This window comes from Sebastes umbrosus, chromosome 1 (assembly GCF_015220745.1).
Source record: "Sebastes umbrosus isolate fSebUmb1 chromosome 1, fSebUmb1.pri, whole genome shotgun sequence".
Taxonomy (NCBI): Eukaryota; Metazoa; Chordata; class Actinopteri; order Perciformes; family Sebastidae; genus Sebastes; species Sebastes umbrosus.
In genome coordinates, this window is record NC_051269.1 from 41,709,186 (window position 1) to 41,997,543 (window position 288,358).

A 288,358-nucleotide genomic window follows, 5' to 3' on the forward strand; every position below is an offset into this window, starting at 1 on the left:
CTGCATTAGAAAAGTACGCAGCGTCAGGGAGAAGAAAACATTAAATTCGTCAAAAAAGAAGCCTATTAAATATGTATGACTGTTAAAAATAAAAAGAAACACACTATACAGAGAATTGTATTAAAACTCATCTCTGATGCAACATTCACAGGAAATAATCTGCTCAAAATTCATCCAAATGGCTCGTTTTACACAAACTTCCTGCAGTTATTGTGTTCACTATTTTGGTTAATTGTACAGTGTATCAGTTATTCTGTACTGTTATTGTTATGCATTGAATCTAATATGAAATATGTCACTTAGTCAGGGATCGTCAGTTTACTCAGTAATAGGAAAGGGGTCCCTTCAGGAGAAAGGTTGGGAAACTTGGTGTTCGTTAGCCGTGTGTTATAGTATTCTCTTGTCTGCTGTTTTGCGTCCATGGTAAGGTGCTATAATGATTATATATATATAATGAATTAACCTCCACATTCACTTCCAATCAGTGGATCTTAGTTTTCCAGCACAGCAATTTTCTGAAGAAGTTCATGGAAGTCATCCATGGAGAAGCTAATCCTGCAGGTTCCAGTCACTGAAGAAGTAGGAAGTAATAAACAAATATGGTGGTGGCCTTTTGTGTCCCAGTGATTTATAAGTAGTATTATAAGTTTAGCTGAAAAAAACAACAATACAAATTAAAATACAGACGTAGGCAAAGTTGTTGGTAACGTTCCGTTAAAGAGAGAAAAACCCACAATGGTCACTGAAATAACGTGAAACTGACAAAAGTAATAATAAATAAAAATTCACTGAAAATTAACTAATGAAAATCAGATATTGTTTTTGAATTATGGTTCAGCAGAATCATTTTAAAAAACAAACTAATGAAACTGGCCTATACAAAAATGATGGTACTCTTAACTTAATATTTTGTTGCACAACCTTTTGAGGCAATCACTGCAATCAAGTGATTTCTGTAACTCTCAATGAGACTTCTGCACCTGTCGACAGGTATGTTGGCCCACTCCTCGTGAGCAAACTGCTCCAGCTGTCTCAGGTTTGAAGGGTGCCTTCTCCAGACTGCATGTTTCAGCTCCTTCCACAGATGTTCAATAGGATTTAGATCCGGGCTCATAGAAGGCCACTTCAGAATAGTCCAATGTTTTGTTCTTAGCCATTCTTGGGTGTTTTTAGCTGTGTTTTGGGTCGTTATCCTGTTTGAGGACCCATGACCTGCAACTGAGACCAAGCTTTCTGACACTGGGCAGCACATTTCGCTCCAGAATGCCTTGATAGTCTTGAGATTTCATTGCACCCTGCACAGATTCAAGACACCCTGTGCCAGATGCAACAAAGCAGCCCCATAACATAACCGAGCCTCCTCCATGTTTCACATTAGGTACAGTGTTCTTTTCTTTGGATGCTTCATTTTTGCGTCTGTGAACATAGAGCTGATGTGACTTGCCAAAAAGCTCCAGTTTTGTCTCATCTGTCCAAAGGACATTCTCCCAGAAGCTTTGTGGCTTGTCAATATGCATTTTGGAAAATTCCAGTCTCGCTTTTTTATGATTTGGTGTCCTCCTCGGTTGTCTTCCATTAAGTCCACTTTGGCTCAAACAGTGACAGATGGTGCGATCTGACACTGATGTACCTTGACCTTGGAGTTCACCTCTAATCTCTTTGGAAGTTGTTCTGGGCTCTTTGGTTACCATTCGTATTATCCGTCTCTTCAATATGTCATCAATTTTCCCCTTGCGGCCACATCCAGGGAGGTAGGCTACAGTCCCATGGACCTTAAACTTCTGAATAATATGTGCAACTGTAGTCACAGGAACATCAAGCTGCTTGGAGATGGTCTTATAGCCTTTACCTTTAACATGAAGGTCTATAATGTTCTTTCTGATCTCCTGAGACAACTCTCTCCTTAGCTTTCTGTGGTCCATGTTCAGTGTGATACACACCATGATGCCAAACAGCACAGTGACTACTTTTCACCCTTTAAATAGGCAGACTGACTGATTACAAGTTTGAAGATACCTGTGATGCTAATTACAGGACACACCTTAGTTTAATATGTCCCTATGGTCACATTATTTTACATCTTTTCTAGGGGTACCATCATTTTTGTCCTGGCCAGTTTCATTAGTTTGTTTTTTAAAATGATTCTGTTGAACCACAATTCAAAAACAATATCTGATTTTCATTAGTTAATTTTCAGTAAATTTTTATTTATTATTACTTTTGTCAGTTTCAAGTTATTTCAGTGACCATTGTGGGTTTTTCTCTCTTTAACGGAACGTTACCAACAACTTTGCCTACGTCTGTAAACATCAAAAGAATGAGCAAGCAGCAAAGCATCTGCACTGTTAGAAAGCAAGAAGTACAGGATTCAGTATTTTTGGAGCTTTTGGCCCCATAGTAGGAACTAAAAGTCCCCCAACTACGGAAGCCCTGAGAGGCAAGGGAGAATATTTTTTTTCTCTGGACCAGATAAGTCTGTTCTAAATTGGTTTAATTAATAGTTTTAATTTACATAACTCGCTAACACAATAATATATGTACCTTGTGTTTAGAGTGCATGGAGAAATTAAAAGTAATCTGGAAGAAAACATGAATATTTTTAGACCTATTTAGAACATGAGGTAGTGGTGCACTTCAGAATCTTGTGGCCGAAATGAGTATTACACCAACAAACACAAAAATGATCCTGACAACAAACAAGAAAATATCACCTGCCAAAACTTTTTTTTCACCTGTTTTCACAGGTGAAAAAAAAGTAACTTGATTGAACCTTTCTTCAGCTGTTTTTAAGTCATAAACATTGGAGGTTTCACAATTTAGATCAGACCTGAGCCCAGGACACACGGGGAACGTCAGCAGCGCGTGGCGGCTGCGTTACCTGTTGTTTTTTATTTCGGCATCCGTGTTAACAGGTTAGAGCAGCCACACTGCCCGCGTGAGACGCACGTGTCTCTTCTAGAGATCCGAGGTCTCGCCTATTTTTGAGGCATGCCCCGCGGTTCAAAGCAACAACAGACAGTGAAGGTGATCTATTGACTGTATATTAACATCATATCAGCAACATTACTGCAGTTTCAATGTCTATCTGTAAAATATGTTACGGACATGAAAAAAAGTAAAGACTTATTTTTAAATCAACACTTCCAACGCAATCAACACTTTCATTTCAAAATAAAAGCCCTCAAGCATTTTTTTAATGCACAGAATTCCTTCATTTGTTAACATGAGGCTTTTATTCAGAATATTAGCAGTCAGTGCTGTGGAACATGCAGTGACTTAGAGAGCTCCATGAATTGATAAAGTATGAGATTTAAATCAACACTTCCTGCTTTCATATCGAAATAAAAGCCCTCAAGCCTTTTTTTCTGTGGACAGAAATTCTTCATTTATTAACACGAGGCTTTAATTCTGAAATATGTGCCGGACAGTGTTGTAGAACATGCAGTGAATCGGATAGCTCCATGAATGAATATAGTACGGCGTTTTAATTGTGGATTAATGAAATGAAATGGCCATTAAAAGGCAAACTCTATGTAGAAAGAAAAGGCTGACAGCAGCAGCTGCAGCAGCAGAAACGCAGCTGGTGTGAACACCCGACGCGTGAATCACGCAGCCACCACGCCACGCACTCCTGATGTTCCCTGTGTGTCCCGGCGTTAGAAGATGGATCACCAGAATTTTTGCTTCCGTACCCAACTGTATGGACAACCCGTTTGCACGAAAAGGCGTATAAATGCCACGATAATGCGCAAGACGTTATAGCGTGCAATAAGCGCGCATTTCTTGATTTCCGAGTGTCTTTTTGTACTCCATGTATCCTGCACTGACTGCAATGTAAACACATCCGCATCTAAATGCAACGGTAAGAGTTAATGACGTAGAATAAAAAGTGATAAAGACCAGTTATAATGGGCAGGTCCAACAAACACTGGACTTTTAACCAGGAGACCCGTGTTCGAGGACCGGTGTTGATCAGTGATTTGTTTTGTAAATTACGTTAGTGACGACTGTCACATGTTTTTTATTGATGTTTGTGACGTGTTTTCCGTAGTTGTCTCCGTACATGGTTTACTAAGTTTACTCATTTATTTTAAGCCCAACCATGATGTTTTCCCTTAACCTAATTAAGTGGTTTACTGCAGACGTTTACGTGGCGTACAAATGACACGCAAAAACGCTAAAATGTGCACTCATGACGCGTGTAATGTCCGTGTAATGTCGTGGTATTTATACGACTTCCTGTGAGACCTCTGGTTGACATGGAGGTGCAATACTACATTTCTCAGGACACTGATGGATGAAGAACAAGGAACAAGCGAGGCAAGCCGTTGATTGTTGATTAAAGACATAAATATTATGAGAAGAAGTCACATGAAACAATTAGTATTATGTGAAGCAAAGAGAAATCTAATTTAGATGAGCGTAACAGGGATTTGAATTTGCTAAATGTAATCTAAGTTAAATAACATGGAGTCAGTCCTGGTATGAGATGCATGTTAATTAGATATAAAGAGAAGCATTTGAGTTCTCTTATGGGAACCTCCATGTTCAGAAGTTGTTTCTGATTAATATCAGGATTATAACTGGATATTATTAAGGATATATATGTGTGATTTGCAATTAGGCAGCAATGCTGTATTCAAGTCACACGGACAGTATTTTGGTTCGGGGCGATGTCGGTGCTGTTATCAGATAATTCCCTCCCCTAAATAAATGCACGGGATGAATTTATGATTCTGCGTTTCCATAGTCCATCAGACACTGGTCCTATATCTTTTATCTGTTATCAGGGTTCCAGCATGTTGCTTCAACCTTTATTACATTTAATTAATCTTTGTGTTAAACATTATGGACTTCATGGAAAATGTACTTTTAACCAAATGAGAAAAGGGAACAGGGAACACTATGGCCCTGTCTGTAAAGGGGAGACTCATGGGTACCCATAGAACCCATTTTCATTCACATATCTTGAGGTCAGAGGTCAAGGGACCCCTTTGAAAATGGACATGGCAGTTTTTCCTCGCCAAAATTTAGCGTAAGTTTGGAGCGTTATTTAACCTCCTTCATGACAAGCTAGAATGACATGGTTGGTACCGATAGATTCATCAGGTGGGGAGTGTCTGGTTCGGGGACCTCAGAATTGCGCCTCTGCTCTTTGCAGATGATGTGGTTCTGTTGGCTTCATCAGACCGCGACCTTCAGCACTAACTGGGGCGGTTTGCCTCCAAGTCTGAGGCCATGGTGCTCTGCCGGAAACCAGTGTACTGCACCCGCCGGTTTGGGAGTTTAAGTATCTTGGGGTCTTGTTCACGAGTGGGTGTAAAAAGGAGCGGGAGATGGACAGGCGGTTCGGTGCAGCGTCATCAGTTATGCGGGTGCTGTACCGGACCGTTGTGGTGTAGAGGGAGCTGAGCCGGAAGGCGAAGCTCTCGATTTACCGGTCCATCTATGTTCCAACCCTCACCTGCGGTCATGAGCTTTAGGTAGTGACCGAGAGGATACAAGCGGCCGAAATGAGTTTCCTCCGTAGGGTGGCCGGGCTCAGCCTTAGAGATAAGGTAAGGAGCTCAGACATCTGGAGGGAGCTCGAAGTACAGACGCTGCTCCTTCGCGTTGAAAGGGGCCAGCTGAGGTGGTTCGGGCATCTGATCAGGATGCCTCCTGGATGTGGTTTTCTGGGCACGTTCAACTAGTAAGAGGCCCCGGGGTAGACCCAGAACATGCTGGAGAGATTATATATCTGGTCTGGCCTGGGAATGCCTCGGGGAAACGTTGCTGGGGAGAGGGACGTCTGGAATTCCCCGCTGACCCCGAGACCCAGCCCGGATAAGCAGAAAGAAAATGGATGGATGGATGGATGGATGGATAGATGGATGGATGGATGGATGGATGGATAGTTAGCGATGAGAGATAAATTATTTTTTTGAATTGTGGCATGAATCACACAGATGATGTTTGTCAAGAAAGTCTCAGTTTGTTGTGGAAACTGTTGAAGTGTCAGACTGTCAAGACTACCGACAACCTCTGAGCATCTACTTCTCTATGACTGACTATTACTGGATGTGTTACAAGACAGCATCTGTGTCAACCGGGGCAGACGCAGACCGTCGACAATCCAGATTGAGGGTAAACCGAGGCGGTTAACCCAGTGTGTGTGTGTGTGTGTGTGTGTGTGAGAAGAGAGCAGCGAGCGCCTGCATACTCTCGATGCTGCATATGTCTCCTCCCCCCCTCCCATGGCGAGGAGCTCATCATCAGAATAGCACTCTCCTCTTTTTCTCTCTCTCTCTCTCTCCACACTTGTTGAGGAGCTGTCATCTCTTTCTCTCCCTCCCTCTCCACTCTCTCTTCCCTCGCTCTGTCATCTTTCCAGCGTGGCTGCAGGGGCGGATCAAAGCCGGGTGAAGGCGGAGGGAGATGGAGAGAGGGGGGGTATAGAGAGAGAGGAAGAGCAGGATGAAGCGGGAATATTTTTTTTTTTAGGGGTGAACGAGAGGACAGGGTGGCTCAGTGACACACATACAAACCCCCCCCGCTGAAATATGCTGCTATATGGAGCGCTGAGGTTTGAGCTGCTGCTACAGACATGAATAACTAAACAATTATAAATATGAGGCTGAATATCAATATCACAGCCTATTTAACCAGCACCAAGGACTTAAAAAAACAGCTTTTGTCACCCATCTGATCCTGTGAGAAAGGTTAAATCAACATGGCTGGCACGCTGCCAGAAGGCGTTATCATTATCTGCTCACACACACACACACACACACACGCACACACGCACACACGCACACACACACACACACACACACACACACACACACACCGACACCGACACACACACACACACACCGGAGGTCTGTAATAATGACTTTTTTTTTTTATGTTCCCACACACACATTTAGTGCAGTTTGTTCTTCCTGCCACAAGGTGACAGCGTTGGATGATCTGACCACACGCTGTTAAATTACAGGATGTCACTTATTTGACCCAGTAAATCACCTCATACTGCACCGGGAAAGGTTCATCGTGTATTTTAGTCACGTATAAAAGTCATGATAGAATATAGTAAGAGGCAGTAGTATATTCACGTGGCTCTGTTGCAAAATGCATGGATGTAAGTATATTCACCCAATCATAACTTAAAGCAGCAGTGGGTAGAAATGGAGCAATATCCTGATAGTAGTGCATCAGTAGAGACTGGTAGTCTGAAAAAAATCATGTTCCTCCGGATTCCGGCATCTGCAAGATTTCACAGACCGGAGGAAAACAAGCAGTCAGAGCTGATCTGAGGTCTGCTGTCCAGCTGCCGTCTATGAGAGCCGGCTGTCAATCACTCGTGAACTCCGACCAAACGGTCAAACTAGGCAGCGCTGATCAAATATGAATCAATATTCTGTTACGTTAATGTCTATTTCTCTCCTCAGATGTTCTCAGAACACCAAGCACCGCCCATCAGCCGGAGCACAGCCAATAGGAACGCTCACTCTCTCTGAAATGACCTGTGATTGGTCAAAAGGTTGTAAAGCCTGAAAACAGAGCCATGAGGAGGAGGAGAAGTCTCTCTCAGAATACTTGAATTACAATATGCTGAAAGGTTATTTTATTAAGTAAAATGTTCAGGTACTTGTTCTTTGCTTGAGTATTTCCATTTTATGTTACCTTCTACTCCACTACATTTAATATTTATTTTTGTCATTTCTGCTTTATTAGATGTAGCAACAGAGACAGAGACAGGACAGACGGGAAAGAGAGAGACACTTTCACACTCCCAAATCTATAAACTTTATTAGAATAAAGTTTTTTTTGCCTTCAGTTAGTTCTGCTGTCGTTCGTTCGTTTGATTGACAGATGGTTCATCCAATCACCTGCCAAGTATTTTTTTGAAAGTGCCTGTTCCCTTTTCCCAAACAGCTTCCAATGACAGCTTCTCAGATGGTTTCTGTGAAAACAAACCATCTGGTGGGTCAGGTTCGGAAATGTGACTCGCAGCATGACAAAAACAGAAACACCAGACCAGACTCATCCATCAAGAAAACGGATATCACAGAGAAGAAATATGATTTAGAAAAGAGTAACAGGCAAACATAATAATACAAAGAATAAGAAACAGTAAGTAAAGAGCAGGTCAAACTGGTAAACAAGTTGAAAATAATAAGTTAATAAGACAGGGACACACTTTTCTGGTAACTTCTGGAGTGTAAATTAAGCAAATTTATTGCACGTACTAAAAATGAATGTTTGAATATTTTGCACCGTGCCCTGGGGGGTTTGTATCTCTGACCTGGGGAGTCTGCATCTCTGCCCCGAGGGAAGCAGCTCTAACTCTTGGTTGCAGGTATCAGTGGCAATAATGTGTGAGAGTGAGGTCAGCTGCTCACTGACTGGCTACCTTTATCAACATTACTACTATGAGATCAGAGGTTAAAACAGACTCAAAGGAAGATTAAAGTCCTTGTCAATGATCGTTCTACTTGTAACTTTGCACAACGTCCTATTTTTGTCCTCTGATGATGGTGTCCGTGGACGGATGTGATGTTCTCCTGGAATCAATGACCGTATCATTTGTTTTAGTGGCATCCATCTTCAGGTAGAGCTCATAGCAGCAGTAGAGACAGACAGTCATCTACTTCAGGGCCGTGTCCACACTCCCCCTCAACTCACAGCGACGGAGTCATCACTGATTTAATGATGCGCCCGTCTCCGTGGTGACTCCTGCAGCACAACTACTCAAACTTAACTTCAATGCAAATCAAAGTGTTTCTTAAAGGACCAGTGTATAACTATTAGGGGGATCTAATGGTGGAAATGGAATATAATATTAAGAAGTATGTTTTCTTTAGTGTATAATCAAGTGGACCGCTATTTAACGTGAGTAACGTTAGCAGTTAGCGAGTCGTTTTTTAGGCTTTTTTCAACGCCACCGGTCTCATCCAAAATCTGTATACATAGAACTGTTACATATCTGTGTCTGTATCTGAGCGCAGCATGCGCCGATCTCATCCTCTGAGCTGCACGGCCGTGGATGATACTGCAGGAAGGCCGGCGAGAGGCTCCTTAAAATATAGACAATAGTAGGCGATGGGTATTGAGTGATGTTTGTTATTTTATTTAGCTAGTTTAATGGTCTGTCTGCGAAGAACGAGAGCCGCCCAGCTGCTCAGCTGCTCAGAGAGTAGATAGAGAGACGGGGTGAGGGGGGGGCAAGTTTTCACATCAAACTCGGTGAAATAAGAGTCGGTGATTGTTGGAAGACTAACAACGACAGTATTGGTGAGTTTTATTTAGTTTCTGTCCAGTTTGAATGAAGTGTTTTACGATGCTCTGCCACTAGAACAGCTGATCTCAACATAAACAAATACACGTGGATGATGACGCAAGTGTACTCGGGTACGGAACAACTTTACTAATGTGAAAGCTGAGTGGAGGGTGGGGGGGAGGGGAGGAAGGGTACTCGAACCTAATGTGAAAACGTCCTTATTCTATTCCTTATTTTGTTTGTGACGCTCCGGAAACTCATACAGGAGCAGCAGAAAGTAAACCCGCTGCATGAGGAACTACTGACTGCGGTGGAGGAGAGTTTATCAAACTTTATCAACCCACATTTACCCAGAGACCAGCGAGTTCTTCGATGGATGTTCTCAGTCCCCAGGAGGCCTGACACACTTGTTCTGGTCATGCCCTAGATTAGATATATTTTAGAAATCATCTCTTGATAGTGTCTGAGGTTTCAATTGCCAAATCTGGCACTCCAGACGTACTTGACCTCAAAACAGCTAAATGTAGGAGGATGTCGTCGAAGTGCAGACCCCCCCATAAACCCAAGGACCTGAACTGAGGCCGCCCCACACCCCAATCCACCAAACTGCTGCAAGTCTCAATTAAACTGATCGTAATCAATTAAAAAATGACTGAATCAGACGTTGTTTTCCTGTTGTGGTTGTACAGGTGGTCTGCACTGTGTCTCCTCAGAATCTGAACTACTTTACTTTACTTCTTTTCCACTCACACTATGACAGAAAATACAGCCAGTGCTTCTCTTAGGTGACACACCGACTGGGCAAAGTTGATCAATCAGAACAGAAGGAATTAAGTACTTAAGAGGATCTTCATGAAGTGAGTTCAAGAAGAGTTGTTTTTTTTAATATACCAGTTATAAACAAAATGGTTTTAATGTGAAGTTCAGAGCTGGATGAGTTGCAAAAACATTTTGTGGGCTTAAAATTGATTGGAGACAATGCAACAGTTCAAATGGGGATTACAGGGCACATGCAACACATTCTTACTCCTAACTCGTCAAATCAGTGGTCAGTGGCCCAACGCTTCAAACTCTTCCCCAACCTCCTCTACATGGACTTTATCGCTTTTTATACTACGGCACCTGACTTCCTCCGCTGACCAAGCTGCCGTATTTGACGACTTGGGAGTGAGAACAGGCTGGCACACGTTACGACAGCCTCTCCTCGAAGCCATTCATTTTGTCTGGCGCTGCATGAAGTGAGTGTGAATGTTAGATTGTTAAAACATTGCTGGACACGGCCGTCCCATTCCCGACGTCAGAAAGGTGAGAGAGGAGGGGGTTAGACGAACCAACAAGCACTTTCTCTGAAGCATACTGATTTATTGTGACCACCTTTTTGTGGTCTTTCCTTAAGATCCTTACAGGTTATATGATGCTTAAATGAAAATTGAGTCCAGAGGTGGAGCCGGTGTGAGCTCTCTTTCTGAGAGAAACACCTGAGCTCGGACTCATCCACGGAAGCGGGAAACCAAAGTTTTCCGACACTTGGTTGGAGGAACAAAGAGGTCCACAGTTCAGTGTCGACTGCTGCTGTAGAGCATTAGCCTGCAGCTCTCTCCAGGCTTCCTGTGGCAACCTGTCTCACCGTTGGCATCGAGGTATAGAGCTGTCATGCCGCCTGACAGCCACGCACTGCTGAAAGCTCACACACTGCTGCTGCTGCTGGGTGGAGAAATACGGTGGTAAAAGTGCAAAACAATAGTACAATGTGAGCGTAACGGGTTGTCTGCTTTTTGCTTATTATCTAACATTCAGCCTACACGGCTGTACACTGTCCCCCAGAGGGAGATGCATTATTAAAAATGTGATTACCTGATTGCCTCAGATGCTGATTGCTATTGTGCATGCAGTGGATGCTGTCTTTGATTGTGCGTGGTGGAGCAGGACTTCTGTCGTGCTGTGTAACTAATTATAAATGACCTCCTCTGCAGAACTCATCATTCCTGTGTGTGTGTGTGTGTGTGTGTGTGTGTGTGTGTGTGGCGGTGGTTACCTCAGGAGCACGATAGGTAGGTCAAGGTTAAAAATGAAGAGGAGGACATTAACGTGTCTTTGCCGTCTCTCTCTCTCCATATAAAATCCATTAACATCTAGAACGATAACCATGACGATAAGTTCAGTCTATAACCCGTAATGGGGTCTGTTCCTGCTCCGGAGGAAAAAGGCTGTTGGGTGAAAACTTCTTACAATCCATCACCTTTTTACACTGGGCCCGTTCTTATCCCTCAACCTAATGTTACAGCAGGTGTACTCAAAAGCTCTTCATGAAGCTCAGTCAGTCACAGTGCGACTACAAGGACACATTAATGTGAAGCATTAAGGATGGGCAATATCGGCAAAGTCAAACATAATGAATGTATTCCACCAAATAACTCAATATGGCTAATGTGACAATATTTTGAAGATGAAGATGCTGTAAGTGCAGGTTATGTTCTTTACTGGGCTCAAAGTGTTGCTGGACTTTTAACCTCCAACATTTGTTTTCCACATGCCTCGCTTGGACATTTACATGACCATACATTTAGTACTATACTTTAATACTTCACGCACAAAATGCTATTTGTATTTGTATATTACTTCCTCACCCTGTGGTGCCTGAAGTCTTGAAGAAAACTTCTCACATGCCTCCACGGTAAACAGAGAATCAAAAAACAGAGAAAAGTCTTGATGAATTGAAGTAAATGGGGGAATGTCTTTATTCGCCAAATGTACAACGTTCACAGGAATTTGACGAGCCGATACCGCCCTGTAAAACCAAGAAAGGTAAAAGTTAAAAGGTTAAGTAAAAAACTCATATATAATGATAAGGGGAGGCGTGGGACGGAGGCGGGACACTAGGACGGGTTGTTGAGGAGAGTGATGGCCTGAAGGTACGTGTCCATCGGGACCACCAGACACAACACACTCTGCACCTGATTGGACGAACGCTTTCCCTCCGTGGGCTGCTGCTCAAAACCGGACACAACATGGAGGCTCGTTTGGAAACTTCCTTCTCTTATTTCACGAACATAGGTCATCGAAATGTGTTTCTAAAAACATTTTATGCGAGAAATAGGCCATGCAGTTACTGAATCTGTCTTTATTTTGGATCGACAACGTTTAGTTAAAAAGTTTCTCGGGAGTTTAGAGAGGCGGCGAGTCGCGTCGGACGCTAGTAGAAACTCTAGTATTCCATGAGTACTGTATGGCATATGATTTCAGCCCACAGCATGTTAGTGTGATTTGCTGTCCAGAGTTTGATCCCAGGTGTGCCTTCCTGAAAGTTGAAATGAAACCTGCTCTCTTGCTGGGAAACAATTTTTCAAGCCTACATTTTTATCTGGACTCCAGGCCGTGTTCGTTTGGAACGATGACCCTGTGCAAGCAGCCAGCTGCTCCATTCCCACTGTCCATTCAGTCAGTGGGAGAAACCTGAATCCTGCTGTCAAACGATTCATAAAGGAAGTTAAATCAAAGCTCATTACCTCACCATGATATATTTTGATCATCCTCTTTGCTGCGAGAGTTTGACAAAACAGCCTGGCGCGGCAGATTTAGTCTCTAAATGCCGTCATCCTTTCAGGTATGCCGACCGGGTGCAACCCGCTGACCCGTGACAACCTCTTTAGCCTCCAGGAGTCTCCGGTGCAACCAAGCAGAAGGCTGGAAACAAATAGCCTTTAATAGAATTTAAATATCTGGAATTCAATTATGTAAAGCGAGCAGGACCCCTTAACCCAAACCCATCAACTCCTGACAATAACGGTACAGTATATTATAGCTGCAGCGTTCACAGCAACATCCAAGATCTTCAGCACACAAAGCTCATATTTAGCTTCAATTTTAATTTGACTATGAAAATGTTTTATTGTAACTGCATCAAACCTAATAGCTCTGGGACCAAACTCTACCTTTTATCATCAAATACTGGGAACTATTTACCTAAATGGATTTAAATCTTTATATATAGTTACAGCTGGATTATTCTTCGAGGTGTGAATGAGTTTTCTAGTCTTACTCGCTTTAAATGTCTTCGTTGCTGCAATTCCGTGATGTTAACACAGAGAGGAATCAAAAGAACAACCTGTTTTTATATCCTATGACGCCAGAGATTTTAAATGTTCACGTGTGCCCAAAAATCAAATCTCTAAATCCAATCCAAAATGTTTTTCTTCCCCACTAATCCGTTAACTGTGGTCCTGCGTAACTCTGAGTGTGTTTGAACAAGAAGCATGCATATGTGTGTGTGTGTATAGAGCGGTCATCTGAGGTCGAGTGATGTCAGTGTCAGTGCTCTCCCTCCTCGTTGACCCTGTCACGGTGACGGCCATCTAAGTGTCTCCATCCCAGCGATGCTGCTCGCGCACACACGTCTACACACAAGGATCTGACATCTTGGAGAGCGAGGGCAGCGCCACTGTCAGCGCCAAGGGCGAGGCCAACAGGATGGGCGACTTCAAGTGTCTTCAATGAGTCACCACTCCACCCCCCCCACTCCACCCCCAAAACACAAACCCCACCCACACTCAGCACTTTCTCCTCCCAGCAGGCAGTACCTCTCGCCTTCTATAACTTACTGGATTTAGTTAGATGACTTAATCCCTGCTGCTTTTTTTTTAGGAAAAGGACAAAAACAAGGGATGTTCAATTGATGTTCCAAAGGGGTCCCTTGACCTCTGACCTCCAGATATGTGAATGTAAATGGGTTCTATGGGTACCCACGAGTCTCCCCTTTACAGACATGCCCACTTTATGATAATCACATGCAGTTTGGGGCAAGTCATAGTCAAGTCAGAACATTGACACACTGACAGCTGTTGTTGCCTGTTGGGCTGCAGTTTGACATGTTATGATTGGAGCATATTGTTTTATGCTAAATGCAGTACCTGTGAGGGTTTTCATTGTTTTGTGTTGTTAATACTTGAAAAATCTCCATTTAAGGTACATTTTGAACAGAAAAAAAATTTGATTTATTTGCGATTAACTGTGGACAATAATATGATTAATCACAATTACATATTTTAAACAATTAACAGCCCTATTAAGAATACATAGCTGGGCCATCTTATCGATCAAGGCCATGTGAGGGGATGAAGGGGGGAATGCCATCCGCTTTGTTGAACAGTACTTTTTTAGGTCAAGTTGAACTGTGGCCAAAGTAAATGTTTTGTTGAGTTTAGTTTAGTAATAATAATATAAATGACTAAATCCGGCACTGAATAAATGTAGACAAACAGCAACATACACTGCACAACACAGAGCTGGAAATAAAGAATGAGATGCTTATTCGCTCCAGTTTCATCAGAATCTGATCAACTAGATTGAAAATATTGCACATGCTCAATGATCAAAAATGATGTTGCACCCCCCGTGGAGTCTATAAAAGTAGGACACAAACACTGGGGGGAAACTAATGAACGAAAATGTAAACAAATAAACAGTTATTAATATTTTTTACTTCTATTATACCAACTCTACCCGTATAAGCACTTGCACTGACGGCATCTTTATTTCTGAATGTCTGATATTCATGTATTATTCCACAGCAGTGAGGCAGCACACCATCCTGATATCAGACCTCTGTTCTTCGAGAGGCTCATCAGAGGCATCAAGCATCAGCGAGCACCAACAGACACATCAATCAGAGCGGTCTCCGTCTCCGTAATCCCACTTAGTTACCACCTGCTTATTCTCAACCTTAATGCTCCTGTGCTTCCAGCTTTAGAACAGCTCCATTCAACAGAAAACAAAGAGTCGTGTGTGTGTGTGTGGAGCTAATACATTCCAATAAAGCATCGCTGCATCCCATATTTGCGAAGTTCTTATTTTATCTCGCATCTATTAGCCTACAGGCAGACGGGACTCGACCACGTGCTTCACTGCGCCGCAGAGCGAGTGTGTGCGTGCGTGTTTTGAGGGTGATGTATTGAGCCAATCACCGGGTGACGTCTCATACATCACTTTTATTGCAGCGGTTTGGCCCTAACCCCTCATCCTTTTCCTGCGTTGCTCAATCTTTCTCTTCTCCCACCATTTTAGGCACGAGCGGCGGAGGAGAAGATAAATAATAAAGTTTTCATGAGACTTTTGCATTCTCTGAGACAAAGAGGGCTTGTCAGTGCGCTGAGAGATGGTGTTTATCCTCTTTGACAAGATTTACTGTGTCAAACTATACAAGCTCTGGCTGACACTCGCTGCCTGACCTCTGGTATCCGTCTACAGGTGGCCGCATTACTAGTGTTTGGGGACCATTTTTAGCAAACGGCGTGCAAATCGTGCCATTTATATCCGAGGTGAAAGCAGACGACAACCTCCAGTTCTGATGGTACGTGTCCACCGGGGCGTTTTTTTTATCTCGAGAGGACGCTGTTGGGCTGTCACTAGACACAAGGCACTATAGGCTACTGATTGGACGAACGCTTTACCTCCGTGGGCTGCTGCTACCAGCTATTAAACTGGAACCAACATGGCGGCTTGTTTGGAAACTTTCTTCTCTGATATCACGGAAATAGTTCACTGAAATGTGTTTCTGAAAACTTTTGAGGTGAGAAATAATCCGTGCAGTTACTGAATCTGTCTTTATTTTGGATCGACAACGTTAATTTTAAAAGATTCTCGGGAGTTTCGAGAGGCGGCGAGTCGCGTCGGACGCCTGGGATTTGCATAAAGTAGACGAGCCCTCAACTTAAAGCAAATGAGGAACGGCCGGCGTGACGCTCCGTCTCTCGAATCGCGCCGCCACGCTACCAGAATGCATTGCACGGCTCCATACATAGACAATGAATGGGAAGTGTGGAAAGGATGGAGCCTGTGGACACGTACCATGAGAAGTGAAGCTGATGCTGAAGTGCCTTAAACCTGCATTCTTTCTACCAGCCAGCAGGGGGCACTTCTTATGTATAGTCTGTGGCTGAAAGCCATGAATGATAACGTCTGGGATCAGCTGCGAGGACTCTCTATGTGGGTCTTTTACATTCTCACCATATTGTTGAAAGTAAGCATTTGAATTTTTACAACAATAAACACATCTTTTCCTTTCAGAGCTCCATTCTTTCTCTTTTCAACATCATAACCAAGCATTATAAATCCTCTAATGTGTGTCATTCCTAGCTCTAATGAGTTCTAATGGGCTTGCTTTTGTCTGGCCAGCCCACACTATCTGGCTCACACACTACACAGCCTTTATTATGCTAAATAAACAGCCACAAGACTTCTTTGTTATTGTTAATGTCATTGAATAAAAGTGTCATTTCACCGCTAATTGTCCTCTCTAATCTTCTCAAAGATAATTATTCTTTATCCCAAACAAAATCTGTCTTGGCTCGCGGTTCATCTGCTATTTGGCCTCACAGTTCACTTTTAATTTGAATTCCTCTGAATCCCCATCGGCCCCTCTGAGGAGGCCTGTATGAGACCACTTGGCTCGGGATGTGAATCTCTCAATAGTTAGTCCTCATTGCGGGTTCATTCTAATTAACACAAGGGTTCAGTGATCTTTTAGATGTTAGACAGCAGGCAATAAATCCCTCTCAGTAATAACTACTACAGGACAGTTTATGTTTGTGTTTCTGTAGGGTAACTGGGGGTTTTCTACTACTGAAGGGTCTGAGCTGTGAGGAGCACCAGACATGTTATACTGGTACTGATTGCTGATGTCACAGCCGTGCTTCAGCTTATTAGTGTCTCTTTAGTGTCTCCCCTCCCCAGTGTTTCCAGCTCTCCTCTCTCGGTCTGTCTCTTGCCGTGGGCGCGGCTTCTCCACTCACTCTCCCGGTTCTTCCTGCACACCTGCTTGCAATCAGCTGATCATTCCCTCAGCTCACACACCTGCCACCCATCAGTTCATCAGCTGTTCAGTACATCAACCCCGTCTCCTACAAAAAGAGCGTTCCCATAAACTGCAGAAAAGAGAGAAACGTGTTTTCACCTGGATTACGGTCGCACTCTGAAACGGTTTTAAACACGTGGTTAAAGTTGTAAATTGAAACAAAACAAAAATGCAACAAAAGTACTGGGTTAGGTTTAGTAAAAAAAACATCATGGTTTGGCTTAAAATGACTACAGATGATAGGTTATAAAGCTACAGATGTAAATTAAAATAAGAGAATGTTGACTTTTAGGGTGCTTTCACATCAGGGACCCGGGTCCGGATCCGAGTATACTTGTCCCCGAAGTCCAGCTCATTTGATTAGTGTGAACGCTCCATACCGTACTGAGGGACGGTTTGTCGATCCGTGCTTGAGTCCACTTGAAAAGGTGGTCTGGAGTACGGATCATGTGGACTCAACTCCGCCACCGTTAGATACTACAATAAATCGTCTTACCTTCACCTGTCAGCATCCTGCGTTTGGGTCCACCAAACTACATCGTAACAGCTGATACTTTATGCCGAATATCCATTATAAATATTGGCTCAAACATTGGTAACACTTTATAATACAGCCTCTGATCTTACAGTGTGATGCTGTTCTATGAATCAGGTACCAATACAATATTTACTAGTTCCTACTGGTCATTAAATGTAGTTTCAGTGGAAGAAAACAAGACTATGGGGAACAAGGGAGTAAACATTGTAGAGGAAAGGAGATTCTAGTTTTTATTATTCTAGTATTTTTGTAAATACTGGGTAACAAAATAAAATCTCTTTATGAAATAAAATAAAATGATGCTCTACTTTGTGTGGTGCTTAAAATGATTATATGACTTGTATTTGGTGCTGCAATACTCATAATATCAAACTGCAATCATGAGTGATTGTTGATGCTATAGTTGAGCTGTGATGGTTTTTGGGTGGTGGGGGGGCTTGAAAAAGCCTTTAGCCCCGGGGCCCGTGGTAATTTAATACGGCCGTGTGCACAAGAGCATGAAGCTTTGATGTTCCTACTCTGATACATGCCCCAAATTAAGAGCTGATCGACACAGTACAGTATTATACATAATAAAAAATATGGTTGGATGGCAAATTGTCCTACAAACATCACACTCAAAACCTTGCTAAATTTTTTTATTTGATTCTTCTACCGGAACAGAAAAAAACATCCAATCCATTATAGTATTTACATTGGGTTATAGAGATACCCTGTCTGCTCATGCTGTTGCCACTAACCATTAAACCAGGGGTCGGCAACCTTTACTATCAAAAGAGACATTTTAGGCACAAAAAAAAAAAAAAAATCTGTCTGTAGCCGCAAAACATGTGATCATTGTGATGAAGGTAACACAGTTTATAGTCTAAGTATATAGTATATAAATCTAATGCAGTGAGGGCTAAAGAGACAATGTACTACGGAGTATTAGGGCCACATTGAGTGAAGTAACATCTGAGATTTACACAATAAAGTCATAATATTACGAGAATAAAGTCATAACTTTACAAGAAAAGAGAAAATAACACGTAAAATTACTACTTTATAATAAAAGTTATTATGACTTTATTCTCATAATATTACGTGAACATTTTCCTTGTGAACTTCTGACTTTATTTTGAAATCTCAGATTTATTTTTAAACAAAAACAGTTATTCATTTCCAGTTTTAAAGATCCACAGGGAGCCACTGGAGAGGGGCGGAAGAGCGACATGTGGCTCTGGAGCCGCAGGTTGCTGACCCCTGCCTTAAACCATTGGCATCATTTAGCACAGAGACCTACGGTTAATCTCTCAAGATACAGCAGCCGTCACACTCACCATTTAAACAGCATCGTATGACTGGCTCATCTTGTGATCTTGTATATATGTCATTTATTCTCAGGTCTCACTTGAAAAACAGACCTTGATTTCAGAGAGACTTCCTAAATAACTAAAGCTCAGCTGATGAAGTTCAGACTAAAGCAGTTCTTATTATCAGTGTCAGTTCTTTAAAGGATCACACTTTGGTTTCCTTTTGCATGTTTTTGATCGTTCAGTAGAAATGGCTTTTTAAGCATACCTTACCGTTTTACATATTTTCTGAATATGTTTTTAGCTACCGTTTTGGTTAATTTGAGTTCAAAATCAAATAGCTGAGACTTAAAGGGGACATATTCATGCATAAACAAAAATCAAACTCAAACCATATACTATGTGCCAGTAATACCTGGATCTCTCTGTCAGTTACAATACTGACTGTCTGGGTGGATTCCAGTAACTCTTTAGCCCTTAAGAAGTAAAAACATGTACTGTGAGGTCAGCTAGTATTTGTAGGTTTCAGTGTTGACCTCCAGCTTTAATTCACATCAGAGAAAACCACATGCATAAAGTGGAGCCCTCTATCGTAAAAGTTTCTATACCCAGTTACTTAATGTCTTTCAAGCTGAAATAAAGCACTTTAAAACCTCCATGAAATCCAGCAGGCTACAGTATAAAGCAACTGAAAAACATTTAATTTCATTAAAGCATCTTCTGTAACATGTTTTATTGTAATGTGTTTTTATTTTAATGCATTTATTAATGCTGGGGAACACAACTTTGGAGATAATGGCCAGAGTCAGCTTTCAATGGAAGTTGGAAGTTGGAAGCGAAAAATTAAAATAAATAATAAATGAATAAATAAAAACCATAGCTACAATGTTCTTGAAAAGTATCTCTGGTTGGGCCCTGAGGGCCGAGGCGCCGGGCTGGATCTGGGAGTAGCCGGGACAACTGGGCCAGGGCAGACTTTTATATACTTAATTATTGTTTCTTTTTGTTCTTTGCCCTTTTAGCTCCTTCACCTCTTTTTTTGCTCTTTGAGGACGGTCTTTTCTGACTCTCTAAGTGTGGTCTCTAAATACACTATAGGGACACATTTATGTTGAGAAACCATGAAAAAAGTTCATTCTGCTTAATAATTCCCCTTTAAAACTTTCTTGAGATCATAACAATTCATCACGGTCAACAGTCATGTAATGACATCAGTGATTGCTATTTTTTGTGTTTTGGTAACTAACAGTAAATCTGTAATCTCTGGACCTACATGGAGAGTTAATAAAAACCATGAACAATAAAACAAAGAAATATAACAATACATGGTTTGTATTTGTGTAGCTTTGGTCAGTGAGGAACCTCCGTCCCATTTGCACTAAGTGTTATCTGAAATTTGGTTTTACCTTTTCAAAACCTGCTTGTATCTGATCTGCGACAACAAACGAGGCTTCCATACACAGAAAACGTTGCTCAGCAGCACTTTAGGTTAACATGCATCTTGTCCAACCACCATCCAGCCACACACACACACACACACACACACACACACACACACACACTCACCTGGCATGCCTAGTCATCTCTTCACAGTTGGTTTCACTTCGTTTTTAGTGCCACGCCAGCATGAACCCATACACATGCACACGAAACACACCCTTGAATGAGCCAAACTGGCAAGCCTCATTGGAGATAGACAGCAGTTGGGATGTTAAACAGACACTGGAAACACTCGTGCATGACTGAGTTCTCATTGCAGCAAATCTAAAGCATCGTTTCTTACCAACATTACAGGATGTGATTTGGTCAGGAGTCGATTAGAGGAAATAATCTACCAGCTAATCCAGAGAATGGATCCAGGCGGTGAACAGTTCCTTGGCCCTGTTCAGACCTGGTATTAACATGCGTCCTCAGTGATCCGATCACAAGTGGACAGCTCTAAGTACAGGTGTGAACGCACTCACGCATTGAGGACGCATTGAGATCGGATCTTTCAGACCACATTCAGAGGTGGTCTGGGCCCGTATGACCACAATCTTTTAGCAGTGTGTACGTGAATGTGTCCTGGGCCACATTAAGGACCGCCTATGTCCTCAGTGTAAACAGCGTTTTTTTAAACGACAACGGCAAACAACAACAGAACAGAACAACACAAGAACTCATAATGGATTCCCGTGGCTGGACTACAGAGGAAACTCGCTGCCTCATTTCTATTTGGGACGAAGAGTCCGCTCAAAGGAAACTGGATGATTCATATCGCAACCGGGTGATTTATGAAGATGTTTCCTTGAAGATGGAGGCGAATGGCTATAGTCGAGGTTGGCAGCGATGCCAACGACGAATAAGACACATGAAGAATGCTTACCGGAAAGCAAAGGACTTTAGCAGGAAGTCTGGTAGGGACAGGGTAAGCTGCCCTTTTTACGAAGAGTTGGACAGAGTGTTGGGAGACCGACCGTCCTTCTGTCCCGGCGAAGGAGACGTTTTAGACTCCGAGCTCGACAACACTCAAGAGCCTCTTTTTAACCCAACAATGGACGCCTTAACAGATGGAGCAGCCACGTTGAGGAACACAACGTCTGCAGAAAGCAATGACGGCCATGGTGACGGTATGTAACATTTCCTGGTTTGAGAAACAAACTTGAATTGTATTAAAATGCATCCAACAATCTGACCCCAGTCCTATCTGAATGTGGTTGCTCTTAAGCTAATGTTACCCTTTACAACACTCCTGCACTCCTACACTCAGGTCAGGAGTTCATGTGGAGAAGCTGTCAGATGGACTGCAGGCATGTTTAGATTGTTTTTGTGGACATTGTGTTTTTTTTTTTTGCAGTATTTTGCATCTCGTTTCTAATGTTTTGCATTTCTTTGTGGTTGCATTGCTTGTTTTTTGTGGAGGTTTTGAGTTTCTCTCTTGTAGTTTTGTCTCTGTGGACATTTTGTACACTGTAAAAAGTAACCTATAGAATCTACTCAATAAATATGAGATAACAATTTGAAAAAACAAAATAAATCAGTAGTCACATTAATCAGACTGCTGTGTTAAATACGTTGAGGCAAAGCAGCAGTCTATAGCTTCAGTCTTACTCCTCAGGGCCGTAGCCGTCAGAGGCAGAAGGCTGAATCTTTCCCTCTTCAGTACGGGCTTACAGAGCATCAATTTGGACGGCTCAGCACACAGCTGCACTACAAATCTATAAACAGAAGAAGTGGTTGAACTCACTATAAAACAATAGAACTACTTTTTCCTCCCAAATTCTCTCCCTTACTTGCACAAACAGCGTTGCCCTGCCACACATCTCTACCAGGAGTCAGACAAAGAGGCTCTAATCACCCTGAACCTGGCCGTATGAAGGCAGGAAGCTCTACTCAACCCGACCGACAGGGGGCGCTGCTCCCTGCCGGTGCTGGGCCTCACATTTGCTCATATTAAAAATCAGTTTTTATTCCATCGAATTCCTCAATTTGACACCATAAAGACCGACAGGGGAAATAGCAGAGAGAAATAGCATGAACAAAGGATGTAATTCAAAACTATTTATTGCAAGTATTTCTTTTCAATCATATACAAATGACTTTCATGGTTCAGTCTTAAAAGTGACAAACGTTTGCCAGGGGCTCTGAAAAAAGAAACCCTGGTTTCCATGGAGTTTCCCTTCGAGAGAACAGAGAGAAATGGGTTGAGAGAGACGAGGAGAGGAGGGTTAGGAGAGGCCAAGAGGGTGGGGAAATAAGAGGAACAACAATAAGAGCAAACAACTGTAAGGAAAATAAAATACAGAGGAGGGAAAAAAGACAAAGGAGACGTGAGATGTTGCTTAGCCCGCTAAGCCTCTGGGATGTCCCATGGGTTTAGTTGTATTTTATTTTGATTTTGATCCTTGGCAGCAGGACAGATCAGTACAAAAGCAGCCATTGCACTGTTGGGTGCTTTACTGTGGAAGTGAGCGCTCACCTTCACAAAGGCCTGAAAAAAAATAAATCAATCGCCACACAAACATTGCATCGCTCTCACTTGTGTGAAAGTCTTTGAGCTCAGAGAAACATCCAAACGTCTGCTGTTGTATTTAGAGAGGATTTCAAACAAAGCTTTTATTTCAGAGGAAGGCTGCGGCTGCACAAACGTCTGTGGTGTTGGACATGTGAATACGAATGCTACTATTAGGACCGAAGAAAGGAGGTTTAACACGCTTCTACTGAAGCACCGTGGAGCACACGGCTTTAAGGCAATCTACTTTATTAAAAGACTAATGTTTTGACACCAGCTGCATCTTCATCGGAGTCAAATTGATCTGTATGGCAAGCCGTTTTAAAGGTACTATATGTAACTTTCAGAAAATCCTTGTTATTAATGACACCTTTGGCCGCTAAATGAACTGCAGTCAGTATCCCGTTGCTCGTGCTCGCGTGCATACTCCGAGCGAGCATCCTGGGCATCGCTAAAACAGCGACGTGACCTTACATCACAATCATATATCTTTGATAATGTTATGTAATGTTGCTATATTTCGCAACCAACGGCAGATCCATGCCACGCAGCTACTGTAAGTTAGCTGGCTAACCTTAGCTTAAACACTCAAGACAGTATTTTGCTACGCTAACTACACACTGTTGGCGCTTTAGGGGAGCTGAAGAGAGTTAAGGCCCCTATGGATCGGGGCATAAACGTCACATGCTTTGGATTTTCCCAGCAAAACGTCCCAGAGTCCTTTCGATAGACCACAGGCTGTTATAGGCAACTGAGAAAGGGGGGAAAGTCAAGTTACGTTACAATCCGTTCACACATTGGCAATACAACGTGATTAATACATGTAAACTGTTATATATAGTACCTTTAACATTTATTAGCTAAGCTTGAATATCAGGAATTAACATTAGAGATATCCCCAATTGCATTTTGACTAGTCGTAATTACGTTGTGACGAGTCAGAATTCTTATTCCAGATATCTATAACGTCGTTGTGACGAGTCAAAACGACAGTTAGAGATATCTGTAATTCAGTTCTGACTCTCCTAAACAAGGCAAAAGTGAGCATGGCTCACATAACCCCCCCGTTCACTGCTTGACCCCTGCTAAAGTAGGTCCAAAGGTTTTGCGCTTTTGGAAAAAGTGAGCTGGCTGGCTAACGTAGTCGTTCAGAATGACTACGTTAGCCAGGCAGCTAAAGCTCGGGTTGGCTGGCTGGGACCCGTTGGTGGTGGTGGTGGTGGTGGTGGTGAGTGGCTTGGCTAGTTGAAGCCAAGCGATGCTAGACAACCAAAATCCGCCATCGATAGTGAACCGGTCGGCTGGCATTGCTTGGCTTTGGCTGGCTGGGTCGTTCGCTATCACCAACCAAAAGTCCCAAGTTTATTTATTTACTTCTACTTTGATTTGTGACCATATCGCCCAGCCCTACTGCTAATACTATTACTACTTCTACCACTAGAGAATAGAGTCGTTTTTCTATATTGGACAGCTGGAGGAGTTCAGGCTTGGATAAACTCTCCTGCCTGAAACAAACAATGAGCGACTGTGTTTTAAAAAATTGATGGAGACTCTAAAATACAAGACAGGAAGAGAGAGGTCAACTACGAGTCTTCAGAGACATCCAGTCGCTGAGCTTGAAATTCTGTTGACTGCGCTGCTAATGGTGGGAGGAAGTTAGAGATCTGTAGAGCTCTCAACTTCAGATTCGGTCGTATTTTTGGATCACTTAAACAACTGAAGCGTTGCTGATTGTACCCCTCTTTGTCTAAGACAAGGGTCAGCAACCTTTACTATCAAAAGAGCCATTTTAGACAAAGAAAAAAAAATCTGTCTAGAGCCGCAAAACATGTGATCATTGTGATGAAGGTAACACAGTTTATAGTCTGAGTATATAGTATATAAGTCTAATGCAGTGAGGGCCAAAGAGACAATGCACTACGGAGTATTAGGGCCACATTGAGGGAAAAAAACATCTGAGACTCAGAATAAAGTCGTAATATTACAAGAATAAAGTCAGAACTTTATGAGGAAAAAGAAATTAACACATAAAATTACTACTTTATAATATTATGACTTTATTCTTGAAATCTCAGATTTTTTTTTTTTCCATACCATCGTACCATAGACCTACAACAATGATAAATAAAAATGAAAAAACAGTGATTAATTTCCATTTTTTAAAATCCACAGGGAGCCACTGGAGAGGAACTAAAGAGCCGCATGTGGCTCCGGAGCCGCAGGTTGCTGACCTCTGGTCTAAGAAAAGACCAATATGAGTTTTAGTCCACTAAAAATGGACTTAAAATACAAAAGACAAGGTAAACTAAGACTAAACATGACTAACATGGACTTTTGATCTCAGGACTAAGACTAAAACTCATAATAGCTGACACCAACTGTATTAAATGCAGTAAAAATGCAGACAGACGGGTTACTGAAGAGTTTTAGAATAAGAGATACAAGCAGCGTGTTCAGGACTGCAGCAGAGTTGGAGTTGTGCTTGTTAGCCCGAAGACAGTGGATACCTGCCAAGTAGAGCTGGAATATAGGACAAGTCCCTGGCCCGCATGCTGTTGGGAGGTATGTGTGAAGATGAATTGAATGTGTTGAGTTCTCACCAGGCTTAACCAGGAAGGAGGTTTGTGGGGAAACTTTATGTCACGGAGTCGTCCAGATGCCTGAATTTATATTTTAGGAATATCCAGAAGAAAAACAAGGGTTCCAGAGTCCGAAGTGTTTCACTGATGATACAAATCCACCAACAGATTCATAAAAAAGACAAAGTTGTGCAGTCTTACATCAGAATCTGAACATTTACTGTTGGGTATGGGTTTACGTCATACTTAAAGCTGAAGTAGGCGAGATCGGAGCAAATGTGATCCAATCCAATCCAAAAAAAAATCATGTTCCTCTCTGTCCTCCAGTGTCCTCAGGTGCTCCTAACGGCATCTGCAAGATTTCACAGACTGGAGTAAAACAAGCAGTCAGAGCTGATCTGAGGTCTGCTGTCAAGCTGCCGTCTATGAGAGCCGGCTGTCAATCACTCTGAACTCCGACCAAACGGTCAAACTAGGCAGCGCTGATCAAATATGAATCAATATTCTGTTACGTTAATGCCTATTTCTCTCCTCACATGTTCTCAGAATCATCTTGTAGTGCACAGTTTAGCTGTAACATTAGAAAGTTTGTGACGCCGCCACCATTGTAAAATTTGGTAAATGAACGCCAAGTTCTGGTCACATGACCGGAGCACAGCCAATAGGAACGCTCTCTCAATGAAATGACCTGTGATTGGTCAAAGTCTCCCGTCACGGACTAGATGTTCTAAAGCCTGAAAACAGAGCCATGAGGAGGAGCAGAAGTCTAGTTTTCTCTCACAACACTTGAATTACAATATGCTGAAAGGTGAAGCCCAATGATTGCCTCTGTATTTGACACCCTGGGAATGGGAACGAGCTAATTATTTATACGCCACGTCGTTACCGTGAAATGGTCGCGGTTATGTTTAGGCAACAAAACTACGGTAACTGGCGAAGTTAACTTTAGGAAAAACATCATGGTTGGGCTTAAAATAACTACGTAAATTAAGTAAAATGCGTATGTAAACAACGTTTTGACGGAAAGCACGTCATAAACATAACAGTCCAGTCTTTGTTGGACCCGCCCAGTATTCTACGTCACTAGCTCTGCGCCGATTGCAGTCAGTACAGACTACATGGCGTACAAATGACACCCCAAAAGCAAACAAAGGCGTTGTTATTGTATACAAAATGACTTACAAATTGCCATGTTGTTCATACGCCATTTGGTGAGGCCCACATAACCACAGTAAAAAAAAAACATCAGTCCAAATGTAAAACAAGTGGATGAGACAAAAGCCCCGTGGCAGCTCTATAACCACGCTGTCCTGGAATAAAAAAGTGCATGAGCTGGTTTTTAAGCACTTAAAGCAATTAGCGCAGAGGACGGAGCCAGCTGAGCCATTGATTACTGTTATTTATAAAGCTGACAGCACCCTGATGGGGAGACAAAATCTACCCTCTCCATCTTTCTCTCCGCTCTGCATCCTTCCCGCTCTGCATCCCCGACTGCACTCTCCACCTCTGGTCACCTCTTCTCACATCTTCCCTCTCCACTCCCTCTCTCCATCATATTTACCACCACTTCTCTCTCCCTCTTTCTGCTCTCCTTTCCTGCCGTATCACTCTTACACATTACTTTACCGGTTTGAAAGAAGAAAGGGGGGAATGGAGAGAGGTAAGCTGAGCCGGAGAATTCCCTCACAAACAAAGACAAAAAATGTATTTCTGCTTTTCCGCACGACAAGCCAATACTCCCTCAGGTCTGGTCTTGGGGCCTCGCAGCAGTCTGGGAATGGCGTGGAGACAAAGCAGCGAACAACAACAGCCCCTCAGACGAGCGTGGACATTCTTAGGAGATTGTCTTGCATGCAGGTATGCCTGGATGAGTGTCACAGAGTGGGAACGGAGGCATCGAAATCGACTCCCAGGCTTTGGAGCCAGCAGGCCGGGCAACAACGGGGGCATTATAGCCAGACCCGGCTGGGCTCGCTTTGTGCGCCCCAGAGGGGTCTACGGTACATTTGGAGGTAGTCAAGAAAGTGCAGGTGTGTTGGGGAGTGCAGGTGGAGATGTGAATGTCGGTGGAGTTGAAGGGGTCTGAGAGAAAGAGACAGAGAAGCATGCACAGAATTTCAACAGGATAAAAGTATCCTGCACGGGGAAAAGTTCTGCTTCACTGCTCAGAAATATGTATGAATGATTAAAGGGAAGCCATAGTTTAAGTTGTGTATTTGACCTGCTGATCAAGTAACTAGATATTTCTCAGTGTCCCAGTGCAGCTTCTAGATGTTAAGAAGGTAAAACCCGGCTGAAATACAACATTGTTCCTTTTGAAAGAGAACTGATCGGAGCTAAAAAAAATAAAATTTGAATAAAACCCAGGAAAAAAAATAAACCACAAAATGAAACAGTGAGGTGAGTTGAATATGGTTAAAGGATAACACCGGCATTATTCTGAATTTTTATCATTATCATCCAAAACCAACAATGACTATGTTAACATGCAAACAAATATCCCACTATTATTCAGAATATGTCAATAATGTTGATTTGATACGGTTTATGTAAACATCATATTCCGTTTGGATATTCATATTTAGGTCTTCTTCTCAATGGAGCATTTTCTGATGAAGACATGTGGGATATGCTGATATTATTCAGGTTTTAGGAGCATTCTTTAGACATGTATATATATACAGCACATTCAGGACATGCGTCTCAATCTGGGGTTTTACGGCAGTTTGTGACACACGGCCTGTTTGCCTGTTTACATCCAGCTCTGTGCGTTGAACACAAACCAACTAGCCGGCAGTCTGCAGAGATGCATGACCAAAAGAAAAGAAGGAGAAACACTCCTACTGTTAAACATTATGAAAGAGTTGGATATCAACAGGTGGTTGAAGGTGAGAAAGAGAGAGGCTGTGTTAGTACGGTCGAACAAGATCTCCACCGGTTATGTTAATCGGAAATGGGAATATTAGTGGAATATACATTTTTATTAGCCATGTAAACATCTTAGGAGTAAATATTTTCTTTTTGGGAATAACAGGCAAAAGACTGAATATTTTGTGCATGTAAACGTAGTCTCTCTCTGTGTATGTCCGTCTCTCAATACTTTCAGGCAGACAATTCGTCTCAAATTCAGCCAGCGCAAACTCATTTGTGGTCTGATAAACAGCAAATTCATCAAATTCAGGGCCCCATATTGCTTTTTTCCCAAGTTACTGTAGCTGTTTTGTAGGTAACACAAAGGTTTCCTGGGAGAATGCAAAAGTATTTAGATTTTTTTTTTCACCCATTTTTTTTTTTCTGCCAGATGTCCCTGTGGTTTCCAAGATAGAGCATGAACTTTAATGCTCTAACTTTAGGAGAACAGCATTGCCATGGAAACGTGATCTCATCCCTACTCGTCGGATTTTGCGTGGTATCTTGACGTTGACATTTTGCGCGTGGTTAACGCTGTGAAACGGTGGCGGTTAGGTTCAGGCAACAAAACTACTCGGGTGCGTTTTTAACATAACTTCATATGTCTTTATCGTAAGCTTCGTAGTTTTAATTTACTTTTAATGAGAATGTTTTATTCATGTTTCATGGAATCTGTTCTTACCTTTTCTTTTATCTGCTGGCACGGCTGTCATCGTGAAGGTTTGTAACAGTAAAATTGCTGGTACATCCTTGAACGACTTCCATGACCTGTATGAGGTCAAAGGTCCTTGAAGAAAGCCCGATCGATCTTGTGCATCTCATAGAGATGCTAAAGGATGCCTTGTGCATCGGTATCAAGATGCTGAGGAGCCACTGGCTGAGCATCGGTATCTGACGCCCCGGGAGGGAGACGAGGCTGGCCACGGTTGACAGAAGTGAGTCTTGATCGTTGGTACGAAGCAGGCTGTGAACCATACTCTGCTAATCCAACCACTGATCACAACCTCCTCCTGAATAACGTCACATCGCAGACAGCGGTTACTTTCAAGACATCGAGACGTCTGTTTTCAGGAAAACAACGGTTGTTTTAGGTGTTTGAACAAACAACCAATGCTGCTGCTGCTTCTCTTTTGGTGAGGACAATCTGTCACATCATAGCTCACTGTCATCGTAAAAAACAACGATGTTCTTCCCCGATATATAGGAAGACAAAACATCACTGAGAATTCAGAGAGAAGCAGGATATATAGAACTGGAATTAGATAAAACACTAATTGGTGACGAGGTGCAGCAGCATCAATCACTGAACATCAACGTCAGCGTGCCGATAAGAAGTAAGGCTTTTATTCTGAAATCCTTAAAATAGCATGAGACATCAGAGCAGATGAGACGGGGAAAGACGCTCATTAACTGCTTTGTGATGGAACTATTTTGAGCTCTCCATCTGCTGACACACACACACACACACACACACGCACACACACACACACACACACACACAGGGAAAAGCCCTCTCAAAACCATAATGGAGGGAAATCTGACAACATGCTGTTATCTAGAATTCATGTTTGTTATAATAAGTGTAATAAGTGCAGATGTTTCAATCATCTCCTCAACAATATTGTGTTGTAGTGATATTAAAGTCAGTAGGTATTTTACTGGGGCTGGAATGTAAACAGAACTCATGGTTTGGTGGTTTGGTGGTTTGGTGGTAGGTCTATGTATTGGTGATCCCTTAACCTTTCATCTACCACATTTTTAAGGTTAAGTTTGTATTTGTCCAGTACTTTGGTTTATGACCAAATACCTGCAAATAACATTATCCACAATCTTTATCTGTGCTTCGTGTTTAGTGTTAATTAGCAAATGTCAACATGCTAACACACTAAAATTAGATATTGACCATGGTAAGCATGATAGCATTGTGGCTAAAGCCAGAGATATACTTGCTTTTTAACCAAACGTTTGCGTAGAGAGCTGACTGCATCGTGAACGATAAACAATAATCGTGTCTAGAAGGTAACCCGCAAACTGCAAAATCTAACAATATCTTGCAAAAACTGTCGCGAGACTCGCTGCCTGATGACCTATCCTAACCTTAAGTATTAGAGGTCAAACTTTCGATGCCTAACCATCTCGCAAGTTTACCAACTTGTGCGTTGACCTTCTACACACGGCCCAAATAAACACGGCGACACTAGAGGATGTTATTTGTTAATTCTGAGATCACGGCATAAAAAGCTAAAAAGCGCCTTCGTAGATGGGATGTAAGGCCCCTAAATCAAGCACAGCGTGTCACGTGCGTTTGCATCTTGCAGACACAAGGCATAAATTTTGTGAAACGTGCACAACCAATGCTCCAAACAGACGCAGCCATCATGCCCACGCGACCACATAAACGTTAAAAGCAAGTGTATCTCCAGCTTTAGTACAGCTTATCAAGATATGAAATTACCGATATCATGATAGCAGATTTTGGCCGTATCGCCCAGCCCCTAGTGGACCCTCCCCTCTGATATCTGAAACTAATATAACCACATCATCATCATCAGTAGGACACTTATTCTGACCAAAACTAAATTTTACTTTCTTCTTCTTATTATTATTTTAATGCCATTTTCATGGACACATGTTACGCAGAGCTGCAACGATTAATCGATTAGTTGTCAACTATTTGATTAACCGCCAAATATTTTTGTATTTTGCTTGATTTGACTACATTTACCATCAACACTGATCCACATCCACATCAAAATGTGGTGGACTTTCCCTTTAATGTTTTTCAGGTTTGTGGAGAGTAACTTGGAGATCCTCCCACAAGAAAATTTTAAGGTTTTTGACTGTGGACCATCAGTCTATTATTACTATTATAGACAAAACTTGCTTTAGTTAAATGATTAACCCCCCGCGACGACGTATTCGAGGGTATATAGCGCTCCGCGTGTCCGTCCTTCCGTCTGTTTACGTGTCACACTTTCTTTTCCGGAGCAGAACTCGGAAACTATTTCACTTAGGAACTTCAAATTAGGTCTGATGGTTGACAGTGTGGTCTAGTTGTAAATTTTGGGGGTTGGAAGCCCAAACATTTTGAAATTTTGGGCACCCTGGACTTGAGAAAGGTGAGCTAATAACAAGCTAGATTGTGCTCAATAGACTAATTCTATTAGTTCCAAAAGGGCAAAACCTTTGGCCGGAGCCATGCTCAATTTTGCCTTGTTTTGTTTATACGATGCATTGAACCAAAAAAAGTGTAACAATCCACAAAATTTATGAATATAATATTTTTAGGACGAATAAACAATATTTAATATCCAGAGTTGGCGTCTTTTTTTCATGCGTAATTCTTTCTTTTACAACACAAAAATAACTAGTAAATGTAAAATCATGTAATCATCTACTTTGTGTATCTGCTGAAGCTTTACACGACCAGCTGTGATAGTCTTCCCACATCTTGAAACAAACGTTCGCTCTTCATCCAAATATTTCAGAGGAAGAGAGGCAGAGATGGGGATGCGGGGGGGAAGACAGCAGTTGTGTGGCAGCGCTCTCTCACACTTTGTCACCATCAAAGGTCACAGTGACAGATCTTACGTTTCAGCTCTTTCTTCCCTGTATAGCGTCTCCTCTTCCCTCTCACTGCCTCCTCTCAGAGCTCAGCTCCCCTGTGTGTGTGTGTGTGTGTGTGTGTGTGTGTGTGTGTGATAGAGAAAGAGTGAGAGAAGAAGAGAGAAGTTGCAAACTTTCCTGTGCATGTGAGTGTCGAGATGAGAGGAAAACTGAGATGTGTGTGTGTGTGTGTTTGTGTGTGTGTGTGTGTGCGTGTGTGTGTGTGTGTGTGTGTGTGTGTGTCAGCGCTGCAGCAGAGCAGGGAGATGAGAGGAAGTGTAAGCTGTCATATTTGAGGTGAGATGTGGGTTCATGCTGAGGTTAGACTTTTCTCAGGGGTCTGCTGAACCTGCTGAATGAGAGATGTAAAAAACATAAAGAGAGGAGAAGATGGAGAGATTAACACTGTCCTACCTACTAACCCTCCCTGCAGGCTCGCTGTGTGTGTGTGTGTGTGTGTGTGTGTTTTCTTAGACAAAGTTTCATTCATGCAAAGGCTATGCAATACCTGGCAGGATTAGGCTGACCAGGTGTCCCTCCCCCTCCTTTATGAGGGACTGCACAGCTTTTATCTCATGCGTCCCACATGATTGAGACGATGTCCCTCGTTTTGACTGGAAGTTATTCAACAGTCAAACCACTGCAGGACAGATAGATGTGTTTTCTAAAATCTGTCTTTTTATCCAATTGGCTGTGAAGAAAACAGGAAGGTCGCCATCGGCATCACGAGGGCTGCTTTTGATGTCAATCAAACCGCGCACACGTGGTTCAAGTGCAGGTTAACATTTCACCGTCTTTGCTACGGACAACGGGGGAAAATTGCGATTCGCCACAAAGTCACAGATTATTTGCAGATTTAGAGCTCCATGTCTGATGGAAACTACCACAAAGGAAAGAAATGCAGCTACAACAAAGACTGTGAAACTACTGATATAGCTGGGTGAAGTCGGTGGAAGGAGATTATTCAATTTCACACGTGAAGCGACGCAGTACATGTGAGTCTCATGTTGGTTCGTTGGGTTCTGGTCACCTTAAAGCATCAGTAGGAGAGATCAGAGCATGTGATTAAAAAAAGTTAGTTTTATAAAACGGTCGCTACATCGTGACAGTAGAACATGAAACAGGTAACCTGAAAAAAATCATGTTCCTCTGTGTCCTCCGGTGCTCCTAACGGCAGCTGCAAGATTTCACAGACCGGAGGAAAACAAGCAGTCAGAGCTGATCTGAGGTCTGCTGTGCAGCTGCCGTCTATGAGAGCCGGCTGTCAATCACTCTGAACTCCGATCAAATGGTCAAACTAGGCAGCGCTGATCAAATATTAATCAATATTCTGTTACGTTAATGTCTATTTCTCTCCTCACATGTTCTCAGAATCATCTTGTAGTGCACGGTTTAGCTGTAACATTAGAAAGTTTGTGACGCCGCCGCCATTGTGAAATCTGGTGAAGGAACGCCAAGTTCTGGTCACATGACCGGAGCACAGCCAATAGGAACGCTCTCTCAATGAAATGACCTGTGATTGGTCAAAGTCTCCCGTCACGGGCTAGATGTTCTAAAGCCTGAAAACAGAGCCATGAGGAGGAGCAGAAGTCTAGTTTTCTCTCACAACACTTGAATTACAATATGCTGAAAGGTTATTATGAGATTTTTGCCCAATGATGCCAAAAATATATACTGACTACTGATGCTTTAAGCAGAATCAATTAAGTAAAAGTCTTGTAAATAAATGTTTGGCTTTTGGTTTCAGTTGTTCTGAATTGATGAGAATAAAGTCACAATATTATATCTCTCATAATTCACTGCAATGTTGTTTTTTAATCACACAATGCCAACGCACAGTGGACAGGCAGTGGTTTGTGTTACTTTGTTAAACTGACCAGTTGGTTGGCATCACATTACAGAGAGTCCTAGTTTTAAAAAAAAGATCCTCTGATTCCGAAAGGATTCCCTCAGAGTCTTGTAAAAGATGATGAAGGCTTTGTAAGGGAACATGTGAGGAGGAGTAGTTACTTTACTAGCTATTTGTCTGCCTCTCTCTCCCTAAACACCATTATTTGTTTATCAAAAAAGAAGTGTCTACTGCTCTCCCTCTTTGTGATTTCAAAGTGTGCCGACTTCTCCGTTCCCCCCCCCCGAGTGATGAAACATATCAAAGTGGCATGCTGGGAGATCAGCGAGACACACAGGTTTGAGTAAATATGATGAAACAATCCGTGATTAAAGTCAGTTCAGCGGAGGATCCCGTCGCCACTTGTGAGTGATTTTGTGAGTGAATTCTCGTCAGGACGAGCAGATAGGAAAGGCTCTCCCTCCGCACAGCACAGCGCCGTAATGAAGAGCTCTCCCCGTCTCACAAAAGGCCTCAACACACACATTTGCATATTTGTACAGGAGCAGACACACACACACACACACGCACACGCACACACACCGGCCTACGAAACTAAATCCTCAGCTTGTTATTCCCCGACGACGTGGTGACGGAGGGATGTCACTCCAAACGGTGAAGAAAAAAAAAACTAATTTGCTCCATTCTCTCTGAAAGGTTTTTTCCATTTTGCATTTGTCCGTGTTGCTCTATCTGCTTCTCATGAAATGAGGAAATAATGCACTTTGCATTTTTGAAAATAGACAATGGATTTGGAATTGATTTGTTTGCCCTCAGTTTCTTTGTTTAGTTTGGTTCCATCTGTCTTTTCTGATATTAAATGAAGATTTGACTGATGTACTATCTTTAATGTTGATCATTTCATGTCACATATCAATCTAAAGACTATTAGTAGTAGAGTAGGAAACAGCATTTAAAGCTGCACTAATAAATATTTCTATCTCAATGATGACGAATGTGAAAGGTGTTACTCGTGGCGGCGAACCCACAGACAAGTACATCCCTTCAGCTCCAGAAACCTTTACCTTGTTAGCGAATTAATTTGGTTTTATTGTGACTTTAGTGTTTTAGTTCAGTCTCTCATTCTCTGAGTTTTCAGGCCGCTGTTTTTTTTCTCAGGAGCTAAAAGAAAGTGAATATTAGCCTTACGTTGGTCAGGTGGTCAGAAACACAACTCTAAATAAATGGAAATGTTGCTGCAGTGGACCAATAATAATAATAATAATAATACTACTACTACTACTAATAATAACAATAATGATAATAATAATAATAATAACAATAATAATAATACTAATAATACTAATAATAACAATAATGATAATAATAATAATAATAACAATAATAATAATGATAATAATAATAACAATAATAATAATGATAATAATAATAATAATAATAATAATAATAATAATAATAATAATAATAACAATGCAGCTTTAAAGGAAAAGTGACATTTTTGGAATTACGTTTATTCGCTTCATTGCCGAGAGCTAGTTGAGAAGATCAATACAGAGTTCATGTCTCTGTCATTAATTACGTAGCTAGAGCCGAAGTCGTTAGCTTAGCTTTGCTGAGACCAGAAGCAGGAGGAAACGGCTCGCCTGGCTCCGTCTAGTTTTATTTATTTTTTTTAAATCCACTTACAAACACCTATAAAGCTCAATAATTTACACAATGTGTTTTTGTTTGTTAAGTCATCAGTGTTGTTAGACTTATTGTTAAACTTTGGACACGGCTTCCAGCCTTAATGCTAAATGTCTCCCAGTTGTAGCTCTGTTCTTAACGCACAGACTGAGTGGTATCAATGTTCTCATCTAACTTTCCAAAAGAAAGCAAATAAGTACATTTCATAAGATGTTGAAGTTTTCCTTTAAAGCTGCATTACTCATTTTTTGGGCCACTTGGGGGCAGAACTCATAGAAGCTAAAAATCACGTACAATTGACAAGTTATCATCTTATGAAGTCATAAAGTTAATATTCAGCAGTTGTTTGAATATGTGTATCTGGACACATGACCAATATAAGTCCACTATTCAGGGCTGAGCGATAAGCTCTTTGGCCAACATCTTCTATCCTGATATACTGTAGTAGTAGCAGTAGTAGTAGTACTGCTATGTCATTTCATAGCTTGATAACGATATGTATCATGATAAAGCATGTTTTCTGGTAGGTCAATAAATAAATAGTCTATATGAAATAACAGCATGGTAAAGCCTATTTTTATTTACTCCTGTGTGAATTAAATACTTGACAAAGGAAAAGTACAAACTATTTTCTCATTTTATTAGGAAACTTTAGAGAAAACAATAATTCCAGCTACACACTGACTATGTTTACATGTCCGCACACAAATACAGAGTAATGAGATTTAGACGATAGTTTGATGTAACTACACTGGGGTATATCCACAAGCACAATGCTTATAAATTCAGATTTTATGAGATATTTGAGTTTTTTGGTAAAGGAGATTGCGCCTCAACAACGGGATTCACGGTGGAGCGCTCGACCCAAAGTTCAAATAAGCATACAAATGTGATAGGGTTGCACATCCACGATTGAATCAAATCAAGGAGGACAGAATAGGAACATTTCACTTGTTTAATTGGCTCACATCTGCACGGAGCCTTCTTCAGAGCGCTCCGAATGCAACCCTGTCACATTATTAAATGTAGTTATTATTGACGACATAATTGTGATCTCTTGATATACGATTTCATCACGATGAATCCACTGAAAGACGATAAATTATCCTATTGAATTGTCACCCAGCCCCATGTTGGAAATACAATAAAATATAATAATATAGCTTAATTAAATCTGATCAGAGCCGTCTTGTGTGGTGTGGTGATAAATTCAACAATAAACATGTAATTGTAGACACACTGCATGAATCCACATCCGTCTCATTGGAGCCGGACTACAGCCGATCATATCAGAGTTTTAATTAAAGTCCCACATTGTCTGCCGTCAAATCCAATTTACAGGTCGAACCCCTCCGATGAACTTTCACCCGAACAAATCAAATCATGTCTTCGTCACCTGCCGTCATCGTGGAGGTCAGGCGAGGGAGGAGTCCCATCCCAACATCTCATTTAGCGCCCGTCAATAATCACGTCTGTGTGGTATTATGGTATTTGTGCGGAAAAAGAACTCTGTGAGCATCCAATTAGCAACCAACAAAACCAACACAACCTGTCACAGTGGATTATCCCAAACCCCCCCCCCCCCCCCCTCCCCCCTCCTCCACATCACATGCTGGTTTGCTCCACCACCCTATTTACATTTTTATTGGCCAATTATCTCCCTCTCTCCCCAGTCTGTCTCGGAGCAGGGCGCTCAGTTAATAGGAGGAATCTCAGCCTTTCTCTAATTGAAAGACTTTCTGGGGATTATGGAGAGGTCAGAAATAAAGTTGTTTTGAGAAATCATAAACATAAGCCGTTTCTCTCACTCGGTTGAGGAATATTATTATTTTTTTTTCTGCAGCAGCTGTTTATCATTGCGGGAGTTTAAAAAAAAAAAAAAAAAAAACTGATTCCCAGAGCAGAGGGGCTTATCTCTCCTCCGTGAATACTTTAAGTTGGGAGTCTGGAGCTCTTATTACCGACAGTGAAACGGGGGAAGGACAGAGGGGTTTTTAGATGGGTTGAATTAGCCTCGCGTTGCTTTTCTCTTCAATCATTCACGCGTCTGATGTGTCATGATGTCATAATGTAAAGGTTTGACACCTCTGAAACATGCAGTTGTGTTTTTTCCGCCGCACGCTTTGACGGATGATCCTGACACGTGATTGTTAAAATGTGATATTTTGGATTTTTAATTGGTTAGTGTTCTTTACCAGATGCTTCTCACACCGGGGGGAAGAAGAATGCTGAAGCTCGTTTGCAGGTTGTTGGGTCCCCTGGTTTTTGGAACAAATGCTAACAGCGCTAACCAGATGTTATTTAAGGGCACCTAGGGGACAAACTTTAAAGTGTTTGCCTCCACATTGTGTCTGCTAAAGAAAAGTAAAGTTCAAGCTTTCAAGCTAACTCCGTAACAGAGTGCACTCGGGTGAGCCACAGATTTGGAAACAGATATCTGCTGCTGTATAAATAAATGACTTTGTAGTGTTTTTATGTGTTGTGGGTGTGTGTTTGGCGTGACTGTAGGGAGGTAGGCTCAAAGTTTCTGTTTTTGATTAGAGCAGAGGAGCACTAAATTATCTTTAAACACCTCTCCGAGCAGCGCTTTTATTCCATGACTGCTTCATTAGACAGAGATAGAGAGAGACAGGAAGGGGGGTGACATGTGGAAAAGGTCATGGACCAGATTCAAGTTCCATAATGCCTCAGGACAGCCAGGTTTACGGTAGAGCCAGACGGAATGTAGCCAGGCCACCGGGCGCCACCTACGCCTCCCGTTAATCAGCCGCTTGTGGGCAGAGAAGTCATCTCGTCAGGTTGTCAGGTGACATTGGTGGAGTTGCATCGGATGGAAGTTATATTTAAGGATCTAGCTCAATCCGTTCGGTGTGGCTGTGCCTTTCCACGTTTAGCAAGGAGACGTTACTAAATCTAGTTGTAACAGCCGTCGGCGTGGAGAAGCAAGACGCAGAGTCTCAATGATGCTCAACGTGACAAAAACACCTCTAGCACCGTGAAAACTACAGAAAAAAAACTACAAACTATTAGATCTTGGTGGCGATCCGGATCATGATCCGGCTTCGGTAATTTTTTTAAATAACTCCGCTCAGCCTGTGCATTAACACCACAGGCTTTAAGACATGCACAGTGCAACTGATGACGTGTTCATGACACATCACCCTACCTCTTTCCTTCTGCCTGCAGAGAGAGGGACAGAGAGAGAGAGAGAGAGAGAGTAGATGGAGGGGTGGACACCCGTAGATTCTGTGTTTTTTCACATTAAACTTGGTGAAATTAGAGTTGAGTTGGACCAAAGCACACTTGGTGATTGTTGGAAAGAGTAACGACAACGGTTTAGGTGAGTTTCATTTTGTTTCTGTCCAGTTTGAATGAAGTGTTTTACGATGCTCCGCTACGTACAGCTGATCTCAACATAAACAAAAATACACATGGATGATGGCACAAGCTGCACGGAGAGGGGGGGGGGGGTGCAATCGTACTCGGGCAGCTTGGCGGAGGTCTGCGCTCTCCGAGTGCCATTCTAGTTATGATAAGGATGGCCTCTGAGCGAGGCGAACGGCGTTACCACGGTTTTGCACTAAGCGGCTCACGTTACCTCAGTCTTGGAGAGGGAGGAGTGAGCGGAGGAGTCCTCAGTTGCAATCTGCATCCACACCACTAATTGTCACTAAATCCTACTCACTGTACCTTTAAAAGCTCTTGTGATTTAAAAATGTCTCACTGTAGTGACCCCTACAAGACGTATAAGAGGTTTCCACTGTACTTTTATTATCAGCTGTGTTAAACTTTGTGGGGGAATGTGAAATAACAACTGGTTTTGCATCTTTCCAAAACAATTGTTGGACATCTCCACCATTTTAGTATACAATAATCAGCATCTCTTTGTTTTCCTGTGCTCCGTTGCTCTCCCTGGTGAATGTACAGTACGTATGTGAGAAAGAGACATGCAGGAGGGAGTGAGGAGGAGGTATAGGAGTAAGAATGGAGAGAACAGTAGAGCAGGAGAAAACATGCAAGTCGGTGATAAAGAGTGTGTGTGTGTTTAAGGTTGTAGTGATTGCTGGCTGAGGAGATAAGTGGACGGAGTTTGCAGCCCAACAAACAGCAGCCATGAGAGGAGCGTGGGGGGTGGGGGGAGGCTCTCGGGTAAAGACGCGTGCTGCACTTAAGAGCCAATTACCCGCCATGTACACATCTCCTCCTCCCTCCTCCTACCGCTATCTCTCCCTCTCTTGCTATCCAACATGGCACTCATCTTAGTTTAATGGCCCACAGGGACTCCAGCACACACACATCTCTGCACACATGCATGCATGCTTGCATGTGTGACTGCGCACACAGAGATCGCCTCATGATGTGTGTGTTTGCAATCCTTTAATCTTTCTCCTTTATTTCTCTGTTCTGTTACTATCTCCTTCCCCTCTCTACTTCACACACACTCCCACTGCTGCACACACACACACACACACACACACACACACACACACTCATCTTATTTTAATGCGTCTGAAGGGGAGGCACTCAGCAGCACAGCAGGGGGGCTTCCTGGCAAGTCACGGAAGCACTGAAAACATACACTGCTGCTCACGCTACCACCATACACACATAGAAACACACACATACACAGATCTAGTATATGCATACATGCAAACAGACAGCACATAGCATAGAAATGACGCACAGTGCGGTATGGCACACATGCTGAGTGTGGTGTAATGCAGGGGACATGCACCATCGCAGGATCGCAGCAGAAAGTAAAAGTCATCCAAATTCCGTGACTGGGAGGCTGAGAACACTCTTACCAGACTACCAGCGCTAGACAGGAAACTCTGCCAGAGGCTGTCCTGATCTGACAAGGTCTTTTGGTCTTTTCATCAAACCAACTGAATCACGAAACACTCGCTCGCAGTCTGAATTTTTTAACAATAAAAATTTGAAAAAAGTATGGTTCCTTAAGCTTCTCCCAAAGTGGGATTGTGGCAACATTAAAACGATTATCAAAGCAAATCACAAGGGCATCAATTAATTTACCAGATTTCCCGTCTTTTTGTTGAAATCCTCGCATGACATTTTTTTCCCCCTCCGTCCGCCTGGTGCGACTTCATTAACGGCCGACCTTTGATAAATCTGCCTGCTGAAGTGTGTGTTCCCTGCTGGCATTTCGGCTTTTTTGATTCGATCGATAATTGCCGAGTCCCGGAGAGCACGGGGGGTAAAAAAAAAACAGCTCGGTCAGTGTTGGAATTGTAATTTTTTAGGCTACAGAAGGAGGAAGAATGGTGAATGTTCAAGTGCCAAAAAAATAAATAGAAAGACTACCAGGAGAGCCAGTGTTGGCGGTTGACTCCCCCAAGATGTTTCATAAAAAGTAAATGCTTGAAATGTGTCTTTTATGAGGGAAAAATTCACTTTAAAGGCTGAGATGAAAAACTTCAGGATTTGGTTAAAAATACTTTGTTCAAGTGGCTTTCATTTTAACATCCCAACAGCTGTTTAGTCAAAAAGAAATACTGATTTTTACTGATAATTGGTTGTTTTTTGGCTTCCAAATTGAGTTGGCCATTAAACATTTGCCAAACGCTCACTCCAGCCCTCAATGCTCTTTAACAGATCATTCATCTTGGCTTCTATAATATACAGTGAATGCTTTTTAAATTGTTGTATTAGATATATTTATGACATCTGCTGGATGCTTAAAGAAGATATTACGATATGATACGATACGACTTTATTGTCAGTTTGCACTGAAATTCATTTTGCATCCATCGGCAGCTCAGTTAGAGAAAAAAAACACATACAAAAGACATACTGTTACCATAAACAAACAGACAAGTAAGACCCATCAGACAAAAACCAAAACACGTCACAATTAACCATACATAACCCATTAAAAAATGACAATCTGTCCTCTGGATTTACATCTTCTCAGCAGCACATTAATTATTATTTAGCAACAAGATGGACTGATGAACGAAAGCGTTCTTCAGCCTGATGCGATTAAATGGAGAGACTCTAAATCGCCTCTTGGAGGGCAGAAGTTGAAATTCCCCATTTAAAACATGCAAAATAAGATGTGAGATAAGATAAGATAGAACTTTATTAATCCCGAAGGAAATTCTTGCACCAGAGATTGCTCAAAATTACAACTAAGTTCAAGTGTATAAAATAAAAAGTACTATTTCTAGCACCAGTGCCTAATAGAATAACAATAAAGTAAGATACATTTAGTAAAATGAGTAAATAAGATAGGTAAAAAAGGTAAAGTAAGATAAAAAACAGAAAAGGAAGTAATATTGCACATGATGGACGTTAATATTGCACTTGAGAATGGAAAAAGTAGTATTGCTCATGATATTGATATTATTTTTTGTTCTCAGTGTCCGGTGTTTTCAGCTGTCCTCCCTACAGAAGGAGCAGGAGTTCTATAGTCTGATGGCCACTGGTAGGAAAGACCTCCTGTGGCGTTCTGTGGTGAACCTCGGTGGTCTCAGTCTACAGCTGAAGGTGCTCTGGTATGATTCCAGTGTGGCGTGCAGGGGGACGAGAGGCGTTGTCCCTAATACTGAGTAGTTTCCTCAGCATCCTCCTCTCCGACACCTCCACCAAAGACTCCAGTTCGGATCTGAGTCTCCTGAGAATAAACAGGCAGCTCTGACCCTTCTTGTCTGTGTGTTCTTAGCAGCATCTGCCGAACTGTGAAAAACTGCTGGGTGAGAAAACTAACTTGCATCTTCCAGATTGTCAAATCTGAACACACAAACATACTTTTTTTTTCCAGTATTAGTGGTATGTTTTCAACTGAATTTATAGAAAAGAAGAAGCTCCTAACAGCTTCAGAGTCTACGATCTGGTGGAGTCTGAGCCAGGTCTTCATGGCAGAGCTAATCATGATGAATGGCAGCTGGTTGCCGGACTCCCACACCTGTCTCCACTCCGGCATTAACCCACACTCACACAGGAGGGAGAGAGTGGAAGCGGAGGGCGTTCCACACTCAACGTTTTGACCGTTTGAGTACAACATCCGGGGACTTAGAGTACACTGCATTTTGCCATACTTTTAGTGTGAACGTAGAGAAGTACACAAAGTGAGACACAGCAGAAGTCTCGGCCCGGATATCTTTTATTCGCCAGCTGTCAGACCGATAGCTGACGGGTTCAGAAATTGAACATGGCCGAGTATGTGTGGCAAAAAAGTTTCAGAACTTTCCATAAACAGCCCTTTATCTGCTCTATATTTGGAGTAAAAGCTCAGTGCAGTTGTTGTGATGTTTCTCACAGTGACCAAAGGAGGGGGCAAGCCCGACAGCACCGTTCCAAATTGCCTTTTCTGGGACAAAGCCTGTTTTTGTTCAGGCCTGTATGCGGACAGAGTCACGGCGAGGCCAGTGGGCCGAAAGTCTCACGCTCCATAATCCTGATTTTACACTGTAAACAAACTGGCTGCGTTCTGCTGAGATGTAGAAGCGATACTGAAATATCAAGCTTATCAGCTGCGGACAAACGTTATGTGTTTGGAAACGGCAGACGGTCGGATTGTTGAATCCCTTCTTCGACGGATTCAAACCATCAGGCAGACAGTAAAGACGAGTATGGCCCCCGTCATGCTATGTATTATGCAAAATCCTGCAGTTTCCTTGAAAACCGCCGAGTGAGGTTTTTTAGAGCAGAACCGAAGTGAGCGGAGCGGGACGCTGAGTTGTGGTGCTGGTGGCGGTGTGTGGCTTTGAGCTACAGTAACAGATGTTTCACCAAGAACACCCAGGGTGCCTGATGGGATGTTTTTAAAGGTCACTGTTATTCTGTAATAAAAGGCAGTTCCCCAGAGCTGCACCATACTGTACCTGTCAGCAAATACCAGACCTGCAACGACTTCTCACTGAACAAAAGCAAGGTACTATTTGTACATTTAAACAGCTTAAAAAGGTGGTGGACATTTAAATATGTGATGACTTGAGTCATTCAGGGACAGCTTCTTTAGTAGGACGATGCAGCTCTACTACAGCTGTGATATTAGATATAGATCTATACTACTATAGTACCGCTATGGCAGCCCGTTTGCACAAAAGGCGTATGAATGCCATGATAATACACAAGACATTTAGCGTGCAATACGAACACCTTTCTTGTTTGGCGTGTCATTTCTACGCCATGTAGTCTGTACTGACTGCAATGGGAACGCCATCCGCGTATATATGCTACAATCAGAGTTAATGAAGTGGAATCAAAAGCGAAAAAGACTGCTTATGGCGAGCTGTAGGGGAGGTGAATAGGTCGAAACAAACACACTTTTAACCAGGAAACCGGTGTTTTCTTTCTGAAGTGACGTTTGTGATGTGTGTACATATTTTACTTAGTGTACATACTCATTTTAAGCCCAACCATGATGTATTTCATAAACCTAACTGTGGTTTTGTTGCCTAAACCTAACCGCGGCCGTTACAGTAATTTTGTTGCGTGTCGTACAAATGATCCCGGACGAGCCCCCAACTGTTATGACCCCACTTAAGGATAGAAAAACATTTCCTCTTTTCCACCGGGTTTTGCTTTTCATTGTTAATCCCTCCCATCCCCTAGCCTTAAGTTGGGTTGTAACACACGTGAAAAGAATAAATTGCGTCCTCATCACACTTTGAATGTCTGTGTAATGTTGTGCTACTTATAAGCCTTCCCGTGAGACCGGGTTAACTATGGGTACTTTTTATATTATTTAAATTACTTATATTAGATTGTATTAAATTGATGTATCATCATTTATCATATAAAATGTTTACCTCCCAATATTATCACAATAGCTATAGAAAATTTGAAAAAAATTGAAAAAACAATGCTATGAGTCAAATTCCTCTTTAACTTTGTTTATTGTGTGTTTTGTCTCTTTTTGGCGAAAAGAATTACACTCAAAAATACGAGTGTAGGGAGGTGGAGAGAGAGTCTTGTCACCATAACTGTACAAAAGGAAATTATTTAAGAGGCCCTGGATTATTAACAATATTATCATATGTTCATTATCAATATTTCTTTAAGTTAAATATCAGTTATTGTCAATAAATCCACTGAATTTAATTAGATCATGGCATCGTAACATCATGGAGCGGCTTTTTAGAGAGTCAGAGGATCTGTGATCACTAAATCCTGCAGTCCGATCGAAATTAATTTTCATCTCTCTTTGCTAAATGCTGCAGTGTTTTTGCATTCTGTGTGTTTTGTCTCCAAACAGCTAACGGACGTGTTATTTTCATCATGATGTTTGGATATGTCTGTGATAGCTCAGACAAATTGATCTAAAAAAAAAGAAAAAAGAACTACTCCAATAATCGACCTTTTTGACAACATAAACATTCTAAATGAGCCCCTTTGTATTTCCTGTTTCAATGTTTGTTAATGCATTAGCTGACACAAAGTAATCTTGGACCAAAGCTGTTGCCCTAGCAACAGAATGACAATGAAAAAGGTCTATAACTTAAGTTTTATTTCCCTGGATGCTCTCTTCTTCCTGCTCCTGTCATACGTTTAAACATTGTTTTCTAAATCACCAGAATGAATCACGTACGTTTCGGGTCTTTCCACCACGTACGCATTCATTCATTCATTCTGGCTCTAAATTTCACTTCACATCACATAATGCATCTGACAGGCAGCTCTTAGCACATTAGCTGTGGAGGAAACAGGAGGGGGTTTGAGACTGAAGAGTGAGTGGAGAGCAGCAACTAGAAAATGTGGAGAGTTTTAAATTTTACAAAAAGCTTTGAGAGGGCAGCAGAGAGGGCTGCTCTGCTCACCCACAAAGACTCTGAGGTTAGACTCTGATGGTAGACTCTGATGTTAGTCACTATTAGGGTATTTCCCTGGGCCTGGGTCAGTCTGCTTCAGGCTGCATTCACACCAAATCAGGCGTTGCGACGATTAGTGTAAGGTTGTGGGAGTGTCACTTATTAATGGCTCATTTAACGCCAAGCGACTGCACTACTCATGTCTTTGTTCCCTCATGGCAGGGTTGTACAGCTCTGGATCGCCGGATACCTGAATGTCCACCGCAGCGTTGCGTTGGGTTGCATTTCTCCAAAAGTTGATTCTGTTTCAATTTTTAGCATAAAGTTTAGCCTAAAGCCTGGAAGCAGCTAGCCTGGCTAAAGACCAAGATCATATTCTCAGTTGGTGGAGACCAAAACGGAGTTAAACAGAGTCAATATTGGACCTTTAATTCGTTCCGTGGCAGGAAACAAAATGTAGGCCAATACTGCTCCAGGCCAGCTGGAGAATTAGGTTTGCTAACGCACAAGTGCGTAATCACCGTAGGGGACACGGGGTCACTCTCTATATGCAGATAAACATGTACTAAACACATGGCTAATACAGGAAGAATGTTTGTAGGCCTAGTAATATCCTACATATTCGTGAATTTGGGTACATTTTATGATCCTAAAAATATAAGGTTAGTCTACCGGCGGACCTCCGTGCTGCCGGCATGCTAAATGCAGTACCTGTGAGGGTTTCTGGACAATATCTGTCATTGTTTTGTGTTGTTAATTGATTTCCAATAATAAATATATACATATATTTGCATAAAGCAGCATATTTGCCCACTCCCATGTTGATAAGAGTATTAAATACTTGACAAATCTCCCTTTAAGGTACATTTGGAACAGATAAACAATGTGCAATTAATCATGTGATTAATTGCGAGTAACTATTTTAATTGATTGACAGCCCTAATTTGAATATGTTGTTACAGCCTATAAAGAAAATACAGTTGTACCAACGGCGATACAGTAGTGCACAGAAGCTCTGCGTTACTACACATAGAGCGCCTGTAACTCTGCCCGCCTCCTTCCACGCCGTTACCGGCTGAGAGAGCGAGGAGTCCAGTGTGGCGTTCGTCTGCATGCACGCCATGGATGCGTGCTCTCGCTGCAGAGGGCGGAGCTGGCAAGCTGGTGCATGTCTGGAGAGGGAAGCGAAGTAACGTTTAACATTTCTTTACTAATAAAAGTGCTAATAAACACTTTTATATAACGTTTGTCGTCCTTAAATACAAGGTGCAAATCCTTAGTATCGTTATACGTCCCCCCGTGAAGGACAACGTGCCGAGTACCTATCGATGTAGTTGGATCGTAGGAATATAAATCGATACACCTCTGAATGTGGTCTGAAAGATCCGATCTCAATGAGTCTTGAGTGCATTCACACCTGTACTTAAAGCTGTCCACTTGTGATCCGATCAGTCAGGACGCATGTTAGTACCAGGTCTGAACAGGGTCAATCTCTTTGGTTGTGGAGCAGATGGGGAACAGTATTTAAATGATGTTCCAGTCTTCACGTTCTCCAGCGAGAAGGTTGTGATGGCCTACTCTGTTTCTTCTAAATGACCTCCCAGCCTGTAGCTCAGAGCTCGACTAGAGATGTATTGAGAGCTTTATTGCAAACAAACGTGCCGCGGCTTCATCGTAGCAGGTAATTACTTTCTCAGCTGCAGGGTTTGTTTCTGATGAAACTCAGCTCGCTGTAAATGCTGCAGTTAAAGTCATTTACTGTGATTTATACTGTATTATCCAGGTGCTGGATAATATCTGGTGATTATCACCGTCACAGCACAAAAAGGTAGCCGCTCTATAGCTGGTTTGCTAATTCAGCTCTCCCCCGGTTTGAGGCGTGGGATCCGAGCGGACAGCTTTTAAGGCCCGCATGCAAAGAAAGCGGAGAGCTCTGTCTCACAGCGTACTCTCCTTTGTGCTCATTGATGCACTGGAATGAGAACAAACGTCTGACAAAATGTTTTCAGGAGAGAGATCTGCGGGGTGCAAAAAAAACACATGAAATACCCTGAAACGCACAAACACACGTTACGTCCCAAGGCGCTTATATCAGACACAAAAAGAAATAATTCAGCTGTGCACTCAGAATCACCTCTGATAGTCGCCAGCCATGAAATTTCAGCTTTGGCAAAGAAGCGGGCACAAAAAGGGGAGACAAAAACAAATCACACAAACACACGCGGACCCTCACACACACCCTCCCATGGCTGGCCTGCCAAATTCTGGATTTGGCCGGGTAGCTGTCTCTCTCTCTCTCTATCAGCCCGCTGCTGCTGGTGATTGGTGCCTGATTGGCTCAACGCCACGAAGGGGGCAGATGTTAAACTGGTCCTCTCCTCTCTCTCTTACATAACTCCGGTTTTATCTGGCCAATTCCCCGCGGTGTAATGAGCCCAATAAAATCAGAGCCTCGTTAGCATACTTATGTAAGCTGAACTAATGAACTGGGCTCCATCGCTGATCCACGACGAGAACCAAGGGTGTATTTAGAGTCCGCGTATTTATATGTGTGTATATGTATTTCATCAATATCCGCTGAATTAGCTATGAGGTCATGTTTTTTTTTTTGTTATTTTGTCAGCCTCTGTAGTCAGGAGTCAGCTCCACTTTGTGATCAAGAGCCATGGAAACGGTTTGTGGCGCAGTCAACACATTCTCCTTTTAATCCGCTGAACACTTGCATTACTGCGAAGACAGCGAGGCAGCATAGCATAAGCCATCCTGAATGCTTTCCAGGGTGACAGTATGAGGGGGGGGGGGGGGGGGGGGGGGGTGAGGGACGGGTCGAGGAGTGGATGAAGGAGGAGGACTGAGAGCGAGGAGGAGGAGGAGGAGGAGGAGGAGGAGGCTGCAGAAGAAGACAGGGTTAAGCTGGGTGAGGCTAGGACAGAGACACAGCATGTCAAAGAGAGGAGGAGGAAGAGGAGGAGGAGGGCGAAAGGCAGAGAACGGAGGGGAGGGGAGTCAATAGGGGAGAGCAGGGAGTCGGGGCTCCTCCGTGGGGGTTTGACTTCACCCCCGCTGTTCCTTTTGCTGCTTTTTTTTTCTCACAGCCTTATGTCTGGAATCTCACTTCATTTCTTTCATGACATCTTCGCCTGGCGTTGTCCATGCATCAGTGCCCTGCCCTCCTTCCACTGTCTGCTGCTTCTTCTTCTTCTGCTGCTGTCTTTGCTGAGTCGTGGTTGGAACTCTAGGTGTGTGTGTGTGTGTGTGTGTGTGTGTGTCTGCGTTATATCTAAGCTGGAGTTCCTGATAAGCCTCTCCTAAACAGTGTGAGGTCGACAGAGCTGCAGGCCGCCAGCTAAGATCAGGAACACCCCCCCTCTGAGGAAACCAACACAAACACACACACGTACATTTACTGAAGTGTGGTACTAAAGTCAGGCGCCAACATCCGGGTCTGAGAAGTGAAGCCAACGCTGAAGTGTCTGAAACTTTCTAACAGCCAGCAGGGGGCGACTCCTCTGGTTGTATAGAAGTCTGATTGTATAGAAGTCTGTGAGAAAATGATCCTACTTCTCTCTTGATTTATTACCTCAGTAAACATTGTAAACATGAGTTTATGGTCTCAATCTCTAGTTTCAAGTCTTCTTCAATACAGCATGATGTTCATTTAGTAAATGATGGTCCCATTTAGAGTCAGATAGACCATAAAGCAGGGGACGCTTTAGGGCGGGGCTACCTTGTGATTGACAGGTCACTACCACGGTGTTGTCCGGTCTGGGAGTTGTCCGTGTTTTCATCTTGTGTGTTTTCAGTTAATAAAAATGAATTGTATAACCTTTCGGTCGCCTAAAAATGTTTTATTCAGCGTTCGGGTGTACTTAGCTCCACCCTCTCCTGTCACTTCTGGTTCCAAAAAACAAGATGACGACGACCAAAATGTCAAACTCGAGGCTTCAAAGCAGCAGTCCACAAACCAATGGGAGACGTCACGCCGACTACGTCCACTTCTTATATACTGTCTATGACTAAATTACAGTTTTGAGGCACTTGTACTTTTCCACTGTCTGCCACTGTATACTTCTACTCATTTTAAATGTTATACCTTTTACTTACTTTAAAGATTAAGATTTTACACACAAAAAACATGACCTAGGCCTACTTTTGAGAAAAATCACTCTGATTGGCGGTTCAGCTTAAGCTAATCAGTGCACGAGAAGAGAAACAGAAGTGAGGAAAGCAAGCCAACGAGTAAATGCAGACAAAGAACGTATGTGATATGTATGAGTCTTAAGTATCACCACACTATCATCAAACTTGCTCTGAGGGAGCCCTCCTCTCGCCCGTCTTATTTTACTTTTGCCATCAAAACGATAGCATGTGGGGTGTGTAGCTAACTCCATCAAGCCTACAGATATAGTTTGGTTTCTGTAATGTGATTGGCATTCAGTTTATTTTTTAAATTATGTTATTATTATTAACCTTATCGAGAGTATATCAAAGTTTCTTACTTTCTTATTTGTTGAGCAAAGTTTTTCTGTCACCGAGTAGAAGTAAAGAAGAAGTACTTTTTAGTCATCCCCTCGGAGAAGTTCCATGTTTTTTTTCACTCTGTTGTTGTTTTTCTTTTACACAAACACACATATAGGCCGGAAATACACACAGACATACACAGACAGGACCTATAGATATGCATTAGTGGGGAGATGTCAGAGTGACGGGGCTGCTGCTGACCTGCAGGTCCTATAGTGAAGGATTTCTGGTATTTCTAATTTTATTCAGACTTCTTCCACCCCTGCATATGAGCCCCCCCCCCCTCCACACACACACACACACACACACACACACTAATTCATACGATGTTAACATACCCACACTTACATTTACTACACAAAAAACACACACAAGCTATTTTGGTTTGCTCCAAGTTTGACGTCTAACGTTTTCAGTCCCTCCCTCCCTTTCTTCCGTCTGCAGTGTTTCCATTTGGGAAAGTAGCGAGGCCCAAGATTACAGTCATCGGAGGCTCGGCTTTATCTCTGTTTTAAAAGAGAAAGGATGGGAGGGGGGAGAGAAACGGCGAAGAGAAGGAGGAGGAGGAAGAGCCGGCTAATAATTGCAGCTGGCTTGTTTTAATTGTGCCCGGAGTCCCCCAGTGTTCGGAGGGGCCGACGGAGGGACCGAACCAGCGTCGTGTTGATCAGCATGCTCCTTTCTGCTCCACACAATAACACACATAAACATTAAGCCTCCATGATTCACACGCACACGGCGGTTTTCGACAGCAGCCAAGCTGTCAACAATCACAACAAGAGCGACCATTATGTGCAGCCGCACCGCTGCCCCCCCCCTGCGTGGCTCATACCCATACAGTGTGTGTGTGTGTGTGTGTGTGTGTGTGTGTGTGCAGGATGTTTAGGAGTGTTCTTTGAATCTTCAGGACACGCCGTCCAAAGGCGACTCTGCCAAGTGAAAGTCAGCGGCCAGCGGTGATTCGTTGGCCAAACACTGACTGAGCAGTTGCAGCAAAGCATTCAATAAAAATCTGAAAAAAAAATCCACTTTGGTTTAGCTCATTTGCATAAATAAGGAGAAAATGTCCCTCGCTGAATTTTAAATCTGGTGCCGTGTTTAACCGATCGCCCTGGTGTTGCGTCTGTGAAGTTGACCAAGGTTGTGGCGTTCAAAGGGAGCAAACTGTACTCAACCTGCTGGAGAAGACCCCCCCCCATGTTTAATCAGGAGGAGAGAAACGTGTCAAGGAAAAAACTTTCCTCTCGTCTGTCTCGCTGTGCTTCTTTTTTCTCACCCCGTCCTTTGTTTGATGTGCTCACGAGAGGGACGACGGAGAGAGCGAGTGTGTGTGTGTGTGTGTGTGAGAGAGAGAAAGAGAGAGGGAGTGCAAGGGAGAGATTCATTATTCGGATAATGAGTCCATCTGGGACAATATGAGACAGTTCACTTCCCCTGTGGTTGTCTCCGCCATTCATGGGAGAGGACACTTCTCCAGCTCGGAGCCAGAGGACGTCGAGCAGCGGCGCGGCCTCGTTAGCATGCCTGCCGACGGCCGCCGCCGCCGCCATGCAGAGTTCCATTCAAGAGCGCCGTGGAGTATGTCTCTTCAGGAGCTTCTTCTCTTTATCTTCGGGGCTGTGTAGTTTTTGTCCTCTGGTTGAGGCGTGATCGGTACATTCAGAGGGTTTTATTGTCAGCGTGGCCGGAGCGAAAACAGGAAGTGACAAATCCTGCTATTCAGTGAAAGACGTATATCTCCAAAAATGGCAGCTTGACAAAAAGTTGTTTACTGAGGAGCAAACAGGTCACGTGATCCTGTTATCTCATTCAGTACTGGAAATCTTCTGCGGTTAAAGTATAGTTCAGTTTTATTAAAACTTGGATACAAGTGGCTCCCAGTTGAGCTACTTTATATTTAATTCTTTTGGGCGGCTTGTGATCATTTGGGTGGTAAATGGATCACTCGTCTCCTCTCAGCCCAGTCGCCAGGAAAACAATGTTGACGCTGTATGTTTTTGCATTCGGTCAGAGCAAGTCAAGTATATCAAGAGACCATTGTTGAACGTTACGTGGTATAATAAATATGACAGGACAGGACTTTCACCGTTGCGCATGTCCCGTGTGAAACCAAAAGTAAACGTTGACTTTATGCTTGTTAACGTAACTTTACGTAACATTAGATCTTGTTCAAGCCGGGCCTGCACAGAATTGATTTTGTTGTGATGGTTGACCGTGTGGTCTAGTTGTGCCTTTTGGGGGTTCAAATTTTTGACAATTTTCCAAAAGGGTAAAACCGTTGGTCCTATTTTAGTAGGGGTCAAGCGGTGAACTTTGTGAGCCATTGCCTTGTTTGGGCGACTACTTTTCCTACTAACCGTCATAACATTTGAGTTATTTATAAGATACTTGCTGGTGGGAATATTCCTGAGGAGTTCAAGACCTATTTAAAAGAAAATTCTTAGGTCCGTTATTACTCAACCCGTCAACCTCTAGATCTTCATCCTCCTAAATTCCTCACTAGTAGAGGTCAACTTTCATTAAGATTTAGTGGTACCAAATTATGGAGCAGCTTTTCACATTTATCAAAAAACTATTCATCTTTTATAACTTTCAAAAGATGCTTAAAGGGTCATTACATTGTTGTTTTATAACTGCTTTTCCCCACGTTGTCATGTATTTGTTTTTTTCACTCATAGTGTAATGTTTGATTTGTATTGCTCGGAAGTCAATATAGATGTTTAAACCAAAATCCCTCAAACACAAACCATACACTTACACACACATTTGCCTATTCACATGATGCACGCTTCTTGCCTTTTTTTAAATATTCTATTGTTATTATTGTTGTTATTATATATATATATATATCTTGTTCTAATTGTCATTACTATTATGTAGACATATTATTTCTGTATATTAATCTTGTCTCTATAAGCCCAGTGTTTTTTTTGCCTCTTCATGCATTTATTTATTTTGTTATGTTTGTTTGTCTTAATTTGTGCAAAATAAATAAACATAAACATTTTACTTTTGATACTTTAAATACATTTTTGTGATAATACTTACCTACTTTTATTTTTCTTTTAATGTAACAGTATTTGACTGTGTGGTATTACTACTTTTACTTCAGTAAAGCATCTTAATATTTCTCCCCCCGCTGTCTATAAGTATGTTAGCATTCCTCATTAAGTAAAAATGAAAACCTGGCATTTGCACAGATTAGAACATCGGGTTAAGTTCAACACAAAGAGATTCAGTGTGGAGGAATGAGGAGTTCAGACAGCTGCAGCGTTACTCTTTTATTCTTTTCTTTGGTATTCTTCTTAGCTTCACGTTGAGCGCTGCTGCATCCCAATCGCTGGAATAAACCTTAAAGTATGGATTTTTCCATAGAGTTGAGCCGCCAATTTAGCACCCATGGCTGATGTGATTTTAGCCCAGCTGGGTGTGGAGCTCGCTTCCCGATGGGAGAATCAGAAACGTTAATCAATAGACTCTCTCTCTCTCTCTCTCCCTCTCTCTCTAACTCCTTCCGTCTCTCTCACCTCCAAAAACAAGCAAACAAAAGAGCAGCCTGCCCTCGCCGACACGGAGCTAGGCACCAGAACAACTTCACGGCGAGAAGTCAGAGCCCTTTTGAAGCAGTCTTTGAAGCACCTTGGTGAATATGTCATGTTGTGACAGTGTGTTCATTGTCTTTTTTCCAGTCACGACACCATGTCTTCCTCTTTTTACTCCTCCACTTCTTTCCTCTCCTGAGCCAAAAAAAAAAAAAAAACCTCCCATCAGGCTCGGTGGGCATGCCCTGCAGGAGAGAAGAAAAGCCGGTAAGAGTGTGCAAGGTCGGAGATAAGTGGAGGTATTAACTTGTGGAATGAGACAGAAAGAGACCATGCACGTGCACGTCTATCTGCAAAGTGCACGTGGCTCCTTTCAGAGCTGCTGCTACAGTACTGCACACAGGAAGCACACAGGGACACTTCCCTTGTCATTAATCACAGTGACAGGCCTTTTGTTGTCACTTAGCAGCGGTGTGCTGGGTACCATTCTACTGCTTCTGATCACACACACACACACACACACACCACATATGCATGTACATGTAGGACCATGTAGTGGATGCTGACCTAATGGAACCCACAAAGATGGTTATCTTGCTGCAATAGTTCTCTGTCTGCTTAACAGGCTGTTTTTTGACTGCTGCTTCGACTGTTGTCAGCTCATTAAATGTGCGTCATCAGTCGTTATGAGCCTCATAGATGTGGGTCAGTAGGGGCCTGCTACCCCTACTGGGCTACGTTGTAAAAGTGAAAGCAAAATTTAAAAGCAACATGTTTTTAACATGTTGTAAAACTGAATTAAACGTTACGTTTTGAACACAAACAGACTAAAACTAACTATAAAGCAAGAATCTGTCTGTCTGTCTGTCTGTATGTACGTATGTGTTTGTCCTTCACCTATCTCGAGAACCGTTCGTCCTATCAACTTCACACTTGGCGGGTGTGTTGCTGGGGACCCAATGAAGTGCAGTGTGGAAGTTGGTGAAATTTGGACACTGACTGATCAAGTATCAGGGCTTTGTGCAGCAGCAGAGGTGGGGCTTCAGGGACTATAGAAGGAGGCTGGGTCACGCGTCATCAACAGGTCATAGCTATGGGGTACAACACATGCGCAGTAAAATCTGTCCTGCACCCGCCGAAATTGAGCCAATCGCAACGCACGACCGCAGCTTCAGTTGCACTGCCCATGTGCCCATTCCCCAAGACCCGTGTCCGCCCGTGTCCCAGCCTCCTTCTATAGGCCTCGTGTGGATTGAGTCGAGCATGTCGTCGGCAGCGGGCCTTCACAGGCCGCGGCTGATTGACCGCAGTTCACTTTTGCTGCTGGATGCTGGATAACGTTACAACCAAACTCTTCTTCACTTCCCTAGAGTATACGAGCGATGAGCAGTTCTCGAGAACTTGTCCCGCTCCAAACGGCCACGCCCCCCCGACAACGCTGCAAGCAGCGATAACAGGAGCCAAACAATTGGCCCATTCCAAATGGGAACTGCTGCAGTTTCCTAACAAGAAGCACAGCCCAGACAGGAGCTGGAGGACTAGCGCAGTGGTTCTCAAACTTTATTCAATAATGTACCCCCTTTGAAATATTTTTTCAGCCAAGTACCCCCCTGACCTCCACAACGGAACTGAACTAACATAATCATGAACATGGTTGCATTTGTTGCAGTTGACAGCAGTTAACAATATCATTGTAAATAGGAATACTGAATATAAAATGTTATTTAATGAACTTACATTTACATTTTTTATTGAACTTATTACAGTGTCGTTATTTTTGGAATTACGCACGACATATTTTTTTAAATTAACTTTTTTTTAATCTCATGTTCCCCTGCAGTACTCCAATGCACCCCGAGGAGTACTTGTACCCCAAACACTGGACTAGAGGGCTGTAATGTTAAAGAGTATCTTAAGAAATTATTATTAGTATAAGTTTTATGAAAGTGCATTGATATACACCACCGTCTTTTGCAATAAAAATTGTTAGTAACTTTCCAAAAGTTAAATTGTTGTTCAATCACTGTCGTTTTTTGATAACAATCCAAAAACAATCATCCGACAAGCATGTCCACCTCACACAGCGACTGGCCAGCTGTGCAGAGGTTAAGACAGTAGGCACCTTTGCACAAATAAGGAGTGTTTAACTTTAACCTTAAGGAGTGTTAAGATTCTCCTTAAAGTTGTGAGTTTGAGAAACAAAAGTGAAGACAAACTGAAAGAAAATGATTTCGTCTTTACTAAGTGTCTCTTTTTTGTCCCACTGAGTAAAATGCTGCTCCATCTGATCTGTGTTTCATTATGAGATTCTGAAGTAAACAGCAGTCTGTAACAATAATTTGAATTACATGTGGATGTTTCCAGCCTCATTACCATTTGAGACAGTCTCTCGCAGTGAGAAACTGTGGAGAATGACCGTGTAACACGGCCATTACTTATGAGTACGCATTATCGTGGTTACGCATAACTTGACCTTTTGAAGTGTCAGACAATATGCAATTTGAAATGTCTCACCTGATACGCCAAACTATCTTCCAACGCCACACACACTTTGAGGAGCGATTGTGGATGCAGCCGCACGCTCCGTAGCCGCGGTTGTTGTTGCTTTGTCTGTTAAAGCTTAATGAAAGTAAAGCCCATTTTAACAAGACAATTCTCCATGCAGAGAGTTTAATTCAAGTACGGCTGCCGGCTGCCACGCCGTTGAAATAACTGCCGTCCTTCAGTCTGTGCAGCCCTGCAGCCCAACAGAAACAACACAACACGAGTGGCTGCAGATAACTGCAGAATGAAAGGCATTAAAAAGGCATTGTTGGGTTCATTATGGTACAGTTCATTAGCTAAAATAATCATGTTGTCTTTACATATTTAGTAAATGTCCTTAGTACTCTACTTGTTGTTACTGTACTAATGGCAGCACGTTAACATGCATACAGTTAGCAGAATAGCATGTAACGTTAGGATGTGTACAGATAACGGATGTATAAAGAGAACTGGATACAGCGTTGGAGGCGAGGCCCCGTTCAGAAAGATGCTCATTGGCGCATGAAGCCAAAAGAGCTTGATTCCTGAGTATAAAATACCCGGATCCTCCGCATTCATGAGGCCCATAGAGCAGGCACACTAGTGTTTCCTTTAACCCCCGGCAGTTCATTATGCCAAGAGAAATAGCTCTGGATTCGTCTATCAGTGCATTTTACAACTTTTAGGACCTAATGATTCTCTTTCCCAATGGAAGTCTAAATGTTTTTGGGCTCAATAGCATCGTGTGACGGAGCCAGTGCAGCATCGCCCCGTCGGGGATTCTTTCACAACAATGACCGGCTTGCTGGACATTATCCCTTACTTATAATAATTAGAATAATGAAGGTCATTTATATAGCACTTATCAAAACAAGTGCTCATTATAAAGTGGACGATAGAATCTAAAGCCAGATACATATATACATTTCCACATATATTTACAAACAAATATAAATAAATCCCAAAGCAGTCTGCAAACTACAAGTAGCCTACAAATGGGATCTAACAGGAAGTAACTTTTTCTGTGTCTTCCTGTATTTTCAGTGAAGGCTGCTGGAAACGGCTGGAAACTGTCCGTCTCCACCTCCTGCTGCTGCCGCCTGATCTCTCTCGCTTTCCAGGCGAGACGCAGTTCATCTCCAACGAGCCTAATGCGAAACGAGTTGCCTCAAATATCGTTCGGGACAACTCTGTCCTCCCAAAATATGCAAACCTACGCCCTGGTCCTGAAATGTAAATTAACAAACGGTGAAAGACAAGAAGTCAGTTGTGAAATTAGAAATGTTTTTGCGGTCGTGCTCGGCTTTTATTACACATATAAGAACATCAGAGTCTTGATCCAGTTTGCCTCACACATCTGCATTAATCAAGAGAAGCTGCTCAATGACTCCAGATCGGCACTGAGAGGCGGCCTGAATACAAACAGAGAGCAGCTTCGTATGTGTCATTTAGCTAACGGGCTGACATTGAACAGTCAGGAGCGCTTGATAACTCGCCGATGGGCCAGCAGCACACACACACACACACACACACACACACACACACACACACACACACACAGACTTTCTCTCACACATAAATGGATTTACAGTGTCTGGTGTTTTTTTGTCCCGCTGCTTTATCTCCCCTCTTGGCAAACACACGGATAGCCTACATTCAGACGCGATAAGCTCATCAACTGTTTGTGCGTAGCAGCGGTTTGTGTACGTGTGTTTAAAGGCTTTAGACGGCGCCGCGAGCATTATGCCCCCAAGATGCTACAATTTGGGCTCAGCTATTGTCCTGTGTGTGTGTGTGTGTGTGTGTGTTTGTGAGCGATCCTGACAATGCTTCTGGGTCAACTCGCTCAATGTTGAACTCTATATGACCCTACCTCCCATGATGCAACGCTCCCCACCGGCTTCCCACAATTCCTACCATCCTTTTCAGTCACGGGCACAAAGATACATTCAGTGTCGCTGACACACACACACACGCACGCACACACACAGTTACTGCAGAGATGCTGACACAAACACACACCTCCGTCGTCTCTCTGCCGGAGCTGTTTGCTCTCGTTCTCAAAGTGACAAAGAGCTCTGGAGCTGTTTGGTGACAGTCCTTGTTTACCTCCCTTCACTCCTCCTCTTCCTCCTCCTCCTCTTCCTCTCCCTATTCCTGGCTCATTTTTTTTATAAAGCACCCCTCGCTCTGAGAGAGTGTGTCATGGATAAACAGATCCTGAGACACAGACTAGGATTGCGAGAGGGCGACCCTGTTGTCTCTGCAGTCAGTCGCACAACACCTGAAGATCTATTTCTGTCCTCCTTTACTCAAGCATAAGAGTGTGTGTGTGTGTGTGTGTGCGTGCATGCACACATACACAGCGGGGCCGTCACAGTTTATCAGCTGCAAAATTTGTCCCATATCGATTCTACGCCTCAAATGAAAATGGGTGCTGTGAGAATCATAAAACGCTGCGAAATGAATTGACATGAACTGTTTCCAGCTTGTAAAATGAACCTCAAGGGTGCAAAGACACATCTTCCTCTAATTGTCCTCACTTTGGCACGCCTATACTCACATCTATATATATATATACACCAATCAGCCATAACATTCAGACCACTGACAGGTGAAGCGAATAACATTGAATATCTCGTTACAATGGCACCTGGCCTTGACTTTGACAAGGACCAAATAGTGACGGCAAGTCGACTGGGTCAGAGCATCTCCAGAACTGCAGCTCTTGTGGGATGTTCCCGGTCTGCAGGGGTAGGACCTACTAAAAGTGGTCCAAGGAAGGAAAACCGGTAAACCGGCGACGGGGTCAGACCAAGCCCCCCAGGAAGAGTACTGGTCGTCGATCCGGACTATCGTAGTGGCCAAACGGTGGTACTACAACTTATGTGTCCGTCATGTGATGCCATTGGACCCAAAATAACTTTTTCCCATAGATTTCCATTGGGAAAGAGACGTCTGTAACTCAGCGGATAATTTTTTTTGAGGTGAATCAACTCCCCAGTACGAACACTCTAATAGTCCTTATTTAAAAAAATAAGTTTTTAAAGTTGTAAAACACACTAACAGCTGAATCCAGAGTTATTTCCCTTCCTCCGTTCATGTGAGTGAGACCCAGACCGAGGCTGGAGCGCCAAGCCGTGACGTTGCGACCCCGTGACCGAGCGGACGCTGCTGCGCATGTGCCCAAGATCTGGGTACTTTTCCAGACGGCTTCTCAATATTAGGCAGGTGGTCATAATGTTATGGCTGATCGGTGTACACACACACACACACACACACACACACACACACACACACACACACACACACACAGGAAGTGCCTCCTTAAGGCAGGTGGGCTTTCCTTAGAAGTGTAAATGAGCGAGGAGATGTGTTGGGAGATGACAGGAGGAGGTGCATGCAGTCAGATCAGATACTCTCAGCGTCGGTATAAAGGCTCCACTCGCCATTACGTTCCTCCTCGGTGACAAGTATTCCCTCAGTAAGACTACACATAATACACACATGGCTCTTTAATTACAGTGAGATATGTTCATATGAGCAGAGGTTGTTTTGCTCCTCTGTACTGCCAGCTGCAAAGACATATCATATCTTTCCCAACCTGGTGTTACGAGGAGGCGTATAAATACTAAGAAATTACACGGGCATTCCGTGTGTCATGAGGACACATTTTAGCCTTTTCACGTGTCATTTGAACGCCATGCAAACATCCGAAGTTATGTTTAGGTTCAGGCAAGAAAACCACTTAGTTAGGGTAAGGGAAAACGTCATGCTTGGGCTTCAAATAAGTAAGTAAACTAAGTGAAACACGTACGCGAAGGCCACAGCATGTGATTCTCCTCATTTTCATACCAGCTTCATTCATTACGTTTCCCCCACACATTTATTCAGGTTTTCCTTTCATTCCTCACCTGTTTCTATATTGAACTTCATCTCATGGGAAGGAGAATTTATAGCACGACATTTTAAGGACATTCCGCGCGTCATGACGCATTTGAGGCTTTTCACGTGTCATTTAACGTCACGTTGTTACTGTGAAGCGGTCAACAAAACTACGGTAACATTCCAGCCCAGTCGCCAGGAAAACATTATTGGTATTGGACGTTTCTGCAAATCACGTACGTTGAATGTCGACGTTTCTGCATTCTGTCAGAGCATGTGACTCTGAGTTTAAATAGCAAATAGAGACACACCAGGTTTAAAATAAGTACATAAACTAAGTAAAACGCATTTGGAATCAACTAAGGAAACAAGTGACAAACGCCACGACAAACATCAACTGTCACTACTGTTACTTACAAAACACTGGTCATCAACGGTCTCGAACACGGGTCTCCTGGTTTGTTGGGCACATCCACCTCCCCTCTCACCATAAGTGATATTTCTTGCTTTATTTCGGCGTCCGTGTTAACAGGTTCGAGCAGCCACACGGCCGTCTCACACACGTCTCAGCTGCGTCTCTTTTAGAGATTCAACGTCTCGTCTCTACTTTTAACGCAAGCTGCGCGGTTCACAGCAACAACAGACAGTGACGGTGATCTATTGACTGTATATTGACATCATATCAGCAACATTACTACAGTTTACATGTCTGTATCTGTAGAATATGTCGTGGACATGAAAAAGGTAAAGATTTATTTTTAAATCAACACTTCATTTAAAAATAAAAGCCCTCAAACGTTTTTTTTAAAACTACTACGTGAAAATGTGACGGGACACGAACGATCAGCTGATTGTAACGTGAAAGGGAAACTTAACACACGGGACATGAACGTTGATTGTGGAATAGTATTGAGTATAGTACTAGTAATGCTGCATTCACATGGAATCACGTTAGTGGACGAGAGCAGGACGGTAAAATCAGGTGAGGTTTATAAAGAGTACCGGTAACGGTCGTCCGTCCGAAGTTAAAATATTTTTACTTTTTGCCGACAGAATTGAAAACCAAGATGTGACGTAGCTCCCTCACACAACGAGAACGTTGTTCAAGCTTGCAACTGCATATTAAGAGAAAGCTGCATTTTATAGCTACATACATTACTGGAATAATTACATAAAAATAATTTTATTTTATTCCATTCTTTGTAAACAATACGACGTCACCATGGCAACGTGTCGTCATGCCTGTTTCGTTTTGTCGTCCAGAAGTTGTTGTCCATCTGTCGTCTGTCTGATTCCATGTGAATGCAGAATAATACTTATGTATATACAAAATAAAAGTGATGCAGTCTGGTTGTGTTTATTTTAAAAATGAAACCACAGAGGGGGAAAAAAATACAAAGAAAAAGGAGCACATCTGGTGTCCCCTACACACACACACACACACACACACACACACACACACACACACTGCTGCAGTTATCTTAAAGAGGAAAAAAACATCTTCCTCATTATAATCTGTGTTCTGTAACAAAATGTACACTTTAGTCCTCAGAGTGTTTCTCTGATTCTCACCAACTCCGTTAGTATAGAGGTTATCTGGCCACATACTGGCCTTTGCTATAATTGTACCTGTGATTTCTACAAGTCTCGCTGTTTCTCTGAATGAAAGGGCGTCAGGCTGCCGGCTTCTTTCCAACATCACTACTGCTGCCACCGTTACTCACAACTTTATCATTTCAATATTTTCATGAAGCGTAATCTCCTGTCAAAATGTGTTTCCTTCCAGTTCTTCACACTAAATGACCCGATAGCTTTGTTCTGTATTGGTCAATTATACCAGAGCTCAGTGTCACCTTGTCACATTTACTTGTGGAGGTGATTCAACACAGGTGATAAAATGCTCCTGCATGTAGGTCCCTCATTAACTCGTCACAGAAATAAAGATACAGGTGCTGTTACAGCTTTGGTTTTATTGGTTATGATAACATTCAGTTTAATATTAGTTCTACATAAGCTTACATTAAAGTTAGCTTTCCACCCTTAATAACCTGGAGCTGGGTTCCTGTAATGTTTCAAGTTACTTTGTACTTCTCATGTATTACTGTTGCATTTGAGTCACACAGTCAAGCATCCGAATTTCTGAAAAATAAACAACCTTCTGGCTTTTTCTATTTATTTAACAACACTTACTGATGTTCTGGAGTCATTTCCAGAATCCTAAAATAGTCTTCTGACACACTGGGTGAAAAAAAAATTCCGTCTGCTCAACCCTGTCTCCTAAAAATTACGTTTCCATACAACTAAACTGCATTCTCAATTATGTTTCGAGGGAAACAAATTTTTCCCCGGATAACGGTCGCAGATTTAAACACGTGGTTAAAGGAACAAATGTAGGATTGACAGCTAATGTTTAAAATGTGTAACAGCATTCCAAATTCAACATTGGAGCCGCGGCCCGTCCGCTCACGGCAGTTTGTGAAATAATCTATTTCTGCTCCAGTCTTTTGAAAATAAAACTACTTAGGTTTAGGAATAGATCGACTTGGTTAGGTGTAGGCAACAAAACTACTTAGATAGGTTTTGGTTAAAATAACTCCAAAAGTGCTGTAACTTAAGTACGGAAGTTACGTGACAAATAAATCAACTTTGACTTGTGGTTTGACTTCAACCATCCACCCCGACCTCCTTCCTACACGGCGTTCGCCGCTTGTTATACTTCCTGGTTCACAATTACGTGGATTACATAAAAATGATTTTGTGCTGACCATCACGAAAAAAATATGAAATTTGTGTCTATGCATACAAATCATTACGTTAACTTTTTTGTGACTATTTCACGAACTGCTGTGCAACTGGGCTGGACTGAGAGCAGTTAGTTTGTTTTTGCAATTTGAAGGTCACCTTAAAGACACGAAACACTTAGCCTCTGGCCAGCAGTAACGTTAGTCATAATCACTTCACCGGCTGTGTGTCTCAAATACTCGCTGCCTTGATAACTCAGCTGCACACGGACCACAGAGAGATGTGCCGAGGCTTTTTAGGTCGGGTAGAATCTACCGTTATGTTATCTGTTGATCCAGTTTGTTTGCTTGCTTCCACGGCTGCAGGAGGCTGTGTGGTGTTTGTGTGCCAATTTGTTTCATATGTGGCAACGGTTATTGAAATGGGCAGTGGACGGGATCACAGAGGCCAAAACAAAAACACACGTTCAGGACTGGAATGGAGATTTCGAAGGAGAACATACTAGCTGTAGCATTGTTTTCAGAGAAGCCAGTATTTCAATTTAGCATGTTTCCTTAATCTCTGTAAATACATTACATATTGGTCCTTTAATAAATAACAAAACTGCTTGGTTAGGTTTAGTAAAAGATCATGGTTTGGCTTAAAATAAGTATGTAAGTTATGTGCGTAACGTTAAAATAAGTAAACATTAACTTTTGGTTTCCGACGGGACACGAACAGCGGGTGAAAGTCCTGTGTTAGTTTCTCTTCTGGTGCTGACAGAACGAGTACCTCTGTACAGAGAGACTAATTAGCCAACGCAGTGCAGCTGTGGAGGCAGGCAGCAGGTCACAGGGCTGATGAGGTGATGGAGAACAGGTGTGTGGAGACACTGCTGGACAGGTGAGGCATGACTGCATCTGAAAAAACAACAACAACAACAACACAGACACATGGAGATGAGGGAGAAGGATATGGTGCAGATGTTTCCAAAGCATACAGGAAAAGTACGACATTTTGGGAACTTATTAGCCCTCTGGCAGAGAGTCAGTCGATGAGGAGATTGATACCACTCTCTAATGTCTGTATGGTAGATATGAAGTATCGTAGTGTTATTGTATTAAGTAGTGTTATTTATTGGCTCCTAGCAGTTGCCAGACATCCAGTTGGGACTCCAGGAAGTTAATGTGCCTGGCCAAGAATTTTGAACATTGACATCTTTACATTCTAAACAAACGAGATACATGCCAGTTATTAAATGAGCTTTAGATCCAGGCTAACTGTTCCTCCCTGCTTCCAGTCTTTATGTTAAGCTACATCCTGACACCAGCTCCATACAAATAAAGAGTTTAACATTTTTGGAAATGCAGTTATTCACTTTCTGTCTGAGAGTCAGACATGAAGATTGATATCTGATCTGTATGTCACGTATGGAACAGAAGACTGGGAATAGGGGAAACAGCTAGCCTAGCTCTCTCCAAAGTGAAATTAACAAAATTAATTAGCATGAATTAACGTTGATTTATTACCTCAGTAAACATTATAAACATGAGTTTATGGTCTCAATCTCTAGTTTCAAGTCTTCTTCAATACAGCATGATGTTCATTTAGTAAATGATGGTCCCATTTAGAGTCAGATAGACCATAAAGCAGGGGATGGCGTTGGCCAAAATGCTGAACTCGAGGCTTCAAAACGGCAGTCCACAAACCAATGGGTGACGTCCACTGCTTGAGGTTTTATTAGTCAGCTTTCGAGATGTCGGTAGGTGTAGTTTTGAACTTTGGAGAAAGCCAAGCTAGCTGTTTCCCCCCTGCTATCAGTGTTAATGCTAAGCTCACCACGTCCAGACCACAGCTCTGTAGTCAACACACAGACGTGAGATTGGTACAATAGATTTTCTCATCTCAGTGTCGGAACCAATTAGTGCATCTCCCAAAATGTTATGTATTCCTTTAATAGATTATTATATGATGCAAAAAGTGCCCCTATATCTATATTTACCATATCAATTTGGATTCTGTTTGTAAAGACAACTTTCACCCATCATGCCTCGTTTTAATAACTGTGACCGGAGCCTTTTCTTTGTCTTCAATCTATTTCTGTCTCCATCACTTTTCTTTTTTCTGACTTAAGCTACAACAAGCCGTGTGTCACACAGGCTCTCCGTGACCCTCACTAGCACACATATAGGAGGACAGAAACACACACACACGGCGTCTGACGGGGTCTCGGCGGAGCAGTCCCTGTCAGTCTGTCAACTCTCGGGGTTTCCAAACAAGTCAAGACGAGCTTTCCTGGAGACAAGATACAAGACAACTCATCACTTTTGGCTATTCGTCTTTTGGGATGTTAGCGTTGTGCTGAAATGTCATGTTCATCAACATAAAACAGGAAAGACATAAAAAAACAAACAAAAAAAAGCACAACAACAAAGACTTTGGGTCATCGTGTTGTAGTTTCAGGGCTAATTCTTGTTTTCATGGAAATTGATTGTTAGGAAATGGTGTGTATTGTGAGAGGACACTTGAGGCTTAGAGGCATTCTGCTAATTAGGACTAAATTGTATTAGCACAACAACAACACTGACCCCTCAAAGCCCTCTCTCTCTCTCTCTCTCGCTCTCTCTCTGGTTTTCCTCAGACGACACAAACATACAGTATCTCATGTACACACTCGTAAAAACGCACACGTACACAAAGTGTGACCTCATTATTGATGTTGTTGGTGGTTAAGACCCTCTCACGGTCCCCGTTGCTCTCGGCTCGTCTGGAAAAAAACAACAAGAAAACAAAAACACAGATCGTCCGATTTACCTTAAACTACTCACACCATGTTTAATCTTTATATCCAGGACCTGAGTACACATGGACCCTCTTCAGATAGTCTACTAACCCCTAATCACTGTGTACTGATGGTATGAAATATTGATATGGGTCAATGATGGTCTAAAGACGGATAACAGAACCACTATCCAATACCAGGAGCAGATTCTGTAAATTAGCAAAAAGCTGATTGTCAGAATATTATTAAATTCTGCAGTTTAAACCAACTGTTAATTAGCAGAACAGCGTAATCCGGCAGCAGGAATGTATATCAACTTGGCCAGTGTCTGTGAGTCTATTGCCGCATTTCCACTGCATGGTACGGCACGATTCTACTCAACTCGGCTCCCCCTTTTTTTGATTTTCCATTGACAAAAGTTGTGGTTAGTACCCAAAATAAGATAATCATTTATTAGTCCCACAGTGGGAAAATTTGCAATATTACAGCACCACAGGAGGACAGTGCAAACAACAAGGGGCATCAGCAAAAAAACAAAACAAGATCTAATGAATAAGCAAGTAAACAATAAAGATATGGTCAATAAGTAAACAGTAAAAAACAAGATGTAAAAAATAGACTGAATGAGTTGGGTTCACATTATTGCACATAAGAATATGAAATGTTGACATTGCACAGAGTATTGAGTAAGGGATAATGTACAGCTAGTGGGTCATTGTTGTGAAATAAACCCCGACAGGGCGATGAAGCACCCAACGTGGAGCAGAGGAGTCTTGCGTCACCCTGAAGAGATTTATTTCACAACAATGACCCGCTCGCTGTACATTATCCTGCTTATTACACGGCTACTTACTTAAGAAATCAATAATTTGACACAAGAACGGTCCTCCAGAGTCCGACATCAGAACTGCGCCCATAACAACGGTCTGCTATACATAGCAACGGTCTGTTATAAAGAAATACCAGACCGTAGAACGCTGTGATTGACCAATCAGAATCAAGTTTTCAACAAAGCTGTGTAATAAATATTGATATTGCACATGAATGAGTGAATGAATGAGTTGTCAGTTTTCTGGTGTGTGCAGTCTACTGGGATCAGTGTTGGTTGTACAGTCTGACAGCAGCTGCAAGGGTACCTTGTAATTGTTTTTGGTACGACCTCGGTTGAGATTCCAAGCCAGCTGAGCTGATAAGGTGGAGTTAAAACGGTGCCATGCCCTTGTTCCGACGGCCCATTATTCCGAAACCCAAATAGTTCAAAAAAATGTCCCGACAGCTTGTTATCCCGAACAGAAGCACATGGCGAAGTACGGCCCAAGATCCCTCACCAGAACTTCTGCCTCACCATCGACAACTCCACTCTGTCCCCCTGCCCTCACATCCGCAACCTCGGAGTCATTTTTGACAGCCACCTCTCTTTTGAACACCACATCAATCACATCACCAGGACTGCCTTTCTCCACCTTAAAAACACAGCTCATCTCCGCCCATCACTCTCCTTCTCTGCTGCCGAAACTCTGATCCATGCCTTCATCACATCCAGAATCGACTTCTGCAACAGCATTCTTTACGGCTCATCATCCGGGCAGCAAATGTAAGAATACTGAGGAGCCTTCTTTGATGAAAGCCTTCAATACGAGGAAACCGAGAAGCAACACCTGAGGTTCAGTGTCAAGGTGGACATTAAAAAGTTAAGTTTACCAACATTTTTACCCCAGTATTCCTCAATATGGATACATGACCACATACATCGACCCAGATTTAAAAACAAAAAATGGCTTCTTGCAAAACTATGGCGCACAAAGATGTCACGACAGTTTCACGCTGCTCCATTATTGCAAAAAATGAAATAGAGAAAAGGACCTGGTACCCACTCATCAAAACATTAATCCATAGTGCTACTAGAGGTCAAAAACAAACACAGGGTGCTTTTAACTTCCAAACCTCCAACAAAGAGTAACACATTTTTTCTATGTGAAGCATCAAACAGGGCGACTGCACCAGTTTATGTTTTTAACAAACAGTCTGCAGCAGAGACTCAAACTCATGGAGTTGTGTGTAAGAAAGCACAGAAGAAAAAAAGACCAGTGAGGCGGCAATCAGGAACATATGCAGGTAAATGTGAATAATCAGCGCTCATTACGAAGCATAACATACCAATCAGGCTGGGAGAGACGTCTGTCGTCTCGTCTGAGAGAACTGATTTCACCACAGATTACATCACTCTATATGGATGTATTGAAGCTGCTCGACAGGCAGTGCTGACAGCTTACAGTTGGACTCTGTTTGGTCCTCGCTGCTCAGTCGGGGGCAGAGTTTAAAGGAAGCGTCACAGATTAGCTGCACAAGTTTTAGCTGAACTGGAGGCTCATTAAATCCAGCAGACCTGAATGCTCTGAGAGATGTCGTCGGGTTACATGGTCAGGTTGAAGTAGTTGCCCATGAAAAGATTTGCTCGAAGGAAGCAACTTTGAAGAAACGATTTAACTCCTACAGTGAAGATCATGATTAACATGAAAGTTCCTGAAAGGATGTCTGAAGAGACAAGAAAGACACTGTGTAGGACCAGACAGCTCAGCGTCTCCATATGAAGTCTGCTGGGATTGAAGTTTAGGTGACTGTGTGCCCTGGTGGAAACTAACTTTGCACCGTAGAGATGTGATTTCCATTGAGATCATTTTTAATACGCATGCATACGGCATACAGTACACACGATCACATTACCTGACAATCGGCAGCAAAGCCCAGATTCTTTGATGGTTCTAAAAATGATCTTTCCAGATGTTCCTGTGTTGTGAGGTATGTTAAGAGTGTTTTTTACATCCCCCGATCGGCTCGGTAGTCCATCCTGGTCGCACCGATCTCAAATCTTAATATTAAACATGTTCAATATTTACGATGGGATCTCCTGTTGTGTGTGGGGAACCCCGAGGACAGACGATGATGCAGTCACGTGGGAAAGAACGACAGCCAATAGAGAACCAAGCTGCCTGAAGAGGGAAGGATAACCACCGCCGTCATGGCGGACGCGGCTACTGCATGAGCTAATGCTCAATGTGAAGCATGAAGTAGTAGTAATTTGGAGCTCAGAGATGGAGGACAGACTTGTTGATTTGTGGCAACATCACGAGTTTTCATTTAACGTGTCTCCGTGACTTCATCCATCCGTCCTTTGTGAATTTTCAGTACTAACATCGCTAATTCTTCCTGCCCGTCGTCTGCCATGTTTGTTGACGATAAAGTCACGTTTGATAGCAAGACATTTTGCGATATTTCAGTTATTTTTATTTGGGACTCTTGTTGTTCATGAATGAATCTGTTAGTGTGTGGTGTGCTGTTTTGGCCAAATTGTTGCTCTCCACACACTATAGGAACAAAACTGTTAAATTTAACGCAACATGTGGTTATGTGTGGCTCTCTCACATTTCAACATCTGTTAAGATTTGAAACATCCTTCAGTGCGGGCCGGCCTTAACCAGCAAACCATTGCGAGATCTTTATACTACACTTCATTTACACCATTCTACAGGTTTACTCATTCTCTTTGTCAGTGTCAGTCAATGTTGGATTGATGGTTTTCGTTTCCATAAACACTGATGTGTTTATTGTGAGCTTGCAGTTTGGTCGACAAGTGCTGCTAAGCCCCCCTAAGTCTCAGTGTGTGGGCAGCGACCACACAAAGCAGCAGCCTCATAACGGGTATTCAGCTGGAATTATGCTTCTGCGAAGATGCACATAAACGTCTCTGCGAACCTCCTCTCCACGCCAAACAGATAGAGCCAGAGCAACACAACCTCCTCTCAACGCCAAACGGATAGAGCCAGAGCAACACAACCTCCTCTCAACGCCAAACAGATAGAGCCAGAGCAACACAACCTCCACTCGACGCCAAACAGATAGAGCCAGAGCAACACGACCTCCTCTCAACACCAAACGGATAGAGCCAGAGCAACACGACCCCCTCTCCACGCCAAACAGATAGAGCCAGAGCAACACAACCTCCTCTCGACGCCAAACAGATAGAGCCAGAGCAACACAACCTTCTCTCAACACCAAACGGATAGAGCCAGAGCAACACAACCTTCTCTCAACACCAAACGGATAGAGCCAGAGCAACACAACCTTCTCTCAACACCAAACGGATAGAGCCAGAGCAACACGACCTCCTCTCAACACCAAACGGATAGAGCCAGAGCAACACGACCCCCTCTCCACGCCAAACAGATAGAGCCAGAGCAACACAACCTCCTCTCCACGCCAAACAGATAGAGCCAGAGCAACACAACCTTCTCTCAACACCAAACGGATAGAGCCAGAGCAACACAATCTCCTCTCAACGCCAGATAGAGCCAGAGCAACACAACCTCCTCTCGACGCCAAACAGATAGAGCCAGAGCAACACAACCTCCTCTCGACGCCAAACAGATAGAGCCAGAGCAACACAACCTCCTCTCGATGCCAAACAGATGGAACCAGAGCAACACGACCTCCTCCCGACGCCAACCAGATAGAGCCAGAAAAAAACCAATTGGAAATGTAGAGTGAGTTCAGTGACAGCCAAACATTTAAAGCTTCATAATTCAGTACAGACACACTTCTATACCGGCCAAATGTGGTTGTCCGATGGCGTACTGAATGCCTCCTCACAAGCAAAAAAAAGGAAAATGACAGAAACCTGTGAAATTCCTGGTAAATTTTGAAGCCTGGTACTGACTCAGTTACAGCAGTTGTCTGTACTATCAGTCGAGGAGCTGGCCTATTGATATTGATACATTTAATCATTTATATATTGATTGACTATCAAATTTTAAACTATGCTTTGTGTTGAATCTAAAGGCAGGCTGGTGGGACGGAGCGGTACCTCGGAGTGAGACCATGGAAGCTCATAAAAACCCTGTAACGCTCCTGTAGCGCTCTCCACCCCATATAAAACGAAGGTGAGGTGGTTTGGCACCAGAAGACTTTAAAAAGGGATGTTAAAGAACCTGGTTGATAAGCAGGAGTAAAGAAAGCTTCATTCATTAAAAAATGTTTACTGAAACTAAACTAAACTAAAACTAAATTAGACTGCAGCAAAAAAACTCCAAACTAATGAAAACTGCAGCGGAGTGCCTGCAGACTTCACAATCACCCTTCCATACCAATAAGCACATCAAATATTGTAAAATGTAATTTACTGCAGAACTATCTCACCGATCTTCCGACATGTTAACAGGACCCAGCCGCTCCCTCCTAAGAGGACATAATGAGACAAACCTGTTTGTACTTTCCTTGATTGAGCTGCTGCTCTATCGCGGCATCCCACGCGGAACAGCAACAATGAACCCGTAAAACAAACAAACTGCACAAGCTTGTGTCATTTATACAACTTATTTGATAATATATCAAATAAACTGAAACATTGAGCTGAAAATAATAATGAAGCCGACACAAAAACTCTGTTAATGTCGGAGAACAGGGCCGAGCTCCACTCCGTATTCCTCACACACTCAACAAGTTAAGTTATTAATACAGCGGTGGTGGTTTTGTTATTGGTGTCTGCGTGCATGGATGTGTTAACATGTGATTAGATGAGTATGATCAATGCATGGTCCGTCTGTTGAAGAAATATGTGTTGATTCACTGAGAGCTGATCATGTATTTTGTAACCCATGTTACTGGGCCTCAGATATGAGTGCATTAATAAACAAGTACATTTGAAAAAAAAAAAAAGATGTAGATCTTTAATTTAAAAATGTTTCACTTCAGGTGAGGTGAATGTGCTTAATGTGCTTAGTTTGCAACATCTGTAAAGATTCAGGTGACATGGGAGTTGATAGTGCTGAAATAGGTGAGTTCATGTGATTAAGGCATGATACAGGGCTGATATACCTCAGCAGCCAATCAGAACCCTGCGTACGGTGTCACTTAACTCACTCCACATTTCCAATTGTTTTTTTTTTCTCTTCTGCTAAAACAAGAGCAAAGCCAGACACATGTTGAATTACTCCAAGGAGTACTTGGGGGATTTTGCTGGAAAAGTGGATATTTGACTTTTTGAAGATACCAGAGTGCAGTGGAGAAAGTCCCTGTTTTTTTGGCAATACGTCGATCTAAAACGAGCTGTTGTGCACAGTGTATCTGCAGGAAAAACGTGAGTCTTGGCCTATTTTAAAGCTAAGCTTTAATGTTTGCGTACTGTACTGTTGAGAATTTATTATAAATAAATTTCTCGTCAAAAACATTTTACAAGATTACATTTGAACACATCATGATAACGTTATAATTTACCTTTAACGTTGAGGACCTAATGATTTAAATAAGGACTATTAGAGTGTTCATACTGGGAAATTGATTCACCTAAAAAAAATGATCCGCTGAGTTACAGACGTCTCTTTCCCAATGTAAGTCGGACACAGAAGTTGCAGTACCGCCGTTTGGCCACTACGAAAATTGGCATCAACGACTGGCAGTCTTCCTGGGGGCTTGGCAGGCACTTTCAAAAATCCTTGGGAGGTAATTAGATGAACCATTTTGTCAATCAAACTCTTGCTGAAGCCAGTCGGGAGAAGAGCAAAAACATATTTTCCATCAAGAAAAGCCTTCCGTGCCGTTCTCTACTCCTCTTTCAATGAAACACTACTCCCCTGATCTGATATAGGCTAACTAATGCCATTGCAGCAGCTGTTGTTTAGAACGAACGGTCGCTTCTCTGTATCATCACAAACTCCTAAGCCACGCCCATAGCTGCCAGTAGCTCCGCACAGGACGCTGATTGGTCCGCGGTCTGGCATATCGAACTCAAATGCATTACTTGAAGCCTGACTAAATGGATTTTCTTCTGATATGTGATCCTATGCCGTGCAAGGTAAGGTGAAGGTGCAGATTGTCTAAAGTTACTGTAGATTTTTGTGGAACTTTGTTGACTTTGTCTGTAATGTCTGTATCTGTAAACATGCTGTATAATTATTTATTATAATCCACCATCTGTTATTTGATAGAGCTATTTCTGCATAAAGTCCTCAGTCGCTGTATATTTTCCCCTGTTTTTTTGCAGCCTGTTATGACTCAACCACAGTCACGAAGCTCGTCTCTGTGAGGCTACCTGTTAGTGCAGCACCTCTGACCCTCAGCTGTGTAATCTGCAGCGCCCTGATTAGAGTTCACTGACCTCCATGTTGGAAGGGGGAGGAAGCAGAGAATTGGGGGATGACGAGCAAAACAGATGAGGAGATGTAAAAAGGTCTTTGCAGGAGGTTTAAATAGTTTCTCTGTATTTCTCTGTTGCTGTAGCCTGAGAGGGGAGAGGATGAGAAAATGATTATCTAAAAGAAGCCGAATGTGTCGGGACATCGGGGTGGACGGCGGGGTGGGAGAGTCTCACTGGGGCCGAGTCTGATCAAACAAGCCATCCACATGATGGCAAGATTAGATGAGATGAGAGTCTTGACTGATGCGGCTGGCTGACTTTGTGATTGCCAACACCGAGTAGTTACCTTCATGTGGGGATGTAGCGGAGAGAGAATCCATCTCAACTTGACTTACCGAAGGAACGCCTCCTTTAGCCCTGTATGAAACAAATATCATAAGCTAGTATTAAACCAGGGACATGGCCAGCACGAACAAATAAATGCCAGTCCTTAATAGTTCTGTTTGTACTGTCATGGCAGAAAGGGAGGGATTGTGGCAGTTGAGCCATGACAAGCTGAACGTGATAACATCTGTGTGAGGAATAATTCAGTTTCAATGATGGTAATGTCACAAAATGACATATGAATCCATATCTGCTCTGTTTGGTGCCATACCATTGTTCCGACGGCCCATTATTCCAAAACCACAATAGTCTGAAAAATGTCCCATTGGGCCGAAAGCCCGTTATCCCAAAAACAAACACCCATTATTCTGAAGGCCCATTGCTCCAAAAATACAAACTCTCCGTGCAACCAACAGAAGCACGTGGCTAATTATTATGCAAAATGACGTCTGGTCATGATATTTATTTTTTGCTGCCATGGCAAAGGCATGACTCGCCCTCCTCTTCCTCTGGTTGGCTTACGCTGATATATTTACCCTAAACCGAACTAACCTCACTCCTCATGTCTACACTTAACCAACCAAACCAACAAAGGCAACAAGTAACTACAACAGAGGCTGCCCTTTCTTAGGAAATTGAATCATTTTAGAGTTGAATGTTGTATTCTTCAAATGTTGTACAATACTGTTTTGCAGTGTTCTGTCTTTCAGTCTGATTTGCACCTTTGGTAATATGCGTGCTCAAGATCATGTCAAACTGCAGCGCATGATCAAGACAGCAAGCAGGATCATTGGGATCGATCAGGTGTCTGCAGCACAACTGTATAGGGACCTTATTCTAAAAAAAGCAGATCAGATACTCAACGATCCTACCCATCCTCTCCATCAGAAATTCAAAAAGAGTAGCAGATCAAATAGCAGATTCCTGCAGGAAAAAATGAGAACAACGAGGTAGAGCAAATCTTTTGTGCCAATGGCAATTAGACTTCTAAATGAGAGGTAAATAGGCTGTAGCCCACCCTATACTGTATACTCTTTAAGACGGTGTTTCTCCGTATACTAAGACTGTCGGATTGCACTTTGTATAGAGTTTATATTTTATATTGTGGAGGGTGTATTTTTTATACTAACGGTATTGAACTGGATGTTTTGCTAGTGTGTGTGTGTGTGTGTGTGTGTGTGTGTGTGCTGGAGGGGGAGAGTGTGCACGGGACTGCGCTGTGCGCAGGATCCTGGGAAGTGTGTGAGGTTTTTATATGTTGTTTTTATGAGACGTGTATACAGTATGACCACATGAATTTCCCCTTGTGTGATAATACAGTTGACCTTTGACCTTAATAAGAGACAGTGATGGGTCATTCCTTCGCCAGTAGGAAAAAAAATTGGGAATGTCCGATGATGTCATTCTGCGTAATAATTAGTGATTCTGTTTACTGCAGGGCAGCCTGGATTCCTAAAAATGAAGTTCCCATACAACGAAACTGCACTGTGAATTACGTTCTGAGGGACACGTATTTTGTCGCGGATTACGTATCACAAATCCATTAGCATAGGGAGGAGGTCGGGGTGATGGATGGGTCATCAAACAGCGGACGTTCACCCAGGAGGCCGCTGGTCGTGTCCCGTCGGAAACTAAAAGTAAACGTTCTGTTATTTAATCATGATGGGTTTTTTTTGTCGATTTTTTTTTTTTTGTTTTGTTTCAGTTTACATTAACCCTGTGTTCAAAACTGTTTAAAAGTGCAACCGTAATCCCTCAAAACGCAACTGAAAATTCAGTCAGTTGTATGGTGATGTAATTTTGTAGGAGACAGGGTTTTGCAGGAAGAGAGCATTTTGGCAAATTTGTTTTGGGCGCTACCCACATAATCAGCTGTGCTGCTCATCCCACAAATGCATGATCCTTACGAGTTGGACATCATTGTGAAGGTAAATAAACAGGCTTTCCAATGATGTAAAATACAATGACCATTAGCATTGTAACAACAGAGAAATAATCCACCAAACACAAGTTTCTGAACTTTTTTTCCCCAGTTTATATATACAATATTTTATTCATTCATTAATTCCAATCACTTCTACTTTGCAGTTCTTCCGATCACTGTTAAGCTACCGTCCATGCGACTCAACACTTCCTGCAGACATTTCATATTGAAACCCAAAGGAGGGACTCTCCTGGTGCTCCTGATGGCCAGTCCGACTATCGCTCTCTCCGCTGTTGAAGTAAATAAAAGTACTTTGTTTAAGTTTGACAAATAATACAATAATAACCACATGTAGAAGGTCAGGGAACGGTTGTGGTCATGATTAAAGGTTATACCAGCTGTTGTGATGGGGCATTGAAACAACAGATTTTGTTAAAGGACAGCCTCGAAGCATCTGTTCAGAAATGTTGCATTTGAAGTGAAAAAACTGCTAAGACTTGAAATAATTAACAGTATTTCTGTTAAAAAGAGAAACTCAGAGTAGCAGAGTGGTGAGTATGACACAACAATGTGAACGCTATCATACATGTATCAAGAAAACACCTAAACATGGATGAAGTATTGAGTTTTTATTAACAACAAATAACATCAGCAGCAAATACAAACAAGAGCAAACCAGAAAAAAGACATCTCACTAAATAAAATGAATGGGGACGGACTAGGAATGTAAAATAGCTCTGGACTGTTTGACTAATCTAATCTGTAGACCTAATCTACATCTGTCCACTGCAGACAAACTACTTTCAACCTGGATGAGCACCGACCCAGCTGGATGTCTCCTGGTGCTCCTGATGGCCAGTCCGACTATGGTTCTCCCTGCAGTTCAGGTAAATGTTATCAAACTACAGTGTCTATCTGTGTCTGTCTCGAGTTCCTACCAACCCACAAACTGAAATAAGACCACCTAGTCAGATTTTTATTGGCTTTCTAGATCAGAAAACGTGATTAAACAAGACATTCAGATCTGGCTCCCCTTCCTATGTCACATGCAGGCTCATTAGAATATACCGAGAACTACCTTTGCAAAGCTGCACCATATTTTTCTCCCAGCCAATCAGAGCAGACTGGGCGTTTTCAGGAGGCGGTCTTAAAGAGACAGACAGAGGTTGAATACATTCAGACAGACCGACATAGTCTCACGGCAGTTTGTGAAATAGTCATGAAATGTATTTGCTTCGTTACACAAACAGACACAAATTGTGCATTTTCCTACGAATGTCCAGCAACACGAGACACACGTGTCAATTTCCGCTGCAGTCTTTGCAAAATAAAACTACTTAGTTAGGTTTAGGGGAGAGAAAGACTTGGTTAGGCTTAGGCAACAAAAGTACTTAATTAGGTTTATGAACATAATAATAATATTGATAATAATGAATTTAATTTATATAGCACACTTTAAAATACAGCAAAAGGGCAAAACAATCACAACACAACGTTAAGACAATTTACACAAGAAACATGCGATTAAAAGGGTCAAAATAGGACAAATAAAATTATAGGCAAACTAATTTCTGAAATAAGTTAAAAGCAACTAAAAGTACCATAAAATCATAGTAATTATAAAACCCTTGGGGAAAGCTAAAAGGAACAGGTGAGTTTTAAGATTAGATTTAAAAACAGCAAGTGAGTCTGAGGTTTTAATTTTGGTTTAACCTGGTGCGTAACTTAAGTACGGAAGTTGCGTGACAAATAAAACAAGGTTGACTTCTGGTTTCACACGGGACACGAACATCGGTCTCCTGGCGAGTCCTGTGGTTTTTACCCCGACATCCTCTCTCCACAGTGTTCGTCGGTGTTTATACTTCCCGGTTCACAGATATGTGGATTAAATAAGAATTTATTTCGTCATGAAAAAAAAGGGAAATTCATTTCTATGTACACAAATCAATACATTCAATTTCATGACTATTTCATGAACTGCTTTACAACTGAGCTGGACAGACAGTATGAGACAAATAATGTGTTTTTTACAACAATAAAGCGAGTAAACATGTTCTAATAGAAACCCAAAACACAAGTATGAATCTGAAAATGATCGTGATACTGTATGTCCTATTTAAAGGAAGAAGTCAGGGGGAGAAATGCTTTTTTTCTAATTAAAAAAGAAAAATCTACATTTGATTTGAATTGGTGATGATTATAGTTGTCAGGTAAAATTACACCTTTCAGAGTCGTTCTGCGGCCGGTTAGTTTATAGTTTAAATTAATTCACCTGAAATGAATCGGCTCTCTTTGAAGTGACTCGATCACGCTGAGGTGAAATGAACGGAGCCCAACTGATCAAAGAATTAAAGTGAGAGCGGCGGCGACGGAGTCAGCGACCGTGCTCTGAGCAGCTCCGTCACTGCCGCGCTATATTTAGCCAACACACACCGACGAGCCCCACAACAGTAGGCACGCACTGACCCCCGCCATCTGCTCGCTCACACACACACCTTCAGGTTTTACTGCTGCCCAGAGACCCCCCCCCCCAGGTAAACCCAGGTGGACTTTCAGATTCATGCACGACACACACATGCAGGGGACTCCCCACGTTGCCGCGGCGATAGAGTCGTTAGTACATTTTTCTCATTATGGCGGATGCATATACTGTATGCAACAACAAGGCTTCTCAGAGACTCACTGTGAGAGCAGAGAGCTATGGGGAGCCATTTTAATGAGCTTGCCTCTATGTGTGTGTGTGTGTGTGTGTGTGTGGAGGCTCAGTCTGTGTTTATAATAACACATCTATCACTCATTTCTCTCCCTCTCACCGCTTCAATTATGGTAAAAGGACAAAATGACCCGACAATATTAGTATTACTCCTCATTGTGTTCACATTTATATTCATATTCTGAGTCACACTGTTCGTATAATAATACCTGTGCCTCGGAGTACTATTATTCACACACTCTGGGATGTGTTATTTTGGACGAGGACATTTTTCTCACGTATTGCCGGAAATGAGAGAAAGACTTTACTGCTGCTGCCTAAACTGAGATGTCACACTGATGCGTCTCTGCATGGAAAATCAATTACCAGAGGTGAGGAAGGTGACTGAGACGGCAGATAGTGTGGGTTTTTCTGGGGATAGACATCTTTATTTTCTGGTTCAATACAATAAAAGAGATCATGTTAGGGTGCAAAAAACATTTAGTATCTATGGCGAGTAGCTCCAGGCTGTACATCCATTCCTACAGAAATAATAATATCCTTCATGCTATGCTAGTAATGGGAAGAATATAGATTTAACTCCTCTACGTTTGAACTCTTTTTGTCAGCCTGCTTCTTCTTACAAAGCATCCTTTTTCTTCTACAAATCCCTCCGGTCACGTGTTTTACATCAAAGACACTGACATAAATCAGTGATTATTCGTGTTGTGTTTTAAGGGTTCAGAGAGCGTTCGCTCCTCTGCACTTGAAAGATCGGAGCGTCGGGGTGGAGATGACAGTGTTTGTCGTCCTCGCAGGCGTGCAGCCTATTAGACAGGAAGACTGACAGTGCAGCCTAGTGGCAAAGCAACGGAGCCTCACACATGGACACACACTGCAGATCAGGGACAACATAGAGCTACAGAGGATAACAAGCCTGCTGCCCGAATATGATGCGTAACCCCGCTGCACTTTTCTGTGTTTTATGTGTGTCTTTCTTGCTTTATGGAGACGCTGCACGGAGGCACAAGGCTCCCCTATACATGCTGTGGAGGAAGCATTATGAACTCACACAGAAACCCCTGTGTCTCCAGGCCTGAGAGGGGAGGTGGGGGGGTGAAGGACGGGGTTTGGCAGGCGCAGCGCTGCCTCGATTTTGGCCTGGACACTCATCTCAACTAGCCCTCCGTCTCCTTCACTTAGCAGGCCAGCTGCATGTACGCTCGCACTCAATATTCAGGGACATTCCTCACTTATAGTCTTAAATATTTTTAAGGATGAGTAGAACTCCTATAGTTCTTCTTGTTGTGTGTGTGTGTGTGTGTGTGCGTGCGTGCGAGGAAAATCAAGCGGTCCCGGCAGTGATGCTTCAGCGGCGGTGGCAGACTTGCCGTGATGGCAGCAGAGCGGCGTCAGCGTTGTGCTGCCATGTCCCGGGGCTTACAGGGCGGACAGTTCAGTTTGGAAACTCGGCGCGGCAGCAGGGCTGGCAGCCGTCTGAGCTGTGACACAATCATCCCGTACACGTTAGAGCATGGTTACAACTTTAGAGAGAGAGCGGCCGGCCGTGGTACTCGGGGGGTGTCTGGGTAAATACACTGTAAACCCTCACAATGAGAAGAGCACACAGTAACACTAATAACATTATTTACAACGCCTTTAAAATTATACAGATGCAATTCAACAATTCAAAATGGTATTTTAAAATCAACAAAAGTACAAATAATAACAACAACAATAATAATAAATATTAATATTATCAGTAGTAATATTAAAAGTAAACTAACAGTAAGTATTCAAAGTAAACTAAGTACACTATTATCATTATTATTATTATTATTAGTAGTAGTAGTATTATTAGAATTAATACAACATATTTGTATTGTTTTTGTAGTAAAAATAGTTCAATTAGTGCAATTAATTCATATTAGTAATATCATTACAATCATAAAATGTATTATAATTATTAGTAGGAGTATTAACAGTAAACTAAGTACGTTATTATTATTAGTAATTTCTTCTTTCTTTTTTAGAATTAATAAAACATTATTTTTAGTTTTTGTTATTGTAGTAATAATAGTAATAATAATACAACAGCACAAACATAGTGTAATTAATTATTAGTAGATTCTGAGTAGTAGGATTATTACCATCAATAAAAATATTATTATTAGTAGAAGTTTTAGCAGTAATATTTTTGTCATTGTAGTAGTAGCATTAGTAGTTATAGTATTAGTGGTAATAGTACTACGAAGTTCAAATGATACTATGCATATTATATTATTACAGTATATGTGTATCACATTATGATGGTATTATTAGCATCAATACAATATTATTATTATTAATAATATTTATTATTAGTTGTTGTAGTAGTAGCAGGTAGGGGTAACAGTAGAAGTTATTGTAGCAGTGTCACCTAAACACAAATAATAATTTTATCATTAGTAGTAGTTGGAGTAAACTAAGTAGAAATATCAATTATATTATTATGAGTCATATTAGTAGCAGCAATAGTAGTAGCAGTGGTTGTAGTGGTAGTACAAAGTAAAAAATACACTCTATTATATACACATTACACCCTATTACTGTGAATATTATTATCAGTATATATTATATTATTTATATATATTATACTGCATTATATAATATTATTAACGGGTCATTTGTGGGCAAAAAAAGTGTTTTTAGTGATACTGGGTAACTTAGAAATTAATATATTAATAATTAATTATTTGGTTTAATGCACGACATGAAACATCCTCAGTTGCTGCTGTTATGTATCATTATTATACAATTTAATGTCAAGAGGCTGTATATAATAATTTTTAAATGTTGTTTTAATTGGCTTTAGAGGCAGTTATGTGCGGATAGCCCCACGCTAACGATATCAAGTGTCCCGAGTGGGAAAACAAACAATACGCGTGCACAAAGCCTCTGGCCATGGAAGCGGATGGCACAAATTTAAAGCCAAGTTGGGCTCATTGCCTCTTGGAATTTATTTTAAATAAGATAATAACTGTGGTCACCGTGACGATGGGGATTATCTTCTATGGCCAAAAATGTGAGTCTGCTTTTTGAAGAAAAACTGAGAGATTTAACACCTCGGTGCCCAGCGGCCGTGGGATATTACTATAAACCAAACCTCTGGTAAAAATAATCACATTTAATGTTAGAAAAAACAGTGGCTAACTGCTAGCTTGTCAGAGAAGACGCTTTCTTGCTTCCCGTGTGGGTTATTATTCGGAGGGGATGGTACAACTAAAGCATCTTTTCTGAGAGGATTACCAAACAGGAAAGCAGCAGGACAACGCGGTGAGATTGGGTAGCTAACGTTACCCAAACTGACAGAGCATACTGACGGGGAACTGAGCAGGAGAACAGCAGCTGGAGGAGAACGGGTTCTGTGCTCAGTGGGATCATCACCGCTGTTAAACTGAGTGCAGAATGTGAAATAGTACATTGTGTAAAATGGAGCAATTTTCTGGTTTTGCATCTGTCCAAAGGAGTTTCACCTAAAATCACCACTGATTATCATGATACTATTACCTGTAGTCAGTAGGCGATATGAGGGGTCCCCCATCCATCCCCTAGTAGCAGAGGGAGTACATGGACGGAGGGGTTGTTATCTTGAATATGTTAATATGTTCATCTAGTCTGCCTGACTCATTGATCCTTTATATATAGATATAGATATAGATATGGATAGATAGATAGATTTACTTTTTTGATCCCCAAAAGGAAATTGCGTTCTTGCAGAAGCAATTTACATAGATCACAAAAAACTTGCATCACTCACACAAAACAGACACAAGGTAAGAACCAAAAACACTGTGTTTACAAATCTATATATAAATGTACATACTTACTAAACAATACTTTGTCGTGCAAATTGTAAAAGTAGAATATGAATATTTATCTGACTGAGGTTTGTGCAAGTTAGAATCCGTGGCCCCCCGACCACGGCTCTGAAATATCAGTAGCCTCCACCGGCTGCGCAGCTGCTGCCGCCGCATTCCTGCTACCGCCGCGTTCCTGCTGCGATGCAGCCGCCGGAGTGGTGTGCATTAGAAGCGTCTCTAACTGTGCTGTGTGTTGATAAATCCACGCCGCTGTCCGTGGTGCTGAAGTAGCAGACGGATTTGTTATTGCGACTTTTTTCTCTGAGATTGGCCCTTCGTCCTGGGGGGTTCAGAACGAACAAACAAATCCGTCCCCCTTTTCAAAATGAACAAAATGCCTACAGGTGGTAGAAGCAGTGATAGTAGTAGTGCAAAGACACTATTATTATCATTGGCAGCAGCAGTATTAGTGTTAGTATTAGTACTATAAAGAGTAGTAGCAGTCGTAATGATGAACAGTATATTGTTGACATTAGAAACAGCAACTGACTAAACAGTCTCACCTCTCGATCGTATCACATGGAGGTGAGATTGTTTTGTCAACTTTATTATTAGTTTTACATCAGTTTAAAGCTTCAGTAGGCAGTATATATTTTTGGCATCATTGGGCAAAAATCCCATAATAACCTTTCAGCATATTGTAATTCAAGTGTTCTGAGAGAAAACTAGACTTCTGCTCCTCATGGCTCTGTTTTCAGGCTTTAGAACATCTAGCCCGTGACGGGAGGCTTTGACCAATCAGAGGTCATTTCAGAGAGAGAGCGTTCCTATTGGCTGTGCTCCGGTCATGTGACCAGAACTTGGCGTTCCTTCACCAGATTACACAATGGTGGCGGCGTCACAAACTTTCTAATGTTACAGCTAAACCGTGCACTACAAGATGATTCTGAGAACATGTGAGGAGAGAAATAGACATTAACGTAACAGAATATTGATTCATATTTGATCAGCGCTGCCTAGTTTGACCGTTTGGTCGGAGTTCAGAGTGATTGACAGCCGGCTCTCATAGACGGCAGCTGGACAGCAGACCTCAGATCAGCTCTGATTGCTTGTTTTCTTCCGGTCTGTGAAATCTTGCAGATGCCGTTAGGAGCACTGGAGGACACAGAGGACACAGAGGAACATGATGTTTTTCAGGTTACCTGTTTCATGTACTACTGTCACGATATAGGGACCATTTTATATTTACTCCAATCTCGCCTACTTCAGCTTTAAGGTTAACATTGATTTGAAAAAAAATCTTCTATCAGCTTTATAAACTGTGAGTAATGATTTCACTTCAACACAGCTCAGGTCACTTTGCAGCAGTGTGATCAGGACAGGTGCTGTGATCTGTTTCCCACTATTACATTGAGTCAATGAATGATCATAGTCCTTGAATAACACAAACACACACACACACACACACACACACAGGTAGAGCCATGTGAGGTCACACTCTGCTGCACCTGGACATACTACAGATAATAGCTTTATGAATACAATACAGCAGATCGATAGCCGATCATTGTCCTTGAGCCTCGCGGACATGCTGCTGTTTTCAGTTCTTCCCATCAGTCAGATATTTGCCACCGGGTAGGTGAGTGTGTGTGTGTGTGTGTGTGTCTGCGTGTGTGTGTGTGTGTGTGTGTGTTTGAGACGCGAGCCAATGATGACAAATGGGGGTAAATAACAGAGAGAGAGGTGGGGTGGGGGGATGCAGCTCATGACCCAGAGAGATAAACAGAAAGTGAGAGTTGGCCAGGCAGGTAGGATGGGAGGGTGTGGCAACGGATGGAGCATTTAGCGTGCAGCACCGGCCGATCCCGCGCTCTAATTGGCTGGCGAGACTTTGACAGACGCACTCGTCCCTCCCCCCCCCTCCCCTCCTCCGGCTTCCCCTGCCCCAAAGTGTACGTATGTATGTGTGTGTGTGTGCGAGGGAGCCGGCAGACTGAGGCGAGCCACACAGAGGCAGTGCTCTAACTCTAAACCCAATGAGCTCGCAGCCCTCGCACTCGCACTCACACTCACACACACACGCCACTCTCCACTCTCCTCGGCGCCGGCTCTCACTGCTTCAACGCTGGGACACAGAAGAGGAGGAAGGAGGAGAGGGAGAGGGGAGAGAGGCAGCGAGCGGCAGAAGAGAGGGAGAGTGAGGGGCGAGGGAGTAAGAGAGGAGAGAGGAGAGAGGGAGAGAGAGGCAGAGGGAGACTGGCGGGGTGTGAGGGGAGAACACCATGGCTTCAGATCCGGGGCTGGCTGCGATGCTGCTATGGACTATATCACTACAGACTGTGGGCAGCGCAGGAACTAACAGTAACGAAGGTAAGTGTGTGTGTGTGTGTGTGTGCTCATTTAAATAGAGTTAAACAATGCATGTTGTCTGACTGACAGCGGGGATTAACTTCATACATGTGGAGCTCCTGCAAACGAGCCACACATGGCACACACACACTTAGATGATGTGTTTGCGTGTCGTAATCCAGCGTATGACATCAAAGTTCGTTTTGCACAACAACTCAAGGAAATCTGGGTGACGTCTGTGTGTGTGTGTGTGTGTGTGAACTCGTTTTGACATTGCTCATATTCGCCCGGGTTGCGTGCCAGCTGCAGTAACAGCGCATGTGTCTGCTGCGAGGTTAGGCGGTGACGTGAAAGTGTGCGTCTACGCCTTTTCCCTTTTCTATGTGATCTGAGGTGAACGTCTCACTTGTGTATTTTTCTTTTGAGCTTCCTAAATGTGTGTGGCGGTGACAAGTGCACACACACACACACTCTGCTCCCTTAAGCCCGGCCCGGGTTTGTTTACTTCCATCCTCCCGTCCTTCATGTTTCCACCACGAGACGGAAAACTGTTGTTGTCACTTGTTCAACTAATGCCACACACACACACACACACACACACACACATACACACACACACACACCACAAAGTCCTGTGTGTGACAGGGTCCTTGACATAGGTCTGGTCTCAGGAGAGTTGGTTGACAGCGGCGATTGGGCTGTTAGGGCCTTCCTCGCCCTGATGGCAACATTCAGCTTCGCCACTGCAGGGAAAAAAACAGCAGAAGAGGAGGAGGAGATAGCGGGGGTAAAAAAGAGAGAGACTAGTGCTTTGGTTCAGGTGGGATCACCTCGGCGGTGGAGAGGTGAGAGCGGTGCTTATCCTGTATTTAAGCTGTGTAAAGTCGGGACGGGAGAGTCGGGCCGCCTCGGGTCAGACGGAGCAGGAAGCAAGACGGTCGGTTCAGTCGAGGCGTCCTCGTGTGCCTCAGCGACATTTACGACCCGCCATTAACCTCCGGTATTATTTGCATGTTGAGTTCCTTCTCCTTCACCGCCACTCCCGTTTGGACCGTAAATGCACTTCCACGTCAAATGTCCTCATCTTCCCTCTCTCTCTCTCTCTCTCGCTCTCTCTCTTTCTCTCTCTCTCTCTTTCTCTCTCCCGTGATGATCGTTGCCCTTTGCTGATTAAGTGTGATTACATAAATACAGTTGAACCTGCTCTCCGCTTACAGAGTTTAAGAATTTGCTTTATTTAATCCCGGTTCCACGTTGAATACAGAGCGTATGATCGTCTGTAAAAAACAGTTTCTGACGAACAAAGTCCTGTTTTTTCACGAGTCCCGTCGTTCGTCTGCAGGTCTGAATGTGTTTCCGCCGAGTTAAACAGCAGGATGGATCGCCGTGTTATTGATCAGTCGGTTGCTCGAAACACAAACTGCTACTAAAAAAAACTAAAATGCTAAATCTATTCAATCAGAATCTTATTTGTTAGAAGTAACACGGATTTTGTCAATTTATTATATATATATATGTCTAAATGTATTTAATCCGGATTGTGAGGCACATTTTGAAACCTAAATGATCCACTGTGTAAAATCCAAATCGACTGAAGCTGGTTATATTTTCTTTTAATATTCAGCGGCGTTTTTTCAAACATATTTTTCTTTTTTTTAGGCATTTTTACGGTTCAGACAGAACAGAGATAAACAGGAGAGGGATATGACCTGCAGCACAGTTCCTCAGCTGGAATCAAACCGGGGACGTTGTGGTTATACGTCATGTTGTAAAACAGAGACCCTAAAATGGGTTAAAAATCCCCTTTAAACAGCATTACACTGTCGTGTGACACTAAAACTGAATTACAATAATATATTTATGATATGAACCTTATTTTGTGCACATCTTTCTTTGAATTGTGATTATTAGAAATATACTACTTACTCTAAACTAAGTGTTGTAAAGTTGTGATTAAACTCTTATTAGTTCTGTCGTGAGATGAAAACTGCAGCTTTAATAAAAAAAAAACTCTGATTATAGTTGGTCCCATTTAGTTATTCAACATTTTAATCAATGTGAATGAATGAATTGATTTCTATTCACACCGGCTCACTCCTTGGAAAACAGTCACCTGAGTTGTGAATATAACAAAATTAGATTTTGCTCTTACGGCGAACGCTAATTCATCTAAATAAACACCAGGAAAACAAATCAGTTTTTTTTCTGCAGAGATCCTGCAAATCTGCTTTTCGTTCTATTTTGGAAGCGATTGAGGAAAACTGTTATCAAGGCCAAACAAACAGTTGATGTCTGAGTGATAACTGAATGCATTTAAAGAAGTGACGAAAATGTGATTTCGCCTCTTTGGTTTGGTTTTTGGCGGCGCCGCGACGGGCCCACGAGGGGCAATTACAAATATTAAATGTTTCTACGTGGAGGAGATAACCTCAGGAACCAACCAAGAGCTGCAAATTAACTGCTCACACAAGCATGAAGAGCACACACACACACACATTAACACTGGAGAGCGCTCGCTAAAGACAGACGCTGTGTTTTCTTACGTATATTTGATGTACGAGCAGCAGCAGCCATGGCACGCCATTTTGTTTTGTGTTCATTGTTCATGTTTGCAGTCGTATTCATCTCTCATGTAGATACACACAAACATGAAGCAGACAGTTACCACGACTCACCGACACGCTGAGTAGTGAGGCTGGAGTTGTGAATATATGTGAGCATTCGGTCATGTCCACATCGTCACTCAAGTGTCCTTCAGACCCCGTCATTAATGTGTTTACGGAGCGCCGTGTGTGTGTGTGTGTTTGTGTGTGCGTGTGCGTGTGTGTATGTATGGTAAAGGGAGACAAAGGAAAACCTAGTTGTTGTTTTTTGTTGGCATCTCTTAATGTGTTTTTCTTCAATAGGACGTGAGAATGTAAATCCATTGTGTGGCCGAGAGATAATTATTATAGAACCTGTAGAAAACAACACAGAGAAGCGTCTGGGATCGGTGAGACCAGCAGGATGTGATGGAGGACGGTTGAACCCTCCTCAGCTCAGTTTATCCTCATATTTCATCGGCACTGACGGAGTTTAGCACTTTATAAGCTGATGTAAAGCTTTACGCTCTTTTCGTAGCGGACGTCGTGTTACCATTTCATTGAAGCTTTCTTTGTCCAAAGCGACGTACTATCGGAGAGTTCGTACAACACGAGCAAGGTGTTGAAGGTGTTAAGCACTGTAACATCAAGAATCAGAATCAGAGTCTTTATTTACTGCCAGGTGTATCAGGTGTACACTGGGAATTAGCTTTGGTTCGTTGGTGCAAATAAGCAATAAAAAAAAAAAAGAATAACAATAGAATAATTAAAACGTTAAAATAAAATAAGAATACAATTTTTTAAATTCTAACAATATATATATATATATATATATATATATATAAATATATAAGGTATATATAATGGTAGAAAATATCTCAATGAAAAAACTTTCATTAAGATATTTTTCTTTTATAAAGTAAAAAAATAATGAAAAAAGCGCTTTAAGATGCATACTGTCGCTGTGAAAACTATTAATAATAATAAGTTAATAAAAACAGGTTTGTTACATTACATTTTTCCAGATAACCCAATGGGGTTTTTCCATTTTTTATATAGCACTTGGATAATTTTCTCAATCCATAAAGGAACACTTAATCCTTCAATTTCAAAATGTTAAAATTATTTTATTATTATTATTATTATTTTAATATATATTCAATTATTTATTTATCTTGGTAATTTTTGGTCTTGGTCTAATGTTGACAATAAACAGCATTTAAAAAAATCCTTCTGTTTACATTTAATTAAAAAAAAAAAGAGAAGGTTTTAATTGGATGGCGAAATAATGGCAATATAGCCGGCAACATTTTACACACCGTCTTTCTCTTTCCTTTTTTTTTTAACATTTGTTCCTTTACTCTCGATGTAAATGTGGGTGAGACGATGTATGTGCAAAGTCCGTAAAGTCAAAATATTTTTTAAATTGACTTATTTTAGTATATTTATTAATACATTTTTAAAATTAAATAAATGACATGAATATATGCAGAGAATATATATATTAAAAAATATATATAAGCATGACAGTGTGAAATAATACAATGCCTTTTGAAACCTCCGGTTGGTTCATGATGAAATATAATGAAATGTTATTGCAGGTCATTTCTTTATTTAATTATTTTTTTTCCCCTCAAAGTGTCTTCTTATTTTTTCCCAACACATTTTCTCCCAATGACCATTTTATTTCTTTTCATCACAACGTCGACGACGATCTGACACAAACGGGGCAGAGCCGCTTCTGTGATTGGCCCTTTGCTAAATCAGGACAAAGCAACAGCCAATCGAATGAGCGGCGGGTTGACATACATTTTATAGTAATAATGAGCGGAGACAATCTCATGGTTATAGAACACTCTGGGTCTCCGTAGGTCGTCGGGTTTTCCTGCGATACAGAAGCAAAAGTTTCTAAACTTTGTCTCAGACACTTTTCCTCGCTGACAATAAAATCAACAAACATAACGCACACAGTACGTCCTCCAACCCAAACTTTATTCCTGTGAAGTCTGAAGTTATAAACTCTAAAAGTCCTTCAAAACAGCTGAAGCTATCTGGGGTAGAAATAACGTTTTCAAGGAACTACTTCTGAGGGGAAACACTGAAAACGGCCACATTAAAGTTATTGGCATCGGTATTGAAATCAGCCTTCAGATGAATCAGTGCAGGCCGACCACTCATACGGAGCTCGCCGCATCCAGCAGCTCCCACATTCATAGTGAATCACCGGGCTGTACGGAGGTGGTGTTTCCCTGAGCGTCCCTCCAGTCGGCGGGCGCTGTCCCTGATTCAACTCCTGCACGCTGCATCACACGGTGAGGAGAGAGAGCGTTCCTTCAGGTTGTTGTTAGTACTGAGGAACATGAAAAGACTCATGCAGAGAGCAGGACTCGCTGCTAATGAGCAAACTGTAGGTGGATGATTATTCCCACATACCTCTGCTGGAGGAGGACCAAAGGGGGGCGGGGGGGAGGGGGGGGGGGGGGGGGGGGGGGGGGTATGGAACAGCTACAAAAAAATCCTCTTTTTTCATTATTCAAAGATTTGAACATGTAATTTAGAAGCAACAAAATTGCAGAAAAAAAACAGGAAATGAAGGGAACTGTTGAAAGCAGCCAGACTGTTGGCAGCTGCAGTTTTTCCCTCTTTGTGCAATAAAAGACAGAATTGAGTGTGTGAAAAACAAAGACAGTGAGGCTTTTGATTGTGATCAGTGCTACAGCAGACGCTGCTGCTGCTGCTGCTGTTGATCTCTCCCCAGTTATGTGATGTTTAGTAACATCAGTGGAAAAATACACCAGAACTTGTCATAATTAATAGCTTGGAGGGGGAGACCTTTCTGCAACAGATTACAGAGGGGAAAAAAAGCATTTAAGCTCTCGTAATAAGTGCTGAATTTGCTGGAGTGTGTCGTCCTCAGTGTCTTGCTGAAGGACACTTCAGCAGCTCGCTGACAAGGAAAGATGTTTTCCTTCACAGGTCTCATATTTGAGCTCCCAACGTCTTTTATTGACTCGTGGAGCTGCCTCACCACACAGGGTGGATGGATTTGTCACCATTTGGGGCGGCTGTAGCTCAGCGGGCAGAGCGGCTCGTCCTTTAACCGCAAGGTTGGCGGTTTCGGATGCTGAGGTGTCCTTGAGCGAGACACTGAACCCCAATTTGCTCCCCGGGTGCTTTACAGCAGCTCACTGCTCCGAAATGTTGAGGATGGGTTCAATGCAGAGGTCAGATTTCATTTATGTGCCTGTATGTATATACCTGTATGTATATGATTCGGTGGTCTCACCAAAATACGTGAAATGACCATGACCTCCTGACAGCGCGTTACATGGTGATGGCACGGCATGTGATAAAATGAAGCGCCGCCACCATGGAAACAATTTAACGTTCGGTTTAGAGAACAAAACTACAACGTTAGCTTAAAGAATAATAATAATAATAATAATAATAATAATATAATAATAATAGGGGCTGCATGGTTGTGCCTTCATCCAATGTCAGCAGAGATCGGCTCCAGCCCCCCCGCGACTCTGAATAGGATAGACGGTTACGGATGTATAATAATAATAATAATAATACTAGTAATGGTAAATAAATATAAAAAATATACTAAAAGTGATTTTCAAAGTTCTCGCTCTACATACTGTAAAATAAAATTAAAGAAAAGATTAGAATAAAATGGTGTTAACTAGGAAATAATTAAACAATTAACAACTAAACAATTACAAAGAAGTTAACGTCAGACAACAAAACTACATCGTTAGCTTAAATTATAATAATAATACATAGAATTTATACAGCGCTTTTCATTCGTTACATACTTTAAAATCAAATAAAGAACTAAAAACAAACACAAGGCACCCTTTCGCGTCGATATTAAACGCAGACGGCCGTGACAAAGCGTCGGTATTTGACGCCCTGTGAATGAGAACGGGCTGAAAGAATTAGGCTCTAGAAGAGACGTAGAAGACGCTCAGCCGAGCCGCGCTGTCCACGCAGTGGCTGCTCTGACCTGTTAACATGGGCGCCAAAATAAGAAGCAAAAATAGATTAGATAGTCTGTGTGTTTCTTTCACACACACACACACACACACACTCGCTTCTTAATTGTGTTTGCTCAATCACTCACAGCCGTCAGTTCTATCTATCAGGTCTATAACAGATAGAAGAGCATTAGGAGATGTGCCGGGCTCCAGGAGAAGTCTGTAAGGGGTTGTGTGTGTTCTGTATTAATTACTCCTGGTTTCACCTTGAAACTATGAAATCATTGTTAAAATGGGAGCTTTATTAATTGCACTTTGCTAGTAAATGACTGCAGTTTCCTTCTTTGTATCACTTTAAAAGCAATAAAAGCAAATTTACGTCTCAGCAGTCACAGCCCGGTCTCCTAACAATTACAACAAAGCTGCATTATGAATTACGTTTTGAGGGAAACGTATTTTCTCCTGGACGACGCATCACAAATACATTTCTAATGATAGTCTGCGTAGGAAGGAGGTGGGTGGACGGGTCTAACAAACACACGACTTTCACTCAGGAGACTGCCGTTGGCATCCCGTGTGAGACCAACAGTTAATAAATACGTTTGTAATTTAAATAACTTAACAAACTCTTATTTTAAGCCAAACCATGATGTTTCACTAAAACTAACCAAGAAGTTTTGCTGTGTTTTGTTCACCATGTTTTCAATCCCTCAAACCGGGACCCTAAAGTGTACCACGTTTTCATCAGGATGGCTCACTTGGCGCATCTGTGGCGCATTTGAGCAGGGGTTGGGATCAGGACTTATCACTTTCACTACTTTCTCCCCCTGTAATCACAGGGATATCCCCCGTCATGATGCACGGACAGTTTGGGAGTCCTGTAGAGAGTTATCCTCTCAGAGGAAACTTATTGTTGTTGTTGGGACTACGGGAATTATTTTCCAACTTTTGTTTTGTAAACAGTAAATGGACTTGCATTTATATAGCGGTTGGCCACCGTTGTTCACATGTCGATGTGTCCTTCAGTCTGATGCTGGTTGCATGAAATGGAACCAGTGGATCTGCTGTGCTGTTCCGTGCGTAATTGTGGCTTGATAGCGCGGAACATCACTCTGGTAGAGTAAGAGACTGCAGCGGGGTGCGCTGTGCTCGTTCTCTGTTTACACTCTAAGGAAAAAATCCGTAGAAAAATACACAATGTCCCCGGCAGAAAATTACCAGGGCATTTCCCGTTAAGTTTACGGACACTTCTGTTAATCCTAAAACGGAACAAATTCTGTAAATTGCAGTATATCTTCTGAACGGAGCCAAATAGCAGGCCCAACCTTTACCTGACGTCCACTGAAGTCTAAAATAGAAGCTTTGGTAAAACGTAAATTACAAAACCAAACTTGAGTTAGTCTCAAAATAAGTCATCAAAATATTCCTGGCGTATCTGGTAACGTTAACGTTAACGGTCGACAACAGCCGAACTAAACAACAAAACATCTTTCCAACTGAAACGACACCGATCTACAGTAACATCAACATAAATCATTCATTGTTGATTTTATTACCACAGAAGTCAGAAAGGTTTCTCCAAATCCTGAATTTGAACTAAAACTCTGTCCTGTGTGTGATGGTCTCTGCCTCTTCTAATTTTCACGCTATCGGAGGTTCTTGTTCCCACAATGCAATGCGTATTTAAAAATAAGGGTACAACTCCTGTGAAAAATCGATACAGAAAATTCCTTCATATTAACGCGGGTTGGCCCGGACTTCTCTTAGAGTGTATATTCTTATCTCATGTGCACAATATAATGAATTGAGTGGGACAGAACACGATAGTAAACGTCTATGTACGTATAATATTGTTGTCATTATTTTAATTGTGATGAAAACATGGACAACGTGGTAATGACGGTTGAAAACCGGGAGATTTGAGTGTTTTAAAGACATTTGTCGGGACAATCCTGGACAAACCGGGACGTTTGGTTTTCGTACTTGAAATGTAACTGAGAATGAAGTTTAGCTGTATGGGAGCGTATTTCTGTCAGGTTGCCAGTCAGTGGCAGTAATTGTTGGATTTCTCCTTTCAACCCAGTCTCAGTATCAGCTCTACAGTTTCCAGTGTCTTCCTGAAGGGGGGATGGCATTAAAGAAGCAAAGAGGGCGTGAACCGTTCCCTCCCTCTGTGTGCTGGTCTGTCTTAACACAGGTTGGTTGGCCGGTCGGCCGGTGGCTCACCCTTCTCCCCCCGAGGCTTCGCTCTTTATTGAGACATCAGCCTTGTTAGCCGGCTGTCGACAGGAATATAGGAGCTTCCAGATCAATACAGCCGGGGTCTGCCAGTCCTCCTGAGCCGCGGTCCAGAAGCAGGCGAGGCCTCAGAAAGCAGGGGCCTCTCTTGAGCCCCATCCGCCCATTAGCAGGACCGGACGCTGGGCCGGCCAGAGTTCAGCAGCCCCCGGGCCGCCGCCTCTGCTGTGCTCTGTGATAATGCAGCCGGGTAATTCCTGTTTTCTCTGCTACGGTAGCATGTGGGGTACAGCAGATCCTTCAGTGAGACGGCTGAGGATGAAACAACAGTGAGAGACGGGAGGAGAGGAGGTCGACGCCTGACAGCTCTGTAATGGGCTGCTGTTGTGGTTGTGTTAGCACATCCCTCCTGGAGAGAGATCTCTATGATGTTCCCTTCATGGGGACTGATGAATGACGGAGATCTGGCTCTGCAGCAGCAGCCTCCTCTCCTCCGTTATAGACAGTCAGAGGAACGCAGCGTGAGTTAGAAACAAAAGAGAGGCTGTGTGATAGAGGGATCGAAGAGAAGAGAGAGCGAGAGAGAGAGAGAGAGAGAGAGAGAGAGAGAGAGAGAAAGAACGAAGGACAGAAACAAGGAGAGTGTGAGACGGTCACGGCGAGGGAACAAAGTGAGATGAAGAGGGGAAGAGGGGGGAGGCTGCCGTCTCAATACGTCTCTTCAACTTCCATCGGCGGGTGTCTTTATCAACACCGGCGGAGGGCGTCTAGCTGATAATTTGCCGCTCTCAATTCCCTTCAATCCATTAAAGGATTTAAATGTTCATTAAGTTTAATAGAAGCCCAGCGAAGGTCTAATACGCTCTGATAAACGCCGGCAAACCTGCCAACCTGTTCCAATAGCTGCGGCAACAAAGAACCATCCAACTAATAAGGTCAAACTCAGAGTTTGTGCTCAGCTCACTTTGTGGAGAGCGTCTCCTCTGAGTCACAGCGGCTCCTACAGCGACAGGCTGAGAGCGAATAGTGTGTGAAGTCCTCTAGATTAAACAGGTTGTCATTGTCACACACAACAGTGGTCATTCTGGCAGCTATTTTAGATTTAGTCTTAAAGCAAAAAATACGTTTTAGTTTTAGTCGACGATAACTCAAAATGTTTCAGTCCAGTTTTAGTCGCCGAAAAGTCATTACTTTAATCAACTTTTAGTCTAAATGTTTTCCCTCTTAATTTTGTCAGCTATTTTTTTTTTTATTTAGTCTTTGTCCTGTCCTGTCAAATGTCCCTTATTAGTCATCATATTAAATTGAACATTCCAGTATATTTAGTCTAGAGCCAAACCAATCATTTTAGTCAAACGTTAATTTTTTCTTCTAATTTTACATGAGATTTTATCTTTTGATTATCTGATGAAAAACACATGTTGAATGATAACTAATGCAGCTTTGCAGTTACTCCGAGTCCTCCTGATGTTGTTCATAAGTGATGCTCTAAATGTGCGTTAATCAACCACCCGATCCCAACCAGACTTTATGCATTATAGTAGCACAATGGTGAGGACTGAGGTCTGAAACAAGAAGGACGGAGACGGACTGAGCGCCGCAGCACAGTGTGAGTGTGTGTGTTTGATACAGAGAGGGGGAAGAGAAGGTGGAAGGTGATGAAAATAAACAGAGATTTTAGTAAAATTATAAATTTTTAAACTACATTTTGGTTCGTCTTTTTTCATCAACGATATTGCATGTTTGATATCGTCACAGTTAGAGTTTCAATGGCGTCTGTGCCGTTGTGTCATCGTCTCGTCTTAGTGGGGAAAAAAGTATTTCGTCATAGTTTTCATTAACAAAATGAACCCTGATCTACAGCTACCGATATTAGCATCGTTTGATCTGACCTGATCCTTTCGGCAGGATGACATTGTTCGTCAGTGTCACATTTAGGCGAAAAGTAAGTAAAAGGCCCGTCATGGACTAAACCTCAGTAACCACATTGACCACCAGACACATCAACACCTTTTGGGCCATTGTTTTTTCTAGTATGGAACCATTTCTCGCACTTTAAAGAGTTTAAACAGACACGTGTGCAGTGCCAACTTTGTGTATTTTAGTGTTGCTTTTCTTAGATAAATAAATAAATATATGAATGAATACATCCTGAGCCAGGACACGCAGGGCTGCCTCTAAAGAAGTCAGGTGACGTAGTATAAAAGCCAAACCATGATCTTTTCCTGAACCTAACCAAGTACTTTTGTTGCCTAAACAACAGGTTCTGCACTGCAGGCGCACTGATCGCTCCGGTTGCTGAACATTCGTAGGAGAATGTATTAAAAATGAGAAAGTAGTTTTTGTAAGATATCATAGGAACCGTGAGGAAACGTTGAATATACTCTACTTGTGTTTTGGTTTCTTAAGATAAATCACTGAAGTCAGTTTTATCACAAAAGGTTTAAGCAAGAAAACTACTTGGTTAGGTTTAGAAAAGCATCGTGGTTTGGGTTATAATAAGTACGTTTGTTACATAAATGAAGTTGCGTAAGTGAAGTAGTAAATGTAAATAAGTCAACGTTCACTTTTGGTTTCACACGGGACACAAAACGGCGGTCTCCTGAGTGAAAGCCATGTTTGTTTGACCCATACGTCCACCTCGACCTCCTCCGTAAGATGACTTTCTCGCTCTTTATACTACATCATGATGCAGATGGGTTTACACTGGAGTTAGCTGGAAGCCCGGTGTGTCTCATACAGACGCTGAAGGGTGCCTTGGAGCGTCAGTATCAGACGCTGAGGGGCACCGACCGAGTGTCGGTATTTGACGAGTTGGGAGTGAGAACGGGTTGAACAAACGCCTCACTAGGAGGTTAAGAGGTTCTTCTGCTCTGAGAGACAACAGTCAACTCGTCAGGTAAACCAGCGGTAATCCTCGGCTCATTTAGGCGTTTGGAGAACCGACGCTGCCCTTTTCCTGGTGAGGACAGATGGAGGAGAGACCCCTTTGATTGTGGCAGGTACGCCGCGTGCTCACGTTATGATGTAGCGAGCCCCAAAGCGAGCGTGATGCCGGCTGATGGATCTCTCCTGGGGCCTGTTTCCATAAGGAAATAATGCGTTTTACACCCTGCAATCTGTCCATATATCACAGGCCTGATGTAATTAATATGTGGTGGGGGGGCAGATAACTCATTTCTCATCTAATGAGAATCCGGACACACACACACACACACACACACACACACAATCCAAACAGATGCACACATGCATGTATTCATGTTTTCTCTCACACACACACACACTCCATCTAACGGAGTTATCTCTGTGGGGACGATATTAACGTCGGTGTACGTATGTGAAGCGTTAGTCTAAAGGGAGCGGAAGCGTTTATAGCGTCTAACGCGTACACACAGGTGGGGAGAAGAGGAGAAGGAGAATAAATCAAATGAAGGGTGTTTTGGTGAAAGGTTTGTTAAAGTCTCGTTTCAGTGTCTTGCATCAGTGCCGAGTCTGTGAGTTCCCTCCTGCCGAAGTAACTGCAGCATTTAGTGTTAAAAACCCTCTCCCCTTGTTTGGAGGACGGGACCGTTTGTGTGGTAAATGAAGTCTAAAAAAGAACCTTTGCTCGTCCCGACCTCCTGACTTTTTACGCCGTTTTACAGCAGATTCATCATTAGCCCCGAGACACATCCGGAGCACGGGGCGAGACATGAGGAGTGTTTCTAGATTCTTTGGTGATATGAAGTCTTCCAGTTAAAATAACTCAGCAAAGGTTGGAAAATGTGGAAGGTTTGAAACTGTAATTTTGCATAAACACAATTTTGCGGAACAAGACTGCCGAGCTATTGTGCCACCTGCGAGTCATTTATTTTATTTATCACTGCTTGTTGTTGCTTTATTTGTCCTCTTTATCTATTGTCTTTTATCACCTCTAACACGACTATTCAGGGAAGTTGCACGTATGTGAGATCCCGGAGAAATACGCAGAGCAAATTTGAAGATGGGGATTCTGGGAAGTTGTCAGAAAATGACTCAATCAACCAAACTACATTAATAAAGCCTGAAAAAAGTAAGACGACTAAAGCCACGTCTACACGTATACAAATATTTTAAAATCTGTCCACACGACCTTCGTTTTACAAAATATCTATCACTCAAATGCAAAAACGACTCCAAACGCTCGCCGTAATATTTACATGTCACCACAAGTGAGATCACAAGTTAAAGGTTGAGGAGTTTAGTTCCCACTCTTCTCTCCCTTTGGCTTCATTACAGTCAGATCGGTAACACATATTGGTGGAGGGAGGTCATTCAGGTATACTTGACTCCCGGTTTTCATCGCCCTCTCCCGGTTTCCTCCCGGAGTCACAGTTCTCTCGTATTTCTCCAGATTTATGGCAAATTTTCACACTTTTTTTTCCTTTTCGTTATCTCAACCTGTTTCTGGAACTGAACAGTTCGTATAATCTCTACTGTTTCCACCCGGACGACAACAGAGCTACACCAACTGTCGATTCCCTTGCAGAAGAGAGCTGTCTATGCTCGCTACACAGCGCAGTGTGAGCTCATGTTTAAGCTGCGCTCGCCACAGCAAGTTGGGCTTTGCTTGATGCAGTGAAAAGCCGTCGTAGTGCAGCGTTAGAAAGCCGTTAGAAATAACGTGTTTCAGAGCGCAGTGGTGCCGTTGTCGCGTTGTGTCTGAAAGGACCTCCAGTGAGTAAGAGAAGGAGAGAGAAATGGAGAGAACTAAGAGAAAGAAATACTCAAGCAGGAACAGAAATAAATAAAAACGGATGAATATTAGTTTATGCCAGAGATTCACACACCAAGTTCACACCAGAGGAGTGAATTATTCAGTTTTCTGGACATGTTTAATGTGTTCCTGCTTTGGCCTCCTGTGACTGGAACATGTTTCAAATGTAAAGTAGTAATTAGCCCGAGCAGCGCTAACGAAACGCCGGTAGTCCGCCATCTTTGTAATTGTTTCTGATGCATGCTGATTACACAAAGCAACAATGGGCATGCACGAAAATCTGCACCTTAGAAAGCCTTTTCAAAACGATCTGTTTTTTTGCCTAAAATGTTAGACACGATGAAGAAGTTCCAGACATCCTTTCAGTGTCTAATGGAACAACTCAGTGGTGGCTAACCCACAAACAGAGCTAAAAGCAGGGAGTCCAAACACTCCTTTATTCTCCTCTGTCGTCTTGTGTTCATACTAAATCCACACTGTGAGTTCATTCATCTACTCACACTCAGACTAGATTAACAACAAAGCTGGTGTATCCCTGCAGGGCCGGGGGGGACTGTGATGACAGAGGAAGGAGGAAAAGCTCGGTGCTGCAACTTTCCACCCTGACGCGCCATTCTGTGTGGAAAACAAACACATTAATACACCAGCGTGTCACCACATGGAGCGTTGGTAGATTCTGCGTCAGGCACCTTGTTGCTGATGTTTTCTGCTTTATTTTAGAGGTTTGCTAATAACACTGAGAGTCGCTGCGTCGTGTTGCGGTGTCACTGCTGCCGTGGACAGCTGGTGGCTGCGTGACGGCGCTCATTCAGGCGGACAGCACCAGGACTTTACCTCACTGGGCTGCACACACACATAGAAAGAAAAAAGTCACATGCATGTGGACACTTACATCAAGACCTTTGGTGACGATAAAACACTCATTGATCACAATCATCATCTATTAACCCCGGAGGATTACTGGCTCGGCGCTTCATGCCACCGTTGTAATACTTGACTGCATTTTCACCCGGTCTTGTCTGAGGACTGAGGATGTTATTTAAAGACCGGTCAAGACCACAGCTGCAGGGATATCACTAGATCGCCTCTGAACAGCCACACAGGTGTTTTCAGTTATTCTGGCTGATTAGACCTCTGCTCAGGTAGAGCAGTAGGGTTGCAGATATCCGATACGCCCATATTTTCTAACTCATTTTGGCTGATTTCCAATACTGATATACGCACACACATATATATATATATATATATATATATATATATTTTTTTTTTACACCTAATTGCAGAGAACATCAAGTTTCTCCTGTAGTTGAATTAACATACTGTATTACTATTCCTTTACTGTTCTCATGATGGCCCACTGGCAGATGCCAAAAAGCTGTGGGGTACGCACATCCGAAAGGTTTTTATAGATGTTGGATCAACGTAAGGCAAAAAAAAAAAAGCAGAAAACAGGATCTGCACACTGCATTGGTAGCTCCCAGAAATTTTAATAGATCAACGTTTCACTCTAACGGAGATCCTTGTCCGACATTGTCAAGTCACCATCACAAGGCAGATGCAGACATGAAATACAAGGCTTTTCAAAATGTTGTCTGTTTTCAGGTTTAGGCGTGGTGTCGGGTCTGGTCCGGGGCTTTCAGGGCCGGGGACAGATGCAACGGGCACCGCAACATTTCTCTTGATGAAGAAAACTAATAATAGTTTTCTTCATTTTGAATTACCGGTATGTTTTTTTTTTTACATGCAGCAAAGGGCCGCAGGTCGGATTTGAACCCTGGGCTGCTGCGGTAAGGACTCAGCCTTGGTACACGGCAAGCCCGCTCTACCATAGCATCGCTAATTACCGGTATGTTTTAAGGTTGCGATGCTGATCGAGTAAGAGTACAGGGCGGTTTCACACATACACACACAAGGCGTTTTTCTTTTTTCAGTGGAGATGGGGGAAAAAACATGCCATACTTTATTAATCCTCATTCAAACACCATCTTAGAATAAATTACTTGCGCAGCTGATTGATAGTCCGGTGTTGGTCGTGTACGGTTTCTCGTTCTTTTCCCCTGATGATGGGCCTTGAGGCTAAATGATTGTGGATGATGTGCATGAATGTGAAATTTATACATGTTTGGAAAATTGTAATGTTAATAGTGTAACACAAATATGATGTTGTTTATAGTATGTATGTGGACTCCAGGAAGACTATCTGGTGCCATTGGTTTCAGCTAATGGGGATCCTTTTTAAATAAATAAATACATTTGTATGGAACATATCAGCGGAAATGTTAATTTTGTTTCATTTTAAAGCCTCTATCTGCCGATATCATCGTGCATCACTATTCACAAATCTTCAACTACCAATAAGAATGCTAAAGGTGTAATTAGTCCCGCCCTAACAGGTGCAACAGAGCTAACAGGAGACTAAGGAAGATGTCAGTCAACCTCAGTCTGTAGACGCCCACAGAGTCCGGAGCAGAGGTCTAGTCAGCCACATTCAGATACGTTCAGAGGCTTTAGCATTTATTTACCACAGATTGTATTTGCTTGCTCATAGAAAACAAAGGAAGATTCCCACATGTAATATTCACCTCTGCGGTACCGTTGGATTATTTAATCAAGACATTTCTCGTAATATTATAATGAAGTCATTTTACGTGTTATTTTCTTTTTTCTCGTAAAGTTATGACTTTATTCTCGTAATATTCTGACTTTTTTTTCGTAATATAGCGACTTTATTCTGGAAATCTCCGATTTGTTTCCCCTCAATGTGGCCCTAATACTCCGTGGTACATTGTCTCTTTGGCCTTCACTGCATTAGACTTATATACTATAGACTATAAACTGTGTTACCTTCATCACAATGCTCACATGTTTAGCGGCTCCAGACAGATTTTTTTTTTGTTTTAAATTTTGCCTAAAATGTCTCTTTCGAATAGTAAAGGTTGCTGACCCCTGTGTTAGGTGGTCTTAGTCTTGCATAGAGAAAGATCTGGTACTATACATTATCATTCTGGTATAATGGAAAAAAAGTGCTCTGGTTTGTTTGTATTTCTTTAAACCAATCACAACTGTCTTGACTCACTAACGCCAAATTCACACCAGAGCAGCGGTGAAGTGCGGACTGCGGCGAGCTGCCATGTAATGTCTATGAAAAGCTGCGGCGGACGCTCCCGAGCTCAGCAAGCTGCAACTGTTTTATTCTGCAGCGAATTTCTTCCCACCTGAAACACATGAACACATGAACACATGAACACATGAACACGCCTCCCGGCCGCAGAAAAATGTAAATATTGCAGCGTGCCTGGTTTTATTTCGGCGTATGCACGGGATGCAGCGACGGCGCCCCTTGCAAAATATATAGCACAGATAGGACGGAGTAGTTTATATGAAAATAGTGAAAATTATCAAAAACAAACTATTTATTTTAACCAGATTTTGAGATATCCTGCTACCTTAGCTAACAATCAGACAAATGGGTCAGTTCTATTTACTTTATTTTATAATGTATAAATCAAAAGCCAAATACTAATAGCTTCTAACAAACTCTTATTGTTAAAAATGAGCTTTCTCTCTTGAATCTATCTCACACTTTCTATTAAAATCAGTATCAAGTTGTTCCATAGACTTGATAGGAAAGACTGCATCGTGTCCTGAAGGTTGGGAGCCACTGATTTAATTGACATAACTTAGTGTCACTCATATTTCATGTGTTACTTGAGGTTTTCATCTATATAATATTATATTATAATGTTATATAGCTATAGATATGGCACACTCTTTTCTCTTGAAGCATGCACACTTCAGAGTTAGAAATACAGACGTGACCATGGCACGCTATAGATGCACCGACTGACAGTAATTATCACAATTCATCATTAAGCGTCAGCCGGCGATGATAAGAGCTCTTTATGTAAAATGTCAGCTCGCTGAAATAATGAAAATGATTAAAGGGCATCAGTGTGAAATAGAGACATACGTACATGCTGCACGCCGGGCTGAGGGGAGCTGACAGCGTGGCGGAGGAGGCCTGCAGGAGGAGCAGCAGTCGGAGAGCGGGGAGATAAATAAAGAATAAAAGTAAATTTTATTTATTGAGGAGGAAGGCAGAGCGAGAGCCGGGCTCGTACAGAAACATCACAAAGAACTCTGGCCTGCGAGTCGGAGTCTGTATTGATAAAATATCACCGTCGTCTTGACTCAACTATTCTCTGTGTTCTTTCTCACTCTCTTTCAGTTCAGCGCGGCTAACCTCTGCATGAACTCTCTCTACTATAAATCAATAAGTTGAGGCATGCTTTGTTAGCTTTTTGCACCAGCAGGCTAGAAGTCAAGGGCTGCGTCCTGTTCAGCAGGTGTTGCAGACGTATCGTCAACGCAGAGCTCTGTGGACACTGTGGACAAGCATGTGTGTATGGGTATATACACCGATCAGCCATAACATTAAGACCACTGACAGGTGAAGTGAATACCAATGATTATCAGGTTACCATGGCACCTGGCAGTGTGGGCTGGGAGGGGGATATATTAGACAGCAAGTGAACATTTTGAACTTTGTGTTGGAAGCAGAAAAAAAGTGCCAGCGTAAGGATGTGAGCGACTTTGACGAGGGCCAGATAGTACTGGCTAGACGACCGGGTCAGAGCATCTCAGAACTGCAGCTCTTGTGGGATGTTCCCGGTCTGCAGTGGTCAGGAAGAAAACCGGTGAACCGGCGACAGGGTCAGACCCGAGGCTCATTGATGCACGTGGGCAGCGAAGGCTGGCCCGCGTTGTCCGATCCAATAGAAGAACTACTGGAGCTCAAACTGCTGAAATAGTTAATGCTGGTTCTGATAGAAAGGTGTCAGAACACACAGTGAGGAGCAGTTTGTGGTGTACGGGGCTAACCGGTCAGGGTGCACCGTGCTGACCCATGTTCACCGCCAAAAGCGCCTACAACGGGCACGTGAGCATCAGAACTGGACCACGGAGCGATGGAAGAAGGTGGCCCGGTCTGATGAATCACGTTCTCCTTTACATCATGTGGAGTTGGAGGTGTTGACTCGGCCTCCAAATTCTCCAGATCTCGATCCAATGGAGCATCTGTGGGATGTGCTGGACAAACAAGTCCGATCCACGGAGGCACCACCTCGCAACTTATACAGGACATAAAGGATCTGCTACTGACGGCTTGGTGCCAGATACCACAGCAGACCTTCAGAGGTCTAGAGGAGTCCAGGCCTCCACGGGTCAGGGGGACCTACTCAATATTAGACTATTCTATTATTATTGATATTTTCTGTTTTTTTTACTTTTATTGTCTTGTGAATCACTTTGTAAAGAGCTATATAAATACATTATTATTACCTCCGCCGAGGTCGAAGGCTTAGGAAGGAGGTTATGTTTTCACCGGCGTTGGTTTGTTGGTTGGTTTGTCTGCTAGCAGGACTACTCCAAAAGTCTGCAATGGATTTGAATTAAATTTTATGGAGGGATGGGGTGTGGAACAATGAACAATCCATTAGATTTTGGTGGCGATCCAGATCATGACACCACAGGCTTTAAGACATGCGCAGTGTTACTGTTGACGTGTTCATGACGCGTCACCCAGCTCTGTCCTTCTGCCAGCTTTTCTCATCAAACACGGTGACATTACAGTTACTGCGACCAAGCGTACATGAAACCAGCCGTGACGTAGGTCTGCGCTCTCCGAGTGCACTTCTAGTTATTATTATTATTATCATTATTATTATTATTATTAATGTCAATGATGATGACGTAAGTAGGGTAGGGTAAGTAGGTCCTCCGTTATCCCTAAAAACGATTGAATACAACTCATGTCAATCAAATATTTCTCAAATGAAATGAGTCAATCATATGAGTGAGTGGACTCAACAAAATTAACTGAATTTTGTGTTTTTGTCCATAAAATGACGGCTTGTTTGGTAATGTTGTTTTCACCGTATTTTAAAGACCCCGCTAAATGTTGACATAAGCAGCCCAAATGTCATCTGCCAGCCCAACACTATTTTTTCCGAGCCCAGCTTAATCAAAAGTAGCCCACAGAAACCGGCCCAGTCCTGCAACACTGTGGACGTTGTCGGCTGCAGAAATCACTCTCTGTCATCTCTTCTGTTTCTCCTCTTCTTGTTTTCAACTCCCCTCTTCTTCCTCCCCCCAGCCTCTCTTTCTTTCTTTCTTTCTTTCCTCACCTCTCCTCTTTACCTGCTCTATAAATAGCTCTGCATGCCTCTCCTCCGCTCCGTCTGTACCCCTCTGGATGTTTTCCCATGGGGACTTCAGGCAGGCCTGGGCAGCAGTATAGCCTGCTATTCACTCCTCTCCCCTGGGACGGGATGAGCCTCGCTGGCCCCCTCAGCATCCTCCACCCTCCATCATGCAGCAAACGCCGCCGTGCCTTGCAGGGAAATGTAAAGCAGGGTCCCGTGCTCCAGCCCGGGAGCACCTGCTAAAATAAGACATCCGGGGTGCGCTGGCCGGCCGGCCAGCCGGTGTAAACCGAATCATTTCAGCAGCACTTCAGCAGAGGAGCAGACACTCCACTGCCCATTCTCTCTGACCTAATCTTGTAATTTTGGAGAGGGGGGTGAACTGGGGCGTGTTTACAGTATATTCTGCTGTTTTTTGTATAAAAAGCGCTGTCTCTAGTGCATTTTGTGCTGATATTATGGAAAAAGTTGCGCGGCGCACCCTTCCATGCCTCATTTCCATAACAATTCTGGATGCTCTGGCAGTGATGATGATGTGTGCTGTTGTGTCTCCAGTGTAAAAATACTGAGGTTACAGAAAACAGCAGATCCACGTATGCGTGTTGCAATATTAATACCATTTCTGGATGTCTTTTTATTTTGTTAAGGCAGCTTTGGTGATGCAGTGAGATAAGTGTGTGTCCCTGCTGTGGTGCATCCACATGCACACCACAATCAGAAACAAATCTCTAATTAGATTATCAGTTCATTATAAATGTAACGTCACGTTTACGGATATAAATGTGCATTGTTGCCAACTCCTGCATGTTTACATGTTGTATTTTATACTGATGTTCGTTAACGTGCTCTGTCCCAAACAAATAAACATATAAATAGAAATAAATAAATAAAATCAATCAATAAATGTACAATAAAAAAGGAGAATATGATCGTCATATACTTCCTATGTTTTATATCGATTCATTGGTAAACTCAAACATATCAAAGTTATGTGCTGCGCGTGTGAAAAAGCATCGATTTGGCAAAATCAACAAATCAAAAATGTATGAGCCAGATAATAATTTCATCAAAAAAGTATCCAGCATGTGACATAATGAGTTTTATTGCTCTGGGATAATACTAGAAACTATTTAGTGCACCTAACAAATCAAGTCTTCATGTTCCCTGTATGAAGTCCCGAGGGGCCCTGCTCATCGGACGGAGCCCATTTTTTGCGTGTAGCGTCCTCGAGGGGGGGGGGTCTGTTTTCTTACTGTACATTTTAACGGGTATTAAATGTTTAGGACTTCATTTGTTAGTTGTTTTGAGATGTTTTTCTAGAATTATCTTAAAGCAACTGGACACTGTATCATGCGTCACTGTCAGAAAACCGGATTCTTTACCAAAGTAAAAAATACCAAAAAAACAATGTTAATTTATTACAAGTGAAGTCAAACTCCAACTTAAATAAAAGTAAAGAAGTATTATAAGCAAAATGTACATAAAATACCAAAAGTAAAAGCAGTAGTTCTGCAGTAGAATATCCCCCTGTGACTGATATTTATACATTATATTAAGACGTGAATTGAATTTTACTGTTGTAGCTGGTTTTAATGAAAATATGGATAAACTTGAGTATGTTTTGTGATATTATGTTTTGTGATATTGATTCTCAAAAACACTACATCGATTTGTTATCAACAGTTAACATGCAAAGTTTGGTGGCAGTCAGTGGTTAATGCACAAAGAGTAGTACTATGATGTTACAGCGACCTAATGTTCTGATTGCATAAAAAAAAGCTAACTTTATTTTACTCAGATTTGATACATATGGTGGTGTGTTCTTTATGACAGTTTTCCTAAAATTAGATTTAAAAAATCTTAATATATCACAATATATTGAATTCTAACTCCTGTATCGTGATACCTATCGTATCGCTAGATTCTTGCCAATACGCAGTGGTGGAATGTAACTAAGTACATTTACTCAAGTACTGCACTTAAATACAATTTTGAGGTACATGACTCTTTGATTGAGTATTTCCATTTTCTGCTGCTTTATACTTCTACTCCACATCTCAGCAGTACATTTTGTACTTTTACTCCACTGCATTGATTTAATAACTTTAGTTACTTTACAGATTCAGATTATTAAAACAAAAATATATTCAACTAATAACTGATGATGTATAATTATAGATTAAACTATTTAACGGCTGCAACATTAAAGTGATGAACGCGTTAAAGCATCTATATATATATATAATTCAATAAGAAGATATAGATTATTCTGCAATATGAGTACTTTTACTTTTGGTACTTTAAGATTTGATTTAAAGATTTGAATGCAGTATTTTTACTTGTATTTATACACCGTGGTATTTGTATTTTTACTGAAGAAAAAGATGAGTACTTCTTCCACCACTGCCAGTACACAGCTTTACTAGCTGAATATACTGTTGGTATTAGATACATGTGAGGAGTTGTGCAAAAAGGAAAGGAGACCTGATACACAAATTTAATGTTTTGGTGCTTTTTTTTTGCAAAATATTGGATCATTTTACCTTGTTGTGTCTCAAAAAAGTTATTTAAATGAAACCATCTGACCGTTGAAATTTAGTCGACTGAAAATGATCCGGGCCATCGTTCCACAGCGATCATTTTCAGTCTGCCTTTGCAAAAAAAACATGGTGATTGCAAACAATGTAATAGAACGGCAGAGGGTTTGTTCTGCTTTCTGTTTAGAAAGTTCATATATTCTGCACATTTTTGTATCTACTGTAAGACACACATCGTCGTTGCCTTTCTATCCTTTATTTGATTGTGTGTGTGCTTCTGGCTGGTTACTGTTGTGTGCAGTTGTTGGCTCTGTTTACCACTTTAAACCTCTAAAACCTCGTTCCCTGCTCTCACCACACAAACAGAGGAGAGTTCACAAGGAGAAGATGAAAAGTTGAAAGCAGAGTGTTTTTTTGGGGGGGGGGACGTCTGCATCAGAGTGTCTTAAAAAGGCTCTCAGCAGTCTTCTCCCTCCATCCGTCTGCACCACTTTCTCTGCACCAAGAACAAAATGCTTACACCACAATGGAGACACAGGGAGAAGAGAAGGGGCCTCTGGGGAGAAAAACTTCAGGGAGAGTTGGGAGAAAGATGAGACGACGAGGAGGAGTAGGAGGAGGAGGAGGAGGAGGAGGAGGAGGAGGAGGGAAGAAGGTTAGTGTAGGTGTAGAGGTAACGAGATGAAGTTTTAATGATCCCTGTGGGGAAAATAGGCCACTGCTGCAACAAATACTAAGAGGATAGAAAGAAAGAAAGGAAGAGTGTCAACAGCAACAGCTAAAGATAAAAAGATGTTACCATAGAAATGCAACAGCACTGACCAAACCACAGTTTTAAATTAGACGTATGGGAGAGCATGCATAGGAAGGGAACAACTGCAACAGAACTTAAATATAACCTATGTTGTATTTCAGAATAAACCAGAACATGTGTAGTGTCTTGAATTGTTGTATCATAAAATACATTTAGATTGAAGTTAGCAAACATACAAAAAAGCAAAGGACAAGGAAGGCAGAACAATATGTATATTGAATATGAAGAATGATGCTTGAAGAAATTCCCAATTGTTTTGGCAGTTATCAAATCAGCTTTAGGTGCATCACCACCTCCGTCTGGATGCAGGAACCCTGGAAAAACAACAAAGATCTGGCCAACAGAGACGCATATACATCGATCAGCTATAACATTCTCATTACGACCAGCTGCCTAATAGTGAGTAGGTCCTCCTGACCCGTGGCGACATGGACTCCACTAGACCTCTGAAGGTCTGCTGTGGTATCTGGCACCAAGCCGTCAGTAGCAGATCCTTTAAGTCCTGTAAGTTGTGAGGTGGGGCCTCCGTGGATCGGAGTTGTTTGTCCAGCACATCCCACAGATGCTCCATCGGATTGAGATCTGGAAAAGTCAACACCTCCAACTCGTTGCCGTCCACATGATGTAAAAGAAAACGTGATTCATCAGACCGGGCCACCTTCTTCCATCGCTCCGTGGTCCAGTTTTGATGCTCACGTGCCCATTGGAGGCGCTTCTGTCGTGGACACGGGTCAGCGCGGTGCACCCTGACCGGTCTGCTGCTATGAAATTGCATACTAGAAACAGGAACAAACTCAATTTCAAGCCCAGAGTCCTCGAAGAGAAGCACTTGGTCCCTCCACCCGCTTCCTCCGCCAAACAAAGACGTTAACCTCTTCACTGCTGCAGAAATTATTGTTGGAGCTACAGGACGCCTCTGTCTTTGGAGCTAAATCAAGGCCTGTTTCAATCCATTTCACAAAATCTGAAAATTAGGTTATAAAATCAGAAAGTAGGGCTTTCAAAGTTAACGTGATAATAACGCGTTAACGTAAATTTGTTTTAACGGCACTAATTTCTTTAACGTATTAACGCAACTTGCGATTTTTAGGTTGTAGCGGGCTCAGTTTTAAAGCTCATATGAAACTATAAAACCTGATGAATCCATCGGCACCAACCATGTCATACTAGCTTGTCGCAAAGGAGGCTAAATAGCGCTCTAAACTTATGCTCCATATTGGCGAGGAAAAACGGTCATGCCCTTGTGGGTCCCTTGACCTCTGACCTCCAGATGTGTGAATGTAAATGGGTTCTCTGGGTACCCACGAGTCTCCCCTTTACAGACATGCCCACTTTATGATAATCACATGCAGTTTGGGGCAAGTCATAGTCAAGTCAGCACACTGACACACTGACAGCTGTTGTTGTTTGTTGGGCTGCAGTTTGCCATGTTATGATTGGAGCATATTGTTTTATGCTAAATGCAGTACCTGTGAGGGTTTCTGGACAATATCTGTCATTGTTTTGTGTTTTTAATTAAGTAAGGGATAATGTACATCTAGCTAGCGGGTCATTGTTGTGAAAGAATCCCCGACATGGCGATGCCGGGCCTCTCATCGCCCTGAAGGGGTTTCTTTCACAACAATGACCCGCTAGCTAGATGTACATTATCTCGTACTTATCACACGGCTACTTACTTAAGAGATCAATATTTTGACACAAAAACGTTCCTCCAGAGTCCGACATCAGAGCTGCGCCCATAGCAACGGTCTGATATACAGAAATTACAGACCGCAGAACGCCGTGATTGACCAATCAGAATCAAGTATTCAACACAGCCGTGTAATAATTTCCAATAATAAATATATACATACATTTACATAAAGCAGCATATTTGCCCACTCCCATGATGATAAGAGCATTAAATACTTGACAAATCTCCCTTTAAGGTACATTTAGAACAGATACAAAATGTGCGATTAATTTGCGATTAAATATTTTAAACTGTTTTTGTCAATGGAGTCTGGTGGCTTTGACGAGAGCTTCAGCTCCCCGTTGGAAAGGGCTGTGTGACGGCGAGGTAAAGCAGCTGTGGACGGGAGCAGCAGAAAAACGCGTTTTAGACACCTAAAAAACACAATATTAGTTCAAGTGTAGGCTATATTCAGAATATCTTTACATTTGTTTTTACATAAGGAACAAATAATGGACCTGCCCTCTACAGTGACCAGATGTTTTAGGAAATGACTGAGCCTTTTTGTTAAAGCTTTACATCTTCAGTGAGAAGCAAAGACTTGGGGTTGAGGAGGAAGGGAAGAACAACAAAAGACGTTTGACGTGACTGTTTGTAATTCATGACGGCAGCAAACACGTCTAGTTTTCTTTCTTTCCACAGAAACTAATAATTCTCTGTCTACACTCTCAACCAAGTGCAGCGAGCTGCCTCCAGACAACGTCAAGGACTCTGTCACCATATCTAAAACATGTGGCAGGTTGAACTCTTAATATAAGCACTTCATTGTCTTTGCCTTCCTGTTTAACTCGCCTAGTACAATGGACTCCATGTCTTGTTATTATGACAATCATGTTGTTGCTGATCAGACGTTTCTCTGTTGTCGGAAGAGATAAACTCTCGACACAGCGGCTTCTAAGAAGATCTGCGTGTAGTCGCGTCTGTAACGATGTTATCAGAATGCAGAAAGTTGGACTTGATGGTGTTTCGTCCCGCTGAGAGTAGTGATGAGTTAGAGCTGGGTCGGTGTGAATAAATGCCTCAGAGCAGCTCACACACACACACACACACACAAACACACACACACACACACACACACACACACACACACACACACACACACACACACACACACTGTATGTGAGTGTGAATGCTCATCACTGATGAGAAGGTAGTGATCTGTGACAGAGGGGAGCAGCAGTGAAGTTAACTTTAAAGGTGGAGTCAGCGATTCTGCAGAAAGATTGTTGATATCTGAACTCAACTCCCAAACAACCCCCCCCCCCCCTCCAGATTTGCCTTTCTCTTTATACATCCACGGCCTTTCCCCTGTCCTGTGCACGAGTATGAACACCCCTGTTGTTGATTGGCTGGAGCAGTGTTGTGTTTATGCACAGCATGTTGGATTAGAACTGCTGAGTTTGTGGGATTTGGCGGCATCTAGCAGTGAGGTTGCAGATTGCAACCAACTGAAACTTCTCCCGTGTGCCAAGCGTGTAGGAGAACTACGGTGGCCGACGCAAAAACATGAATGTCCCTCCCTGGAGCCGGTGTTTGGATTGTCCGCTCTGGGCTACTTTTAGAAACATGGCGGCCGGCTCCGTGAAGAGGACCCGCTCCATATATGTAGATATAAACGTCTCATTCTGAGGTAACGAAAACACAACAACTCTTATTTTCAGGTTATTATACACTAAAGACAACATACATAACAAGAATGGCACTCAGAGAGCGCAGACCTCCGCCAAGGTGCGTGACTTTAAAACCAGATCCCAGCTTCCAGCTGGCAATACCGTGAGGTGGTCGGCTTGTTATTAACGCGGTGTGTTTCCGTGTAACGTATCGGCGGGTGTCTCTCTCATTCAGCAGCTTTGTTTCAGCAGCCTCCCGTTTGGACTACTGCAATGGAGTTCTGTCCGGGGTTCCCAGCAAAGCCCTGGACAGGCTCCAGTATGTGCAAAACTCGGCTGCCAGGGTTCTCACCCGCACCAAGCCCTGGCAACACATCACCCCCACCCTCATCCACCTCCACTGGCTCCCGGTCAAGTCCCGCATCACCAACAAAATCCTCCTCCTCACCTACAAATCCCTCAATGCCCTGGCTCCTCAGTATTTATCTGACCTCCTCCACCCTTACACACAGCCCCGGAACCTCAGATCCTCAGGCACGGGTCAGCTCTCCATCCCTTACACAAAAATGCAAACTTTTGGGGACAGAGCCTTCAGTGTGACAGCCCCCACACTTTGGAACTCTCTCCCCATAGAGCTCCGCAACGCACCATCTCTGGACACCTTCAAAAGACTCCTCAAAACCCACCTCTTCACCAAGGCCTATGGCCCCTAGCTACTGTTATGTTACATTTGTTGTGTTTATTTATGTCTTTGTTAAGCGTCCTTGGGTTTCATGAAAGGCGCTATATAAATCTAAGCTATTATTATTATTATTATTATTATTATGTCAGTATAACGTTACACTACGTCGTCTCTCATCCTGTCATCTACCGCTTTGTTCTTTCTCACCGCAGACGGACAGCAGCTCCCGCACCTCCATGTCTCGCCACACATCCACACACGTATCTCTCTGCTCTCAGAAGGAGGCGGGGTCACGCGTCATCAGTGCGTCATCAGTGACACTGTGCATGTGTTATACCCTGAAGTCTTAATGCTCAGGCTGATCGGAATCCTGAAAAATATTCCTGAATCCAGATCATGATCCGAATCACCACCAAAATCTAACGGATTGTTCATTATGCTACACCCCACCCCTCTAAAAATTTCATTCAAATCCATTGCGGACTTTTGTGGTAAACCTGCTAACAGACAAACAAACCAACAAACCAACGCCGGTGAAAACATAACCTTCCTAGGCTGAAGGTAATAATAATCATATTCTAACTTGTGCCAATAGATTCCCCTAAACGTTACACGCTGTTCTGTGAGGGAGGAACGACACTGAAGGCTATCCGTATTTCCATTCACATATGTTTTGCCCTTTTTGAAGTATCGCAGTAGAAAAGACATATGGAGATGGATTATGGATGCGAATACATCGTCTCTCGGATATTCCCATAATGGGCGAATGCTTGTCTTCATCTCTGGAGAGCATGAAACACGGCCAATACCAGCTGACATGAAAGAACAATTAAAACTTGTCCAATTGACACTAATTCCTGAAGACCTCTCTCCGTTTTCCTCTCGTAGACGGTTAGATGGCCACTTGTTTTGTTCCCGGTTCTCACCCTCTACTTCTTCTTCTCCTCTGTTTACTGACAGATTACAGCCATGCGTCGCCTATAGCGCCAACTTCTGACCAAACTACGCTGCAGCCGAGTTAATTTGCTCCGAACCAGCTGATGGAAATGCGCCTATTCGCATTTATTTTTTATTGTGACATTTCAAAAGTTTGCTTAAAATTTGCTCGACTATTAATAATAATTAAGTCATAGTTTTTTATTTTATTTTTGTCAATTTACTTTAACCCCATGTATTTATTATTTAAAAGCAGCACAAATATCTTCATTAATTTGTTATTTACAAGACATTATAATGTAATTTGAAACATGTATGGACATTTTTAAGTGTTCATTAATGTTATTATTAATGTTGATATTAAATATTAAATGTGTCAACTATTATGATTATATGTTCTAAAACATTTTTATAATATTTAAGTATTTATACACATGCCCAAATCATTTACAAGTGGTTTTAAAACTGTTTATGAATAACAAAAAAATCTTAACTCAAGGTCCACTTACAGTACGAAATTTCTCCTTGAGCTTTCATCCGCATGTCATGGCCTTCATCAGGGGATGGAGGGAAATAGATAAATATTTAATAATAAGTTTGTTATATGGTATATCCATATAAACTGTTATATTGTCAATTATTCCTATATATTTATATTTATATAATATAATATAATAATATAATATATATATATATATATATATATATATAATATATATATTATACACCAGTTACAGATGCTTCACAGGAGGAGTTATAATAGCTGACAAATACATTAATAAACATTTAAAATTGTTTTTATACCTGCTTACAACTATATTATAATGTGTTATAGTGTGGTATTAACCATTTATTAAATGTTTATTTACAGCTTCTACATGATAAATAGGAGGTTTAAATTAAAGTGTAGCCAGTTTTCCTTAATGAGAGCATTTTTATGAGTTCATGGGATTTACAACAAAAAAGAACTACACAAAAAATACTTGTTAACATGATGTAGAAGTAAATAAGAAACGAGGACAAGTAAGCAGAAAGAAGCTGGCGTAATGTGTGGCGACATATGTCAGGTTGGGTAGAAAGCAGTTGCAGCATCACAGATATGTTGTGTATCGGGTGTGATGATCGCAGCTTGGAGTTTCTCTCCCATGTGTTGTGGGTTATTTATAGCCCGTTTGTCATCCAGAACAGCCACCGCTATTTTGTTCCCGACTGTAAAATAAAAAGGGATTACTGGCTGGCTGAGTAAACTTTCCTAAAGTCAGTTTAGAAACAGTATTTTTTACTGACGCTCTGTTTATTCAGGACATGTTGTCAAACACTAACCAGACTCTTTAGGGAAGCCTGGCGTCACCACAATGACGGCTCCATCTGAACGCACATTTGATTCCAACAAAATCAAAAATGTGTACACAGAAACTGAAAATAGTGAGGGGGGGGAATTACAGTACATATATCTCAGTTTATTCTAAAATAAAATACGGGTTTGTGTGGCCATGTGTTTAAGATAAGATAAGATAGAACTTTATTAATCCCAAAGGAAATTCTTGTGCCAGAGATTGCTCAAAATTACAACAAGTTCAAGTGTATAAAATAAAAAGTACTATTTCTAGCACCAGTGGCGAATAGAATAACAATAAAGTAAGATACAGTTAGTAAAATTAGTAAAAAAGATATGAAACAAATTTATGAAACACATTTTTGGTTCAGCAACGTTGACACGTTGGCCATCTATCCAACGTGAAATGACAAAAAACTATTCTGCCAACAGGGTTACGTTTTTTTAAATATTCAGAGAATTATACAACGTTCGGTTGGTAACTTCTCCAAAATGACTCCGTTGGTTTCTGCTGGGTGAGTATTTCTAAAATCCTGACTACGGCTCTGGATATGCTCTTTGTAAAATGATATTTTCTTACAAATGCCCGGCATCTTCCAGTCGGTGACGTGCTTATTATCCAGAATAAAGATGACACTTCTCAAAGTAGCAGCACTGAGGAATCTCACCACTCTTACTTTGTGTTTTGCATCTAAAAATGCTGGAGACAGAGACTTGCTTTAAACGCCCGCCGTGTTTGTGTACTTGAGCGTCCTTGTGTGCAGCAATAACATGATCCACTACCTCTGTGCTCCCTTCGCCTCTATTTGCTCACAAGCGCCAAATTAACAATTTGCGAATCAAAGGAGTCATTGAACACCCGTAATTCTATTCCAACCTCTCATTTCATGTGTCTAATTTAGTTCAGCACACTTCCCTAAACCTCCTATCACTAGTCGCCATCAGCATTAACAAAAAGCAACTAAATAATAGGCAGCACTGCTGATGAAATAATTATTTCAATTCATTTTTGTGTTGGTTTGTGCTGCCGTGAATGAACAAAGGCTGAGAGTGCTTTCTTTTCTTTGAGAGGTAGTAATTTATATGGACTTGTTCTCGTAATGGGAGAGTGGGGAATTGGCGTTAGAACTGTGGAGCAAATGCAAAACAGAACTAGAAAGGATAGAAGATGGCTGTCTGTGTGTGTGTGTTTGAAAATAAGAGAGCGAGAGGGAGGGTTTGCTGTTTTTGGTGGAGCTCCTCTCATCTCTGCAGTGAAGGCTTTTATCGTCTCCTCTGGTCGCGGCGCTGATGAGGAGCTTCACAGGCGGCGGCGAGGAGAGAGAGAAGAGAAGGAGAAGCTTGTTAGAGAAGGGAGGTGTTGATGAGATAATTACACAGCTGTCATCGTCCCGCTCTGGCCCGAGAGCTGTGCCATCAATGTGTCTCTGAGTGTGTGTGTGTGTGTGTGTGTGTGTACATGTATGTGTCAGCTGTCCATGTGTGTGTTTATCCATGTTTGTTGTTTGTTAGTGGATCATCATCATTTTTCTGTTATATGAATGTATATATTCTAGGGGTGTGACGATTCAGTCAGCTCACGATACGATACAATACACGATATTGGGTTCACAATCTCGATACGATATTATATCAACAATTTTAACACAACTTGAATGATGAAAATATATGAGTGAAAAAAAGCCTTTTATTTAAAAGACACAAAATACAAAACATCACACAACTTCTATGCTAATTTCACCTGACTCCTCCATTAATGCCTGGCTGCAGATCAGCTGCAAATGCTCTAACCACACCAGCTCTAGAGATGTGACGGTGCTCTAACCACACCAGCACTAGGGATGTGAAGGTGAGGAAATACTCCCACCGGTTAATAAACTTGTGACATCACCGGTGTTACCGATTAAACCAGACTTTTTACGGGAAAAGATGACGGTCATCATGTGCAGCTTTCTTACTTTGATGTTTACCGTCGGGTGGCTGGCGGTGTGTCTGACCTCTCCGGTCCAGCAACGGGGCTGCAGGGGTCTACCTGGCGCCAGGCACACCGGCTGTGACCGCTCCGTCCTCCTCGCGGCGATTAACGTTACCTCATTAACGTTATGGTTCCCTTATATCATCGGGTTTAAATCTGAAATATTGCCAAATAGGCGCGCTTGCTTTTCGCTTCGACACCAAATCCTCCGCCATCTCTCGGTCTGTCAACTCTCTCTGGTCAACGTGTGTGTGAAATATGACACCTGCCGCTCTGAGCTGAGTCCTTAAGCTGCGTTCACTGTCAGATTGTAGCGTCCCTCGTTCGACTATCTATTGATAACAAGACGGCGGTGGGGGCGGTGCTTCACCTACTGGTCTGAACTCAGAGCGCCCTCGTCTGTTCAAACAAAGCACTGAAAAAGATGAGAGACTGCAGATCAGTGCTTGTATGACTAGATGTACCTATGATGCCCTGATATCACCATTCAGTTTTCGTCTTGACGATGCATATCGTCATGTTTTTATATCGCAATTTTTCGTCACACCCCTCATATATACTATGTGTGTGTTATTGTGTGTGTTTAGACACATGGTGTAGAATAATGGCTGCACGTTTCTCCTTTAAAATGAATGGCCGTGTCTTTTGGGGTGGAAATGAGGTTTTGAGCATCTGCTCCATTCTGCCATTTACTCCTATAGTCCCCCCCCCCCCCCCCCCCCTCTTTCTCTGTCTCTGTGTGTGCGTGTATTTTTTAAAAGGCGGTGTTGTTGTTGTCGGCTGCATGGAGTCACCGCAGGCGCTGCAGGCAAACTCCACTTCCTCCAAGACAGCCCATAATTCTTCCATGTTGACTTCAGACACATACACTCCCTCTTCCAGCCCGCCATGACCACTGCCAGGGACAGATAGAGTGTGTGTGTGTGTGTGTGTGTGTGTGTGTGTGTGTGCGTGCGTGTGTGTGTGTGTGTGTGTGTGTGAGCGTCGTTGCAGTTCAAAAGCATCGGCGGGCCTGGCTGATTTGATACATGTCCGCGACATGAGTGCCAGGCCGCAGGGCGTCCACCACAACCCGCTAACCTACAGGCCAGATTGAGTCTTGGGGGCGAGGAGCAGGGAGAAGTAATGGGGGGGGGGGGAGTTGACCACCGCCCTGGGAAATATGTGGCGTGTCTCTGAGCGAGCAAAAACAAGCTCTCAAGTCGGCGGACAGCTTTTTCATTTGGCGCCCTCCAAGATGTGGAGAAGTACAGGGTAGAGAGGGAGAGAAATTGGTGGTGGTGGAGGTGGAGGTGGAGGTGTGGGGACGAGTGGAGGGCTGGTATTGGTGGTTTGTGTTGCTGTTATGAACAAGAACGCTGTGAAACAGGAACAAACTCAATTTCAAGCCCAGAGTCCTCGAGGAGAAGCACTTGGTCCCTCCACCCGCTTCCTCCGCCAAACAAAGGCGTTAACCTCTTCACTGCTGCAGTTCTTTGTTTTTTTGTTGGAGCTACAGGACGCCTCTGTCTTTAGAGCTCGTTCTCAGTCAGCCGGTTCTAAATCAAGACTTGTTTCAATACATCTCGCCAGAAAGTAGGGCTGTCAAAGTTAAAACGTTAATAACGCAAATTCATTTTAACGGCACTAACTTCTTTAACGAATTAATGCAACTTGCGATTTTTAGGTTGTAGGATTTAAAGCTAGAGTGACGATACTGGTATCATATGAAACTAGTAAACCTAATGAATCCATTGGTACCAACCATGTTAGTATGTAAACTAACTTGTTGGGAAGGAGGCTAAATAACGCTCCAAAGTTATGCTAAATTTTGTAGAGGAAAAACTGGCATGGCCATTTTCGAAGGCATCCCTTGACCTCTGACCTCCAGATATGTAAATGAAAATGGGTTCTATGGGTACCCACGAGTCTTCCCTTTACAGACATGCCCACTTTATGCTAAGTAGCCTAACCTGTGAGGGTTTCTGGACAATATGTGTCATTGTTTTGTGTTGTTAATTGATTTACAATAATAAATATATACATACATTTGCATAAAGCAGCATATTTGTCCACTCCCATGTTGATAAGAGTATTAAATACTTGACAATCTCCATTTAAGTTACATTTTGAATAGATAAAAAAATGTGCAATTAATTTGTAATTAATAGCGGTTAAATATTTCAATCGAGTTTTAGCTCTATCAGAAACACAAACTAAAACCTGTCCATAAAGGTGGAGGATGCAGTGAGAGAGAGAGAGAGAGAGAGAGAGAGAGAGAGAGAGTTTGTTGGGCTTCACTTCTGTTTTTGTGCCTGTAAGATGAGAAGAAGTGCAAGTGGGAGAAAACAACAAAGTGCTAATTATTGCCTGTCCTCTGTTTTATTCACACAGTTCCTGTCACATTAAAGCAAAGCAGCAAACACGCCACTAAACCCTATCGCTTGTATACAAGTCATAATTCAGACAGCCAGAGCAAATGAGATAAATGACTCCCACCACCTTCAAAGACGGAGGGATTTCTCATTTGAGTGGAAATTAAATTAATACCACTGGGACCGGCTCATGAATCTTCACACAGCCTGCTGTGATGATAAAACGCCGCCTCACATGTTTTGGGATATATTTGTCCTCTTATTTTTTTTAATAATAACAGTATAGCAGAGCAAAATTCCCTCGGTGCACGGAAGAATTATTAAATCCACTTGTGCCAGCACGCCGCTTTCATTATGTCACTTTGGTGGGCCGATGAAGAGCACTCAGAGGAGTGTAATTGGCGGCATCCATTTGTGACCTTGGCTGGAGCGCGAGGGGCCATCGCATCATCAATACGAGACGGCGGGACGCCGGCGCCCTGAGGGAGGGAGAGGCGGAGAGAAGGCTGGTAGATGGGGGGAGGGATGGATGGAGGGATGGGAGGACGGTGGCACCGCCATCTGTCTACGTGTTCTGACCCACTGCCCTCCACGGCGGCCCAGTGCCCAAATTAGGAGGAGCGACACACCAGCTAATTGCAACACGTGAGTGTTTGTGTGGGAAGCAACAGTCTTTGCACAGAGAAAATTACAAGGCTCCACTTGGCGAGATTTTAATGGAAAAATACTCCCGTCTTATTAGCCTAAATCATGAAGTGGAGCTGCAGCAGACAAGAGTGCTCCATCCCCATTACACTCATCCTATTTGCCTCTATGAATTGTGGGTGCAGACACTTCTTGACCCACGGGAAGAGACAAATTGACACTTCAGAGCAAAACACAAAAGTCCAACACAGCAACACTGTTTAGTGTTGGACTGCAACCCAGATTACATTTAGCCTCTGTGCAGGTTGGTAAACACGAGCATCCTGTGTGCAGTTTACTGTCACGTTACGACACTTCTTTCTATTGAAATTCATTATTTTCAAAACGCCTGACTCCTGCTATCTGGAGCCACCAAAGAGCCAGACTGCCCGGTACAGTTTTAATAAAGTGATGTGAATCAGTGAATATGTTTGGATATCATAGGTGTTAAAGCTCCATCAGCCCAGGGGTTAATTATTCTGGATGGTCGGGCTGGAGATGAGCAGAGCAATGCCGGGAGTTTGTAAAGTCACCAGACTTAAAGTACGTAAAGCTCCATTAGTATTTCATAAATTAACATTCAATCAACACAGAATTATCAGCTAGTTCTACTGTGGTCAGCCAGCAGATACGGTGCAGACATTCATGGAGCCCAGAGGATGCATTTAAACTACTGTGATGATTCCCTGATTAGCACCATCATCAGGTCAACGTTTGAATTTGTTTATGACCCAATACCTGCAAAACTACTGGCATTCCCTTCAGACTCAGCTGGACTTTGTAGTTAGAGCTAATTAGCAAATGATAGTGCCTCATACAACCCCACTCAAAACACCTGAACTATCCCTTTAAGTGTACCGCACGCTCGTGCACACACTGACATGTATGCTAAAAATATATTTTGTCTCCCAAAATCCACCAAAACATGGTTTATTTGAAAACTGTATAATAACACTAGTAAACATAAAACACAAGGATTACATTGGTGTAATATAATTATTGATTGTCAGATACCTTTTTAAAACTAAACACGTTATTTGAATTCAGAAGAGTGCATATTAGACTGATGAAAAAGAGCCTGTTCTGTACTTAGTTCCTTCCTACTGGCCAAAACATATTCCATATGCAGCTGTAAAAGAATCATATTGTTGTCCCATCCTAACAGGTGCAATAAACGTTAACCAGAAAGTTAGATGTCAGTCAGTCATCGGCTGTGTTCAGACCTGCTATTAACATGCCTCCTCAGTGATCGGATCACAAGTGGACAGCTTTAAGTACATCTGTTCACACCTGGCATTAGAATGCGTCTCCACATGCGTCTCCAGTGGCCACTTGTGAACTGATCTCACTTCCCCGCTCTATATGCAAATAAACACGCAGTAAACACACGGCTAATACAGCAGAGGTTATGACTTAATATTACAGGAATGTCAGTATCTACATTTTATTAACATTTTTATAACATCAAAATACAAGGTTATTGGACCGGCGGTCTCAGGGGACTTACTTACTATAGATAAGGTATATTTGAATAAAGTACAGTTGTACAGACAGAATACAGTAGAGCACAGAGGCCGTTTTCATACACTCAGCACTGGGATGTTTTCTGCAGATACCAGAAGTCACTTGTCAGTCAAACTGTGTGAGTGGTTCTTGTTTTGATGATTTTTCTGTATAAATGCTGTTTTATTGATTTCTTCAGTCATGATAGTTTTATTAACTGTTAAAGAAAAGGGAAACATGTCATGATTTCCTTTTTGTCGGGTAAGAAACATCTACTAAACCGTGCATATTCAGAACATCTAATGTCAGATGTTTCTTCAACTTTCAGTTTGCAGCATGTTCTGAGAAACCACAGAGAGATGGTAGAGCGAGTGTGTATCTGAAAACTCATCAGTATGAGTAAAAAGTATACGGACATGAACTTGGCCAGCTGAGAGGAGGGGGGGGGGGGGGGGGGGGAGGGGGCAGGCCTTGCAGTTCACTTCCTGCTTCAAGGCAAAAACGTGGCATTTTGCAGCTTTAACATGCAGGAGAGACAGGAAGAGAGCAAAGTGTCAGACAGAAAGATGAAGGATGAGAGACGGAGAGCTAAGAAGTGTGAAGTGTTTTGTTAAACTCATTCTAATGTGAGTAACATCACTTGGCTGCTTGACAAGCAGCCCTGGGGCAGAGATCATATTAGCTGGAAGTGTTGAAGGGTAGACACACACACACACACACACACACACACACACACACACACACACACCTAGCTAGAGCAGAGGATATGGACACAGCCAGTGGGTAGAATTAGTGATTCATTAAGTTTTCCATCCACTTTTTCTTCATCTTTCCATCCCTCTTTCTTGTAATATCCTGCCACTCACATCTAAAGGTGTGCTCAGACAGGATGTGAAGTGAATTTTAGAAGCAGCAAGATTGTATACAAAGTCAATGGAAAGATGTAAGTGGGCGCAAACAGATGCAAATTCGCTCTATAGGTGTCCCAAGTAGAGGCGAAGAACATGTTTCAACTTGACATGAGAGTGGAGGAGAAGCTGTCACACAACCAGGCCAGCCCGTTACCATTCCCAGGTCGTTAAATATCGAGGTTTTGGCGTGTGTTTATTAACCACATAGCGCCGTGTTACACTAAAATCTGTGACCGCAGAGGAGCCGACAACGTATGAGGTCACTATTTGTGACGGCTGTCGTCAGGACAGGTGACCCCACTTTTACCTGTGTAATATGTCATAAATACGAGACATTTTCTAATTATTTTAATATTTTTAATTTAAAGTTATTTTCAGAAAACTCTAAAAGAAAAGCAAAAGGTAGGTAGAGTGGGGTCAGAAATGGTGACCTCATGTTGCTGGCTCCTCTGCGGTCACAGATTTCAGTGTAACACCGGTATGAAACGCACTGGGCATTCAATTAACTACAATCCACAGCAACAAGAACTCAACACCGGAACTCAAAATATGCCCCGGCCAAACCATATACACTGCTTTTAAAGTCAAACAGCATTGCTATCATTGCCAAATATATTATAATAATAACAAAGTAACACCATCAATATTTAGTGTGCCAGCACTAAAAGCAGTTATTTCACCTAGGTCCTAAAATGGCCTTGTGTAATTGGACACAGTATGTTATAATAAATATAAAATAGCTCTGTGAACGTGTACGGTAGATCAATTCACTGATACAGATACAGAAAGCTTTATTTATCCCCAAAGGGCTATTCAGTTTCTGCAGTCCACCGAGACATAAACACATTCATACTGCACCATCATCGATGACAGAGGGAACACAGTAGGCGGCATATGGGGAGGGGCAAGATCAATAAAAGTACAAGAATACAAATATCTGAAATAAAAACAATAAATACAAGAATAAAAACAAGACGAGATAAAAGAATAAAGGAATAAATAGAATAAAGTGCCAAGACTATTGCACATTACAAATTACATTCTGAATGTACCTAATTGATGCACAAACTAACGGGTTGTTCTGTCTTTTGGCTTTCTCTTCCCTTTTCCCTTCTCCTCCTCCTCCTCCTCCTACCTGCCTGGACAACATGAATGTACTGTTGTTACTTCATATGCATTACTGTAGAGGTGTAAAAACAAATCACTATATTATGTTTTGTGATACTGCATTGATTCTAAAAAAACACTATTGATTTTTAATGAATAGTTTGCATCCAAAGATTAACTCAGTCAGTGCTCTCATCTAATTTGCAAATGATATGCGTCCTCTGTGATAAATGCTCATCCTGCTGTTCTGATTGCATAAAAAAGTAAACTTTTTTTACTCCGATTTTATGCATTTGGTGTTGAGTTGTTTATACTATGAGTTTTCCTAAAATTAGATTTTAAATAATCACATTATATTGCCTTGCTTTCAGTACTGCATTATACTGAATCGTAACCCCTGAATCATGATACAGATCGTATCCCCAGATCGTTGCCAATACAGAGCCCTAATTTACTATAGTTAATGCAATACCTTATTAATCATATACACAATATTTTAATAATAAACCCACAATACATATGTGTAAATCGGCTATATTTACTGAATTAAAATCATTTCAGCCTACCTGTTTGAGTCAGTCAGTGGTTAGCTAGTAAAGTATGGTCAGTGTGTAAGTTGGCTGTTTGGGACGAATGAATATGGACTGCACAAACTTGCCAGTTGTTCAATTCAGGCTAGTAACACAAGGTCAAATTCACTTTTACAGATTGTCTCTGTTTACCATACGACTTTCATTTAAGCTGAGCTAATAAAACTAACTGTTAATTCTTATTTTGTCTTTTTGAGAGAAGAAATCAGCATACAAAACTACTAAATCCTCCTAGGCGTAGGTGTTGTAGGTGGTAGTGATATATTACAGTGAATATTAGTACAAATATACGCCCACTTGCTTGAAAGTCATTAAAGTCATGTCTGTCATCTGACAACTAATTTTACCTCAACAAATGATATCCCTAAAATGTATGTAAGAGCTAACATTTATAATGTCCCAGTATTTATCATTTTGAATAATAATGAATTCAAATTTTCTTCAGGTTGGTAATATCTTGTTAATTTATTGTAGTGTTGCTTTCTCTCGCACGCACACACACACACACACACACACACACACACACACACACACTGTTGTTGTCATGCACTATATGTTGTTTTGCACCCGACTTGAGATGTATTGAAATGTCTACATGTTGAGCTGTTGTTAATAACTTGAAAGCAGTGCCTGAGTTGCAGTCTGAGCTTCGTATTTTATCATCAGTTTATTGGATGTTTCAGCGCTCAGATAGCGTACCGTTTCACGTGCACATTTAACAGTAAACGCTTTGTTTCCTGTTCTATTCTGAGCCTGGACCGCCGAGGTCCCAGCTCCAAGGGCTCGGCGGGTGAACCAGGTCAAGGTGACATCACACGCTGCGACACCTGGCTCAGAGTTGCCGTGACGACCGTCCCGCCTCATCAGTCACACCTGTCAGACAGGTGTATGTGTGTGTGTGTGCGTGACTCTGTCGGGTGCCAGTGCACACAGAGGATGGTGATGAAGGACAGGATGGATGGGGGAGGACAGCAAAAAACAATCATTTAAAGTTCATCACTTAACTCCTCTGTTGTTGTTTTGTTATTTCTCTCACTCTGCAGTGAACCTACTGGACACCACGACGATCACAGGAGACTGGGGCTGGCTAACGTATCCGTCACATGGGGTAAGAACAAAATATCCACAGCATTTTTACAGCATAGGAAAACTCTTTTAACCCTCTGAGACCCACAATAGACCTGTTTTTGTCTTTTTTTTAGGGGGGTACAGGGGGTCTTTAGAGAGGAGATAGCAGGTCAACAGTAGATGTCACATAGAAGTGGTGTACATCGTCTGAAAGCTGGGAACATGAAGATTAATTTGGGATGCAGATGTGTGTCAAGTTGTTCTAGTCATAAATCAGAAATAAACATGAAAAACATTATGATAGAAGTATATGATGGTCATTCCCCATGCTCACTTTTGTCTCATAAGTTGTTGCAGCAATTTTTGCCATTTTTTTATCACTCGAGAATTGATAAAAATGATCAATAATCCCTCCAAAATACCACATTAAGACACCAAGACCTTGAGGAACACCATAGAAAAAGCCATACTGTGATTTGGGATCAAAAACTTTTGACATTTGGAGATTTCTGCAAGAATTGCATTTTTCGGCGATTGGATGGCGAGCACTCCTGTTGTGTAAACTGCTCAGAAACCTCCTTATTGTCAATCTAGCTAGGAAAGCCATCCATCCTCTGAATGCTCTAGGTCTCTAGTCTGATCCATCCATCCTCTGAATGCTCTAGGTCTCTAGTCTGATCCATCCATCCTCTGAAGGCTCTAGGTCTCTAGTTTGATCCATCCATCCTCTGAATGCTCTAGATCTCTAGTTTGATCCATCCATCCTCTGAATGCTCTAGGTCTCTAGTCTGATCCATCCATCCTCTGAATGCTCTAGGTCTCTAGTTTGATCCATCCATCCTCTGAATGCTCTAGGTCTCTAGTTTGATCCATCCATCCTCTGAATGCTCTAGATCTCTAGTTTGATCCATCCATCCTCTGAATGCTCTAGGTCTCTAGTTTGATCCATCCATCCTCTGAATGCTCTAGATCTCTAGTTTGATCCATCCATCCTCTGAATGCTCTAGGTCTCTAGTTTGATCCATCCATCCCCTGAATGCTCTAGGTCTCTAGTTTGTGGCTGTAAAGTTTCATGAGGCTGTGATTATCCTAGAGGTCACCACAGGTCATTTTATACAGTGAGGTCAAGATTAAAAAAATTATCTCACTACAATTAAATGGCTACTATGGGGACTAACAACATCACACATGAATACAGTTGTACAACAATCCCAATTTATGTAATTCTAAGACTGTTTAACAATGGATTCTTTAGTTTTTTTTTAGTTTCATATGATATCTGTACCTTCACTCTAGCTCTAAAACTGGACCTGCTACAGCCTCTGAAAGACAGTAAAGTGGGTCGGGATCGCGGGTCTCAGGGGGTTAAACAAATTGAACTCCTGATGCCAAAATGATTAAGACTACAGATGTAGAATCTACCTCCAATCATTTAGGCAGCATCAGCTTGTTAGCTGGGTAATCCTTACTGAACCGTATCTCCGTGAAAACCCAACTGCACACATTTCCACTACAGCGACACCTGTTGCAAAGGTATTCCAATTTTTTATCCCATCTGAAGGCATGCGAGGTAAACGGGCTCCGGCTGTAACGCCGACACTACAGGCTAATTACGTGTTCGCCCCATTGCAGCCAGACAACGACACGCAGCGCTCACCTAATTCCAACATCAGCTCCGACATCACTTTAAGCCCCCTCCACATATTGGCAGCAAGGTGCAAATCACAGCAGGGGGGAGCCTAGGCCCCCCGAGGGGAGGAAGAGGAGAGGGAGAAAGATGAAAGAGAGAGGACGGGGTGACGGCGAGGGCAAGGCGTCACTACATTAGCATATTGTAATGCCACATGATGAAGCCCGGGGTGATGAATTAGGACTCCAGCCGCGATCTTTATAGCAGCGAGATGCCACCGCGTCCCCCGACTCCCCCGGCTGTCAGCGAAGTGGTAGAAACATTTAACTCACCTCCGGCCCACACAACAGAAGGCGGCGTGATTGAACGGCGGCCAGGAGGAACAGATGGATTGTCTTTCATGTCCTGAGAAAAGAGCTGGAAGAATTGGATTAGAGTTTTGAGCGAATCGGCTCCTTCTGTGTAAAATCAGCGTGAGAAGTGAATCTGCTCCGTCCTGACAGGCCCCCGTGTCATAACATCTACATTACATAAACTCAGCCCGTGGTGTCTCATTTAATTGGTTCAATATGCCAGAAATATTCACTCATAACGTGATGAGAGACATATTTTTTCACTCTGAGCTCCTGCGCATGAAATGTTTGATTGAATGGATTTAGAGCTTTGTGGCTTTATGGTCAGGTTACATAAGGTATGCATCTGGTGCTGAATGGCAAGGAATCAGCTGGATCGTATGATGTTTTGTTCTCGTCAGACAGTTTTTGTGCTGATGTTGAAGTGACGCTGAAGAAGTGACATAAGTCTGCACGGGGAATAATGACTACACTTGTCTCTGAAGGTGAAGATTCATATAACTACTTAGTTGTTTCTTAGTTACCGAGGCTGTGTCCAGAATCACTCCGTCATGCATTCATTCACCGTTCTCTACATCAGTGGTGTTCAAACTTTTTAACTCCGCCGCCCATCATCACTGTAATTGTTATTATTGTTACTATTTTCAGACCCTGGTCACCACATTCCCGGACCACTTTCTCTGGATTTACATTGTTGTTAATTTAAAGCCTGGTATGTTTCATACCGGCGCTAAAGGGGGCCTCATGCGTTGATATCACACGCCAAAGGGCATGGACAAAGCGTCGGTAATTTACACCCTGGGAATGACAATGAGCTGGGATGGCCCATCGGTCAGTTGCATTGGACCTGAACAAATCGGGTTACCGGTACCTTGTGCGAGAATGGATGCCTGGACGATCCTAGCACTTGAGTGCTACGCAGGGCGGGTCTCGCTGAGAAAAGCATTGGGATTCATAATAATCCAAAAAATACCACATTTTGTCAAATTCAACAACAAGACTTCAAGAGTGAAGTAATTTGAGAGTTCAGACCTCCACTTGAGAAAATCAATAGACTTCCAGACTGTATAATAATGTTATCGGTCAAATTCATCATTAACTTTGTTTATTGTGCTTTTTGTTTTTGGCAAATGAAAAATACAAAAATACGAGTGTGAGGAGGTGAAGAGAGAGTCTGTAACCACAGATATATACAATGATTTAAGAGGCACTGAATTATTTACACGATATTATCATGTGTGTAATATTAACGTGATATCAATATCTCATTTTTAAATATCATGGTTATCGTCAACATACTTCAGGTAATGCTAATACATTGTTTTAGCTGGCAACAGGGCTCAATCTCTTTATATATTGTGTCATGTGAACTGTCTTGTTGAGGAGTAGCCATTAAACAAGGTCACAGAGTTTACAAGGTCACAGGAAAAACAACCTCTTTATTTGTTCCAGCGCTAAACATAGAAAACGACATCTCATTATTCACGTTATTGTTTCCTCTCTAGGGCACAGTATAGTATATCCTCTGCCACATGCTAAAAGGAATTAACTTAAGTCTTAAATGATAACATTGAAAGTCATGCAGAGTGTGATTAGAAATGATTAACAGTGAGAGAAACACGAAATATTCTCTGAGTGGTGTTTTGGGGGCAAATGGTTTATTAAGAAATGAAGTTGTGAAGTACAAAACACTTTTAGATATTAAAGAACAGTTTTATGTAAGATTATGTAAAATATAAGCTTGAGAGAAATTGTATGCAACTGGCCAAATCCCTCTGATCAGTGTCTGAGATCAGCAGCATTTCCAGCATTCGTCTGGAAAAGTACCCGGATCTTTGGCACATGGAACGTGCACAGTAGTGTCCGCAACCTAAAAAAAAACCTCAAAAAAAAATATCCGTTGAGCTACAGACGTCTCTTTCCCAATGTAAGTCTATGGGAAAAAGTCTTTCTGAGGCCCAATGGCATCACGTGACGGACACGGAAGTTGCAGTACCACCTTTTGATCACTACAAAAGTTGGGATCGACGACCAGCGCTTGATTTATACGCGGATGCATTTACATTGCAGTCAGTACAGGATACATGGCGTACAAAAGATACACAGAAATCAAGAAAGGCGTTCTTATTGCACGCTAAACGCCTTGTTGCATTATCGAGGCATTTATACGCCTTTTTGTGTGAATGGTCTGGTTGTACACATGGCTGTATGGTTGCATGTTGAGGTAGAGATGCATGCCCTAAAGAAAAGACCACATTTAAACACAACCAGTTTTACAACAACAACATTATGAAAGACTTAGTAAGAATATTAGTGGAATATTTATTTCCATTAGCCATGCAACAGCTTAGAAAGAATACTATCTCTTCTGGAATAAGGGCAACACACCAGAATATTTTGTGCATGTAGATGTAGCCAGAGTGACTGATGTGCCTCAGACAGGATATTTGTATGTGTGAGAGAACGAGGGAGAAAAACATTGCTGAGACCTCATGGGCTCCTTGATAAATGGATGTTTTGACAGTTTCTAAGTCTCTCACACTTACACACACACATTCACACATACAGTCCACATATAAGGTCATTTTTTTTTGCCACCCTGACAGTTTACAGTGTTATGAATGTGCCACGCTAGCAGCATCAGTTTTTCAGTTGCCCTCTTGTCCAGGCAGCAGCGGCAGCAGCAGCTCTTTGATGGTCTTAAGGTCGAGGAGAAAATGCAGCTGCAGTGGAAGGAAAAGATTTCTGTCGCCTGACGATTATGTCACGAAACGCCGTTATCGTTTGAGAGCGACTTGTGTTTGTGCGGTCATGTTTGATCCTAATACCTGGTGAGAAGTTTGGATTTTGTAATATCATGATAAATCTATTGTTATTACAGCAAATACATTAAAGCTGGCTCTGCTGGTATCCTGCAGGTTCCATAATAATATTTTTTAACATTGAAATGTTGTTCAGGAGGAAATGCACATGTCACTGTGAGTGAGCGAGTGAGGCAAAAGGTGAGAGGGAGAGAGAAGGAGGAATAGATAGAGAGGTTGCCCACAGGGAATACAAGAGGAATAAGTGTCAGGTCCACGCTGGAGGAAGATGGATTAAAATTGTCAGCGTGTAGTTTCCTGAATGGGAAGTCATTTCAGACGGAGGGACGGGGTCGGGGACAGACATTTCCTCTCTGCAGCTCACACAACTGTTTATTTTTTTTTCATTTGACTTCTTGCCAGATGAATTTCCTTTGCATTTAGGCCTACTAGTCTGGAGAGTGTCTTTAAAGCTGCATTTATCAATGTTTTGATATTTAGAATTGGTCAAATGACTATGTGTAATATGAAAGGGGTCGCCCATAGTGATTAAACCACAACGAATTATCATCACAATGTGCAGCTCTAAGGAGTGTTTTAGCGTCTTTCAGCTCATTGTTTTGGGTTTTACGGACCAGATTGATTAAGCCACAAATAATAAATAAGTCAACATTTACTTTTGGTTTCACACGGGATATGAACAGCGGTCTTCTGGGTGAAAGACCTGTGTTTGACACATCCACCTACTCTGACATCCTCCCTATGCCAACTTTGATTAAAACATATTTCTGTAAACCACGTAATTGTGAGCCAGGACGTGCAGGGCTGCCACTAAGGAAGTCAGGTGACGTAGTATAAAGAGCGATAATGTCCGCTTAGGGAGGAGGTCGGGGTAGATGGATGGGTACAACAAACACATGAATTTCACCAGGAGACCGCGGTTTGTGTCCCGGGTGAAACCAAAAGTCAACATTGACTTATTTTACCTTTTATTTTTGTTATGTACCTTAACTACAGTGATTGACCGCTTATATGGATCAAAAAGCTTAGGACAGAATCATTCAGCTGTTTAAATAATACGCTTATACTAATCAAGTAGTCGCTGAAGGTGTTTAAAAAACATTTTAAAACTACGTTAGACCAACGTTAATTACATTTTTGTTTTGTTTTTTCTTTACTCCCTTGATACTTTGCCTCGAGGACCGTCTGCTTTACAGCTGGATACCTGGCAGATTGATACCGTGACGGGAAAAGGAAAGTCATTTTCTGAATGAAAAACGAGTGTGTGAGGGGAAAGCACCTGTGGTTGAAGCCGCCCTCGTCAAATGCATTGATAACGCCTCGTCATGTAATGCCCCATTCTGCAGGCACGCCTGTGCTGCTGAGCCGGCCAGAAACGGCAATGCCTCGCCTTCAGTGAGGGAAACGGCAGAAGAATCGTCAGCGAGCCAGTTAATAGCAAAGCGGTCCATTTTATTTCTTTGTATTCATGTAATAAATGTCAGTCAGATGGTAATCTGCTTTACAAAAATGATGCACAACAACAAAATCCCAGTTATAATAATCATCCGCTTATAGTGACCAATTTGACCCGGACAGACGTGATCACTATGAGCGGTTTCCACTGAACTTAACGCCATCTAATTAAGTTATGTTACAAATGTAGTTATTTTACGTAACAAACAGTTATTTTAACCCAAAACACACACAAGTTCTGCACTGCAGGGGCACTGATGGCTTTCTTGCTGGACATTCGTGGGAGAACGCACGAAAAATGAGAAATAACTTTTCGTAAGATATCATACGAACCGTTGTATGAGGAGGATATGTTGAAATAATGCTAACATGTTGGCAACAACAACTTTATGATGTGTGTTCTGTTGCTGTAAATACTCAACATCCACGGCTGGAAATGAGCCTAAAGAAATTAACTATTTCCTCCTGTTTGAGTAGTGTTTGCTAAAAACTACAGTGCCCAGATGTTTTAGGAAATTGTTGAGCTGTTTGTAAAGATGAGACTATATAAGTGACCTGTTTTTAAATGTTGATGAATGAGCTCGGGGATGAGAGCCACAGGCAGGACAGAGACAGTTACAGAAACTAGTGTTGCTTTGGGTCTTTTTATTGGATTTCTTGACAATACGAGAAATATAGAATAATTGCAGCCTTTTTCTTTAACAATCGAGGCAGTAAATCGCTGAACGACAGAGACATCACCGAGGAGTGAGCTTGTACTGTAGGGATGGAGGGATGGAAGAAGAAGGATGGAGAGAGGGAAGCAGGATTTTTTTTCGCAGCGAAATTAAAATGTTTCCAGGAAAATAGCTGGAGATTGTCAGCTTCCATTTACTGTTCAATCAGCGGTGTGTGTGTGTGTGTGTGTGTGTGTGTTAGGTCTTTATTAGCACCCTGACCTCTCCCTTCATACGAGTCTCGTTTAGATGACATCATGACAGATCACGTCTTCGACTCAAGGGGCTTCTTTCCATCCAATTTATTCAGGCAATGGTTAGGACGCCCGTGGGCTGTCCCGGGAGCATCTCTCTGTTTTACACTCTCTTACTCTCTCTCTCTCTCTCTCTCACACACACACACACACACACACACACACACACTCTCTCACACTATCTCTCTCACTTTCTCTCGGAGCTTGTCAGATAGGGCAGGAAGACTTCATTATCCTCCAGTCCGATCTATGTTGGCCATGACAGGTTCATCCACCGGCCACCCTACAATCAATACAGCTGACAGTACAGGTTGTGTGTGTGTGTGTGTGTGTGTGTGTGTGTGTGTGTGTGTGTGTGATGATTAACGTGGGCTGTGGAAGCCATGATGTGGATGAGCAAGTGATGAGCCGAAGTGTCAAAAGCTTACAGTCTGTTGCCATTACTAACTATTTCAGTCTTCAGCTCCTTGTTACTTTCTTTTCCTCTGACTCTCTCTCTCTCTCTCACTCACACACACGCACGCACACACACACACACACACACGCACACACGCACACACACACACACACACGCACACACGCACACACACTGTACCCTCCGTCAGTGCCTTCCACTGCTGTGAAACGGAAGTTAGAGGTCTTGAACAAGAAGGAATTAAATCAAATCCTTCGCATATGTCAAACTGATTCGGAAAAAAATCTCCAGTATGCATTGGACCCGTCTATCTGGCCTACTGTATCCCACAATGCAAAGCGCCGGACCGCTACAGGCTACGGTTACAACAACAACAGCAGCCAAAAACGGCTTGTTTTTTTTACATTTTCATCACTAGATTCTGAACGACGCGAGAAATCAAATGTGTAGATTTAGGATATTGGCAGTTTTACGATGTTAGATAGCGAATCTAACATTTGCTCCACTGTTGTCGGAGTTCAGAAGCTCCACACTGCTGGCTAGCACCTGCAGTAGCATTTATTCATCGACAAATAAAGTGTACACACACTGTCTGCTACGTTCACAGCTAGAACGCCACCGACATCACACACACGGTCTGTCTGGAAACTCGCTGAAGTTACACACATTCGGTCGTATGTGTGTGACTACGGGGAGCATGAAGCTACCAGCAGAGCTAAAGATGCTAACGTAGCACAAACACACACACTGTTTGTCGTCCAATCGCTATCGTTAATCCGGACAGACACACAGCTGACAACCTGCTAAACTAAACTAAATGTGTGGTGGAGACTTTTACTGGGAAAGTGGCTGCATGTCCGCGACACTACACGGCTGCTAAGTTAACGCTCCCGGACGGTGAACTGGAGACTCAGTTGTCTGTTGTGTTCATACACAGCTGGAGCACCGCTGCATGCGAGGCAAGAATCCTGTCAGTTAACGGTTAATAATCGGTTAACGAGGGTCAGTTAACGGTTAAGTACATTTTTCAAACTTAGCATCCCTAGTCGTGATTATCTTGTCAGTTTACATGATAAATGAGTGCGTCCAGATGTTTCCTCTGAGTCGGAGCATTCACTCTACTTTGACTTCATCCAGCAAGGTTGAAACGATCACTGACCATCAACACTGATTTTTTTTTTTTTTTCGTATCATTTCACAGGAAAAGAAACCGTCTAATTCGGATTTTATAAAGTGGAGAGAATGCAATTTAAAGTTTCGGGGGGTGAAAGAGAAAAAGTCATACAACAGTCAGTAACAAAGCAATGAAACGCCGATGAGACACTGAGGTACTGCCGTACATACAGAACAGTGTCTTTGACATAACTTTGGATTTTAATTTACTTCATTTTGCTAGAAAATAGGCTGACAAAGAGAAACATATATTTATTTTTAATTGTTCAGTTTAATGATTGTAAACAGCTCATTTATATTAATAATGAGAATAATGATAATAATCATTTTGTGAATTCTTAAACCTAAAAAGCTCAAGTGATGACTTATTTTGAAATAAGTTCTGAAAAACTCTGCTGCAGCAGCTATCAGCAGCACCTTCCTCCAGGTCTGATTAAACACTACCTTAACACACCTCCAGCTAGTCCTTGAACTGTTGCTCTTCCTATGACCGTCCGCTGTGGTGTAATTGGCCGCACAAGCTCCCAGGAGACGGTGGCATGGCCGACACAGCACTGCTGCTGCTGCTGGCTGAGGGTGGTGCTGATACACCTCTGCTGCTGCTGCTGGCTGAGGGTGGTGCTGATACACCTCTGCTGCTGCTCCGTGGAACTATCTCACTTAATAAACACCCCAGGTGAAGGCACAGATTTGCTGTAGGCGCTGGATCACTGGAGGGGCTCCATGTGACGTCTGTAAGACCAGCAGAGTGTGTGTGTGTGTATGTGTGTGTGTGTGTGTGTGTGTGTGTGTGTGTGTGTGAGCAGGCAGGTTGGTAGATGGAGTTGGGCCGTGTTGAAAGGAAGCTGAAGCCAGCATGATCCAGGTTTGGATTCCCTGATCAGCGCTTCAGTCCTCAGAGGAGAAGCTGCCCGGGTGTTTGAATGAGAGATTTGGGGCAGACAGACCACCTCAGCCTCGACGGGGTTTGACAGACAGCTCTATTCTGCTGTCGGCTTTAACAGGCGCAGCACAGATGATCTGCTCGGAATGAAATCATCTGAAATGGGCCTCGAGCGCGGAGTCATCTCCCTCCTTCGTAGCTTCTTGGGGGCTGTGCCACGAGCTACAGTATGTGTAGGTTCCCATGTAGCTATACTAAGACAAAAAGGTATGCACTATAGAAGTTAAGCCCCTTTCTCACTGGACGAAAACCCCACTAACCCCCACGAACATCTGGCTTTGTCTTTAGTGGGAAAGGTCACAATCTCCGATTGGCAGTGATGGAAACATGACACCCCATTTTTGCCCCTTTTCCGGTGTGATGCTATGTGACGTGCATTGAAGTGAATATATAATAAATGAAATCAAATGGGATTTGGAAAATTATTATAATTTATTAACGTACAACCCATACAATTAATATGCTCTCCTCAAAGCCACCAGACTCCAGTCAGACAACAGTCATTTTTCCTCGCTGATCATCATAGAAACACACTTCATTTAAACTCGACAGAAACAAAATAGAACTCATCAAAACCTTCTTTTTTTAGTCTTTCCATCTTTCCTCTGTTCCAACAACCACCAACTCTGGTTTGGTCAAATAAACCTTTAATTCACGGAGTTAGATGTGAAAAAAACAGACCTTAAATGCGCTCCTTAAAGCCACCAGACTCCATTGACAAAAAACTTAATTTGACCTCTCTGATTGTTGTATAAAACACTTTTTTCAAACCCGATAGAAACAAACTAAAACTCATCCAAACCGTCTTTGTTAGTCTTCCCACTGTTCCAACAATCACCACCTCTGAGAGACTGAATAAGTAACAGATATAAAAGTCACCAACGTAACATTTTCACGGTTTCCTAACCCTGTTCTCCGGCGGGTTCGTGACTTAGAACGTGACGTAAAAAAACGCAGAAAGGCATACTCACTTACTGGCAATGGGAAAGGAGTCTATCGCTCTATTTTTTCGTGGTTTTCCCATGTATAAAAAACTGCATATATGTGCTAATCTTGGTGTAAAAAGGGTATTAGTTAAACATCAATCCAGTTATCTTCTTTACCTGCTAATCCTTTTCAGGGTTGAGGTTGAATGGAGCTCACAACGGTAACAGGGTCATTGCTCACATGGCTGTTGATGTTGAAGAGGTTGGATCAAACACTGAATGGATAGATTCCTCTGTTTCATGGCCACATTCAGTCTACTGAGCTATCACCCCCCCCCCCCACGGTGAAGCAGGTGGATAATATGAAAAAATAAAATTGTTTGAAACCAAAAATCAAATAAGAAATTCACAAAATGCTCCCAGCTGACAGATGAACAGACGCTAATGTTGCTGTCTGTTGTAAACGCTCTGCCACATCGGACATTTAGCAGAAAATTAAGCCCCACACACACACACACACACACACACACACACATACATACACACATACTACACATTTTAATGCATTTTATTTAAATGGGAGAAAAAAACAAATGTCCTCTTTGTTCGGATGTTTTCATCTTTTCACACGCGCACGCTGTCCTGTAAAAATGGCATCTCAGAATAGATATTACACCATCTCCCCCCACTGATCCTAGACCAGTGCAATTAACACCCCTATTCCAGAAAGGTTATCGCTGTCAAAGAGCCCGCAGACACACACACACATGCACACACACACATACAGAAGCAAAGTTATTAAGTCTGTTCTGCTTGTGTGGCTGATAGTATGAGAGGCAGAAAGGTGTTGGGCAGAGCCTGATATTTCCACTGAGTTAATATGCAGACCTGTTACTTCACATAGAGCCCAGCATTAAGCCTGGAAATGCCACCAGTGTACACACACACACACACACACACTGTGTGTTACAGCCATCACATCCCACCGACTCTATCTTCATCATCCTCTTTCTGTCCCCCTCTCTCTCTCTCTCTCTCTCTCTCTCTCATTCTCTCTCTGTCTATGAGTTCTAAAGAAACCTCCATCAAACACACTAATCTGAAATTAGATCTTTCAAAGAAGACACCGGTCTTCGGCTTTGTCTTTCTTTTGACGCTTCTCTTCCTAAAACATGTGTTGTCTGCAGCTTCTGCACGCTCGAATGCAAAAGAGAGAGAGAGAGAGTGGTAGTAATGGATTGCTAGAAATTGGATTATCCCATAATCTGATTTTACATGCTGAAATCTGCCACGTACTACATTAATTATTGGATTACTTATTTGATTACACAGAAATGTACGAGGAGTAAAACGGGCGTCTTGATCCTCCCTTAATATTAATGAATATAAATCATTTTCTCCGAGGTAAAGTAATCAAATAACAATAATAACACATTCCCCTTTAAACTGAGCAAGCCTTTAGCAGTTTGACAAGACAATCCCTCAGCTCAAGGTCCACTTACTGGCTTTTAGTGGAGCTTTCAACTGTATCCAACTGTGTTCATCAGAGGAGATGGATCTATTGAGGTTTGAGCACTTTTAGGACTTCTCATCCATGTTGGCTAAAGTTAAACATCAAAGTTCATTTTTGACCTTGACTTTAGGATTAAAGGCCCACTTGCTAACTTTTTCCAATGCTTTCAATCATATCAAATGGCCTTCATCAGATACTGAGCTCAAATGACAGCAGATCCATCTCCCTAACAACTGAGCAAGCATCTAAGAGGACCGTCTGAGACTATGTGTTAATAATCTCAGAAACCCCATCTGCTATCGGTCTGACGATGACTGAGCTCCATCGGGCAACGGCCATATTTCGGGGGTTTCGTGTAGCAAGCGGAGATCAAGGCCAAGCATTCTTGCCAACCTTGAGACCTTAAAAAAAGGGAGGAAACCAAAGCGGAGGGTCTGGTTGTCCTGCCCCAGAAAAATTTAAGTTTCAGAGACTTTGTTTCCTGCATTCTGGTGACTTTAAAAGAGTGAAAATAACAAAATAACAAGTTCACTGCAACAGCATTTTCATGTTGAACTTTTGATTTTACCTTTAACTCCCAGGAAAGAAAACGGAATAATTCACTCTGGTGTGAACTTGTCTGAATCTCTGGCATAAACTAATATTCATCTGTTTTTATTTATTTTTGTTCCTGCTTGAGTATTTCTTTCTCTTAGTTCTCTCCATTTCTCTCTCCGTCTCTCACTGAAGGTCCTTTCAGACACAACGAGACAACGGCACCACTGCGCTCTGAAACACGTTATTTCTAGAGGCTTGTGCTGCGCTGCACGCTGTGGCGAGTGTAGCTTAAACATGAGCTCAAACTGCGCTGTGTAGCGAGCATAGACTGCTCTCTTTGCCAGGAAACGACAGTTGGTGTAGCTCTATTGGCGTCCGGGTGGAAACAGTAGAGATTATACACACTGTTCAGTTCCAGATACAGTTTAAGATAACGAAAAGGAAAAAAAGTGTGAACATTTGTCATAAATTGGGAGAAATACGTGAGAATTGTGACCCCGGGAGGAAAGAGTACGGGGGAGTAAGAGTTGAAGGACTACTTAGTAGCCCCAAATCACTTTCTATGATTTCTTACCTGTTACATACTGTACCTGTATTTTTGTAAGTTGTTTCACAAAAACTATTTTCATGTCAGTAAGAAGCAGACACATCACCCTAAACTGAATATTTCTAAATGTAAATTGCTGCGAGCAGCAGGAAACCTATTGTGTTTTGTTTTTTTGTTTTTTTATTAGTCTTTTTTAATATAAAAGCCAAGAACCAATTAGCCAGTTCCAAATGCTCACGCACCACCCACAGCTCTATATTAAATATCCATATGGAAAAAGAAGTTGATAGACTCTGACAAGAAGATTTTTTTGCACACAAGTTAACAACAGCTGCCACATAGCGTAACATCTTCACCCCGGCCCTGTCAATCACGCAGGACTGAATATTACTGTTTTCATTTAGATTCTCAGTGATTTCAACATTGGATGTGTTTATTGTAAATAGACATTATTAAAGGGACTGTTTGTAACTTCTTACACGTATAAATCATTGCGGGTCGGTGTCCCATGCGCGCTCGCGTGTGACTACGCTGTTCAGACTCAGACTCCAACACAAACTACACAGAAGCACCAAAACAGCAAAGTTATATCTAGTGAAGCCCGTCTGTTAAACAGTGTTGGCCGCGGTCGGAGGACGCGGGGGAGACCGTAGCTTTGGTCTCCAGGGCCGGAGTGTCTGCTGTACTCTGCCCCTCTGCTCCTCTGCCTGCCTTCACTCACACACCACGCTCCTTCTCTCTCCACTTTCACGTGAATGTTCAGTGGACGTTTGTGCAGAAATAACTGCTGCAGCTCCTCCAGACCAACAGAGGTTTCCCGTGTCTTGTGAAGTGACGGGGCTCCGCAGAGAGAAACGTTATCGTCTCCGACCAAAACTCCGGTGTCTCCCCCGTTCCCTCCGGCCGCGGTTGGGAGGCTGAGGCAGGAAAAGCCAACACTAGGATCAGCATTGATTCATGGAGAGACCTTCGTCTGGTCAGCTAACATTACTGCCAAGCAGCTGAAATATAGAGTGATATTGTGCTTTTAGCTGACGTGTGTCTCCTCACTGTGTTGAGCGATGCTCATTCATGTCTATGTAGAGCGAGCGCAAGCAACAGGACGCTGACTTTCGTTGACTAAACGGCCACAGGTGTCGCTGTTAACAAGACATTTCTGATTCTTACATAGAGTCCCTTTAACATCCTATATAAATGATTGATGTCAGCATGAGGCTTCTGTAGAATGAGACAAATAGGGGACAAGTCGGGACAGTGAAGGTGATTAATAACAACAAGCAGATTGTAACTTTGTGGGTCATTTCTGTCCCCTGTTTGTTTTTTCATTAGAAAGTTGGTAAATGCAACAATAGTGTTTGTTTGGGTGGTCAAGAAGGCCTCAGGGCGAATCTAGTTAAAAATGCAATGTGTATAGGACGTGAAAGTTGAGCAGGAAATATTTCCCATCAGCACAGCAGACTCCCTGTAAGAATCTGTGTGTTTATACCCGCAGCTACCGACAATGATGAATAGAGCCTTAAACAGGCACCTCCCTTTCTATTGTCCCTCACAGCAGCAGCACATAATCATCTTTTCAACCAGTTTTCTCTCTATATTTGTTAATCAGTCTTTCAGTCTCCCTTTCATCTGTTTTGGCATCCACTCTCTTTCATATCATATGAATAAACTGAAATTGATTTCATGCTACAGGGCGTCAGTCTCGTACGAGAGCAGACCTCGAGATTTAGAGGCGACTACTTTAAAAAAAAGAAAAGAAAAAAGCACTTCCATTCTGCTTAACAACAGCTTCTCTGATCTTCAGGCAACTCCGATGGCAACTTCTTTTGTCTTAAGTGGAAACACTAAATGGGCTGAATAAAACAAAAGAGATTGAGATTAAAGAGAGAAAGGGAGCGTGGAGAATCAGAGAAATCGAGGAACGTGGATCAGACGTTGCATTAATTGCCACAAAGAGTCAAAGGAGGCTGAGCCGCTTGACTGCTTGACCCCAGAGCGTCCCGATCAGAAACACAATTAGCAAATAAATGAGAAGAAACTACCAGCAGACTGGATTTACTGTCTGTCTTTTGTTTGCAATGAAGATATGGATGATATCAGTCATATTATCTGTTTAATTGAGGCATACTGGAGGATCAGTGGAATGAGGGACGGATGAGTTACAACCAGGCGGCAGCCTCCGGGTCTAAGAAGTGAAGCCGACGCTGAAGTGCCTTAAACCTGCATTCTCTCTACCAGCCAGCAGGGGGCGACTCCTCTGGTTGCTAAAAGAAGTCTGATTGTATAGAAGTCTATGAGAAAATGAGTCTACTTCTCACTTGATTTATTACCTCAGTAAACATTATAAACATGAGTTTATGATCTCAATCTCTAGTTTCAAGTCTTCTTCAATACAGCATGATGTTCATTTAGTAAATTATGGTCCCATTTAGAGTCAGATAGACCATAAAGCAGGGGATGCTTTAGGGCGGGGCTACCTGGTGATTGACATGTCGCTACCATGGCGTCAAAGAACGTATGTTGCTAAGAGGTGGAAGTCAATCGTTCGTTCCATTGCAACATCAGCCTCCAGCAGCAAAGCTACTTATTCCAATTAATCGATTTGAATGCTTAGAAGTCGGCTACTTTTGTTTCTGGCGGAAGCGGCTGAAAAAAAGTCGTCTCGTTGCTTCTAAACTCTTAGACAGCGTTGTCCGGTCTGGGAGTTTTCCGATTTTCATCTTTAACTTTAACCCTTTCACAGTGTGTTTTCAGTTCATGAAAGTCAATTATAACCTTTTTGGTCGAATAAAAATGTCTTATTCAGCGTTTGGTTGTACTTAGCTCCACCATCTCGTGTCACTCCTGGTTGCAAAAAAACAAGATGCCAAACTTGAGACTTCAAAAAGGCAGCCAATGGGTGACGTCACGGTGACTAAGTCCACTTGTTAGATACAGTCTATGGTCACAACATCACAGGTTCAAATTCATTACGATGGTACAACACTGAGCTCACATCCACTCTGTCTTATCACCACAACGTCCTGTCTGTGTCCTCTGTTTACTGCAGTACCACTTTATACTGCTTTTCAAAACAGTCACTTGTAAGTATGTAATGAAGCCAGTAAATACCCACCAGCGTACTCCTACACAGTTGCACTTATTGTGCCTGATTAGACCTGTTTTACAGGACTGTGTGGGCACGAACAGTCTGTGCTTGATTGACATCTTCCTCATTCTCTGTTAACTTTGTTGCACCAGGGAGGGCGGGACAACTTTATCATTGTTTGGAGTGTTTATTTTATTTTATTTATCACTCCTGTGAACACGGCAATCGCACTCGGGTGCAGCACCAAAACAAGCGAACCGAGACCTCCTTGAAGGGGTGATCTCGGTTCGCTTCCAAACTAACTGCGGTTCGGTTCGGTACGCTTCGTTTGTGGTGAGAACGTGATCCAACCTCGATACGGCCCAACTGGTGAAATTATTGGATTAAACCAGCTCCGGTACCGAGCTGCTGTGCACGTCAACACCAGACACCAGACAACATTACTACAGAAGAGCCGACGCTTGCCCTCGCTATTTACATCAGTACTAAACAGGTGTAACGTCAGGCTGTGTTGAAGACCACGGGCATACCTGATCGATCCCCGGAAATATTATGAGTATGTCACAGTTTAGGAGGGTTAATGCACGCCTCCTCCTCCTCGTCCTCCGTACATCTTGATATGCGCCTTTGGCGACTCCAGTGCATCAACACATTGTTTTCCAGTCGTCTCGTTTTCAAACTGAATCGCTTGCCTTGAGTCAAGCCGCATAGTTGTCCCTTCATTATTGCGTTCTGTTTGTCTGCTCTTCTGTGTTTACTTCCAGGAGTTTTCCATCATGGAAATTCTGACCAATCAGAGTTTCTTTGTGCACCAAAATTTTGGTCCGCTTGTAAATGCTGCCGTTTGAACACAATCCAAACTCAAGGCAATAGGCAGCATGGTAACGATTTGGTCCCTGATTCAGACCAGAGCAAACGAACTACAGGTGTGAAAACACCCCTAACCTCCTTCTTGACAAGCTAGTATGACATGGATGGTACCGATGGATTTCTTAGTTTTTTTCTAGTTTTATGTGATACCAGTATCTTCACTATAGCTTTAAAACTGAGCCCGGTACAACCTAAAAGAAAACGTTTTCGTTAACAACTTTTTTTAGTCTAATTTTATATCCATACACTTGTTGTGTGTACCTGCAGTCTATTTGTGATCAATGTACATTGTGTGTTATGTTGATGTGTGTGTGAGGAAGCAGTTTTGCTCTCTGTCTGCCACGTTTGATTTGTCCTGATGAGAGATCCGATGAGTTGACAGGCAGGAAACAGATGTGCAATTTACAGCCAATTAATTCCTCATTCTCTCTCTCTCTCTCTCTCTCTCTATATATATATATATATATATATATATATATATGTATCCGCACACACCCACACTGCATTGTCAGAGGGCCGCTCCGTGAAGTACTGCGTCTCTGTTGTCGTCACGATAGAGAACTCTCTTATCTCTCTCTCACAAGATAAACATGCCCTGCTGAATCTCTCTGACTTCTTTTCTTCTTCTTCTTCTTCTCCTCCCTGGCTGCCTGCTGAAGATGAGCTGAAAATATTTCCATTATTTACGAGACTAAACAACAACCGATATCGTCCAATCTCATCCCCGTCCTGCTTTGCCGTACAGCTCCCAACCTCCTGACAATCAGCCTTCAGCTGCTGTGATTTTTCACTCCTGGAGAAAATTACAAGGGAGGAAAAATCTCAGATTCCCCCCCCCCCAAAAAAAAGAAAAAAAAGAGGAGAGGTTGATAGTGCAGCGATGGCAAGACGGGAATAATGAGGCCGATAGAGAGGTTATACACCCCACTAATTAGCCGAGGTCTTCACAAGTTCAAGGACGGTTTCAATTTAGCTGATAAAGATGAGAGGATGAGGAAGGGAGGGAAGGGTGAGATGGGTGAGACTTCCTACATCTTAATTATCCCAGTGGTTTTTGGCTGGTGGCGCCTTAGGGGAGTGTGTGTGTGTGTGTGTGTGTGTGTGTGTGTGTGTGTGTGTGTGTGTTGGGGGGGAGTCTGAGGAGAGGAGTTGGAGGGCTTCCATGCAAAGCCCAGTCGTCTTATCCGAGGCCGAGTTCAGCTGGGCGCGGCCCAAAGCTTCGCGGGGTTGACACTTTCCCTTTCAATTACTCCGCCACTCGCACAAGGATCCGCAGCCCAGGAGGATCATGGGTAACACCCGGGGTTAAACACACATCTTCATTTATACATGCATACAAATTGGCTATGTTTACACTTATACACAAAATAATCAGTGCAGCATATTGTTGAAGGTTGTGTCCATGATTCAAGAGAGCACCAGTTCTGAATGTGATGATGAATACACCCAGCACACCGTAGCCTGTAATCCTCGCTACCGCTCATCTGAAGGACGGAGAATTGCTTTTCTCTCGATGGAGGACGAGGAGGAAGTCATATAGTTTGGCACTGAGTGAGTCACCGGTTCTGTTTACACCCACACAGATATTTATTTTTCATTATTTTTCTATTTTATTAAATGAGTACCGTTCTCATTTCCTGCAGCGGCCTGCTTTACATTAACACACAGGGCTGCTACTACACTTTTTGGCGCCCGAAGTAAAATGCAGCATTTGGGTCCCCCCTCCACATTTTAAAACGGCATCTTTGCTTTCTTAAAGGGGGTGCTCAATGGATTTAGTATACTGCACTTCCATAAACTTTGGGACTTGCAAGAAACAAAATAAAAGAGTGGTCAAAATTCACAATTTTAAATCCATAAATCCTTAAACCCAAACTGAGATTTCCCTGATGACATCATCAGGGTTCTTTTCATCAGACTTTAAGGAATACTTAACCCACACAATTACCATTTATATATCATTAATTCACCCCCGTGTTACCTTGAATTTGTGAGGAAGACTTTGTTTTTCTTGCATGCCTCCACCGTGAACGAAGAATACAAAAAAAAAAAACAAAGAAAAGTCTTGATGAATTTATTTATTTATTTAGCGAATGCAAAGTCCTCGAGCCAGGCGCTTCCCTCCTGGTCTGCTGTATGGAGGGTGACTAACCCTCCTTTTAGACTGTGGAGCGGGCACGCTTCAATGATGTGTTCCATTGTTTGCACCTCTCCACAAGCACACAATGGGCTTGGGCTGCTGCCCCATTTGTGAAGGCTGGCCAAGCAGGGGGGGGGGGCATGTCCGGACCTGAATCTATGGAGGGTTGACCACTGTATCCTTGGCAGGTTGGTGCCGGGGACCTGTTGGGTGGGGTCTGACACCAGATGTTTGTTTGGGACATCCTTGGGCTGATTGGGTGGTGAAGTCAGCTGGTGGGGTATTCTTCCCAATCGGTCGTCTACATGGAAGACGGGCAGTGGGTGGGTTGAAGATGTCTGCATGAATCGGTAGATGGGGAGAGTGAACTGAAGTAAATAGAGGTTATTTTTAACAACAGCAAAATAATATCAAAACATTCGTTTACACACAACTGGTGCAGTATAATCCAAGTCTCATTTATCCAGTCGTATGCTCACTACTTCCCAAACACATGCATCTTCGCTAAAACCTTACCATTTAAAACACTTCCTCATAAACAGTCTCACGCTTGCGCGCTACTTCTCCGGACTTGTACAAAGTGTTTTAAATAGCATTTGATATTTAGTAAACAAATGGTCATCATGTGGGTAAAGAAAGCTCCTCCAGAGCCACAGAAGACATTAGAAGATATAAGAGCGTGGTTGTGCTCTAATTTATTCATTTCACTCTCATCCTCCACCTCCCAATTATCCTGAACGTTGGTGAGGGAGGTGTAGTTGATGTTTATTTATGGTAGTTACATTATTACCGTTGTTACTGTTGTTACGCTACGTTGTTGTTACGCTACGTTGTTACGCTACGTTGTTACGCTACGTTGTTACACTACGTTGTTGTTACGCTACGTTGTTACGCTACATTGTTACGCTACGTTGTTACGCTACGTTGTTACACTACGTTGTAACGCTACGTTGTTACGCTACGTTGTTACGCTACGTTGTTACGCTACGTTGTTACGCTACGTTGTTACGCTACGTTGTTACACTACGTTGTTGTTACGCTACGTTGTTACGCTACATTGTTACGCTACGTTGTTACGCTACGTTGTTACACTACGTTGTAACGCTACGTTGTTACGCTACGTTGTTACGCTACGTTGTTACGCTACGTTGTTGTTACGCTACGTTGTTACGCTACGTTGTAATGCTACGTTGTTACGCTACGTTGTTACGCTACGTTGTTACGCTACGTTGTTACGCTACGTTGTTGTTACGCTACGTTGTTGTTACGCTACGTTGTTGTTACGCTACGTTGTTGAGCTATTTCTACACAAACCGAGACATTATTTCTGACTTTAACCAACTAGTTTTGTTGCCTAAACCTAACCAACTGTTTCACAACGTTAATCACACGGCATTGTGTGTATCTGCAAGCGTGATATGAGGCTGATATGTCAACGTTCAACATATCCTGTCGTTTTGCAGAAACGTACAATGCCAACATTTTTTCTGGCGACTGGGTTGTCCATGCTCACTAAACCAAGTCCACTTTTGAGCGATCCAATTGATTGATAAAACTCTGGGAACCTTACCCGTCCATGTGCATTTTACTTGGAAATACACCACATTAGCTAAATACGCTTTAACTGCAATTGTTGTAAATATTTTCAGATGTGTGTATAATTTCATTTTAGATGATCAAACATTCCAGTGTCCTGCTCAGACTTGAACATTGGGAGGTTATGGAAAGAAAGTTTGGGCCCCCGTGAAAGGGGCCTAGTTGGTTTCCTCCTCGGTCTATGCCGCGGTCCTGCCCTGTTTACACGGTTACATTCACCCAGTTCAGCCAGTCTAGAGGTCAGTGTCTTACATCAATGCACCCTTTTATCTATAAATCTCAGTTTCTTTTGTTAACTGATATCCTACTGTTCTATCCGTATGAATGGCCTCTCCTCGCCGTATGTCACATGCAAATATCCTGTTTCAACAGGAGTAGAGAAGGAAGAGAGTTGCTCTCATTCCCCTGGAGTTTGGGTTAAGCTGTTTGCATGAACTTTTGACACCCTGCAATAGAGTCTCCGTGATACCATGAATAAACCAGTTGACAGAACATCCTTATTTCCTCTATGACTGAACCGTGGTGGGTTACTTCTAATACAGGAGCACGTAGGGATGATATTTTACCCCTGACATCAATGTACCATGTAACTGTGCAACTGGATTTGTGCTGACAATGAAAACCATAAGTAGAAGGTGTGAAGTGTTTCTGTGCAGCAGTAAGATGTTGAGATGTGAACAAACACAAACACAAGACTTTTAACCAGGAGACCACGTGACTCATCGGTATCATCAGCCCCATGAGTCCCGTAAGTCGCTAATCAGTGATGTTAATGTCAACCACGACCATTTCCTAACCCTAACTAAGTGGCTGTGTTGCCTAAACCTAAGTTCCTGTGTAAACAGAAGGTTATTTAGAAAGGGCACTATGAATGTAAGGAGCGTATATTGACAAGCCGTCCCTGGTTCGTCCAAAAGTAACCCAAAAGGGGTAACCAGTGCGTCGGTCTCCAATGCCGAGAGACACTGACCAAGCGGTGGTATTTGAGTGGGAGTGAGAATGTGTTGTCATGTAAAGTATTGAACAATTTAAAGATTCAACATGATGATGTGCTAGATGAAAAAACAAATGTCACAATTCATCATCAATTCGCCACATCTGTGGGCCGGTGAACCGCAAAAAAACTTTTCTACATGTCCATCCAGCCCCGTCTGTTTACCTCCACCTCTTACTTTGCCTGTCATTCGGGGTGCACATGTGTGACAGGAACGCTCTGCTGTGGCTGCAATCACACCCGTCTCCATGAGACTGAAGAAGTTAAGTTACTGTAGTTAACTTGTGCTTACATCATAGGCTCCACCGTAGCCTACTCCGTCGATACTGTTGCAGCTGTGAAACAGTGGCTAAATCATTTTGAGCGTTACAACCCCCACAAAATGACCCATTTCACTATCAGAATCTGATCAGTTCAGTCCGATAACATTTGGTAAGAGCGCTAAACCAGACGTTAGCTGGTTTGGCCAGCGGAAGTCTCTGATGTGCATGCTCTGCCAATAGCATTAGCAATAGAAACAATTGGCAATTTTTTTAATCATTAATTTTTCTGTGGTGTGACAAACTCAGAGCACATATTTACTTTTGCTTTACCAGGACTTTAAGTCTGACTAAAGACAGTCAGAATGACTGATTTGACTGTTTATCCAAGACCTCACAATAGACCCATTTTTGTCTTTTTTAGGGGGGTACAGGGGACTTTATGGGGAGGTAGCAGGTCAGCAATATATGTCACATAGAAGTGGTGCACATCATCTGAAGTTTAGAGACCCCAGTATGCAAAAATAGTCAATGCTAGTTTTTCCTCGCCAAAATTCAGATTTGCAACTTTGGAGCGTTATTTACCCTCCTTCCCAACAAGCATGACATGGTTGGTACCAATGGATTCGTTGGGTTTTCTTGTTTCATGATATCTGTACCTCTACTCTAGCTCTAAATCGGAACCTGCTACAGCCTCTGAAAGACAGTAAAGTTGGTCGTGGCCGCGTGTCTCAGGGGGTTAAAGTGACAACTCAAATGCATGCATAAATTCCTTGTTTATGTTTGTACTGTCTGGAGCAAAAATGGTCTGACTGGCATGTTGAGTGGGGCTGGGATCTGTACATGGAAAGAAGATTATTTTCAATCATGTCGGCCTACACTGCCAACGTGTGCCTGTGTACATACCCCACCGATGCATTCAAACAAATCTGAATTTGAATGTAATCTTCCCGTGCATCCCACTACATGAAATCTGGGCATTTCCTGGGCTCCTCATCTGTAGATAGAGGCCCTCTGGGAGCACAGCTTATATCTCCTCACAATACACTCGGAGGGGGAGCGCAGCAGACGGCTTCCTGTGATTGAGTTTCCTCCGGGTGCTAGATGTACAGCAGTATAGGTGCAGAGAGGTGTAACGCACATTAACACATTTAGAAATACCAACACATTTCACTTACGGTTCCTCCTCGTAATTCTATTATTGGCCGCTGGCGGCATTCAGTAAACAATGTAAATCTAATCACATACATGAGGGGCTTCTCATTAAAGGAAAATGTGTCCCGTTGGAATTACATTAAGCGAATTCCTACATGCTGAAATGTAGAACACATGATTGCGTGTGTTAACCCTTGCTCGCCCGGACAGAATGCATCAGCATATCTAAAACCACCATTAATCACAGTTTGACAATGTTTATTGAGATTATCAAATTATGCTTTTAGTCAAAGAATATGAGAAAGTGAATGAGATGATGGATCTTTAACCTCGTGCAAAAATAAAGTCTCTACAGTTCAGATTGACTGTCAAAGTGTGCGTCATCCTCTGAGGGGGGATTCGTCTGCTCTGAGGTTGTCAAGATTAGATTTGCTCATGTATAACTAAAATCATAAAAACATACTTACTGGATAATTTATGCAAAAGTCTGTATATAAAACTATTTTAAAAAAAGTGTATATTTTGCTACTTAATAGCAAAATCTAAAGAAATATTCTGCTTCAATCCATATTTGTTGGCGTTTAGCCATTCAAAAACAACATTTCCACTTTGGTCAAAAACCTATTTGCTATATTTCAGCTTATATACGTATATAGCTTACTATAACAAAAAACAATCTATTTTGGCTCTAACACTATTATAGTAAATTAATATAGTCGGTACAAAAAAAAGGATCATATTATGTATTTGTATCTGCATTCACTTGGCGAATACGTCAAGACGTCATCACTTAATATTGACGAAACTGACGAGTTCTGTTCATTAAAGACAGTTGATTTAATAAAAAAGGACTAATTTAATACACTGAATCACTTTATTCAAATTGAGGATTTTGTTTTGAGGATTTATCATTTTTTTAGGGTGATGACGTCGGGGGTTGGAGGGCCTCAGCTTTTCTTAGATACAGGTAGGGGGGGGGCTTTAAGTAAAATAGATCGGGAACCGCCGTCATACCATACACCTGCCACACTAGCATGACCGCCGCCTGTGTGACAGGACTCATCACATGTTTCATTTGAAGTCAGAGCTAATAATAATCTTCCGATGTGGTTAGGGAGGCACGTAGGCACAGACGGTCATGTGGGAAATTTAGACAGCAGCAGAGTGATTTGCTGAATATGAATCTGAAAAACGTGGAGATGTGTGAACATGTGACTGACCCAAGAATGCTTCCCTCTCTCTCTCTCTTTTTTCCTTTTCTCTCTGCACAGTGGGACGCCATTAATGAGATGGACGAGTACTTCAGCCCTATCCACACGTACCAGGTGTGTAATGTTCTCAGTGTTTTATTAAAGTTAATTATTACAAGAACATCAGTGGAATATATCACTTTGATCTCAGGGAAACTGTTCTACATTAAGTTTGATGATAATTAATCACCAGCTTTAATATTTGTTAGATTATATGGTAATACTTTTCATTAAGTAAAGATTATACAACAATTCCTGCTGGTGTACTAAAGTGGAGACAACTTACTTAGTCATTTTTCAATGTTGTACTTCAGTATTAAGAAGGTGTTTTTGTTTCAGTACATAGTTCAGTATAAATATGTCACATACAGTAGCAAGAGTTCAAGTACCCCACCTAACCCCAGGATATATTGACCAGACACCAAAAAAGAATGTCCCTGACACTTGTTTATTCAGAACTTAGTGTTAAATCATATTGTCTATAATAAAAATGAAATTATTAGTTGATTAATAGATGAGTTGATAGCAACAATTTTGATAAAAGCCAGTAGTTCAGCTTCCTAAAAATGACTTTTTGCTGGTTTTCTCAGTGTAGTAAATTGAATTCATATTTAATACCTATATATATATTATATATGATATTTGGACTGTTGGTTGAACAAATTAAATTTAATTTGAATTTAAAAGTAAGTTGAAGACTTCACCTTGGGCTCTGGATATTTGTAATGGGCATTTATTTATTTATTTTTGTACTATTTCCTGACATATAGACTCAAGGCCGCATTAAAGTACTATTAAAGACCCCGAGGGTACGACTTTTTCAAGGCCCTCCTTCCAAGCACCATCATGACTCAACTAGATCCCCCGTCCAACCTGCACAAACATCAGCCACGCTTAATGTGCATACAATAATGCATCAATAATGTACGATACAGAAATTGTATCACCAAAAGGTAGCCTTCCTTTTGACGTTACGCATGGCAAAGTCCTTGGTTAGAGCAACAGTGTGTATGGAACAAATGGTTAATTGGTAGATTAATCAGCAGATGAATTGATAATGAAAAGAACATTTTTGTTGCAGCCCTATAGTCTCTGACTTTTACTTCCTAATATGAAGATCTAAATGCAATTTCAAAGTGTTCTCCAATAACACTCTGGTGGGGGAAACACATGATTAATTGATGATTTAGCAATTCATTTAAAAGTGGTTCAATTGAAATGATTTGAGTCACATAAGAAAAATACAAGAATCAGCCTATAAAATATCCAAGTGGTGGTTTTTAATTGTAGAACAAACTCAAGTTGCTAAACGTTTTATGATTTGTGAGTAACACCTTTCCATCAGTATATCATTCTGAGTGCAGGTTCATCTTCACGTCACCTCAGGCCTCACCTGAATACATATTAGCTGTAGTGAAGCAACCCAGTCGCAAGAAAAAATGTTGGCATTGTACGTTTCTATAAACCACGGGATACGTTCAATGTCGACATTTCTGACCATGGTTTGTGTTAAAAAAATAATTTAATAACGTAACGTAACAACCGTAACTTTGCAGACTGTAAAGTCAGTGTTTGGTTTTGGTTTTGGTTTACTTTTTGAGACACAAACAGCGGTGTCTTGGGTCAAAGTCCTTTGTGTGTTTGACCCATCAACCACCTGTCCCACCTGCCCTTTGTGGACTTCCTCGCTTTTAAACTCATTATTATAACACGTAACTTTCAATAACGGCCGCTCCACATACTGGGTTATTTGCTCTGTGCGTTGCTCATTGTAATAGTCACCTGCTCTGCCCAAATGCAAAAACGCCCACAATCAAAAAACAATGTCCACATTCAACATATCCGTGGTTTGAAGAAACGTAAAATGCCAGCATTTTTTCCTGGTGACTTGGCTGTGTGAAGACCAGCGGCTCTGCTCTTCAAGAGAAATAGATCACCACACAGGAGTAGGAACAAAGGACATCTTTCAAAAACAAAAAAGAGGAAAGAATCAGCCCCACTTCGCTCCTTTAAAGACTGTAATGTTTTCATTTTATTGATGATGTATGTTGCTGCTAGAGTTGCTGATCATGACACCTGCTCTGTACAGGTCTGTAATGTGATGAGCCCCAGCCAGAACAACTGGCTGAGGACGGGCTGGCTCCCTCGAGACGGAGCGAGGAGGATCTACATCGAGGTCAAGTTCACCCTGAGAGACTGCAACAGCATGCCTGGAGTACTGGGCACCTGCAAGGTACTAAGAGTAAACTGGGTAATAATGTTCTACTCATTGAACACACATACGGTACTCACACTACCTGGTTTATTCCACAGGAAACCTTCAACCTGTACTACTACGAGTCCGACAGGGCAGTGGGCTCGGCCGTACGGGAGAACCAGTTCATTAAGATCGACACCATCGCTGCTGACGAGAGCTTCACAGGGGTGGACCTGGGAGTCCGCAGACTTAAACTCAACACTGAGGTATGAGCAACAACGCTAAACAACAACAGCATGAATACTGATTGATACAACAGGTACAATGTCAGTCCGGGCTCTTTGAAGCAACGTCTCACTTTGGATTGTAAGCGTATTCAGATTCTCAGCACGTACACCTCCGCAGGAGTTCAAGACAATGCTGGAAACATCCAGAGCCCCGTAGAGCCCCGGAGAGCCTCCTCCGGTCTCGTCACTCAGGCTGTTTAGAGCTCCGTTCTGTTAAAGAAAACAAACAGCAGGGCTTGGTTCAGTATCATGGGAAATACTTTGATATTGATAACCGCTTCAAATTTGATACTGGATGGTGGAGCTGTGCTCTTTTATTGATACCTTACATTGTTACCAAGATGAAGATCTGAAAGACGTGGTGTAATTCACTGTACACTGTCTTTACATTTGCTGCACATTAATCCTGAGGTATAGAAAACAAACAAACTTCAATTAGGTTGTGGTTTTGTTGGTACAAGGGGCTTTGTTGTTGACTTTTTAATCTTTTCCTTTATTAATCTGCCACAAAAGGCTGTTAGATATATATATATATATATACTACTTCACAGTGGCTGCTGTCATGTTTTCTCTCAGATTACCGTCACAGTTTTAAACACATGGTTATCGTTGTAAATTGAAACAAAACAAAACAAAAATGCAACAAAACCACTTGGTCAGGTTTAGTCAAACATCATAGCATAGTAGCATCGCCTCAGGAGCTCCGTCTAAACCCCCACCCACCTCCCCTCGGGGCTCGTTCCAAGGCAACGCCCCCCCCCCACACACACACACACACACACATGCATGAGCACCGCCGCATCGTAACTACTTCACAGACACAGAGCGGAGAGAGGACCTCAGCTCAACAACGCTACCTCATGACAAGTAACCGCGGCAGTGCTACTGCAGGGCTGAGCTTTCTCTTCCATTCTCCAGGAAACGTGCGGCGGCGACGCGCTTTGAGTTCAGGCTGGTGCACGCCAAGGGTAGAGTACGAGCAGGGAGGCAGGGAGGCATCTGATTGGTTCTTTCAGAGCGGACCGCGAGGCAGTGATTGGTAGACGTTTTTACAGGATTACAGCAGCTACAGATGACGTCTCTTTTCCGGTCCTTTTTCAGAGCTCATCAGTAATAGATCGCTGTCGGGGTGTAAAGACCATTTCAACCAATATAACAAATAGTTTAGACTGGGGAACATCGTCAACCCTGACTTTAAGCTACGGACGAAACTTAAAATAAGTTGTTTACTTTTGGCCTCACACGGGGCACCAACATGCAGTCTCCTGAGTGAAAGGCCTGTGTTTATTTGACCCGTCCATCCAATGGCACTGCCCATAACAATGACAACTGTTGATCTTGGTTATACAACATTGATTTCATTTTTGACATTCACATGATAAAAGGCAACAAAATCATCCCCATTATAGCCCAGAAAGATCCACAAAACTCATAATGAGCTGTCTAATTAACACAGTGTTTATGTATCAGGAGCTTGACAGTGAAAAATCGATTCAATCCATCAAATCCGTTTGCAAACAAAGCTTGATCAGTAGTGATGTTGTTTCAGCATGTGGAGACTGCTCCAGGTTAATACGCCTTACCGCCTGTAAAAAAAAGATGTCCTTTACTTATATTTTCATACGCTTCCACTCCAAACTTTTTAAATAATGTTTTGAATCAGTTCCTGTGTGTTAACAAGATAATCAAGTGTGATATGAGATGAAAAACAAGCCTATAAAAATGTAAAAACATCCATGTTTCCAGGTTGTTGTTGGAAGCGAGGCAGTTGATTAATGACTGCTGCCAAAGCACAACACCAAACACCAGTCCAGAGATTAATTAAGGCTGCGTTCACACTGTTCCACCTGTTTTGTTCGGAAACCTCTGCGGCAAAACCGCTGTTTGAGCTCTTAGTATGAAAAGAGTGAGAAAAACTTTCAAACTCTAGGAAGTCGTCTAGAAAAGGGACGTACACATGCCGCGTCCAAAACCCGTTTTTTCTTTCCAATGTGCCTGGGAGGTTGGCTCATGCCGTGCCTTCCGACGATGATGAAGCTGCGGTAATTTAGCAGTAAAAGTCTCACTGACTAAAACTAAACACAGTCAAACAAAGATAAATGGATTTCCAGCACCGTAAATCCCTCACAGTAACTTTCTGCTTCATTTCTCTGTCAGTTTGTCTGACCTTTCAACCGGTTGTTGTGCCATCCTCCGACAGAAAGGGTAAAGCCGGTAAAATAGTCTGCCGTTGTTCCTCGTCGCATGACATGTGATGCGCACTGCAGCGTTCCTGTTACAACCCTGTAAATGTCGAGGGATAAATGAAGCAACGAGACTGCCGATGTAATGAGGCAAACACTACCGTGTATTGTTTAGCGTAGGGTGTTAGCAAAAAGCAACAGAGAAAGGAGTTAAGAGAGAGGCGTGGAACAAAGGAAGGGTTACGCACTATATGACTGCACTATATCTTACCTTTATGAAAAAAAAATACATTTAGGCAGCCACCATAACTAACTGGTGTGGAAATAGACATTGAAAACACTACTTGTGGTGCACACTTATTGTAAGGAATGTATTTCTAAATAAATTATGCTACTGCCCCAAATTAAACCACTTAACGAGTGTCTCATACACGAGTTAACCTTTAAACCGACACATTAACGAAGTTACTATCAGACAGGTTAACATACAACAGAGAGACAGAGAGGCGGACTGCTCAGATTAAATCACAGCCGCCCTGTCTTTTATCAGGTGAGGCTGCAGATCATGCAGGCTGCTGATTGGTGGCTGGGACCGAAGGCGAGAAAGGGGGGGAGGGGCCAGTTGAAGTTGGGGAAGACTGGGCATAAACACAGGTGTGGCGGTCCGGAGGCGTGAGTTGAACTATTTTTATCTTGGGGCGCAGCCGTCGTAGCCCGAAAAACAGGTGCTTGGGAACACTTGCGCTCTCATTTTTTGAGCGTCCCTGCAAAGCCTCTAGATTGACAACAAAGGATTTGAGCGTGCAAAAGACGCGCCACGTGTACGGCTCCTAAATCAACAAAATACACGGAGGTCTTATAAATACGCAATATGTTCATGTATCCTGTGTACAGTCAAAACAAAGCACCGTCTTGTTGTCATGAATTGTGAGTTGTTCCACCATAGAACATTTAAATCATTTTTAGAGGTTAGAAAAAGTAAATCTATCCAGTATTTCACAACAAAAGGCATCAATTAAAGGCCCTGAAAATCTCCTCCTGAACAATTACGTTGCCATACAACTAAACTTCCTTCTCAATTATGTTTTGAGGAACTTATTTTTTCTCCCGGATTACAGTCGCAGTTTTAAACACGTGGTTAACATGAACTGAAAGAAAGCAAAACAAAAATGCAACAAAACTACTTGGTTAGGTTCAGTAAAAGATTAGTAAAAGATTAAGTAAGAATGTGGCATTAAAATAAGTCGTTGACCTGGTTTTACGCGGACACGAACAGTGCTCTACATCCATCCACCCTGACAAGCAGACTTCCGCGGACTGTGATTGGAAATGTTTTTGTGACACGTCAAAAACAATCGTAATCTGGAAAAGAAAATATGTTGCCCTTGAAACACAATTGACAACACAGCTGCAGCCTTTAGTGTTTCCTTTCATTATTCTTGTCAAAAAGACCATAACCACATCCAGCGTGATGCTGCTCCAGACACAGTAAATAGTGTTCACCCCCTAAACAAACGGAAACCTGAGCACACAGACTCTTGTTAATGATCTATTTTATTTTGTATTTGTTGTCATTGTTTAAACTCTCATGATGACCTGAAGTGTGTGAGATGGAAGTGTCAAACTGAATCCCCTCTCTTCCAGGTGCGAGGCGTGGGCCCTCTGAGCAGACGAGGCTTCTACCTGGCCTTCCAGGACATCGGCGCCTGCATCGCCCTCACCTCCGTGCGGGTGTACTACAAACGCTGCGTGGGCGTGAGCCGCAACCTGGCCGTGTTCACCGACGTGGTGACGGGCGCCGACTCATCCTCTCTGGTGGAGGTCAGGGGTCAGTGTGTGGACCACGCGGAGGAGAGGGACACGCCCAAGATGTACTGCAGCGCCGAGGGGGAGTGGCTGGTTCCCATCGGGAGGTGTGTGTGCTCCGCCGGGTTCGAGGAACACAGAGACTCCTGTGTGGGTGAGTAGACTCAGCGTGCTTTCATATACCTAACCTGTTTGGTGCTGGTAAAACGGACTCTGGTGTGTTCGCTGGTTTGGTTTGTCATTCTAACTGGTGCAGAACAAAGGGCCAAACTAGAGCTTTGATTCTCTGCACAAACCCTGTTGTGCCCGACCGGCCGTGTTCGGGCCGAGCCAGGTTCTAATTTCTCCCCCCTGGATTGAATCGGGTCGGGATTGGATTTTTTTTTTGATTTTTTTAATACAGAATTTAAAATCTATTTAATGTCATGAATAATGTTTTAGCAATGGCAAAAGAACGTTTTTGGGCGGTGCTGAAATGTTTTAGTGTTAACCAAATTAATAATTTTCTCCGATTTAGAGACCCGACCTGCCTGGACGTAAAACGTGTTTTGTCGCGTAATCCGTTTGTTTTTGACGTATCACAAATAAGTTTGTAATGATAGTCCACGGAAGTCAGCGTAGGGAGGAGGTGGACGGGTCAACCAGACACAGGACCTTTAACCAGGAGACCGCTGTTGGTGTCCCGTGTGAAACTAAAAGTCAACGTTCACGTTTTTAATTTTTTTTTAAAGATTATTTTTTTGAACTTTTATGCCTTTTTATTGAGAGTGACAGAAATAGTACTGAAAGAGGGAGAGAGAGAGAGAGAGAGGGGGGGCGGGGGGGGTTGAGATGCAGCAAAGGGTCACAGGTTGGATTGGAACCCCTGGCCGCTGCGGTAGCTTTGATACATGTGGTGCCCGATCTACCAGGTGAGCTACAGCTCAGCTTTAATCTACAGTCGTAGTTTAATAACGTAACGAACACAGTCAAACAATGATGTTGTTGTTTTTTTTGCTAAACCTATCCCAGTAGTTTTGTTGCGTTTTGTTTCAATTTACAGACGTTAACCAGGAGTTTAGCCTCGCTGTGTGGAAGTGACTGGGATCATACTTTGATGTGTAAAGGCCTCAGGCCTGACTTTAACATTGTTTCATAACTTTTCTAAAACCAAATGTAGCAAATAATTAAATAGATTTAAATTCATTGAATTTTTATTTACTATTAAAATAATAAATCATGTACCAGCAACTTGGTAAAAAGTCTTCACAAGGAGAAACAAAATTCTAAATTCCAGTATATAATGTATATAGTATATAAACATAGAATTGAATTGAATAGATCGGCCCCATTGTCACCAATACGCGATCTAGCTATTAGAGTCAGTATCAGCCTGATATCCGATATCAGTATCGGTACCGGTGCATCCCTAGTTTAAAACTGTGGCCGTAATCCAGGAGAAAATGTAATTGAGAATGCAGTTTAGTTGTATGTGAACGTTATTTTGTAGGAGACAGCTGGTTCAGAGAGCTGCACATTTCAGAATAATGCATTTGTATTAATTATACCCCTAGTTAACACAGTCACGTAAAAAACTCATTTACGAAATTCAATCAAGATACGACCTGAGAGGCATGAAGGAGAGACGCCAAAACTGTCCTGTGACTGACTTCATATTTACACCTCTCGGTTGTAAAGAGCCCATGTGAACACTTACCGGTCCAGAAGTAAAGGGCCAGAAGTGAATCCATCTTGTCTTTGGTCCAGACCAACAGAACTGAATCTATTCTGCTGAGGATGCTGAGGATCCCTTTTGGTTCGATTAAAAACTCTAACACCGTCTTCTATACTTAGAAAAAATCATTTTCTCAACAAAACCATGTACAGTAAGCATCCGAGTTGTCCCGTTTCTATAACTCTCCTCTGAGCTCAGAGCATCAGCACAAATGTGTCTCCAGAATGTAAAAGAGCCCCTCGAAGCAACACATGCATTTGGAAAAGGTTCTAACCTTTTCTAGTGAATCAAAAAGTCTGTTTGAAGTTCAGGCTGCAAAAAAAAGTTCAAGGTCTGGTCAAAAGCTTGTCTGAGGCCTGACGCTTCTCTCAAGTAGGTAAATACTGAGAAAGAGAGTCTCTCTCTCACTCAGCCTCTCATAATGAAGAATCAGTTTGATATGCAAAACATTCTTGATCCTCTCTTTTCCTCTTTTGAAAACACATTGTGTTTGTTTTTGTCTTTTTTGATTATCATTGGGGGGTTTTGATTGGTTCGACCTCGTGTGGAGACCCGTGCATATTTCAGGTTGCCATGGGTTACAGTAATTAAAACCTATTAATCACAGAGCGATGGATAATTAAACGCTAAAAGCAGTTTGTCAGCTAAACGAGCCGAACGAGACACGCAACGCTGGTTCGCTTGCACCCTCCCCATCCTCTTCCCCCCTCTTCGTCCTCCCAACACACACACATACACACACACACACACACACACACGCTCACGCTCACAAATCTCTGTTGTGTCTCACCAATCTGAGGCCAGTGGCCTCTTGGTTCGACGCAGTGAGAGCTTGTTGTCAAAATGTGTTTAAAAGCTTTGAGTGTGAGTGTGTGTGTGTGTGTGTGTGTGTGAGTGTGTGTGTGTGTGTGTCCAGTTCACAGGGCCACTTGCAGACTTTCTATAATTAGTTGCAGCCAATTAGCATCAGCACAGAAATGCAGAACAGAGCCCGTAAAGAAAGCAGAGAAAAGGTTGGAAGGAAAAAACTAAATCACCGCGAGTCACGTTGTGTTTATGGAACTGATTTTGATCCACATTTTTTCAGGGCTGATTTGAATGTAACACATTGATGTTAGTTATCTAAAGGTTGTAGAGAGATATGATCTTTTTAAAGGGTGAAAAAAAGCATCTGAAAATAGAAATAATTTGCTTTATGATAATCCTCAGCTGGAGGTGATGTTTTTACCCCCGTATTTTATTATTTACCGTTACATCACTGCAGCCGGAGCAGAGAGTGGATTTCCTCCAAAGAGCTCTTCAATATATCCTCCGCTGACGTCTCGTCTCTTCTGGCACCAAACTGGGTCGTCGTGCTAATTCACCCTCTTCGCCAAAAGCCAGCCACAGTCACGCACACACGAGACCAGACAAGACACAGAGAGGAGGAGGAGGGTGGTGGTGGTGTTGGGGTGGGCACGAGATGGTGAAAGGAAGATGGCTTAAGTGGTGAAGGGGCTTGTATGTATGTGTGTGTGTGTGTGTGTGCAGAGAAAAATCATGAATGTGCGTGAATATGTGTGTGTATATGAGCGTGCTTAAGTGGTTCTCCCCTGACAAAGGTGCAGAGCTTTGGCTGAGAGCACGACATGGTGTGTATGTGTGTGTGTGTGTGTGTGTGTGTGTGTGTGTGTGTGTAGGGTTGCGTGACATGCCGTTAAAAAGTGTCACAGGGAGGGAGGCAATGAAAGAGGAAGGAAAAAAGAGAGGTCTGGCGGAGTGGTTGACTGGACCCGTCGTCCACTTGAGTTTACATCAAAACACTGAGTCTGTGTGTGTGTGTGTGTGTGTGTGTGTAGTTGTGCATACAGTACATGTGTGCAGGTGTGTACTGTATGTGTGTGTGTGTGTGTGTGTCTCAGTGTGTATGCGTGCCTCCCGGTGCCCAGTGAAGAATGGACTAAAGTGCCCCATACAGTGAGAGCGATCGAGGACACACTGATATGAGACACACACACTTAGGCTGGTCACATCTACTCAGCTCAGCCCGGCCCACCCAAGCCTGACACACACACACACACACACACACAGAGAGAGAGGAGGGAGGGGTTGGTGCGTACTACTCGCACATGTGGGTTAGTTCATTCCTCTGCTCAGTCAATGGACCGCAGCCTGTCCTCCATAGTCTGTGAACTGTGCTGTGCCTCTTCATGCGATTTATGGTTGAGTTTGTAAGAAACAACATTATTCAGCTAGTAGAATAGAAACTCACACACGTACTGGAACTATTACGCTCCATCTGAAACAACTACAGTCACCTTTTAACATACAACTACCCGCTTCTATTTCCCCCTGAAGTCAGAGGATTCGTCTGAAATAGCATATTATGCGTGTACTATCGTTCAACATACTGTTGTGAGAATAAACAGCGTTGTGTATCTATGCATAGGAACTGAGCAGTCATTCATGTCGTCACATCTTGAGAGCCTCCTTGCCGGTTGGAGACGTGTAACCATGGTAAAACGTGCCAATCACATGTGACCAAAAAAACGGTTTATGAGAAACAAAGTCTGAGTTATATTAAAGGTCTGACACGCTTGGAATTGCGTTGCTAGGCAACAGTTTGGGTCCATGTTAACTTCCTGTCAGATGATGTCATTCACATACACTGCAACAGGAAATAAACTGGGACACATATTGTATATTTGTGACATCACAAATGTACAGAAATCCTAACGGCTTGTTTCAAACGCACAATTTCTGAATACGGGCTGTGTGTACTATTTCTCCGTATATTGAGCGTTTTGATTGTTTAACAGTATTTATAAAGCACTTAAACCTGCTTTATAATATTAAAGACATGAAAATCTCACTTTTTACAATAAGGGACCTTTAAAATATATATTACGTCTTGAAAAGTGAAATCTTATACCTACAGTTAAATTGAAGCATTAGTGATGTTACAGAGCTGTCCGTCAACATCTGTCATGAACATTGTCATCACTACCGCATTGCATTGTGGGATATTAAGTCCGCGGTAGTGTCCTGCTTTTGCATTCTGTAATATTTCACCGGATATAACGGATATGCGCAATTCATGTACTAATGGGTTCATACCGAGGTTTCAGACACACACTCACACATTTCACCGTAAAATACCTAACAGCAGGGCGCCAGCATTTTACTGTTATTTTACAGTGCAGCTACTTTAATTTATTTTGACAGTGTATTACTGTATATTGGATTACAGCACACAACAGTTGGATAACTGGGTTTTACCCTAATTTTACAGAATGTGCCGGCATTTTACTGTTTATTTACAAAAGGTAATAAAATCTGATACTTTTGCATTTAATTCCCCACAAATTAAAAAAAAAAACATGAGAAAACATATTCAATACATATTTGCTGTAATGTATTTATAAAGAACAATGTAAAACAAATTCATCACAGTCAAGAACAGTGTACTAAAATATCTCACATACTGTTTTAGCGTACTAGATAGCATGTTAGTGTGGAATTTCCGACGCAACCTGACAGTGTTATACGGCTTTGTTGAATACTTGATTCTGATTTGTCAATTACGCCATTCTGTTATTTATTTTTATCCGACCACTGCTATCAATAACAGACCGTTGCTATGGACGCAGTTCTGATCTCTCTACACAGTGAGAGGACAATGATTTTAAGCAGAAACAATAAAATATTTTTTAAATAACGTAACATTTTTTTACATTATTTTATTATAATATAAAATATATTGTATTTCATAGAATTATAAATAGTATTATAGTTATATTATTATTATTATTATATTATATTATTAGAAATATTTTGTGTAAAATTATAGATTTCTTTAGTAAGTATCTGTAATAATCGGGATGATTCAGGGTCCATTTCGCAAATAATGATCGGCTCGCTGTACATTATCCTTTACTTATATATTCTGTTTCACCTCGTCATTGAAGCTATACGATGTTGTTTATATGAGTAAAATATTAAAACCAAAGATTTTTATTCTGCATTATTCTATCAGATAGAAATGTTGAAAATGTTTTGTGTAGTGGAATTGAAAGCCCCTAAAAAAACTTGGTTTCACATCTTCAATATTTCCTTGCAACATAAAATATTTATGACTAACAAGCAACTAACAATCAAAATGAAAGTTAGGAAATAAATATCCTGGTTGTTGTTTATTTATTTCAGGTTTTATTGCTTCATCAGGACGGTGTAGCTGAGGTCTGATCAGACTTGATTGACGGTTGTGACCCGGTAACTTAAACAAACAGCACCACAACTAGCAACACGTTTTTATTTAAATGCAGTTAAATCCTAACATGGAAATACATGACATACTTTTTTCCAAGTGAGTCCGATCCACTTAAACCAGTGAAAAACAAACACAGGTAAAACAATAAATACAGAACTAAAATTGTTTTAACTTTAATGGAAAATGTTGTGTTTATGTAATAATGTAAGACAGTATCACTCAACATAGTGAATACAGAGAGATGAGCAAAATGTTACTTTACTTTGAAATTAAAAAATAAACCAAATATATTATTTTATTTATTTATTATATTTATTATTTATTATTATTATTATATATTATAATAGTGAACTGATACTAAACAATTTATTAATTTTCTTTTTTTAAATGTAAAATCTTAAACCAACAGATAACTCTAGACGTCGATACTATAAAGCTTTATATTTAAGGGTAGACACTACAGGTGAATAGGGTAAAACATTTTAACAAATCAATGTCACCAAGAAACTTTTTAAGTTGAGTACTTACATTAAGGCAATTATTTTTTGTATTATATGTTTTTTTTAATTTTAAGTTTAAATATGCAAATGAGGCATTATCTTATTTAATATGTGCTAATTTGCATACATTTCCAGAACAGAAATGTGAACATTGGATAAAGCCAGGTTCAAAATTCTTGTTTCATTTTGTTCACATATTAGAGTCAAAGTCATTTTGGATATCTATTTTTATCAATCCAGAAAATACTGTCAACAGCCATTAAAAAATCGATTTTTGTCATGTTTTGAGGAATAAAATGTTGTATAAATCAGGCTATAAATGATATATGAACAAACCCCTCTGTAAAAACCTTCAGAATATAGATAAGAATGAAACTGGAAAGTTTGGTGCTACTGAACTGGAGATTTCTGTCTCAGAATCTGAGAAAAAAATAATTTTAAAGATATATATTGTAAAATACCATACATTTTGCACGACATTACAGATGAATAGGGTAAAATCTTAAATATATATCACCATAAAACTTCCCTATTTGATTACTTACAATTAAATTAAATTAAAATTAATTATTATTATATTACTTAACTTTTTGTATTATAAGTTTTCTTAAATTGTATGTTTAGATATGCAAATGAGGCATTATCTAATGCTAACTTTATCAGATAAATCTAGATGAAAATAAACACATTAGTAAAATAAACACCTAAATGTATAATGTGGATGTTTTCTTTCCACTCGTCTGAAATGAGACGTGTTATAGAAGCAAAATAACCCAAAATCTCAAAATTGACCAGTTCATTAAAAACGCTGTTTTTGCCTGTAGTCTCTCACCTTAAGCAGAAATGTTTTCATTACGGTCAATATCTAAACTAGTATGATGTTTATTCGTTGAGAAAATATTACGCTTTCACAGACTTTAGAAAACGAAAAAGGATAAACTAATTAAACTAATTAAACTATTGATCATGCATAACAATGTAGATCTAATATGCTAATTGCTGCATTGGCATTTTTCTTGGGAATTAAAGTCGTTTTGCAAGGCCGATTTTGATCGCACTAGTTTGATTCAACCTATTGTACAGGTTTTTCTTCTATTTCATTGTGCTGACAATAGCCCATTGTTTGGCAGTTCCACATGGTTATCATCATAGATTATTATGGCCTTCAGATTTGTTTGATCCCTTTGTAAAGATAAAATCATGACCCGGAGCAAATGATGAGATTTAGGGAATTGGTATGACAGTTTAGAGCCAATTGTACTAAAGAAAAGGTTATTTCTAGTGTCTGATATCATTTGAATCTGAAAGGATTATTCTATGCTCCATAATATTTTTTGACTGCTGTGCATTTTTGGATGGCACTCTATTAGGGCCGGGCAATATAGCTGAAATTATCACACATTGGTTCACAGGCATTTGACATTTTATTTAGAATTTAGGTGATGCATGCGACGATTATTCCAATAATAACTAATAATCGACTAATTCACAGTGATTTTTTAATAGTTCTGCTTGGAACGCACATCCCTACTGAGGACACGACCACCATTTGGGGACAAAAAGTAAGTCCTCATAACGTAAATCATTACATTTTAGGGTGAAGACTTGGTTTGAGGTCCGTCTATGTTCCTTCTTCATCAGAGACATTTTTCAGCTGAGGGTTTTCCGTCTTTATTTGTCCTTCTGTTTATCACAGAAATCTGATGTTGCTCTTTTGTAACATTGATAATGTTGGCTCGCTATTTAACGCACTTGCATCATGACTGAATGCATTCATATATATATGTGCGTGTGTGTGTGTGTGTGTGTTATCCTGGCAGGACTTGTAATTCGTCACTTCTCCCTGTTAACCAGACGAAGTTATTGGCTCCTCCAGTCACTGAGGGATTGTGGGATTGTTCAGAGCCTCTTTGACTCTCCTGTAAGCAAACTCTCCGTCAGAGAGAGCGAGAGGCAGAGGGGAGGCTTAAATAGTGAAGGAAAGTAGAAGTGGAGAGAGAAGGAAACGCAGCAGGAATAAAGGGAGAGGTGAGGACGAGAAAAATACCAGAGATTATGAAACAAAGTGAAATGAGAGAGGTGAGGCGTCAGAAGAGAGAAAGGTGTGACACGTAATGTGATCGTTATCTGTCAACGTGGCACCTTAGAGAAATATCAGAGGACGACAGCAGCAGGTGACAAGGAGGATTTAATAATCCTCTATTATATATTTATTTCATCACACACGCACGCACACACACACACACACACACGCACACACACACACACACACACACACACACACGCACACACACACACAAACACATGCACGCACGCACACACACACACACACACAGGAGCTGAGGGTTTTCTCCTTCCTCTGGCCTGTCAGCACCTCCTCCCTCCTCCTCCTCTCTGCTGCCACTACTCCACACTGTTTCACTATTTTCTTCTTCGAACATATGATGACGTTCACACACACACACACGCACACACACACACACACACACAGGTCGTTTAACCTCCAGAGACAGAGCTGTGATGGTCGTCTGTGACAGGGTGAAGCCTCCTCATTGGCCGAGGGTCCCTGAGGTCTATCCAGGTGAAAACAGCTGACACTCAGCTGTGGAAAAGGGACCGGTGATATGGCTTTTCTTATAACCCATATGGTTTCTGATTATCAGACCAATATGTTTTTAAAATTTTAACAAATATTGGATACAATTAATGTTTCCTTGAAAAGATGCAATTTTCTTTTTGAAAACAGCTACAAATGTTCGATTTTCGGTTTTGTAGTTTATTTAATTGTTTGTTTGTAAATTATTATAAGAATACTGAAATAGCTAATATATCCAAAACATCTCAACCACTGCTGAAAAGTGAATCAATCATTTAGAGATTTGGCAAAAAACGTAATCGACATTGTTTCAATAAACAAGTCATTGTAGTAAATTTCAAGCAAAGAATTTACTTTTATTTGCTGCATTACTGTTTTATATGATTGGAAATTGAAAGGTTTAGAAATGGGACTGTTGGTCCAACATTCTTCCTTGCATCTCGTGTATCTCCTCATCGCTGGGGTTATCTCACAAATTTCTGGAAGGTCCGAGCCTTTCTGAACACGAGAGCAAGGTCGACAAAGCTGCATGCATATAAGATGCACCGGTCTCCATTAATATTATTGGACTGCTTTGCGTATCAACTGCACGCAAAATTTGACTTTGGCGTACACATTGCATGTATTTTCAAAGTGTAAACACGTGTTATTTGTACGCCATTTGCTGAGAGTGGGTTGGTTGGTCAGACAAAAAGAAGCAATGTGTAGGATTCACCTGGCCGCTGGGAAATGTGATGGTACTTTTAATTTTTTTCTGACATTTATAGACTAAACAATGAATTAATTAATCAAAAAAATAGACCGACTGGAACAGGCAGTGTGCTTGTTCATACTAAAATACACTAAACAGGGTGAAATGTTCATTGCTTGCAGATGAAATGTTGTATTGAAGTTGCAGTTTAAATTGTAGCAGTTGAAGTGTCAGTTGAGGTGTTAGCATTAAAAGGACATACTTTGATACAAGTGTAAACCCTGGAGGCAGTTGACTTGCCAGTTTGTAAGTAAACACTGAAAGTAGTTCAACTAACAGTTGGAGAGCAGGAGCTGAAAGCAGGTGAAGTGTCTGTTGACGTTGAACAACCGAAAAGGTTTAAAGTTTAAATGGAAGTAGTAAAAGGAGTTTGGATGTCATTTAAAGTGTAAGCTGCTGGAAATGTTTAAACCCTGTAGTTGAATTGTGCTGTTGTGTGTAAACACTGAAAGTAGTTGAACAGTTGAAGTGTAAGAGGTGAGAGCAGGAAGACGTCAACTATCATTGTATTCAGTGTAAAAACTATTAGTACCCATTTAAACAATGTAAACCCTGAAACACCCTGCACTGACAGCTGTATTTATAATTCATGTAATTTCAGTGACGGAGTTTAAGGTGAAATTAGGCTAATAAATCTAATTCTCTGTCGTGTCCTGAGCGCCGCGTAGCCGCGACGTCTTTCATCCGAATCCCACTGTGGTTTCCTCCGGGCTGCAAAGTTCCTAATGAAGATGCAGTTAAGTGATTTGGGGGGGGGGGAACAGATGATGGTGAGAACTTCATTATTCCTCGGCTCACGACCACTTGAGTGGAACGCGATATTCATAATTGCTGTCAGAATCAACTTGTGGCGGCCCGCTATCGAGGAAACGTATAAGGAGCTCAATTTGAAGCGGTCTCCGGAGAGGGGGAGACGGGGGAATACGAAGTGATCAAATTAGTTCCATCCTCCTGGCGGTCTGTAAACAACTGCTGATCAACAACATTGTTACTGTTTGGAGGCGAATGACACGGAGGCTCCAGAAAACACACCCACACTCACAGCCGCGGGGCGGGAAGCTGCCTGGTGTGAGCGCACACACACACACACACACACACACACACACACACACACACATTACCACACACAGATGACTCTACACTGATTGACACAAACTCGCAAACACTCAAATTTGAATCCTCTAACACCGTTTCATACTTTTGTCAATGTCATTTGAACTCTGCAGAAGGTGAACATTTACCATCTGCCACTTTGGAAATCTCTGCGTTAAATGAAGGATAACCATTTTAGATCTGATGTCATTCAATGTTGGATATATTTTACACACAAAAAAACATAAGCAAGGTAAATTCCAGTGTAGCTTCCGGTGGGGGGAACCCTATTTAATGTATACAGTAAGGTACTGCACTTTGTTATTGTCATCTATGGTGGTTAATTGCATATAACACACAATTCAAATAATTAGGAAATAAATGATTGTATTTTTATTTATTTGCTTTGATTAAAACGTTTTTGGCATTAGTAGTTTTTTATATATAAGCTGCTTAGAGCTAGTGTTAGGAAGTTAAACAGGTCCTACCTCTTTCTCTAATATCTACACTGCTCAAAAAAGTGAAGGGAATCATCACAGTATAACGGTCTCAATCTGTTCATTTAGGAAGCACAAGTGATTGTGAATCACCTTCAGATGCTTTGCTGCAAATGAATGTGACAACAGGTGCAATGGAGAGGCAACAGCAAGCAACCCCATAAAAGGGACAGGTGTTGCATGTGGTGGCTACAGACAGCTGCTCTCTCCTTATCCTTCCTGACTGATTCTTCTCTAGTTTTGTGTTGTGTTTTGTCACTACTTGTAGCATGAGGTGGTACCTGCAGCCCAATCAGGTTGCACAGGTAGTCCAGCTCCTCCAGGATGGCTCATCCATACGTGCGGTTGCAAGAAGGTTTGCTGCGTCTCCCAGCACAGTCTCAAGAGCATCGGAAGAGATACAAGGCCGTTACACGTGGATGGCCGGACGGGGCCTTAGAAGGGCATCGACCCAGCAGCAGGACCGGTATCTGCTCCTTTGTGTGAGGAGGAACAGGAGGAGCACTGCCACTGCCCTACAAAATGACCTGACCAAACTGTCAGAAACAGACTCCATGAGGGTGGCATGAGGGCCCGACGTCCTCTAGTGGGACCTGTGCTCACAGCCCAGCACCGTGCAGCTCCATTGGCATTCGCCAGAGAACACCAGAATTGGCAGGTTCGCCATTGGCGCCCCGTTCTCATGCTGGATGATGTTACGGGCAGCGTAACGTTCACCACGGCGTCTCCAGACTCTTTCACGCCTGTCATATGTGCTCAGTGTGAACCTGCTCTCATCTGTGAAGAGAACGGGGCAGATGAGGAGAGAGCAGCTGTCTGTGGCCACCACATGCAAAAACATTCCCTTTTTAACCGTTCCCTTTAAGGGGGTTGTCTTACCGTTGCCTCTCCATTGCACCTTTTGTCACTTTCATTTGCATCAAAGCAGGTGAAAGTGATTCACAATCACTTGTGCTTCCTAAATGAACAGATCGATATCCCTGAAGTTTAACAGGCTTGGTGTTATACTGCGATGATTAAGTGTTCCTTTAATTTTTTTGAGCAGTGTATTTTATATTGCTGTGAAAACGTCTCCTTCAAACAACCGGATTTATTCAAGTTTCTCGCCCAAAACTACATTTTACAAGATTACATTGGAACGCATCATGGTAACGTTATAATTTACCTTTGATGAATACTCATTTTTACTGACTAGAGCATGCGTATGGCGTTACGTCATTGTGCATGTGTAACTATCAGAAAGCATCAATAAGAGGAATCGATAGTCACAGAGGCATGCAGGGACCGATTCTCGATTCCCATCCTGAGCGTTTTCCTGTCCACCAGGACAGAGGCTTTTACACGCCACTGCTAACAATTTACCCCACATTTGTCAGGGTTGCGGATGCTAATTTCATACCCTGGTCAGGGTCCCTTGGCATCACTTTTTAACGCACTGGGTACCTCTTGACGTCACTTAGGTTTAGGCAACAAAACTACTTTGGTTAGGTTTAGTAAAAGATTGTGGTTAAAATAACTATGTTTGTTGCGTAACTTCAGTTGCATAGCCTACATTGCGTATGTGACGTACTTACGTAACTTAAAATAAGTCAACGTTGACTTTTGGTTTCAGAGGGGACAGGAACAGCGGCCTCCTGGGTGAAAGTCTTGTGTATGTTTGACCCTTCCATCACCCCGACGTCCTCCCTACACAGACTTTGTTGCTCACTTCCGGAGCAGTTGCTCGGAGCGTCTAACATTGCCGCGGATGGGTTTACGTTGGAGTTACTTGAAAGAGACTAACCTTTATTTTCATCGTAAACAACCCTCGCCGTTGATGGAAGTTCATGCTGTCTGGCTGTGTTGACGTGATGTTGGCGTGTTCCCAGATCTCAGCATGTATTTTGTTCAATACAATGTTATCATCAGCGATAGAAACTACCATAATAAAACCCCAAGTATTGATAAACTGGAATTATCTTTTTTAACACATCAGACAAATACAGCTCAGCGAGTGGCGGGGCATGACGAGCAGCTAATTGAAACATCTCAATAAGCTTCATTAGGATATTCAACTTCACTGGAAGGTTATCACGTTCATACTGTTACAGACACAAACACACATGACGCCACAGAACGATGTGGCTGAACAAAAACTTCACAAAAGCAACAAAACAACAGCTATCACAGCTGCTGTGGCCTCAAGCTGTGCGTTGGGAAACGAGGCGTCGGGAAACGTGCGTGTTAATGCGCAAAATGTGTGTGGGTCCGATTGTGTGGGTCTCGTTCAACGCATAAGCGGTGTACATCTGTTTGTTAGAGTGTGTGAGCACCGGTGATGAGGGATTTGTTGTTGCTGTGCCAAGACTAATTAGTCTTTTTGTGTGTCTGGTTGGTCCTCATTGGTGGATGACCAAGGGTCAGTGTGGAGAGGAGGATAGAAGAGAAGCGAGGGGAGGAAGGAGGAGAGCAAAGGCGGAAAGGATGTAAAGAAGAGAGGAAGGGAGGAAGGGATTACTGTAGAGAAGAGAGGAGAAAAGGAAAGGAGTGTGTGTGTGTGTGAGCGAGAGCAAGAGGGAGAGCGAGCGATAACAGAATGAATCGTATCTCAGCCAGACACAGCGCTGTTGTGTCACTCAAACTTCCCCCCAATCTTTGTTGTGATTGGCCGAAGCCCTATCTCCACAGCAGGTGCAAAGGGCTACACATCAGTACACAAAGCAACTTTGCTGACGCATACACGCACACACACTCACACATGCACACGCTTGCATACCCATGTTACCGGCTACACAAAGACACACTCTCACAACCCAAATCCTCTTATGCGCTGCCCATATGAATGCTTAATTCAGGAATGAAAACACACTTGCACAAAAGGGCCGAGAGCTGCCGGGTGAATTATTGATTGAGTGTGTGCCACCCTTGGCCCGCAGTAGCCACCCATGTCCCAGTCCAGTGTCTAGGAGCTATTAGTGCTGACAGTAAAGAGACAGGCAACATGATAGCAGATCACTGAGAAGCTGGCAGCCTCCGTCTGAGGGGACTGCGGGACTTCTTCAAATGATTTTCTGCCCCGACTTCTTGTTGAGTTAAACTGATGTGCACACAGGGCGCTGTCATTTACTTCTCCCTCTTCCAGGCCTCCACTGAAGGGAACAGGGTTTGTATGGATGTGGATGGTTGGATGTATGTATGTGTCGTGAATTGTAATGATGTTGGCATTTAAAATACGGGGGACTGGTTGCGACATTGTCAGTCGGGAGAAGAAAACTTCACTCTTCCATCAAGGTCAGTTGATTCCTTGGATAAATATAACAGAGACTATAGAAATATTGAAAGTTTATGGATGTAGTTTGTCCATTATTTCTTATTGAAAACCTGAGCATGTTCTCTAACGCAGTCTGGTAACGTGACAGTTGAACATTTAAGACTTAAAGGAACAGTGTGTAGGATCTGAAGGTATCTAGCGGTGACATGAGGAGATTGCAACCAACAGAGTGAGCTACGGTGGCCGACGCCAAAACACAAATAGTCTTCTAGAGAGTCATCTGGAGCAGAGCCAGTGTGTAGAGTCTGTGTGTATGTGGTAAGTGAGTGGTGAAGCAAGAGAGCGAGAGAGTGGTGGCGACGGGAACGAGTAACGTTATCGACTCCGACCCGAGCAGGAAAAGTTAACAGAGTTTGGTTTGTCCGTTCTGGGCTACTGTAGAAACATGGAGGACTACGTGAAGAGGACCCGCTCCCTATGTAGATTTAAACGGCTCATTCTAAAGTTACGAACAAACGATTCTTATTATCAGGTGATTATACACTAAAGAAAACATACTTATTATTATTATATTCCATTTCTGCCAATAGATCCACTGGTCCTTTAAAATTAGACTTCTAAGTTAAAAGCTTTATCGTTGAAATGCTACACTGTGTTTTTGCTCATTTAAATTTGCCAAAATTAAAGTTGACAGTACAGTATATTGGTATTTGTCAAATGCTTCTACTGCATCCTGGGCTGGAGTTACCTGCTACGGGGGCCCAGGGAACAAAATGTGGGCACCTAAAGGCCCCCTTGTTCCTCCCTTTGTCTTCTCTATGCAGTTTGTTGCCTGCATAGGAGAAGGGTTGCGATATTCAATATTTTTGATGTAGTATTTTTATTTAATATTTTTGTTATTGTCAACAAATTCCATACAAAAAGCAACAATGTGTTAGTCTGTCTCTCAATACTTTGTGACTACCCTCAAGCCCATTCATTTCCTACTAAAAAAGGGTCGGTAATTTAAGAGTTAAACAGCCATGGGAGATCATTGTTTGCATTATCCTGTTTAAATCGACCTAAAATAAAAACTTTAATAGCTAGAGCATTCATTCTTTTTGCATCAGAAAGCAAAGGCTTCTGTCTTTCGCATAATCAAGTTGTACGCTTGTGATTACATTATTACGTTTCATTACGTGTGGTAAAAAATGTGGCGACAATGCACAGTGGCGCCAGAGTATTGCCCCGTAATGGCCCTGGGAGATCGTTGTTTGCATGAACCTATCCTCCTTTAGATCCTCGGATCTAAAATAAAAACCATAATAGATAGAGGATTCATTCTTTTTGCAGCAGAAAGCTAAGGCTTCTGTCTTTCGCTTGTCTTGTACTCTCAAGATGACGTCATTACATTACATTATGTGCAGAATCTAATAAAACTTGCACTTGTTCTGACCATTAAAATTATCTCAAAAATGTAAAGATCGGCATAATTCAAATAAACATATGGAGTGTTAAGAAATATTTTGTTCATGTTTTGTGTTTATTTAGTAAAAATGTAAAAAAAATGTATGTCAAAAAACTTTTATGACACAATTTCAACAGTTTTATCAATTATTATAGTTTATTGACTTATATAACCTCGTAGCTTAGGTTGTATATATTTTAGGAGTTTGAATCATTTGAAGATACTTTGAGAAATGACATCACAATAAGCAAAAATACCAACGTACGCACTGGTGGACAATTTCTATTAACGAGTTCAATGGGATAATAAATGGTGTATTTGTTGGGTAATATTCTCATTCACATATTAATTGGCACGCATGTGGTGCTGTGGGGAGTATTTACAGCAGCAGGACGATATATGGGGGACTGAGGGAATATAAACTACACTGTGTGTGTGTGTCTGTGTGTGTGTGTGTGTGTGTGTGTGTGTGTGTGTGTGTGTGTGTGTGTGTGTCTGTCTGTGTGTGTGTGTGCGTGCGTGCGTGTGTGTGTGTGTGTGTGTGTGTGTGTGTGTGTGTGTGTGCGTGCGTGCGTGCGTGCGTGCGTGCGTGCGTGCGTGCGTGCGTGTGTGTGTGTGTGTGTGTGTGTGCGTGCGTGTGTGTGTGCGTGCGTGTGCGTGGTAATGAAGGAACGTGTCGCCCAGTGGAACATCGTGGCTCAATGATGTGATTTTAATTGTTTTTGGACAGCCATGGAGCTCTATGAGGAGTAAGATGTGTCAGCTTCCAGAGATAATAATAATACTTAGTATTAGTTGGATCATCACATCGTTGGTTTTGGTCTTCACATGAGATTTGGTGTCAAAAAAGCAGACTACATATGGTAGCTATATATTATTCTATATTTTGATTGTGATTATACACTAAAGAAAACATACTTATTAATATTATATTCTATATCTGCCAATAGATCCCCCTAAATGCTGAACTGAACTGAAAAAAGCAGGAGCTGCTGTAACGCCCTCATCATTGCAGTTTATATCTTTAGTTCTTTAGTGCACAGTGGGAAATCCATTTCCATGTTAGAAGGACACTCCAACAATATAGAAACTTTGCCGGCTTACATGAAATGCTATCGCCTGTGATATTAGAGACATTTTGAGCATTGTGAGGAACTCATAATTTGATAGGATTTACATTTGAGCAGTATAGTACTACTAATCAAATTTTGAAATCCTCATCTAAATATGCAGTAGCACTGCCACGGTTACTGGTCATGAGGTAGCGTTGTTGAGTTGAGGTCCTCTCTCCGCTCTGTGTCTGTGAAGTAGTTACGATGCGGCGGTGCTCGGTTTAGACGGAGCTCCTGAGGCGATGCTACTTTCACATTATGCTAGCTTTCCAACATCGTCGACCCTACCTTTAACATCAGGTTGCAGAATAACCTTCTCGATTGAGCCCTGTTTGTTTTTTGTGACATTGAAAATGTGTTAGTTGCTGTATGTGGTGAGATATGATCCTCCTTACAGAAGAAGAAGTCAAAAACAAGAAAATGTTTCATTCATCCTTTTGACCTCAACAAATAAAAGACCCGGAGCAGTGAAGACTTGTATAACTTAGCAAAATAGCAGCTTAAACAGACGATTCAGAGTGTTGTTGATCAGTTTAGATTGAGCTTCTCTTCGTCTAGACTTGTCTAGACCTGTGGACTTTGTCTTGGTGATCTGCATTCTTCAGTCCTGAGAGGAATTTGTATTTTACCAAACCTCTGTTCAAACCCGCACAGACATTCAATGTTCAAGATTCAAGGTTCTTTATTTAACATTTGTCAACTCCAGCAAAGCAGCCATTGGCAACGAAAATCTTTGGTCTCAGATTCCTTCAGAAATGCTCATAACATATGTATATATAAAAGGGAAAATCAAGTAAAAGTAAAATGATAATCTACCAGTATCTTTACTCTAACTGTAAAACTAAGCCTCGTACAACTGCTAGAAGATCGATGGCATTAATGCCTTGAAACAAATGTGTGTAAACGCCTTATTATCGCGTTAATTTATATAATATATATATATATATATAATCCAAATGTGGACTCCCACCTCGTCATGTGAGCTGCTTGATGAATCAGAGAGGACTTGTACCTTGTTTTGAATGTTAAGTGTGTGAACCTTCTCTTTTTTTGTGATGTTTGATCCTTGTGAGACAGATATGTTGTGACTGAGCTGCCTGGCAGACCCGGCTGTGACCATATTAGCGCAGTGTGACTCCTGCCTCTGAGCAGCTCTCTCCACGCACACTTTGTCCTTTTCAAATATATAAATAATCAAAAAACAGTTGATTAATTTCCCCTCCGATGCGTCGCAGCAATTGCTAATGTCGGAAAAAGAGAAAAGTTTAGCCTCCCCCTCCCTTCCTCCTCGCCGTCCCCTCCCTCCCCCGCTGCTTCTCCCCACGCCTTTTCCCCTTCTCGCTTCCATTTCCGCCACACGCGCCTCACACTGTCTGATCCTCTCAATCTGCTGCTAATATGCCTTTCAGAATGCCCGTCTTTTTGAGCTACCCTTCCCCTCGACCCTCTCCCCGCTCTCCCCCCCACCACCCTCCCTACGCCCTCCATCAGACACAGTTTAATGGTGACAGCCATTCAATCGGATAATTAACATCCGTTTAACGCTCATTAACCGGGATGTATTTGTCTCGTTTGATTTGTAATTACCAGGCGTTTTTCACAGGAAAACACTGCAGTAATGTTTCCTTTGTGATGGCTTCATTGATGGAATTGATTTGAACCCAGCGGGGAGGCCAACAGGGAGGGAGGAGAGGCAGGAATGCATATGGACCGACGATACTGATGTACACACTCCTTATTTGTCTCTATTGTGACAGCTAGAGAGCAATCAATTGGTAGTATCTGTATCATGAGTACACTGATACTTATATACTGTATACTTAATACATATATACTCAGTGACTGTAGCTATGACATACAAACAAAAAAAAAAAAATGTACTGTACATATAGAACTAAATAATTCTCAAAACATAAATAACCTAAAAGGGAGAATTTTAAACCTCATATCTTTTGGTTCATTTATTTTCTCCGTCGTTCTGATGAACTATTTTGTATACAGCCAGTCAGATCATTATATTTTACACTTATTTGCATTAAACCTGCATTAATTGATTTTTTTGTCCACCAGCGCAAAACATCAACACACCATTAATATATTATCACCTTAATTGATTTGGCTAACGTGTTAGCAAACATTTGTTTATTTATACATCTAGCTGAAACAGAGCAAACTTAGCTTTCGTTTGGAGTCATATATCAGTCCACCTGATGAATGTAAGTCCAATATTAACTCTCCTTTCAGTTCTGTTTTGCTCATCACCAACTCCTGAAGGAAATATCTGTCTCTTTAGCAGCTAAACACTCCACTACAGGATGTTCACAGCTAGACAGTCACTAACTTTGTCTGTCCAGCTGCCTTCTGCCGCTGGAAACAAGGTTGTTGAGAATGATGATAGTGAACATAAAGGTAACCTTACAGGCAGTGAAACAAAAAAAAATAGCTAAAAGGCGCTAAAACGGCGTGTAGAGCTGCTGGCTGCACACAGTAGGCTAATTATAACCATTAATAATATAAAAACACAGAGATATCTGTCACCGTTCTGTTATTGGTTGACACTGACGCTGCGTTCCAGACAACTCAAACATTTCCATCCTTCTACAAGGAGAACTACGCCGCTTAGTATATAATATAATAATTGTAATACAGTTGCGTCTTAGAGCCATTATAATACTGAATAGGAATATTTTTTCATGCGGAGGTGAAAAAAGGGAAACTATGTTTTCGTGTTGTTTGTCCATCCGTCTGTCCGTCCATTCTCGTGAACGCGATATCTCTGGAACGCCTGGTGGGAACTTCTTAAAATTTTGGCACAAAAGTCCACTTGGAATCAGGATGAACTGATTCAACTTTGGTGGTCAAAGGTCACTGTGACCTCAAGTCCGTCCCATTTTTGCGATATATCAGGAACGCCTTGAGCAAATTTCTTCAAATTTGGCACAAACGTCCACTTGAACGTGACTTGATTAGATTTTGGTGGTCAAAGATCAAAGTGTCAGTGTATGGGGAGGCCGTAGCTGAGTGGGTAGAGCGAGTCATCCTTTAACCGCAAGGTTGGCGGCCCGAAGCGTCCTTGAGGGAGACACTGAACCCCAAGTTGCTAAATGCAGAGGTTTAATTTCCTGTATGTATATGATCAATGTTGTAAAGTTTAAGTTTTGAGGTCAAGGTCATTATGACCTCACAAAACATGTTTTTTGGCCATAACTCAAGAATTGATATGCTAATTATGACAATTTTACACATGTCTAATAAGATAAAATGATGAAGTGATGACGTTTTGGACAGACATAGATGTAAACTGCAACTTTACTGATTGGCATACAACTGTAAGGGCGTAATTCTAGTTTAATGTTTTTGTGAATTGTAAAGAAAGTTGCTAAACGTGTATACACAGTAATGATAATATAATTCTACATTGGTGTCGTGGATGTTAATACCACTGTGACCACGGCCTCGTCCTGATGCTCCCAGAATGCCTCAAGACACTTTTATATGCAAAGAACATTCAAAATGATTTTTTTGCCCTCCTAGTAATGACTGCAATGACTGTTTGTGTTGTCCTCTGGGCCAACACAAACAAGCTGAAGCCACCTATCTATCCTCCTTAACGGATCCTTAACCAGCCCCATCCGTTCTGTCCCCAAGGTCATCGATCACTGTGCACCCAGACGTAACACTCAGTAAATCAGGATTACCTCAGATTGGAAGGCCACTCCTTTAGTGTATGTTGAGGCAGAGCGGCGATCCAGCTGTTAGTATCTGGACCTGCGTTTGTTAAAGGAGGGACAATGTGGACGGCGAGTGTCCCATTTCCACAGTTGATCTCGCCGACACGTTCATCCCTCATTCAGACAGCTTCAGCGGTTCGTTAGAGGCTTCATGTGTTCCCCAGGGAGCGGAGCTGAGGAGCCGTTGGCTAACTCTGTCACCGGATTTCGGAGTGCGCTTGATTCTTTACAAGGTCGACGCTGCGCGAGGTCTAGGACGTGATATGTTCATGAAGCACGTGTGGAACTTTTAGATCTGCTCTTGTTGACAGATGAGTTCGAAGACACATTTTAAAGTAAACATTTGTGACATTTTCTGTTCTAAAACCTACTTTACTAGGTTTCTCTATGAACAATTGCTTACATAGAGTAGCATAACCATGAACAGACAAAGAAAGTTGAAACACCAGATATTGTCTATATTGTGTTTGACAAGCAGGGCTATAGTTCTCGGGTCTGGTCTTGAGTCCTGTCTCAAGACATATTTCTATTATCTACCGGTCTCACCTATTATTTTTTTCTTGTCCCTTCCTGCCCGGTGTAACTGGCTGCTTTAGTAGCAGACTGGAGAAGCTGCTTTACTGTCAGGTCCACACAGAGGGGCAAAGAAATCTTTAATATTACATGGACTTATCAGGCCAGCAGGCTATCCCCGGGATTTATGTCCATCTTGGACGATTCTGCTCCTCAGGATTTAGGATTCAGTGTCATCCATCGGTGTACCTTTATGTTCCTGTAGCATGGCAGTGGGGGGGTTTGGGGATAGTGGATGGGCGAGCAACATGCCAGACGTTTTTAGTGGCCAGTATACCAATGATTCTTAAAGTTGGGTCTGGGGACCCCCAGGGGTCTGTGGCATTCTGTTAGGGGGTCTACGAAATAATTTGCGATAAATAATAAAATTGTGCTGTATCATTAAAAAGTGCATCTCTGCAGATGGGAAACATTTGCACCAATAAAACGAAGATATTGTGTCCGTTACTCCCACCCACGTTTGGCTTTGGGCCAATAGAAACTCTGATGTGATTGTGACACACAGCAATACTTTTAAATTGAAGCACTTACTGAAAGTCATCTTTAGACTGTTGAGTTTAAACATCTAGATTTATTGGGATTATGTCAGTCTTGCTACTGTCATTTTCTGAAAGCTTTTAAGATCAGTTACTTGAAATGTGCATTATAAATGCTGTCAAGTTGAGTCCAAATGCAATTTGAATAAAACCACCCTCTGTTTAAATATATATATATATATAAGTGGTATTAGCATTCAATAGCATTGCACATTTCTGTGGGATTAATAAAGGATTATCTCATTTTATCTTTATATGATTCAAATTGAAATGTGTTTCATTATGAAACTAGTCTGAAATATTTAAGTTGAAAAGTTTTAGAATACAAATAGTTCCAATGATATTTAAGAGTACACATTGTAGTAAGCATTATGCTTCATCGGTGTTACTGTAAAAGGGGGTCCTTGGAAGATATTCTCCCCGTAACAGTTTGAGAACCCCTGCTGTATACGATATACAGGGCATTAATAAAGCAGCAAACAACTACTGTCTATGTGAAGATATAGAGGAGTAATGTCTACCTGAGCAGAGAATGAAGTCTCTCTCCCTCAGTGTGTGTTGTATTCAGAGCTTCTCTGTGCTTTGTTGATATTACCGCACCGGCTGTGTGTTCCTTTTAGTGAGTGTTCGTGCATGTTACAGCTGAAACGACGGCGCCGTTGTAGAAGGGGGTTAACCCTGTTAGCTACGAGCCGACGGCTCAGCTGTCGTCATGTTGAGAGCCATGCTGAGGCAATAGAAATGCTCACTCTCACATTTAGCACCTTTAACCAAGTGATTAAGTATGGAAGGTTTAAAATGTCTAAATAAAAACAAATCAGACAAAGAAATAGTGAAATACAATACACATTGTTATATGTGTTTCCTTTTAATGTATGCATTCATTGATTTATAATAAAGAAACCCATATGTTAAAAGGACAATTATTTTGCTTTTTGTCTTTATAAATATATGAAATGAAGGATTTTTTTTTTACAGTGACATGAATTTTCCATGCCACATTAAAATCAAATCACAACACAGAAAATCAAGTGAATATTTGTATTGCATTTCAGTGTTGTCCAGCAGAGAGTAGCATAGATCTGCCCAAATACAATACAAATACTAAATACAAAACACTGTCATCAGATTTCATGAAGAGGTGCAAAGGATTTTTTTATTCAGTCATTCTAAATCTTCCATATGCATATTTCAAATCTTCAATATCTTGCATATTTACTTGCTTAACCCTTATCCTTACTTTTAACCTAAGTGTAGTTATGTTGCTCTAGCCATGATGAAATATTGTAGAAAGCGAGATCTTAAAAATATTGATGCTCTTATCTGGCAGTAGGAAAGTTAATTTACAAGTGAAGGGGGAATACTTGTTTTCCGTAGTGTGTCGTTAATGTAATATAATGTAATGATATACTTTCATAGTTTGCTTGTTGCAATTGATACAACATTTCAGCCAATTTATATTGTTCTCTGTTTCTATCACATTGTAAACATTATTCAAATCAAAAGACTGTACTGAGTGATGAAAGGTAAATCACAGCTGACCCTCAACTCTAAACAATAGTAAAACAACGGTCTTTTGAATGGACTTTGTTTTGGGGGGTTTTGCCCTGGACTTGACTTTCAAGCCTGTTAGGTTGTGTCTAAAAGCTAAACTGCAAATTGCAAAATTTGACGACCTATCCTAACATTAACCATTCAAGGTCAATGCCTAACCTTAACTATTCAAGGTCAATGCCTAACCTTGACTATACTATTGGGGTGGCTGTGTCTCAGAGGGTAGAGCAGGTCATCCACAAATCAGAAGGTCAGTGGTTCGATCCTCGGCTCCTCCGGTCACATGTCGAAGTGTCCTTGAGCAAGACACTTAACCCCAAATTGCTCCTGAAGGTATAGCCATCAGTGTGAAGAAGATCGCAATGGGCAGGTTGGCTGTGTGAATGGGTGAATGCTGACATGTAGTGTAAAGAGCTTTGAGTGGTTGGAAGACTAGAAAAACACTATATAAATGCAAGTCCATTTACCATTTATTCAAGGTCATTGCCTAACCTTAACTATTCAAGGTAAATGCCTAACCTTAACTATTCAAGGTCAATGCCTAACCTTAACTATACAAGGTCAATGTCTAACCTTAACCATTCAAGGTCAATACCTAACCTTAACTATTCCAGGTCAATGCCTAACCTTAACTATTCAAGGTAAATGCCTAACCTTAACTATACAAGGTCAATGTCTAACCTTAACCATTCAAGGTCAATACCTAACCTTAACTATTCCAGGTCAATGCCTAACCTTAACTATTCAAGGTCAATGCCTAACCTTAACTATTCAAGGTTAATATCTAACCTTACCTTAACCATCTCTCAAGAGTTTCCCATATTGTGGGTTACCTTCTAGAAACGACCAGCCTGTTTGGACTCCGTCTTGATTTGATCCCCCATTTTAGACTTTTAACTTGATCTGTAAACGTGTTGGACTTGGACTTGTGGTCTGGTCTTCACTACATTTCTTTAGCAACAGGTGACTTCTGTGAACAGCATAAACGACACACCTCAACAACAACTCCTAAAATGGGGAGAAAATTAGCACCTTGTGATTTAAGAGCATTAAAACTGCAGTGAGAGGAAACTGACTCGTTGAGATCTTGTTTTTACATGTCAGCCTTGAGGTAAACAAAAGAAATAAAAAAACATCCTCGACTGGAAAGCCATTAAGAAACAACAAATGGAGTCTTAACAGCAGAGTGCAGTTAATTTACGGCTATACGAACATCACAAGACGCATTAATATTATTCATTTCACTCCTACTTTACTGTCTTTTACTATTGTATGAGACTTTCAACAAACACAGAAGAGAAGTAGATTGTTGTTTTCTTTTGTTTGAAATGCATTTATTGTTTTCATTTTTATTGTAGATTTCTAGATTTACTAAAATGTATCCTTGAAGCAGAGCGGGCTCAGAGCCTGCGCTGTGCACTGAATGTGAGCTTTCAGCAGCCGACCCAGGCTGCACTTAAGACCCCGCTCCCCTCCGATCCTCCCTCATTCTCCTGACGCGTGGGACGATGATGTGCTTTCTCCAGCTCCCCCATTTTTTTTTCTCCAATGTATTTATTTACCCACTTATACAGGGAATAAATCAAGGTCAGCACACAATGCAGCACACGGCTATTAAGATTCATTGTAATGCAAATTCTCCTGTAGCGAGTGCACTACATTGACAGGTACTGACACGCCGGGCAACATGCAAACAGCCACACATGAACTCACACACACACGCATGCGAAGACACACACATTTACCAACTTACAGATTCTGTAAACAGTTTCCCTAAATCAGTGCGACCGAACAGAAAAAGTATGCGTCTCTTCACACCACATCTTCTATTTCTATATCGTATCTCCTGTCTGAAAGGTTCTCTGCTCATCAGTATTATTAACATTATTGTACAGTAAAATGAAGCGTTTACCCTGTAAAGTAGAATAAGTTAGGAAATTCTGTTCTGGGAAACAGATAGTCATAAGATTGTTGTTTGTTATTGATTGTATTGATCTGTTGCATGCTGTTAAAGAACATTTAACTTTTGTTAAAACTTGGAAATAACCTATAACGTTTTGGCCGTAATTCCTCTCTCCAGCTGTCCAAGGACCTCGGTGGCACAAAGACGCAGTTATTTAGAGTAAACACAGAAACTCAAGCTCTCAAAAAAAGTGTTTCAATTAACTGTAACATTAATAAATAGGAGCCAACTGCTGAAGCCAACGAAGAACATAACATGTTACTGCCAGAATGGAGAGAGAAAATGAAGTGGAATCGTCACAGACGTTAAGCGACTGAATGATTAAACGACTCTCTTAAATGAGGCAAAACTCATGGAGCTAAGTTAACTTAGTGTTGGCATCTCCACAACACCAAGGACTGATCCAGAATCAATCAATCAATCAATCTAACTTTATTTATATAGCACCTTTCAAACAAGTCAAATGAAATTCAAAGTGCTGGACAGACGATTGACAAAAATATAGAAAGTTAAAAATGGATTTAGAGACTAATGCACATCAAAACAACCGATACAAAAATTAATTGAATAAGAAAGCAATAAAAGATGATTATTTAAGATAATAATAGATACATATTCCTCGACTGTAATATTTAGTTTTGTACATCTGTGGAGAGGAGACCGCAGTTGGTTTCCCGTATGAAACCAAACGTCAACCATTGACTTATTTAACCTTGACTACATGACTTAATTCATGCAACATAGAGTTCGTACTTTGTTTAAAACCGTGACAGTGTGTCTGTATGTGCCGGTCTACGTTGCCTTCTTACGCACACAACTCAATTTACAAACAGCTACAAAATTAACAAACTCCCTTTTTTCAACCTAAACCGTGATCTTTTTATAAACCTAACCAAGTACTTTTGTTGCCTAAACATAAGCAAGTAGTTTTGTTTGAATTCACAACGTTGACCACGTGTTTAAAACCGCGAGCGCCATGCGTCCATATGTGACGAGTTGGGAATGAGAACGGGCCGTTAAATGAGAAGTGAAAAGCTTATAATGCGTAAACGTGACCCGCGAAATGTCCTGAAAAGTGGCGTGCTATTTTTATCCTTTCCCATGAGATCACATTGCATTCAGAGAAGGTTACCGTGCTATGAGACACTGAACAAACCATTGTGATAATCCAAGCAATGGAATAATAGTTATATGGGCTCAGTTTGTGCTGGTAGACGATAGCTCACTTCCGGTTTTGTGCTGTAAAGCAATCTCTTAGATTCCCTGTCAAATTTCATTTGCTGGCACACAAAGTAAAATGTAGAGCTGTCAATAGATCAAATTAATATGCAATATATAAAAGCTGTAATAAATAAAATATGTAATCGCGATTAATAAGATGATTGTCCTTAAAGGGAGATTTGTCAAGTATTTAATACTCTTATCAACATGGGAGTGGTTAAATATGCTGCTTTATGTAAATGTATGTATATATTTATTATAGTAAATCAATTAACAACACAAATCAATGACAGATATTGATCCAGAAACCCTCACAGGTACTGCATTTAGCATAAAACAATATGTTCCAATCATAACATGGCAAACTGCAGCCCAACAGGCAACAACAGCTGTCAGTGTGTCAGTGTGCTGACTTGACTATGACTTGCCCCCAAACTGCATGTGATTATCATAAAGTGGGCATGTCTGTAAAGGGGAGACTCGTGGGTACCCATAGAACCCATTTACATTCACTGATCTGAAAGTCAGAGGTCAAGGGAACACTTTGAAAATGGCCATACCAGTTTTTCCTTGCCAAAATTTAACTTAAGTTTGTAACGTTAACAAGCGACAAGCTAGTATGACATCGTCGGTACCAATAGATTCATCAGGTTTTCTAGTTTCATATGATACCAGTATTTTCTCTCAGCTTTAAAAGTGAACCCGATACAACCTACAAATCGCAAAGTTGCATTAATGCGTTAAAGAAATTAGTTGCGTTAACGTTAACTTTACTAAGGTCTCCAAAAATGATGTGATTTATTGACATTAAATGCTACAAACATCGCTTTTAAGTACTAAATATGAAATATGACGGGAATATCAGGAGGAAAGTTACCTTAGTCTAATGCTTGGCTTTATAGGCAACAGTCCAAAATGAGTTGTCATGCTTCCCATTGATCACTTTGCTTCATCATCTTGTGAGAATGATGATGATGATGATACATTTTCATTTATATCTAAATATGTTTTCTCCGTCCAGAGGAGCAAAATGAGCATGAGAAGTGAAGTGAAAGGTTATCACAGCTGGTCTTGACACAGACCGCCTTCTCTCTGCCATTTGCATATTCACCTGTGTGTTGATAAATTCATGTAGCGTGTGGTTACCGTGGCTGCATCAGACACACCGCGCGTGTACGTGTTTGTGTGTGTGTGTGTGTGTGTGTGTGTGTGTGTGTGTGTGTGTGTTTTGCATTATCATAACCTTTGCATGTGTGCATAATATGTGCGAGTGTGTGTAGAACTCCTGGTGAATCTGTCAGAGGCTTCAAAGTGCTCGCCGCCTCTCTCCTTGATGAACGAGCTGTTCCGATGTTTATCGTGACCTGCTTTTCAACTCAGGGGCTTCACAAAAAAACATCAAGGGATGGAGGGATTAACGGGATAAAAAAAGGAGGAAGAGAAAACAGTCTGGGATAAATATTGCAAATAGAAATAGTTTCTGGCTCCTGTGGGGGGTGGGGGGAGGGGGGGACGCTGACAGTGAAAGAGGAGAGTCTGTTTATCTATACACATACTGTAGTGTGTGCATGTGTGCCTGTATGAACATATCCGAGCATCTGCTCTGTGTTTTGCATCATCAGCACTTGTGCAGGTGCGTGTGTGTGTGTGTGTGTGTGTGTGTGTGTGTGTTGCACGTTTTGAGAACTAAAGTTATCATTTTAAATGCTCCAGCTTCAACCCCTGGAAGTGTAATTCAAATCAATTAACGGCTCAATATCCTCGTACTTAATGTTACACTCATTTTACACTACGTAGCAGATACTAAAGCTTGAGCATGTGGTTCTGTAGATAGCTAGATGAAATACTAAATATAATCTAGCATTATAAAAAAAGAGCCATTTTAAGATGCCCTCCAGACATGGAAAAATACTTTTTCCACAACGTTTTTTTTTTTAAACACGAATGTTCAGTGAACTCATGAGAAAAGTCCTTCTCCCTTATTAGGAGTTACTTGAGAGTTACACAATCTGCATATGGAAATGCAAATAAGGGAGATAACTCCGGCTCCCCCCCCTCTCCTCCGCTGAGGTTCCTGTTATTTTAATCACCTAACACAGCCAAAAGAAAATCTGTACAATATGTACAAAGACTGTACAATTTAAAAGTTTAAAAGTCAAACTGATTCTAACCAAATGGGTCCAACAAACACAGGGCTGTCATCAAGCAGACCACTGTTTGTGTCCTGTGTTCAAAGTTTTAATTTCACTTTACAAACGTAGTTAATTAGAAGTGGTTTTGTTGCCTAAACATAAGCAAGTGTTTGAATTCACAACGTTAAGCATGCGTGTTTACTGCGACCGTAAAGTGACGCAGAGGGGTCCAGACAAAGCGACAGCATGTGACCAGTTGGGATGAGAACGTGTTGCAAATCACTGACTCACATGTCAGTTAATTACTATAAACCTTCCTACTGTCTACAGAAGAATGTGAAAACATCCCTTTAACAAACTAGCCATATAAAACAAGCTGTCAGTTCACTAGAGCTTCCGTTAGAAAAACACACTTCTAAAAGTGGTTAAAATAATTATTTTAAAAAGCCTTTAAGAACATGCTGTAAAATGGAACCTGAACAATTGTGGGTTGTGTAATTATTTACACACCTTATGGCTTTGCCATTCAAGACAGATGGAGATTGATAGTATCATAGCCCATCTCAGCCCATTGGTGTGGTTTTATATACTACATTTGTATAGTAAGCTTGTTGTGTCACATCCCAAAGAAGAGCTGTGACAGGGGCTGTGTTGGAAATTGCATACTAACATACTATTCAGAGAAAGTATGACATAAATGCCTGGATGTATGCTACCTTAGCAAGAATTTCTGAGTATGAGACGTGAGCTTACTGCACATACACAACTGTACAACGTATTGTGAGATTTTGAGTCAGGCTAAAACCTGCTAGTATGTCACATTATTAAGTTTTAATATGCTGGAGCATATTTCAGTGTGAACAGTCTGCTGGTATAATTACACTTAATCGTTTATTTAGTAGGCCATATGCAGTACATACTGATTGTGTATGTAGTATGCAGTACGTTAGTATGTGATTTCCAGGGATCTTTGACCGCAGGATGTCAGCGGAGGAAAACAAAAAAGTGCCAAAACATTTGAGATGTTTTCTTAAATAATTGCGGCTCATGCTCATTGCTCCGAGATATTCAGCCGGTCTAGACAACTTTTCTACATTGACCCTGTCTGAGTAAAAACAGTGAAGTTGGTCGAGAACTCACCCGTCTGTATGCAATGGAAAATAAATATATTTATTTTTTGCTACAGGTTGTTTTCTATTTTGAATTTGGCTCGCCTCAGTTTGCACAGACGACTCGATAATTCTCTTTTCACTTTTCCCCCACAGCATCTAATAAAAAGAGGCCTACTGAAACCTGGAAAGAAATGTTTATTTTAATTTTGGAGGCAAATAATGCAGTGTTTTTTTTATCCTTTCAAAATAGTGTTCCTCTCTTTTGCATTTTTCATTTCTATGTCAATTTTATATGTCTGTCAAAAGTTAATTATGCATAATGTGGGATGACTTCCCACTGACACCGACACCAGGGTCTGACTGCTGGCACTGGGGCCTCTGGATGGACACAACTGGTGGGAAGCCAGTGAGGGAGCATGTCCAGGTGGATCTTTCAGGGATAATGTGAACATTCACACACTTTACCGTCTGAATTGTCACATTTATCATGAACAAAAATGCTTGCTGAGGGTAATAACTACAGTAATAACTACAGCGTGTTACAATGAACACTTAGGTGAAAATAAAATGGATCCTCTCAAATTAAACGCCATTATGCAGAATATCATTAAATATCTAATCACATGGTTGAATTACACGTGTGTGTGTGTGTGTGTGTGTGTGTGTTTGCGTGTGTTTGTGTGTGTGTGTGTGTCTGCGCAGCCATGGTGAACATGTGCATGTGTACTTTTCAGGTACAAGCATGGGAAGGTTTCAAATGCATCTAAAAACGTCTCAGTCAGTAATCCAGAATAGATTTTAACTGTTGGCTGCTTTGTTATAATTTCACTCATGTCGGTTTATCCAATTTCATGGTTCTTTCAGCACCTTTGAAGTCTAAGCACCTAAAATGGCCCTCTATATACGGAGTAGTTAACAAGGGAAAGGTTAGGAAAACACTGCATCTGTAAACTAACACTCAGCATTCTGGGAGGAAGCATAAATTACAATGTGAGGAAGAGCAAACAGGAGCACGCCGGTGTCTGCTGCTGCTGCTGCTGCTGCTCTCTGTGAGCGTATGCGAGGTTTACCCCTGCCCCATTTACCATAGCAGAAGCCTATTAACCGCCTGGAAAGAGAATATATTTATCAGAGCCCCCCTCCATTATTAATCAGCGCAGAGTTAAAAGTGAATATGTATCAGAGGAGCTGAATAAAGTTGAAACACGGTCTGGATTCTGAGGGTCTCACTGGGAGTATCAACAGTGCAGAGCCTTTTCAGCCCAAATCTGAGCAGAATGAAGTATGACTTTCATCTCCCCTGCTCCGCGGTCTCTACGGTTACAAGGCCTGTAATTATACATAGATTTGGAGAAGGGGGGAGGAGTGGGGGGGGGGGGGGGGGGGGGTTATGTCCTAAAATGAATGCTTTGGGGGAGATGACACAGTTTTGAAAAAGTTGAAGCAGCGTTGATATGCACAGCTTCCTATAGCGGTGTGATTCATGCTTTTCTGCTGGCTGCACTCTCTCTCAATTTTATCATGGTCTGAGTGATTATGGGAGTGCAGAGCCCTTCCCTGCAAGCTCTCTATTTACTCTATTTATTCTCTCTCTCTCTCTATCTATCTGCAGCCTGTGAGGTGGGTTTCTATAAGCCGGTGGCGGGCGATGGCCTGTGTGGTAAATGTCCTCAACACAGCCACTCGGAGACCAGAGCCGCCCTCTCCTGCCCCTGCGACTCCAACTACTATCGAGCGGCAGATGACCCACCGGCGGCTCCATGCTCCCGTAAGCACAAACACACAGTACACAAGATCACCTAATCCCACAGGCAACAACACCTCCAGCTAGTGCAAACACGTATGTGCACACATAACACAACACACAGCAGCTATGGAATCAGGACTGCCGCTCCCACCACGCGGATCACGGGCTGCGCGGAGGGCACCAAGTGCCAGAGGGGCACCACAATTATGATCAGCATAATCATAATGATGAATTATTTAAATTTAAGATGAAGCATTGCCATTGCACCTGAAAACTTGAGCCTCGGCTTGTTTAGACCGCCCACGTGAGCAACGCGTGGCGGCTGCCTTACCTGTTGTTTTTTATATTTGAGGTCTCGTCTATTTTTAGCGCATGTCGCGCGGTTCACAGCAACAACAGACAGTGAAAGTGATCTATTGACTGTATATTGACATCATATCAGCGACATTACTACAGCTTTGATGTCTAGACATCTGTAGAATATGTCACAGACATGAAAAAAAGTAAAGATTTATTTTTAAATCAACACTTTCATTTCAAAATAAAAGCCCTCAAGCATTTTGTTTCTGTTGACAGAATTCCTTCATTTGTTAACACAAGGCTTTTATTCTGAAATATGTGCAGGACAGTGTTGTAGAACATGCAGTGACTTGGAGAGCTCCATGAATGAATAAAGTACATGGTTTTAATTGTGGATTATTAATATTATTTATAAATTACCACACGCTTCTTAACCCTTCTCTGTCTAAAATAAATACAAATGACATTTATAATGAAATGGCTATTATGAGAGGCAAACTCTATGTAGAAAGAGTAATGCAGCCGCCACGCGCTCCTGACGTTCCCAGTGTGGACAAAGCGTTATGTGTGTGACTAATTGAACAGTTCCTTTTTTCTTACAAATACAATTATTTAAACAAATAAGCAAACATGTGCCAAACGTATCTATGCCTCAGAAATCCAACTGTTTTTAGACAGTAATCGAACCTGTGAATGAACTCCGTCTTTCTTTTCCCCAGGCCCTCCATCTGCTCCGGTGAACGTCATCTCTTCGGTCAACGGGACGTCCGTGAATTTAGAGTGGGATCGTCCTCTGGATACTGGCGGTCGCAGCGACCTGAAGTACAGCGTGCTGTGTCAGAAATGCTCAGGGGAAGCAGGGCCCTGCGAGGACTGTTCATCCTCCCCGGGAGGCATCGGTGGAGGAAAGGCAGGCGCGAGCGTCGGGTTTGGAGGGATGGTGGAGCGTTTGGGCACCGCGGCGGTCCGATTCGGTCCCCGGCAGACCGGGTTGACGGAGCCCTGGGTGACGGTGCTCAACCTGGTGGCTCACACCAACTACTCCTTCCGTCTCCAGGCCATGAACGCAGTGACGCACCTGAGCAACGAGGCGTCGACATATGCCCTGGTCAACATCACAACGAACCAGGCAGGTAGGGTTCGGCACAGTGACGTACAATTTCTCATAATGAAGGCTTCGGTGCACTGCACACACAGGCCTTTTATGAAACTTAACAACCAGTAACTTAAAGGGGAACTACGTCCATTTTCAAAATTCATACATGTTATTCTTATGGTCTGAAGCTTTGTTTATAGTTGTGCAAGACACCGTGGCGCGGGCCTCCGTAGACGGCGCACTACGAGCATTCACAGAGGCGTTTATGGTCAGCGCGTTGTTCGTTGCAATATGCTCTGAAACACCAGGAGGCGTACTAACAAAATATGCTGTGGATAAGCAAGAAGTCAACGAAGTAGGCTGCCTGGCAACAGTAGTAAACACTAAACTCTGACTTACGTTCCGTCGAACACTGTATTTGTGTACACTGCTTCCCCTCGGGTCGCCTCTTTCCATGAGACCTTTTTTTTTTTTAATCTTTTACAAAACAATCTCTCATTTTCTTTCACAGCCAGCAGCAGAAAGCCTCTTCTTTCCCCAGTGTGTTGCCTGATCCTTTTCAATATTTAATGTCATGTGACTGTCCTTGTGGTCTCTCAATGAACAGTTGTTGCGACATCTGTACAGGCCAACCTGCTCGGCTAGTCTTCCCTTGAAGTAATCCATGTTGAAATGAAAAGCACAGTCCGCGCGTAGTTGCAAAAATTCAGAGGAGCATGACAAACCACCCCGACAACTTGCGAAAGCCGTGATGACGTAATTTTCTGGCGCACACACCGGCGCTTCACTACGACGACCATACACCAGGCTTAAGAAAACATTTTAGTAAACATGAACAACTCTCCCAAATCCAAAAACTAGAGTGCACTAAAACTCAAATTTGTGATGTCATCGGGTATAAAGTGTGGAGCTGCTCCATAGACAATGAATGGGGAGATATGTTGAGACTAACAGCACCCAGGGGAATGATCTGAGTACATGGGAACATTTTCTGTTTCACAACTGAGAACACTACAATAGAATAAAGATCATTTGGTTTGGTCCAATTCATCGTCTACGGAGCAGCTCCAGACTACCGTACAGCATCACCATCACAAGCTTGACACTTAACTTCTCTGGTTTCTGGCTTTGAGAGGGAGTAGCTCATGTTCAGAAATATTGATTGAACTTTCCTAGGCCATGGTAATAACATGTTGGAATCCTTAATTCAGGCGGTGTTCCTCTTTAATGTGTATCCACTGTCCTGGGTTCTTGGTTCCACTGTTCTTGGAAATACAGCAGACAGCAGACAGCTGTTTTCAGAGAAAGAATCTCTAAAACCCCCACAGTGCGTTACCTGCTCAGCAGCAAACAGACACAGTTAGAGACTAGCTGGTGAACATAATGGAGCATTTAGCAGCTAAAGAGACAGGTATTTCCCTCAGGAGTTGGTAGAGACCAAAAACAGAGCTAAAAGAGACTGAGAATATTTTACTTAAGTTTTCTTTAGGCCACAAACCTTTTTGGAGGCCCTTCCCTTCCTTCACAATATGTCACGGCAACATTAATTCAGCACCCTCCGTCGATGGACAGCGACAAATAGTAAACGTGGTGCCCTCCTAATCAGTAAATTTGTCGCCGTCCATTGACGGGTGGGGGTGCTGAATTAATGTTGCTGTTGCATATTGTGATCACATAGCTTTGTCTTGACTTATTGTTGACATGTCTTATATTGATGAGTTTCATATAGTGTTTACTGATTAGGAGAGCAATCGTTTACTATTTGTCGCTGTCCGTTGACGGAGGCTGCTGAATTAATGTTGCCGTGGTATATTGGGAAGGAAGGGAAGGGCCTCCAAAACGTTTGTGGCTTAAAGTAATATTAAGGCTATATTGTAGCCTATTGGTTAGCTGGCTGTTTTTCAGGCTTGTTGGCCGGTCTTTGAAAGGCATGCGGTAATCAGAGTTTTATGGAGGCGTTACCAATCGGTAACGTTAGTTTTTCAGGCCATTTGGCTGGTCTGTAGAATGCAGGGCTGTACTGAATAGTTGGAATCTTCATTCATAACGTTGACATTCAAATTCTAAATCAAAATTTGAATGCTGTTTTTTTCTTTTGTATGTCTATTCATTGTGTTTAAACCTGGTATTTCTGTACAGTTGAAGATAAAGATTAGGCTACACTAATATTAGTTGTATTATATTAGATTCCAGTGGTGGCTGTGGAGGAATGTTTCCAACTCGTGTGATCCAAACATTTCCAAAAACTCCAGAGCATTGCAGAGTCAAAATGTATTGGAAAAAGACAGATTTAAACATTTCCAATATTCCCAACATGTTTTTATCTAACAAAATATTTTGCATCAATCCATATTTGTTGGCGTTTAGCCTTTAAAAAACTACAGCTTCACTGCCAGCCCGTGCATTAAGACGCCATTGTGCGTAGGATGTTTCCGACTTGTGTGATCCAAACATTTCCAATAACTCCAGAACGTTGAGAAGTCCAAATTACACCAATCACCTGCCTCCTTTGTTTCTAACAGCTTGAAAAATGCATCTCTAGGACATTATTAAATAAAAAAAGAATCCAAAGCCAGGATTACGGCTGCTGGCACCGCTGAGTGTAACTACTTCTAAACTCATATGATGTTCTCAGTTGGGAACTTTATTCCCACCAAACCAACCAGGCAATATTTAATTTTCTCTTAAAAAGAAAAAAGAAAGCTCAGAAATGATTGCTGTGCATCCAGCAGTTTGTTTTCCACCAGATTATTCATCATCATCACACCCCCTCGTCTTCTGATTCAGGGGAGAATCAAACAGCGGGCTTGTTTTTGATGGTATGGTGCAGAGAGAGAGAGAGAGAATGAGACCGGCAGCTGTCGGTGCATCCTTCACGGCAGCTGACCTGTCTCCAGAGTCAGCAGTTAGGGAGCTGATCTGTTGCCGGTCTCGTTCACTGCTCCAATCTGTCGACCTTCTGCTGCCGTTGGGGCCCTTCCATTAATTTAATAATACTCACGTTCAAAAGTCATTATGTGTAAACATGAAAAAAAAGTAATAATCAGGGGCACTTATCATTCTTCCTGTCATTCTCCTACTAAACAGCACATAAGAATGACAACGTCCCGGTGTGATGTATGTCTGAAGCGGTGTCGCCTTTTAAATGACGTTTATCCGAAACATTCTGGTTTGCAAAACACAGTAGAGACTCTGCGAGGTTACGGGTCATTAGGTCAAAAGTCAAAATTTATTGAAAAAAGATAGGTGCAATCATTTACAAAATTCACAACATGTTTTTATCTAACAAAATATTCTGCTTCAATCCATATTTGTTGGCGTTTAGCCTTTCAAAAACGACATCTTTACTGCCAGCCCGTGCATTAAGACGCCATTGTACGTAGGATTTCCAATAACTTCAGAGTGTTGTGAAGGCCAAAATACACCAATAACCGGCCTTCAAATATATTTGCATCCAAATGTCAAAGTTAATTTTAAGACATTTTACAGTGCAACCTTTTTAAGACCATTGTGAATGCCATTTAAGACCTATCTCACGTCCTTGCTGGGAAAAAGTACAAAAGATATGAAGGAAAATCGGAGTCCCAGAATTACTTGCAAAGCAATTTATTCACATTAAACATGAACATTCAGCTCAACATGACTACACAGAACAGTGTGTATGCAAGAGTAATGTGTGTGTGTGTGTGACACAAGACCTAGGCCACACTCCTCAGTGTTCCTGAGCTTGGTAAACTCTTCCTTGCAGCCCCTCCTCAGAGTATTTCACTTTGTTCTGAGCTGGGCGATCTGACTGCCAGCCTTGCCCTCAGCCCCTTCTGCAAACCTGTCTGGCCAGACTTTCAGGCCCCGTCCGTGTGGAGAAACATAATGACACACAAGCCTGTGTGCTACAACAGTGTCTTCCTGCATGTTGCAAGTCTCCACATCCTTGTTCATAGAAAAAGCCTCTCTCCATAGAGGCCTGTCCATGGGACGAAACGAGCAGCTTCTGGCAAAAGCCCAAAGCTCCGGATATGGCTTACTAAGGAAACCACACAAGAAGATGTCCAGCCTCTGTTGTATCGACGGGAAGGAGAGGAATTCCTCGCTTCTGCTCTCACGGGACAGGAAGGCCTCAAATCGTTGGCCAACAAAACTGATGGAAAAGAAAAAGTGAAGAAAAATCCACAACCTGTAATGGTTTTAATGGTGAAGAAAATCACTGTTCGAACCTATTCCAATACAACAAGTGAGCCACTGCACACAGAACAGGTTCAGGACCTTGAGAGGAGAAAACTACAAACGTAAGAGATCCACACTCAACAATATTATCCTCATTAGAAAAACAGAAAAGTAAAACATGCACAAAGTGTGGAGCTTTTACTTTTGTTCAAAGCCTATTCCAGAACAACTCCTGCCAGCTGTTTGTCCTCCAGAAACGCCTGAACAAGACATTTCATCTGCCTCCTGCATCTGTCCGGGTCTCTGAACATGACAGAGGGGTCCAGATTTGCCATCTGCCTGACCGTTGGATATTTGAGGGGGCTCTTCTCCTGCACTTTTCTGACAATGTTTGAAAGTCCCTGTCAATGTCATGTGGTTGGACCAGTTCTTCTTGTCAGATACATCCAGTTCATTCCAATGCATGAACAAAGTTTGAAGAATTTACCTATTCTTCATTAACACAGTGTTCACATCAATTAGGCCTAATCATTAGTGACAAGAGTTTAGTGATGATTGTTTGCGGTGCTACCAATATAAATCAATACATTGATCAACTCAGCCAAGTCTTTGCTGAGGAAAGGCATCACTGGCTCGTCTTCAAAAAAGGGATTGAATGTCCCGGCGACAGTCATGGAGATCTGTAGCTTGGCCAAGATGAATGTGGATCTTTCAGGGCTGCTTCTGTTGTGACGAAGGATGCTGTGTCCCAGGGTTACATAGGGTTACACCATATCCATAAACTGGTGAACTGATCCCCAGACAGCAAGACCTCTCTCTACCTCAGGCAGGTTCTCCATCCACCGGTGGTGAAATTTGCCTGACGCCCTGTGTCCCTCTCCCAGGAAAGACAGATGTGCAATGTCATGTGTACAGAGTCACACCTGTCAGAATTGATATTTAAGACATTTTAAGGCCTAAAATTCAGATTATTGGATTTCAGACTTTTTAAGGACATGTGGAAACCCTGTGATCCCATCCCATGCTGAAGTGCGGCACAGGTGTGCCAAGGGAGCCACGAGATTACCAAAAGTACGTTTGGCACGCACTTGGAAGGGCGCACTTGACTGTGATGTGGCCGTGCCTCTAGGTATATGAAAATAGAGCCAGCGGCGTCCTCTTGTACACACAGAGCAGCTACTAACCGTGGACTCGTGGAGGTTAAGAGATAAAAACAAACGCCCTGTATGTATTTCTCTGAGTGTGTGGCATGAGAGCGTGTAAAAAGGGTCAACTACATGAGTCTCACAGTAAATGCGGTAGAGTTGGCAGCCCTGGTTGTATAATAAAAGATGTGTTCCAGGTTGGCTCAAGCTCATACCATGTAACTGTGATGTCCTGGGTTCAAATCTGACCTTGAATCACACACTGTAAATTATCCAAAAGAAGAGAAATGGCACAAAAACAATCTGCCTTGGAGGGCACGTTGGTGGCTCAGCGCATCATTCTGAGTTTGAATCCAGCCTTGGCCCTTCATCACACGTCTTTCTCCTCCTCTCTTGCTGTCAAATTTAGCAAAAGTGCCAAAATAACAATCTTTGGAAGAAATGTGCCATCTCGACGGCTTTTTTTTTGCTGATAATGAAAAACAGGTTGTGGCACATGCACTTTGTTTCTATAAGGACAAGTTGGAGCAGCTGCCGCCGTCAGCAAACAGTACGAATGTCCAACTCTGACACTTCTGCGCTCCACACTAACTTTAAAACACACCAACTTAATCTGCATTGGGATTAATGTTGCAGTAATCACTAGGACAAAAACATTGATCATTGATTGGTTGACTCATACTGTTACCTGCACTGAAGTTTAACAGTTTAAAAAAGTATTTTTTAATAAAGTTGAGACCAGCTCATTTTTTTTATATTTAACAAAGTTTATTTCTGAATTTTGTTAATACAACTCTGACAATCCACTGCACAAACATGTTTGGACTGATAGATATCCCAGCCACCCCCCACCAATGACCATACCCAGAGGGCACACAACTAAAAGGAAAACAAGTGTACAAACAAAAAATAAAAAAATAAATACACACAGATATACAAATAAAATAAAATAGTCATATTTAAAATAAAAAATAAATAAATAAACACATAAATAAATAATGATAAATTGTTAGGGGTCTAAGACAGTACACTCTATCATCTATATCATCTAGGGCACTAACATGCATAAAACAAGCACAGGAGTTAAGACAAAAAATGTAACACAAAGACAAATCAGGGGTCCTTCCAATGCTTCGTTTGCAATATTCTTGGTCAAATATAAACACACATATATAAATACACACATACACCAAACTTTAATCAGCCACAAAGTTATCTGAGTCTAAGGAATCAACACAACTAAGGAAAGATTGCCAAATTAATGAAAACTTGTCAGCTGACCTCTTAATAGTTAACAAGATCTTCTCCAACCAAGCTCAACTTTATTTGTAGGGCGTCACGCCCGTCACGTAGCGTTGTCGGGTGTCAGTTTGTAGCTTCATGTCATTGGATTCCATTGAAAATGACTTGTAGCCTGTTGCTGTGTCACACGTAGTGAGAACACAGCATTAGGAGGAGATTGGGTGGGGGTGTCGCTGTGTCTACACACTCTGGAGTCTGCTGTTTGTATCCCCATTCCTACCAAATATTAACCATAGTGGTGGCAGATCATTTGTAACTGTTTGAAAGACAACGACGAACAATGTTTTCCTGCCGATTGAGGCCAGAGATCAGAATGTGAAATCATTTAGTTTCCAGGACTTGTTGGGAGTGAAACCACACAGGAGTCACATCAGTCTGAATGATCTGAACTCAGCAAAGAGTTTATAAAGTCTGATGTAGCCGTCAAAGCCACCTTATTATTCATCATCCTGTCTGAATGTATTTCATGAAATGCAGCAGTTCCTGTAAACATGACTTTACTGCAGGGTAACCCCATCACCTTATTATACGTGGTGGTGACTGAAGAGGAGTCACATCTTGAACTGACAAAGCAGTAATCTCTCCTGTTTCTTGTGCAGCCCCCTCCGAGGTGTTAGCGATCCGCCAGGAGAACACCAGTCAGAACAGCGTGACTCTGCTGTGGCACGAACCCGGCCAGCCCAACGGAGTAATCCTGGAGTACGACATCAAATACTACGAGAAGGTACCTGACTAACTGCTGCATCTGTACCGTTCGAGAACTGCACCTGAAAAAACCCAATGTGTGTTTTAAGGGTTGTGTCAACATATTCTGCTTATTTCCCGAACATGAAACTATTCAGTTTATGAGAGGAGAAAACAAAGTGACGGAGTCTCTGCTGTACCTGGAGAACATAAGCTCATTGTCTTCAAAGTGCTGCGACTAAACTGAGCCAAGATATTGTGAATGCGAAGGAGTGGTTGGATAGACTCTGGATAACTTAATCCCAGAAAAAAAAGATCCTGCTGGCAGCTCAGCTAATTGAAAGGAAATGGGGGTCGAGAGAGGGAGAGCGAGAAGGAGGATGAGACGGTGTAGATTCCAACTTAGCGCAAAGTGACAGTGACAGCAAGCGGCTGGCGGGCGCATAAGCCTCGCGACGAGCTAATTGCCGCGAGTGTGAATGTGTACATGTGGCGTGTGTGTTTGGGTGAGTATGTGTGTGTGTGTGTGTGATGATAGGAATCAACTAATTGCAGAGGGAGCAGCCTGGAAACAGGCAGTCTCATAGCCAAACAAGCAGGATGGTGTGGGGAGTGATGAAGGATTAGCTCGCCTCTCGCACTGGTGTCTTAATCTGGCCTCGCTCAGGGGGCGAGACGCCTGTGGGGGATTTCAAGTGGACAAGTCAGCAATGTGCTTTCTTAAGGTTTCTATATGACTGTACTAAACAACAATGAGTCACAGCGAGGGTGTCGGCTGCAGCAGCAGCAGCACGCTAGCGGAGGATGATAATGAAGACAAAAAAATGCTCTTATTTCTGCACCGAGCACTTCTTCATAATTAGGCTCTTATCCTTTCTAAGGACACATGAATGATTCACTTATTCTGCTGTTTGGATGCACCTTGCACCTCGTATTATTGTTGAACTCATTTTACCTCCACACTTATAAAGTGTCTCTGAATTAAAGTTTGCTGGCAGACGAAAACAAGGTGAGGATAGCGACGATGATGACGATGATAATGATGAACTTTATTGTTAATCGAGACTTCAAAAGAAAGAAAAATGTTCCTTCAAAACAATAAACGCACCCCCGTTTTAATGAATATGTACATAAAAAACATACACTTTGCATGGCAGATAGGAGTAATAAGCTTGAGGAGAATTTACATTTGGACAAATCATGCATCATAAATGAATTATCTGAAAGGAAACATGTAAATAAGACAAACACTCCTCAGAATACCTGTCATTTCTCAGGCCGATGAAAGCAGATCAAAAGATGTGTGCAGTAATTACCTGCCAATTACATTTGACTGGCAGACAAGGTTGTATTCATTTATCTAACAGCATGCAGGAAAGGAAATGTAGTTAAGATCCTAAAAAGTGGGGCAGTGTATTAGTAAAGCTTTGTATGAATGGCAGATCCAGCATTATGTGCCCTTTTCCACCATGTTTCAAGATACTGATGTATTTCCAAATAGTACTGCATTGTTTGAAAAATGTGTTTAAACAAAACCAAATATATATCTGGACTGTGTACGGTCAATCTGTGAATTTGTGGCTCAATTGTTACACACATAGTCAGTGGTCATGTCTGTAATGTGTTCATACGGAGCAGCAGAGCTTATGTTTTCATGGGGAAGCACATTGAGCTCATGAGCTGACCAACATGCCAACTTCCCCGAACCTAATCTTTAAACGTGGCTGTCTCTGTTACAGGATAACGAAGCGCAGAGCTACTCCACTCTGAAGTCTAGAAACACCAGCGCCCGAGTGTCGGGGCTGAAGCCGGGCACCAAGTACATCTTCCAGGTCCGAGCCAGAACGTCAGCAGGCTGCGGACGCTTCAGCCAGAATGTGGAGATCCAGACTGGGAAAGCAGGTGTGTGTGTGTGTGTGTGTGTGTGTGTGTGTGTGTGTGTGTGTGTATGTATGATGGTCTATAACAGTGATTTTCAAAGTGGGGGCCGCCAGGGGGCCTCAGCAAATTGGAGGGAAGATGAGGGAAAATGTCGAAAAAATATATTTAAGAAAAATGTAATTGAATTATTGTTATTATTAGTATTATTATTATTAGCATTATTTTGTATGTGTATTATAAGTAAGGGATAATGTACAGCGAGCCGGTCATTGTTGTGAAATAAACCCTGATAGGGCGATGCTGCACCCTGACATTGACCCTAAAGGGGTTTATTTCACAACAATGACCCGCTAGCTGTACATTATCCTGCTTATTGCACGGCTACTTACTGAAGAAATCAATAATATGACAGAAAAACGGTCCTCCAGAGTCCGACACCCCAGCTGCGCCCATAGCAACGGTCTGCTATGCATAGCAACGGTCTGTTATACATAGCAACGGTCTGCTATACGTAGCGACTGTCTGTTATACGTAGCGACGGTCTGCTAAACGTAGCAACAGTCTGTTATACATAGCAACGGTCTGTTATAAAGAGATAACAGACCGTAGAACGCAGTGACTGACCAATGAGAATCGAGTATTCACAAAGCCTTTGTAAAAATAAAATATAATTTATAATATTATAAAACATATCAAAATCTCATTTGCCATGCCAATCTTTCTGCAAGTCAAAACATTATTCATGATGTCATGAGATGTTAGTGTTGACCTGTAACAGTCGCCGCCTGCCACCTGAAATTTAGCTAGCTAGCCTACCTGCTAGCATCTAGCTAGCGCTAACACGCATAAATGGACACGTTTTTGTAAAGGACAAGACCCGACAAGCAGACCAGCTGACAAAAACACAGCTGCAAGAACTTTGAAGAACTCTGGGCCAAGTATAACTCGCAAGTATGAGGCTAAAGAGGGGCCCTGGCCAGACGTTAATGCTGTTCGGGGGGGCCTTTGCATGGAAAAGTTTGGGAACCCCTGTTCTATAAGAAACAGAGAAACATACTGTATCACTGAATTGTTGCTCAAAGACCCATGGGATCACTCTCTCCACCTAAAGACCCCCTGTACCCCCCCAAAAGAAGACAGAAACATGTCTTAGTGGGTCTCTTGGGGTTAATACTGTGGAAAAAGTCCAGTAAGAAAACAGTTTGTTGTGTTAAAAGACTTGGCACAGAAAGCTCCTGAAAGCCAGGCCAGACTGCACAGCAGGTCCGGGGCTAAAGTGTCTGTGAGGCCGATAACCGCCTCGGTCCTCCCCTCTGCGCTATTGATCTGCGCTTTGTTAGCGGGTCACCCCTGTCAGCAAAAACTGCAGCCTATCTCGCCTACAAACAGCTGCACACAGCGCTGGGCCGGGGTATAGTCTTCATGAGTCTGTCCACCTGAGGCTAGTACAACACCCAAAGTTAGGAATTACTAAAAAAAAAAATCTTTTATTAGAACATTTTTCTTTCCTAATAGGGGATTTGGCAGATAACCTGCAGAGCAGACTCTAGGTCTGCAAAGCTAAACCTCCTGCCTGGTTGGAGTCCCAGTGCTGTTTCATTGACTAATAGTCTCCCTTCATTCTGCTGCTCACTGGACCCAGACTCTCCTCCTCTTGATACTGATTCATTCTCAGGCTCTGAAAACAAGAGAACTGCACCCCCCACACACACTACCAAACATGCTGAGTAATCAATACGTCCTAAAGTTTATGAACACCAGACTGACTAGCCTTTTTTGTTGTGTCCGTTCAGTGTAGTTGAGATGCTCCTAATCTTGTGTGAGACTTGACAGTAACCTGCGTTAGTGGTCACCTCAACCTGATAAACTTATTATCTGGTGGAGTGGCTGTAGGGATGGACATGTCTGTCCGTCTGTCTGTCTGTCTGTAGGTCTACAACTTTGGTCCAGACTGAAATATCTCTTTAATAGTTTGCCATGACATTTTGTAAATATATGCTCATGTTCCCCAGAGGATGAAACCCACTGATTCTGGTGATCCTCTTTTACTTTTGCTCTAGAGTAGGGTGACCAGACGTCCCGGTTTCAAGCTGAAGTGTCCCGAGTCCCGACACATATCTGTATAACATTCAAATTGTCCCGGTTTTCACTACAATTAAAATAATAATATCATACTTACATAGATGTTTATCATGTTCCACTCATTAATTAATTTGTGCGCATGACATGAGTATACAGAGAGCCAGCACAGCGCACCGCTGCAGTCTCTAGAGAGAGTGATGCTGCACGCGGTCAAGCCACAATTACGCACGGACACAACAGATGTCAGCTGGTTACATTTAGTGTAGTTTTGATCCACAGAACCCTCCGTGCTTATGTGCACATCAAACGTGTCGTTTTGATTAATTATCCTACACAGTTCCTTTTGCGCATCAACAGGCATTTCGCTCCGCTTATATAACTCTATCAGGACCGGCCGTTCAGTCTTTCACCTGAACGATGTCTCCATCCTGGACAAAATGTCCTCTGAGCTCCACAATGTAATTATAACAGCCTGAGACGAAACAAATTGAAAAATAATGTACGTAGTCCCAGACAACAATACGTTTCCTCTGAGGGAAACTCTCTACAGGACTCCCAAACTGTCAGTGCGTCATGGCGGGGATAGTCTGTGATTAAAGGGGGTGAAAGTAGTGAAAGTGTTAAGTCCAGATTGTCACAGCCTCTAATACACCCCCCCTATAATAATACTATAATAATGATCTTTCTGATCCCACTCCGTGCTCAAATGCGCCACAGGGGCGCCAAGTTAGCCACTCTGATGAAAACGCCTATGGTGCGAGCATATGAGCTCATAACCGTGCATGCGTGAACGCGCGTGCATGAAAGTGCAGTACACTTAAGTGTTCCGGTTTGGGGGTTTGAAAATATGGTCACCCTAGCTCCAGGGCCACCAGCAGGCCAGAGTTTTTGATTATCTAGTGAAATGTATCGCCATCAACTAGTAAGATAAGCACAAAAATGATCCTGACATTCCCTGAAGATGTAGCCCAATTATTTTGATGATCCTCTGACTTTTCATCTAGTACCGCCATGAGGTTGACATTTTTGGAAATTATCTGGTCAATTTTCGATTTGTGCAACACTTCGGTTTTATGACCAAAGACTTGCGAAACTAATGAGATTCATATCAGCCTCATTTGTACTTAATGTGGGAGTTATTTTGCCTTAACCAGAACCGTCACATGAGCAGTGCCACCTGGCCTACAATCCTGCAATATTTTTTTTTTAAATCCAATTTTTTATGACTGTTCTTGAATCCAATTAGGGCCGAAAGTTCTATATACAACCACAAAAAGCATGTAGGCTAAAAAACGGAGCTAAGTGACATGTTCTTTCTGTCTGTCTATCGCTCTCCTCCGCTCCGTTTCAGTATTGGACAGCGCCGCTCCTATACACGCACCTGTTTACATGCACCTCTATACACGCACCTCTATACACAACAAACAGTGCTGTCCATGGTTCTGAAACAACAGCTAAGCGATAGTCAAATGTATCCCGGCCAATGGTGTTTCTGTTTTTGCTATTTTTTCTATAGATACATAAAGCTTAAAAACAGAGGGGGCTAAAAAAAATACCTTGTGGCGGCTGAATAGAACTAGAATAGCTATGTGTGTGTGACCGTGATTTGTGAGCATGTATGTCAATGAGCAGCGACGATCACAAATGTAATGGCTTATTCATCCCACGCAAAATGTATTACGTTATAAACTCAACAGTTTAATTACATTATAGGCAAGTTATTACAAAATTAGTTTTTATGTCACTTTAAAATTACATTATCTGTACTTTATGTGCAGTAATCACATGATCAGTCTTGGCGTTTGTTTAACATTGGACCTAAAAATAGACTATAACTATTTGTTTGTTTAAAGCTGCAGTGGATAGAAATATTATTTTTATAAAACTATAGAACTCCACTCAAATGTTTCCAGAATCATCTTGTAGTTTACTGTTTAGCTGTAAAATAAGAAAGTTTGTGACGGGGCAGCCATGTTGAGATCTGTCGAGGAAATACCAAGCACCGATCACCAGCCGGAGCACAGCCAATAGGAACGCTCTCTCTCTCTGAAATGACCTGTGAGTGAAAACAGAGCCATGAGGAGGAGCAGAAGTCTAGTTTTCTCTCAGAACACTTGAATTACAATTTACTGAAAGGTTATTATGGAATTTTTGCCCAATGATGCCAAAAATATTCTGCCTACTGAAGCTTTAACAGCTGCTTTGATAGCAACAACTCTTATTTGTTTGTCACACAGTACATCTTGCATGTCCGTGTAGGTATTTATAACAGAGTACTTAAAGGTTGAGGCTTAATCACGTACAAGTCTGGGACAACATTCAATCTTTCAAATTAGACGACAACATTAGCTGAATATTATTTCCTACCTATAATGCCACGTACAAAGTTTCAAAATGCAAACAGGAGGTAATTAGAAAATGCTGAGCTCTTTTAATGAAGCTGCAAATTCTTGTTTATCTTGTTTGACCGAGAACGCTCTACCTGCCGCCTGTGTTTGCCACCGTGTGTTAGTGTAAACCGCTCTACTGTCGATGGCACCTTTTCCTCAGCTAACACAGCGTGTGTTTGTGTTTTCAGCTCCTCTGCGCTACAACACCATGACCATCATCTGGATCTGCGTGGCCCTGGTGTCCGGCCTGATCACCTTTCTGGCCCTCATCATCTGCAGGAAACGGCAAGGCTACACTTTACCACACTACCCATCGCTGCTGTGTGTGGAACACTTTCTTACACTACTCTACCGTATCTCTCTTTTGTGTGATGTTGCTTGTGATCAGACCTCCCCGTGTGCACTGTGTTTCTTCCTGCTTTTTTCCCCACATGTAGTTTTGGCTGCAAGAAAATGAAAAGGTTGTGATCTGAACTAAGGGGTGTTCTCCAAAAATAGTGTTAGAGAAGCTAAAAACACCTTTAGTCTCCCTTGTCATGTTGAAATGTTTAGTATCAGTATTAAGGACAATGAGTAGAGAGGAGTTACTGCTTTAGCTTCTTTAATCTCCTCACACCCTCCCTGTCTTCTCCGTCTTATTTAGCTAATTTCCTAACTCGTATTTTCCACCTCATAGTGGATTTAATTATGTTGATTCATGTCCAGTAGCTTGCAAGCCAAACGTTCCCACTTATCCTCCCCTCTCCCCCACCCCAACCCGCTTTCCTCCCCTTTTGATGTTGTCAACTTACATCTCTGTAGTTCTTCACCGAATAATTAATTTCATTGCACTTAGTTAATTCATACTTCTATGCATATTGAATTTTTCATTTTCATTTAAAAAAATATGTCGGAGGATTTAAAGATGTTATCCGGAAAAAAATCATAACTGCAAAGTCCAATATATTCAATTCTACTAAGATGGGGGATCAAACATGAAAGTCTTCACTGATGGTGGAGTTTAGCATTTAAAATGCTCCTTTTTAATGAAGACGCTAAAAATGAGGAAGATGGGCCACTGATGAGAAAATACCCACAACTCCTAATGACAGAAGACCACCAGGGACAGTTTGACTGTTTACGCAGCAAGTAAACCACAACCCTGCAGATGAATTCATTATGGTTAATGGTTAATTAATGGTTGATCACCTCACATGATTTTGCTATACTGACTTAATTACTTTTCAATTTCTACGAATAAAATACAGTGCCATGCCGTTGCAATTATTCCTAAACCTCTATTGTCCCAAAAATGTCCCATTGCTCCGAAAATACACATTATCCCTGCAACAAACAGAAGCACATGGCTTATTAATATGCAGAATGACGTCATCTGACCTTCCCAGGTGGGATATTTTTTTCCTACAGTACTATTTTGAAAGTATTCTTACCCTAGCCCTAACCAATCTCAGTCATCATGCCTAAACATATAACCAACCCAAACAATGAGTACTGGCCAATCAGAGGCAGAGTAGTGGGTCATGCCTTCGCCATAATAGGAAAAAAAGGTCATTCTAATCTCTGATGGCATGTCATGGTCATTTTATGATTTAATACAGTAAATATATTACAAATTGGTCCTTTAATCATTTTACTTTTCTTTTTTTTTTAAACATGCCCATAGAAACAAGTTTATTAATATGAAAGGGGAAGCTCATGATCAAACTAATTTGAAGGATTGGTTCCACCTTGTCGCCAGTGGAAAACCTAATTAACGGGAAGAACAGGTTGTTCCTTATAAATAACTAAAGTTGAAGTTAATAATTAATTATGAGGAATTATTGATTTATTAATTATAAGCTGTGATTTGAGTTTGATAGTACAAATGTTTCACTGTTGTCCTGTATTCATCCCACTGTGTGTGTGTGTGTGTGTGTGTGTGTGTGTGTGTGTGTGTGTGTGTGTGTTTGGATGACTATCTATGTGTGTGTGGTTTGTATAGACACTGTGGCTACAGCAAAGCCTTCCAGGACTCTGATGAGGAGAAGATGCATTACCAGAACGGCCACGGTACGTTCAGCCCATTCCTCAATTACAACCGATATGTACGTGTATTGATTAGGTTGCAGCTTCCCCCCCCCCCACCCCCCCCCCATGTAATAAAGTTCATCCTCCCAGCAAACAATTTTCATCACGCTCTGAGTGATTACAGGAGAACGCCGGCTTTATTTCCTGTTTATTCTCTCTCTCTCTCTCTGTGAGTCATTTCTTCTCTTTCATCAAGTTTCCCCTCCACACACCGGTGACAGGGGCTCAGATGTGATGTTGCTCTCATTCCCCGATATGTGACCAAATGCTAATGTTGTTTATCTTAGTGTCATTCCCCGACGCGAGGTTCTATATCGACCCGCACACATACGAGGACCCCTGCCAGGCGGTCCACGAGTTTGCCAGAGAAATTGAAGCTTCCAGGATCAAAATAGAGAAAATCATTGGTTCAGGTAAAACCCGTGAACTTGTGCGCGCACACATACACACACATACACACACATACACACACACACATACACAGAGTGAGAATCATTGGCTGGGCTAACTTAAAATCATTGGCCAGTGTAAAGGCTGTGGTGTGCAGCAGAGAGGAGGATGGCAGAGCGGAATCAGAGCGTTGCGTTGGGACTGTCAGTCAAAGCTCTTCAGACGGGCAGGGAATACTAACACAGCTCCACAATACACCGCGCTGGATATATAACTCCTGCAGACATAACCAGGAATATAAAGTAAAGAATTGAGGAAGACAAATAAGAGCAATCACACAAAGTTCGTCTGAGCTACAGATAAGAATTAATGAGAAAGAGGCTGATGGATGATTAGCTTACTTCCAGTTTTGCACATATATGTGGCTATAAGTGGATTTGTTTCTCTTATCTAACGCAGCAAATCACCTTAAGACACATTTACAATTATTGCTTTAGAGGTGGTGGTGGTGGTGCAGCAGTGCATGTTGAATGCAGTGGAATTGAATTAAAGATGATATGCTGAATTGGGATCATTCTTGTGTTAAGGGGAGTTTGGGGAGGTGTGTTACGGACGCATGAGGCTCCCAGGGAAAAGAGACATCCCAGTGGCCCTGAAGACGCTGAAGGCGGGATACACCGAGAAGCAGAAGAGGGACTTCCTGGCTGAGGCGTCCATCATGGCCCAGTTCGACCACCCCAACGTCATCCGCCTGGAGGGAGTGGTAACCCAGAGTACGCTACCACGCTAAAACTCTGTATTAGTGTTAAGTTGTTTTCAGGATTATTAGTGACTACAAGATAATAGTGATGGCAGAACATCTGGAATGTTAATGAGCACGTTAATTAACGGTCAAAAATACATTTTATTTTTTATACATTCACGAGCTTCATCTACTGTATGTGTGATGTTATGTAGACAACTCACAAAGCTTTCACAACTTTTGCCCCGTAGTTAGAACTCTGCTTTTGACTTATAATTTGGCTATTGGTTGAAGTCCTGCCCCTTGGCCTCACTTTAGATGGATGCAACAAAAAAGTAAAAGTAATAGCTCTCCGTCTGATATCACACAACTATTCATTCATTTACAGTTTAATCAGTGCTGAACATGCATGTAAATAAGTACACGTAGTACATATCCTGTAGATATGCAGTTCAACATAGGAAGAGTCCTGACGGTTCCTGTTTGTTCCCCTCAGGCAAACCGGCGATGATCATCACCGAGTACATGGAGAACGGCTCTCTGGACTCCTTCCTCAGGGTTGGTATTCAAGTTTTCGGTTGAACAGTATTGAAGCAGTGAAGTTTCCAGTTAGTCTCAGTGTTAAGTACTAAGTGTTAAGTGTTGAGTAAATAGTGATCTTTTTCTTTGCAAAAACAATGTATCACCAAGTTGTTAACTTCTTAGCAACTTTTAAGAAGCTTTGATTCAAGGTTTGTACATTAGTTTCGGTAACACAATGGATTTATGAGGTTGTAGACTTTCTCAACACATCAACATCACTTCACTTCCTGTTCATCAGAGAACTGTTGTCAGGTGAAAGGCAGCGGTGCTTTAGAGCGGCACATGTGAAAGTTTTCTTTAAGAAGATATAAGTTGATTTAACATTGTGTCACATCGACAATGTCAAACAACTCCAGTATTTGCTTATATGAAAATACCGTGGATTATTACTTAAAAGCAAATCCCCGTCATGTTTTCTTCTCTTATCTGAACTCTCTTCTCTATCTTGATTAAAATCTCTGTTATCACTCTCCTCATCTGCTCTGCTGCTATACCTTCACGTTTTTGATCTACCATTAAAGCTCTCTCTCTCTCTCTCTCTCTCTCTCTCTCTGTCTCTCTACCTCCTCCTTCCCGATCTTTCTCTTTCCCCCCTTCCTTCCCGTAGAGACACGACGGCCAGTTCACCATCATCCAGCTGGTGGGGTTGCTGCGCGGCATCGCGGCCGGTATGACCTACCTGTCTGACCTGGGCTACATCCACAGAGACCTGGCTGCCCGCAACATCTTGGTCAACAGCAACCTGGTGTGTAAGGTGTCTGACTTCGGCCTGTCCCGAGTCCTGGAGGATGACCCCGACGCTGCATACACCACCAGTGTGAGTTTTCACATTGAGGCAAGCATTAATGCAGCACACACACATTCAGACACACACACACACACACGCACACGCACACGCACACACACACATACACACACACACACACACACAGTTCTTTATCAGTGTTTTTGTCAGGGAGCATAAATCACATGTAACGGGACTGAATAAAAAACAACTTCACTTTAAAATATCCACAAACTACTCCACTTAGTTAGTAGTAAACATTATATCTCAAAGTTACAGTTACAGCATCACGTTAACTTACATAACAATGAGAAGTCATAATGAGTTCCATGCAGCGAGGAAGCCTTGTACAGATTTTTAAGGGGTGCTCCGCGATTTAGCAATGCACTTCCATAAAGCTGGGGAACTCACAAGGGACAATAAAAATGGTAAAAATATTAATAATAATATCAAAAATAATATATATTAATAAATAAATAATATATCAAATATTAAGCAGCAGAGGCTGAGATATTGTGCCTTTAAGCCCCTGGTGTGGGTTAAGCTCCAAAAACCCTGGATCCTCAATTTCCCATAATACAACCACAAGTAGAGATGCACTGACTGCAATTTTCTTGGACGTTTCTGATTTCTGATTTTTTTTTTTTAAATCTGACCTGCCAATTCCCTTTTGCCAGGATAATTTTTTTAAGAAATATGGTCTTAGCAAAACATATTTTTTCCCCACCTGTTTCACAGATGAAAAAAAATAAGGAACTTAGAAAAGATAATCCTGGCAAAACCTCTTTCTTCCACCTGTTCTTAAGTCATTAACACAGGAGAGAAAACGATCTGGATCACACTTAGAAAATGGATCACCAGATATTTTATTTTTTCTTACTTGCCTCTCTGGGGCTTCCGTACTTCAGGGTTGTTTACTGAGACAAAGTTCCTCCAGAGCCACAGCTAGAGTGCTCCTTCTGATAAGTACACTGACCTTTATGTATAAATTCAGTTCCAACTTTAAAGCTGCACGAGGCATACTGGCGGCCTTGAGCAGCAAGTGTTTCAAATGTTGAACTTCAGACCCTACAAATCCTTTGAATGCCAATATGCAATGCCAAAAGATAACAGGACTCTTCTCTGGGCAGAATGTCTTCACAGCCGTCACATTACATTTCTCAAAACCACATTTTCAGGTCAAGGGAACCCTTTTAAAAATGGCCATGCCAGTTTTTCCTCGCCATAATGTAGCACAAGTTTGGAGCGTTATTTAGGCTTCTTCGCAACAAGCTAGTGTGACATATGACTTAATATTGGTATCAATGGATTCTTTATGTTTTCTAGTTTCATATGATACCAGTATCTTCACTCTAACTTTAAAACTGAGCCGCTACAACCTAAAAATCACAAGTTGTGTTAAAGCAATTAGTGGCGTTAAAACTAATTTGCGTTGTTATCACGTTAACTTTGACAGCCCTATTCTTCATATTTTCGGAATTAAACTGACAAGTAAAAAAAATGTGTTATTAATCTACCATATATCTTATTTATTATTCTTATATAACCTTTATTTAAAAGGGCATTTCCAGTGAAATCTGGCCAAGAAAGCAGCATCAAGACAAACATGAAAGTTGGAGAAATCAAAGTCCCGTGAAAGGACGTAAACACAACGTAAGAATAATCTGTGGAAGTGCTCTGGTAGAGAGCAGTCCAGTATTAAACCTGTAGTCTGGTTGAGCACAAATGTATGAAGTCTTAACTAAAAGAAAAAAGCTCCTTCCAGAGTCTGATGCTATCAGCTCACAGATGGAAATCAGCATTTGACACATTTTGTCTGTTACAGTCTGTTAAAGCTCAACAATCAGATTACAGGAAGGTGATTACGTGCAGCGTCACTCAGGGACATTCTGGAGGGGAAAACATTGTTAATGATGATATTACAGATACTATATAACATCATTACAGCACATCTCAGATTAATGCTTGATTATGGCTGAAGTTCACATTACTGCCTGGGAACTTGTGAATAAAGCTGCCTGTTCTATCGAGGTAAAGTCACTTTGAAGAACCTGTACGTGTTGAGATCACGAGTTACAGACTTCATGTTGCTGCTTTTAAGGTTTAGCGGGGCATCAGGTGTCTGTAATAAGGCTGCGTTTAGAGAGTAACCTTCAAAATGTTTAAAATAACCCACAGGGAGCGCTTTGTTTGTTTAAGAAGTGATGCATCCATTTGTCAACCTAATTAAGTGTCAGTTTTATATCAAGAGGAGTGGAAGTAGTTCACATACTTGCAGACATTTGCAAGTCTATTCTCGTCTTGGCCTCTAACACATGCACACACGCTGGCTCTGTGTCTTTTCACTTTATACGTTCACGTACATGTACTGGTGGAAAGGACTGTACTTGAGTACACATTTCAGGAAGTACTTTCTACCTCTATATCACTACATATCAGAGGGTAACGGTGTGCTTTTATTTACTCCAGTACATTTATGTTACTGCTAGTTACCAGATACTTCTGTGATTAAGATTGTACACAAAATATAACAACAGCCTATAATGTGATGTCATCCATTAAACTACTCAACAGTATATACAGCAGTTAAAATGAGCTAGCTGTAACATTTAAACACTGTTTACACATTAAGGCGATAGTAATGATAACACATATTGTATAGTAATTACATATAGTATACTACACATAATAACAATATGAATGGGACCTATCTGCATGAGTACTTATAATACTTCTGTACCTGTACTTGTATTTTTAGACTGTGGTATTACTACTTTAACTCAACCATTATGCATCACTATAGGGACATTTCTGGCTTTCTGATTTAAACATTTTTGCTCATTTTCGCTGTCTTAATTCATATGGCATACATTTTGGCAAGGGTGTGAGTTTTTTTTCGAATTTTAGAAGTTCAGCCGCGGATGAATACATATTCAGTGCTCTCGTGAACAGCAGTAGGACGATGTAACTAGGATCAACCCTGTCTTTTAAAAATGACGTTCCCATACAACTGAACTGTTTTCTCAATTACGTTTCGAGGGGAAGCATATTTTCTTCCAGATTATGGCCGCAGTTTTAAACACGTGGTTAACGCTGTAAATTGAAACTAAACAAAACAAAACAAAAAATGCAAACTACTATCTAACTACTAATAAAAAAAACATCAAGTTTCAAGTTTATTTGTCATAAGCATTTAAAAGTACAGTGTACAGTGAAATGCATTTTACCCTCTCAGCCCTTAAAATAAATAGTACACTAGATAAATACTACAATCAATAAGACAATACCTGAGAATAAAAATCATAAAAAACAATCCACAGCTCTGCATTCATTTAGCGCTACTGTTCAGCAGTCTGACCGCCTGAGGGTAAAAACTGTCTCTGAGGCGAGAGCTCCGAGCTCTGATGCTCAGTAAAGGGAGATAAGAGAGAAGACTATATGCTGGATGACTTGTGTCCTGCAGGATACAAAGTGCTTTCTTCCTGCAGCGAGTGGTGTAAATGTCCTGTAACTGTGGTCACGGTGATCCAATCATTTCAGATGCTGTTTTCACTCTCCTCATATGATGTAATGTTGCTAAACCTGACCAGTATGCATCCAGTTAAGACCTCCTCCCTACGTGGAGTTCCGCTGACTATCATTACCAGCGGCTTTGTGATACATCAAGAACAAACAGCATTCGCGACAAAATACATTTCCCTCGAAACGTAATTCACAAAGCAGAGTCATTGAATGGGAACGTATTTTTTAGGAGACCAAGCTGGTGGCATTGAGTCAAAATAAACTACTGTGTGTAACGGAGGAACATGTGTTTGTAATAGTTTTTGGACAGCCCTGGAGCTCTGCGGCACAGAGGGACAACATATATCAACCTATTAGCCAGACTAAGCCTTTAAACTGTGACCATGAGTTTGATTCTGTAACCTCGAGATGTCTAACTGTGCCTCAGAAAGTCTGAGACATCCTGGTCAAACTTCTTTATGCTCCTGACAGGGCGGGAAAATTCCGATCCGCTGGACGGCCCCGGAGGCCATCACCTACAGGAAGTTCTCCTCCTCCAGTGACGTGTGGAGCTACGGGGTGGTCATGTGGGAGGTGATGTCCTACGGAGAGCGACCATACTGGAACCTCACCAACAGAGATGTGAGCACAACCGACTAACCTTCAGTGTGTTTTCATAGCAGACAGCGTCACCTCATCCATATTTTGTATTGTACATGTGCAGGTGATCAAATCAGTGGAAGAAGGCTACAGGCTGCCTGCTCCGATGGGCTGCCCTGGTCCTCTACACACGCTCATGCTGGACTGCTGGCAGAAGGATCGCAACGAGCGGCCACGCTTCTGCCAGATAGTCACCGTTCTTGACAAGCTAATCCGCAACCCGGAGAACCTGAAGTCTATGGACACGCTCTGCAGGTGGGTGGGCCGCTGAATAGAATCTGCTGAATCCTTGTTTGCGGCGAAGCAATACGGGGGCATCGTGTCACATGCCGAGGAGTGTTTTTTGATTTAATTTGGCCAGACAGTTCGCCAACGTTTAATCAAATATTGGTTCATGTGATTAGCGGCTTAAGCTGCAAATCAAAGCAAGACACCATCTGCGAGGGGCTGAGGAGATGATCTCCCGGACAATATGTGGTGACAGACTGTTAGGCTGCTAAGTAACTGTCCTGGTGTGGGAGGCAGAGTAAATCCAATCTCATCCCGCTGCTATCAAACATGAAGCGCGGTGGGATAAAGTTGCAGCCTGAAGTTTCCCTCAAAGTTCTCCGGCAAAATGAAGCGTGCGGTCGTGTTCGTTTTCCAATAAGCTCATTTCTGATGGACGCGCTGTGATATTGACATTGATCCACGGTGGATCCGGGAGCAGGTTTGAGAGGACACCCGGGCCGAGGCTGGACCTGTGTAAATTGCTCAGTTCAGATCCGAGGTCCTACGGAGGCAGTGGTGCGTGGCGCTGTGCATCTGTGTCTGTGTGATGAGAAGTGGTCGGTAGAGGAAGAGGCAGAGGAGCAGTGTTAAGAGTTTCTCGCCGTATTAATCTACCCAAAGCAGCCATCCTGCAACCACAGCCACCACCTCTTCTCTATCATTTTAACTGCTATTGATTTTCTGCCTCAGTTACTAGCGCATTTCAAAGCCCCCCTTTTCCCCAGTCGCTCTGCCTCTTGCTCACATTTTGCCTCTTTTCTCATTTTCGGACTCCCTCCAACTAATCTTTTTGTCTTCCGATTAATCTTCCTCTCGCTCTCTCTTGTCTATCTATGGCCATCTGTCTCTCTTTCTCTCTCTTTCTCTCTCTCGGCCACAGTTTAAGCAGTCCTCCGCTGATGGAGAGAGCCATCCCCGACTTCAGTAGCTGTAACTCAGTAAACGAGTGGCTGGACACCATAAAGATGAGCCGCTACAAGGAACACTTTGCAGCAGGGGGGTACCAAACTCTGGGACACGTCATAAGCATGAACCAAGGGTAAGTACTGATGGAGAGGGATGACTGCTCAGAGGTGATGCAGATGCAGTGGTGAGGTGCTGAGCTCTACCAGGTATCAACCTCCACATCTACAAAGTGAAGCCAACGCTGAAGAACTTGCATTCTTTCTAACAGCCAGCAGGGGGCGACTCCTCTGGTCGCTCAAAGAAGTCTGACTGTATAGAAGTCTCTGATAAAATGAGCCTACTTCTCTTTTGATTTATTACCTCAGTTTCAAGTCTTCTTATTCAATATAGCACTTGCCAACCTTCCCAATTTTCCCGGGAGACTCCCGTTTTTCATCGCCCTCTCCCGGTTTCCTCCCGGTGTTACAAGTCTCCCGTATTTCTCCCGATTTATGACAAATGATCACACTTTTTTTTTTCCCTTTTCGTTATCTCAGCCTGTTTCTGGTGCTGTACAGCGTGTATAAGCCTTACTGTTTCCACCCGCAGCAACACCTGATGTTGTTTACACTGGCAGAGGAGAACTGCTCACGACACAACGAGGTTTGAGCTGCGCTCGCCGGAAACATCACCACACGCAGCAACTGAAGTTGGGCTTTGCTCGATGCAGCGAAAAGCCGTAGTGGTGCACAGCAAGCCGTTAGAAATAACGGGTTTCAGAGCGCAGTGGTGACGTTGTTGTGTTGTGTCTGAAAGGATCTTCAGTGAGTGAGAGATGGAGAGAACTAAGAAGAAGAAGCACTCAAGCAGGGGCAAAAAATTAATGAATGAATGAATAAAAACTGATGAATATTAGTTTATGCCAGAGATTTAAACAAGTTCACGCCAGAGGAGCAAATTATTCTGTTTTCTTTCCTGAGAATAAAAAGTAAAAATTTAAAAGTATTGAAAATAAAAATGCTGTTACAGTGTACTAAATATTTTACCGTTTTTGTTCTTTAAAAGTCACAAGAATGCAGGAAACAAAGTCTCTGAAACTCCCCCTTTCATTTTGAAATCCTCCTTATTTCTTAAGTCTCAAGGTTGGCAAGTATGATACAGCATGATGTTTATTTAGTAAATGATGGTCCCATTTAGAGTCAGATAGACCATAAAGCAGGGGATGCTTTAGGGCGGGAATACCTTGTGATTGACAGGTCCCTACCACGGCCGTCTTACTACTTTAACCCTTTCACACGACAGCCAAAATGCTGAACTCAAGGCTTCAAAACCGCAGTCCATGAACCAATAGGTGATGTCACGGTGACTACGTCCACTTCTTATATACCGTTTATGATCTCAACAGCTGAGAACAAGCCCATACTCGCAACTGAAAAATATGAATGGTAAAATAATAATAAGAAGAAGAATTAATGTACATATGAAGTAATGTTGCTGCGTAACAGCAGGATGTGTAAATAAGCCATATCAACTTAAAAGATAAGTGTGTAGGATTTAGGGGCATCTAGCATTGAGAAAACCCCCTTTTAGCTTTTATTTGAGACACAACTCACGACACGCTGCAAGAAGATTACAGTCATTTACCAGCACATTAAAGGAGAGATGATGATAGCTGTGAAGGACAGACTTGAAGGCTGATTGAAATAGAAACAAGCCAAGATCCTGACCCCCCGGCTCAGATAGGAGGGTTTATTGTGCTTGTGACTGAGCTCCATGGAAGAAGCTCATTAGATGAAAGTGTGGAGGTGGTAATTAATAAAGAATATGAGCGGTGCAGAAACACGACGGTGGTCAAGGAGGAGTTTATAAAGTTCCAAGTGTGCAGAAGCTACAACTTATTTCATTGCAACAGATTAATGAACACATGAATGCAGTGATTTCTCATCCTACAGGGTCTTTTAGTTCCGTACATCAGCTGGTAGAGCCCTTAGACGGTATATAGGAAGTGGACATAGTCACCGTGATGTCACCCATTGGTTTGTGGACTGACGTTTTGAAGCCTCGAGTTCGGCATTTTGGCCGTCGCCATTTGTTTTTTTGCAACCAGAAGTGACACGAGAGGGTGGAGCTACGTACAACCGAACGCTTAAAGCTGCAGTGGGGAGAAATGGAGCAAATATGATTTAAAAAGTTATTTTTATAAAACGGTCGCTATATCGTGACAGTAGTACATGAAACAGGTAATCTGAAAGAAATCAGGTTCCTCTGTGTCCTCCGGTGTCCTAACGGCATCTGCAAGATTTCACAGACTGGAAGAGACAAGCAGTAAGAGCTGATCTGAGGTCTGCTGTCCAGCTGCCGTCTATGAGAGCTGGCTGTCAATCATTCGCAAACTCCGACCAAACGGTCAAACTAGGCAGCGCTGATCAAATATGAATCAATTGTCTGTTACGTTAATGCCTATTTTTCTTTTCGGATGTTCTCAGAATCATCTTGTAGTGCACGGTTTAGCTGTAAAATGAGAAAGTTTGTGACGCGGCAGCCATGTTGAGATCGGTTGAGGAAAACCAGCTGGAGCACAGCCAATAGGAACGCTCTCTCTCTGAAATGACCTGTGATTGGTCAAAGTCTCCCATCACGGCCTAGATGTTCTAAAGCCTGAAAACAGAGCCATGAGGAGGAGCAGAAGTCTAGTTTTCTCTCAGAACACTTCAAAGGTTATTATGGAATTTTTGCTGAATGATGCCTTTTGAAACTCTAATAAGACATTTTTAGGCGACCAAAATGTTAATTTTAACTTTCATGAAATGAAAACACACCGTGAAAGGGTTAAAGTTCAAAGACTAAAACTCCCAGACTCCTTGCATGCACACAGTCTTTTCCACATAAACTTCCGTCTTCACAGGCAACTACTTGGTTGGTACAATCAGACTTCTTTTAGCAACCAGAGGAGTCGCCCCCTGCTGGCTGGTAGAAAGAATGCAGGTTTAAGGTATTTCAGCATTGGCTTCACTTCTCAGAACCAGAAGTTGCACACTCGTTGGGATACATGAAGGTCCCAGTGACTCACAAGGCCATCATGGATTACTAGAACAACATTTTTTTTTTTTTTTTCTATTTTGTGTGTGTGTGTCGTGCAGGGACATCCAGAGGCTCGGCGTGACGCTGATGGGCCACCAGAAGAAGATCATGACCAGCGTTCAGGTGATGAGGGCGCAGGTCCTCAACAAGAGCGTGCCGTCGGTGCACGTATAACTCCCAACGTCGAGGTTTCTCTCTGCTGAAATCTAGAAAAAGCCAGGCTTTCTGTAAGGACTAGAGGGACTCCGTGGAGTTTGATCTGACAGGAACTTTACAAGACTTTTTCCTTAAGAGATTGAAGAACAAAAGGTTTTAACTACGGAGCAAGTAAACGTGACTTCTTTGGGACAAGTCCAACCTTTCTTCTTTTTATTTGTTTTTGTTTTCCTATCTCCGATTGCATATCCTGAGTTTAAATGTCTTGTTTATTAATGGAAAGACTGCCTTAATTACCACAAATTATTTTAATGTTATTGTCAGCAAAGAGAAGATAATTTATCAATCATGAATTTATCAGAGAAATATGATTTTACTGATCAGGGCAATAGGAAGAGTACAGGGTGTTCTGACGACACTCGCCGCCTCTCTGCAGTAACAGCTCGAGGAGACGGAGGCCCAGAACGAGGCTCGAGCCAGAAAAAGTGGAGAAAAAGTGAGACAGTGCTCACCCAAGTTGCCAGATCGTCTCCACAGCGGAGAAGACCTATTTCACCCCAGGCTATTAATACCAACAACAGGCACATTTCTCCGCCGTAACCTTGATGAATGACCCCCAGGAGAGCCCTAGAGCCCTCCGTCCAGTTCAAAGCTGCGTGGCGCACAACTACTGTATGTGGAAGACGAGTATGATTCAGTTACAGTGCACTTTATTCTACAATCTCTCTGTGTTGTAGAGGCTTTGCAGTTGTGTCACAAATCTCCTCAACTGGATGTTGGTCTGTTGAGGAATTAAGCTGTCTGAAAATATTAATGATGACTATTAGAGTATAAAACCCCAAAAGAGATATCTACCTTTCATTAGTGTAGTAAGTTGCTCACTCATGAGATTTATTTCCAAACTTTCTTCACAGTGGCAGTAACCTGAAAAGAAATTATATTTAAATTTAATGTTTAAATACAAAATAATATTGGCCATTTAAAAATAATATAATAAATGATCATGACGATGCATTTTCAGTATATTTGGGGATTTCTTGTCACACCTCTTATTTGGATTTTAATCCAAATGCACTGCTATTTAAAGGAACAGTGTGGAGCAAACAGGGGGATCTATTGGCAGAAATGGAATATAATATTAATAACTATGTTTTCATTTGTCACCTGAAAATAAAAATCGTGTTTTCGTTAGCTTAGAATGAGCCGTTTATGTCTATATAAGGAACCGGTCCTCTTCACGGAGCCAGCCGCCATCTTTCTACAGTAGCCCAGAACAGACAAACCAAACACTGGTTCTAGAGAGGGACATTTTCACGCTTTCACATTTTATTGTCTCGCCACCGTAGTTCTCCTACACGCTTGGCACACATGGAGAAGTTCAATAAAGGTCTCAGTTGGTTGCAATCTGCAACCTCACCGCTAGATGCCACCAGATCCTACACACTGCACCTTTAAAATGCATTTCAAATCCGGTTTAAATTGATAGAAAATGTATTTTAAATGCACAAACTTATTTCAGTTTTGAGTGTGAAAGATTATTCTTGACCTCGGGGAATAGCAGTTTGATAAATGAATCTCGACTAAAGGTTCACTTACTACCACTTAGCTTGTACGACAACGTCATCATGTGACCAAAGTTCAGAATAATTTAGTAAGTGGACCCTCAGTTAGGATTGTTTTGTCAAACTCTTTCAGTTTCTATTGTTTATCTAGTTGAAATACAACGGCTAAAAAAACCTAAAATATATTCTATAATACAGTATATTACAATATATACTTCTCACGGCATGTCAGACTACATGCTTTTCCTTGATTACTTTCAGATACAGAAATACATTTTCATGCACCTTAAAGGCATTTTTGAAATGCATTTGGAAGATCCCATATATTGAAAATGTATTTAAAATGTGTGACAGACCATGGATGTATAAAGAGGAAAAGATACTGGATGGAGGAGGGTCCTGTTCATTCCTATAAAAAGACGCTCAGTGGCGCATGAGGCAACCAAAATTTTTTACTTACGGGTACAAAATTACCCAGATTTTCTCCATCTGTGGGGCACATAGAGCACACTAACGTTTCTCTTAACCCCGCCTCCCAACCCCTCGGTCTCGGGCTACATCATGAACGACAGTTGGTGCCATGCCATTGTTCCGACGGCCCATTATTCCAAAACCCCAATAGTCCAAAAAATTTCCCATTGGACCGAAAGCCCATTTGTCCAACAGCCCGTTATCCCAAAAACAAACTCCCATTATTCCGAAGGCACATAACTCTGAAAAAGCAAACTCTAGGTGTAACAAACAGAAGCACATGGTTAACTATTATGCAGAATGACGTCATCGGACATTCCCGGTCGCAACATTTTTTTTCCTTCCATGGCGAATGCATGAACCGCCCTACTCTGCCTCGATCTGGTTGGTTTACCCTGATATTCTTACCTTAAACCTAAATAATGTCACTCCTCATGCCTAAACCTAACCAACCCAACCAACGAAGGCAACGAGCAGTAAGAGGCAGAGTTGAGGGTCATGCCTTCGCCAGTAGGAGAAATTATCGGGAAGGTCTGATGACATCATTCTGCATAATAATTAACGATGTTGCATGGAGCAATGGGTCTTCGGAACAATGGTCGTTTGTTTTTTGAGATAACGGGCTGTCGGACAAATGGGCTTTCGGTCCAATGGGATATTTTTCGGACTAATGTCCCCCAACAGTTTGAGTGCTCGTAGCAGAACCGCCCGTTCACGACCTTGGCCTGCTCGTAGTAGCCTAGCCTAGTAGTTGCAGCAGCTAGCATTTGTTTAGGAGGCCCCGGCGCTGCGTGAATTATAATGATAGTTTAATTTGGATGATTGATGAGACACATAAACCAACTGGCCACATGTGTTGTGCCCATGTATGTATAAGAGGATGTGCCCTGTGTCTTCGCCCTTTGTGTTTGAAAATAGCCTAAAACTAGTACTACATTAAATTCTGTTTATGTCGTAGGCTACTACTAGCACTACTAGCTACTGGTCGATAGCCGGTTGTTTGGGAACAGAGACGTTTATACATCCACCACGGTACAGGCTGACAGCATACAGCCCATGGGTGTATTAGAAGATAATAAAAGTGATGAATTACAGCCAATAATATCCATTATTACAGCCGCAAACAGCTAGCAGGAAGCTGGCAGAACCTGCAGTGTGCAGTCCCGTGGGTCTGATTCATTAGACGTAGGGAAATCACTGTGGATTCAGCTATAAGTGCATTTTACAACTTTAAGGACCTAATGATTTAAATAAGGGCTATTCAAGTGTTTGTACTGGGAAGTTTAATTACATTAAAACAATTATCCGCTGATTCACAGACGTCTCTTTCCCAAAGTAAGTCTTTTTGGGCCCAATAGCATCACGTTACGGATATGGAAGTTGTAATTACACAGTTTGGCCACTTAAAAAATGTAATTTGCTTCATAGCCTGGCGTTCTTCCTGTATCCAGTTCTCTTTCTACATCCATGGTATTAATGCTAACTGACAACTAGATGCTAACTCTAGCTTCTAGTGTAAGCTAGGTGTACAACAGGAGAGTAGCGCTGATTAGCTAAGCACATATTGATGATATTTAACTGCTGCTAAAATATAAAATCAGTCAGATGTGTTTGTGAAAGAATTATCAGTAAAAGTAGGCAGCACAAAATATCTGTCTGCTGAATTCTGAATATCTGTTTGCTAAACAACAACAGCTGTTTGTTGTGATTGTTGAAGTCCTACAACACGGCTGCCAATGTCCCAATAATGCTGTTTTCCGTTTGAACTGGGGAGACGAAATTTTCGAGTTCCCAGTCGGACATTTCAACTGAACACTCCCGGAAGTCAATTTTCTGACTTGGAAAGTCTCACCGACCCCGATCTCAAAATCCAAGATTGCTGCTCATCAACAGTAAAAAAAGCTGTAGTAATATAATGTTTATATGTCTTATTTATGTTTCATTAAATCAGTCGTACACACGGTACAGTCCAACTTATATCTGTGGACATGTTGCTACGGTTTTGGATGCACAAACTAATGGAGTAAAACATTGTTATCAACTGGTATTGCTAACGATAGCTAACAATGGCTAACCTGGCTGGAGCTAACCCCTTTAAGATTTCCATCAACTCGGGTGGGACGTCATTCCCAGCTCCGACTTCCGATTATAAATGGAACGAGGCATAAGCGCCCGATGATGGCTTAATCAGTTGTTTAACGGTCATGTCAAGAAGGTAACCCTCAGTCTGTCGCTGCCCGACAACCGATCCTACCCTTAACCATCTTGCGAGTGTTACTGTCTAGACCAGGAGTCAGCAGCCTGCGTCTCTTCAGCTCCTCTCCAGTGGCTCCCTGTGGATTTTCAAAAATGGAAATGAATAACAGTTTTTTGTTTACTTTTTCATTTTTATTTATCAGTGTTGTAGGTCTATGGTACGACGGTATGACGGAGTATTAGGACCACATTGAGGGAAAAAAAATTAATCTGAGATTATGAGAATAAAGTCAGAATATTATGAAGTAGTAATTTTACGTGCAATTTTCTTTTTTACTCGTAAAGTTATGACTTTCTCCTCGTAACATTATGACTTTTTTTCTTGTAAAGTTATGACTTTATTCTCGTAATATTCCGACTTTTTTTCTCGTAAAGTTATGACTTTATTCTCGTAATATCACGCCTTTTTTTCTTGTAACGTTACGACTTTATTCTGTAAATCTCAGATGTGTTTTCCCTCAATGTGGCCCTAATACTCCGTAGTACATTGTCTCTTTGGCCCTCACTGCATTAGTCTTATATACTATATACTTAGACTATAAACTGTGTTACCTTCATCACAATGATCACATGTTTTGCGGCTCCAGACAGATTTGTTTTGGTTTGTTTTTGCCATAAATGGCTCTTTTGATAGTAAAGGTTGCTGACCCCTGCTCTAGACACAACCTTGTTTAACAGTTGTTCAAATTTGACAGTGGTCCATGAATTTATATCAAAATTTATTCTAAAGTAGCTCATGACTGCCAAACCTGCAAAATTGTGTACAGCGTTTTTATATTTCCTTAAAATGTCACTTAAATATTAATCTAAATTCCTTCAATATTAACCCAATATAAATATACTGTACAACTTTTTAGTTTTCAACCAAAATTAGACATATATATTAGCGTGGATCGTCCACTATACCCAACTAAGGAGTAATATTTCTCACCTGAAAGCCCTCTTATTCTCTCGGCATTTATGAACAAAATGGTGCAGAAACTTGTTTAATTTATATTTTGGAATCAGCACTAATATTAATAATCTGTCCCCCCCCCCGGGTACATATCTGAACACATGTTTCGTGTAAATGCTGGGATTATTATAGTACACATAAGCTACACAGACTGTAAAATAAAGTGTTACTTCTGATTAAATGTGATGACACAGTTTGCCTGAGTGTTGATGAAAAGGTGAAGAAGAACATGTAAGTAGAATGTTTATATCTAAAGTACATAATCCGCCCTGATTTATACCCAAACCATCAAGAGAATGTCTTTTTCCTGGTCGGTTTTCCTCTAGATGATTGATGTCAGTTTTTATTAGAGAAGAACCTCATGATATTTCTTGAATATGTATTATAGTGGCATTTCACTACGAAAGATTTCTTTTTTTGTTTTCTTTAGGATGCTTTTTGAAGACACTGGACTTGAACTGAAAACCCATATTTTATAAAGTTAGGATATGTTTTTGCTAGATGAATTGATTTATAATGTATACAGCGAGTTCAGTCACTGGAAGGAAGAAAAAAAAAAAAAAAAAAGAAAACAACAACCGGATTTATTCACATTTCATTATTTATTCATGCTCATTTGTTTTCCAAATAATACAACTCTAAGAGGTTTTATTACAGTTTATGAATCATCCTTGTTGCTAATGATAAACCATAAATGTGCAAACTGTCCATAAATACACAATAAAGGAACGTTTGTCTGTGTGTGACTGCAACAGTGATTTCCCGATTATTTCTAACACAATACAGAGAGCTCATTTCAGTTCCTCTTGCTTTTTGCTCTAAACCTCCTGCAAAGTCAATGCAAAAGACGCAAATAGACGTGATTTCACGCCGGGCGACACAAACACACGTCTGCATTAGGGCCGGACAATATGGAGGAAATCAAATATCACAATATTTTTTACCAAATACCTCGATCTCACTATTGTGACTATATTGTAGGGACACAAAATATTTACACAATGACATTTTTTATCAATAATCATCAGTAATGTGGATAAAATATAAGTGTAAAAGACAAATAATAGAGCAGCTAGAACAGTCTGGTAAGTTCAGAAAATGACATCACTTTACTATAATGTATCCTTTAAAACCAGGAAGAGACAACACTGACGCTTCGTCCACACTGGGAACGTCAAGAGCGCATGGAGGCTGCGTGATTCACGCGTCGGGTGTTCAGACCAGCTGCGTTTCTGCTGCTGTCAGCCCTTTCTTTCTTCATTGTGTTTACCTCTCATAATGACCATTTCATTTCATTATAAAGTATAGTTGTGTATAGTTCCGGCTGCTGACTCTTAATATAGTTCTAAATCAGTGAATTGTTGGTGTGGCGATCCGTTTGCCGTGTTTTCCAGGTAACCTGATGGCAGGGAATCATTAGGGCCACCTGGGAACACCTGGGCCGAGTGTTCCTAGTCTATAAAGCCCCGGCTGTCACTGCAGTCTGTTTACTCCCTTCTCCAGACAGGCTTGTTGCTGTAGTTCAACCTTATCACATCTATCACTCCCACTTACACTGTTGACATCCACGCGCCACATCTTAATAGTCCTTATTTGACCATTTTAATGATTTAATTTGTTTTATTAAAGCTTCTCTTGGTAACCTTTGATCATAGTGTTTTCTCCTTTTTTATCACATCCAGCTGAGCCAAGTCGTTCATTCAAAAAGGGAAACAGGAAGACCGAGGACGGTGGATATACAAGCCGTTGTTATGATTCGTACATGAAACAAAGCGGCGTCTGCCGACCATTTTCACACCACTCTCACTCACCACTTAGCTTCATTCCAGATGGCCATGTGGTTGTGAAGATACTCGGGAAAATGAAAAATGAGAAAAGCCTTCTGTGTTTGTCCTCTTGACTTTACTCGTAGACTTACTTTCCTGACTTCCGTTTCTCTTCACGTGCACTGATTCGCTTAAGCCCGGTTCAGACTCAGCCCGATTAAAGCCCGACACGGCCGTCGGAGGGTGTTGACTTGGATTGGGAACGATAAATGAGTGGCTCGTGCGAAAGTCGATCGTTTTATCTAGTGTATTGTGTCATAGTACACGACAGTCAACACCGCGTCTGGAACGCCTCATGACGTCCAGACAGGAAGTCTAGCATGTTTGATTTATTTTTTTTCAACGTGTTCCGTCACGGCCGTGAATTTGACCGGCTGAGCTCATATGCACACAGCTGTAAACAGAAGCACATGGCTACTTATTACGCTTTCTTCCGCTTCTCCCTTTGAATTATATTTTTATTGTTTTCCCCTGGAGCCTCGTGGGCCCCTTTACATGGTCGGGCCAGCGGGGGCTTGAGCCACGGTAAGCCTGTATATTAAGACGCCGGTGTCGGGAGAGTGTGTATTGTCGGAAAAGGGGACCGACGTGTAGTTCGATGTGTGTCGCGGCCAAGTCACGACAAGAATGTATGACTCTCAATCGTCTAATCTGACATAGCGACCATCGTAACCGTCAAACATATCCTGTAGTCTGATCCTGGCATTAAGCTGAACAGCCGATTCTACATGCTGAATCGGCCACGGCGCCCAAAAGGCCGCCAACATGGGCAGACTAAACTAGACCGACAGACTCTCACTAACGGCCTGAAATTCTGCAGCTGGAACCAGAAGTGAGCTGTGAAGAAAAAATGTCTGTTCACCAATAAAACTAGTTGAGCGCCTTAAATAAACCACATTCACCTCCGGATGCACTCATCCTTGCTGCATTGGGATTTTCTATGGATCCGTCTTGACAGACATGAAAGACATCAGCATGTGGTCCTGAATGCATCTGACAGCCCTCGGAGGGAGATTTGCTCGAGGAGTTGGTGCATCATTTAAGCAATCACCTCACATGGTCCAAAGAGCATTTGTAATGAATATTTTCCTCTGTGTTCGGAGAGGGCAGAGCTCAAGAAAATCCATCTCTGACAAACACCGACCGTCATCACTCGGTCCGGTCGGTCGCATATTTATATTCACCCTGACGTGTTTGATCAGGAGTTGATCTGAACTTTGAAGCACTCAGGTTGAAAACAATTGACTTTGACTTCCTTAATGCTCATTGCTGAGTTTTTGAGTAAATTGCTTTTTTTTTCTTTTTTCTGTGGGAATGAGGCCTGACCCGGCTCTGAAACATCATTTGGAGCTCAGCCTGAATAGGGAATGGCTCTGATGAATCTGTGTCTGAGTAATTGTCCTTTCCTTCACCTTAGGAGGGCTGTTAGGAGATAATCCTCTCCTTGGTGAAACAAGACCTAACACAACATCATTAATCTCATTACTAAGGCCGTGTTGCCGCGTTGCCGCCGAGTCCCACGCCCAATTATCAGCCGCAGCCCCCGTCCCCATGGCGACAGAAAGTCCCGCCCATCGCTAACGACCATCTCCACTGTCCCCCGATTGACTCCTCTGAAAGCGGCGGCGCCGGCACTCCGTATCTGCAATCAGGCGCCCTCCGAGCCTCGACGTGCGTCCGTGTCCTCGCGTCCCCCCCGGATGTCCTGCGGTTGACTGCAAAACGGAGCACAAAGCTGATCACGACAAGAAGAGTGGCTTCGGCGTTCCTTCTTATCGCCTCGCCGCAGGTCCACATCACCGGGGGAGCGGCAGACAATGCACATGGATTTAAACGCTCGAACATTTTATTGTCGAGTTTGCTTCAATCGTGAAGTTGCAACAATACAAATTCATTAACAAGCCCTCACATCTGTGTAAATCTCTGCACCGTCATAATGAAGTCTTTGTGAACAACCTTGGAACAATGCACCTGTGTGTAGCTCGCCGTGTTGTAATTCCACCAGTATATTTCATCAAGTAAACAATCGGTGTTAGCGCGGAGCGGGAAGCAGTCACCGGGGGATCGCCTCGTCAGTTCGCTCTGCCTGCCACTATTGGTAGTTCTGTTCTTTAGTATTTTTACACCGCTGCTGCTGCTGTGTGGGGACTTCACACCACAACGCTTTATTTGACAGAATTGGAAAAAAAAGGTGTTCAAATTCATCACCATGAAATGTGATTAATCCGCTATAAGAGGAAAGGAACACTGTGTTTCAAGAGCAAACTGTTGAATAAGCCTGAAGCTCTCAGTTCAGTGTGAGGCCTAAATGAGCAGAAACATTGAAGCATTAAAACAACCTGATGACGGGTTGAAAAACCTCCTCAAAGGAAACGAATGACTTCTGGAAATGTGCCAGAGCAACCGAATCTCATGGGAGGGCGTATAAATAGCACAATATTTCCATGTGTCATTAATGCACCACGGGCTTAAAGGACCAGTGTGTAGCATTTAGGGGGGTCTATTGGCAGAAATGGAATAAAATATGAATAAGCAAGTTTTCTTTAGTGTATAATCACCTGAAAATAAGAATCGTTGTGTTTCTGTTAGCTTAGAATGAGCCGTTTATATCTACATAGGAGCCTCTCCACGGAGTCCTCCATGTTGCACCGACATGATTCTACAGTAGCCCAGAACGGCTTGGACCGGAGTCGTTACTCGCTCCCATTGCCGCCGCTCTCTCTCTCTTGCTTCACCACTCACCTTCCGAAAAAATAAATAATAATTTAAAGTGCAACCAAATGTGAAACTGACATTAAGTCTCTGTGAGTCTAAATAAGTCGGTTCAGCATTTGACAGGTTGGTAAATTCAGACATATTTGCGCTGTGAGTAAAAACTGTATCCTCTCACTGACTCTGACACACACACACACACACGCACACACACGCACACACACACACACACACACACACACACACACACACACTTTCAAAATGAGGTCAGAGGAAGGGGAGATATTTGACCAGCTGTACGTCGACCAGAAATTTACATTAACCATGTTCCTACCGTGTTTGTCAGAGTAACCTGACGGCAGTCTGCTGATCTTAATTAAAGACAGAAATATGTGACATTTAGAGAGTGAACGTCTAGGAGCCTATTAGTTCAAAATTGCCATTGGTTGAAAACGAAGGCATCTGACTCACATCACTATTATAACGGCATTTAAGTGACTACATTTCAATGTGTACTTTTGACTTTGGAAATAAATAAATATAGAAATAAATAATTACAATTTATTAATGAATAAATATATTTAGAAATAAATGAAAAAATTAACGCAAAAATAAATAAATACATTTAAAAGTTATTACAAATAAATAAATAAAAAGGGAAAATTAAAAAGAAGCATATATTTAATTTTCCCTTTATATATACTGTATGTGTGTATATATATAGTTAATATAGGGGAATTAATGCAAAGGTAAATAAATGAAGCAAATTAATACAGAAATATTAATTTATGTCACATTTTACTGATAATTAATTCCGACATTTATTTTCAATATTACATTTAATGGCATATTTATTTATTAATTTATCAAGTCATTTATTTATTTATTCATTTTCTATTTTGGCACGATCCGTCCTCCATATGGACCTGATTCACATTAAGATAGATTACAGGCAATAATGAAATAACGGTCATAACATATATATATATATATATATATATATATATATATATATATATAACAGTCAAATAGTATAGATATACTAAAATATAACAGAATAAAAAATATATAATTATTATTATTGTTGTTATTATTATTATGATTATAATTATATTTGATCATTTTTATTTTTATTTAATTTAATTTTGTTCATTATAATTTAATTCCACAAAGAAACAGAAGTTGAGTGATTGTCACAGCCGACAGTGAATCTAACAATATTTTTTCTATGCACAATTTTGCGCAAACATTATCATATTATGCATATATTCATGACTTAATGGTGCTGCTCTGTAAATAGGTCATATATAATTCATAAGGTACACACAGACTGACAAAATAAATATAAATATATAAATTCAAAAGATACGTAAACTTAAGACTCGACATAGTGCTGAGTCGTGTTATTGTGTCACAGGGATGTGATCCGGTCGTGGTGTTAATTCAACACAGAGAAAAGATAAAAGAATCTGTTGTTCACGACCACAACAGAGTTTCCTCTCAGTGAAGACCGGCTCCATACGGCTCCGTACGGCTCCGTACGGCTTCTTAGTGTCAGAATAAGTGTTTACCAAATAACGTATGTGTGCCGATGAATGAATAATAATCTCTGTGTAAATGTTTGCCACATGGTAACAGATTTAAAGCTGCACAAGTCCAATTATTCATGTGTTTGTTCACAATGAATGGCATTAAGTCATTATATTGACATAAAGATGTTAATCAGACTCTGCTGCTGGACAGTATTCCTCTCTCTGGATAAACAACCTCATGCTTGTCTGGCAGTTTACACCTGAAGTTCAGTTACAGACTCAGCTTTTAGTATAGTCAGTGAATCATGAAGTCAAGATGGTCATCACACGTCAGACGTATTTGACTCCTAAAGTGGATAAATATATCTTTGAAAATGTCTTTACTTAAAACAACTTTCTGTGAAAGTACCTGTCCGTCCATGACATCATCATCAGTCTATGATATCTTATAGATTGTTTCTTGCATACTTTTATTATAGATTATAAAATATTCACTTAAACAATATCCATCCGTTCATACATACGTACATAGAATAAAACAAATGTAGAAAACATATTCATAAATGGAGAATAAAAGGGGTTGCAATGTGAGAACATAGTGCAAACAATACTTGAGCTACTTGGTGAATTAAATAAAAAATAAATGAATATAATATTCCTGCACTTGCATTAGTAAAGGTCAAGGTCCAAAATTGTTTTATTAAAGTTCACATTTATTCTATAAATGTTATTTTAACAGCTGCCGAACAGACTCCATAGTCTATATAGACCCACTGGTTTGTGATTCATATTCATGAATAAAGAAACGTTTTACAGACATCTCCCCCCTCTGATTATTTTCCCAAATTTCACAAAAGAATAAAATAAAAAAAATAAACTGTACAGACAAATAACAAGCACATAATAAAATATAAAGTATGAATGTAAAAAAAAGTCTAAAAAACTCTATCTATTGAGTACAGTATTTATTTAGCTTTAACCGTATTAAATTACATTGAGCTGTCATGTACACCAGTCAATGTAGATAATCAATAAAACAGAAGAAACAGAATCCCTAACACGGGTTTAAACTCTTGACAGTCCCAGAGATACTAGCCCAATTTCTAAATTAAAAAGGGGGTGGAGGGAGGGGGGTTATTAATGCTACTTCACCAGTAAACTATATAAATACCTCAAATTAAAATATTTGAAAGTACATCTAAGGAAAGCGCTGCAATATGAGCAAATAGTGCAAACACTACTTGAGCGTTGATGAATTAAATAATTATAATAATAAAAAAAAAGATTAAAATATTCCTGCAAATGTAGGGGTTAAGTTCAAGTTTTAAATAGTTTTATTAAAATTCACAAGACCACTGGTTCGTGTTTTATTTTCATGAATAAAAGCGTTTCAAAGACATCTCCACCTCTCTGATTATTTTCACAAATCGCACCCTGAAAGAGCCAAAAAATAAACTGTAAAGAAAGGTGCATCAGTGTTACACATGTTACAAATAACAAATACATAATAAAATATGAAGTATGAATATCTCTATCCATCTATCTATCTATCCATTCATCCATCCATCTATCTATTTAGCTTTAACCGTATTAAATTACATTGAGCTTTGATGAACACCAGTCAATGTAGATAATCAATAAAACAGAAGAAACAGAATCCCTCACACGGGTTTAAACTCTTGACAGTCCCAGAGATACTAGCCCAATTTCTAAATAAGTCCAAAAAGAGAGAGAGAGAGAGAGAGAGAAAGAGAGAGAGAGAGACCTCCTGCTGAGTTGTTTGGGTTGTGATGATGAAGATGTGAAGATCTGCACTCATCAAAAGAACTTTAACAAACTTGAGAGGGGTTTCAGTCGGATATCCATAAAATAGAAGCTACACTGATGCAGATATGAAAGCTGCATTAACTGAATATTGTACGTTAAGAAATGGATCAAATGATGATGTGTAATGTGACGGGGGGGTTCGCTTGTAGTGATGAACCCACAGAGAATATTACCCTGATCAGACAGAGTGCGTTTAAGCAGCCTGGGGCTCATCGTCATTACTGTTTTTCCTTAGTTTGATGACATTTGCTGGATACCTGAGTTATATAACTCTGAACATGATAATCTGAACAGAAAACAGCAGGAGGTTAGTTAGTGCGGTACGTGAGTTTTCGGGTAAGTTTCAATTCAAATTGTTCTTATTAACTATTAGGTAGCGTACAGTTCATGTTTTGTGTTAAGATAACTTAAGCACTCATTTGGTGGTTGCCTAGCAACAATAATAAAAAAAAGACGCAGTAAATGCAGAAAACGCTCTGTCTGATCGGGCAACTAAAAGGCAGTTATACTCTTTATATACTCTTTTAACTAGCATGACGTTGTCTTATATATCCTGCGTCCATTTAAATCAGTTGGTAACCTGCAGGTTTGAGAAGTGAAGCCAATGCTGAAGTTCCTTAAACTGTCATTCTCTCTACCAGCCAGCAGGGGGCGACTCCTCTGGTTGCATAGAAGTCTCTGAGAAAATGAGTCTACTTCTCTCTTGATTTATTACCTCAGTAAACATTGTAAACATGAGTTTATGGTCTCAATCTCTAGTTTCAAGTCTTCTTCAATACAGCATGATGTTCATTTAGTAAATGATGGTCCCATTTAGAGTCAGATAGACCATAAAGCAGGGGACGCTTTAGGGCAGGGCTACCTTGTGATTGACAGGCCGCTACCACGGTGTTGTCCGGTCTGGGAGTTGTTCGTGTTTTTGTCTTTCACAGTGTGTTTTCACTTCATGAATTTTATTAGTAACATTTTGGTCGTCTAAAAATGTTTTATTCAGCGTTCGGTTGTACTTAGCTACCATACCTCTCGTGTTACTTTTGGTAGTAAAAAAACAAGATGTCGACGGACAAAATTCCAAACTCGAAGCTTCAAAACTGCAGTCCACAAACCAACGGGTGACGTCACGGTGACTACGTCCACTTCTTTGCCACAGTCTATGGTTTGGAGTGTTGGTTGTGTACGTCATCAGAAACGCTTACGCAACGCTTAGGTTACACGACACAAGGGCACGGTTAAAAAGCAGGTATATCTCCTGCCTATCTTATGGTGTTGTTCAGCTCCATTGTTTTGGTGTTAAGGTTCAGTCTCATGGCTCATCAGCGTTAATTCCAGCAGGAAGCTGTTTTCGGCCAAAAAAGCTTTCATTATATGCTACCTGCCGAGCACCTACCAGCAGACAGACAAAGTTAGAAACTAACTGGTGAACATAGTGGAGCTCTTGGAGCTGAAGTTCCCCAAGAAGTAGCTGTAGACCACACCAGTTGTGTAAAGAGGCAACTGTTAGCCGTAACAAGTAATCCAGCCTCCGTCTACTCTCATCCGTTCATCCAGGTGGCGCTGACTGCAGACTAATCAGTGGAGTCCAGACGTGTCCTCAGCTACAGCCTCCAGCTCTTCCTGGGGGATCCCGAGGCGTTCCCAGCTCAGCTGGAATTCAAGGATTCAAGGATCATTTATTATCGTTCTGCAACACGGGGTTGCACGACGAAATGCAGTTTCAGACTAGTCCGTTAATGCTACACCAGGAAAACAAAGCTTTCTTCAAGAATTCAAGGTAACATGGGGTGAGTAGTTGACATACAGATGATCATTTTGGGGGAGTAAAGATTTCCTTTAAGTTGGGGTTACTCTTTAGCATTGACACCCCGGGATCATTTCCACCATCACAAACAGATTTTTTAAGCCCTGGCAGCCAGAAAGGAGCATTAATAACTGAGTGAATGCAGAGAAAAACACACTTGGCAATAGGTACTGTAGGCTATGATTACAGTAATTTATAATGCAACGCAGGAAAATAGGGAGAACAGGCTCCATGGTGGATGGAGAGATGAGGAGAGGAGGGAAGCTGTGAGCTGTTCAGAGAGAGATTTTCATCAGAATGAGGTGAACTTCAGGTGAGCTGGTTCTGCCCTAAAACCTGATCCAGTTAATGATCAAATGAGAAAATAACAGCTTCTCTCTCACTAACAGCACACTGTGATTTTCTTGCCATTTTTTTCATCATTATGTTTCCACTCACACACACACACACACACACGCACGCACACACACACGCACACACACATACACACACACACACGGTACAGTCCTGATTAGAACCTTAAATACCAAACATGGTTAAAAATGCTGCCCCTGGAGGGCTCAGAGACAACTACCTGTTACAAAACCTCCTGATTGGACTCAGTGACTCCAGGTGAGCTCAGGTCTACTCAGGTCCAGACTGATTATTTCAGTTCAGCTTATGCCAGATCAGAGCAGACAGACCTGGCATTCAGGTGTCTCCAGTCCGGCTTCCCTCAGGAAAATAAAACCACGAGTTGAAGGGAGCCAATAAATGGACAACTATGATGCATTCTCCTGTCAATAACTCTTTTATTTGAGGTTCTTAAGAGGTTAACTCTACCTAAATTCTACAACAAGCACATTTTATCTCCCGACTGACTGTCAGCAATAGATGATCCAGACTGGAACAGACTTGGTCTGGTCAGGCCTGCGCAGAATCGATCACCAGCGATCGGCGCAAAATGCATGCCGGTTAGATTTGTGTTCGACTTGATGCCGACTTGCTCTGACATCATGCACACGTTGGGCAACGATAACGTCACGAGATCCGCCGCAGTTTTTAGAGCCAGGCGCCGCAGTTGCTCTCCACCGACTGCAAGACCCAGGGCATGATGGGAAACGCCTGGCTTGCGCCTGATCAAAGAGCTGACTGGTTCTTAGTTTTGACAGCAAACACCACGTGTTGTAGAAAGTCACAACTTTCTGTGTAATTGTAATATTTAACTCTAGATTGTAGGATATTAGCCTCATGTTGTACAATGAAGGTTTCATCTGTTAACAAACACATCTGGTGTGGTTGATAATAATAATTATTATAATAATAATCAAGGTTATCTATATATAACACTTATCAAAACGAGTGCTCATTATGTGCTTTACAAGGCGGACATAAAAATAATAAAGGATAGAATACAATGTCAGATAAATGCATATTTCCACATATATTTACAAACAAATATAAATAAATCCCAACGTGGTCTGAAATTACAAGTGGCCTACAGATTAGATCTAACAGGAAGTCACTTTTTCTGTGACTTCCTGTAAATTCATTGAGGTTTGCTGGAAATGGCTGGAAACTGTCCAACTTGACTGCAGATTTTCCAGGCGAGGCGCAGTTCATCTCCAATGAGCCTATTACCCGGAGGAGCTGGATATGAGAACACACGGCCGAGTCATTCTGACCGGACATTAAACACATTTTACCTGGCCGGCACCCCAGTCAGGCTACCAAAGTAAAGTATTTCCAGTAGGTGGGAACGCAACCAACGACCCCTGCAGTATCCAAGAAGAAGCCACGGTTCCTGGGACCAGGGCTGCGGTCGAAAAGTCCAAAAATGACATCTTAACGTCTTTTCCTAACCACTTTTCCTTGACCTCAATGGAAAACATCATGAGGTCAAGGAAAGATGAGAAGGAGAATTCAGAAGGACGTAGGAAAAGACAACCGCGGCGTTCAGAGAATCCGACTGCTCTTTCACTATAAGCTCCGTCATTATGTTGCGACGGCGGCGGATGTAAGTGGTCCAGTGTATCCTATGCTAAAGGAGATAATAAAGGACGCATTTAAGCTCCTTTCCTCAACATTTAGAGGATTCAAACAGCTCTTATCACGGCTGCTACTGAGATACTGAGAGGGTCATTTCACTCCGTTAGGAACCTTCCTCAAAGAAAAGGACTAGTCGACCGCAGCCCCGGACAAAATCCACTTTGCACTTTCTAAATCCAAGATTCAACAACTGGTCATACTTGTTTCCTGTTGGACACCCTCCAGTCCTCTTACTCGGTCTCTACTGTGTGTAGCACATGTGTATCTGGATAAACATGGATGTCTTCTGTCTCTTTATGTGCGGGAGGAATTTGCAGTTATTTAAACGGCTCTAATATAAAAGGAAAACGTATCAAAGTGTCCCTAAATGGTTCGGGCGGTCCTGATTATTAATTCTCTATGTTGAAATAATGATGAGACTTGGGTCACTACGAGCAGGAGAATATGTTTGAAAGATATTAACCTCTATCTGTTCAATACATTTGTTCCATGTCATCAAAGAGATTTGATAAGCAAGCAGAAATTACAAACACAATTCATTATGAATTATTCAGATGATAATGAGCAGCACTCCGTGGCCACTCACCGAGCAAATCAAATTATACAACCAAAAAAAAAAAGGCTCCTTCACCAAATATGATTTCAGTACTTTGATAGTGCTAATGTGTTGTGTTTGTCACGGCGGCGGCGGCGGCGGCGGCGGTGTGCAGATAAAGGAGCAGCGATCGCTCCGGTCACACGTGATGGTACATCAGTTAGCCCGTCAAAAAGCTGCACTTGTTCCCAATAATAAAGCCCATTCATCCAGCTCTGGAGTATGATTGTTTGAACGTCTGAAATTTCATGACCCAGTTCCCAGGCAGGTTTTTTTTTCAAAAGGGGCATCAAATGAAGCCGTTCACAGAGTAATCATGTGGTGTTAGCAGAAACATCAATGATCCGCCGCAACGTGCTCCACATCAAACACATCACTCATATCAGCACCAACACGGACAATGGCGGCGAATCAATTGTGTGTATTGTGTGTGTGTGTTTTGGAGCAAAATCAACGCCTGAAATAAAAAATAAAAAAGTTTCCACAGACTGGTGTTTTCTAACCCTGTCTGTCCTCTCCGCCTGCAGCCAGGACAGCTCATCACTTCATTACACCGCCGGCTGTTTCTGCAGAATAACAAGAATGCTATTAACATATATGGAAATACTGTGTGAAAACAAGAAGCTACCCCTTCCCTTCATGCCCGCTGTATGCACCCGTCTGTGCACGAGTCTCCGTGTGTGTGTGTGTGTGTGTGTGTACGTGCATGCCATGAGTGTGTGTTTTTTCGTGCACGCGTGCCCGCTGTGTGCACTCAGATTCTGTGTTCAGAGGGAATTGCTCGCTTTGATGTTCTCCGATGCAGGCAACTGCTGATACCCCTATTAGCTTGCACGGAGCTGATGCAAGCTACGCTAGCGCTAGCCCAACCCCCCCATCCCCAAAAAGCTGGTTCATTTCGATGCTAAAGTGGAGCGAGATAGAAATGAAGCTACGTTCAAGAGCAGCCCGAGGATGTCAGCACAAAGAGACAAAACCACACACTTTATTTAGGAAGATAAGGTCCTGGAATTAACACGGTGATAATGATGATGATAAACTCGTCTTCCTGCGACACAGCCGAGGGGGCAGCGCTGAATCAGAGACGGGGGGGGGATGTGGTTGGAGGTGAGGAGATAGGAGCCGAGTCACAGAGAGGAAGAGAAAGGATGGGAAAAGTTCAGGAGCGATAACAGGAAGTGGAGGGGGAACCGAAGGGGAGGTGAAGAAACACTCGCTCATACCGGTGGAGTCTGAGACTCAAACTAGTGCTGCCAAAATAACAAACAGAAAGTTTGTACGGTGGCTTTTGAGTTATTTTTTCTGAGTACTGGGTCTGCTGGTACACACCTAGAAATTCTTGACCGACGCTGAAGGCCTTTCTCAAACCGGACCCTCCCCTCTCCGTGATGGAGGAGTCACACTCACAGTGAGTGAGGCGACCTTCTTGGGTGTAAATTAGGGGTGTAAGAAAATAACGAGTATTATGTTTTTTGATCTGCATCGATTCTCAAAAACAATATAAATTTTTAATTAATAAACTCGGAAAAAAAAAATTGGAAATTTGTGTTTGGTCGATTATTTCTCTGTTGTTACAATGTTTACTTGGGCGCTACCCACATAATCAGCTGTGCTGCTCATCCCAGAAATGCATGATCCTTACAAGTTGGACATCATTGTGAAGGTAAATAAACAGGCTTTCCAACCACGTAAAATACAATGACCATTAGCACTATAACAACAGAGAAATAATCAACTGAACACAAATTTCCAAACTTTTTTTTCCGAGTTTAGTTTACATGCAAAGATTAACTCGGTCAATACTTTATTTAATTTACAAAGAGATGCACCGCCTCAGAGGATGTGTCCTCTCAAAGTAGTGCCGTGATGCTGGATTTTACAGGGAGTGTGATAAGTACAAATGCAGATCCAACAATTCTGATTGCATAACAAAGTACAAAGTCACTCAGATTTTATGCATCTGGCGGTGAGTTCTTTATACTAGGGCTGTCCCGAATATCATTTTTTTGGGCTTCGAAGCTTTTCGAAGGTATTCAAAAATCGCAGTGTTCGTCTGTCTCCATCTCCCACGTTTCAGTGCCGCTGCCGCACTAATGTTCACACAAGCACCTAATTAGGGTAACTAATGATAATTAATGTTGAATATGAATAATGAATAATATTGTGGGATTTATACATTATTATTACATACATAAAAACAACAACAACGAAGCATTTGAATACTGATTTGGAGGTTAATTCCCATGGAAGCATTCGGGTCAGCCCTACTTTATACGATAGTTTTCCTAAACTTAGATGTAAAAAGATGCGACGTATCCCCTTGCTTACAGTATCAATATCACGATATATATTGAATCGTAACCCCTGTAGCATGATGCGTATCATATCGCCTGATTCTTGCAAATACACAGCCCTCGTATAAATACAGCGGCGAGCTTTGAGACAAACTTCCTTCTCTCGGACGGAAACAGAAACTGTCGTAACATTTCGTAACCATGGTTTCATATCAAGCGGCGGTGAGGTGGCAGACTCCACTACATTCACTCCAAATAATATTTATTGCCTAGCACGTTTTCACATACAAGAAATTTGGTGTTTTGATGCATAAACAAGAAACATAGATAGAAAATAGAAAAAATACAATAATAATATTTTTAAAAATATATAAAATGTATCTGTATAAAATTAAAGCATGGCAGGAATGGGCAAAGATATATTCAAGGGGATGTGCAAAGGTTCACGGTATTAAGAATAAAACAGAAAAATAAAACTTACTCCCGTGCTTCTGTGGTGGCACTTCTTTGTTTTTTGGTAAACATCTTCTCGTTTTTAACTCTGAGGTTTATGAGCTGTTTGGTTTTTGCAACACTTTACAATCGGAGGAACACGTCTCCCGTTTTCTAGACTAGATATTTGATCCTAAATACAAGCAGGGATGCACCGATCCAAGTTTTTCAGTCCCGATAGCGATACCTAGTCTTTGGGTATCAACTAATACCGAGTACTGATCCGATACCAGTGTTTAAGTAATAAGCCGTATGCCTCACTGTGTGGAAGTGACTGGGATCAGTCTTTTATGTGTAAGACAACGTCAGGCTCAACTTAAACATTGGTTACGTTGAACCATGCTGCCATTAGCATTTAGCTCAAAGCAACGCAGCCTCACAGAGCAGCAAGCTGACAACTCTCAGTCTTGTTTCTTTTTGGTCCACATCAATCGAGGATGTGACCATCTTTTAGGAATAACACAAAACCGATCAGGGGCTCCATGTTTAGGTTCAGTGTTTATGTGAGCGCCCACGTCGAGACCGCTCAACCAAACAGCATGAGCAGCAGGAGCCAGATGTTTTGTTGCCCAGCATAAGATTTAAAATGTTGATACAGACGTGGTTCGTACCAAGAGCAACACAAGACTCAAACGTCTCAGCATCCGATCAAACACTTTGGGCCCCGAGAGTTCACAAGAGCTCCTTAATTCTGTCAAACAACCGGGCGTTCATTGTGTTTTGTTTCTGTTTCCTGCTCATTTCCTCTTCCTTCCCCTCATCAAGGCAGCGGCAGCAGCCAACCTCCCAGTCACCCCGCTCTTCCCTCAGCCCTTCTCTCCTATTGACGATGCCGAGCGTGTAGCGCTACGCCGCAGCACAAAAACTTTAGACTCAGGAGAAATAATTGAGGGGCGAAACGGCCTGCGGAAAATAAATGGATAAACTTTGAACTTGCAACTTCAGCAAGGTTTATTTGTCAGACTTTAAGCCTAGTGCCTTTCCTGTAAAAAAAAATACCCACAAGTTAAACTTCATGGACTAATCCAACTTGACAGCACGCTTAGTGTGATGGGAAGTTCAGATGCCCAAAAGCCAACGGGAGGAAAATAAGAGAGGAAAATAAAAGAGGAAAATAAAAGAAAGACAAGAGGTGACTTTCAAAGTTGTTTTTGCTAAATGAACAAGTGTGATGGGAAGTATATTAATGTCCAGAGAGTTGCACTGATGTAACCTTTCTTTTGCATTTTGGGGGAAAAGGTTAGTGGGGATTGCTTCGGGGATTGTAGAAAGCACACAAGGAGCGGCGAACACCTTCAAAAGCGTGACGAGTTGGCACAACCTGGCAGGAAGATTAAGCTGCAACAAAAAAAATCGATGCAATAAAAGCGGGGACGTAATATGGCAATGAAAAGCTGGGAGACGGATTGAGAAGACGGCTCGCTCTTGTCTGTCATTTCACAATGTGTCATCTACGACCGCCAGCGCTCGCAGTCGCTCTAACTCAGCAGAGATTTAAAAGGCTGGACGCGGAGGAGCTGATAACAGCGTTTATCGGTTCCAACTGCTAGAGGGTGAAATGTTAAATCTGAATACCTCCTGTGTGAAGATAAATAGCTGCGTTGCCTGAATTTACCTTTTAAATGATGTTGATTTGGCAGCTAAAGATAATGCTTTATGCTCCTGATGATTCTTCACGGCACCTTTTTGCCAAATGCGGTCGTACAAAGACACTGAGAGATGTTTATTCTTATACATTTAACTCTACGAGACACAAGGACTTCATGTTTGCACTCGGAGCAATATGTTAAACAGCTGCTCAAAGGCTACTGGCGCTAAACTGGTTCTCTCTGCCAAGAACCTCCTAAATAAAGTCCACACACACACACACACATCGTGCCCTCAGATTCAACTTTCCAAGGCTTAATGGGAAACCTGATTTTCAAGCAGTGCCAAAGGCATGTCGCCCCGACTAAACTAACTCTTTCCAGTGGGGCGGGGGGGACAGGAAGGGTGAGGGGAGGATAGAGGAAGAGTTCAGAGGAGGAGAAAATGAATGCAAAATGCAAAATACAAGATCTCAGCAAGAATGCGCCGTGGCTAATGAATACGAAGATGAGTTTATGAGGATTTCTAGGTCAGAATTAAAATGAATGGCATGTTTCATATTTAGCTCTGGAGTCAAGGAAAACAAGCTGATTCGTAGTGTCGACACTGGGTTTAATCTTTTTTCTCAAGACAAGAAGAAAAACTGTCTTTGGTTTCCACAGTATCACACACACTGTTACGGCCTGCTGACTAGAAGAGGAACTTGTTCTTGTCACAAATTAAAACAAAACACTCATTTGGTCACAGACAGATGTTGTAAACCTCTTTCATCAACATCCTGGCTGTAAGGCTGCTATTAACGCTGCATTACAATTAGTTTGTCTTTAGATTGAGATCTTCACACACAGCACACTAGGGATGTTAATAATTAACCGTTTAACCAACATTAAGCATTTTAACCGATTAACGCTATCGGTTAAAACGGTTAAAAGAAATGTTAATAATGAATTAAAAAGCTGAGAAAACTCGTCACTTAAAGTAGAAAAGCTGGTCCACCTTAAGAGTCCACCTTAAGAGTCCACCTTAAGAGAGTCTGAGCCGGCATTACAGATACAGAAAGTCAGCTCCCGTCTATAGCTCACTTTGTGCGGAGGAGTTGTAGCCTCGTAGCATTTATTCACCGACAAATAAAGTGTACACACACTGTCTGCTACACCTACACCACCACCACCAACACACTGTCTGCTACACCTACGTTCACAGCTATAACGCCACCAACAACACACACGGTCTGTCGGAAAGTCGCTGAAGTAACGCCGTGCTGTCAGACTGTATGTGTGTGACTACAGGGAGCACGAAGCTACCAGCAGAGCTACAGATGCTAACATAGCACAAACACACACACTGTTTGATGGATAATCGCTATCGTTAATCCGGCAGACACACAGCTGACAACCTGCTAAACTAAACTAAATGTGCGGTGGAGTCTTTTACTGGGAACGTGGCTGCATGTCCGCGACACTACACGCAGCATCTAAGTTATCTATCTGCTAAGTTAACGCTCCTGGACGGGTGAACTAGGGACTGGTGCACCGCTGCATGCCAGGCACAAATCTGGTCGGTTAACGGTTAATAATCGGTTAACGAGGGTCGGTTAACGGTTAGGAACATTTTTCAAAATTAGCATCCCTAGTCCACACTATTTCTAGAAACCAAGACATGATTCAGACAGCCCGTTCGCACGAAAAGACGGATAAATGCCACGATAATGCGCATGCAATTATTACGCTTTTCTTGATTTCCACGTGTCTTTAAGTACGCCATGTATCCTGTACTGACAGCAATGTAAACGCATCCACGTATAAATGCTACGGTAACAGTTAATGACATAGCATAAAAAGTATTAAAGACCACTTATGGTGTGGACGGGTCCAACAAACAGCGGACTTAGAACCAGGAGACCCGTGTGAGAGACTGTGGTTGATCGGTGATTTGTTTTGTTACATTAGGGACGTTTGTCACGTGTTTTTTATTGACTTTGTCATGTTTTCTGTAGTTGTTTCCGTACGTGTTTTACTTAGTTTACTTACATATTTTAAGCCCAACCATGACGTTTTCCTTTACCCTATCTAAGTGGTTTTCTTGCCTGAACCTAAGTTAGTGGGTTTTTTTGTCAGACGCGGAGTTTCCTTGTAACGTTGTGTCATTGATACGCCTTCCTGTGAGACCGGGTTGGATTCAGGACTCCTGTTATATTGCGCCTTACTGTCCGTCATCAGGTCTAATATACCTGAGTGGATCAGAGTTCATTCTCTATCAGCTCTGATCACGCAGTGCATCATAATCATCACAGCAGTAAATGTGTTTCAAGTGCAGCGTAAAATAATGTGTTGCTGCTCTATTTGAAACTGGTGGAGCATCAAGCTGCTGCTGGTTTGTAGCATTCCCTCATTATTTGGTACTTGTTGTCATTTTCCTTTAATTAATCTTAGCTGAATGTCACAACTCCCCTGAGTTGATTGGAGGTTACTCAGATCACCTGTTGATCAGGTGTGAGGGACTGATGGCTCCTAATTAACAACTGAGAGCAGCTTGGTGAGTTTCTCTTCTCGGCCAATCAGGGTGCGATGACGCCCTTTCTTTAGGGTTTGAGAGAGGAGGAGAACTGCACTGCTCGAGCTTTCTGATCTGTCCTCGATGTAATGCAGACCTCATTTCAGCAGATATTGTCAGCCAGAATCTTTAGGGTGATTTTGTGCGTTCTGAATCCAGCTGGAGTGAATGTTAATGAACACCTATTTGTGTTTGATAACGATAACCCAACGCCTGCAGTCTTTATTTAGTTTATTGGTTTATTTTCATTAAAACCCCCTTTATATACATTTACTTATTATGGAAGAGGCATTTGTTTATTATCAAACAGGCATTTAATTATAATTGAATAATTATTTTCCCATTATTATTATTATTAAGAAGGCATTTTTTCTTGTGAGTTTTGTTTCTCCAAGTAAATATTTCTGTATTACGTGGTTGGAAACTGGTTCTCAGACTTCTTCCTGATCAGCAGTGATATGTGAACCTCCAAAAACAATTTAAAAAAAGTAAATTCCATAACTATGTGAAAATGACCTTCTGGAAATATACAAAGAGAGGAGTCCAAACCACAATAGAGAGATCTAGAGAGAGATGGTTTTGAAAATAAAATATCTAAATTCAGCTGTATTAAAATTTCAACAGCAAGTATTCAGTAATTATTAAATTAAAAAATAATAATAACTAATTAAATAAAATTAGATAATAATTAAAGCATTCATAAAAGACCTAGAAGCCTAGAGGTTTCTGAATATTTTCCCTTTAACGTTGGCTTCAAACACTTTATTTAAAATGTGTTTTGTATGATATTAGACTATGTGCTGAATCTATTTTGCATTTGTTTTATGTTGTGGCGTCTGAAACTTTAATGTATGTTTAAATGCTGCTGTCTTGGCCAGGTCTCAATGAGTACTACCTGGTTAAATTTAAAATAATAATACAAAATATTCTTATTATTATTATGGCCTTTTTTAGCCTCCGCCTTGAAAGATTATTGGTTTCGGTATACACTTTTTTTTTCATGCTTTCTTTGAGACATGTTAAAAAATAAATGAGAATTTCACACACATTTTGAAAGATGTGAAATCACGTTGGTGAATAATTTGTGTAACGGCTGATATGACGACTTTATCTACAACAGAAGCACAAGTTTGAGTACCAGCAGTTCAAAGATAGAGGCAGTAAAGAGCTGGAATTCAACATGTTAAACGTTTTTCATGTGGGCGGGCACTGAGACCAGGAAACACTCAGCAGTGTGCACAAACACAGACTCGTGCACGTAAAGGTAAACTGTGTTTAATAAGGAGGCAGGTAGGAAGACGGTGTAACTTCATATAAATAAATAAACATGAACAGAAGAAGACGACGACTTGGTGCAGAGAGAGTCTGTGTCAGCATTTAACATGTCGTGTGTGTGAGCTTGCACGCAAGTTTGTAAGTGTATGAATGGTGTGTGTATCCGCATGTCTCTGTAGCGTGTGTGTGCGTGTAGCGTGTTAGTGTGTAGTAGAATGTCCCAGTTTAACCACAGATCTTGCCAATGGTTGGTGTTCACAGCGTGTGACGGCACCCCCGCTGCTATGTGAGGAGAGGGAACACGCCAAGAAGAGCAACACACACGCACACACGCACACACACACACACGCACACACACACACACACAGAGAGAGAGAGAGAAGACACATCAATAGACTTGTATAGATGTCGGTGATTTAAGGGGAATAACAGAAAATGACCTCCTCTGTGTAAATAGTTATTATTGTGTGAACTGCAGTGTTAGAGCATCTTGTACCACTGTTATCCAGCGCTGGCTCTGGCTGCTTTTTGATCCGTTATATTGAAGTCATTTTCTCTCACACTCACATTGATCGAAGATTAATATTCCAATAAACTGTTAACATGAATGGCCTACATTTAACTTGTTCTCCGACTCCAGTCAATAAATATTTAATGATAGCGGTCTTGGAGTATTCTGTTTCTACTCAATACTAATACTAATTATTAACAACTGCTAATATTTTTAACATCACAATTCATAATTTATCTGGAAACTAAACCGCTTTTTTTGATACATATTTAATTTTTTCAATAATTAAGACATGTAAAGTGAAGAAGGACGGTTAAACAGCCGCCTCACCAGGAACAGTCGGCCTGTCTGGTGCTCACAGAGTAGGGCAGTCATTGTATTTAAAGACTAACGTTTCGACGCCACCTGCGTCTTCATCGGAGTCAAATCGTTCTGAGACTCACATCCACTTATAGCCTCCCCTAGTTGGGAACTGATTCAGCATAGGCTGGAAAAAATGGGCAGGGAACAATAAGCTGCGTGTAGGCAGGTAAACAATCATATATCATATTATCATAAAAAGAGAGAATTAAAAGTAAATATATAAATAGGAGTTTCAGTGACTATACATCCACATCCATACAGGTGGGGTCAGTACGTTAGTCTTTAATAAAGTTTACTGCCTTAAATCCGTGAGCTCCAGTGTGCTTTGGACCTGCTCTCTGAAGTAATTAAGACATGTACTTTGAATGTAAATTTGAATGTGCATTAGAAAAGCATTAAAATAGAGCTTGTTTATTAAAAAAGAAACTTCAAACAGCCCCTTTTCTCCTCTTTTTATTTATTACATTTCTTATACTTCTTTTCCCAGAGAGAGAAATGGGTGACGGCCCCGCTAGAAATTTTAATCTCGTCACGTGTCGGTGCTCACCGACGCGTTCTCATCCCAACTCGTCACATTCTGAAGCTTTGTCAGACTCCTCTTTTCGGTTGCAGTAAATATGTGATTAATGTTGTCAACTAAACAAAAACACTTGCTAAGGTTGAGGCAATAAAACCACTATAGTTAGGTTTAGGAAAGAACTACATGGTTGGGTTTAAAACTACGTGTGTACAAATGACGCTCAACGTTATGAACACGGGAGACGAACAGCGGTCTCCTGGATGAAAGCCTTGTGTTTGTTGGACCCATCCGCCCACCCGGTGTGTCTCTCCTTCATCTTAAAACTATGTCACCACACTCTCGGCAGCCTTTTCCTGAGTGTTTAATATTGATGTGGATGAATTTACATTTTAGTTAATGGAAAGCCCGGTGCGTCTAATACCGAAGCTGAAGGGTGCCTTAAGCGTCGGTATCTCTCGCCGACGGCCGTGACAAAGTGTCGGTTTTTGACACTCTGGGAATGAGAACGTGCCGTGCCCATGGGTGAGCAAGGATCGGTTTTAATAATGTTCATAGTGGAGAAGACTGACTCACAGCAGTAAGACGATCCAAACATGGCCATGTATGGAGGGATGCTTTGGTTAAACCAGAGAGAACAGTCTCAGACAGTCTGTAGCCAGAATGTAGCAGGTAGGTGCGTGATGCTGTCACCTCGCTGTCGTTCTCTCTAGATATCTGTCTACACACAGTAAACAATTGGGTCTGGAGCCCCAGCAGCCTCCCCGCGCTCTGCCCCTGCACTGGATCAATGCTGGACATTCATAACAGTTGCACTACTGTAGTTGTTAGAAGAGGAAGCAAGTAAAGTATTTGAATAGCCGGCATGAGGAACCCATATCTTTCTAAAGTTCTGCTCCACTTTGTCTCATGTATCAGGTATTGAACTGCAGCAGGCTATCCAGTCATCTGTTGATCACATGATCTGTTTGATCATGTGTGTTTTTTAACCTTTTCCTCCCCACTGAACCCCAGGAGATCAATAAGAAACACATTAAAGCTTTTATTTTTTTAACAGCACAGACCTTGTTGACCCGTTCCTTTCATATCCGCCAGTTAATTTGGAATTCAAATCAACTGTAAAAAAAATAAAAAGGCTTCATGCATATAATTCATACATTAAACACCAGCGCCACACCATTCTGGAGGTGTTGTGTTTTTTTCTTTAACAGCCTGAAGCTAGAGAAGGGAAATTATTCCTCTCCAGATGTATTGCATATGGATGAATGAACGAGAGCCGGGGACATCAGGCGCTACCGATATGCAAATGAGGAGACTAATCGCTCCCAAAATAAAAATGACCAACATCAGCAGGATTCGTGCCTTCCTCGAACAACACAGCTGAGCACTAGAGTTCAACCAACGCGGGCTTTTGAAGGCCGACAGCGAGTATTTAGCAGTGAAACTGCTGATTGCCGGCAGATTGTGCCTGTATTCTGTGACTTTAACATCTTGTACTAAACCTCTCACAGGTGCCTGAGGTCAAGCAGCTGGTTTTATGTGAACAATGAATGACCAAGTGTAATACTCAAAGGCTCACTAAAGGCCGGCCCACACTAAAAGATTTATCAAATCTTAACAGAGGTGTAAAATGTGAGAGAGCCCACACATAACGACAAACGTGACTTTAGTCTAAACAAACATGACAGACGACGGGCAGGAAGAATTAGTGATGTTAGTTTTTACTTTGTACTGAAAATTCACAAAGGATGGATGGATGAAGTCACGGAGACACGTTAAATAAACACTCAAACACTCACTCACAAGTTGGTCCTCCATCTTACTACTACTTTATGCTTCACATTTAGCATTAGCTCATGCAGTAGCCGCGGCCGCAATGACAGCGGTGGTTGTCCTTCCTTCTTCAGTCAGCTTGGTTCTCTAGCGTTCTTTCCCACGTGACCGTGTCATCGGCTGTCCTTGGGGTTCCCCACACACAACAGGATATCCCATCGTAAATATTGAACATGTTTAATGTTTACAATTTGAGATCGGTGCGGTCAGGATGGACTTCCGAGCTGATCGGGGGATGTAAAAAACACTTGACATACCTCACAACACAGGAACATCTGGAAAGATCATCTTTAGAACCATCAAACAATCATGACTTTACTGACGATTGTTGGGAGGAGACGGGCCCTAAATCGTCTTGATTCTCATGTAGTGTGTACCCGGCATAAGTGATGAACCTACAGTCCCCTACATTCAGTGGTCAAATAGTCCGTAATCCTGTTTTTATAGTCTTTCATGCTTATAGAATTACCTAGTTTATAGAAAAAACTGCTACCTGTTGCATCCAGGCATCGCTTCTTTCAGTAGCCTGATGGCGTGCTCCACGGTGGAACTCACCCGACTGTGGACGACGTTGTAGCGCCTCTCCTCCGCGCTCTGTGGGTTATTGGGGAATGGGTTGAGGAGCCAGCGCTTCAGGGGATTTCTGCTGTCGCCTGCAGGAATGTTAAGTCGGTTAAGCAGTCAATGGTTGGATCAATGACACTTCACCTCTTTGGACTCCGCTCCAGCTCCGCTCTAACTAGCTTTGCCAAACTAGCTGCTAGCCAAAATGTGTTACTTGGTGACATCACCACGTTACGGAAGAAAAGGCGGGACTTCAATCAAGGCGTTTCAGGCAGGTCAGGAGCAGTGTGTCTTTGGGGGACAGTGACTCCCTCTGGCCTGGACTTTGTAACTTTGCAGACCTTTAAATGCGCAAAAAACTATATAACACACTAAAGGAAAGTGTTGAGAAAAACAATCAAAGCTTTCTTCACAGCATGATCTCACAGGAATACTTGAAATGACCTTTTAGCAGCGCATTGCGTGGTGGCTAATAATGTGTTCAAATTACGTGTCGGCACCAGAAGATGTTTCAATTCCACATTTAATCACTTTGAAACTCCACAGAGCAGTTCCAGTCTAAATAACTGTGCCAGCCGAACACTGAACACACTCACAGTAAAAAGGTTTCTGCTATAAACATTATATATAACCTTTATTTCATCAGGTAAATCCCACTGAGATCAAGATTTGCAAGGGAGAGGAGGGAGGGATATAATCCAAGACACTGATAAACAATAATACACATTTGAGTTTAAAAACATGAACATAAAATACAACCATGAATTAATAATGAAAATATGAGTAAAAGAAAAGAATCACTTCAAAACAAAACAAGCACATTTACTAATACTGAGATCTAGAAGCATGTTCCTAAATGTCCCGACAGAACCATAATGTGGATTTTTAAAATAAATTGTTGAATTGAAGTTGACTTAGTGTGTCAATAAGGTGGTGGTGGTCCACCACAAACCCACGACGCGGCTGGGGCGCACTGAGGACAATCCGCCCCGATGACACTTTGGCCACGACCCCGGGAAGCAGCTTCGCCCCGAGCCTTTCCAAGCCGACCTAGAGCCGGTCACGGCGCACCGCCTCGTATGCGGGACTCCCCAGCCTGCAGTGTGTCCTCACACCCTCCAGCTGGCTGTTAACGAGGGTGTTTTGGCACAGAGAAGTACTCGTATCGGTACTCGGTATCGGCGAGTACCCAAATGTAAGTACTTGTTCTTGTACTCGGCCTGAAAAAAAGTGGTATCGGTGCATCCCTACTCTGATCTCTGGAGGGGTGAACAAATGTTATTCCCACATTCTGTGCATTGATGATGACGATGGTGGAGAGCGTTGGCACTGTTTTTCCACGTCGCTGGTGTTCAGTCGGGTTGAGATCCGGAGACTGTGAAGGGCCACAGAATATGATTCACATCATTTCCACCCTCATCAGACCATTCAGGGAGCCCTCGTGCCCTGTATGGAAATGTCTGCATTTATTTCCCCCTCTCATTTTTTCTTTTCATTTGTCACCCGTCTCTGAATTTCCTCCAGTTTTAAAACTCACTACGTGCATCAATATTTTTGACTTTGTGTGGTTGCTTGTGTGTGACATGTGTGTGTGTGTGCGCTGTTTCAACTGTCAGACACGGCATGGAAGCCGGTCTAATGTAGGTTAAAGAGTGCTGCACGCGAGCACTGGCCCAGATGTGTGTGTGTGTGTGTGTGTGTGTGTGTGTGTGTGTGTGTGCCCCTAAAACACAACATCATGACATGGAAGCCTGCCTCAGGGGCGACACAGGGTTAATGAACGATTTAAGCATACACACACACACACACACACACGCACACACAGAGGCCCATCTTGACACATGGATGATCACGTCTTCTACACACATCCTCCTCCTCTACTACAACTCTCTCTGCCACTTCCACAGCCTTTCATCTATTCATCAATTAAAGATGCATGCATTCAAATGCTAGTGTGTGTGTGTGTGTGTGTGTGTGTGTGTGTGCGTGCGTGTGAGAGAGAATGACTCATTCCGTGACTGGAGCATGCTTCATGCTTTTGACCAGCGGAGAAAGGAGGCGAATGTTCATGAATGAAATATATACAGAGGGGGGCTGAAAACTCAGACAATGACATCAGTTCTAGGTACACACACACACACACACACACACACACACACACACACACACACACACACAGACTGTGCACAAGTCAGGGCTCCAGACTAACTTTTTCATTTAGGTGCACCCACTGCGCCTTTTGGCACCGCCATAATACATCTTAAGCATTACCTTTTTTTGTCAGGTCCACTACACATTGGTAATTTCTTAAAGGTACCATCCGCCGTTCTGTGACATCTCTCTGCCTCTCCGACTGATAGTGCCTCATTCCACATGAGGTGGAGAGGAGGTCATGTTGCTCTGGCTCTATCTGTTTGGCGTGGAGAGGAGGTCGTGTTGCTCTGACTATCTATTCGGCGTGGAGAGGAGGTTGTGTTGCTCTGGCTCTATCTGTTTGGCGACGCCTGGAAGCTGCTTGACATCGTCCTGGATCCACCCTCTCACATACGTTTACATTATATGTATTATTTTTGGTCATGGATTGTCTATATGTTGTATTTTCATTATGTTGTTAATCTGAACACACGACATCTATTGCACGTCTGTCCATCCTGGAAGGAGCCTCACTCTTTATGCCTAAACCTAAACAACCCAAAGCTCAGGATGATCTCAAAGCTTCACTAACATGTCTAAGAGGAGATTGTCATATTGTTTCTGCCCAGTAATGAGTTTAAGAATACAACAAAAAGTTCTGATTTGCTGCTTCAGCGTTCCCGGCCCACCTTCCCCCCTTTGAGCAATCAGTGTCACTTCTCAAGCTTCTGAGATGCATCATTACTCCAAGTTTCCTATCAGTGCAGCGTGAGACACCGTGGGATGGATAAACTAACAAATGAATAGACGGGGTCCGATTTAGAGTCCCCCCCACCCCTCCAACTACGGTGATGAAATAAACAAAAATAAAGTTAAACCACACCACTTTATATTTCCTACAAGAAACAGTGGCAGCCATTCCATTAGCTGCAGCAGCAGTATAATTAAATGCCCGGTGACAGCCATTTAACAGCGATGACCCGGGGTCCTGATGCCTTAAGTGGCGGAGCAGAGGTGTGGCGGCGGCTCATAGCGGGTCGTAACAGGTATTGGTTTGATGCTAATTGGGGCGGCATTGCAGTGGGCAAATAAGGCAGCACTAATTGGCGGTCAGGGACACATTTCAAGGACATCTCAAACAGAGGCATCTGCCGCACTACTGCGCAATTGCAAACAAACACACACACACACGTGCACGAGCTTTGGACAAACAGTGGCATCTGTGCCTCTCAGCGGCAGTCCGAGGCTGAGCGGAGAGCCTGGTTGTTTTTCTGCAGTACAGCTACACTATCTGACTCCACATTCACCGTGACGTTATCTGTGGAGACGTCGTCTTCATATGGGTGTTCTGGGTCCACGCGTGCACGTTTGCATCACTCCACAGCCACAGATGAGTCACTGTCAGTGAAAGTTGCAGACGTGGGAAGGGCAAACTCATCAAGCCCAGAAACCCGGCAGGATAGAAAAACAACAAAAGCCTCGGTCTCTCCTCCAGGCTGCTAAGAGCAGGATTAGGCCTTCTTACCACAGAACAATAGGCCGACTGTGGTGCTGATAACGTAATGTTAATCAGTAATGCTTTTTCTCCCCCCTTCATCTGTTGGCATGCTTGCTGTTAACTGTTCTAGAAACAGAAGCCATGTCCATGCCATCACCCCATGATGTGATATATACTAACAGATGGTGAGGCCATAAGGCTCCAGAGGGCCATCGATTCCTTCATGTCTTCATTGAAAAGCCCAGGAATTGAACTGGGTTTGTGTTGGCCTTGATTAGTAGGATGCTGTTTTTAATCTTTATCTCTTGGTCTCAGGGAAAGGTGGAGGTGTAATAATGGACGTTAAAGATACCTTTAAAAGCTGTGAAATGGCAATAGAATCCTGGGATGTTTGGCTCTACATATTACCCTCTCATGTACAACCCTCCATCATAAGAAACTTCATTCTGTAATGATTTTGAAGATGCTGAAGAAGCTTGATCATCATAAAGAAATATATGTACTTACTGATTTCAACATAAACTGGTTGGAAAAAAGAGAAAATCTGTGACATAAAAATGTGATTTTTTTTGCTGAAATGAGTGATGCAGTCATTTTTCTTGGGAGAACAGTCTCTTTGATGCACACAATGCAATGCCTATTGATGTGTATTGTCCCTCAGCATGTCAACAAAAGATGTCAGCGATAACAAGGACTGTGTTGAGAATTGGTCAGTGCAATATTGAAGAAACAAATGTGTGTAACGGAGGAAATTTTGAAAATCTCTTAGTATCACTCCATTAATCAGAAAATACTGTCAAAAAACAACAAAGAAAAACAATTTTTACCATGTTTCTAGGAATAAAATGTTGTATAAATCAGGCTATAAATGATATATGAAAAAACCTCTCTGTAAAAACCTTCAGAATAGAGATGGAAACTGGACAGTTTGGTGGATTGGTTTGGAGATTTCTAACTCAGAGTCTAAGAAAAAACTTATTTTGAAAAAAACGGCCTTGAAGGATATGTTTAATATAATTCCATACGTTTTACAAGGCATGACAAGTGAATAGGGTAAACAATTTTAACTAATATATATCAGCATGGAACTCCCCTAGTTACCTACCTTAAGACAAGTTTTCTGAAATGTTATGCTTTACAATACAAAAACGTATTAAGGAGGAATCTAGGGATGCCACGGTGAGGAACATTTCCCACTGGTTAATACATTCATGGCAACACCGGTGTTACCGATTACACCGGACGTTATACAAGAAAAGACGGCGCTCAATATCTGTAGAGCACTTACTTTGATCTTTAACGTTGGATGGCGGTGTGTCCGGCCTCTCTCTGTTACCAAATAGGCGCTTTTGCTTTTCGCTTCGACACCGAATCCTCCGCCATCGTCTTATCTGTCAACTCTCTCTCGTCCCGTGTGTGAAATCTGACTCCTGCTACTCTATGTTGAGACTCTGAGCAGACACTTTCACTTTCAGTTTGCATCGTCCGTCGTCCAACTATGAATTGATAACGTTTAGTATTTTACAAATTACAGTTTTTTTTTCCAGATTTGATGACGTGGGCGCTGATACGGGAAAATGAACTAACAACTAGGAATTATTGATATGAATGCAGTGAATTACTATACATTAGTGGTCCATAGACGTCGGTGGTCTGACAGTTGAACTTGTACTCTGTGTGGTGGTTGCAGGTCAGAAAGGTCTCACAGCGCTGCGTGTCTGAACGGGACCATTGCATGACTGATTTTCCAGTCTGAAAAAAGTGTGTGTGTGTGTGTGTGCATGTGTGTGTGTATGTGTGTGTATGTGTGCTCACCAACTGGTCAAGTTACTCCAGTCTCTCCTCTCTCCTCTCTGACTGCACGCCTCACTGGCCTAACACTGTCTGGAGCTCCTCCTGTGTGTGCGTGTGTGTGTGTGTGTGTGTGTGTGACAGAGAGAGAGAGACAGCGAGAAAGACAGCCAGCCCCTGGGAAGTAGGATGGTGTGATAACACTCAGAAATGATAGCTTAGCCCTGGAGAGCACTTGACACGCAATATCTCCTTCCTCAGATCGACACATACACACAAACACACACACACACACACAGCTGTCACAGTGAAGGGTAAACAAGCAGCGCCAAGGGCTCCGAGAGCAGCAGGGAGACGAGACTCGGGCCTCATCTGTATGTGTGTGCGCCGGCGTCGGCGCGTGGGTGGGAGTGGCGTCTGTGTGTATGTCTGTGTGAAACATAAGTAAAGTGGACCAAATTGAGTATATTGCCACTCAAACAATAGACAGTATGAGACCAGAGAGGAGAAAAAAACACACACAGTCAACGTGGACATTCAGCTTCTAGATCTCATCTCACCTCCTGTCGGAGTTTTCCCAAATTCCCCTCCCACCTTTCACCAGCAGACAGTGTGATGGAACATTAAAATGTCAGACGTATAGGCACCTCAGGTGGTATGGCGGCGTATACGGCTCGCTATATGTGGAAAACTTTTGTTCTGAAATGTTCATGAAGCCTGGTGCAACTGGAATATAGTGAAATTAGCACGGCGTCTGTAAAAGCAAATAGGAGCTCCGTGCACAAAAATCAATTTTCCCACCATGAAAGCATCACGTGAAGGAGAATTATCTAATTACCCCGCCGGCAGAATTAGTTCTTGTGTAGAGAAAAATCACTCCTGATCCCTGAATGAGGGACAAAATGACCTGCTGAAGGGAGCGTCTTCTGCTGTTTGGATGCATTCCTTCTAATAGGTTGGACGTCCTCCGTCAGGTACACAAGTACACCAGATGCTTGAGACTTTATAGATGCATGTGAGACGCAAACAACCCGACACTTTAATGCAGGCTGCACATTAGAGTATATCGCCACATCTGAGCCAATCAGAGCAGACTGGGCTTTTTCAGGAGGAGGTCTTAAAGAGACAGGCGCTAAAACGGAGCGTTTCAGACAGAGGGTGAATACAGGGATATTCAGACAGACAGTATGAAGAAAGTAATGTGTTCTTTGAACATTGAAGAATGTAAATATGTTCTAGTAGAAACCTCAAATACAGGTATGAACCTGAAAATGAGCATCACATGTCCCCTTTAATTAATTGACAGACTATTGATAAAGCAGGGGAACCGGTCTTTTCTATGTGCTTAAAACAGACAGACGTGAAATTCAAATTCAACAGAGGAACCAGAAGAGAGAATCAGAATTGAATATCTGGACCTGGAAAACACATTTGGTTCACACAATCCAGTGGCCCGCAATCGATTTCCTCAGAGTAAAAAATCTAGTTAAAGTCTATTTCCAAAACATACAGATATGCTTCACAGCTACCGTATGTAACTCACCGCACCATGGCAGCACCTGGAAATTGCTATCATGGCAGGGTGCGCATCTCCCCTCTAGCATTCACTGTTGCAATGGAGGAAATCATTAAATGGGTTGTGGGTGGAGAAAGGCAGCAGGGAGGAATTCACCTCCCACCTCCCACCCATCAGGGCATGTTTAAATAACAAGACAACCACCACTACAATATAGCAGCCACGTTTAAAGAGGAACTGAGAATGGGGTTAAAGTGGAGCCATAACAATCAGGAACATGTTTCACATCGTCAGAGGAAACAAAACAAGTTAAAGATTCTACACATAGTCGACGAGGTCATTTGGACATTGTTGAAGAAGGCTGCCAGGAGCTGAGTAAAATATGAATCCTCAGATTACGACGGAATGGGATCACAGGCTGATGGGATATAGAATAGGTACAGGGCATCGATGATATTGCCACAGAGAATGTGACGAGGAGGCAAGAGATTCACTTAAAACTATTTGTTAACACAAAACAAACAATGGAGGCGGTAGATCAGCAATGAAAGCAGAGCGTGGAGGGGTCGCGTGCGTGCAGCCACTGGAGGAGTCGGAAGGTGCAAAACCGAAAGACAATGATGCGGGTGCATGTCAGCCGTAGAGACAGCTGTTATAGCCTGGACAACACGTTCTCACTAAATACCAACGCTTGGTCAGTGGCCCTACGCTTCAAACTATGATGCTCCGCGGACCCCTCTAGAGTCAGTGTTGGACGCGTCAGGGACGACGTGTCAATATACACTTGTGTAGTGTACTTTCAAAATAAACTTCCGTCTTCACAGGAAGATATTTTAGGCAACAAAACCACTTAGTTAGAATTAGGAAAAGATTGTGGTTGACGTTAACTTGATTGACTATCGAGTCACGTGACTAGAGCAGCGAATAACAATTATTTTCATTATCGATTAATGTTGATTATTTTCTCGATTAATCATTTAGTTTATAAAATGTCAGAAAATAGTAAAAAAAGATTTTCATCCCAGTTCCGGTAAAGTCTTTAAATATCTTGTTTTGTCAGTTCAAACCCCAAATATACTCAGTTTATAAAACAGAGTAAAGCAGAGAGGCTGCAAACAGCATTTTCTGACATTTCTGGAAATGTCAAAGAAAAAATTGCTTTAACGATTAATATGTAATCAAAACATAGTTGGCAAATATTTTTCTGTCAATGGACTAATCGATTGGTTGACTAATCGTTGCAGCTCTAGTAGCAACTTAGTTAGGTTTAGGAACCACAACCGTCGTGGTTGACGTTAACTTCACTGACTAGTGACTCATGTGACTCACAAGACTGACGATACCGACGAGTCACGTGACTAAAGACTGACGTGACAAAATAAGTCAACGTTACTTTTAGTTTCACACGGGACACAAACACCGGTCTCCTGGTTGAAAGTTTATTTGACCCATCCACTTCTCCTCCCACACGCCCTGAACGGACTCTCGCACTGTTAATTCTATGTCACTTGCTCCGATCGTTGAATAACGCAGCGAGAGGGTTTACGTTGGAGTTAGTCGAAAGCCCGGTTCGTCAAATAAAGGTTGCCTCCGTGCGTTGGTTTCCGATACCGAGGGGCACTTACCAAACGGTGATATATATGACGAGTAGGGAGTGAGTTAACGGGTTGGCCTGGAGGACCTGGTGAACTAGATCATCTCCCTCCTCCAGGACAGAAAGGGATCACGATTTTCCATAATGTCAAAATACTTTACATTTACTTTACACATTGCCTCGGTATGTGACTAGTTGGGATGAGAACGTGTTGGCTGGCCAGGTTACTGCAGGCCACACCGATATGCAATGCCCACAGCAAATAAATAATTATCCCACTTAATCATTGAAAAGCCTCAAACGAAATCCATATTGCATACTGTACATCTGCATATTCTAACTTGAAATAGCACATGGGCTACTGCATTTGTACATTGCAGAGAAACTTGTCCTTTTCTTGGTTTGAGTGCTGAATCACACATGAACATGAAAAGCCCCTTCCCCACTGCTGGTGCTATCTCTTAAACCCCGGGGCCACAAACGGAGCTTTAATGTAGCCGCCGGCCGACGAGCCGCTTCGACAGCAGCGCATCGTCCGACATATCGCGCTCTGAAACTCCACCACGGGGACAGAATTCATCTCTTCTCTATCCTTCATACGGGGTCCGGCGTGAGCAGCCGGGGTTTTGTGCATGGCGAACATTATGAACTTTTCACGGGGCCGCGAGATGACAGAACAATCTGCTGAGTCTGCAGCACACAGATCACAGCGGGGAGAGAAAAAAACCTCCTTTGGTGTTGACGCGCAGCAGCCACCATTGCCCACAGCTAATGTCACACAAGCGCTACAAGGGAAGGAGGATGTTTCGCTACTGTACTCTCTGTCAGAAGCGTGTCCCAAGGCTAAAGATGAAACGGTCTTCATCACATCCGCCAAAAAACAAGAAAACACACAAACTTGAATGTGCTCGAACGCCGGTCGCCATCATCCTCTCAAACTGTTCTCGAGGGTGATCAGAATGAATTTGCATATATTCTTAAATGTAAGCACTGAACTCTGTAATTATGTGAAGCCCTGAGTGTGTGCGATAGACTGTGCCCGTAATTGTTTGTGTACGGGAAGAGGGGGCATGTTTTTCAGCGGTAACGAAAGGGGAGGCGCCCTCGCTGAATGCAGCCCCTCTAGCAGCTGTCTAACACAGCTGTGGCAATTCATAAAAGATACACTCGCACACCCGCATTATCATAAACACACACACACACACACACACACACACACACACGGCGTTGAATTTAAGAAGGCCTCCTGGGGACGACACCTTCCTCCTCATGTTTCCGTGACACAGGCGATGATAATTAGACTAATTCAAAGTCTCCTCAGAGCGAGGGACGGAGATGAGGCGAAGGCAGGCAGACACCCCTGAAAGCACCGCGGCAAAGGTAGACGCACACTCACAGAGTTGACGGGGAGTTCATCCAGCTAGCTGCCATATTGTAGCATAACATTACTGCACCAGGAGATCCATACTGTACTGCAGGCAGGACTGGGGAGTAAACCAGGGGCGGAATTGGAATTGGGTAGGCACAGCAGGGGGCTGCTTGACCGGTACCAGAGGAAAAGGCTGGAGGGAGGGAGGGAGAATGGACAGCTGACCTCAGCAGAGCTCCAGCTCGGCGGATAGTTTCTGAAACTCAAAAGTGATGCACTCTTTCTGAACACCCTACAGCTTCAGTACACTGTAGATTCTGTTCCATCACTATAGCAGTCAAACTGATTAGTGACTTTACTTTTGTTGGTGTGTAATAATATTCTATATCAGCCCAGTCACACAGCAGTTTGTGAAATAGTTTCACATTTATTTCGTGATGGACTGCACAAAATCAATTTGTGTGTAATCCACGTAATTGTGAACCAGGAAGTATAAAGAGCAACGAACGCCACGTAGGGAGGAGGTCGCGGTGGATGGGTGGTAAAGGTCCAATCAAAGTTGATTTATTTGTCACGTAACTTCCATACTGAAGTTACGCCACTTCCGAAGTTATTTAAACCCAAACCACGATCTTTTCCTAAAACTATCTAAGTAGATTTTGTCACGTAACTTCGGTGCTTAAAGGCAGCGTTGACGATGTTATCCAGTATTCACTATTTGTTATGTAAGGGATAATGTACAGCAACAACAATGAGCCGCTAGCTGTACATTATCCGAATGTTACACTGCTACTTACTGAAGAAATCAATATTTTGACACAAAAACGTTCCGCCAGAGTTTACTTAACGTAATCCAGGGTTTTGGTGAAATCAAAGAAAGAGGAAAGAGGAAAGGTCAGGAAGTCACTGAAATCATTAATAACATCTTCTGGGAAACATAAATATTCCCTTACAAATTTCAGTGGTAAATTAGTTTGGACCAAAGTGTTTGACGGATCAACCTACATCGCCATTGTTGTGCAAACATGTTTAATGATTTGGAACGAACACAGCGTATAGATGGACAGGTAGAGAGAATCCTTTTCAAGTTCAAGTCACTGCTTTGAGACCGCCTGTGTACAAAGTGGAAAGAATATAAAGCGCAGTGTTGTGGAAGGATACAGGGAGCTCTATGACCGCCTCAGTGTTTGTACAAAGACAACACTAACGCGCCGTAAATAAGGCTGTAAGTGTGTTGTCGCTTCATCTGTCGGAGCATAATGTAACTGAAGCCTCCTCTAATGGGACATTACACTCTAAACAGCCCTGCTGAGACTCATAACCCTCATGTCTGTCACACGCCTACTCTGCTGCAGGATCGCTGCCGTTGCATCAACGTTCAGAGCTCATTTAATTGAAAGTGTCAAATGAAATTTATTTTTTCAGCCTCCGGAAGGCTGTTTAACATTGTTCTTTCTTGTTACTTTTGTTATTTGTGAAAATATTTCTTCCCACCAAGTCTTTTTTATTGATATTTTAGAGTCAGTACAGTACAAACCTTCATTCCCTCTCCCCCCCAACACTCACTCAACTCATGAAACGCAGAAAGACAAGAGGAAAAGAAATACCATCAACAAAGCAGAAGGGGTTACCCAGTGCTGAAATGTCATAGTTGGAGCTCCAGAGGAGGGTATATTAATGACCAAACACGTGTTTGCTTTTGCAACTCTTCTTACTCAGAGACGGATTTTGCTGTTCTCGAGTTCAACCCTCTTCCTTGTCTGGTGAAATGTTGAGCTGGTCATTATATTCCTATCAACGGTTACAGGTTTCCTAGAATGTTTTTATTGAGCCCAAAAGAGAGGATCTAAGTTTCTCAAGTTTAATATTATATCCTTAATCCATCGATCGTGTGCTGCGGGACAAGTGTGCTTAAAGGGAACGTTTTTATGTGCAAATGAACGATGTTCTCGCCTGTGACACACAGGGAAGCCGAACATCATTCATTTGCACATAACACCCACACTGCAACGATACAAAGCTCAGCAAAATGTCCCCTTTCATGGAACGGTGTGTAGGATCTGACGGTATCTAGCGGTGAGGTTGCAGATTACAACTTCTCCCGTGTGCCAAGCGCGTAGGATTGCTACGGTGGCCGACGCAAAAATGCAAACGATCCTCTCTAGAGTCCGTTGTTGTAAGAGAGGAGTGTGTACAGTGTGTGTGTGTGTGTGTGTGTGTACGTGGGAAGTGAGTGGTGAAGCAAGAGAGAGAGAGAGCGGCGGTGATGGGAGCGAGTAACGTTATCGACTCCGGTCCAAGCAGGAAAAGTTAACAGTATGGTTTGTCCGTTCTGGGCTACTGTAGAAACATGGCGGGCTCCGTGAAGAGGAACCGCTGCCTATGTAGATATAAACGGCTCATTCTAAGGCAACAAAAACACAACGATTCTTATTATCAGGTGATTATTTCTGCCTGTAGATCCCCTAAATGTTACAAACTGTTCCTTCAAGTATAAATGTGTGTCCAGTAAAGTCACGAAGCCGCGTAGCAGCAGAGAGGCCGGTATCAGGCGGAGCGCCAAAGATGACTGATAAAGAATTAAAGGCAATGACCACACCTTATACCCGCCGTATAGTTTCAGGTATGTTTGACTAGAAGTTTATTAACTTGGGACAAGACCAGAACATGAGAAAGAGATTGGCAGGGTATCGTTGGAACCGATTGCAGGCATCACTGATATCCTTATGGGTAGACTGGTTTATACTGGTCAACAGGTTGGCTAACAATTTAGAAAACTTGGAGCTAAATTAGTCATAGCTCTGTGAGTAATCCAGGTTTAACTAGCTAACCTTCTACACACAAACAGAACTTTTATAACTATATCAAATATGTTTATACATTTTTTGGATCGGACCAACTTTCTTCATAATTTAGCCAAACAGGGTGGAACTTTAAGAGTGTGATTACTTTGCACCGGGTACCACAAAACAACTCAGTAAAATAAAACAATATATATTTTGAATGTGCATGATTCTTTGTTTATGTTATAAAGAAGACAGTAATCTATAATTGAAGCCATTTGTTATAAATATTTGACATATTTTAAAGAAAATAAGAGGAAGTAATTCATGACCCAACAATCACTTCCATGCTGCAGCTCTTAATTTTGTTAGGCTTTGTTTATTTAGGATCAGAGATACTTGTACACATTATCCATCAAATGTTTAATACGTTGACATGCTGACAAATTAAAAACCATGCAATGCTGAAAATGTAATCCCGGGCCCGTCTGACGCTGACGGGGGTGAGGGAGGTTTCAGTGAGGTTTTACAGACTGAAGAAAAGTCTCTTTCTCTGGTCAGAAACATAATTACAAAAACAGAAACAGGTTATGACGAGCTGAGTCAGAGAGGGACCTCCATCAGATGACACCTCTGATGTGACTGGACGATATCACGGTTTCAATAACAGTCCTATATTGTTCCAATATGCTGGCCTGAACCCGTCGTTTGTGCTGTAATGAAACACAGACCTGTGACAGGATCAGCTGCAGCCGGGTCAAACTAATTCAGAGATTCATATCTAATAAAAGTTCTGATTTTCCCTTGCTCTCACTAAAGTATAAAACAACTGTCATTATTAGGCAAACTCAAGCTATATGGTACCACACCGTGTAGGTAAATAAAGTATTCATGTAATCTTCATTTTGTAATCAATCATACATAAAGAGTCATGTTTTTTGATTAGAACATTATTATTAAGAAATAAAAAGTATTTCAATATGTTGGAAATATTATTATTTTTTTCTTCTCAGAAGAGCTCAATCTCAAGTCTGTGTGTTAAGTCGGGAGCATTTAAGAAGTTTGTTTATTTGATTATTTTATTCTGCACAATTTAAGACTACACAACATAACAAAAAAATCAATAAAGAATATACAGTGCAGGAAGAGGCAAAAAACCCTCTGGGCTTATCTGAAGCCTCCACCTAGAGACAAGATTAATATAAAGAAATTATATGACTACATAATAGTGATAACAAACAATTAGAACAAGATATATATATATATATATATATATATAATAACAACAATAACAATAAAAATATATGCATATATATAAAAAGTGTTCGTAGTCACCGTGACGTCACCCATTGGTTTGTGGACTGCCGTTTTGAAGCCTCGAGTTCGGCATTTTGGCGACACGAGAGGGCGGAGCTACAACCGAACGCTGAATAAGACATTTTTAGGCGACCAAAATGTTACAATTAACTTTCATGAACTGAAAACACACAATGAAAGGGTTAAAGTTAAAGTAGTAAGACGAAAACACGGACAACTCCCAGACCAGACAACTCTGTGGTAACGACCTGTCAATCACAAGGTAGCCCCGCCCTAAAGCATCCCCTGCTTTATGGTCTATCTGACTCTAAATGGGACCATCATTTACTAAATGAACATCATGCTGTATTGAAGAAGACTTGAAACTAGCGATTGAGACCATAAACTCATGTTTACAATGTTTACTGAGGTAATAAATCAAGTGAGAAGTAGAAGCTCATTTTCTTTCACTTCTTGGCAATATACGTTCTTTGGCATCGCTGCAGCCGGGGACTACACAGAGTTTAGCGACACTTCTCCCGGTGACTGTATAGTTGTGACAGCCGTACAGAAGTCCAGACGGCTCGTTTAAAGGCACAGTTTGTGAATACGAGCTGTATGCATTTTTCCGTTCCAAGCGTTTTCATACTTTCACAGTATTTATACAGCACATAGACCTGCTTTATAATCAAAAAAAGACATGGAAATCTCACCTTCTACAGTATCTGAGTAGCTTTCTTTCATAGCTGCTCGCTGAACCTGAATATGTAGCCCAACAATGAAAATTGAATAAAAACATAACAGCAGTCCACAGAATAAAACGGTACCCTTCCTCAACCAAAGAAATAGCTGTCTCACCTTAATGCTAGGCCTCTGCATCCTCCTCCTTTCTGTCATGGCTGTGGCAACACGGTTGGCACTTTTCATGCGAGTAGGGGACGAGCGGAGGGCTTGTCATTCACCTTGGCTGGAGCCAGTGTTTAGGGCTACCGATAGCCATAATCATACCAATCCACACAAAACCCCCCTCTGCCTGGGCTCGCTGCAGCCAAGGGCACGGATTACCACAACAACAAAAAAAAAAAACAATTTGGAGGGACCGGAGCGTCCATTGGAGACGGAGCGGATATGAGAGGCAGGTTCTTTGTTCTCCCTGATATTTATCCGTCCGAGACCTGATAGGAGAGGAGATGTCGCTCCAAAGAGAGGTCTCCCAGGTCGCCGGCCTGGTATTAAACTGATCTATGCATGCATCCCAGGGAGATAACAGCACACATCACGAGAACAATCTGAGAGAAAGTGGCACCCAGATGCATACGGACGGGGCGTCGGGTGGGATCACTGCCAAACACATCACTTCTTAATCTGGCCTGTAGCCAAGGATAAACCCATCTAAACTCAGCTTGGTCTGGGGTCAGTCTTCTTCTTTTGGCTGACATGAATCTTTGTTATGGAGAAGATTTATATGATGCATTTGTGATGTGTTGAACGATTCAACTTTACTGATAATTATTACAGTGACTTCATAGTTTGTCCACCTTTAAGGCCTTTAAAGATACACCGAGCTGACGGCCGGCCATCGGACAATCCGGGGTCGTCGGTGAGCATTCGTCGGCCTACTTTTTCCGGTGTGTCCCGCACCGTTGGCTCTAGTCGGCCCATGTCGGAGGTTTTTCGGCGATTCAGCATGTTGAATCGGCGGCGGAGCTCGTCGGTGAGAGAAATCACTCTGATTGGCTGTTCAGCTTAAACCAATCAGTGCACAAGAAGAGAAACGGAAGTGAGGAAAGCAAGCCAACGAGTAAAGTTCAAGAGGACACACACAGAAGACTCTTCTCATTTCTCATCTTCATCTCATCTGATCATTAGAGATATTTTCACAGCGACATGAACATCTGGAATGAAGCTAAGTGGTGAGTGAGAGGGGTGAGAGTGGTCGGCAGACGCTGCTTTGTTTCATGTACATATCATGACTTGTATATCTGCCGTCCTCGGACTTCCTGTTTCCCTTTTTTAATGATGAATACAGACTACCGCCACCTGCTGGTGTGGAGATTTATTTCTTCTCACGCAGGAGAGGCCATTCATTCACCCCGATTTTCCTTCCGACACAGCGTTCGCTGCTCTTTATACTTCACATTACATACGAATTGATTTCATGCTGACCATCAACTAAAAAAAATTGAAATTTGTGTCTATTTACACGAATCAATACATTAAATTTCGTGACTATTTCACAAACTGCTGTGTGACTGTGTAACGGTCGCTTGATGTACTACCTCACCTGCTGCAGCGTGGACTACGATTACAAACGTATTTGTGATATGTGAAGGACTAATCTGCAACAAAATAGGTTTCCCTCAAACTTAATTGAGAATGCAGTTTAGTTGTATGGGAACATAATTTTGAGGAAACAGGGCTGGAAATATAGATATCCTTTGAGGCCTCCTGTGTGGATAAAAATTTAAGCCCCAGCTGCCTTTCAGTTTTCATCAGAAAGCTGTCCCTACTAATTAGAGCTTAAAAAAAATATTTTTTCAAAGACTTGTGAGACGTGACTGTATGAAAGTGTACACTAGGCTGTGTGTGAAGTAGATTACCCTTGACTAGCCGCCTGTAAGTCTGGACAGACTGCAGCCTCGCTGGCACCAATGCAGCGAGGGAGCATGTCAGCGGCAGCAAGGTGGAAAAGTAGCAATTACATAAAAGAGAGCAAGTCAGAGCGAGGCTCTCTCCTCGCTTCTCCCATTCTTCGCCTCCTCCTCTGGGTTAAACCGGCGAGATCAATCCACAGCTGTGAAGTAGCGAGGGCACCTTGAAAATGCTGCTATTTATTTGTTTGAAATGTTCCTTTCCTTTCTAGTCCTCTTAAGGCCACCTGGGAATCCGCCATTGATTTCCACTTCAATAACTTGACCTCTGACCCCCCGAAAGGGGACGTGACGTCCCCTCGGCTTGCTGCTCGCTGCCAGGTGTGGTGAGGGGAAATCTCCGAGCTTCTATTTCATGGTCTCACTCATTTACATGATTTAAAGTAAAGAGTTTTTTCTTCACTTAGGTTAATTGCAGTCTGTGTTTGGGTCCACAACAAGAGAGCAACTGGCAGTCGCAGACTCGCAGCTGTTTCATGTTTTTCCCAAAAGCTCAAAAGGCCGGCGGCCTCCATTTCAGCTGTGAACCCTGAATCAGAGAAAGAGAAAATTGGAACATTTACATGCATCTTGTAGACGGAGATAATCTCTGAGCAGCCACATATCCTATCTAACGTGTCTCCAGTCTCATCCTTGCGTACGCATGCCATGTGCGGGTGCAATACGAGGAGACTTTCGCTGTTTGCAGACGGACTCCCCGTCTGTAATGAAGTCCGGACCACCTGACGGGACGCCGTCAGCCCGACGCAGAGTCAGCCGCGGGATTCACCCAGCTCTGCAATCTTTGATGGAGCATATGCAACTGGAGATCTCAGCAGATTACAGGGATTGAGCCGTATATAGCGCATCAATCAATATTGTCCTAATTATGCAGGAAAGCTGCGTCTCTGCCGCCGAGGGGATCACACGCTGAACCAAGTACATCAATTTGCACAAGTTATTGTGTTATCTTTAGGGAACTATGACAGTGGAGTTTAATAATAACACGGTGATGCCTTCATTTGTATAATGTTATTCTTTTTACAAGAAGTTCCCAAAGTGGCTCACAGACAAGAACAAACAGAACAAAAAGTTTCACAGGAAAGGAGACGGAGGGCAGAACAAAGATAATACAACTCACTGTTCCTCTTCAACCCTTCCCCTAGGGTTGGCTTGTTTTCTTATTTTGTGGTATGAAGAACATATGTTTATGTTATGAATATGTTCACCCCCCTCTCTCTTCATATTCCCTGTTGTTTTCTACTGCTCATGCATTTAAAGGGATAGTTCTGGTGTTTTGGAGTGGGGTTGTTTGAGGTATTTATCCACAGTCAGTGGATTACCTACAGTAGGTGGCGGTCAGCACGCCAGGAAAATGTATTTTAGCCACCTAAAAGAATCAATATCCCTTTAGGTGTACGCTATATTTGGATTTATTTTGTTTTTGTGATCAAATGTTTTTAATTTTTCATACATTACCTTATTAAAGAGACATTCAATTTCATTTCATCACACATTCCGTGTTCAACTTTTAATGTATAGAACTGTTCACCCTTGTCCATCCATCAATATTCAGAATTAGATCTTTGAGTCTTTTAGAGTTTTATAAGAGACTGTGAGTTATGTCCATGATTGTAGATTGTGAGATAGACGCCTTCAGTTTGCGAACAACAAATAAAAACTAATATTCAATTGTTGGTCAGTGTAAGAATATTAATATCTTTAGTCAAATGTAATTTGTAATAATCAGAGCTGGCAATTTGTTTTGACGGCACTCATTTCTTTAACCCAACTTAAGATTTTTAGGTTGTAGCGGGCTCATTTTTAAAGCTAGAGTGAAGATACTGGTATCATATGAAACTAGAAAACCTAAAGAATCCATCGGTACCAACCATGTCATACTAGCTGGTCGTGAAGGATGATAAAATAACGCTCCAAACATACGCAAACTTTGGTGAGGAAAAATGGTCATGGCCATTTTCAAAGGGGTCCCTTGACCTCTGACCTCCAGATGTGTGAATGTAAATGGGTTCTATGGGTACCCACGAGTCTCCCCTTTACAGACATGCCCACTTTATGATAATCACATGCAGTTTGGGGCAAGTCATAGTCAAGTCAGCACACTGACACACTGACAGCTGTTGTTGTCTGTTGGGCTGCAGTTTGCCATGTTATGATCTGAGCATATTGTTTCATGCTAAATGCAGTACCTGTGAGGGTTTCTGGATCAATATCTGTCATTGATTTGTGTTGTTCATTGATTTACAATAATAAATATATACATACATTTGCATAAAGCAGTATATTTGTCCACTCCCATGTTGATGAGAGTATTAAATACTTGACGAATCTCCCTTTAAGGTTCATTTAGAACAGATACAAAATGATTAACTATGGAGAATCATGTGATTAATCACCATTAAATATTGTAATCGATTGACAGCCCTATTAATAATTCAACATGACTACTTTTCTCTACCCAGGAAGAGATGACCATGCATTTTGGCTACAGAAAGCTCCATATTGTTAATAATTATTTGCCTTAGCTCACCACACTTTCCAAGTAGCTTGCCCAACACTGACTCTTGGTCTTGTTTCATTATAAAGCAGCATATGAATATATACTGTACTGTGCATGTCTGCTATCTTTTGAGAATTGAAGCCTGCAATCTTTAAATTTCTTTAACACTGCGGGGACTGAACACAGCTCTCGATAGAACAATAGCTGACCAGCGTCCAGAAGGTCAGCAGAGACAATGTGCTGCTATCAGTCGTGGTATTTTACATCTGGGAAAGCTTGACTGTCACAATACCCCCCCCCCCCCCCCCCCCCCCCCCCCCCCCTCTCCTCCCTTCATTTCTAATTGCTCACCAAAGCAGGGTGTAATTGTGAGCGAGAGGGATGGGAGTCATACAGTAGACACCTGCTTTCTCTCTGCAGAACACACTGGCTCCGTCCCAACTGGCTTCAGGCGGCGATCGGTTTACTGAGCAGGGAAAATGTAAAAAAAATAGAATAAAATCCCACGTTCTCTGGGCCTGCCTCCCTCCCTCCCTCCCTCCCTCCATCTCTCCCTCTCTCCCTCTCTCCCTCCCTCCGGCACCACAGCAGCCCACCTCGTACCAGAACGTTCTCCCTCCGTCCAGATCTGGCCTGACCTAGATCCAGTGTGGGAGCTGGTATATTTCATTCCTCATCACCCTGTGTTGTCAGTTAATAACCTGCAACCTGGGAGGAAGCATTGCTCCACGGCGGACAGATAGCGCCAAATCACCGTCATGTGTGCTCAATACGGCGCTGGGGATCATTATTTCTGATTGGACCTTTCAAGTGTTTAAAAAAAATAAATAAAAAATGTCCAGGGAGACTTAATTTCCCCCCGACGTGTCTCGAGCATGAAACGTTTACCTGGACACAAAATCATTTTTACATCAGCGAGGCGTCGCCGGGGCGGCGGGGGAATAAATGGCACGTCTGCGACTCAGGGCCGAGTATGATGAAGGGATGATGAGCAGATATTCAGGATGATGGTGGGAGATGATGCGCGGAGAGAAAAAGTGACATCCGTAACCTCCATAATCGTGTCTGTGGCGGCGCAGCGGGGGGGGGGATTCAGCTGGCTCACTGAATAGACAGTTTAATCGCCCAAGTAAAAATCACTTAGTGCGGCCCTCTACGCCCGTCCTAAAAGGATTGGAGAGGAGAAGAGAGGTAACCCGACACTTCGCCCTACCAACCACGCCTTCAACCTCCGCTCAATCCATCCACCCGCGTGTGTGTCTGACTACTTGAATGCCATCTGCTTGTTGGCTCGCCGGAGAGGGGTCAGGGCCGGGGCATCTGAGCAGCCAATTTCGGCACTTTAAAATCTCTCCAAGTACCGGCGCTCTTTCTCGGTCACATCACACACAGACACTGGCAGGGTAACTGGAAACTGCTAATCACCGTAGCGGGGTGCTCCCTTTGAGAGCCAGGCAGAGGATGTCTGTCAGTCGGAGGGGACGAGCGGCGGAGTCGAGAGGAAATGAGACGACGAGCAACGCCCCCTGGGTTTTTTTTTCCCATCAGCCCCTCGTCCGGGTTTTGAAGGGTCAATCAGCCGTCATCCAATCTTCTTCCTCTCCTCTCCTCTTACGTTCTGCTGCGTTATGACGGCTGCTGTTTGAAACATGAACACAGACAATGTTGAGCACTTCAAAGACTTCGCTCTCTCTCGCTATCTATCTCACATCATCTCGCTCTGCCTCTGTGATGTGTGTGTGTGTGTGTGTGTGAGTGTGTGCACAGACGACTAGAGAGGAGGGCCGGCGGTGTGCTGCCCCCGGGGCTCGGACCTGATCAAAGCAGAGTCTGTCAGTTTGCAGGTACACAAACAGGCAGCCTGTACACACAGTGCACAGAACAGAGAGGGAGAGAGAGAGCGGGAGAGAGACACCGACACAGAGCCGGAGGAGGAGGAGGAGGGAGGAGGAGGAGGAGGTTCGGGGAGAGCGGCAGAGATCAGAAAGCATCATTCTGTCTTAAATCAGGGTTATGTGGAGGTCAGGAAGCCTCAGCGAGCGCTACTCCTCACTCACCTCAGTATGAAAGAGCGAGTAAAAGGGAGAGTAGACTGAGTTAAAGGTTGGACTCTCCCAGCAGGGAGAGAGGGATGATGGAAACCTGCTGCTTGATTTAAAAAGACTACAAGCATGAAAACAATAATACAGTGAAAAGAGCTTCTATGGCTCAAATATATGGGACAGAATCACTCCGATGGAAATGCTGTTTAAATAATTTGAAATATGGTAATCAAGTAGTCCGTTTACAGTGTTCATTTTGGATCTTTTCATCTATGAATACATATGGAAAAAATTCGATAATTTTTCTATTAGGCTGTGATCACCTACAATTTATTTTTAGGCCTGTTAAAAATTAGAAATGCACTGAAACCACCTATTTTCACTACTGACGTTACTGTATTTATAAATAGCACAATACTGTTTTAGGTCTAATTATAATTTGAAATAAAGTCCACTATATTTTATATACATTACTGTCCTGTATTATTTGAATTATACACAGTACTTTAACAGTAATTTAATTTGTACAGTAGTCTGAAAAGCATTTCTACTGTATTTTGAAACAGTCAATATATATATGTATATATATATATATATACATATATATAATATATATCATTTATAATATTATTTTATTGTAAATTCATTTACAGAAAAAAATATTTTCAATAAATTTCACATTTTTCTTTTTCTTAAAAAGTCAGGAGATCTAATTATGTGTGTGTGTATATATATTGAAATGTATTGAAAATGTATCAGTATAAATATATAATATATATATACATATATATATATATATATATATGTATATATATATATATTATACATCATATTTAGAATTTATTCATTTACTTATATTTATAATATATTCATTTACAGACCAATTTTTAATTAATTTCATTCTTATTTTTCTTAAAATGTCAGGAAATCTAACTGTGTGTATGTGTGTATATATATATACATATATATATATATATATATATATAATATTTATAGTTTATTAATTTACTTATATTTATAATATATTAATTTACATATATTCATTTTTATATTTTTCTTAAAAAGTCAGGAGATCTAACTGTGTGTATGTGTGTGTATATATATATATATATATATATATATGTATATATATATATATATATATATATAATATTTACAATATATTAATTTACATATATTCATGTTTTTATTATTCTTAAAAAGTCAGGAGATCTATCTGTTGGTGCCAGCGAGTGCACTGAGCGAAAAGCTCTCTCTCATGTACGGTAACCTCGTCTAATTTAGATATTTAAAAACAGCAACGGGCACTCAGAAATAAAGTATTTGAACATGCCCGGACCAAGGACCAACACTTAGCGGCAGCAGGGATTCTTGATAAGGTGAAAGGAGACACCTCGGTACTACAGGCTACAGGTAACAGTCAGTCTGAGCAGACAGCTACAGGCTACGGCTCTGGAGTGTCTCACACGGTGTACGAGGAGGCTAAACGCCACGGGCCCACAGATGACTTTGAACATGAGATCGACCGCCGGGAGTTAAATGGAGTTTAAGAATTCTACATTACAGTGTTACAAATACACAGAAACATATTCCAGAAGTAATTAAAACAGTTTGGAGACACACACACCTGCTGGTTATTATGTGCACGTTGTTCCTGATGATGTCTTGTGCTCTCTACCAGGTGGATCTTAATTCTTCTGTTGGTTTAAAGGTTAGAGGGAAGAGCCCAGATCCTACGATCCATTGTGGGTCGGTCTGGCTCTCTTCCCTTCTTTTTGTTCATTTTGGCAGGCCCATCAGTCCTTTGTTAGCACACTTCGGTTGTGGTTGATTGTTTGGTTAATTAGTTTTGTTCTTTTCTGCATCTCTGTGACTCTTTTGATTATGTTGGACCTATTGTGTAAAGAGCCTTGCTGGAGGTCGTAGCAGCACTAAGGCTGCACAATTAATCGAAATTATATCAAAATTGCAATATGGTCAACTGCAATTTTCAAATCTCAGGAGGAGGAAGAGGAAATTGCAATATTTGTTAAAGGCAAAATGTGTCAAAATACAACTTGAATAAAATCTTGTGGTGCTGCTGAGATGTCCCGGCCTACACATCATGTTCTACAGACTTAGGAAAACATCTTTGCAAAAATCAAACGCTGATCATTTCAATGTGTTTTTCAATGAAAATGAGGGATGATCATTCCTTCTAATATTACAAATCATATCACAGGTGCAATATCAGTCAAAAATAATCGCAGTTAGATATTTTTAAAACATTGTGCAGCCCTAAAACAACAACCAAACTCAGGCTAAAGCTGGAGTCTACCAGTTTGAACAAAAAGAGTTCTTTGATCATATACCACTCAGGGTTCAGTTGCCTCATATGGACAAGCCTCTAAACAAACTTGTAGACTAAATTTAAGATTTGAAACATGGCTATTTATTTTGAACTTCCTGATCCAGGACTGTCACGCTACATATCACGGTCTTGGATGGTATCAGAGGACCATTTCTTAACAATTGTTTCAGAAAGAATGTTGAAAATAGAAACTCATCCAATGGTTGGAAGTGAACTTAAGCAACTTAAGAAGAAGGGAAAATGTTGCCAGATGGATGTCAAGTAACAGAAAACAGGATTTACAAATTTACTATACAAACTTGGAAGCTAAACAGATAACATTTTGAAGTAGCACTAATCCATTTTTTTTTTTTTTTTATCATTTTTTAAAGCGTCTGTGGATGGGAGCAGCAGAAAAAATATTTTAGCCACCTAAAAAGAGGCCCACCTGAAAAAAAAGTCCATATCAGTTTAAGTGTTCTCTATATTTAGAATATTTTCTCCACTTTACCTCGCCTTCAGACAGCCCTTTCCGACGGGGAACTGAAGCATTCATATCGCTGTCTTCAAAGCCACCAGACTCCATTCACAAAAACAGTAACTTTACCTCTCAGAAAACAGGAGTTGCTGGTCTACCGCTGCATCCATCGGTTAGTTAGTTTGTTTTATTGTGTGATTTACATGGCGTCCACAGCAGTAGGTTGCTTTGCTTCTGTGCCGGTACTCCTGTCTGCTTCTCCAAACTGGGAGCACGCCAACCGCCATCTAACTTACTGAATGTAACACACTTATTATGGATAAGGATATATATATATATATATATATATGTAGCAGCATCATCATGCAGAAACCTACATCGGGTCACGTGGGAAAACGTTTTTAGAAGGGCTACGCTACTTCAACAAAAAATGTTAAGATTTTAATTAGGGCTGTCAAAGTTAACGCGATAATAAAAAAGTTAACGCAAATTAATTTCAACATCACTCGTTTTTTTAATGCATTAACACAACTTGCGATTTTTAGGTTGTAGTGGGCTCAGTTTTAAAGCTAGAGTGAAGATACTGCTATCATATGAAAGTAGAAAAAATAAATAAAGTAAGCATATTTGCCCACTTTGATAAGAGTATTACAGATAAAAAATGATTAATTTGCGACAATCATGTGATTAATTGTGATTTATTATTTGAATTGATTGACAGCCCTAATTTGAATACATAATGAACACTGGGAAGCTACAGAATGATATAAAAACCTAAAAAAATAATAAAATAATGGATCTGCCCTTTAATCACACCTATAACCAGCTGTATTCTGACACTGTATGTTCAGTTAATCTGTCTCCTTTCTGTCTGCATCTGGCCTTCATCCCATCACATACTCAGAGAAACAACCATCAGCTTCAATGTCACCGCAGACGTGTGTCTTCAGCAGCGAGGCCGCCGCCGCGTCAATACTCCCGAAATGACACACACGCGCCGACTCTCAAACGTAGCATTACATTCGGAGGCTAAAAGGTTGTTTAGATGAATTAAAGCATCAAGCATTCCCGACACGTAGCTGACGGCTGTGTGTCTCTCAGAGAAGAAAAAAAGAAAAAGAAAGAAAAGGCGGTAAAAAAAAATAAGTTAGGAACCAGAGGGGGGAAAATAGAGCACATCAATTGGCCGGGAAAATGAGAAAGTTTGTCCCCGACGCCCCTGTCAGAATGAACGATTAAGATATCTAATATGATGTTTAAAGCTGTGGGGCAGGCGAACTGATAACGGCTCGATAAGGCCTCTCTCCTCACTCATCCTCGCACGCTAATTAGCTTCTTGCTTCCTCTTTTTTTATTTTTTTTTGGCGGGGGTGGGAGGGGGTTATCTATTTAAAAAGGCTTTGAAGGAAGAGAGAGGCACCTGCATCAATCATAATTATTTTACTCACACTAAAATTAGCCAAAGAGAAGAGGAGGAGGAGGAACACGGTCTCCTTCAGAACGCAACGCACGGAGGAACGAAGGGAGGCTGGTGTGAAGGAGAGAGCGATAGTGTGTGTGTGTGTGTGTGTGAGAGAGAGAGAGAGAGAGAGAGAGAGAGAGGGATGAGGTGAATCGATAAATATCACTCCGGCTGATTGGACCTAATTAGAGACATAGAGAGGCATTCTGGACGAGACTGGCTGGAATTGAGTTGGCCAAGTTGTCAGAGCCAATTAGGGCCGCTGTATTATTGCAGCAGAGAGAAAACACACAGATTAGATTAAGTTTTGCGCCCGTGTGTGTGTGTGTGTGTGTGTGTGCGTACGTGCGTGCGTGCGTGCGTGTGTGTGTGTGTGCATATCAGAATGACGCTGCTTCCAGGGAAAACATGGCCAGGTGAGTGTAACTGTTCTCCCGTGGTGTGATAAACTGATACAACAGCAATGATAATCACTCACAGCTTATCACACACACACACACACACACACACACACACTGACAAACACTCTCTATCACACAACTCTCCAGCTGTCAGCTGCTGGGCGTGCAGCTGTGGAGATTCTCCCAAAACACACTTTTAACTGGATCTCTAACTTATTGTGGGTTCAACTGTGTTTGTATTTCTGGGTATAATATGTGTGTGTGTGTGTGTGTGTGTGTGTGTGTGTGTGTGTGTGTGTGTGTGTGTGTGTGTGTGTGTGTGTGTGTGTGTGTGTGTGTGTGTGTGTGTGTGTGTGTGTGTGTGTGTGTGTGCGTGCGTGCGTGCGTGCGTGCGTGCGTGCGTGTGTGCGTGCATCTGTGCATGAATGCATGCCAACGTTTTGATTCTGGTGATTGCGGCTTGGCTGTAATCACTTGTGTGCAGTTAATGTAATGATGGTGGAGTCCTGTGAGTCGGCACTAACGCTCCACAACAAAACCTGAAGGAAGCCGTCCTGAGTTCAGCCGACTGACCGAGCGACTGACCGAGCGACTGACCTCGCAGCGGACGCTCAGAGTCGCTCAGAGTTTGGCAGCAGAGGAACAGTTGCATGACAAAACATTGCATATTCAGAATATGACAACATTCCAACGGGTCATGTAAACACCATATTCAGTTTGGATATTCAAAATTAGGTCTTATCCTGAATGGAGCATTTTCTGATTAAGACATGTGGGATATGCTGATATTATTCAGGTTTTAGGAGCATTCTTTAGATATGTGTTTATATACAGCACATTCAGAATATGCGTCTGAATCTGGGGTTTTACGGCAGTTTGCAACACGCAGCCTCTCGCCTGTTTACGTCCAGCTCTGTGCGTTGAACACAAACCAAACTAGCCGACAGTTTACAGAGATGCATGCCCAAAGGAAAAGCCCACATTTCTGGTCGGAAGGAGAAACTCACCTACTTTTAAATATTATGAAAGACTTGGACGCCGACCTTTTCAAGAAGGTGGTTGAAGGAAGAGTGAGGCTGTGTTCGCCACCGGTTACATTAATCAGAGGATGCACGGCTGCACGTAAATATTATTCGTAAATACGAATATTAGTGGAATATTCATTTTCATCAGCCATGTAAACAGCTTAGTGGGAATACTGTCTTTAAAAAACTGAATATTTTGTGAATGTAAACGTAGTCAGCCTGATCTAACGGGAAGGCGTGTAAATAGCTCAACATTTTAAGGCCATTCCATTCATTTTAGGCTTTTCACGTGTCATTTCACGTCATGTTGTTACCGTGAACCGATCGCGGTAATATTTAGGGAACAAAACCACTCAGTTAAGTTTAGGAAAAACATAATGGTTGGGCTAAAAATAAGTACATAAACTAAGTAAAATACGTACCTAAACACGTAACATAAGTACGGAAACAACGTCAGTTACATAACTTCAAAATAACACACACTGGGACAAGAACACCGGTCTCCTGGTTGAAAGACTGTATATAAAGATGGACGACGCGTCTCCATCAGGGGAGCTGGAGCTGCGGTATCGAGGTCCCGCAGGAGCCGATCACAAGCCGAGCACGGACGCAGCTTGTTAGCGTGAGCCACCTAGCTGCTACGTTAGCACCACGGTAGCTGTTTGGCTAGAAAGACACAACAACTAACCAGAATATCTCTATAACTACATTTATGATCTAATCGACACAGACTGGTGACGGTTATTAAAGTTAAAGTTACATCTCCTCTCTCGTACAATTCCCGAGCCCGGTGTTGGATTTATTATGTACAAAAGTGCTTACTATGATCTACAATAACCTGACTGTCGGATTTGTTATGAATAGAGTGAATTGTGGGGAAAGAGAGGAGAGGGAGGTGCTGTTCTTCTTTTTCAAGGCCAAAGGGAGGAAGGAGTCAGAAGGAGATAACAGAAGAAGAAGACATGCAGCAGAAACATCACGTGCCATAAGCTCATGAATATTAATATTGTGTAAACCATGAATAGGCTGGATCAGGGATAGCTCGGGGTTCAGACTTCACGAACTGACCCATGCACTGTATGTTGTCAGGGACATGTTGATTGGATCCAGATATCTGTAAACTCTTTTATTTTTACTTATGCAACATTAATTGTTCGGAATAAATTGTATTATTATGCTTTAACCCGTCTGTTTGGAAAATCTCTTTGTCACACAAGATTAACCAGCACGTAACTGGGCCTTGACCTCTCGGAGGTAGAAGGCCAGTTCCTTCAATTGGTGACCCCGACGTGATCTTCGGCATTGAGAAGCGTGTCCAAAGGACGGACAGACCGGCGAGAGAGAGAAAGGGATCCCTGAAATCTTAAAGGTAAGCAGAACCTGTTGTATCGAACTCTGCATATTGGCTTACTCTAAATTATCTCTCTTGTTGTGCTGAATCTCCTTTGTAGTGATAAATGTTGCAGAAGTAAAGACTTTCTATTGAAAACTGAAAGGAGGAAGCTGCCCTTTTAGTAGCGTGTAAAACTAAAAGGAGGTAAGCTGCCTTTTAGTAAAAACTGGAAGGAGGAAGCTGCCCTTTTAGTAGCGTGTAAAACTAAAAGGAGGTAAGCTGCCTTTTAGTAGTTTAGTAAAAATAGCGCTTGGAGCGCCTGTATGAGTAGTGCGCTTGGAGCGCTAGTTTAGTAACGTCTAGGACGTTAGAGTTTAGTAAAAATAGCGCTTGGAGCGCCTGTATGAGTGTACATTAATAACTAGTATTCAGAGGAAAATTAAAACTTACTGTTGATACTGGGCCAACATCGCTGGAACATCAAAGTGTCCAGTAGAAGCTTATGTTGGTAGGATCACAGCGAGGGGCATAGCGACCCATTTACTCTGAATCTAGTTACTGTCATAAACTGAATAAACCTGTGTGAAATAGTACTGGACAGAATGGACGGAGAATTTGACAAAGACTGAGGAACGGGGTGGCTGTGGGCCTCCCCGTTTATCATTTGGACAGCAATGGGCTAAAGTCAGGACCAATGTAATCTGTACATTTGATCCCAAGACTAGAAATAAAGAGACTCAAGACCTAGATGAGTGGTATAACATGACAGTGGAGGAAGGGCATTTTCCAGCCACGGGAAGTGAAGCCAAATTCATGCCAGTGATGAGAGCATTAATACAGGTGGTTCATAGAAAGCTGCTGCAAGCAAGACAAGACAAAGAAAAGGGACATATGTTTGTAAGGAGGAAATTGAGGAAGAAAGAAGACGAGTTGGCAAGTAAATTGGTAAAATATAATGTGATACAGATGGCTGCACTATCAGCCTTAGGCAGCCAGACGAAAGCCACCCACGCAAAAACCGCTGAAGCAAAACCACTAGTGAAACCCTCACCCAGTCCTAGCGCACCCCCACCACCAAACCCACATACTAGCCAGCCGCCACATTACATGTCCCTCCATCAGCAGTACCCACCTGGCCCACATCACAACCCCCCTCCTTATCCTCCTCCTACCCCTAGTCCGGTACCAACCCCACAGGACAGTGATTATACAAACGAAGTTATGGCACCATTGTTTCAAGTGTTAGGTGGTACTTTGGAACTAGAAGAGGAAACAGAAAAAGGACAAGGAGCAGGTTCAGCCTCAGAGGCGGGTAGTAGGTCTGATGTAGCCAGAGAAATAGACAGGCTAAGGGAAGAACTGAGAGATCAGACGGGACAGTACAGGTTAGGACAAGCCATGTTACCACCAGACTTGCGTAAAGGAGGCGTAAGAGGGAGAGCTCAATCTACCCATAAACCCCACACAGAGAGTCCGGACATAGGTGTTTGGATGCAGAGAACTGAGAGAGACACAGAGAGATCCCGTGCAGAGTATCATGATGTCCACACTAGTGGAGAGGTAGATGAGGACACTGATGACGAGGCTAGTAGAACAGTAGAGGAGGGTGATGATGATGAAGATGAAAACATTCCTATCACTATAGAGGGAACCATGAGAACGTACTCCAAAGGAGGGATACATAGGAGACGGGAGGGTGGGCACGAAGAGGCGAGACCATATACAACCCCCAAAACGAGGTCACGTAAAGTTTATGGAAAGTACGAAGACAAAGGTGACAAACAGAGGAGTCAGTGTGTTGGCATGTTTCCCGTTGTGGCCAAAAGCAACGGTAGAGACGAGTATCAGCCGTTCACTTTAGGTGACATTCAAGCACTGAGTGAGCTCCTCCCAGGAATTCAAGAGGGAGGGGGAGTGTGGCTCACGAGCCTGTACAACAAGACCCGAGGGAAGACTTTAGCTATGGGTGATCTCAGGGCTATTTTGGGTTTCTCGGTTTCGGACTGGGCACTGAAAGAATTAGAAGCAGCGGCCGGAACAGTCCAGGTGTCAGATAGAAGCCCCCTTAACCCCTATGCTACCTCCTACGGTAATGCTATTAGACAAAAGTATCCCATACCAGCGGGCAAGCTCCACAGCTTGGTGTTTAAGATTAAGAACGGGGAGAGCGGACGCACGTTCATAGAAAGAGCAAAGACAGAGTGGGCGGGGGCTACGGGGGTGAACCCAGATAAAGAATCACAGCAGCCTCTGTTCAGAATAGCTCTGTTAAAACATGCTCCGGAAGGAGTTAAGAGAAAGATGCAAGAGAATCCAGATATGGCAGGGGCAAAATCATCAAGATGGGAAACACATTTCTGCCATCATCAGGATGCAGAAACCAAGGAGGAGGAAGAGGAAAATGAGTCATTAAAAGAGATGGTAGCTCAGTTGACTAAATTACAGTTGGCAGATGCACGGACTCGTGCAACAGATAAGAAAAAGGGAGGGAAAGAGAAAGATACCCAGATGGCTCAAATTGTAACACCAGCTCCAGCCCCGCCACAGAATCCTTATCCACTGCAGGGCCCGCCACAGGCTATATATCAACCCCAGTATCATGTTCCTTACCAAGCTGCCCCATATCAGCAGCCCCCTTATCATGAAGGCCGGAATAGAGGCAGAGGGAGAGGAGGAGGAAGCAGGGGGAGGGGGTATGCCCAACCAAGAGGAGGCAGTTGTTACATCTGCGGAAGCCCGGATCACTGGGCACGTGACTGTCTTCAGAAACAACAACAGCAGATGAGAGGGCCTCCACAGCAGTCATATCAGCCAACAATACAGACTCCACCAAACCAACAGCTAGCTCCAATGCAGGCATACAGCGGGTACTCTGCGCAGGGACCTCCACCTGGTCCATATACACCAGGAATGTTCCCATAGGGGTGCCCGACGGAGATGGAGGGACAGGGGCTGGCAGAGCCCTGTCTCCAGTTGACAGTGAACGGAAAACGAAGATGGTTCATGGTGGATACGGGAGCACGTTACTCCACCTTATCTGAACCTATGTGTTCCCTTTCCTCTCACTATGTTTCCGTTTTGGGATTTTCCGGCACTGAACAAAGACTGCCTTTTACTGTTCCCCTTCCTGTCCGGCTTGGGAGACAGGTGATGGAGCACCCCTTTTTGTATGCACCTGATTGTCCACGTGATCTCCTGGGAAGAGATGTTTTGGCAGCACTGGGGGCTTCTGTACATTGTTCACCAGAAGCTGTGATAGTGAGTTTCCCCGGAGGAGAAGAAATGGTGTGCTCCTCCCCCTCCAGTGCTGATCGCATGTGCATGTTGAGTCCTGATACCTCACCTGATGCCCCACCACCCTGTGCAGACATATATTGGGCCCTGCTAGCCGACAGAAACTCTCTGATTGACTTTTACAACATGTGGCAACCATGGATTAGGGCTCTACACCCTTACCTCCCTGTTCCCGATCCTCTCCACTGCACTCTGAATTATGACAGAAATAATGATCTTATGTATCAAGATGAGTTCCAACAGAACCTGTTAGATACAACCTGGGGGATAGGAGTAAGAGATGTTTATATAGCACCAGCAGGAGTAACAGCCGCAGTAAAATTAACCCCAGCACAAGAACAATGGTATCGCATGTCAGAAGAAGCTGTTCCCCATGTGTCCCTAGCCATAGCTCCAAAACATCAGGCTAAAGACTTAGGCCCCATGGTTAAAGCAGCAGTCGCTCTGACAGACTGGGTTCCCACTTCCCTTTTGGGGGTTTCAATCTCACCATCCTCTAACATATATAGACTCTCCTTCTACAATGCAGTGTCAGGTATTTGCAAACATGAGTTACTAACACGCCACCACGGTAGGGAGATGTTAGATGGTGAAGGAGCCACTTCCATGTTGGCAGCTCTCCCTTCCTCACTGTGGTCTACGGGCCCCTTTGATGTTGGCAGGTGCAGCATGGAACCGGTAACTTTCGAGATGAATACTTACTGCCCTATCTGGAGACCTCAGTATAAGCATAAAGTGGAAGCAGCCCAGGGTATCTCCCCTACGATTGAAGGACTGATAAAGGCGGGAGTATTAAGAAAATCTTACTCTCAGTGGAACACTCCCATTTTGCCAGTAATCAAACCCTCCGGCTCATACAGAATGGCTCATGATTTAAGAGCCATCAATGAGCTGGTTTTGACTCCTGTTACACCAGTACCGAACCCCCACTCTGCTCTCTCAAAGCTCACCCCAGCCCATACATCTTTCACATGTATAGATTTGGCTAACGCCTTCTTTTGCCTGCCCTTAGCAGATCATTTACAGGACATTTTCTCATTTACATATGAAGGCCAAAGGCTGACATATAATGTGTTACCACAGGGGTTTATACTCTCCCCCTCTATTTTTAACAAAGCCTTGAGAACTCACTTAGCCGGCCTTGAACTCCCTGAGGGGTGTTGTATTGTACAATATGTAGATGACTTGTTAGTGGCCGCACCCTCGGCTGAGGTATGCCTGTCACTAACTCATGCATTGTTATTGAGGTTACATAACTACGGTTACAAAGTCTCAAAGGAAAAACTTCAGTGTTGCCGCACACAAGTTTCGTTCGTAGGTAGAATGGTGTCAGCAAAGGGCACCGCAATGTCTCCAGCTCATCGTGACTCAATACTCCACCATCCGAAACCACAGACAGTAAAAGAGATGTTATCATTCTTAGAGCTGACTGGGTATTCAAGACAATACATCCCTAACTATGCAGGCGACACTCAGTTACTCAGACAAATGGTAACCATGGCTGGAATGAGAAATCTCACCGCTGAGCTAGAATGGTCTACAGAAGCCGAGGAGGTGTTTATCCACCTCAAGCAGGAAATGGCAGAGGCCGCAGCACTCGCTCTCCCAGATTACTCTCAACCATTCCATCTGGATATCTCAGAGCAGCTTAGTACAGCCCATGGTGTCTTATATCAGAAACACAGAGGAGCTAGGAACGTATTGTACTATTGTAGCATTTTGCTAGACACACAAGAACAGAGAGCCAGCCCCTGTGTCAGATATGCCGCTGCTCTGGCAAAAATTGTAGACAAAGTAGGTCATATAGTCATGCACCATCCTCTACAGATTCTGACCTCTCACAGCACTGTAACATATGTCACATCCTCCTGTTTCACTCTCACCCCCCTCAGACAGACCAAGATCTTACAGGTACTCTCGAAACCACACATCTCCTTTGTACATGAGGGCTGTAATATGGCTGACAATATGACTGATGGCGAGAAGCACTTCTGTGCAGAAAAATCGCTGCCCTTTGTAAAACTAAGGCTGGACTTAGAAAACTCCCCTTTAACGGAAACTGACCTTAGCTTATTTACAGATGGTTGCTGTTTCCGTCATCCCACCGAAGGGTTAAAAGCAGGTTATGCTGTGGTGTCTATGAATACAGCAAAAGAGGAACCATGTACTCTCGATCACGGTCCTCTTGACGGGAAACAATCTGCTCAGGCAGCAGAACTTACGGCTGTAGTTTGTGCTCTGCGGTTAGCGGAAGGGAAGGCAGTGAATATTTTCACAGACTCTGCGTATGTGTGCAATGCAATTCACAGAGATATGTCTGGCTGGGTGCAAGCGGGTTTTAAGACTAGTCAGAATAAACCTATGGCTCATGAGGAGTTGATGAAAGAGTTGTTGGAAGCAATCCAGTTACCACAGAGGGTAGCTGTGATCAAAGTGAAAGGACACAGTCAGGGCACTGACTTAGAAAGTATAGGAAACGAAGCAGCGGACGCAGCCGCTAAAAAGGCGGCAGGGTATTTACCTACTATGATGGTCATGACCACAACAGATCTCGGTTCTGAGATAACTGATCTCTCCATCATACAAGCTCAGAAATCTGCCACAGCAGCAGAACGAACCATCTGGGAAGATAAGGGAGCTATAGAACAGTTTGATGGTATATGGTATAACGGAGATCAAATAGTTATGCCCCCCTGTTGGATGTCCTCAATATTGACTCAGACTCATGGACTTGACCATAAAAGCCACAAACAGATGTTACGAGATCTCCGCCACTGGTGGATTCCCCGGAAACATGCTACTATAACTGACTTCTTGACTAAGTGTGACGTATGTAGTACATGTAACATCAGACCTACCATCACTCCTAGGGCAGGAAAACATCCTTCTCCCACTGCCCCGGGACAGGAAATCTTTATGGATTTTACAGATATGGGCTGGGGGGAAAAGATTCCTCCTAGTAATTGTGGACGCATTTTCACGTTGGGTTGAGGCCTACCCTACGGGAAAAGAGGACGCAAAATCAGTCATTAAATGTCTGGTGAATGAGTACATTCCGAAACATGGGTTTCCTAAATTGATCAGGTCAGATAATGGTTCACATTTCAAAAATAAAGACCTGCAATCTGTTGAAAAGGCTCTGGGACTAAAACACAAATTTGGCACTGTGTACCGCCCACAATCGCAGGGAAAAGTTGAACGGGCTAATCAGACCATCAAGCTAAAGCTGCTAAAAATCGTTCGCACAACTAAGCTTCCTTGGACTGAAGCCCTGCCCATTGCACTGATAGGCATCAGAGCCTCGGTCAATCGGTCAACAGGACTCACACCATTTGAACTTACGTGTGGCCGACCTTTCCCAGGGCCGTCCCAAAACCCCTCTCCCCTTCCTGACCTCGGTTACAGACCATACTATTTGAAGGTTAATGCTCTTGTGTCAGCTCTCTCCTATACAGGTGACAAACCTGTCACCCCTGTCACAGAGGACGTTCCAGGACCTGACCCCGGACCCCCGGAACACCTTTGGTTGAAGGTGTTAAAGAGGAAGTGGTCGGAGCCACGTTGGACAGGCCCACACAAGGTTCTGGCCAGAACTGCAACAGCTGTGCAGCTCGCAGGAAAAGGACTCAACTGGTGGCACCTAACACAGTGCTCCAGCAGCAGGACAGGACCTGAAGCAGAGGAGGCAGCCCCACAAGGAGCCCAGGCTACGTGAAAAGAGGGTCACGTATAATTTTTTATTTTTCATATACTGTATAAACTGTGACTGTGATGAGATACACATAAGGGAAAGAAGGTTACAAGGTCTTGCCTGTATTTACAGTTAAATCAGGCTAACATGGTTGTTTAGGTGGACTCATCTAGGTGGTTTTTGAAAAACATTATATATCACATTGTATTAAAACTTGTTACTTAGAATAAATGCTAAAATAGATAAAAAGAGGAACCAGGGGTGGGGAGAATCCACCAGAGAGAAATTTCACTTCCTTTCCCAAACCAGTATAAAATAGGATCACCCAGATAAAAGTTTTTCAGTTGCGCGCAGGAAAACAAACTAGAAGCATCATGCAGTACGGCAAACTGCTAGTAGCGTTTGCTGTAGCATTTGTGTTTACCTCTCTTGTCCTCGTTCTTCTGTACAAACTTTCTTCATGTGATTTGTCATGTATTTTAAATGTTTTAGGGAATGTGAGAGAAAATACCATGACCCTTGTGTAGAGTTTGTGTACTCAGATAAATCTGAATAACCTGGGAAAGCACAGACTATACTAGTTTAGATACATTACTTATCATCCTCGCCTCTGCACTCTGCTAAAACTGGCTAATCGCAAGTAACTCTTTAACAATAGACAATGCTTTCACTCAGAAGCAGGGTGGAAGGTGTGGGCTACAAGGGGGGGGAAGGCTAAACCAAGATTATAAAGAATGATGTAGTGAGGTAGCTCCCCTAATGAATATAAACTAGCTGACCAAATAGCTGCAGGTTTTGAAAACATACCTATAATAAGTGCTCTGATCCCTATCACTCCTAACAAAAATGTTGACCGCATTAACTACATCCATTATAATGTTCTCCGTTTGACTAATCTAACCCGTGATGCAATTGCCGGACTAGCTGAACAAATGGCTCCTACGTCACTGATGGTGATCCAAAATAGAATGGCATTAGATATGCTGCTGGCAGAGAAAGGCGGTGTATGCTCAATGTTCCAAGACTCATGTTGTATTTTCATCCCTAATAATACAGCGCCGGACGGGACTGTAACTAAGGCGCTAGAGGGGCTCCGGACGCTGTCTGAATCCATGCACGATGACTCAGGTATCAACAGCCCCATTCACGACTGGTTAGACCGTACCTTTGGGAAATGGAAGTCCATGGTGGTATCTCTATTCTCCTCAATCCTAGCTGTGTGTACATGCTTAGTATTATGCGGTTGTTGCTGTATTCCTTGTATTCGCCACCTCACTGAGCGTGTGATCATTTCTGCTGTGCAACGAAAGCATCCGGATGCACCTCCTTCTTATCAGATGGCCATGTTCCAAGCGGAGAGACAGGGTCTCCTGGAAATGGTGGGGGATAGTGAAGATGTTGATCCTGAAGAGGTTGTGTGATGATGCTTATAATTAATACATCTGTACGTAACATTATCTATGCTTATAATAAATATATCTGTATGTAACATTATCTGTAGGTGAACTTAGTTAAGTTCAAAAGAGGGTCTGTTGGATTTATTATGTACAAAAGTGCTTATTATGATCTACAATAACCTGACTGTCGGATTTGTTATGAATAGAGTGAATTGTGGGGAAAGAGAGGAGAGGGAGGTGCTGTTCTTCTTTTTCAAGGCCAAAGGGAGGAAGGAGTCAGAAGGAGATAACAGAAGAAGAAGACATGCAGCAGAAACATCACGTGCCATAAGCTCATGAATATTAATATTGTGTAAACCATGAATAGGCTGGATCAGGGATAGCTCGGGGTTCAGACTTCACGAACTGACCCATGCACTGTATGTTGTCAGGGACATGTTGATTGGATCCAGATATCTGTAAACTCTTTTATTTTTACTTATGCAACATTAATTGTTCGGAATAAATTGTATTATTATGCTTTAACCCGTCTGTTTGGAAAAACTCTTTGTCACACAAGATTAACCAGCACGTAACTGGGCCTTGACCTCTCGGAGGTAGAAGGCCAGTTCCTTCACCGGCTGCAACTATTTCACTCAGAGCAGCTGTCAATCATGACGTCTTGCCCTTTTTATAGCATCAAATAACTAATTAAAACCAAACTTATCAGAAAAATGAACACTTGAACGAACATCAGCGTGATAAGAACTACCTAAAATGACAGAAACCATCTTTGGGGAAAATGTATTTTGACATTGTAGCGTGGCTCATGTTCCATCCGCTAACATGGAGGGGGCGGGCTTTATGACCTATACTGCAGCCAGCCACCAGGGGGCGATGGAGATGTTTTGGTTTCACTTTTCTTTATATACAGTCTATGGTTGGACCCATTCACGGTAAGCAGTCTCTCTCTCTTTTTATTCTATGTCACTCTGAGAGTATAGTATTCATGTGGAAGTATTTACATTGCAGTACAGACTTAAGTGAATTAGAAACGCCAAAAGCAAGAACGCCGTTGTTATTGTACACAAAATGACTGTGCCATTCATACGCCTTTTAGGTGAGACCGGGCTGGTGGAATAGAGAAAGGCCTCGTCTGTGATCCAGCATGACAAGTGGAGGCAAATTTAGATAATTATTCCCAAATCCTCGGGGCTGTTTTGGATTGTATACGTAGGTGCAGTGTAGCATGGTTGGCACCGCTCTGCCTTCAGCCATCTAGAAACAAAAAATGAGATGAGAGGAAATTAGATCTCAGGGAAAGTCTCAAAGCAAAAACAGGAGAATGATAAGAAAAGAAAGAAAAAAAGAAAGAAAGAAAGAGAGAAAGAAAAAGAAAAACAGGACTGAATTTTCAGTGCTGTCGTCTCTCGATGGAAAGACTTCAAAGATCAGCGAGACAAGAGGACAGATGCAGAGATGGCTTTTTATTTGTGATGCTGCCGCGAGCAGCAGCGACACATCCCTGTTTGAAATGTGAGTGCTGGAGAAACTTCATTATTTTACTCTCCTCTGGGTCGAGGAATTAGGTTTTACTGTCCAAACTGGAGTTGGACTGGATGGAGCTGCTGATTACTTTAATATTTCACTTATATTTCTGATACTCAGTCTGGGGATGAGATGCTCTGATGTAGAAACAGTTTATTTATACAGTGGAAACATAGTGATCACGTCTGTCCGGGTCAAATTGATCACTATTAGCGCATGATTATTATAACCATTTTTTTTTCTTTATATCTCATGCAGATTACCATCAACTTTTCATTTGTATATTTATCACATAAATATAAATTAATGAAACGAACAGCTTCGCTTCTTATTGAAGTGTTATTGACTGTTTCAAAATACAGTGAAGCTGTTTCAAACGCTTTTCAAATGACTGTACAAATTAAATTACTGTATAACTCAAATAGTCTATAACACAGCACTGTATATAAAATATAGTTAACTGTAAATCAAATTATAATTAGGTCTAAAACAATATTGTGCTGTTTACAAATACAGTAACGTCAGCCACAGCTGGATTGGTTTCAGTGCATTTCTAAATTTTAACAGCCCTGAATATAAACTGAAAGCAACACATACGTTTTTACCATTTTTCAACAATATTCCATAAGACTATATTAAATGTTGCTATGATCACATAAGAAGTCAACCTACCCGATCTCACAGGAAGTCGTCTAAATAGCACAACATTACATGGATATTCCGCGTGTCATTAGGACCCATTTTCCGAATCATTTGTACGCCTCGCAACAAAACTACGGCAACATCGGCAGTTAGGTTTAGGCAACAAAACCACATAGTTAGGTTTAGGGAAAACATCGTGGTTGGGCTTAAAATAAGTCCGTAAACTAAGAAAAATAAGTACATAAACAACGTAACAGAAGTACGGAAAACACATCACAAATGTCATTAACATAACTTACAAAACAATGGTCTCAAACACCCCGTCTCCTGTTTGAAAGTCCTGTGTTTGTTGGACCCATCCACTTCCCCAACTGCTCACCATAAACAGTCTTTCTCACTTTTTATTCTACGTCACCAGCTCTGAGCGTAGCATGTTTACACGGCTGCGTCAGGCATTCTTATTGAACGTATTCTCATACGTCGGTTTGTATGATATCTTACAAAAAAGTTAGTCCTCCTTTTTCATTAATTTTCCTACAAATGTCCAGCAACACGTGTCAATTTCCGTTTGTTACATGCATACGGTCCTTTAAAAATGAACTTCTGTCTTCACAAGAAACTACTTCCCCAGGTTTAGGCAAGAAAAATATTTAGTTAGGCTTAGGAACAGAGCGTGGTTTGGGTTACAGTAACTCCGGAAGTAGTGTTGCTTCAGTACGTCAGTTACGTGACAAATAAGTCAACGTTGACTTCTGGTTTCACACGGGACATGAACAACTGTATCCTGGACGAAAGTCCTGCGTTTTTTGACCCACCCATCCATCCATCCACCCCGACCTCCTCCCTATGTGGCGCTCGCCACTCTTTATATTTCCTGGTTTCCGATTACGTGAAATACACACAAATTACAGTGCATTACTTTTCGTAGGTATAGCTACGTACGCTAAATGCCTCGCGCATTATTGTGTCATTCATAGGCCTTTTCTGTGAACGTGCCGAGTCAACACATCGTGGCTTTAAAGCAAAACTTTGACATGAAATTAGAAAAATGAAACCACTCTCATGTCTGTCCATTAAATATGAAGCTGCAGTTATCTTAGCTTAGCATAAAGACTGAAAGTAGGGGAAACAGTCAGTCTGCCACCATCCAAAGGTAACAAACTCCACCTACCAGTAACTATAAAACCAGATGGCTTCATGAAAGGACAACCTGATTTTGCTGTGTGGTCTTTTAGCGGCAGACGCTCTCTGGACACAGACGTTTGGCCGGAGGAGAACCTCCAGACTGTGTTGCTCTGCTCTGGCTGGCAGCGCCTCTGGAAATTGTTGTTTCTCTTTAGCAAGTCTCCGATCAAAGGGGATCGATTTCCTCTGACCTTGTTCGGATCAGAGGCGGGGTGTGCAATTGGTCCCGTGCAGCTTCGCCTCCTCGGCCTCCCATTCAGACGAGGCTTCATTCATACACAGAGCTAACTGTGGTGGTAATGATGATGGGGAATCGATAGGTGATTATGAGCCTTTAAGCCCATTTTGTGAGGAGGAGATGGAGGAGATGGAGGAGTGGAGTAACGCGGAGAGAAGAACGGTGACATGTGCCACGCAAACACCTGCTAATATTCACAAAATCACACTGATATTCACACATATGCAAGGACAAAACTGCCAATATTCACAAGCACACACACAAATGACTACTTAATCTTGCATACCACACACACACACACACACACACACACACACACACACACACTCTGTGTTCAACTCCATTACTAATGACTGGCCCAGCAGAAACTCCTGCAACCAAATCCTTCTATTTTTATTAAAGCACATTTATTTATAAGACCTGAACTAATCTTTGTAAATTAAAAAAAAAAAAAAAAAAAAAAATCACTTTTAATTATTGTGAAACCTATTAACGCTCAATATTAATATGCAGAGAGCTTTCTGGATTCAGTATACATCACTGAAAGTAATTATGGATATGAGCTTTTTTTTTTTTTTGGTTAACAACTCCAGTCTTCCCAGTGAGGTGTGGCGCAGTAGGAAGACTAACACTGCCCTCTTCAGCTCGCAGGCGGCTGGCTCTGAGCCTGCTGGCATTTTCACTCCACAATAAGAATCCACCTAAACATCTCAATATGGCTTCTCTCTCTCTCTCACTCTCTCACTCTCTCTGTGTCTCTCTCGTCTATCTCTTTGTCTCTCTGTGATGCGTTTAAATGTCTCCTTTTTTATCTTGTCATCTCAACATGCAGTATCTTCTCACCACATCTGAGCCGCCTTAAATGGCAGAAAATGTCTTCAGATGATTTACTGCAGTTTTCTTTGTCTTTTAAGTCAAAGTTGAGACTTGTCAAAGAATAACCAGAGAGGGGGAGCAAAATGGAAAGTGGTAGTGCAGCTCTGAAGGTCATGCGTGGTTAATGTGTTTATATTCTTAATTCCAGCCCTTTGCCAAACCCCAGTAACACAGCACTTCATTTGGGAATGATCAAGGCCAAAGACACACACTCATCTGAAGCTGCTTTTTGCACCAAATCTCTCCCACGTTCCTCTCTTTTTGGGAGCTGAACGGATCCACTTTGAGAGTCAGTCCTTGAAATAAAACATTTTCTAAGAGGTAAGTGTGTTATTTTTTTTTTTCAACAGTTCCACAGCGCTGTTCATTACCCCCTCGTGACAGCTGCAAGATTATTATTTTTCAAGATATTTAAAGAATTTCACCACACGAGGAGATAATTTTTAACATTTTCCTCATTAAAAGATAATGTAACTTCTTAGAAAATACTGCCTTCAAATGTTTAAGAAGTACAGTGACCATCTTAAAGTTATGGAAGTTGTCTTCTTTTTTAAACATTAAATCTCAGTTGTATAACAGACTTTTTTTTGCACTTCCTCTCGAGGAGTAAATTTCCTTTCTCATCCACAAATCTGTATCCATCCACATGCAGGTGGGTTATACTTTGAAAAAATGAACATTAGCAAAAATAATAATTCTAAATCTCGCCATCATTTTTGGTGTTAAAAGCCTGCACACATTAATTTTGTTGATTTTTGAGTATTTCCATATAATGCAACTTTACAATTCTACTTTGACTGCATTACATTTATTGACATCTATAGTTATTCATTTAGATTAAGATTTTATATGAAAAAAAAATACAATACACTTGTAAGAGTGTAAAAAAGTGGTTTAAGTGTTGGTTTGACATTTTTTGGAAATAAACAGAGGTGGGTAGGGTCGCAAAAAAAAAGTTCTTCACCAAAAAAGTACTCAAGTAGAAAGTAGTCATAAAAAAAATAACTATTTGAGTAACAGTATAAAATGATTTACTGAAAAAATTACTTGATACTGTATCTGTTTTAATTTTCTTCTTTATTTATTTATCTTTGTATTAATTCCCTTATTTTTTCACTGTTCTGTTTATTTTTTCCTTTTATTTATTTATGTATTTATTTTTATTTATTTTTAAATGTATTTATATGTCATTAAATGTAGCAAAAATCAATAAAAATAAACACATAAATAAATGGAAAATTAAGGGAAAATTAAACAAAAGAAAAAATAAATAAAGGAATTAATACAAAGATAAATAAATAAAGAAGCAAATTAAAACAGAAATATTGATTTATGTTACATTTTATCAGTTAATTAATGGTATTTATTTATTTTTGGACTTATGTTTTTATTCATTTTGCATTTATTTATTTTGCACATATTTTTGTATTTATTTTAATTTTTTTTTTTACATTTTTTTAAAAAAAAATTAAAATGTATTTATTTATGCACAAGCTACTTCATGCTTTGTTGACATCGCCAGGCCGGCCATGCTTGTCCATCACTGTCTGGAAATCGGCTTCACTTGTTCACACGTCTGATATTTTCATGATGGAAGTTGTTAATTGTTCCACCAGCTGACTGAAAGGACAGGATGAGCAGAGGACAGACAGAGGTCCTGGGGCTGCTGGTAGCGCTGACGAGCCTGCTGCTGCTCATCGCTGCTGCTGGACACAACTGTTGGAGGGTAGGAGGATGGAGGAACATGTCTGCACTCACTCACTCACACACACACAACATCTCACTGCTAATCCTCATATGAAGAAGGAGTGTAGAGTTACCACTAGGCTGCAGTACTGTGTAGTTTATCTGACTGCAGTGATGCTCTGGTGGGTGATCTCTGAGCTTTAGTGTGTGGATACCACAAGGCAGACAGCCACTCGTCTAAAGGGTGTATTTTGGAGACACATTTATTCATGTTTTACGATTTCACATGCTTTATTTTACCACTTACAGTTTAGATTAGCTTCTCTGACTGTAATCATAACGCCCATGTTATCATTCAGACCCTTCATTTTAATGTGTGTGCCGGTCCAGCAAGGAGCTAAAGATCAGCTGACCTCGGTGGGTCTGAGCTCCCGTTGTCGAGGCCTGTGGGGGGAGTGTGTTCATGACAGCCTGGTGGGCCTGAGGACGTGTGACGTGTCCGTGTCTTACATGGAGCACCTGCCAGGTACAACGACACATCCACTCCCTCCCTCAAATATCACCGCAGAGGTATCTAAGGCTACGGTCACATCACAGGGCTTAGTGCTCGATCTTTCTGCCTAAACCAGGAGTCAGCAGCCTGCGTCTCTTCAGCTCCTCTCCAGTGGCTCCCTGTGGAGTTTTAAAAATGGAAATGAATAACTGCTTTTTGTTTACATTTTCATTTTGATTTATCATTGTTGTAGGTCTATGGTACGACGGTACGACGGAGTATTAGGGCCACATTGAGGAAAAAAAACATAAATCTAAGATTTAAAGAATAAAGTCATAATATTATAAAGTTATGTCTTTATTCTCGTAATATTGTGACTTTATTCTGTAAATCTCAGATGTTTCTTCCCTCAATGTGACCCTAATACTCCGTAGTACATTGTCTCTTTGGCCCTAACTGCATTAGACTTATATACTATATACTTAGACTATAAACTGTGTTACCTTCATCACAATGCTCAAATGTTTTGCGGCTCCAGACAGATTTTTTTTTCTTCTTTTTTTTGCCTAAAATGTCTCTTTTGATAGTAAAGGTTGCTGACCCCTGGCCTACACCGTTCACATTCATGTTTGAAGTGACCCATATCTGACATCAGTGTGAATGGATCTCTGCCCTGAAACGCCTCACATGCAACCGATAACATCACAAATACACACTGGAGTTGTTGGGAGTCCAGTGATCGCCAGACTCCATTAACATATTGCTCAATTTAACAGATCTGGGTTCCTCTGTTACACAGATGTTACTCCTAAATCACAATGTATGACTTTGTATGACTCCTAAAGAAAGACTTTTCATTTCGGCTGATATGTAACAGCTCTTAACTAAAGTAAAATGTGTAACGTTACTGTTTAACATCCCAAAACACCGCGACTCAGCACGTCCACGCAATTTTTTATAACATGTGATTTCATTAAATCAGAGTTCTGCTTAGTTCTTCTGATAAACTCATCATATTTCACTGAGAGAATTGTGACTCACCTGGAAGAACACATGAATGCGTTTAGTCCTATTTAGAACATGGGGTAGTGGTGCCTATAGTGGCCAAAATGAGTATTACATCAACAAACTAGAATGGCACTCGGAGAGCGCAGACCTCCGCCAAGGTGTCCGAGTACGATTGCCCCCCCTCCCCCCTCTCCGTGCAGCTTGCGCCATCATCCACGTGCATTTTTTGTTTATGTTGAGATCAGCTGTACGTAGCGGAGCATTGTAAAACACTTCATTCAAACTGGACAGAAACAAAATAAAACTCACCT

At 42.0% G+C, this 288,358-nt stretch overlaps 2 protein-coding genes and 2 long non-coding RNA genes across 8 annotated transcripts in view; 3 read left to right on the forward strand and 1 right to left on the reverse strand.

Annotated features, from left to right (window-relative positions):
* The first annotated feature begins 71,193 nt into the window (after positions 1-71,193).
* On the forward strand, positions 71,194-75,633 carry LOC119496551. The gene is made up of 3 exons (XR_005208743.1): positions 71,194-71,442; positions 74,911-75,044; positions 75,539-75,633. It is a non-coding gene; the product is annotated as an uncharacterized LOC119496551 (long non-coding RNA).
* Positions 75,634-83,218: 7,585 nt separating this feature from the next.
* On the forward strand, positions 83,219-215,448 carry epha8 (eph receptor A8). 5 transcript variants are annotated; one of them, XM_037783475.1, is made up of 21 exons: positions 83,219-83,650; positions 123,188-123,252; positions 147,868-147,921; positions 149,936-150,079; positions 150,160-150,309; positions 154,158-154,473; positions 185,962-186,117; positions 187,116-187,529; positions 194,703-194,827; positions 196,527-196,689; positions 201,329-201,461; positions 203,122-203,189; positions 203,495-203,620; positions 204,185-204,370; positions 204,836-204,897; positions 205,529-205,756; positions 209,699-209,848; positions 209,931-210,121; positions 211,017-211,175; positions 214,162-214,225; positions 214,695-215,448. In XM_037783475.1, exons 1-21 carry the CDS (start codon positions 83,563-83,565, stop codon positions 214,695-214,697), a joined length of 3,045 nt encoding a protein of 1,014 aa, XP_037639403.1. In that variant the 5' UTR covers positions 83,219-83,562; the 3' UTR covers positions 214,698-215,448. The 5 variants fall into 5 exon arrangements, with proteins under 5 accessions (XP_037639403.1, XP_037639381.1, XP_037639386.1 ...); XM_037783453.1 differs by having other exon boundaries at positions 83,220-83,650; positions 214,162-215,448; XM_037783458.1 differs by having other exon boundaries at positions 83,220-83,650; positions 205,529-205,738; positions 214,162-215,448.
* A 41,664-nt stretch (positions 215,449-257,112) lies between these two features.
* LOC119496555 lies at positions 257,113-274,328 on the reverse strand. The gene is made up of 3 exons (XR_005208744.1): positions 274,081-274,328; positions 264,331-264,335; positions 257,113-257,126 (listed from the first exon to the last, which is right to left on the reverse strand). It is a non-coding gene; the product is annotated as an uncharacterized LOC119496555 (long non-coding RNA).
* Positions 274,329-285,011: 10,683 nt separating this feature from the next.
* LOC119496427 (claudin-16-like) overlaps positions 285,012-288,358 on the forward strand; it is a 6,489-nt gene continuing 3,142 nt past the window's right edge. Inside the window, exons 1-3 of the mRNA XM_037783724.1 lie at positions 285,012-285,181; positions 286,477-286,586; positions 286,937-287,072. Of these exons, the coding sequence (XP_037639652.1) occupies positions 286,494-286,586; positions 286,937-287,072 (229 nt within the window). The 5' untranslated portion in view covers positions 285,012-285,181; positions 286,477-286,493. The remainder of the gene's footprint in view (positions 285,182-286,476; positions 286,587-286,936; positions 287,073-288,358) is intronic.

What these genes read in the sequence shown, in the direction of transcription:
- epha8 (XM_037783453.1), top strand. Translation starts at nt 83,563, where the DNA reads ATGGCTTCAGATCCGGGGCTGGCTGCGATGCTGCTATGGACTATATCA. An exon ending in CATCACAACGAACCAGGCAG is followed by an intron (nt 187,530 to 194,702) that starts GTAGGGTTCGGC and finishes TTTCTTGTGCAG; the next exon opens with CCCCCTCCGAGGTGTTAGCG. An exon ending in CTCTGGACTCCTTCCTCAGG is followed by an intron (nt 204,898 to 205,528) that starts GTTGGTATTCAA and finishes TCCTTCCCGTAG; the next exon opens with AGACACGACGGCCAGTTCAC.